At 43.5% G+C, this 217,468-nt stretch overlaps 3 protein-coding genes and 1 long non-coding RNA gene across 11 annotated transcripts; 3 read left to right on the top strand and 1 right to left on the bottom strand.

Moving 5' to 3' along the window:
- The first annotated feature begins 8,151 nt into the window (after positions 1-8,151).
- EVL (Enah/Vasp-like) lies at positions 8,152-155,848 on the top strand. Of its 7 annotated transcripts, none has more exons than XM_064714526.1 (14): positions 8,152-8,405; positions 85,706-85,874; positions 92,610-92,787; positions 136,727-136,790; positions 139,885-139,946; positions 143,986-144,215; positions 144,867-144,988; positions 147,966-148,026; positions 149,995-150,061; positions 151,331-151,397; positions 151,488-151,550; positions 153,694-153,760; positions 154,137-154,194; positions 155,241-155,848. In XM_064714526.1, exons 1-14 carry the CDS (start codon positions 8,401-8,403, stop codon positions 155,276-155,278), a joined length of 1,251 nt encoding a protein of 416 aa, XP_064570596.1. In that variant the 5' UTR covers positions 8,152-8,400; the 3' UTR covers positions 155,279-155,848. The 7 variants fall into 7 exon arrangements, with proteins under 7 accessions (XP_064570596.1, XP_064570597.1, XP_064570594.1 ...); XM_064714527.1 differs by lacking the exon at positions 8,152-8,405 and adding an exon at positions 34,003-34,237; XM_064714524.1 differs by lacking the exon at positions 8,152-8,405 and adding an exon at positions 34,495-34,704.
- A 2,887-nt stretch (positions 155,849-158,735) lies between these two features.
- Positions 158,736-176,788, bottom strand: DEGS2 (delta 4-desaturase, sphingolipid 2). Of its 2 annotated transcripts, none has more exons than XM_064714160.1 (3): positions 176,640-176,788; positions 167,470-168,212; positions 158,736-160,970 (listed from the first exon to the last, which is right to left on the bottom strand). In XM_064714160.1, exons 1-3 carry the CDS (start codon positions 176,719-176,721, stop codon positions 160,827-160,829), a joined length of 969 nt encoding a protein of 322 aa, XP_064570230.1. In that variant the 5' UTR covers positions 176,722-176,788; the 3' UTR covers positions 158,736-160,826. The 2 variants fall into 2 exon arrangements, with proteins under 2 accessions (XP_064570230.1, XP_064570231.1); XM_064714161.1 differs by lacking the exon at positions 158,736-160,970 and adding an exon at positions 165,125-165,334 and having other exon boundaries at positions 176,640-176,776.
- Positions 176,789-183,932: 7,144 nt separating this feature from the next.
- Positions 183,933-188,596, top strand: LOC135448341 (uncharacterized). Its single transcript, XR_010440424.1, has 4 exons — positions 183,933-184,003; positions 185,743-185,831; positions 186,783-186,859; positions 187,768-188,596. It is a non-coding gene; the product is annotated as an uncharacterized LOC135448341 (long non-coding RNA).
- Positions 188,597-189,025: 429 nt separating this feature from the next.
- Positions 189,026-213,515, top strand: YY1 (YY1 transcription factor). The gene is made up of 5 exons (XM_064713437.1): positions 189,026-190,005; positions 198,986-199,148; positions 208,638-208,698; positions 211,150-211,308; positions 212,434-213,515. Exons 1-5 carry the CDS (start codon positions 189,309-189,311, stop codon positions 212,614-212,616), a joined length of 1,263 nt encoding a protein of 420 aa, XP_064569507.1. The 5' UTR covers positions 189,026-189,308; the 3' UTR covers positions 212,617-213,515.
- The last annotated feature ends 3,953 nt before the right edge of the window (positions 213,516-217,468 follow it).

Here is a 217,468-nt window from a genome sequence, read left to right as displayed (position 1 = left end):
AGCTTTGTGTATTTTATTCTCTTAAAAACACCTGAATTCTTTACCTGACACTTGGTGTGCAGCAGTTCTCTTTTCCTGCCCTGCCACAGAGCATAAGGCTGGTCTGAAGTCCAAGGCTGAAGACACACCTGGGCTTTTGCTTCTGTCTGTTCCCTCCCCTCATCCTGGGTGCAGTAGCTGCAGTGTTTCTCAAAGAAGAGACTCATCTTTTCATGTCTTTTGTGTATTGCTATTATCTACCAAGCATTCAGATACTCCTGTTCAGCTTCCTTTGGTTTCAGTTCCCATTTCTTGCTTTTCTTCCCTTCACTCCAGCATTACTGTTCAGCTCCCAGGACTGCGTCCATGACTGGCACACGTTGCTGCCCTTACCTGCTCATCAAGCCAGTGGCCCTGATTACCTCTCTGATAGTTTTGGGGCTGTGCTCCTGGTTCCTTATTGTATCTCTGTTCACACTTCTGTGACTTTTGCTTTGGGATATCAGTGAAGTGCATCTGATTTCAGCCCTTTCTCCCTGCAATGCCACCTCCCTGAGTGGGGACACTGAGGGGACCAGCACCGTCCCGTTGTTTCTCAATTGTCTCTCTGTGGGCAGCTTCTAATTTGCATCATGTACTTATACTTTAAAATATTTTTAGGGGAGGTTGTTTTTTTTTTCTCTGTTCTGTGGCATTTAGCAAAGGGATTTTGGGATCTTATACTCACTCCAACAGTATGATTGTCATATTTGTCCAAACTGGTGAGCATGTATTTGGATAATGCTTCTCTGTTAGGGTATTCCAAGTGGTTAGCTACTAAAGTTGATACTATCTATTCTCTGAAGTCTTAAGTTATTCAGAAAACAATACAAATGCTTTCAAAATACTTCCTTCTTCCTCTTTTACACACTTATAAAATAAACATAGACTCAATCTGGTTTTTAGGATCATTGCCCAATTCCAAGTAGAGATTTTCATTATTTTGTTTGCCTCTTCTGTCTGTCTTCATATATTTCTTTTACTCAGAAAGAATGCATATTTGTATGATATCAAAACTATGGCCTTTTTCAACTTAATCCAATATGTAGTATTTTAGTTATTTCCTTGAAGATTGTTATTACATAAATGTTTCTGATAGTGCTCAGTTTTGACAGGTTGGTGAAACATGAGAGGTATTAACAATTTCCAACAGATAAGCTCTACAAAACCCAGTCACTATATTAAAAATAAGTTTAAAAAAAAAAAGAAAAGAAGGTGATAAATGTAAAATAAAATAGTTTTTGTAATGCTGGTGAATTAAAAAACCCTGCCATTTCAAATTCTTTTGAAAAATTCCTTGTGGAGCAAATCAGTTTTGTTAAAATGGATTTTTTACTATTGTAGTTAATATGGGGTTAGTTAATTCAAGGTCATATTTCCTATGTGAAATGTTTGGATGATTTTTATTCTTCAGAAGATTTAATATTAGAGGGTATTATTTTCCTTCAGAATTATTCATGTGCAAGAACTTGCAAGGGCAAAACAGCCCCATTTTTGCAAGGGTTGGCATTTTTAATTTCTTCTGGTTCTGCTCAGGGAAGCAGGCAGTCTTTTTGCTCTGTTTTCCACTGGAAACGGGGCTGTTGACAGATCACTCAATTGCATCCTCAAAAAATCCTACAGATGGCAAAGAAAATGTCACTTTAATTACTTGTGGAAAGAACAGAATTATGGGAAGTCTGAACTGAAATCCTCTTCTCCCGTTGCTGGCCAGGATTCACAGCTGTGCCAGGGCAGTCTGGTTGCTGCCATGCAGCCCCAGCTCAGCAGCCTGCCCTGCACAGGAGCTGCCCTGAGCCAGGGCCCCTCCTCATCCAGAGAGGGGAGATGAGGAGGCAGCTCCTGGGGAAGGAAGGACAGAACCACTCCCAGATGTCTGCGTGTGGATGGAGGCTGCTGGCTCAGTGAGGACATTACAGTTCATGCTCTTGCTGGGAGAGATTTATGGCTCTCCTTAGTCGTGAACTTCTGTGGCAATTTCATTTTTCTTAATGGAACTACTCTGCCCCCTGAATTCATTAAATAATGGCAGAAGACCAAGTGATAATTTGCATGGAGGTATCAATGGCAGAGCAGCTGAAGCTGCCATCTAGCTCTGAGTCCAACAGGACTTTTTTGAGTCAGCAGTGATAGCGATGGGCTAATGTTCAAAAGCCACTTCAGAGACCTGTGTCAGTCAGGATGGGTCACAGCACTGTGGATGCCCCCATTTCCTGCCAAATGTGGAAGTACAGGAAAGAGCCTCCTTTCACCAGGGCCTGTCATTGTAACATAACACTGTAGGCACTCCTTCAGACCTCACATTTTGTCTGTCTCTTTAGGAAAGATTCATGTCTTGGACTTAAGTGGTTCCTCCCCACCAGCTTCACAGAGGTTTGATTCTACCATCTTTTGCCTGACTACACTAAGGGACATTTCTTTTTGTTTGTAGTGGACATATCTGTCTTTAAACATTGCCTCTTTGGGTCTAGTCTGAGGTGCTGAGCTCAGAACCATGGGAATAGTGACCTGTTTTCTGGGTCTCTATGCGAATGAATGGGTTTTTATCATGAGCTTGTAAGAGATGAACATTTTTTAAATCTGCCCTTTGGAATTACCTAGAATAAGCATGTAGCCAGAGGGAAGCAAATTCATCTGCTCTGTGAATTCTGTCAGTGCTACACAAGCTACAGTTGCTCCAAATTCCAGGTTGCAGGATAAAAAATCTCCTTCAGGCTGTTCAGTCATTATGGTTAGAAAGAAAAAATTAAAAAGCCTGGGTGAGTTCTGCAGCCACGTTAGATTATTGTAATTTGCTGTTGCCTTGATTTGCCCTTGCACTGCAGAGATGTGCTGAAGGGGGAACAGTCTGCACGAGCCTGAAGAGAGCTCCTCTCTACAAAATCAATTGCCTGGCTGTTCTTTCTGGATTCAGTTTTTCATTGAGATAAATGTCATCATTTTAGGGTTCCTTCCTCCCTGCCCTGCTCCTCCTTTTCATCAGCTTTCATTGGCATTATAACATCAAATTTATGACATCAGTGTATAACCACAGGGCAAGTTATTGCACCAGAGGTTCAAGTGTTTTGGCCTCTTTACAACCCCTAAAAAGAGCAGAAGCTGAGCTCTGTCTGAGAGTCTCTGTCTACTCGAACAGTTGCAGAGGGAGCTGACAGGAGGCTCAGCCCAAGTGAAAAGCCCTGTGGCATTTCCCGTATGTGCAGCTCCTGCTCAGCAGAAAACACGGCCACACGCAGCCTTAGCAGCCTGGAGAGCCCCAGCGCCCCTGGCTTGGGGAGCACAGCACCTCCCCTGTGCCAGCTCCCTTCCCACTGGCTCTGGGTGAGAGGGAAAGCCACCTTTGGCCTGGAGCAGGTCCCCAGGGCCTGCCTGCGAGGCACAGCTCCTCCCTGCTGCCTGGAAGTCTGCAGCTTCCTGCTTCACCCTCCCCAGTGATTGCAAACCTGCTCTCTGAAGGCATAACAGGAAAAATAAAAGTGCCAGTGAGCTCCTCCCTTTCCAAGAGGAGGCACTGACTATCTCCCTGAAAGCAAAGTTGGACTCTCTTCTTCGCTGGAGGAAGTGTAATAAAATAGAATTCAAGTATATCAACAGTCTATTTTTCCTACTTATTCTCTGCCTTTTCCTATTTTACTTCTTTCCCTTCTTCATTATTTCCTCATTTTTTTTCCTTTTCATGTAATTTCCTTTTCTCTCCTTTTCTTGTAAAAATAAAAATTCCAACTTATTAATTCCTTCATTTTTCTGTGGTCTCCATTTTCCTATTCCCTTTAGCAGCTGCTGTACTCTTCTGCTACCTAATTCTTTGTTCCACTCTCTTCTCATCCTTTCTTCTTCATCCCAGAACTGGATGAAGTATTGCTAAGGGAACCCAGGTGCAGACAGTGAGTGACCTCACCATGGCTCCTTTGGGCTGCCACAACAAAGCTGAGGTGGAGCCTTTGCCAAATGGTGCCAAAGATCGTAGGGATGTGGTGATGGTGAAAACCCAACATCCAGGACTGATCTTCTCTGAATTTTGGGAATCTTTGACTCTTGTTTTGCGCCTGAAATTGGAAATCACATTCTTTGTGCCTCAGTGAAGTGTCTGTACAACTTCATCTTTGGCAAAAGTTGTGAGTCACATTACTGTCTGAGGGACAATTCCTTCTAGGAATAAAAGCATATATATATTAGTGGATGTGATACAATGAATTGATATAATTAGTTCTACTCAAGGGTCACTTTCACGAGGTTAAATCCTCCTTCCTTGGGAAGAGCCTTAAGTGTGTAAAACAAGCTTTGGACATTTGTTTTCCTTGAAAAGAGGTCGTTTTGTGGACAAGTCCACAGGAAAGTACCAGAGTGTCAAGAGAAAGCTCTGAGCTGGACAAATTCAGTGGGGAAAAATGACCACAAGGCTCTTGCTGCACCAGCCTGGACATGGCATGGGGCGTCTGAGAAAACCAGCTGGATGACCTTGAGCTCCTGATAGGAGGATGTTTACAGAGGATGTTGCCCCAGGCTGTGTGACTGCATAAGGAGGGCATCCTCTTCCTCCTCCTCCCCTCCTAACATGAAATCTCTGAAATAACAAACAGAGCAGGCCCCAGGGCAGTTATTGCAGCAGGACCCAGAGGCCTGGCAGCAGATCCATCAGGGTTTGCCATGCAGGAGGTCTCAGCTGGGAAAGGTGCATTTGTAGGGATAGCACTTCTCTTGTGCAGGTCTGTGCTGGGCTCTGCAGGAGAATTTGCAGACAGGGAGAGGTGAAATGGGAAGAGGGAAGACCAATGAGTCCAGCAGGGTGGAGATCACCTTGGAGGGTCAGGATTTCCCCTTGGGCAAAGAGCAGGTGAATTAACAAGAGTACAAGGACTATATAACTGTCAATACAAATTACCAGCTTTAAGTCTCTTAGAAGACATATAGTTCTGATTGCAATGTAATGTCAGATTTGTCCCAGCCAAGCAATTATTACATGGTCCAGTGATGTCTTTCTGTCAACACAGTGATCTGCTGGCCAACCAATGAATGCTGATAAGGAAGTCTCATGGATTCTGATACAAGAAAGATTTTTAATACTGTTCTATTTTTGTGCTGTTAGGGGCCAGCAAGATTGGTATCTGCCATTCCTCTCTTGCTTCTTTCTGTAAGAATAAATAAAACAGCAAATACAATTGTCTAGTCTAGTAACCTCACTGCATTTCTGCATCACTTCTCAGCCACCTCATGGGCAATTAAGGCTCCCAACCCTTTGCAAGGGTCGATGCTGCACAAGTTTACGTGCAGTGAGGCGTTGCAGCCTGCCCAGGGACAGAGAGTAGCTGTGCTCAGGAGCAGTGCAGGTACAGAGTGGGGAGTGGCAGAAGCCACCGCTGTCCTTACCCAGTGGTTTGCAGTCCCTTGTGGGCAGCTGCCAGGGCTGGATGTGTCAGTACTGGGGCACATGGTGCCTGTGATTTCAGCTCTTTGTGCTCCTTTGTGCTGTGCAGCCAAGGTGCACAGATAGAAATCTTTGCAGAAGACAGTTTTGCTTCTATAAAACAAAACATCCTAGTTTTATATCTCAAACACAATATGATTTACATAAATTTATTTGCCTGTTTGATCTGTGACTCTATAAGCTTATCTTAAGGAAATTATATTCTTAAAAAACAGATTATCAGTGAAATTACATATGGGTTTTCTATTTTAATCAAGTCTTAAATTCTAGTATTACCATGAAACTCTAGTTTAATAAGTGTCCTCCCTGCCTTATGCTGTCTCCCATATGTCCCATGAGCTAGTCAGTGACCCACACTCTAAAGGATTAGTTAGATGATAGTAATAAGAAAATAGGTTTTCTTTTTGCTCATTATTTCTTCATATGCTTACTACCTTCAGCAACCTCATCACAAATTAGGTGAATGAGTTTCTCCAAGCCACTGTCACTTGGGGGAGACTGCATCTCAGATCTGTGGTCTGACACAATTGTTCCTTTACACAAACAACATATTGTGCCTCCTAGGAGGTTTAGGATAATTGCTAATAGGAAAGGACTGTAAGTTTTGGTTTCAAACAAACCAGGAGACTCCTTAGATATAAGGGAAGCAGCTTCTTTAGGAGACCCTCACTATCTGAAGTGAGCTTAGATCCATTGGTGGGGTTGCTTGGGAAGAGGATGGAGCAGGGACAGGGAAATCACGAGCTGGGAGTTGTGCTTGCGAGCACAGGAGTGCTGGGGGTTCCCTCCCCCCAGTCCTTCAGTAACTCTGCCTCTAATTATTTTTTTAACATATTAATGATCATTGAAAACAGCAGATATATGTATTAGCGACCAAGAAACAAGCACGGCCTTGAATAAAAAGCATTTATGTGATTACTACCATGGGGTTTGTTGTGTCATATTTTTGTTGTTGTTATTGTAGTGTATTTTATTTGGTACGGAGCTGCAGTGGACAGCAGCAAAGCCTGACAAGCCAGTGGTGAAGGAGCTCTGTAGGGCATCAAATCTATGGGATTAATTTTTGCAATATTTATTCCAGTGGCATAGGTTACCACTACAGTAAAAGTGTTGTATTGGTATGAGTATATAAACTTTTCAGAGAAATTGAAATAAAAATGTAAAGTATTTATGTGGAAAATGGCCCCTATTGCTTTGCTCTTCATCTCCTGTGCATTCTGTGCCACACCTGGTCACCTCCTGTGCAGCCCCACAGTCTGCTCGGCACCATGGGCACATTCCCCTGAGCCCCCACATGGCTTGGCACCATAGGCACTGCCCAGAGCCCACCCTCCCAACCAAACTGCCCAGAGCCCGCCTGCCCAGAGCCCACCTTCCCCACACTGCCCAGAGCCCACCTTCCCAACCAAACTGCCCAGAGCCCACCTTCCCAGAGCCCACCCTCCCAACCACACTGCCCAGATTGCTAATTGCTAATTCCCACCTTCCCCAGCCACACTGGCTGCACCTTCCCAAATCCACCCCCACACACAGACAGGGGCTGCAGCTCCCTTGCCCTTCATGGCACACATGGATGGAGGTGGGTCTCAGGGAGTGATGCAGGCGGTGTTAATTGGGACAGACACATGGGGGAGAGAGGAGAGGGCCAGAAACCTTTTCTGTACCAGACAGACCATTTGCATACCCACTGCTTGCTCTTGGATTACATGGTTGTTTGGGGGTTTTTGTGTCTAAACTGGGTGATGCAGAGCTGGGAGAGATCAGTGAGACATCTCCCATCTCTGTGGGACAACTACAGAGAGTCAGAGTGAAGAGCCTTTCCTCTTGAGAAATGGCAAACAAGTTTTGGTGACCTATGTATGGAAGACCTGAGAAACAACTGCATAATTTTGTCCTGTATCACGGCAGATCCTTGAGGATATTCAAGTGGTACCAATTTCAAGATAATCTTTTTTTCTACTGGATGATGCATGGCAAGAGGTAAAGAGACATGGAGAGACACAAGGGAAGTTCCAGGCTCTGGACCTTGTCAAGATCATCATCCTGTGGTTTGGGCTGCACAAGGGAGTCGGCAGGAGGTGACTGGAAGGAGAAGGGCATCGGGTTAGGGACGGGACTGGGATGTGGAATAGGGAGGAGATTTGGGTGGGAGACACACAGGATTTGAAGGCAGCCCAGGGTGGGTGGTGGGAAGGTGTGTGTGAAGAAAGGACGAGGCTGGAAGCAGGGCAGGAGAGCTTGCAGGGACACTCGTTTAAACAAGTGGGAAGGGTGAGGGAGCAGGAAACACAGCTGTCCTCCGGTGCTAGCTGGAAATTCCATTTCTGCTCCTGCTTCCACCCACAAAAGCACCGGTTCTGTGCCTGCACAGGACAGCCCTGTGGAGAGGGGAGGTCTCCAACCCCGGCACTGCCCCGCTCCAGCCGGGAACGGTTCGGGGACCTCGCACCGGCACCGGCCGAGCCCGGAGCCGCCGCTCGGAGCCGCGCACGGTGCGGGGCCGCTCCCGCCCCACCTGCGCCGGGCGGGGAACCGGGGCAGGGCCAGGGCTCCCCCGACACCCGCGGCGGGGCCGGACAGAGCCGGGCAGGGCTGGGCAGGGCCGGGGCTCCCCCCGACACCCGCGGCGGGGGCGGCGGCGGCGCGGGGCGGGGCGGGGGGGACGGCGCGGCCCCGCCGCGCGTGGGAGCGGAGCGGGGCGGGCGGCAGCGGCGGCGGCGCTGCTTTGTCCTGCCCACACACACAGACAGACACAGACACAGCGCAGCCGGGCGGGAGCCGGCAACATGGCCGGGCCGGCGGAGGGGCTGCCCGGCGCCGCGCTGCCCGGCTAGCGCCCCGGGGCCCGGCGCTGCCGCTGGGGCGGCGCCGCCGCCGGAGCCCCCCCGTCCCGCCGCCGCCACCGCCCGGTCCCGGCCCCGCTCCGGCCCCGGCCGCCGCCGCGCCCCGCCGGGAAGATGAGGTGAGTGCGGGCGGGATGTACCGGGCAGGGCGGCCGCGGGGGGATCGCTGTGCCCGCGGCGGTGTCACGCCGTGGGGGTGGGGATTTCCTGTGCGAGTGGAAGGCGGAGGAGAGGTTAAGCAATGCGGCGCTTCCTAGTCCTTCACCGGATGGATAGCAGGAGTGGGTGGTGACGTTTTTGGCATGTTTGACTGTCAGTGCCTAAGTCCATCTGACAGATTATCTGGCGCTTACAAAAGGCTGTAAGCGCCTGTGAAACTGCTTCGGTGTGCAGCCGGGATCTGCCCGCTGCTGCTGTGCCCTAATGCTGGGATGTGCCCGGTTCTGCCGTGTCCTTTAACCAGGGATGTGCCCGGTGCTGCCGGACCGTGCGGCCGGAATCTGCCCGGTGATGCCGTGCCCTGCTGTCGGTATCGGCCCGGTGATGCCGTGCCGTGGTGTCTGCCCGGTGATGCCGGGCCCGCAGCCGGGATCCGCCCGGTGGGGCCGGGCCGTGCAGCCCGGGCTGACAGCGAGAGCTTCGTCGGGCGAAGGAGCCCGGGTGGGGAGAGCGGGGTGCGAGGAGGGGAACGAGGAGTGCCCCGCAGGAGCGGAGATGGGATATTTATTTCTCAGGAGCATCCAGCATGGGCCGTGCCGGATCTCCAGTCTCCCTCTCCTCAGGCAGCAGGGATGCTACAGCTCGTAATTTTCCCCAGGTCAATTTGTCAGTTGTGAAAGGAAGGGCAAAAAAGCCCCATCAACCCTATTTCCTGGTGGAAGGGTGGAGGGGGAGCGTTATTTGCTATTTGTGGTTTATACTCGTCCAAACCTCTCTCTTTCCTCATTTATTCGAGTTCGCTTGAGCTGTCCGTATCTCGGAGCAACCCAGTCCCTGATTCATCTTTAACACTAGTGAATTTTCCCACTTAACAATTATCTTTAGCAAAGTGAAATTGCTCTGGGAACCCTTAAAAATGGAAATAACAGTTTGAAGCCAGATATCTTTCTGTGGTGCCTGATTCCTGAATTGCAGGGTTGGCATTGCTCCTAGCAAGTGCAGTGGGAGTCCAGAAAAGGCTTTGCCTGCATTTACAGTTTCATTTACTCCTGGCACCATCATGTGTGCTGAAGACTTGGAGATGCATCAATTTTTTTTTTTTTTTGCCATTTACATTACCATTAATTTTTCTCACTTGGGGAGAAAATTCTTGGGGAGCACACAGAGCTGCTGTGTCATGTGTCTGTGGCCATGTGTCTCTGGTCTGCACACAAAAGGTGTGTCTGCATCATTCTCACCTGGCGTGATCAGAATGCGAGTCAGAGACCTCTGGGGAGAAGTCATCGAACACAACAGATGGTGGGGAAGTTTTCCCGTGCTCCCTCCTGCTCTTAGGAGCACAGTTGGGAGAACTCTTGCCCCATGCAGAAGGGTTGGGAGAGCTCTTTCCCCAGGAAGAAGGAAAGTTGATTTACTGGCTCATAAGCCCACTTTTCACCCCAGGGAGGCACCATGGGCAGACTGGAAGGCTGCAGCAATGTTGGGTTTCTCCCATTGGAGATGTCCTGCTCCACATGAACTTTGATAGTTTGGTGGTTGCACTTTTTGTTGGAAGAGGGAATAGGGAGAGAGGCCCACCAAGACAGACTGTGAATTAGGGTACCATAATGCACCCAGAGAGATCCCCACCAGGAGAGCTGGGGCATTCTCAGGAGAGCTCAGCCTCAGGGTGTTTTGGGAGGAAAAAGCGGCTGAACTCCAGGAGAGGCTCCAGAACTTCCCCGGATCCTCCCTTTTGGCAGTGATGGGGGGATGCTTCTCTAGGCTGCACCCCCAGGCTGCCCCTGCTGTACATGAGGCAGCCAGGGCTGGTCTGTGGGTGCTGCTGGTGTGTCCTGTCCTTGGGCTGCTGCCCTTTCCTGTCCCCACGTGACACTCGGCATCTGCAGGTGCACCACACTTAAAGTGGCCTTTTGTTATAAATACCACTTTCATCCTTAATGCACATTATTATTTTGTTGGATTTTTTAATGGATTCCTGTTTTTAAATGCTTCCATTACAGATTTTTTTTTCCCTTGCATATACAGACATTACTGAATAGATTGTCAGTAAATATATGCCTGTAAATCACCTAAAACCTTTTCCAATAACAATTCTTGTTTAATAAATACAGGCTGTATAATTCCAAAATACCCTGGCAGGCTACATAATCATTTAATAAAAACCTCCTTGAAACATTTGCTTAAGCATGTGTGTTTTATTTATACTGCTTTTTGTGGTGAATAGATTACAGTGCTATTCTTTGCACTATTGCATTTATGTGATGGTTTCCATTTTTTGATAATTCTTTATGTCTTCACCTCAAAGGTATGAAGTGTGTGAATAGTGGGTGTACCAGCCACCTTAGTAATAAAACAGGTTATAATAGATGTTCTGCCTCAGAAATGGATTAGGATCCCTGTGTGGAAAATGCTAAAGTGCAGAGGTGTTATTATTTTTTAGTACACAAAAATACTGCTTTAGTACAAGAAATGTAGTGGTTATTTTACAGTGGATATTCATTTATTCTTAGAAGTAACAGAATTAGCTCATGTTTGGGAAAATGTCTATCACTGTGGCTGAAAATAAAATTTTTACATTCTGTCAACAGAGGCATAACCTGTAATTTCTTAGTCATACCTGTAGTTTATAAGGCATCTGTGTTTCAGTGGCCCCTAGTCTTAAAAATAAAAACCAGACATAGCATTTTGTGTGTGTCCCTGACAAAATCCATCTCTCTTTTTGCCATGGCTGTAGTGAGTGTACATTTGCTCTCTGTGCTGTGCTCCTGAGGCAATGGTGGGGGGAGAAGCTTCCCACTTTAAGCACTTTTCCCACTTTAAGTATTTTTCTAAACAGAACATACAGTTAATATCTGGAGATGGAACCAGCCTCTAAACAGGATTATTCAGATTAAAACTATTCCTCCTTACTTTTTTGTGGTATAACATGCTTTAATCCAAGCCAAAGTAATGAGTTCAGCACAGAAATTCTGGGGGAAAACAGCGTCACTGAGCACCCTAAAGTTCAGCTAAAGTCACCCTTTTTGTTCTGAGGTTTCTGTGTAGCTATCAACTGGAAATCTGAAAAAGATGTTGTATTTAGCTCTAGTTTAGATGGATGGAGCACCATGTTGAGAAAAAGAGGACTGAATATTCATAGCATAAATCTGTTTTAATAACAGAAAGGTATATATATTATACTTCTTAAGAAACCCTTTTGTTTTCAGACATAAGCAAGCAAAATCTTACATTTATATCAATAAACACAATGTATCAAAATGTGTTTATATCAACAAACACATTTCAGTGTCCTCCCCATTATCTGTTCATTATGCAGTTCATGAGATAACTCAAGAGTCTTGCCAATTCTTTCAGTTTGCATGGAGGGTAACTGGAGTTGCATGTATACAGTGTTATTTTCTAACTTTTCTCTCTTGACCATTTCTTTCTGTTTGCATCTGTAAAAAACAAGGGAGAACATGATGTTTTTATTTCTAATGTCATGAAATTTGGGGTTACCAACCTCACTGGACTGGTGGACTTTGTGGCTCAGTGTTTCCAGCAGAAAAGCAGGAGCACATCCTGAGATGGATAATAAAATCAAGTTGGCTATAAAATATAATTTAACCTTGTCACTTAGCAATTGATTTCTGAGCTGGAGCAATATGCCTGTAACTTAGCTAATTTTTGTTTCATTCAAAAGCTCTGTCCTGCCATGTTCTGACTCATGCTGTGTGCTGGTGTGTGTGGCTGTGTGTTCTGGGGTCAGCTGGGAGCTGTCAGAGCACCCTCCACAGCCCTGCCTTGGATGTGTTTAGGTTTGCAGCCTTTCAGGCTGTCAGTGCCATGCAGATCTGTCAGTGTCTCTTGGTAGGAAAGCTCCCAGCCCTTTGCCTGTCATGGTTTGGTCAGCAGAATCCCAAGTGTGACAGAACATTGCTTTTGTTAGCTCATCCTTGATCTTTGGAGGGCTAGGTAAGCTCCAGCTGCAGACAAACTCCTTGTTAGGAGGTTTTGGAGCTCCACTGAAGGTTGTGCCACGCTGGCTGTGGCCCCGTAAAGGCAGCATCTGTTCCATGGGCAATGCTGGGTTCCCATCAGTGTACCCTGACTGTCAGGCCATGGAACAGGCAGGCCAGCTGTGCCTCTTTCATGCTGTTATTCTGTACACTTTCAACTTTTTTTCCCCCTTCTCTAAAATAAAGCATAGGTCCTGGACATCTTTTTGTGCATTTGCTCTTTTTTTGGGGTATTTTGTCTTGTATTTTGTAGTGGTGTGACTGAGGCTGAAGATACAAATGTGCACAGGTCTGTTTAACTCAGTGTTGTGGGTTTGTGTGGTGTGTCCCTTCTGCCTGTTCCTGGGTCACTCAGACCATATTAAACAGCAGATACACTGATACAGAGCAGCTCCATTAAAGTGTGTCACAATTAAAGGTGTCTGCATAGTCTGTCTGCACGTGGCTGGTTACTTCTTTGGGCTGTACATCTCTCTTCTGAAGTATTTTACTTTAAATGTTTGTATTGCTTGTAAGAAATCATACAAATCTTTCCAAAGTGCAAACACAATTCAATTTCAAATAATTTCCTGTATCTTGCAAGTTTTGTGATTTCTTTCCTTTTTCTTGTTATGTCATAGCTTTGCTCAGTTCTGAGCACTGTGCAAGGAGCAGTATGGAACATCTTTAGAAAATCTTTCTAAAACTTCTGCCAAAGTGAAATTAATTATAACTAATTTTTAATCCTAATAATTACAGAATTGAAATAGAATAAGTTGAAATAAAATAAGTTGAATGAGCTGCAGGTTTTCTTTTTTTGAGAAGGTCATTATAAGTGTTTCAGGGTTTTTTGTTGGAATCAGAACCATAGAATTATCTCATCCACTCTTTATTTACATTTAAGGAAATCTCACTGATGTTTTGGTATTGACTTTCAGTGTAGTTGGTAAGCAGCAAAAACTGCCCCAGCTGTACATTGGTATTGCCCCTATATATTTTTGTTTTGTTCATTGTCATCACTTGGCAGAACTCCAGGGACCCGCAGTGCTTCTCCTCCTTTTCCTTTTTCTCAGCCTTGTGGCCTGGGCTCAGTTTCTCAGGGGCAGGGAGGAGAGGTGGAGGAACTGTGACACTGCTCCTTGTCCGGGCCTGTTGTTGGCCCTCGGGCAGATTTTGTGTGCAGTCACCTCCCCGAGACTTCCATTTCATCTGCTTTTTGATCTGATGTGCCCTAATGAGGGGGCGGGACCGAAAGCCAGCAGGGCACACTCGCTCAGCACACCCTGAAGCCCTTGTCCCCGTCACAGGGCAGCCCAGGGAGCAGACCCCAGACTCCAGGCAGGGTGCACGCCATGGCAGCGCCCAGCCTCGCCTGGGTTAACCCACCTTGCTCCCGTTGGCTTTGCAGGGTAAGGGCAGGCTGTTCCCAGGGTCTGGGCTGCAGGAACCTCATGGTTCACCTGGCACATTTTCCTGTGACAGCTCTGGGTTCATGGTGTGTGTGCACATGACCAGTAACACTCAAAGCATGTTTCAGTCCAGGTTGTGACCCTATGGAACTAAAAACAGTTTAATTATTTTTTTCCCCACATTTCTGGTGTATTTAGCACTGCAGAATGCTTCTTCCTGTGAGACTTGGCATTTTTGCATTGGGCAAATGCTTGGAATATTATTGACAGTCTTGCCAAAACTATTCATCATAGGAGCATCAAGGATAGTTATCTTTATTAGTGAGATGAGAGAGAGTGGAAAAGTCCTTACCAAACATTAGAGCCTGGAAATCTTCACATTTCTGACTATCCAGAGTGCCATTCTGTAATACAACAACAAGCAGTGCAGCATTACATTTCACTGGATATTCCATAGTCCTAAAGTTGTAGGGACATGTGGCTGTCAGAAATTTTTCACTTTCTTTCTTGACACAGGCATTCAAGCATTACATTTGTTTCATGTTCAGTGTTAGTTTATACATTTCTCCTGAGTTCCCATTCTTGTTCCCCTCAGCTGTGCTGATTTAGCCACTTGTGGTTTGGTAGGGTGAGCTGGGTTGTGAAGTCTTTACATAGAAAGACAGAAGAAAAGAAAATTCACTTTCCAAATGCAAAGGGTGTACATGGAATTTAGGTTGTGGCAGTGTTCCCTGATACCAGAAATGCTCAAGAAACCATTTCTTCAGGGAATGCTATTACTACAAATTAAAATATTTTTTTACTGAGATGCTGCTCCTGTTCTTCCTCCTATGCTCTGCAGACCCTTCCACTGCAGGCTCCCTGGTGCTTTGAGGTACAAACTGTGTAGCCTAGCTGTTGGTATGGATGAGCATTTTTTAACTGTTAATCATGTTCCCTGTCCAAAAAAGGAACTTTTCACCTGAGTTAATGATGGAGGTGTTTCTACCTGCCCTGAGTTCTTTATACTGTTTATCAGGAATTAAACAACTTTCTTAAATCACTGAGTCTCCCTCCCTGACTGAATTTTCTGTGGGCTTTCATGTGATCACCCTCACAGTCAGCACTGGGTCTGGACCTGTTTTGTAGAATCACAGAATGGTCTGGGTTGGTAGGGGACTTTAAAAGTCACTCCAACAGGTTCCAGTTTCCTGTGCTGTGGACCCCAGAGCTGGGTGCAGGGCTGCAGGTGGGGTCTCACACAATGAAAGAGAGAGGCAGAATCACCTCCCTCTACTTGCTGGCCATCCCTTTCTTGATGCAGCCCAGGATTCAATTGGCTTTCTGGGCTGTGAGCACACTTTGCTGGCTCGTGTCCACGTGCTGGTTTGTTCTGTGGAAGCTCCTCACCACTGAGTTCCATCTCGTTTAGGTGAGCAGTTCATTTCCCAGGCAGTAGGTGTCATTCCTGCAACTCGCAGTTGTATTTCTGTCTTTCTTCAGCTTCACATAGGTGTCAGGATGGATAGACATCTTTTTCTGTGAAAAGAGAGTAAAAGATAAAAAAAAAAAGGCAAAGCAAGCTGTGTAGTGCTGTGACTCACAGTGTGCCATGAGTGCAGGCACAGGGAGATGCTCCAGCAGTTTGTGTTGCTGCAGCAAGGCTGGCCAGCCCCAGTCCTTGTTGGTGGGGTGAGCTCCATGAGCTGTCCTTCCTGGGCTGGTCTGCAGCTGCTAAATCCCTTAGCCTTCTTGGCATCATTGCTTTATCTGCTGGAGGATGACAATTCTTACCTGAGAGGGAATTAAGATGATTAAGTAGCCGGGTCTCAGTCTAGCACTGGATTTAAGGCTTAAGTTTGGTCCTGTTGAAGTCCTTGCTCTGCTGGATTGGAGTCTCCTGTTCAAAAAGCATTTCTGAGGATGACAACCATCTCTGTAGCAAATGCTAAGCATTACAGCAAAGTTCATTATGTATTACCATCCATTCATTCCTTCCTCCCCTTTCTTCTTTTCCCATTCCCATCATTCGCTACTCCTCAGCCAGCATGTGTGTAGCTTCCTGCCTTTATCCCTTGTCAGTAAGCCACTCCCTCAGTAATGAGCAGATCTAGAAAATGCAGTGAAATGGCATTAACAAGAAGCAGGGCCATGGCCACCATAATCCCTTTAATTGCATGCTGACTGCTTTTCTTTCCCCAACTGCACACGGTTCAGGAGCTCGGCTGCAGCGATGCTCCGAGGGTGTGTGCCTGCATGGTGCAGGAACAGCAAACACACCCAGGGCTGCTGAGTGCTCAGGATGAAAGGATAGCTGAAATTAGTAAATTCAAGTGTATAAGCTGCAGTTAGAAATGTCTGTTACATGTGAGTAGGAATATGTCTTCAGCAGAACAGGCTAGCACTGCGTAATTCATGGTTTGTGGTCCAGAGGACATCAAAAGAGATATTAAAAAATGTCTGCAAAAATTTTAAAAATCAGAAACAAGGCAGGTTAAAATCATCCCCATATGCACATATTTCATGCAGTTTGTGTGTGTACCTATTCCTGTTAGCTCCTTACTGTTCTTATTACCCAGTTGAAATACTTTTGATACTAAAATTATTTTATTACATGGCTGTTTTGTCTGTCATTCCAGCTCCCACCTGCCAAAGAGTAGTGGGATTTGAGATAATCTGTGAATTTCTTTTTGAAAAGGATTTTTGATTCAAAATGAGAGAAATGCTGGACGAGTATATTTTGACAGAATGAGGTAGCTTTAATATTATGACTTCATCATGAATTAGTGTTGAGTGCTGCAATACATTTGCATACTAATCTTTCTTTCCACTAATGAAATACAGTACCTAGGTGAATGTAAGACTGTTTTTTGAAGCCACAGCTGTTATGTTGAGAAGTGAAGATTGTATCATCCAAATAAAGCAGCCTTCTCAGGCAATTAGTTTCTTTGACTATTTAGTAAGTAGAAGAGCATAAACATGGAGTTACACATTCATTTGACCTGTGTACTTAATAAAATATCCTTTATCTGTCCCTGTTCGTTGTCTTGCTTGTCTGGGAGTAGGAACCACCTTTGAGTAGGTGGAACAAGGATTTACATCCCTTCATCACACTTTGGCATGTGCAGTATTGTCCATTGGAGGTGCTGCTTTGTCAGCTGTCACCAAAGTGATCCCAGCTGCCAGCACCAGCTCAGGTTCCACTGGTGGCCCAGTGCTGTGATGGATCCCCCCAGAGCCCGACCTGCCGCCTCCTGGCTTTGTGTTTATTTGTTTTAATTGGTGCTGAACTGTCAGATGTTAGCTCACAGCGTCCAGAACCACACACAGCTGTCTCCAAGGCTGCCATGGTGAGGGGCTGAAATAAATAAATAGGGCAGGAGATCTTTCTCCTTTTTAATGCCTTTATTAAAAATCAGCTCGGGTGGAAAGAACTGACGGGTTGCACTCACGCCGCCGCTGCTCCCAGGAGTGACATGGAGGAGGAGGAGGAGGAAGAGTGCAGCTGTGTCCACTGCTCTGTGGACAGAGCTGGGGCTTTCATCCTCATGAGAGCATCAGGAGATTCCCAGTTTTTCAGTTTGACGTTTGAGGTCCTCTGTCTAGCCGACATCTTTTTAGGTTAGGGTGAGGGGTAAAAACACTGGATTCTGTTCCTCACATCTAGACATTACTTCAATCTCTTAATTCCATGGTGGCTCTTTGATTTTAGGGTTTTTCCTGCTAGATTTGGTGGGGGGTTTCCTCATTTGCATGCCAGCCCCGATATCACCTCGTCCTCACAGTCCCAGGTGTCATCCTCCAGGAAGCTGCAGGGGCATACTCGACAAAGGGAGATTTCTAACCATCAAGAACAGGTAATTAAAGGAAAACTATTAACAACAGGGGATTACAACATGAAATTATTAACAACAGATAGTTAGAACTCCAACTTGGTTTGACTTGTGAACTCCAATTGATTTAACTTGTGAACTCTGCAACCTTTTAAAAAACTGGACAACTTTTCTACTCACAATGGGTGATGCCCAGGGATTTCTGGTTGATCACACACCCAGGAGCAGGCCAGAGGCACTCTCCTGTACCTGCAGGTCAGCCTGGAGCCATCAGCCTCCATCCTTGGGGGTTTCAGCTGCCCACATGTGATGCTGGAGGCAGGGAGAAAGCTGGCTGATGCTACAGCATTAAGGCCTTAATCTTGAAAGGACTTGTACACATTCCTGACCTGATTACTGGGCACAGCATCCTGGGGGTTTGGGAACCTAATGGCCATTGTGCTGGGACCACTGACCGTGATCAATTTGAGTGTATGTGCACGTGTTGAGGGGCTTGGGCTCTGATGGAGCTGTGGAGGCGCTCTTCTTCATTTAGGGCAGAGCTCAACAGGGGAAATTTGGAGCTTTTAGGAGGGGAGACAAAAATTATTCCTGTCCTCTGTATGGAAGTCCTCACCTCTAACATCTACAAATAGGAATATAATGAGGCAGGTGAGGTGGGTCCTTCCCTTTCAGGGGTTCACAAGCAAAAGTGGAAATGAGAAGGCAATAAAAGTGGAAATAAGAAGGAAAAGTGGTCAGTGCAGTGTGTTTAGTGTAGCTGAGGAATGTGTGTGTCTTACTGGGGGTTCCCTCAGGGCTTGGTGTATTGACCCCAGGGAATGCCTCCTCATTTTATATTCCTCAAGATGTGACCCAGGGGTGAGCTGCAAGGGTCTGCTTGCCTCCTCTGTCCTGGCTTGCTAAATAAAAATAGTGCTGGAACTGCACGACTGCAACTCTTTGCAGGAGCTCAAAAAGCCTGAGCCAGCATACTATTTTAAAATTTCATGGTATTAAATATGAGAGTGTTACAGAAATAGCAGAGGGGCCACTGAGCCAGCAAGATAGGGAATGTGGAAACAAGTTTGTAAAAGCAATGAAGGCACACAAGGACATTTCTCAGGCCATGAATGTGTTCAGAGGTGTGCAGGGTGAATGCCTTGCGTGAGCACTTAGATGTTACTGCTGCCCTGAGTTCTCCCACTTTCCAGCTGGCTCAGTCTCCTGCATCAGTTCCCCAAGGAGCTGTGTGAATGTCTGTCAGCACCAGAGGGAGAGGCAGAGAAGGCTCTGATGCCCCACAAGGCAGCAGGACAGCCCAAGTGGAAATGATGCTCCGTGTCTGACCCTCCTCACAGTGCTGATTCCATCCTTGCAAGAGCTCACATTTCATCACTGCATGGTCTGATTAACCCAGTGGTTTGCTAAGGACTTCCATGCTAAATTGCTCAAAGAATAGACTTTTTCCTCACCCAGGAATGCTTTCTGTGGTCTCCAGTCTCTGATCTCTTTGTCACTTTGGTCCAAGTCTGTCACTGCAACCTTAGTTGCACCCTGATGCCAGCTGTCATCTGTTGTTGCTATCAGGGTCTCCTCATCATCCTTTTGCTTCAGAGGTTTGGACACCTTTTGTGACCCTTAAAAGATGATAATCCTGAGAGAACACTGAAAAACAAACAACACAGCTGAAGGTTCCCTGAAAAAATATTTAAAGGTATGCCTGGGTATTAAAGGTTAAGCCTGACCTTGCTAGAGCCCTTGACTTCTATTTGAATGCAGTAGGATTATAATCTAATATCAATTTCCATCTCTGATTTCCCAGCACCCATCTCAGTATGATAGGCCTGAACTGCAGCTCAGTTTCACAGATGGTACCTGCATCACAGAAAATATTAGATGACTGGTGCCCTAAATACGACAGAGTGCATTTGTCTACACATCTGTGTAGACAGAAAAATCTTTTTAATGGTAAAAAGCATAGTCACATAAGAGGAATGTGAAAGGAGTTTGCTACAAGACTCAGTGGTGACCTTTTATGTGTTGGAGCAGGGGTAAGCAAAATGAGAAGACCTTAAAACTGTGAATAAACATGGCAACTCAATTTAACATGTCTGCCTAAAGAAGCAGGCTTTTATGATTTTTTGTTATTTCCTTACAAACAAGAACTTTGATAATTGCTGTGTTTTCCCAACAGTAAAAAACATGTCAAATATTTTCGTGACCTGCTGTTTAAAAAATAACCACATCAAATGCTTCAGCTTCCTTGAGGATTGTCGCATTTTCCTTCAGGACATGCATTTCTCATGGCCCATCAACATCTGCTCAGCCCTTGCAGTGCACGAGGATGAAGTGAAGACTTCCAGGGTCTGATTTTCTCTGCAGCCTCTGGGCATCAGAGGAACTGTAGTTAAGGCAAGGACAGGGAATTTAGTGAAGACAGAACCTTTATGGATATTGAACATGCAGGAGCCCTGGCAGTGTGATCTCAGTGGGATGCACAGCTCTGAGTACCCCTCTCCTTGGGGGTGAATTCATTGGCAGCTCAAAACTGCTGATTATGGGGAGAATTTTTGCAGCTTCTCCTCAGGTTTTTTTGCTGCCTCTCCCTATTCCTGAGCAAGGATTTGAAGGAAAACTAATCCAAGTCACCAAAAATGTGAATGTAAAGTAAATAAGGTAAACTAAATCAAACCATTGTGTATATTATCTGATTCAGCATTCATGTGACCCTAATTTGATTAAGCTTAATTCACATCACAGTGAATGATACCAAATATGAAATAGGGTTGATTTAATTAATAATGAGTGTGTCTGCAGGGATCTAATGTGGTTTCATTCATTACAGAAATGTTAATTCAGATTACCTTTCTAGAGTTTTCTCATGCAGATAAACCTTACAGGACAGTTTATTAGTTAGGCCTAAACTAGTGTAATTATATATTTATTGCCCCTTGGCTCTAGAAAGACTTTCCCACTGCTCACCCCTTGTGGCAGTTCATGAGTTCATTTTGTTGTGGGATGTTTTGTTAATTTGTTAATCCAGGCAAAAGAAATTCATAAGTTTTTGTGGAGGGATAGAATGTAAGAAAATGAAGACAGTGCAGAAGGCAGTCTCACACCTGAGGAGTTGCAGCTGCACTAATCACCAAAGATTAGGAGCAGGCCTGCCCTTAACAGGCCACAGCTGTGTCCAATAAGAAGATGAGTGCTACAAAAGAGTGGGTGAGCTGGGTGAGGAGAGATGGAGTTTGTTGGTTGTGCTGGAGGCGGAGTCAGTGCTGCAAGGAGATGCCCATGAGAAATCACCAAGAAATTATTAGACCTTTACAATAGGATGACAGCAAATTTTCTGTTGGTTTAGTCCCCTTTTCACCTGATTTGTGGCTGCATGGTGCTCTGCAGGTGAAGACAGGAGTGTGAATGTGTGATTAAGGTGGGGAGGGTGTGACCTCACTTCAGGTCAGCCCTTTGTGCAAGAGACCCCCTGTTTCCACCCACACTGTTGGGCTGCACAGCACGTGGACAGAAGAAATGAGCTTTGTGGGAGTTGCTTAAAGTCTCATGCCACCAATTTTGATTTTCTTGGTGTTTAGGTACAGCTGGGATAAATTGCTTGGCTTTGGCTTGTACTCTTTCCCTCTGGCTTTTTGTCTCCTCTGTGCCTCAGTAGTACTACAGAGCAGCATCACCTGAGTAGCTGATGCCCTGAATACACACAGGCTCTACTGACACACTTTCTCACTGCTTTGCTTCCTTTTCTCTTGGTGGCCTTGAACTTCTGTGAGTTTATTTTTTGCTGTGGCATTATTAAGGCAATGGACACACCAAAACTGTGAAGATGAACTGGAGTGGCTGAGCAGCCCCCCAAGTCTTTGTGAAGAGTTTTTTATGAGGATGGAGTTTGTTTTCAAATAATTGTCTGAAACAGTGCTGTGATTCAAGTGTAAAACTTAAACTGAAGCACCTGATCATTTTCAAGAATTTGCGATGTTGAAAATACAGCAGAGCATTGAGAAGAGTGGATGGTAAATATGAACTAGATGCAGCAAAGATTATACAATTCCAAAGCCTGTTTTTTTTTTTTCTTTAATTATTTATTTCTCTGAATAGAACTAATCTGGTATTTGAAGAACAGAGAAATTCTCCAAAACATGTCCTGAACTTTAACAAGAACCCTAACTTTGATGCAAAAGCCTCTGAACTTTGGAAAGTGAGGTGGAACATAATATTGTGCTTTAAAATTCCCTTGAGGTCTACCTCCAGAGTGCTAGGAGATGCTGGCTGTTCCTGCTGGCATCTTCACGCCTTCTAGTTGAGTTTGCCCCAGCAATCACTCCCAGATAGTGGCCAGAGCAGGGCTGTCAGCCTTTAGGAGCTTCCTGTGATTGTCTGGTTCATTTTCTGTGCAAACCAGGCTTTGAAAGCCCGAGCTGTGCCCATCTCATCCTGCTGGAATATCAGCGCACCCAGGCACGTGAACCATGTGCCTCTTCACCAGGCAATGGAAATCAATGAGGCTTTGAAAAGACACACTCTTTAAAGTCGTGGCCTTATTTGGGAACTTGCAAGAAGCTTGGCTGTTACAGGAGAATATTTTGGCTCTGTGACAGTTTTCTTTTATATGGCTCTTCAGTGAGGAGTCTCCTGGGTTTGTGCAGTGATAGCTTGCAAGTGTTCTGTGTCTTTTTTGCTCCTTCCCAGGAATATTTGCTTGAGGAGAAGGCAATATGTTGGTCAAAGGAGGCCAAAGACCCCAATTGACCTCTCTTGTCCAAAGGATATAGAGAAAAGGCAGGTTTTCCAAGACAAAATGAAAAATTCCTGGTATTTCAGTATTCCTGAGCAAACTCACATGTTCTTTATCATAATTACTTCTATATGCCCTTTTTATTTGTCACTACTTATTTGTTGAGTGTTTATGTAAGTGTGGGATTGTTTAGGAATAATCTGATCTGACATCACACTTGTGATCCTTACACTCCTTGGGAACGTTTCCTTTATGTCCCTAACACCCTGTGAGCTGTGGTAGGATAAAAGGGCCTGCATGATAAGGATAAATAATAAACTGAAGGGAGAGTGTCAGAACACAGAAGCATTTTAGACTTGGAGGTGTTTGGGGAGAAAGAGAGAGGAGAGAGATTATCTCAGCAGCATTTTGAAAGGGTTTCAGAGGAGGTAGTTGAAAGAGAAAGGGGAATTAGAGAAGAAAGGTGTGATTATAACCTAAAAATCACCGTGGCTGTTTCTGAATCCTCTCTCTATGATATAGAGGTGGAATATAAAATTACTTCAGAGACTTAAGCTGTACAATTTAGTGAGTTCTGAGGGGAGAAGGGCCCTCAGGCCACACTGATGTTGGAGACCTGGGGCACAGTGGTGGGCAATGCCATGTGGACCTGTCACAACATGGATACCAGAAAGGACACCCTCAGGCATCAACAATACTCTTAAATCATTATAGTTTTGGGGGAAGAGGGTGAGGTCAGCACAGTCTGGCTGTGGGACTGGTTGGTATCTGTCCTTCAGATTTTGCTTCCTACAAAATACCCTTCTGCCCAGGACATTGAATCCTCTTCTCCAGCATCCTTGTTGGGTTTGCCTTGGTCTGTTCTTGCCATTACTGTGCTGTAGTGACCCAGCCCACATTTCAGCTCCCCTCTGCTCTGCCCAGCACCTTTCTGCTCCTGAGGAGCTGGGGAGACAGGCTGGGCTCTGTCCCAGCCCTGCACTGCAGGGACAGAGGGAATCCTTGGAGAGGGCAGAGTAACTGGGGCAGGAACAACCCTAGGGCCCAGCACAGTACTAATGTAATTTAATATTGAGCATTGATACCAGCCTGAGGTGGCAAAAGGGGCAGTGCCCATGGCAGTGGTTGGGAAGGGAAGGTTTGTGAAACTTGAGAGAGCTTGACCTATTTGCAGCCAACGTGGGGAATGCATCTAGGAATGTGAGGCTGGACGGAGCACGTGTCAGGCTGATGGGCAGTGCTCTGAGAGACAAATGGGAGTTTAAAGTGTTGAGGAATAGGGATTCTTGTGTGAGGCTGGAAACTTAGGAGGAATTTCAGGAGAAAGGGGAATCATTTTTGGATAGTATTTGATGGTTTGTGATCATTTCTCATTTTATGAGTCTTGTGAATTGATTTCCAGAGCCTTGCTATTTCTGTCCTCCCTTTCAAGGTCATGCACTGGTTGCTCTGTAGCTCCATTCATTAGAAATTAGCTAAGCTGGGATTTGACTAGGATGTTAATCTGGGATGACCTGAACCATTTGCTTCAGGAAGTCATTCATACTTGAAAAGACAAATGTATTTCATGTTAAAGGACAGGTTATGCTCACCTCTCTTTCCCTCCAAAGAGGGAAGCGGGATTTGACTCATGAACAAATACTCAGTACTTGAGGATAGGAGTCAGTTGTCTGAACTGAATTGGTGCCCAGCTCCATCTCAGATGACCTGGAGTGTCCAAGTGCTGGATGTGGGGCTGATGGCCATGACCAGAGCCCAGCTGGATGCCAGACACTGCACACCTACTGGGACCCCTGGATTTGAACCTCAAGCAATGCCAGGCAGGATGGCAGTGGGAATAGGCAATGTTTCAGCTGCTGGGAGGGAAAAGCTTTGTTTGCTGCAGTTTGCTGTGGGGTTTGGTGTACAAATATGAGTCAGTGGAACTAGAGCCAGACCACTGTGATTGCAAAACCCACTCCTGATTTCCCCTTCTGTCCTTGCCTGGTCTTAGACGCCTCCTTTGTGCAGTTTTGGGATGGACAAAAGTGTGTGGAAAAAAGGTTGTGACCTGATTGTGGGACAGACTGGATGTGTTCTGTGTGACTTGCCTCTTGGTCTAGCCTAAGGGATGAGAAGGGCCCCCTGAGCACAGGTAGGGAGGGAATTGGTGTTGTACTAAGCTGGATTCATGGTAGTGCAAGGCAGTTTGTGCTACTGCTTCTCACTTGGCTGTAAAAATGCTACCAGCTCCACCACAGGTAGTTAATCATGGTTGTACAGGCTAAATAGGCAGTTTTTTAAAGACAGAGTGAGAAAAGGGGATCATTCAGTTGAGAAATGATAAGCCATGCAATTACAGCTGGGCAAGTAGTGTCTGTGTGTGTCTGTCTGTCTGTGTGACCTCCTGCTCTGCTCCTCCTCCCAGGCTCTCCTGCTTTCTCCTGGTCTGGAGCAGGAGGGGTGGCTGGCCAGGGCTTAGGGCTGTTGGGACAGGTCACAGGAATGGTTTGATTTGCTGAACACTGGTTCAGACTGTGCATAGAGCAGAGGTCTGGGGGCTGGCAGAGCCAAAATGAGAATTCAGACTTCATCAGTAACTTTGCTACACAGTCCTGAAGGAAACAGTGGGGCTTTACTATTCCAGCCACCACCTTCAAAATCCTGTTCATGTTAGAGGAGATAGGAAGATTAGGAGATGCATGGAAAATTCTGGTTATAGAACACAAAAAAAACCCTCCCCCTAATATGGGGTCTCTGTTAGTGTTTTGCTTTTATGAATTTTAGTGCTTGTCCTTTTGTTACAAAATGGAATCTCATCCCTACTACCGCTGGGAACTGGAGAGCTGATGATGTTCAGATGATGTGGGGTCCTAAATGTTGCCTGGGCTCATGGACTGTACAAAGGCTTTTGCTGTGATGTGGTTTTCTTAATTTTCATGCATTTGACTCTAAAAGGTAGCATGCAGCTTGTGTTAAAAAGGTATTTTTGTGTTCATTTTGGCACATCCTTTAATTAAAGTGTCAGACCTAATACTGTTTCATTGAAAAAGCCAGTGGACCCCGTTCAATGAGTCCAGCAGAAGCAGAAAAAAACAGGAGCTGTGATATTTCTGTTTCTTAAACAAAAACAAACCAAAAAACCACAAATTTTCAATCTTCAGGTTTTTTTTATGTGAAGAACAAATGAGGGATAGATAATATTCATAACAAATGAGGGATAGATAATATTCATAACAATACTTTGCAACATAAACTTCCTGCTTTGGTTTTAATTTGCCATAGAATATCATAAAACATTTCTCTTTGTTAGGTCTGGCTCAGAAATATTGGGTCTTAGCTATGTTATGCAAAGGGATTGGTAAATTTGGCACATTTCCATTGACCCTCTGCAGCATGGCCAGGCCACATGCCATTGAGAGAAAGCTCCCCCTGGGGTTCTGCTGGGTTCTAGGATATTCTTGTGGACACCCGAACTTTCCTCCAGCCTTAAAGGAGGAAGGCAGTGTGAATTCTCAGCACTGTGGCCTCTCTGTGTCAGTGGCTCTGGTTAAGGATGATGCACAATCCCCCTCCCCTGGCTGTGCTTTCCTTGGGGAGCAGGCGTGGTCAGCAAGGAAATTCCACAGGAGCTGTCACCAAGGGGAGAGGCTGTGGGAATGGCCTGGTGCTGCCTGTGGAACATCTGCTGTAGCAGCCAGACACACTTCAGGAGCAAACTGCTCTGTGCCCAGGGAATGGAAGGTCCTGCTCACAGAGCCAGAGGGCTGTGGAGGCTGGCAAGGATGGCTGGAGATCATTGAGTCCAACCCTTGTTCACAACCTTGTCCTAAGGAGTTCTGAACGTCTCCCAACCTTCCTAGGCAACCTGTGCCAATGTTTGAGCATTCATGATAGAGAAGTTTCTTCTTATTTCTGAATTGTATTTCCTGTATTTTAAAATTTGTACCTATTGCCTCTTGTCCTGTCACCTCTGAGAAGAGTCTGACTGCCTTCTTTACTCCCCCATTCTGTGTTTTTAGAGTGGTGAATGTGCCTATAATGAAGTGATGTCAGAAGCCTCACTGGAGGCAAGACTTGTTCGTGCAGAGCAGGCCAGGACCTGGCCAGGGTGACAGTGGTGTCACCTCCCCTGGCCAGAAGCACAGCTCCAGTGGCACCAAATCTCTCCTGCCAGCAAGGCCGTTTGGGATAGTGTGTGAAAGTGCTGATGAGTGCTAGGATGTAATGAAGCCTTGGAGGAATCAGAACTTTGTGTGCTCTCATGGGAGTGAGGAAATGTTCTGAAATTGCCACAGGTCAGGTCTGGTGCTGCTGTCAGGAGCTATTTCTGAACAAAGAATTCCACAGTGTGTGTGAATAATTCCTACACATGTTTATTCTAATGTCTTTTGCATAAGATGCAAGAGAAAGAAAATCTGTGGGGGTTTTTTTCCCGTTTTTTTTGTAGGAAGAAAGGGGAGAACACATTCTAATGTGATAGCAATGCAGCTCAGTTTTGGCAGATTCTCTATCAACAGCACCTTATACTGAATAACCCCCACATGTAGCAGCTTTCCAGCGCCTAAAGGAGATCTGGAGAGGGGCTTTTTGTAAGGGCTTGTAATAATAGGCCAAGGGGGAATGGCTTCAAATTGAAACAGGGGATGTTTGAATAAGGTATCAGGAAGAAATTCTTCCCTGCAAGCATGGTGAGGCACTGGCATGGGTTGCCCAGAGAAGCTGTGGCTGCCCCATCCCTGGAAGTGTCCAAGGCCAGGTTGGATGGGGCTTGGAACAACCTGGTCTAGTGGAAAATGTCCCCACCCATTGCACAGGCTGGAATGAGATGATATTGAAGGTCCCTTCCTACCCAAACCATTCTATAATTTTCTGTTCCAGGTGAAATTCTGGGCCTTGATCCAGTCTGAGCTTTCACATTATGTGTATGTAAAATCCCCATAAGCCAGCAGCTCCTAAGGCTGGGTGCTGTGATCTTGTGCTGCAGAGAGCTTGCTCTACAGATAGTTTAGCCATGGACTTTTATCAGCCATGGTGAGGTTACTTTTGGCCAAGGAGCAGAACTGTAAAACAACCTTCATTTTTCTCTTGCCTACATCCTGCCATCTAACTAGAGTGTGGAGAGGTGTAAGTGTTACAACCACCCCAGGAGCCAAAGGTAACCCAGGTTTTGTTAATAGATCCCTTGGGCAGAATAGAGGGAAACAACACTGAATGCTCAGTGTCTGTCAATATACACATGTAGGATTCATTGTAGAACAATTTGGTTCCACAGGAAAACAGATCTGTACCCATTTTGGTTGTTATCTACAGCAGCATGACAATATGAAAGGATTGAAGTATCACTTAAGGAAATGTATAAGAAAGAGAAAGAAAGGATAAGGGTAGAAAGATTTCACCACTCATGGCCCTCACAGTGAGGCTTGGTTGTTTTTTTTTTTTTTTTGTTTGTTGGTCAAAGTGATGGTTGCAGACTGATTCCATGAGGAGTTGGTTGTGGTGGCAATCCTAAAGAGACAGTGGAGAAAAATGCCCAGACCACACCCTCTGTTGGGTTTGTATTCAGACTCAGGTGGGAACACCCAGGTGCCTCCCTTGGGGCAGGGACTTTAAGCTGGATGATGTTGAGGATCAGGGGATGCTGCAGGAGTCTTTGACACTTTTGAACATGTTACAGCTGCTACATCAGTGTTCTGTCAGTGCAGCTGAGTCCATTGTGGCTCATTATGGCCCTTCAGCAGAGATGAGAACCTTCAGCCATGTGTGACTGTCCTGGTACTGCCTGGCAGGGGAGTCATCACAGCTGGGCTCACTGGAGTGAGGATGGGGTGACAGGACCTGCCTGCTGGGGTTGCCTCTGTCCTGACCTCTCTGAACTGCAGCAGCTTCCCCAGTGCCTGAGCCAGCAGCATCCCAGCCCCCCGGGGATACATTCCTCTCCCCAGAGCTGGGACCACTGAACAATACTGTCTCCATTATCTTATCTCGTGTCCAAATTCCAGCTGATAGGCATATCTGGGGGGTGTGGGCTTCAGGGATGGTGGCAGGTGGGCACCTGCTTCTCTGCAGTTTGCTCCAGTGGGCAAAAGCCCTTCTATGGATTTAGAAATGTTTAATCCATTAACTGTTTCAGTCTCCCACAATAAGAAGACCCAGTTGTTACTAGGAACACTCTTCCAATGTTTATCAGAGAAGATGTCTAGTAGACACTGGTATTTTCCATGCAGAATAACTTCTTTCTTGCCAGTATACCTGGCAAGAAATGAGTCACAAATTCAGGCAATGATGTGCCCATTTATGTGGGGGAGGTTGCTTGGCTTATGGTGGCTGCTATTCTGACTGCAAGCCTGCCACTGGACAGGTGAAACACAAGATCCAGGCCAGTGCCTTGCTTGGAGATGCCAAGAAGCCAGGGTGTTTGTGTGGGTAAGTGTATTTGTACCCATGTCTGAAGCACACAGGTGTGTGTTTGGTGAGGTAGGAGGTGTACACCCCATAGAAGTGCCCAAATGTTTTTTGGGAAGTGCCCTTTAGTGGATGACTGACCATGGTTTATTCAGACTCTATTTCCAGTTCCACTGACATTTCACTCAATAGTGGTGATATTGCTGGTCAAGTTGTAACCTCTAACTTCCCTTTTCCCCCACTTAATCCCTCACAACTTGGAAAAAGTCAAATTGACTAATTTCAGCTAGCTTTAAGGAAGCTTACAACATTTCTTTTTATTTTCCCTGACGGTGTCTTCTGTGTTCTGCTCTGTGTTTGTACAGATACAAATCAGCAAAGATGTAGCTGCTGTAAGATACTGTGCCTGTCAGGTGAATATTGAGGCAGTGTAATTTATTACTACAAAGCAGACTTCTGTCTGCAGCATGACTCAAATTTATCTGTGCTGAACTGAAAAAAAAAAAAGGTTGATAATTGTTTATCTAGGAAAAAGAATACATTATTACCTTGCATTTCAAATTTGCGTAGCCTTGTCCCTTTCCTTGGAAGGGGTTTTTGGGTTTTTATCAGTAGGGTCATAGAATGGTTTAGGTGGGAAAGGACCTAAAACTGGTTGGGATTTAATTCCCACCCCCTGCCATGGGCTGGGACAGCTTCCCCCAGGCCAGGCTGCTCAGAGCTTCATCCTTGAGCACTTCCAGGGATGTGTGATCCACAGCTTCTCTGTTGCAGTGTCTTGCCACCCTCACAGGAAAGAATTTCCTCCTAATACCTATTCTTAACTGGCCTTTCAGATTGAAGCAGTTGTCCCTTGTTCTGCCACTACATTTTGTATTATTTTAAATAATTTTTCAAAAACAAGAAGCAATACCCAAATCCTGGCCATATCAACTAACATTTGCAACCTACACAGACTGAATCTTAGTTTTTAGATGTTTGGTGGCTTGTCTATATTCCTTCTTTTACTAATTTGAATATATCTCATATATCCTTGTCTGTTGTTTATGTAAACTGCTTTTCCATTTTCAGCTTTCTGTGGTGGTCAGCACCACACAGTCCTACACTTGACTGGATATTTCAGGCACTGTTGCAGTGATCAATAACTTAATAATCTGTGTGGAGCTTTTAGTTTTCAGTGGAACCCTGACTGGCTGAGTTCTGTTGGATTGCTGGCTGGGACTTGGTGCTGTCCCCAAGGGCTGATAGAAAATCAGTAAGAGCCCCATTCTCTCTGGTCCACTCCAGTACATCTTCCCTAAAGCACTGGAATGAGGCAGATGAGGCTGTGTGTGGGAAAACATCCCCTTTGAGCCCTGTGTGCTGGGCTGCACCTGGTACAGGGTCTGTTCCTGAAAATGGTATGTGAGACTCCCAGAATGATAAGGGTAAAGCTGTGGGGAAGGCATCAGCCATCCTGTGGTCAGGAATCTCAAGCCCTGAGATTTGCAAAGCATGAAGCATGCTTTTGCCAAAGTGGAGAGGGGAAAAAATTGATTTTTTTCCTGTGAAAATATTCATGGGCTGTGATAATACCAAGATATATAAATGAGGTAGGATTTTTTTTTGGTGAAGGTTGACATCAGGAAATCAAACACTGAGAGTGAAAGGAGAAGCCTGAAATGTGTTGGATTATCCTTGTGCATCAAAATTCACATTGTATTTTGAGGCAACACATAATAGGAATACCATTAATAAAAGGAGGAAAAAAAAAAGTTCATTTTTGCCCCACCCATCCTCCTCTAAGAGCTGAAGCTTTGAGTCAATACTCCAATACTGAATGCATCATTGTTCTGTAAACTTAAGGTACTGCAATTATTTTTACAATTTCCCCATACCTGAACAAACAAATATAGCCACTCCTTTTCTATTTCAATAAACATTTTAAATCTTATTTTCTTAAGCCCATGAAAGACATTTGAACTCAGAGACAATCCTGTTGAAAGGAGATTTTTCAGCATATTCTGGGATGCTGCCTGTGATTGCCACATTCTCTACAGTGCAGAAATTTTGGAGATGCAGTGAATGAACACTCATTAGATATGCTCTCGTGGGCTCATTTCCCTTCTTTTTGTTTTCTTCCTCATGAATTGAAGTGAATGCTGAATTTTTCAGCACAGTTGCAAGGTTTTTTTTAGAGTGGTCTGAATATCACTTCAGCATAATGATAATGCAGGCTCAATGACAGAAGTCCACTGTGTCAGTGCCTTTCTTCCTTTCCTTTCTTGAGCAAGGGAATAAGGGAATAACTTCATTAAAATGTCTCAGTCTGTTTGGGATCAGATAATGTCACCAAGCATCTGGCAAAGGCTTTGGTGGAATTTCAGGTCACGAGGACAAATGTTACACTTGGGGAAATGGGCTCTTAGCAGAGTATCAGCATGAGGCCCTTGGATGGCAGTGGAATTCTAGATAAAGCCAGAAATCTCATCAGTATCCTCTGCCTTGTTCTGGTTTGTCATACTTCCAGGCTTTTTGTGCATCCTTTGCTTTTCTGACAAGCTTTCATCAAGGATAACCACTCCTATCACAGTCACACTTGTTTGTTAGAGCCCAGCATTAAAACTCCAAAGTGTTTCCCAAAAAGTTGCTGCTTGTCTTCGGTGTCTCAATGTCACATCTTTTTTGGCCTCTGATCAGAAGGTCTGGCTCCCACAATTCCCATGACATAAATTGTCCCACCCAATCTTTAGTAATTTTTTATTTCATGTGACATAATTTTGATTTTTGGTAAAGTGAGGGACATTTGTCACCAAATGTCTGGACTGGTTACACTGCCAGGAAGGGAACAAACAACTTCTTGTGAAAATTTTCATTGCTGATTGTGGTTTCTGACATAATTTCTGTCTGCTCCTCAAGGCCTTCAGTCTGGCTCAGGGCACAGGAAGTTAGTCTTTGCTAAAACTTTATAAGGAGGTATTATAGTCCTGCATTTATTTATGAACTTGGCCACTGCATGTGTTCATGTGACTTTCTGAAGCTCCTGTGGGTTCTGTTTGGTAAAATTTCATGCTGAGCCACATTCATGCCTACAGTAGGACATGATCTCAGATCTCATTATTGAATATGGGAATCCTAGTGATTAATTAACCAGAATTGAGACTATTGGTTGTCTCACATGATAGAAGTCCTGCTGTTTCTGTGTGTAATGCTGTCAGCTGTTGTGGAAGTGCTGGCCAAGAAAAAAAAAAGTTAAAATGTTATCCTAATGAAACCTTTCAACAGCTGACCTCTGCTGTACATGAAAACTTTGTGGAGGATGTTTGCTTTTCTAGTCCTTCACAGTGAACTCATTGGTGACAGAAGCCTTGACTTGAACAGTTAACTATTTATTTGCATTGTGGCTGCTGAGAAACTGCAGAAATTGGAAGAGCAGACAGTGATTCTGTCAACTTTGTTTCAAGAAAAATGCTTAGGGGAAGCAGTGTTTGCCCTTTATTCTATAGAATGGTTTTGTTTTAGATAAACAGCACGAAAAAGAAGCATCAGCTCTCTTCCACTTGGTTCAAGTTAGAGGAAGATTGTGGTGAGCAGGAGAAGTTCAGAATTCTGTCCTTCCCCCATGAGGGACCTTGGCTAGCTCTGGAGGTCTAAATCCATTCCCTGCAAGGTCAGGAGCAGAGCAGCTGCTTGCAAGGGGTTCCTGTGCTGTGCCCAGCTGCTGGGGTGCTGTGTGCAGTGAGCACACTGTGCTGAGGCTCAGCCTAAATATGGCAGGAGGCTTCCTTGGACGGCTGCGTTGTTCTCCTCTCTGCCAACTTTAATCTTTCATTAGGCTGTAGCCAGAATCACCTACCTTGCAGTCCTTCTCTTGCTGGATGCCTGTGGAAGAATTAATTTCTGTCAGATGGTGTGACTGCATGTGTTTTAGTGTTCCTACAGCGTGCCTTTATTGTCACTTTACACTATCACATTTGTTTAAAGGAAATAAAATGAAACCCAAGGTCACTACTACATTAAAAACACCATGTCTCAAATAAATGTGGATATTTTTTGTGCTGGGTTTTCCTAGTGCTGGGGTTTTTTTCCATGAGTGCCTTTTCCTTTCATTCCAGCCCTTTTTCTCTGTCTCAGATCCATGAGATCAGATGCCACAATTACCATGGCCTGTCCCCAATCCCTGTGTCTAGGAGATGTGGCAGTCTGTACCCTTTGGATGCTTTTCCAGCCTCCAAATCCCACAGCTCAGTGGGGCAGCCATTGCCCTATGGCCTCAGGGGCTGTAGTTGGGTTTGCATATTTCAGACTCCAGCCAAAACCCTCCATGTGTTTCCTTGTGCTAGAAACCAGCCCTAGCAGTGAAAGAGGCAAGGAGGGGAGCAGCCCCAGAGGTAACTTTGAATTTGCTGTCCCCCTGTGACTTTCCCAGGCACCATGTTCTCCCACTGCCCCATTCTCTCTCTTTCCCAGGGCTGGGGTTGATTTCGCCGGTTTGAATCTTCCTCATTTCCAGCAATCCCCACCTTTCACGGGCTCTCTGGCCAGCAGAGCCTGTCCCTCTCTGGCCAGTGCTGGCACCCCTGGGTGTCCCCACGCTGTGGTGGCTGATACTGAGGCCGATGCAGGGTGCACAGCCTCAGGGTTAAACCTCTCCCCATCCCACTGCTGAGTTTGGCTGCCTGGGCAAAGTCTCTGCAGTCTCATGGCTAACACCCAAACAACCCCTAAGCAAACTGGTGATGGGAGTGTGATTCCTGCATGTCCAAAATTTCCAAGGGATGGCGAGCTCTGGCTCCTGCTCTTTGGGGTGTGTTCCCCAGCATTCTCAGCCTCAGCACGGGTGGCTGCCGTGTTATTTCCAGCAGCAGCAGCAGTGCCGTCCCTCGCCGAGCCCTTCCCGGAGCGTGGCCGTGCTCTCCCCGCAGCCGCAGCCCCGGCGGTCCCGCGGAGGGGGCGAGGCTGCGGCCCCGAGCCCGCCGTGCCCCGGTGCCCCCGGCACAGGGTGCTGTGGCCGTGCCACCGAGGTGTCCCCGCGTGTCGCCCCTGGGGTGCGCAGCGGATGCTCTGCCCCTGCGCTGGCTGCGCTGTTGCCATGGAGACTGCGTGCGCTGTTGCTAGGCAGCTGAAGCATCCTCGCCCGCACACTGCAATGCCACGAAATGCTCAACTTTCCTCATTCCTGTCTCCCTTCTGTGATCTCGCAGGCATGACTCCTTTGGCTCTTAGCCCACCTCGTTCAGTGGCACTGCTGCGATTTCTTGGTGTTAACCCTGTAAACCCTAAAAAGCCCGCGTGGCCCTGCAAATGGGGTTTGTGGCAATGAGTCCAGGGCTGAAGGAGTTAAAGTGGTTGGGAATAGACTACAGAGGAAATGATTTCTAGCAGATAAACTACTTTAAATGTTCTGGCATTCATGGAAGGGGAGGTTTGTGGATGCAGTCTTTTGTTCCATCACTGATGGTTTAGATGAATAAAAACAGACTAAAATATCACTACAAGGTAAGAAAACCAGCTTGAATGGGCCTAATTAATCTCTTTGGTTACAATATATATTTAGTTTTTTATTATCCTCTGCTTGCGCTTGCTGATTTCGATGTAGCATGTGAATGATAATTTAGCTGTGAAGCCTGTCGTGTACCGTATTTGACTTATTTGGCTCGAATAATGAAGATATCAGCCTGTATTCTTGGAGTATACTGCATTAATCAGACTTGCAGGAATGATCACATGGTACTCTATCGCCTTTTCCTGTTAGCTGCTGCTTGTCAGCAGCTGGCTGAGCTGTAGGCTGCAGGCCAGTATCTGCATACCCTTTCTCCTCAGAATATTCCAAATATACTCCCTCGTCATTATGCATTTTGCTGCAGTTTGACAAACTAAATGGTCCTCTGCACGTTAAGAAGATTATTTTCCATTTCAGAGCATTTGTGTAGTTGCTAGGCCATGTATGCATTTGAAGAATTCAGGTAGGCTCTCTGTTTTATACATCAGTGTGCTCGGTTTTTGTTCTCACAAGGTTTTTGCTGTGTAATGTCAGTCAGCTCTACAGTTAGCTCTTCAATGTGCAGATTTTTATTGTGTTTTATAATCTCTGCCCTGTGCATGGGGAGAAGTGCTTGGAGGGTTCGTTGCAGGTAACGGGAGCTTAACTGCATGATGGAGTGCAAAGCTGGGTAATTGATTATATCTTGCACAAATTTCATGGCCATGCAGCCAGAGACAGCAAGTGCAGGGTAGTTATAAATATAAACCAGAGACTGTTCTCTTTGAAAGGGTCTTTGCTATTTTTAGTTCTGGAGTATCTGACAGATGCTCCTTCAAGATAAAATACTGATGGTGATAGAGAAGAGAAAATTGATGCTTGGATTGTACATAGGATTATTTTTTATGCTGCTGCAGAATATACATGTCTTTTTCATAACCTTCTAGCTGCAGAATTCCTTATGAATTACATTTAAAATAATATTATTGTTTTGTTTGTTGGGGTTGGTTTGTAGTTTGCAAACATTTGAACAACTGGGATTGTTAGAATATAAAATTAGCACTTTTTATTTGATATTGGTTCTGCTCAGTATTGCCTCTGCCCCCTCTTCTCCTCCATCCCCACCCCCAGTATAACTCCATCCTTATGCAAGTGTTGAGGTCTATTAAGACCCCAACAGATATTTGAAGGCATGAAACAGAATTTCTACCCTCACTGACAGACAATTATTTTCCTATGCAGTCTGGGACTTGAAAAAATTCTGGTCAGTACTTGTGGGGTAGGGAGTGTCTCACTTTTTGTAAAAAAATGTTTTGCTTAATGTGTTCAGTTGTTGTAACTTGTGTTATACAATTGTCCAGATAAAATGGTGACAATGTTGAAACAGCACTAGGCATCACCCTGTGATATGTTTGTTTATAATATGTTTGTATTATAATGTATCTTTAAAATATCTTTCTTTTTGAGTTAAAAAAATGGATTGTTTGACTAAGTATGTAACTAGAGGAGATGATGGATTCTCTTTCTATACACAATGAGCATTCTTTATCAAATACCTTAAAATTAAACTTTCTACCCTCAGATTATATATTTTTAACATAATTTCTGCCTTTTGTTTGGCCAATACATTGGCAATTTCTATTATTTTGTGACTTGCTGCTCTGTTCTGTGTGTGAGTGGTGGCAAAAGCAGGTACAGGGCACCCCCACTCCCCAAAATGTTCTGATTCCAGCTGCAAGGGCTGAGGAGATCCAGGCTGACTGTGTGTATTCCTCCTGTTGTGAAATGCAGCATGAATGCTGTCTGAGGGGAAAGATTTTACTGGAAGACTAGATAATGCTGTGTAACTGCTGTTGTCAGGGCTGTCAGGAGATGCTTGGAATCTTGACATTGCTGATTGGTGGCAGCAAATTAAGGTGCAAATGGGCCCCAAACTTGCTGTGCCACTTACTGTGCCCACAGAGTTGTTTGTATTTCTGCCAGTTTGTTGGGTCCTATTCTTAATTGAGTGAAATTCTCAATCAGTCTACAATGAGGGAAAAAAAAGGATGTTTTTAAAATTCTGCTTTTAAAGCCTTAGCTGTATTTTAGTGGCTTTCCTAGACATCTTGGGCCAGAGAGACACCCAGTTTTATGGCAGGAATGGCCAAATGCTGATTACACACCCATTAGGCTTATTAAATTATGTGTCATCCTCTCTTAGACTTGATTTGAAAATAGTATTAACATTTGATGTGCAGACTTCTAGACATTTTCTTTTAAATTTTGCACTGGTAGGGTTGGTGTTTCTGTATAGCAACATTTAAATGGCATTTATTTTATTAGGAATTTCCATGGAGTTTGGTTGAGGTTGCATCTGCATGTTGATGGGTTTTTTTAATGGTATGATTATTCTCGTGCCTGTGGCTATTTTAGATTTTGATGGCATCAAAACAAATCTTGCAAGATAAAGATTAGAAAGAGGTTTAGTTGAGCAGTGGGGTGGGAGCCTCCCTGCCATGGGCTCCTGGAAGCAGAGTGGCTGTAGCAGCAGAGGGCACTCTGCCCCAAGGGGCCCAGCTCTAGATTTGCCCTGCTCTCTTCTAAAGGTCCTTGTCTTCCATGTGCACAAAACACGGGCGTGCACTCATCTCCTACCTTGGCTTTCACTGAAGGGGATGCTCATGTGTGTGCTGTAGCAGCAGGGCTGTTCCATCCCCCAGTGCACCCACAGGCCTTGAGCACCCAATAGAGTGTCCCCAGAATGGGTGATCCCAGCAGTGCCTGCTCCCATCCTGGAGATCCCATCACTTTCTGCTCATGCACACCCATCCTGGGGATCCCATCACTGTCTGCTCATGCAGATCTATCCTGGAGATCCCATCCTGGTGTTCCCATCACTGCCTGCTCCCATCCTGGTGATCCCATCACTGCCTGCTCCCATCCTGGGGATCCCATCACTGCCTGCTCCCATCCTGGGGATCCCATCACTGCCTGCTCATGCACACCCATCCTGGGGATCCCATCACTGCCTGTTCATGCACACCCATCCTGTTGATCCCATCAATGCCTGCTCATGCACACCCATCCCAGTGATCCCATCTGCATCCTGGAGATCCCAGCAGTGCCTGCTCATGCACACCCACCCCAATAATCCCATCACTGCCTGCTCATGCACACCCATCCTGCTGATCCCATCAATGCCTGCTCCCATCCTGGGGATCCCATCACTGCCTGCTCATGCACACCAAACCATGACATCTCTCTGTGTTACTCTGCTCTTTTTTTTCTGTCTCCACACTGGCCCTTCCAGACCTGCAGGACTCCCCAGCAGGGTGGTGCGGGCTGTGGCATCCTGAGCCTATGCCAAGAGGCATTCCTGCAATCAGGCCACCCAAGCTCCCCCCTGATTTCCTTTTGATGCAGCCATCTTCACTTCCCTGGTGAAATGGTGCCAGGTTATTTTTGTGAAGTGTTAAGCAGCTGCTGGACCTCTCTGAAGAATTGTCTCACTTAAAGACTGTAAGTGACCCTGGTGTATTGTTTGTGAAAAACTTATTTGTAAAGCCCTTTGGGATGAAATCTTTCCTGTGTGGTTACTGGCTGGATAAAGAGAGACTTAAGCCTCTGAAAAATAGGGAGTAAATCCATAGAATAATCTCACGGCTTCTTGTATCAGCCAAGCTTGGTTTATCTTCCTCTTGGAAAGAACCTAATATCCCCTGAAAACTTTGCTTTTAAAGCAGGGTTAATGGAGCTAAGCCTCTTCTCAGTCCATATGGGCTTCTGGTTTCTGTGAGCTATGGGTTGGGCCCATTTTATTGCTGATTCCTGCACTATCTTCATAAAATCCCAAAGCTCACACACATTTGGGCTGTAACTGGAGGCAGGATTGTTCATAAGCTGTGCTTTTATGACCACACTGCTGTAAGATGACTTTGCACGTGAAGCCATCAGAGAGATGGTGCACCAGGCCACGAGCAACACTCCTCATTTGGTATCTTCCACCCAGATTTAGCTCTCTAGTGGCAGAACACAAATGCATTTTCTTTTCTTTTGTTGCTATGCCTTTATCTTTCTGGGATGTTACTTGGTATTCTTCGCAGCGAGCTGGTGTCTGTCTATTTCTGCTACACCGCCCACCACAGCATCGCAGTATTTTTAACTACATCTCCTATTCCCCCATCCAAAGAGCACAACTGAGAATGCTACAGGAAGGAAGATGAGTCTCTCTAAAGAGAGAGCTGGCTCTGAGAAGAGGAACTGAAACCCACCGATGAATAGAAAGCAGAGCTCAGAGTGAACGTAGAGAATTTGGGTGCATGGAGAGCCTCTCACCTGCTGATCCCCAAACCACAGCAGCAGTAGATGTCCTCTGAGAGCAGGTGATCCCTGATGGGGAGATGCAGGCACTGAGTTTATTGTGCCCACAAGCATTTCATGGCTGAGTTTAGCTGCACAATTGGATCAGCATACAGGAATTACAATGTTTAAGCTGTATTTGCTGCTGCCAAGCAAAAAAACCTGAATAAGCCAAATTAGTGAAGAATTTTGGTTTTAACATGATTCTGCAAAAGTGAATTCTGGTGGCAGGTGCCCACCAATTGCCTGGTCTGACTTTGAGTGCAGCATTCTCCTCTCTCTGGTGACCGACAAAAGGGACACAAGGAAATGGAGTGGAGCTGCATCAGGGGAAGTCCACACTGGACTTTAGGAAAACATTCTTCACTGAGAGGGTGGTGGGTCACTGGAACAGTTCCCCAGGGAAGTGATCACAGCACCAAACCTTGTCAGAGTTCAAGGAGTGCCTGGACAATGCTCTTAGTCATATGGTATAGTTTTCATCAGTCCTGCAAGGAGCAGGAAATTTGGCTCGGTGATACTTATGGTTCCCTTTTAACATGACATATTCTATGATTCTGTAATTTCACTTCTGACAGTTTAGGTATCTCCAGGGTACCTGGCATGTTTATTAAAGAACTGTATAAAGGACAAGCACAACCATTTTGTAAAGATGGATATTACAGTAAAAGGCACGTGAATTTTCCTTCTCCCTTCCCCAACAAGCAGTAAGATGATTTGTCAAAGGGATGAAAGGCTGGTGCTATGAAGGCATGCAGGCCTGTCTCCAGTAGCTTTTCCTGCTGAAAATTCCTAAGAAAGAGGCCTTTTAAATAATCCAAATTTTCAGAAGTGACACTGAATAATGAAGTTTGAATAGCCAAGCAGCTTTAGGAAGCTGTAGGTGAGGTGCCAGCCAGCATGGCTTCACTGAGGGTGAATTGTCCCTGACAAATGTGGAAACCTTCTGCAGTGAGGCTACAGTGTTGATGGATAAGGGAGGAGTGACTATCATCATCTGCCTGGATTTGTGCCAGAAGTTTGACACTGTCCTGCACAACACCCTTGACTCTAAACTGGAGAGACAACTGAGAGATGGACAACTTGAAGGTTGAGAAACTGGCTGGATGGTGACACTCAAAGAGCTGTGGTCAGCAGCTTGGTGTGAGAGTGGACACCAGTGCTGAGTGATGTGTGATGCTCTCAGGGGTCAGTGTTGGAATTGGCACTGTTCCACATTTGTTGGCAGCATGGACAGTGGGACTGAGCACACCCTCAGAGGGTTTGCCAACGACACCAAGCTGTGTGGTCACACTGGAGGGAAGGGACCTTGACACACTTGAGAAATGGGCCCATGTGGACCTCACGAAGGTCAGCAAGGCCAAATGCAAGGTCCTGCACCTGTTTCAGGGCACTCCCGAGAATATGGAAGGTGTCCATGGCAGGGAGGTTGGAACTAGATGATCTTTAAGGTCCCTTCCCACTGAAACCATTTTATGACTCTATGACAATGGAAAAGGATTCCTGTTACTTGCTGCAAAAAATGATACAAATTATGAGTAAGAAGCATCAGGAGAGTTGCCAAAAGACTATTAAAAGTTGCTACAGGTGTTATAGAGGTGTAATGGGATTGCAGCACTACAGAGAAGTGGAACACATTGTTGTTCCAAGTTGGTGACTCTGACCCTCCAGGTTAGATGGAGCAGCTAGTGAAAAACACACCAAATGGTGGAGTTAATCTTTTCTGACAAGAGGGGAAAATGTAAGGAGTAATTGTTTCTGAGTTCAAAGGGTGTTAAATGAAAGGGAGAAAGCAGGTTTAAAAAGGAGAAAATTCAAGGATGGTATCTTGGCAGACCATAATTAGTTGCAGGATTTTCTGACCTGCATAGCTGAACTCTCCAATTGTATATCATCTTCAAAATATCATGTAGGTGCTTAATAAATAACCACAAATATGTGAGCCTGGAAGCTGCTGGCTGGCCAAGTCTCTGCTTGCTCAGTGCTTTCTCTGCCACAGAGTGTCCACCAGTGAACCACCAGCTGTTCATGTTCCTCCCTTCTGTCCTCACAGGGAGACACACAAATTCACAGAATCATGGAATGGTTTGGGCTCAAGGGACCTTAAAGATCATTTACTTTCAATCCCCAGCCATGGGCAGGGACACTTCCCTCTTGTCCAGGTTACTTAAAACAACATCCAACTTGGCCCTGAGCACTTCCAGGGATGGGGCAGCCACAGCTTCTCTGGGCAGCCTGTGCCAGGGCCTCACCACCCTCACAGTACAGAATTTCTCCCTGATACCTGATCTAAACATCTCTTCTTTCAGCCTGAAGCCCTTCCTCCTTGTCCTATCACTCCATGCCCCTGTAGAAAGACCCTTTCCCTGTCGCTTGCAGCCTCTTTAGGTTCTGGAAGGTGCTGTAAGGTCTCCTCAGAGACTTCTCTTCTCCAAGCTGAGCAACCCCAATTCTCTCAGCCTGTCTTTGCAGGAGAGATGCTCCAACTCTTGAATGATCTCCACGGCCTCCTCTGGACTCTCCCAAGAGTCTGATGTCCTTCTTATGCTGGGAGCCTCAGAGCTGAACGTGACATTTGCTGAAAACTCATTGTTGAGACAGAAGTTTTTGATTATCTGCAGGAATTGGCAAATCGAGTGGTTCAATATTCAAATGTGAATATTCCATATGATGCATCTCATCAGAGAAAATGCAGAAGCCTGGGTGGCAAATTATGGTCCCAATGAGATCTATAATATCCTTTACATAATCTTTCACCCTTCATTTTGTGACTGAGAGACTAATTTTTTTTTTCAAAAAAAAAACTTGCACTAAATTTAAAAAGTAGGAAAAGGAACTAGTTTTGCATTTTTCTTTTGCTGAAGGTGATTGCCTCGAATCTGCTCTTTGATATTGGCAATTGATTTTAGATCCTTGGCTTTTGGACAGTTGTTATTTATCCACACAAGGCACATACCCTGAGGAAATGTTGCTTCCTTAAACAGCAGATTGAATCAAATGTTTTTGCTGACATATTTTTCCCTGTGACAACTGACACTGCAGTTGCCACATATTTCAGTGGTTTAGCACAGAGGCATTTGAAGAGAAGGAGAGAAATGCTTCTAAGAAAGTAATGTGAGAATGCTGTTGCTGGAAATGAAGATAAGCACACACTATTCTCATAGTGGCTATGTTGAAATATTTCTACTGAAGAGGAAAATAGGGAGAGACTCTTTGTTGGAGGTGGTGGAGTCAGGTTTGGCAAGATTTTAAGAGGGAAAAATTCTGATGCTTGGGCATATAATCTTATCCCAAATATAAATATGAAAGGAGACTTATCCTGAGATATTCATTGGATTGGAGGAGCTCCACTGTCTATGCAGGAGGTAATTTCCAGTCACAGTTAAATCAGTGTAAATTGTCTGTGGTGTGTGTATTCAGTGCCTTAAACAGGGGCAGTCTGTGGAAGTGTTCCCTTCTTTTCTCCTGTTGGACTGCAGACCCTACAGAGTCTCTCTTGTGCCAAAGGCTTGGTTCCGCTACCTGAGATCTGCAGTGCAATTCATTTCCAAACCCAAGGAATTTCCTTTCTCTTCCCTTTGCCTCCTGGGCATGATAACCTGTTTTTGCATTTTTGTCTTGTCTCTCTCATCTCCAAAACATGTTTATCCCCTTCTCCCCTTTTTTAACTCTCTCTCATCTCCAAAACATGTTTAGCCCCCCCCTCCCTTTTTAAACCAACCTTGTGGTAATATTTACAAACAAGAAGTGTCTGCTGTTGCTTAATGAGGATCCAGACACACTTTTCAGAACTGAAGGTAGTTATCAAGGCACATGGAAATTGGTGTCAATCTTTAAAATTAAAACAAACAGGAGTACAGATGGCTTCTTCAAATAACAGAATTTATGATCATTTTTAAATCCACCTATGGGCATCCATTAGAGCAAGTCATTCTCAGTCCTGTGTTTTCTAAGCCTAAATATGAAGTCCATAAAGATTTGAAGTATTTCAGCTGAACTTTCATGGGAAACAGCTGCTGCCCACTGCTTCCTACCTGCAGTGCCTGCTCCATGGGGGTGGATGCTTGGTTTCAACATCCTGGTGTCTCCCAGAGATGCTCATTTTCTCTGTCCCTGTCCATATTTTCAGCTACAGGACAGCGTGGATGTGCAAATTCCCTCTTGCCTTTTCTTGTGCAACAAGGCCAAATGGATAAAATTGCTCTTTTTGTTATTTCTGCTATTCATGAGGTAGGTACAGGATATGGGGGCTTCTTCCTATGATCCATTTTAATCCCTGTGGTGTGAAGCCTCAGACTAACTTCCCATTAAATTTGTCCATGGGAGGGAAGGAGATAGGGAAAAGAACAGGCTGAAAAGAAATAAAAGGAGAAAAAGACAGGTAAAAATTTAGGGAAAGAGATGATTGAAACTTTTTTTCAGACTGAAGGAGGGTTTTATATGAAAAGGCTCATTCTTTCTTCAGACTCTAAAAATGTTTATAATAAAAAGGGTATTCCTGACAGCTTTTCCTTCACAGACTGTCTTTGCTTCATGAGACAGCACTTTTTGATGCCATTTCACATAGTTAACACTGTTCTGCCCAGCCTCACAGCTAAGCTGCTGTTTGCCAAGGAGCTGTTTCTTATAAAGTGATGTTAAAATGGAAGTAACAGATAAGACTCTTTTTGACATGCATTGCAAATTATTTGAGATCAAAGTCACATTCTTGTTTTAATTGGGGAATGGAAATCTAAGAACCATATTTCAAAAATGAAGAAAAACGCATTTTACATGGATCAGATTTTCACAAGAGCATGTATTGGCTCTGATTATTGCAGGGAGGAGGACCAGCTGGATGCTATTTATGTAGAAAATTGGCCTTTGTCTTTAAGGGCTTACATAGATGTGGAGTGTTTGAATTATTTGAAAGTTTCTGCTTGTTTTTCAGTGATGAAGAGTGTGGAAAATGGGATTCTAAGTTTGTCTGTGTGTATTGCAGAATGAGGGGAGCAGGCATTTTGGCCCTAACACAGCTGTATGGTGCAGCTGGACTGGTCCTGTTGTGGTACTGGGACAATTTTGTGCAAGAGAAGCAGCAAAGGATTTAGGAGTCCTAAGTACCAGTATATATATATATTTAGGATATATATATATATATATATATATATATATATATATATATATATATATATATATATATATATAGGATGGGGAAATATAAGGGATGGGGAAAAACCTACCACTTTTGGTTCAGGATCAATCTCAAAGCTTGAGGATGAGGCTTCAAAGGCTGTACTGGCTTGTTAGGCAAGATTATTAGTACTAATAAGAGGTAATGCTCTCATGTCAGTAGCTCCCCTATGGTAATTTTAACTACTCCATATAACTAATGGCATTTTCAAAGCTCACTCAGACAGCACAAGCTCATTAAACAAAGATAGGCATTTATTTAAACTATTTATAAAGTTCAGTGTGTAAGGGAGAAGAAAGAAAACGTGTTATTAAAGAAAAGGTGAAAATGAAGTACCCAGAGGGTACAGCCCATGTAAGGTATCTCTGTAATTTGACATGAAAATGATGTCTGATTTACTGCAGAAAATCCTGACATTGCTGACCAAGATGAAACAATATCCTGCTTTTGAAGGTCGAAGTAAGAGAAAAATCAATCCTGAAATACAATGTGGTTTGCTAGCATCAAGCCTTAGGAAGGTTTGTTCAGAGGGACACAGTGCACTTGGCATCACCTCAGCTCCCACTGCAGTTCTGCTCCTTTCAGACAGGAATTTCTCTCCCCAGAAAGGGCCACATCTGTGCCTGCAAGGGCACAGGCATTGGGTGTGTGTGTGTGAGCTCAGTCCTGCAGCTTCCCACACTCCTCCTGAGCTCCAGGCCCACTTGTGGGCTCTGGGTCTGCATCAGGATAACCTCGGCTGCCAAATGCTGGGGATTTCAGCTGGCTGCTCCTGTGTGTGGGTGGGGGAAGGCAAGGGGTCAGACACGGACTGCTTTCCCTGTAGATGCAGAATTTGGCTCTTGAGGTCTGGAATGTGTTTTCCTTTGCTTTTTTTGGTTTATTCTGTCTGAAGTGTCCGAGGTTGGTCTGTCTGGCCTGGTGATGCTGAGGAGAAGAGCCTGAGCTCTGCCTTGGTGTCACACACAGGGATTGACACCTTTGGGGTCCCACCAAACTCCAGGAGCCTGATACCATCTTACTTCTTGGGGTTTTAGCCCATCACCTTCCCCAGCATGTGTTGTGATCCAAGTACAGCTCTCAGCTGGCCATGCTTCACCAAATTAAAGTTTCTGGTGCTTTCTCAGAATTTCTGAGGTTTTCACGTCTTTACAGTCAATTTGCATGCTTGTAAATTATACGTGTTTAAATGAAAACAACTAATCTACAAACTGCTGCATCTTGTAGTTGTTTCTCTGTGCTCCAAAAGGATGATACCAAGCCTTTTGGTGGGTACCATGAATAGGAAGTTGGATTTTAAGAATGCATTTTGAGATATATATCATGATTTATAGAGTCCATCTGGGAGAGGAGCTGTTGATAAAATCCAATGCAGGGGAAGTGAAACCATTTCATTGTGTTACCACATCGGAAAAATGCACTGTACTGCAGATTTGCACTTGTGGCTTAAGGTGATGATGAGCAGAAAGAATATTTCCAGGGCTATCTTTGTGAGCAGATTACTTAAACTCAGATTCCTTCAGATGTCTAAGCTCAGTCATGGAAGCATTAAGAAAAAGAGTCAGCAACTTGACTAAGACTGCTCACTGAAACCTTTATTAAACTTTAAAGAAGGCAGTGAAGCAAGCCTAGATGTAGATGGGTGTGGAAAATAGCTGTGGGACAGGTGTTGCTTGTCAGTTTTTATTTTACTTGGATGTTCAGGCGAGCCGAGGCAAGCGGGGACAGAGCTGCTGGGGAAGGGGGGCAGTGCAGGTGCACTGAGGCAGCTGGAACTGCACCTCTCACTGCAGTCCCCTGAAATGTGCATCACAGGAAGCCATCCATCCAGGATTTGGGCTGTAGGAGTCAGCTGGGCTTCCTTAGCTGGTGTCCAGCATGCAGACTCTAGTCTGGAGTCCCAAATCACTGTAAATTCAAGGGGAGATAAATCTGACGGGGCAGTTGTGCTGTAGAGCTGAGGATTTTTCTTTAATGCTGGGATTTAGTGCAGATGCTGCCAGGCATGGTGCCTCTGTGCCCATGCACGTGGGGAGCTGTCCCCACACCAGTTGTTAAAGGCAGAGAAACTGAGGTACAGAGTGTCCTAAATCCTGGGAGTGGCGCTGATGGGTGAGATCCAAGCCCTGCTCTACGACCCTATCTCATCCAAAGATGCCTTCCCTCTGAAACATTTCTGTATGTGTGTATACATATATATATATGTATACATTAACACACTGAGATAGTTTTGTATGTGTATTTCTATTTGTTCTGTAAATTAAAGTTTGTATTATGTGAGCAATTTCCTTGAAATTTCCCTGCTGGGTTTGTGAGCACAGAGGATGGAGACAATGACACTTTGTTTTGATTTCTAGCCCAAATTACTGTGTACAGTGATTCAAGTGTGGCTTCTAGACAGGACTTATTTATATCTGTCCATTAGATTTGGGAAAAGGCTGCATGTTTATTTACACTACTGCAATTCAAATCTATTTGTCTGCTACACTTAATGACAGAATGTGTGGGCTTTTATATATATGGAGAAAGCTATTTATATACAGATAAATTTAGGCAGAAAGCAAAGAATGATTTTTTTTTTCATTAGTACATGATTTTAACAGGCAATACAAGAAGGGAATTTGGTGATAAACCTGCAAAGTGTCAGATCAGAAGATACAAATCCCAGAGAAATAGGCGTGGGGAATTATGACTGACAAGTACTGTTCAAAGAAAAACACATGAAAATTAATAACAGCTGTTTTAAAGGTAAATATCTGAAAAATGCTGTCTTTGTAATGGTAATCACAATAGTGTTCATATAATAGTTAATAGTATCACTGTTTTGATGAGGAGCACAGAAATCCCAGAACACTTTAAAGATGTTCATCAAGTAACTCAGTGTTCTGGCAGAGATGTTAAAATTATCCCTACTTTGCTGTTAGTAGGAAAAGTAAGGTTAAATAAAATGCCAAAGGTCAGATTCCAGATTAATGTGGTGCTGGGAATAGGGAACAGGCTCAGACTCTTTCAACCCATGGGCTTAATTCAAATATTTGAAATGGAAAGACCTTGCCATGTTGGGAATTCACATTTGAGATCACTCTTCAGAAAGCTGGTTGTCTTCTACTTTTGTCTTTTTTCTGCGGTGAAAATTAGTCCCACTTTGAGCCATGAGAGGATTGGTAGTGCTGTGGATGCAGTTGTGCAGATGTCTGGGATGAGCTTCATTTCTCCTAACTCTGAATGTCTCCATCCAGGCTGGTCCCTGTGGGCTCCTTGTGTAATCAATGGAGAGAAAAAAGATGCTGCTAATGTGATTCATCTGACCTGTTTTAGCCACCTACTTTAGGAGTAGATGAAATATGCTCTAGAAACACTTTTATTTCTTCTGATTTTAAGGGAGTCCAAATGAAGAGCTGACACTTAGAGTTTGTCTGTACTGGACAAGGTGAAGCAGAACTTAGAACTGAGTGTAAGAGGCTCTAATATTTTCTCTGGCTCAAACTGTGGGTTACCTTTAGGAATTTATCTTTTTTATACTGGGGTTTTGCATGTGTCACTTTTCAGTTTATCTGCTTTACTTCAGCTTCTGGCCCATGTTTTAATGTCCATTAGATTTAACTGCAGTTTTGGAGTGCAAACATGGGAATCATCCAGGTGCTGTCTTATTGACTTGGGTGAGACCACAGCTTTGGATTCAGTTTAGTGCTTGAATGCATCTCTTTATTCCAGGAAATGGAGCAAATAAACTCCCTTGTAAAACATGATGTTAGTCAAGACAGAACTTGACTCCTGATTGGGGTACAAGCACCTCTTCCAACAAGATCACTTATTGCCCTCTTATAGGGAGCATTTTAGGGGTTCAGTTCATTGTTATCCTGATTCTTACGACATCCCCTGGGATGTCCTTTTTATTTCAGTTTACTTTAAATTCTCCTTGAAATATATTTGGAATGCAGTGCCAGTGATGCTTACACAGCCATCTGAAGACCACTTCTACAGGGGTACCCACAGCACTACTGCATCAGTATCTTTAGGTTAATGTGCTCCTGTCTATCCACCTAGGCTGTCTCTCTGTGTTAAGTTGTATGATGTGCCCTGTGATTTTGTTGTGCTTTGGCTTGATTATGTATATATAATAGCACTGAAACCACTGAAATTCTGTGCTGTCATGAAGCTTTTCAAGGGAAAGATGTATTTAGAAGACCAAAGACTTCTGTTCCTGGATAGTAAAACCCATCCAGATGAGGAAAACTGAGAATAGCTTCCTTCATGTTCTACCGATCTGCCCTTTGGGATGCTGGAGAAGTTGTGGAGAGAATTGCAGGGGATTTCAAAAGGTTCCTGGTGTATTAAATACCTGAAACACAAAAACAGATATGTCAAAGTGTATCTGGTCTTCTTCTGGTCTGTGACTTACAGTGGCAGTGTAACTTTTGTCATCTCATTTGGGTGTTACTATCTTTCTGCTTTGAATCAATTAGGTAATGAAGCTGGGATAGCTGACATTTGCCTTGTTTTTATGAAGTGCTTTGTTTTAAATGTCATCCTAGACCAGCCTGCTTTCACTGGTGCAGTAGTTTGCAAACACTAAAAAGGAAATTCCCTTCAAGAAATAATCCCTGTGCTCCTGTTTACATGATGTTGTCAAAGCCTCAAACTGTTGTGCTTTTTGTAGAGTAGCTGGGGATGTTCTCCATGCAGTACTACTTTATTCCTGCACTAAATCTGGCTTATAATTCATTAACCATTGAAATAACAAGAAATTAGGATGGACCTTAAACATGGTTCATGCTTTCTGAAAACTTGGGCAGATGTGGCCATTGTATCCAATTTTAAATCCTTTGTCACAAGGATAACTGATGACTTTCTGTTTTAAAAGCTGAGCTCTGGGACAAGAAATCTCATATCCCTTCTTACCCCTGACTAAGCTTTTGCATCTCACTGCTCTGAGAGATACAGCTGTACACTGAAAAGTGCCCATGAATATCTGAGCTAACAGTTATTCCAACCAAGCCTATGTTAAACTAAAGGCTACAATTATCTGCATGGCCCAGGAGCTGATCCCTTCTTCCCTGGTATTGCCAGCTGCAGAGTGACTGAACCTGTGGGTTTCCTAGGGCATGCTTCTAAATGTCTTAGCAAATATTAAGCAGATGAATATATAAATAATGTTAAATCTTCCAGTGATAACATCTTTTTTGCAATTATAAGGTGGCAGTTGCTGTTCCTTTAGTAAGAGGGGTTTGAGTTTTGGTTTTTTGTTTAACTTGGCAGTGAATTGATAATTCTCTTCTTGCCAACTGTGTCACATGAGACAATGAACTTCACAGTGAAATCTGACTATAATAAAACACATAATCTGTTTCACTTAGTTTTAAAGAAGGCAGTTGTTTAAAGCAGCTGGTGAAGTACACAGATGTTCTGGTTGAGGGCAATCCAATATTGAAATGGCATAATGTGGCAACAAACTCGCATTTTAAAACGAATGGCTGACAAAAGAAATATTTAGTTAAGCACCCTACCCTTAATTATAGTGGCAGATATTTTTCATCTTGGAAGCATGTTCAAAAGGTGCTGAACACCCGAGCCTTCTTTGTGCAGAAAATGCTGTGTTGCAGTTCCTTAAGACAGAAAAAATGCATTCACTGATTTGCTGGACTCAATTCCACTCTGTGAGTTTGCTGCCTGAGTCTGCAAGTGAAATGACAGTGGCTGTGCAAAGAGGCTTCACTCATTTACAGACACAAGTGTTGTGAAGCCATATAAGAAAGGAAAGCCGCAGGTAAGATGCTTGTGTCAGGGTCCTGCGCCTCTACAGGGACCAGCAGAGTTGAATTTTTAAGCTGGATGGAGAGCAGCTGCCTCAGTGAGTTTCCTTGTGGAGGCATTTTGATCATAATATTTTACTCATCTCTGTGAATGCCTGCCCAGTGAAGCATGGGAGTGTTGGGCTTTCTCTCCTCACTGCAGAGGAGGAGGTCAACTTATGCAATTTCCTTGCACTTCATTTCTTTGAATTTGCACAGCTGCCCTCTCGGGACTGCAAAGTCCCTGGCCCTAGGGCCTGCCAGTTTTGGAAGCTTCTAAATGTCAGGTCTAATCTCAGTTTTCATTTTAAAAAATCCAAAGTTCCTTGACTTTTTGCTTGCAGAGAAAATGGAGCTATTCCCAGTCAGTCAAATCTTGGTGCCATTATATTTCTGGGTATAAGGTGGGAAAGAGAATGAGATGTGACTATTTCATTTTCCTGCAATAAAATGAGGCATGGTGCCTTCAATTACACCAATTAAATCAATTACATAGTAACTTTGCTCATTATCCCAAGGGCCCTGCTTTACACAGGCCTGTTCTCTAGTGCAGCCTCCAGCACCAGAAGCTCTTCACAGGCCACTCTGGCCAGGCAAAGACCAGGGCAGTTCTGCATTGCCTGGTTCCCAAGGTGGGAGCTCATCAGAGAGGACACCCAAGAGCCTGAGGGGAGAGGGAGGATCAGGGATTTTCTCATTCCCTCTTCTGTCTGCCCAATTTGAAGCCATTACTGGAATAAAGCTGCAGTAGTCTAGCCTGGAATAGAATGAAGGTCGGTAAGCGTTATCAAAACTTTAGTCTATGACTGAAAGTACATTTTATATCCTTCCCTTGACTGCTCCAACTGTTCAACAGTTTTAACCCCAGGGTTGTAATTTCTGCCTCCCTTCCCTGCCCATCAGCTCTCTGTCATTGACTTGAAGTGTTAGTCAGGCCTGCAGCTGTCAGGGGGGCTGGCAGGGGTTGCCTGTGCATCAGTGGCTGTTGTCTGATGCTTCTGGCAGCAGGGCTGGTGCAGAGGCTGTGAAGCTCACCTGCTCAGATAGCTCCTGACCAAGCTGAGCCTCGTGTCTGTGATGGCATGATGCCAGTTCATTAGTGCCATGATAATTTTGGCTGAGTTGTACTCACAGAACTGGAAGTCACATTTCTTGTTTGCAGGAAGGGCGTGGTGTTTGTCCTTCTGCCATCCTTGTCCGTGAAACAATTTGTCTTTCCTGTACCAACACGCGTCACCCAGTGCTGTGTTGATTAACTGTTTACATTTTCTGGAATTCATCATCACAGGGACCTCCTGTGTCTCAGAGTGCTGGAACCTCCTGCCTGCTTGCATGGTTTGGAGACACTGATAAGGAGAGCCTTGTTCTAGCAGTGTTTTGTCTTCCCAGCCTTTAGAGGTCATGAGGCATGTGTGGCATGCAGGAGCTCTTCTCTGAGCTGGGAGGGTGAAGGTAGAAAGTATTGAGCTCAGCTTCACCATTTCAGTGCAGAGCACTGCCAGATTTATTCTCATTCCCAGCTCTGTTACAGAGACCCAGAGTTAGGATGGGCTTCAGAAAGTTGGTGGGATGTGGTGGATGGATTGGGAGCAGGGCCTGGGAACACCTGGGTTTCTCCCTAGGCTTGTGCTAACACTGGGGTGTTTTGGGCAAAAAGATTCACTGTCTACAAAATGGGGATAGGTAGACTTCTGGAATATAAACCTACTTGGGTTGCAACACTCTTCTTTTGGAAACAGCTTCTACTCAGGTGTTTTTCCTTTCAATGACCCCTCCTGAACAAAGTTATATTTGTATTTCCATGTCACACTGTTTTATAATGTGACTTCCCAGTCTGTGGCAGGAGGTGAGGATATCTAGGCTTTAACACATTCATTCAGATTTAACTACCTTTTCAGGAAAATATTTAGAAGTACTTTCTCCACATAAGAGGTTTTCTATTGCTGAAAATGAATGTGCTGCCTTAGGGCAAATGAGTAACTTCTTATTGCTCATAACATGGTTACTTTAAATCTCCTGTCTTTATTGAGAAAATTATCATCCTTGCTGAGGATTCCTTGCTGAGGATCCCTCCATTAGTCTCTCAGGAAGGCAGTTAGTAGAGATGTGGATGAGTCATGTGAAGCCTTGAGTCTCTTAGTGCATGTTTGCAAACCTTATTTTAGTCAGTCTACTCCATTCCACTCTGCCAAAATTAGATAACATTGTTACAGCTATGCAAGTGTTTAAATCAAAAAGATTCTCCTGATAAATATAATTAGAAAAAGCCATTCTCTTTAGCTGTATTTAGCTGTATTCAGTCACAGATCACAAATACATCATCTTTTCTTTTCCCTTTTTTATCTACAAAGTACCTAAATTTTGGCTTTTAAGACTGCTCTCAGACCCACTGGCTTCAGCAGGCTTTGTGTCACATCCTTAACTATCACACATTCAAATGTGTGCCTGACATTTCTTGTGCATCTTTGTGCTTGAAAGTGATTGTTACCACGACAGTGTTCTGCCTGCAAATGCTCTCATGAGGCACAGCAACAGTTTAAATAAAGATTTCTTGACTTGCCGGGAAATCGTCCTGTTTACTGTTAAATTTTGTGATTTGACACTCCATCCACTGGATTTGTATTTGAGCACCCCTTACCAGTGAATCTCACCCTTTTGCCCTTGGGAAGCAGGGGATCTGACAGAGAGGTGTTTTTATGGTCACAAACTGAAGTCAACAGGGAATGGGACAGGAGCAGAACCTGATACGAAATATCAACAGAACACATCCAAAACGGAAGAAGGAAACTGATAGTGTTTGTAAATTGACTCTTAAATGCTACATCTGATGCCACTGCAACAGGCTTTTAGCAGCATTTGTTACTTCTGATTAGATTTGTTAGATGTACTAGATGACAACAGTCTATTTAAACATCCATTAATACTCTTGTTCTAGCGTGTTTTAGAGTCCTGTGGGTATTATATTTGGAATTGTGGGGACACACAAGAAGCCTTTCTTCTTTCTTCCTGGTACTTTTGTTCTGATTTGGCAGCCATGGCACTTTGCTCCTGAGATCTCTTTGGCTTTTTGTCTAAAGAGGACCAGACATGGAATCTCTGGACTTGTGTTTCTCTCCCATTGCTTATGTTGGAGGAATGAACTTAAGTCACAAAATCTCCTTTGCAAGATGGATTTCTTGCTCCTTCCCTTTCCTCCCAAACACATCATCTGTGTGCCAGCAGGGGTTATCTCAGAGAGAGGTGTGCTGCCTGCCTGTGGAAGAGGTGGCTGACTCCAAACCAAGTGGGTGAATGCAGTGGTTAAAGAGAAGAACGAGGGCTGGCCTGTCCCCTTGTTTGCAGCCTGCATGGGGAACAAGTGACTCATGCCCTGGACAGCATGTTAGAGGCTTCTCACAGCTTGGGATCCCACAGTTGCAGCTGATGTGTGACCAGTCATCCAGCATGGCTGGAGTGTGGGGCTGTGGAGCAGGAAAAATGCTGGGATGTGCTCCAGAAGGAGACTACTGCACTGGAAAATGTCCTAACAATATCATTTTTAGCAAGATCTTTATGCCAAAGAGCAGCATCTTATCTCACAGTCAGGAGTGAATGTGGGATCTTATCCTCTGGGATAAAAAGGGGCTGGGGAGGGGAGATTGAAATATCTCCATCTTGGCCTTATTGATCCTTCAGACTTCTCTTATCCTGTGGGTTTTTCCCTTTGCCTCTGCTGCCAGTGTCCTGCAATGTGCTGAGGGAGGGCAGAGCCCTTGCTTGCATTGCACCTGTTTTCTGGGTAAACAGACTCACTGCTGTTGACAGCAGCCCACCAGCTCCTCAGCCTGCTGCAGTTCCTTTTGAATAAACAAAGCATATTTTGGTGGTGTGCAATGCTTGGCCATGGTAGCAGAGAGCCCTAGCAGGTGTCTTGAAGGCCTCTAGAGATGAGACAACAATCCCCAAGCAGAACATGCAGTGGGCTGGCTGCTTAGCTGATGGAAGCTGGCCAGCCTCCACTGGATTTCACCCAGGACAACTAGATTAACACAACACCAAAAAAAACCCCACTTGTTTTCTTTCTAACCCTTCTCTTCTGTCTCTCAGCAATCTGTCCCCTCATCTTTCCCCAACTTTCTTTTTTTGATCTTTTCCCTCCTTCCTCCTGCCACAAGGATCAGAAGTACAAACACACCATTTGCTAGTCTGGAGTAACCCCAGAACAATTTGCCTTCTTGCCACAATTTTAGATATGGAAATGTCTTAGATATTCCAGGAAGCAAATGCTGCCTTTGTTTTTGAAAAGGACTTGTGGGGAACTTGCAAGAAGCAGGTGAACTCCTGTGGCACACAGGGACAGCAGCACTGTGCTGTGGTAGTTGCTGGTCCCCAGGATGAAGGAGGAATTGAGAATTTGACTCAGTGTTCTTAGAAGGCTAATTTATTATTTTATGATCTATATTCTATTAAAGAATGGTATACTAAAACTATACTAAAGAATAGAGAAAGGACACAAAAGGTTTAACAAGATACTAATGAAAAACTCATGACCTCTTCCAGAGTCCTGACACAACTGGACAGTGACTGGTCATTAAGTTAAAACAATTCACATGTTGGATAAACAATCTCCAACCACATTCTAAAGCACAGGAGAAGCAATCAGATATTTGTTGTTTTCATTTTTCTCTGAGGCTTCTCAGCTTCCCAGGAGAAGAAATCCTGGCGAAGGGATTTTTCCAGAAAATGTGACAGTGACACTGTGCTGGCACCAGTCAGTTGTGTTGGGGAATGTTGGGATGGCACTGTGGGAGTGAGCCTGTGATTCAGGATCCCCCAGCATGTGACACTGGGAAGAGCTTGGAAAGCACAAGATCCTGGCGCAGCACATTGCCAGGTCTCATTCCTGCACTGCATGTTGGCTGGGCATTGCCTTTTGGTGGTGAAACTCCATCTTCAAGTCCTACTGAAGGACCCTTAGAGTTATTGCAGGTGGTTATTACTAGAGGGGACTGAACAATCTTGCATGTCCAGCGAGAGTATTTGAGTCTGCTTAGATGGGAGGGTATCACCTGTCTAGCATTGACTGTGTTAAGAAATAAAAAGAAAAATCTTTATTTTCAGGGTTTATAACGATTGGATTAAAAAAAATGAGCAGACAGTTAGAGAAGACAAATGGGAAACAGAAAAGTTAATGGAGTTAACGAGATTAAAAATTGATCTTGAATAGTGTGAATTAAATGATTTGTATTTATCCTGGTGTCTCTGTTAGTGGGATATTATTAATGACATGCTCAGAAGGTGTGGTTAAAATGAGGATTTTTTTTTTTAAGGGATTTGAATTATGAATCACAGCAGCAAAAACAGATGTTGGAAAAATTGGAGGCCAAGAAAGTAGTTAATAGACTATTTTCTGCCTTCAATGGATCTGAATACCTGATCATTATTCTGAGCACCACTTGGAAAAGGTGGGAGATGTGAGAGATTTACCCTTGAAGTCTTGCTACAGATGCTGAGAAACTTCTATAGCTACATGTTAATGTATGGCTGAGCAGTCTTCAGAGACTGGGAGAAAGTTCTACTTGATTAGAAGCAGCATCAGTGGAAAATCGTGGATGAAATCAGAAATCAGTATCTTTGTTAATTGCGAATTATGGGTGAAGGTTTTTCTCTGCTGGTTTTATATATTTAAAAAAGAATTGTTAAAATCATCAGCCTTCAATTAAGAATATTTTAGTAAGTTCTCCATGCTGGCTCTTGAAGTTAAAAAGAATGTCTACTTACAGAAGAGGTGGAAGTTAGAAAGTAGTTTGTGTTTAGGTGTTGAACCACCAAAGCCTCTTCCTGCAGAAGTATTGAGAGGACTGCATTGACTCCTGCTAGCTCTCCTGCATTGGCTGAATAATGTGAATTCAAAATTTGCAGATTTAATAGAATGAACATAAAGTTTTGGAGTTTGTTTTCTCTTCCCCTACATGTTCTAATTATGAATTAAAAGTCAACCTGGTAGCATTAAAGCTGTGGAGGAGACCAAGCTTAAAGTCTGTCAGCTGAATGTTTGGCAGATGATACTTTATATTTATTTTGCAATATTTTAAAGTTAATTTTTAGATGGAGCTCAGGGAGTTATGTAACTTATTCCTGTGTGCTATGAATTAAAATTCAAATTTCCGTTGCTACACAGTGTGACAAAACCAGAAAAAAAGCCCCTATGAAATGCAAAATATGTGTCATTCATTCTCTGCCTAAGTTAATTAAAAAATTAAAATTTCTGAATACAAATGTACCTGTGTGATTTCTTATTGAGTTTTTATACTGAACCATGTATTCTGCTGATCACCTAAGGATGCACCAAGTTTTTTCCAACCATTAAGAGTTTCCTTTGGGAAAACAACTTAAAAGCACAAATGGGAACCAAAATGGCAATAGTGCAGGACACCTTGTTTTAATTAATTTTACTGATTTAGACCAAAATTAGTACTTAGTGCTTTTGCAAGAACTTGTGAGCCCGCTTGGAAGTGAAGGTGGGGAGGAGGCTGGGCAGGGGGCAGGGAGGGGGAGCCCCAGGCTGCAGCACCCCAGCTCCCTGCACCTCTGTGGGACTTTGTCACTGCCAGAGGAGAGGGCTGGCCAGGACAGAGCCAAGCAGCACAGACCTAAGGCAGCTTCTGCAGTGGTTGTGAAATCACACTCTGCAGTCCCCCTCTGAAACTGGCCTTTGCTTCTATTAGAAAGGTTTTTAAGTATCCCAAATTGGAATGCAATGCGTAGTTGCTACATTAATCTGAAATAAAAGGGTTTTTTTATAGCCAAAAATGATGGTTTTCATTTGATTAATCTGTAATAGTTCAATTTTTCTGTTTTCTGCACAGAGAAATAAATCACCACGATGTGCTGATTTCTCTTTATGCTTGTTTATTGTGGTGTGATGGTTTGTTCTGCTTTCAAGTGTCATTAATCCCCAAGAAGTAAATCAGAGTTTCTGAATAAGCTTTTCTGTGTCAGATTTCACTGGGGTTTAATCCTCATAATTATTAAAAAGGCTTTTCTTTTTATGGAAGAGCCTTGCTAGGAATTCCAGCATGCAGACAGTAAAAGTTCAGACATTGTAGTTGTCACCTGTTAGAACTTGTATTTCTCTTTTCCCCTTCTCCTTCTGCCATATGTAGCTGTCTTGGGCTTGGGCTGAGACACAGACAGAGTGGTTTGACTGCAGAGGGTGAGCAGGGGAGGATTATAGTATAATAATAATTACACTGTGCTGTATATAGTGTAATAATAATTACACTGTACTGTGATCAGGTCTGCAGCTCAGGCTTCACCACTCACCCCTGCAGTGGCTTTGGGTGAGTTTCCCAGCATCACCAGCTGGAAATAACCACATGTGGCATTTAGGCCTGGGTGGTGTAGTCTCATGTCTCTGTGCAATGGAAAATATAGGCTTTTGGTGCAGGAAGATTTCCTTCAGAGCTGACAGCAAGGGAGAAGAGATTCATTAAAACAAAACAAAAAACCAAAACAACCCTGAGTAAAACCACCGTGCCAAGAACTGCCACAAACCACATGCTTCTTTACCTGCTCCTCCCAAGCAAAGACTGTAGCACATCAGCCAAGAGGCAAATAATTAGAAACATTTCCAAACTGTGTCCCTGAGAGGTGTCGACAGTGAGGAGTCCTGTTTCATGGATGGTCCTGCATTTAGGAGTGGGGGAAGGATTCTCTTCTCTGTTCCCTTCCCTGTTTCTGGAAATATCTATCAGAGTGTTGTAGACTGGTCCCAGATTAATTTCAACAACATTGAAAAATGGGGGCTGCACGTGGCAGAAGTGGTTTTTCACTCTAGCTGGCTCCAAAGGAAAAACTCCAGACCATCAGGTACTTGGACAGGTTTCACACCTTGAAAAGTTTCTTGTCCTGCTCCATTGGAGACATGGGATGCTCTGGTGGCATTTGAGGCAGCAATAAACTCATACACTGAGGCAGAGGAGTCGACACAGAAAGGACAGCATACATTAAAAGACTTAAGATTTCACAAGAGGGACTGGATTTTTTGTAGGATTGTGCAAACTCTTTACTTTCTACTTTGTAAAAAGGAGTCATGACCTGTACAACAGTTTTTGCACTTTAGGGCTATTCTGCAGACCTCACAATGATGCTATACTGCTGTGATTTTCTTTCTGGACTTCTTATTTGTGGCTTTATATCTAAAATTTCCACTTAAAACAAATTTAGCTTGATGAAAATATCAATCAGCCTTAGTTTGGGAGAGAGGGAGAGCCTTTCTATTGACTGCAGAGTGATTGAGATGCAAGTTCAGACACTGGACTTGGTGTGGATGTGTGAGGTGGATGCAAAATGAGTGTATGAGATGGGCAAAAGGATCTCTGAGGAGAAGAGCTGGGTGTAAAAAGGCATAGATGGGGATATCTTGCAACATCCTCAGAAGTGCCTCTGATGCAGGAGGGATGTCTTTGTAGCTGGATAGAGTTTGCCATTAGGTTTAAAGAATGGCCACTCACTCTTTGATTGAGACCACTACAAGGGATAAAAAATTACACATCTGCTTCATGCTGTCCTGAAATGTACCCTCCAATCTGCAAAATTAAAACAAGAGCTGATGAGGTTTTTTATATGCATTCGATGTTTTATTATAATATCTACTATCCACAGAACAGCCTTGCTAAAAAACTCCAGGAAATGTAAATGGCATGCTATGAATAGGCAGATGATCCCTAGGCAATAATGTGTGCTGAATAACCTTTGTGCCTTAGCAAGCTGCCAGATCTGCACTGAGATCTGGCAGCTGAATAATGCATTGGGCTTGATGCTGTACCTGGCTCTGGACATGGAAAACAAGGTCAGTCAGCCCTGGCAGTGGGACCACTGTGTGCAGGATGACACTGGAAAAGGTTCAACCACAGCATCCTAACGCAATTGGAGAGCTAATTTTCACTACAAAACAGTGCTCAGGATAAGCTGATTTGGTCTTCTCCAGTCATTTCATATTCTTTTTTAAGAGCAAAGCAGCCTTTCAGGACCATTTGTAGGAAGCAGAATGTGCCACTGCTGCTGGGCTTGGGGGGAGAGACAAACCATCCTTTTGTGACAAGGATTTCCACTGCAGCAGTGTCTACCAACACCAACATGAAAGAACACAACCTAACTGTGTGTCTTATTTGGGGCTTCTGAGTGTTTCCATCACTCTCAATGTGATCTGAGCTGTTTCAGAACATATTTTCAGCTAGATCAGCCACAGTGGATATTTTTAGAAATGCTTTCCTGTTATGCTGTTCTGCTACTGAGTGAAAAAAGTGAAAGGGTAAGGCCAGCTTTCAAAGGGATGCATACTCTGTCTGCTTCAATGAAATCAATATGTTAGTCTCCACCTACTCTGGCCTGGGGTTGTTTTGTGAACTACGTATCAGAAGAACATCATATCATTACAAGCATTTGAAAATTATTCTCTAAAATCAATGTGCTATTTTCTATAAAGTTGCATTTAGCAAAATCTTCTCAACACTTCTTCCCACTGAAAAAGTTAGCGGCTATTAATTATGAGAGAAATGCATCTGAAATTATTTTCTCCAGTGACATGGATTCATCTGTTCTATGGCCCACATAATTCTGTTTTTACTACAGTGACATTCCAGGGGTTACACCCAAGATAAATTTATCTTGATGTATGCTGTGTTATTTAGCCACAGAAATATAGGGGTAAGAGGGGGATGAGCAAAATCTGGCTGCTGCTGTGCCTGTGCACATGCTAGAAAATCTGCTGGCAGCAAACACAGCACATGGAGAAAAGTTAGCTGGCCTGATTCTGTCTTTTCCAGAAAGTCAGGGAGCGGAGGCGGCCCCGATGCAGTGCTGACTATGGGGCACGTGGGAGTGCTCGGGTGCTCTGCAGATGGGCAGGGCTCAGGGCACCCCCTGCCAGCCCCAGACAGCCCCCCAGAGTGCCAGCCTCTCACAGAGCCCATCCTGCAGCCAGCTGAGTGTGATGGTGCTCACCGGGGTTTTCAGACTGGGGGAGAGACGAGGATCTGACTCCATGTTTCAGAAGGCTTGATTTATCATTTTATGATATGTATTACACTAAAACTATACTAAAAGAAGAGAAGAAAAGGTTTCATCAGAAGGCTAGCTAAGAATAGAAATAGCAAAGAATGATAGCAAAAGCTTCTGTCTCAGAGACTCCAAGCCAGCTGACTGTGATTTGGCCATTAATTAGAAACAACTCTATGGGACCAACCACAGATCCACCTGTTGCATTCCACAGCAGCAGATAACCATTGCTTACATTTTGTTCCTGAGGCCTCTCAGCTTCTCAGGAGGAAAAATCCTAAGGAAAGGATTTTCCATAAAAGATGTCTGCAACAGCTGGGCTGGGTTTGGGTGGAAAGGCAGCTTTGAAGTATGCCTTTGGTGCCACAGTAAAGGTCATCTCCACCATGGCTCTTCCCCCTTCACTGAGCAATTGTGAGAGCAGCTGCACTGGGGCTGTGGCCACACAGACAACCACACCGTGTAGCTGTCCAAGAAACATCCTCCTGTCCCTCTCATACCCAGGTGTTAGCTCAGAACTGCTCAAGGGTCACATCTTCATCCAGTGAACTGAGAAAAATTGCCATCCTCTCTCTGCTTCCCTCAGCAATTGCTCATTGTGGACTTCTTATTTCCATTTCCAGCAATGGTCTGCAACCTTGCATTGTGCTAGCAACGCACATCAGATTGATGGCCATGCCACATGGGGTGGGGAGCAGGGGTGCCTTGGAGCAGCCACCATGCTCCTTATGGACATTGCAGTCATCAATTTCCATTTTCTGTGAGCATCAACAACATGATTCCTGGCTTTAGGAACACCAGTTGATTGCCAAGGCTAAGTAGGTTTTCTTTTGGCAACCATTACTCCACCCCCACCATCAATGCTATAAAAAGACATCAGCAGCAGGTAATTTGCATTAGCTCTATAATATATAAGCCTGAAATTGCATATTTTCCTTTACTACATCAGATTGGTACCCAGACTGGTACCTTTTGAGCCTTTACAGATGCCTTATGGCTTTCAATCCAATAGCACAGTCATCTCTTTTACTGGCTAATCAGAAGCATTGTTGTTCAACACTGGTTTTGGGGAAAAAAGAGAAAGCTTCAAACCTTAATTAAACACCTGAACAATGCTTGGAATTTCAGGACAATAGGAAGAGCAGATCCATTTGCAGGGCAGTAGGCTCACAGCCATGTTGCTGTTATCCTGCACCCCATCCAGCAGCACTGGTCCATCCTCCTCCCTTCTGACCCTTCCTGTGAATTCCCCCACCCGTTCCCACTTGGCTGCAGGCTTGGGGTCTCCATTTCACAGCTGAGCTGGTCTGCAGGCACACACAGCAGGAGCTGCTGCACTTCAATCTGAACTTGAACATCCATTTCTGTCAGGGCAGAGAGGATGGGTGGGCATCCTGACAGGGAAAGGAACATCCTGGGGGATGCAGCTGGGGGCTGTGGAGTTGAGGTTGATCCCTCCTGAAGTGCCAGACCCCACAGGCTGCAGGTGCATCTCTGGTGGACCCCTTATCTGAGCAGCTCTGAGCTGAACCTTGCAAGGGCTTTTCAAATACTCATTCCCCAAATGCTTCTAAACAATGCCTGTGATTGCTCAAGAACCATGACTGTAACACTTGGAGGAGGAAGAAAGGCTTAATAAACCCAAATGTGTTTGCTAGCAGTAATTCACAGCAGGGTTTCTGGCTGAGCCTGCCAGCTGCCACAGTCTGCATGGGCTGCATTTAGCCAAGCCTGAAAGCAGGAGCAGTATTGGCTCTGGAGAAACCCACTGCTCCCTCCCATTGTCTAGAGAAATGAATTGGTTATAGTAATGCCTGGAAATTTTGTGCCAGTCACATGTTAGCAGATAAACAGCAGAGAGTACAGAGTTGTTCAATGAATCCCCAAAGCTTTCTCACTAAGGTGTCATTCTGTTGGAGTTCCTATTGAAAAGGAGGCTGATTCCTCCCTGTATTCCTCCAGGTGGTGGTTTGTCCCTTCAGGGATGTGTAGAGCACTGTCACATCAGGTGTTGTAACTATAACTCTTGGTTGTGCAAGTGCTAACTGCAGTGCTGGAACAGTGTTTATTTCCTTTCACCATAGTGGGTTCTAGATCCATCAGGAGCTGCAAATGTTCCAGGATAACTGTGGCTTGTTTCTTTCCTTGCTGGTGCTGAGCCTGCTGTGGTTATGAGATCTGACTGGTGACATGTGCCAGATGGGTCTCAGACACCACCATAATGTTGCTTAAATGTCCTAAGTGAGCTGTGCATGGGAGCATTACATGGGCTCATTCTGTCCTTTCAAAGGCTCATTCCTGAAAATGTTCAGGGAAGGTGTTAACATCATACCTAAATTCTCTACTGCAGTGTTCATCTACAGCTTTCAACCCAAATGTTCTCTCTGTTGGCTCCAAAGTGGTTGTTATTTTTGTCCCCTTCTCCAGAGATATGGTCTCAGCTCTGTTCTTTGGGAGACCTTTCTCTGAGAGCAGAGTCACTCCATGGACAGCAGGAGTTTTGCATTTCTGACCTCACCCATTTGAGTCACATTAGTGCTGATGTACCCACCCTGGCTCTGTTTGCTTGCCCAGCCAGGTGCAAACCTTCTGCTGTGGCCTCACGTCCTGTTGCTGTCATGTTTATGTCTACCCTATGCCCTGGTGTTTGTTCAATCTCCCTCTAGAGCCCCAAAATAAGTAGTCTTAAGTAGTCTGATTATTGAAGCAGGTAATTTCATGGAATAGAGTGGAATTTGTCCTTGCAAATAAGGAAAAAAACCTCCTACAAAATCAACGGATTTCTGTCAGTATAAAATAAACTTGAGGGGGAAGAATCTCTTTCCTTCCTCTTCATGCCTTCATCTTTTTCCCTAAAGTGTTGTAAAAAGAATAATTGCTTCTGGTAAGCCCTGTCCTGGCACTGGAAATGGCTTTCTGTGGCTGCTCACAATTACTGTGGGGATCGATGGGGAGCAGCAGCACTTGTGCAGTGAAGAGTGAATGACATCAAGTTAACTTTGCCTCCCCTGCTGGGATGGATAGTGAACTGTGGCCCTGTTTCCTTATCTTCTTTATACAAGAGTCATTTCAAGCTTGATTTTTCTTGATTATCAAAAGGGAAGTTTTAGATTTTACCATACTGAAGCAACCCAAAACATTACTGCTGTTCAGAGATGTCTCCTCAAAATCTACCCTCCAAGCACATTTGGAGGATTACAGATCCTTTCACCATAATGCTTTTTAAGTTCACCTTGTTACCTTTCACACACACAGAGATATCTAAATGACCTTGTGCTGTGTTTGGAGCTGTGTGAAGAAGAGGGATGATCACATGTGCCTTCCCTTAGAGCAATACTGGCCATGTGGGATGTCATGCAAAGGAAAGTGGAACAGTCTTAAAAAGCTGGGGAAAAAATTAAAAAACATTGAGAAAGGAATGGGAAGCATTTTGTGCAGTCTACATGTAAACAAAATGTATACCATTGTAAATGTCTTTTTTCTTAATTTTTTTAAAGCGGGGACAGCATGATGCCCCTGCCATGTTACATTCTTTCCTTCAGAAGCCATTGGCAGTAGCATTTGTATTGAAGTGGCTTTGAAGGCTGGACTGAACAGTGAGATAAATAATAGTTGCATTTTGGTTTGTGCATTATCATATTGCTCTAATTCAGCTTAATGAGTCAATTATCCACTTACAGAAATTAATTACAAAACAGGCCCTAAAAGTGTCCAGGATGGGTTCTGTCAAGCCAGTGTCATGTTGTGGGATGTGATGGATGATGCTGAGCCTCTCTCCATCTCTGAGCCTGCAGATTCCTTTCCTTGGGAGAGAGGTGGTGAGTGTGGAAAACTTTGGTCTTGGGCTGCAATACAAAACCTTCTGTCAGTCTGTCATGCTTCGTGTTCAGCTTCACCTTGAGTAAAAGTGGGCTTGGGAACATCAACATCATCTTGGGGGAAAAAATCTGGGAGGGGTTTGGAGCCAATTGAGCTGCAGCACTAAGGGCTCGCTGTCATTCTGGGGAGTTTGGGTGCTCAGAGAGAGATTTACTGCAGGGATTCTGATCTGTAAGACATGAACTGCCTGTCTGTTGCAATGGTGCATCTCATGTCAAGGGAATGGGATGCAATAGATCAGAGTTAAATTAAAACACATTTCATGTATTTATAAATGAGCAGTTGTATCTGTTTTTCTGTTTTGGTGAACCTGACACATATGAATGTACAAACCTCAGTCTCTGATGGTTGGTATTATTTTAATAGTAAGTGAAAAGCCCAGAGAGTATAAATTGCTTGTGTTTCTTCATGACAAAACTGGATTATATAAACCTGAAAGGAAACACTATACATGGCAGAATAAAACTTATTCATGTATTGCCTGTTAATCTTTCATGATTAACACTGATTGATGCTGGGGTTGGTTTTTGGTGGGTTTTGGTTTGGTTTGTCATTTTCTAATTTGGGAGTTGTTTCTTACTATCAGTAAAAGAAGTTAAGCATTGAATTGATTATTTGAATATTTAAAGGCTGAATCGTGCATTGCCATGAATGCTGTGATCTTTAGAGGCACTGACAGCTTTCCCTCTGGCTGTTACCATGTCTGCTTTATACAACACAAATGTCAACATCACTACTCCTCTAATTAGAGCAGTAGGTCAAACAGAGTCTTTGTCTGTGGAGGAACCCGAGCCATTAGCCATGTTAAGAAGAAGCTCCTTTGTTAAGCTTGATTTATGTTTCTGAGGTTTGTTTTATCCTGTGGCAAGCTACAAATGCTGTTTTCAGAGTGGGGTACTTTTGCTGACTGCAGAAAGGGAAATACACAGAAGGGATTGTCCCTCCACTGATCCAGCCTGGCCTGAGCTGCAAAGCAAACCTTCCCCAGCAGTCCCAGCTGGCTGCAGGTCTGGCCAGTGTGACAGAGTGCATCGCTTTGGTTTTATTCAAACACAAGAAGTGTGGGCTTCCAGGGAGTTTAAATCATAATGGTACTTTAAGTTGTAGAGGGTTATAAAAGTAGAGGAATAGGTGTTATGCCTTAAAACTGATGCAAAGAAAAATTGCCATCATCTTTGTTTGGGTTCTCTGCTGGAGGCACCAGTTCAGTTTTGCCTGTTCTGATTCGTTTTTAATTAGGATTTAGCATAATTTTAGCATAATGATAAATCTTCCATTTTAGATCAAGAAAATAGTGTTGCCTGTCTTGACTATCCAAAAAATATGATTGGTATTTACAGATCATCCCATTTGTTTTTCTGATGTCTTTGACTGCATCTCATCCAATGCAATATGCATCTCACAAAACTGAAATTCCCTTATGGAAATACATAGAAAAATATTTTTAAATAGACTATGGGCTTAAATTTTTTTATTTTAATTTTTTAAAAAATATTTTAAATTTTCTTTAAATGTATTTTTAATAAACTGATTTGTTATATAACTTTTTTTGTCTCTGTGATCTTGGGTTTTAGTGGATAAGTAGTTGGTGGGTCTCCAGTGGAAATTCTCAGATTTCAGAACAGCAGGATTTTTCCTTAGAGTAATTAATAGTCAAATAAGCTAACACTGGCATGAGCTGCTGTATGTGCTTTAGTTGTTTCTCTGGAAGGAGAGTGGCAGCAGTGGAGAGGAGATCACAGCAATCTTTCCTCCTCAGAGACAAGCATGTTGCAGAGCAGTGCCAAGCAAAGATGGACAGGAAATGCTTTGGGTATTGTTTCTGTGTCCTTTGTTCTCATTAGCATTTGGCATAGCCACTTGTGCTTCCTTTCTCCTGCCCATTTCCCTACAATGCCATGTGCCGCCCCACAGACCAGGGTGGTGTGAGTGACTCTTTACAGATGAAATATTCATTTCCCTCTGCCCCCTGGCAAACCTGAAGGACGTGGAGAGCACAAAGGGCAGTGTTCCATCCTCCCTTCTTGAACCCACCCTGACACACAGCATGCCCAAAGCCTTGTGGCACTGGTGGGCACTGGTGGGCACTGGTGGGCACTGGTGGGCATCTCCTGTGTGTCTGGGGCTGCCCTGTCCAAGGAATTGCCTGTAATTGGTCCCTGGGCCATGGGCTGGGATATTCTGCTTCCTGCACAACAGAATGGTGTGGGGGGCTCTGCCTGCTGCCTTCCCACTCTGCCTGCCAAAAGCACTGCTCAAATGCTTTACCTCTCCCAGGGTTGTCTGGGAAAGGAAACCACCTCCTGAACACCCAAGCAAGGTGCTGAAATAGGATTTTAACTAGAGATGGGAAGGTTCATCACATTCAGTTGGTAGGTGGAAACCTGAAATGGCTGAAAGTGCTTGCAGTGTTGCAGAGAAAAAAGCCTCTTCTCTCTTTCTGCTGTGCCCCAGCACAGTGCTGACATCTCAGGGGAGTTGAGGCTCTGGAGACTTTGTGTTGGAGGATCTTTACTACCATGGCTCTTTGGGTTGATTTTTTTGTTGTTGTTGTTTGGTTGGTTGGTTGGTTTGGGTTTTTTTACATATGCTCAGTGACTGTCATTCTGCAGAAAATTAAAGCTGCTCATTACCCCAGACAGAAGCTGTGTTTGCAGATTTATGTTGCCCTTCTCTGAAGAGACAGTGCTGCTTCTGCCAAATTAGCTGCAGCAGATCTATGACCTGGAGGCTGCTCTTCAGTAGGCTGGAATTAAACCATCCAACACACATCCAACATAAACACTGCTCCTATAATGAAGCTCAGATACAAGATACCAGGTGCCAAGTCTCTGTTGGATTTTAATGTGTTACCTAACATATTTTTAGAAATACCAATCTTATTGCTGAAAACCAAATGAAACTGAAATAACAGACTTGGGCTTAATTTGTTTTCATTACTGCATCACAGACCTATGAATTAATGACTTTCAATTCATTTTTCCACTTCATATTAAATATAAACTGAAAGACTAAGGCAATACTATTTCCTCTTTTCTTCTCCAGAATAAGAATGCCCTTACATGTGCACCATAATATTGCAGATGAAAAGCATGAAATCATTTGTTGTGTGTGCATAAAACAGTTTAATATGGAGATCATACATAAATATAATGCAGATCATACATAAATATATTTCTTAGTTTGCATAACAGTTTGGCTCCTATTGACTCAGTACAAGTATTTCCTGAGGGCTCTCCTGACTCTTGGTCAAATTGCTGCTCTGTTCATTCTAACACCATGGTCGTGGTGTTAGAACAAAGGAGGCACAGAGAAGGTCACAGATGGCTGCAAAGATGGCCAGTAGCTTTAGGAATGAGCTGGGGAGCTCTGCTGTTTTGGAAACCTGAATCTGCCCAGGTTTTTCACTGAAGATGCCCTGTTAGCCTCGCTGGCTGTGCCCTGGTGTTTGCTGGTAGCCCTGCTCAGCAGGAAGCATTCCTCTCTGTCCTCACCCTGCAGTGCTGGCTCTCACACAGCTCCACGCAGTGTCTCTGAAGGCACACTTCATTGCATGCTGTGTTATGCCTTATTATAATGAGCTGGGTGCTCATTAAAGCTTCACAGTTATAAACAGAGCTGTAATTTAGCTTGAGGAGCGCTGCAATATCAGTGTGGCACCTGGAAACCAACCTTGTCTCAAGCTGGGCTATGTCAAAATGTAAGTGAGGGTACTTATTTGTAACAACTGAAGTGGATGAGAGAATTGCAAGTGTTTATAAAATGTACAGATGAAAAAGAGAAGGAAAATCTAATCTAAGTCTTCAAACTCCTTCTCATTCATTCCAGAATCAACCCCCTGTCCAGTCATCCAGCCAGCCCTCTGCTTCCTGCTCTTTGCTGTCATGGCTGTGCAGAGGGACTCTGCCCTCATATTCTGGTTCCAGAAAGTTTCCATTCCAGCAGAGGAGGCTTCCAAGAGCCCTCCAAGGGTCTGCATCACACTCCCTTTTCCTTTGTACATTTATGCAACCAACTAAATCAAGAGGCCACTATGAATTGCTTCTGATAAAATTGTGGTCTGCCTCCCCTCTCATGTAAAGCGTGAGTCTCCTTTTCGGCATCTGACTGAGATCACCTAGTGATGATACTAAGTTTGAAAAGACTGATCCCCAAAACTGTCTTGAATGGGTGCAAATAGAATAGAATAGAATGAAATACACCAGTAAAATGGAATTTGCAACAAGCCCCTATCTTTTCTGAACCTTATGGTCATCCAGAGGCTATTTAGTTGACCCAGAGGCAGCTAACAAAGCGAGTGTGGTACTGATGTAGCAGGGAGTGTTGGGTGCCAGAGCCAGCCTGGTGAGTGTGGATGAGCATGCTGCTGGGTGAAAAGTATTCTGCCTGTTTTCTGGAGGGGTTTCATTAAAAACTGCAGTGCCTTGAGACTCCAAAATCAAAGCTAGGCACTGAGAATGGCAAAAGTGTGCACAGTGCCTCAGGCATGGCACAGACCAAGAGATCCTGCATAGAAAGTAAAATATAGAAAACCTCTTTATCAGCATGTTTTATTCTTATTCTCATTTTTAAATGGTGTGAACCTAACTCTAAGTGTCAGTGGAAGTGAAAAACCAAGAAGAACGAGGTATCTGGCTCTGCTGGCACACCAATTCATAGCTCTTGCTTTTTTCTATTTTCCCTTTTCTCTTATTCTGGGGCAAGTGAGATGAGTACTGAAGAGCAAAACAACTCTATCCAGAAAAGATATGGGAAGGGATGGGAAAAAACAGGCAAATGATAGAGTCCACTAGCTACATAACACCAAGCTGGGAGCTGAAAACCATTCCCTGTGTAGGCAGAGTGAGGCATGGAGGGAAGTCCTTTTTTCACTTTTGATGTCTTTCAGGGGAGTGTTCCCCAAATCCAGGGTCTGATTTCCAGCTGTGGTTGTATTATCAAGTGAATAAAGACCATGGTCTTGGTGTTAGCAGCCAGTTAGCCTAAGCAGAAAGAGACGGGCAACAAAAGCAGAAATATTGAAGAAGAAAGGTTCATGGCAAAAAATGCAGTCAGTTGTAAGAAAAATGGTTCTTTGAAGCTTGTGCTCCCTAACCCAGTTCCAGTGCCCTTCATGGGAACGTGAGCTGGATTTGACTGGGGCTCTTGGAGGTCAATGCTTTATCCACCAAGCTGCAGCTGCCTAAACTGAGTGTGCAGCCCAAGAGACAATTGAGAGCTTTGCCTGGTTTCTATTCTGTTTGCACTTTGGGGAGTTGGTTTCAGCTGTAACATTGCTCAGCTGATAACACACCAGTTATAAAGTTCACTGTGAGGGATCTTGCTGTGAATTGACTGAAGGGTTCTGTGTTGCTCTTGATTTTGATGAGCCCTTTGGGGCCTAAAGAGACACCAGGGGTTGATGTAGGGCATGACTTCCAAGGCTATGGCAATTTATTCAATCTTTCAAAACTTTTGTGTTGTTTTGGATTTTTTTTAATTAAAAATTTGATCATAATGTGGCTTTGAATGCTGCTTTCCATATTCTTGTTGGGGCTGAGAAATAATAGTTGATGTTACTTGAATTTGCCTTTTGATCCCACTTTCTGTGGTTGTTAGCATTACTGTTGAGGCTGGGCTGCCTTAACACTGGCCCAATGGAAGATGCACTGCTGCTGTTATCTTACCCCCTACAAATCCCCCATGACCTGGATTTGTGATCTGGGGAGATGATGGAGCTGTAGAAGGTTCAGAAAGGCATTCGAAGGAGCAGCGAGCTGAGTTACTACTGAAACTTTCCCCATTCTCTGTATCCTTTCTCTTACCTGACCTTTCTGTAAATACTTTGATTTGTGAGTGATTTTAATTTCTCTTTTTAATTTTTTCCCGCAAACATTGTATCAGTAATGCAAAAGGACAAAGATTTCAGTCCTGTTATAATAAACCCAGGGTATTGTTATGAAAAGCACGTCTTGACACAGACAGAGGCTGTTGAGTGCTCCCACTCTGTGTAATGGCTCAAGGGCTAAGCTTTTATGTGAATGAAGCTTTATCTTTGTATGGAAGGGTTATCTTTTGACAAGTGTGAAGTGCTGACAAAACCCCTACATGTTTTAGACAGTGAAAAAAATGCCAGATGACTAGAAAGTTGTACTTTTGGGAAAAGTCTGTAATTCTGATGCTGGTTTTGAAAGGAACAGTCCATGCCAGTGTGGAGGATTTGGTGGTCATCAGATGGACAAACTGGTGAGGGTACCAGTGGGGGTGAGCAGCAATTCTTTGGGAGACCCTCCCTACCAACAGGACTTTGGTTTGCTCTTCTAAGAAAATAAGGTTTATGTAGTTGCTTTAGCTCTCTGCCTGTGGGAACCCAGAACATCCCTCTGGTGGTCCAGGATGGCCAACACCCCTGCCAGGGGGCTCAGAAGCCCTGGCATGAAGCCCAAAACACCTGTGGGTTTGATTATGACCCGTGGAGCAAGTTACCAACCTTACTTGAAGATCAGCAAGCCACAACAGTTTAAATAGAATAATAGTGAAGTTATCACGGGGTGTAAAAGTAGATTTTGGGGTTTCTGGTATGCAGGTTCAGAAGGCAAGATGGAGGGATCTGGGCGTGTCCAGCCTTTCTCCTTCTTCTTCTTGGCCTCCATCTTCTGCTGTGATGTTGGCACTTACAGATTGGTTTAGAGTAGAAGCTCCCTGTCTAACATAGGTGATCAGTACTGGAAAATAATCATAAATATTGTACACATAGTTTTTAGTATAAAGACATAACACCATAACAGGGGCAGGCAGAGTGCCTGGAACTGTGCTGCTGGATGGACCTCAGCAGGGCAGGAGAACATTTTTTATAGATAAGATACAATAAACAACCTTGAGACCGAGAAATGAAGAGCCCTGACTCCTTCAAGTGCCGGGCTGGGAAAAGAGACTTTCAAACTTTTCTCAGGGTCACTCTGATAAGCTAGAGATCCCAACTTCTGCCCATCCTCTTCCTTCTCTCTATCACCTTCCCAGTAGCTGACCAGCAGATTCAGAAATGTCAGCCTAGTTTGACAGAGGAATGAAAGTCACTGGTTTCTGACACTCACCAAGTGGCTGGAGAGGAGAGGGATTCAGTCTGATATCCTGTGTGAGGTGAGGGCAGGACACAGTCAGGTTCACCAACAATTCACTGCCATCTTGCATGTGTTTAGTAGATGCCCAGCTCCTGAGAAACGGCACTTTGTGGTGTCCCTGCATGGTGATGGGAAAGTCACAGAGGACATAACACAGTCAAGACAATAATATTGGACAAGATAAGAGAGGGAAAAGTTGCTAGGATAAAAATCACGGGAAAGCAAGAATACTTCTGCTATTATTTGACAAATATCATGCACAAACAAGTCTGGTGCACAAATGTGCTCAGGGATCCTGTTTCAGTTTTGGCACTCAGAAAATCTTTTTATCTGTCAGGCTGTGGGAAAAATCTTTGCCAATAAATAATCGAAGGAGGGAAAAGGGGAAAAGAAGGGGCTGCCAGGATAATTTTTGTTTTAATAAGTATTGTCAGTAGTTTTGGATGAAGGATTTGCATCTTACACATCTCCATTTGCTAGCTGTCCTTGTGTTTATTTTTACTAAAATAATCTGAAAATTATTCTTCTTGTGAAATTTAAGAGACATCCTCCCATTTTCCTGATTGCCACAATTAATATGGATTTTTGAGTCAAGTTTATTGACATTTGGTGCTGTTTTATGCCCACCTTGAAGAGGGTTTCACCTTTTCCATGATGGAACACTACAAACAGTCAGATCTGCAATGTTCACTTTTTAACAGATAAAGATACTTAATCTAAATCGACTCTGGGACTCAATCATGCAGCTTGTTTGGGCCCAGAAATTATTTGTTATTTTTCCCAGACAAAGTATATCTGCAAATATCAGGGCTACATTCATTGTCCATCATTGCAAACACTGGATTTAAGATGGGACTTCAATAGACCAGTATAATTTACCTTGTTCTACTGCCTAACTGATGGCACAGATGATATAAAAGATAAATTGCTGCTGCAGCTGGAATGGCTAATTGCTAATAGGAATTTTGCCACCAACTTCAGCAAGGATAAAGCAAGTATTAATTCATGCAAAACTACCTCAGTATTCTGTGAAATGCTACAAGGGATTATTCTAAAAAATGAAAAAATATGGAAGAAATATGGATACTTTTAAAGGAGAGCTTCCCTGCATGTGTGCACTTTGTTATGTTACATGGCAGTGAAAGCAGACATGACAAACTGCTGACTGTACCCATTCCACCTTCAGGGATCCTTCTGCAAGTTGAAGTTTCCCTGTGCCTATAAGTCAAATGTTATTTCCAACCTGTCCTTTTTAAGAAACATAAATATCAGAAACAAGGCTAGAAACAAGGGCAGGCATTCTTCATCTTGGTGTGAACCTGGCCTTTTAGAGCCTGCACAACTTTCACTTTGAGTCCTCACTTTTTAGGGATGGGGTTGCTGTCTTGAAAAGTGCTGTCCCAATGAACATCACATTATATGACCTGAACATCAGACAGGCATGTGCCTTTAGAGAACTGATAAAAATACAGTTACGTGTGATTTCTGATGGTTTTTTGGTCAGCTGCTTCCCCTCCAGGCTCTTGAGCTGTGTTTATACGGTTTTTCTTTACTCCAGCATCTCTTACATCAGAAAACCTCTCCTTATGTTCACACCTGCTGGGCTGCACCTCACCCACCCATGAGCCTCTGAAAGGTTTGTGATAAAAACCCTTCCATGGGCTTATGGTGCCCACCGCATGTGACAGGGCTGTCCCATGATACAAGTATCTGATCTGTTCAGCAAAATATGATGCTTGAGTTGCATTTCTTAGTGGTGGATAGCATTAAATAGCTAAGGTAAGTACCAGAATTGAGGCAGTGCTAGTTTTGAGTGAGAAGCTCCTGGTCTTCCTTTGGGGCTATTGTGAAGTTGGTATTTCTTGTTTCACATACAAACCCCAGAAATTTACATGACCACCCCATAAATCAAGACCTACAAAAAAGAAATGTGAGCAGTTGAAAGGACCTCTGCCAACAGCTGCTGAAACCACTCATCATGTTTACAAAATTTAAGGAAAAATGCAAGCTGAAGGTGAAAATACATCAGCTGTGGAGCAATATTGGGGGACAGCATATGCTTGGTGACATAAATATGAGAATGTCCTTCAGCTGATACCCCAAGTAAGTTTATATTTACACTTAGACCATGTCTAATGGCTCTTTAGATCAAGGGCATTGCTAAACTTTAACTTTAAAAAAAGTTATGTGGAAAAGCTAAGTTCACCCTTTAAAATCTGCAGTACAGAAGGAGGTTTGCAACACTGTAAATCTCATCTTCTGGAAAAGAAAGGAGATGGTAGGCCTGAGCTGAGGTGCTGCTGGGAACAGCAGCTGTTTGTGAAAGAGTTCACAGGAGCCTGAGAATGAAGGAAGAGATGAGGATCTGACTCTATGTTTCAAAAGGCTTGATTTACTATTTCATTATATATATTATATTAAAGCTATAATAAAAGAATAGAAGAAAGGATTTCATCAGTAGGCTAGCTAAGAATAGAAAAAGAAAGAATGATAACAAAGGCTTGTGTCTCGGACAGAGAGTCTGAGCCAGCTGTGATTGGCCATTAATTAGAAACAACCAACATGGACCAATCAAAGATCCACCTGTTGCATTCCACAGCAGCAGATAGCCATCGTTTACATTTTGTTCCTGAGGCCTCAGCTTCTCAGGAGGAACAATCCTAAGGAAAGGGTTTTTCATAAAGGATGTCGGTGAGAGCTGTTCTTTGCCTGCTCTGGAGCAGGTCTGGGTGGTAGGGCTGGTTCTAACTCCAGGTACAGAGATGCCCATGCTGGTGGCTGCAGTGAGACTGCTGGCATGGAGCCTTGGAAGATACAGCCTTTGGTACCACCAGCTGCCATGAAACAATGGGAAAATGTTTGTTTAATAAGGACTGTAAAATGTCCCCGGCACTCAGGACTCTTAAGTACTTCCATAATTTCAGGGGAACTTTTCCTGGCAGACTTTGATCATGTTAAATAGATTTCCCATGATATCATAACGCTCCATTTGTTATAAATGTGCTGATTTGCGGATGTGCAATTAGCTGACTCAAGCACAAAAGCAGTATAGATACCCTGTGTATGAAGTGGCAGTTTATTTCTCTCCATATGGTCTGGAACTTGTTCCATGCTGCTTACCGTGGGGTCTGGGCTCACTGCCCGCTGCTCATCACACTTTATAGAGAGGAAAATTGAAGGCAGCCACGGAGTTAATTCTTTGCAATACAGTTATTTCCTTCAGGCAATACCTAAGCTGTTTGCATCAGCCAAAACATCCCCCTGGAAGCAGGTGAGTCCTGGCTGTTCCCTCTGCAGAGCGAGGGTGAGATGAAATCATCTTGTCAGAGGGCACTGCATGACTTGAGAGCCAGGGGCTTCCCAGAAGGAAAAAATAGGGCTTCCCAAATCCTGCATAACACGTGGCCTTTAAAACGATTTTTTTTTCCTGCCATATGTTTATTTATCACTGCTTGAATGGATCTATACAAAAGGCTAAATCTTGTCCCTCTTAAGTCCATGGAAAGACTTCCTTGCCCCTCAGCAGTGATGGACTTGCATCCTAAATTAATATCCCCAAAAAGACTGATTTATAAAATATGCTCAGTGCAGGATCAATTGTTTTCCTGTTGAAGTGGCACCTGGCACCTCACCTCACTGCACATTTTTAACTCTTCTAATAGTAAATAAGTATATTTTACACTTCTGTCTGGTTTCTCTCATGCTCCTTTCAAATGAATGGGGAGCATGGAAAAAAGTTATTTGAGAGAGCAAGAGCATACATTAACATACAGGGTTAAACTTTCTGAGGACAAGGATTTTTTTTTTTTTTTGCCTCATCAGCATGTTTAACAGTTGCAAATCTCAGTGTATGAGGAAATGTCTTAGATTCAAAGACTATTAACAGCTGTGAAATTAGATTTACAAATCTGAATATATAAATGCATATTTTATATGCTGTTGCATATCATTTGTGCATATATTCATGAAACTGTCTTGTAGTTTGTGAAATTTGAGTGTAACATTTCAGTGGGAACTTCCAGATTTCTTAATCATGAAATCGTTAAATGAAAGACTTGCCATATGCAAATTTTAAAATTTGTGCAATATACATGTTGCCTTTTGAGGATAACACAGAACTAAACCCAGCAGATATATAAGTATAAATAGTTATTTGGAAGGTCTGAAACATGCTTGTTAAGAAAAAAATATTTTAATCATGTCTACCTTCAATTAACTCGTAGGTGGGTACAGTTTTATACTATGATTGTGATTCAAATTTTTTTAATAGTATGAGCAACACATTCTACAGTGTTTCACTTCATTCTTAAAAATATCCTGGGTTTTATGCTTGGAGATTAGTCATTTTGAGGCTGAGGCATTCACCTTTCTAGCTCAGCCTATAGCTCTAAGGATTGAAAATACATAACATTATTGTCATATACAAATCACAATTCATCTGGTAATGAAACTCTCCAAAAGAAAGCAAATCCAAGACTTGGGAGTGTTTGGAACATGAAAGCTGAGTACATGGCCAGCAGACGTGCTGCTTGCAAACCTATGGGAATATTCACTTAATTGCAAGTAAAGCCTCGCTTCTGTGTTTAGGAATCCTGAGCTGCTCACACAGATCTCAGCACATGACTGAAATAATCTGTTTATCCAGCATATGGTTCTTTGTGAGGACTGGATAGAAGTCAGCTACTCGGTCTTATGTGTCATTTGTCACAGAGTGCTGTGTCCTTCTAAGTGCTCCCTTTCTAGTGCAGGGCCATAGAGGCATTTTAGCAATGCAAAGAGGTGATTAGAGGCACTTCTGCTGGAATGCATGGTGCTTAGTGAAATTAATTTGGCTTATGACAGGGGCATGGAAAGGCAGCCCTGGGCTTTGTCCTACTCACTGTCACTGTTTCCTAGGGTGACATTGGATGTGTCAGTAGTGACCTGCTCTTTGCTGGCCTTCAGCATGCAGGGTGCTAGCAGGAGAGGGGAGGCTGGGAGTTTCCAGGTGTGCTCAAAGCTGTTTGTTCAGGAGAACCAAATATTTAAAACCAGAGTTTTCTAGCTGATATTATTGTAGCTGATATTTGTGTGTAAGTAGGGTAATATCTACTGGGTTTAACAGGGAAATTATCATACCTCATAAGTGCTGTGTCCTTTCCCCCAAATCAGTGACCATATCTATCTCAGACGTATCAGAGAAATAAAAAGGCTCCTCAGATCTTTGCTTATCTTCATCCTCATAAGTTCATCTAAGTTCATCTTCCTGCATCCTTCTGCGTAGAACAGTGGAGCCAGCATGGCTGATCTGGGCCATTAGTGATTTGTGTCCATACTTACTTGGAGATGCATTTTTCAGGTTATGTCCTTTTCTGATACATGCAGTAAAGTACTGTTTGCACTGACTAACTCTACAATTATTGTCTAGGCAATGTGTGAGCTATACAAAGGAACTGCCACTTGAAAAATTTTAAATTCATGAAAAGCAGGATTTTTTTTTAATGAAACAAGGTAGTGTCCAACATCCACACAGATCTCAAAGCAGAAGGATATAGTAGCAGAAAAATGCAGCCAAATTGAAATCCCGAGCGATTATAAAATCCTTCATTAAACAGAAAGAAATAGAGAAAAAACAAAAGCACTACAGAAAAAGCTGTGCTTAAATGTCAGTGACAACTTTAATTCTTGTTGGCTTTTAAACTGCCCCCATCAGAAAACTGAAACTCTTCAGTCATACAGAGATTTTCTGCAGAGGAACTGGAAGCAGCAACTGAGCAGGCGATGTACCACCAGCTGTGAGAGCAGCCAGATTTTGACACCCATGTTTTCACTAGGTGCCATTTCAGCAAGTTTCTGTAGATCTTTCAGTTGGACCATGAAAGTAATCTCTTGTAACAGGAAAAACAGTGAAGGTGGAAAGAGCTCTGCTCCCCTGCTTAGGTGCAGCAGTGTTTGCAGCCCTTGATGCCCAGCAGAAACTGCACTGAAGGGTTTGTGTCAAATTCAGCTTATTTCTTACACATCTCTCTTTTTGCTGTATTAAACAGGGATCTAGGGTTCTACAAATGTATGTTACACTCTGAAAGCACGGCAAGGATGTCAGGAATCGTGTGATCTCCTGAGGACCGGTCTCCTCAGGGCTCTGCAGGTTTTGCTCTCATTAGCAGAGACTTCGGGGCCTCTGATGCTGACTCCCAGAGAAAGTCTGTGTGCCTCCATGGTAAAACCATGGCTTCTGACTGTGTTTCCAGCAGGTCTTCAAGAGCTGAGAAGATCTGCAGTTTTCTGGGTGCTTTGGGAAGTTCCCTGGTGTCTGCACCCTGCATCCTCTGCTCCAGGTCAACTTGAGCAGATGTGGAAAAGGCATTTGAGTAGGTGAGGAGATAAAATTTGCACTGTGCTGTGCCAGGTAAAGCTCTGGGCTGGAGCTGGATCCCAGCAGGATGCCAGGTTGGCTGCCAGGCGGTGCAGGGCCCTTGGTGCCACCAGGGCCCCTGGGTTTGGTTCTGCGCTGTGCAAACACCTGTGCCATAAATGAATAACAGCAATTTTTTTTTTCTGGGTTGAGCTTTATTTGCTTTTGCTTTTTCTTGGACAGTGAACCAGCGCCTCGAGAAAATGCGCGAAAACTTTTTAATGTCCATGCCTCCAATGAGGCAACAACGGCGCATCTAATCTTCATCTATATTGTTTGTACTTTTGCTCAGCAAAGCAGCAATAAGAAATAATACATTTCTTCTTTAAAGTGCCTTCCCCGCCCCTGCTGTATGTTACTTCCTGCCCTCCTGCTCTCTCAATAGCGCTTCCCTTTCCTGTTTTGGTTATAAGCCTTCATAGAGACTCTTGGCTTGTGTCTCTGCCAAATCTGTCTTCTGCTCAGGTGAAACAGACTGTTTGGAATTGAGCACACGTGCCAGGTCTGAGCGTACACCTCTGTGGGACTGCCTGACCAGGTCCTCCTCCATGGCAGGCACGTAAGTACCTGGGGACTGTGACTCTTGGCAGGGACTCTGGTGACCAGAATTAATGCGACTGGATGGGAAGGAGAGCACGTATTGTGATAAACACAGAAGGTTGGTGTTTTGGTTACAGCCTGATAGGATAATTTATAATTGTATAAAATGGTAATTAAGCTTTTATGGCAATGCTATATTAATATGCGTCCCCTGGTAGTGAGGGAGAAGCTGACTTGATGAAGTGAGGGTTTCTTCATTCCTGATCTGCCTCCATCAGCTCAAGGGGAATTGTCACAGGTTTATTTACATTTCTTCTGGGATTGAAGGGAACCAAGGCAAAGTGATGCCAGCTTTAATGAAAGATCTTTATGTTGATTTCCTCTATTCACTTTCGAGTCTGCCTTTCCTGGTCATTAGTTATAATTATGATCATTCAAAGCCTTTTTTTGAGGTATCATTCTCCTGAAATACAGATATGGTTGGCCCATGAGTGAGAGCCCTCAGTCATGTATTTTCACTTGACAGTTCAGTTTTGCATAATTCATATTTTACAAGATTAGGTACTTCTCACTTTTATTTCTGTAATTTAAGGGGGAAGGGAAGTAGTGTATATTGATAGCAACCTGATCCAGTCGAGTTGCTTTTTTACTGTTTTTGTCTAATTGAGTTCCTGGTGTTTCTCCAGGCCATTTACTTGACTCATTTTTAGGAACTTTTAAGCATTTACTTGATACTTACTTTTAGCAACTCCCAAAGTGTATCTTTAAGGTAGTGTATAAAATCTGGAAGTGAGCCCCACTTCACAGAAAGAAACTGTGATTCAAAGCATTAATGGAGCAGTGAAGTTCCTCCATTAGGAGTCCCCATTAGCAGTCAGTTGTTGGAACTTGGAAGGAAAAGTTTCCTGGAGCATGGCCTGGCAGCAATGGCTCTTAGCTTAATCACACCACTTCCCCAGTGAAGTGCCTTGTGCAAAGCACATCTCTCTAAGCGTTTCTTAACATGCTGAGTTGAGATGCTGATAACTGGAGTTCCCCTGAGAGTCATTTGAATTCTCATGCTTCAGTTCACAAAACCTACCAGAAGAGGGATGGGTTAAAATTAACAGCAGTGCATGGTTTTAAAATCTCAGCAACACAAACTAAGCAGATGTGCTGGCTTACAAGGGCATCAGTCTGTGGCCTCTCTGCTGGCCCCAAATCTGCCCTGATTGGCAGATGTGCTATTCAAGAGCTGTGGCAGACACTGAGAGGTCAGGGCTCTCACAGACCTTGGCTGGCAGTGCTGAGGACTGAGCTCTTCTGGGCTGACAGTCAGACCCAGGTCAAGTATCTGTTCCTCTGCAGTCATGTTTTGCATACTGTATAATTTTTTGTATTTTTTCTCACTTTTCCCATGGTCAAGAGCATTGAGGGGTGACAGAAGGTTATGCAAGTTTCTCTGGTCATGCCAGGATTGTGTGCGTGTTCCCAAATTTAGCAACTCATCTGCCAAAGTCCCGGCTTATTGTGCAACCTGGGTGCCTCATAAACTGTCTCTTCCCTGGTTTCCAGCTGATGTGTCTGCTGTGGGTATCTGCAGCAGATACTGGACAAGGCACTTCCCACTGGGTATGCCAATGTAGTAAGGGAGAATTCAAAATTAATGTCTTGTTCCTAACAGAAAGTAATTTTTAAATATTCTTCCTTATGGAAGTGAATCAGTGTTCATCTTACTCTTAATGGCCCTATAAGTACCAGTATTTCCATTTCCTGCTCTGTAAAATATGTATTTGTTTTGCAGGTGTGTCATGACTTTATTTAACAGTGTCAGTCCTTTCAAGCGCTGCTTATGAAGGAGGCTTCATATTTTTACTATTTTCTTGTAATTATTTAATATTAAACAGTTCAGATGCTAGAGTTTAGCAGTGGAGAAAGGTGATAGCCAGGCACCTTCAGCAGATGCTGGGTGCAAAAGGCTCATCTCCACTGGCAGTGCAGACAAACTCCAGCACCAAAAGATCTGCAAGGTGAATGTGCAAACGTGAGCAGGACACCAAAACCAGCAGCTTCTCTGGGACCTTCCCTTCAGGCTGGCTGAAGCAAGGGCAGCACTCTTGGGTAGGTCCCTCTGCGCAGGCAGGCAACCAGGAGTGAGTGCAAATTGAGAACTTCTGACCACTGGGTCCATGGGTTGGTTTTTCAGGGAATGCCAGGAAATGGAGCTCAGAAAACAACTGGAGGCAGTCATTGTGGCACCTCCATATTATATATGAGAGTGTGACTGCTACTATTTAAATATCTATAAAACAGTCAAGCATTTACATGTCACTGAGGACTGAAAGTGCCTTTCTGGCTATAAAGCCCCCATGGGGCTGCCCTTTGGTGGGATCAGGGGCTAAATGCTGTATTTTCACTATGAGGTGTTGCTGCATTGCTTGAGGAAGTTTCTTCAGGGCTCTGGGACAGAGGTGAACGATGGTGACACCGGCTGTGCTGCAACTTTGGTTGCAGAGGGAAGTAGACCCTGAAACAGGGGGTCCCAGGAGTCACAAGTGTGACTGACATTGTGCTGGAGAAATGAGGCTCCCAAGATTAAGTGGGGCCATGAGAAGAGCTGGTGGTGGATCTCTGGTGGGAAGGCTGTTACAAGCCTTTATCTGTAACGAGCTCACATCTCAGCTATGGTCTCTGTAGAAGCCCAAATGACCTGACTATCTCGTGTCCAGAGGGTCTCTCAGGTTTTTTGTTCTCTAAATCCAGTGGTCAGAGAGAAACGTCCATTGTTTCAGCTTACTACTGAAACACTTCCCCTGCATCCCAGTCATTATTATATTTATTAAAGTGAAAGCTATTAAAATGTTTAGCAAATTAGTATATTAGTGTTTGAAGTATACTTTAAAATGTTGCAGGAACATGACTTGTAGTTTGCTAATTCTGATGTTACACAGATCTGTACTGCACAGATTGCACATCTCTGTATTCAGGATTTTGGTTGTACATTAGCTGTTTTAGCTGACATTGAGAGTATTCTGTCAGCTTCTAAAATCAGCATCAGCAATTTCTTACATGTCACGTTTAACCACACAAATGTGACTTCTGTGGCAGCCCCAGTGTACAAGTAGAGTAAGATGTGCTAAATGACTTGTGCATTATCCCCCACATTTTCTGGGCTGAGGTTTCATTCTCAAGTAAGGCAAGCCTAGGACTAAGTAATGTCAACAATTTCTCACACCAATAAATCTGATTAGATCAGTCTAAAATAACTTTAATTATTAATAGTAAAAATATTGAGGGGGGACATATGGGGGCTGGAAATTAAGAATGAGGTAAATGCTTATATAAATAGCTACTTGCGTTTTCTATGAATACAAGAAAAGAGCATCTTTAAAGGTCAAAGAATCATGAGCAGCTTGATACAAGGTAGATCTGTAATTGGTTCAAAGCATGAGATCTTGATTTCTGTCAAGGGACTTTCAGAGGGAAAAAGCTTTTGCTAGGAGAGTGTCTGTCCTAAGGACACAGCTGTGTCTGTAGATAAGTATAGTGGAAGTGTCCAGGTCCACCTGGCACCTGACACAACGCCCACAGAATTAGGTGTTTCATCCCAATGTTAGCTGGTCATGGATATTTGTTACTCCTTTTGTGAGCGTGATTTAGTGACCCCCCAAAAGCTGTGTGACCTTGTCCTGGCTCCAGGAGAAAGCATTTGAACACTCTCCCACTGCCCTGGAGGTGTGAGCTCTGGTGGTTTGGGGCTGGATAGGGCTCCAGGCTAGGGCTGGGATAACCCTGTGCCATGCAGGCTCTGCGCAGGCTGCTCCTCAGAGGGGGCTCAGGCACTCAGTACCAAGCTCTGCAAAAGTTTTACTCCTAAGAGGATAACAGGGTAAGTAGAGAAAACAGGTCAGTGAAGGAGCACAGTGCAGCTTGGCCACTCGGTCTGGAATGAGAGGGAGAAGCCTTAGAGACCCTTCAGAGCCAGACTCTCCTCCAAACATTATGCTTTGCTCTCTTTTTCCTGTTTATTCTCTGGGACCGGTCCTTTGTGGTTCCAGCCTGAGCTGTTTGCTTGTATATTTGGATTACCCACTGGGCCAGGTAGTGCCAAGCCACTGCTTGTCATGTGACAATTCACAAAAAATACAGGTATTTTCCCAAGAATCCTGGTGTTATCTATTCCATTTGTGGCTCTTTTTTGGCTATAGATCTTGGTAATCTTATGCTTACTAGAAGCCAGGAAGAAAGGACTGCATTTTCAGGTTCTGAACAGATGGAAGAGGACAGGAGTGTTATTCCAGGACAAAGGCACCTTCCCTGCAGCACTGTCTCAAAGTGCTGGGCAAGAAAGGTCAATGCTGACCCTTTCGAGAATGGTTCACTCCAATTTAACCAATCTGCTGATTTTTTAAGATTAATCTTACACAGAAGAGATGGATGAGAGTGGGTCAAAATGTATCACACAGAAGGAAACAAACAGTATTATCTGCAAACTACTTTTTTTCTTAATTTACAGTTTTGTAGTATTGAAACAATATTCTACAAATCTCAACCATGAGCACTCGATTTTAGATATCACCTGTGAACAAAACTAAGCAGACTTTCTTTAACGTCAGGTAACTTCAGGCAAACAAATGGTACTAGTGCAGAGGTTTGCCTTCCCACAGATGTGATGCTTTCAGAATAAACAGGGGTGAATATTAGGATTTGGGGTCCCTAGGAAGAACCCCCTCCTCTCCACATTTAAATAAGATTACTTTAATCTGCCTCATAGTAAAGTGTTGCAAATTGAAGCAGATGTTGTGCACAAACCTGAACAATTTTGTAATTAAGACCTCTATATGATTCAATTTTTATATATTTTTATACACAATTACCTATGGTGGGAACTCAGGTGGATGAGTCTGACTGAGTGTTAATGTAAAATAAAATACCAGTAGGAGAATTCCTGATATTTTATGTTTTTGAAATTTGATGGACCTCCAGCAAATGACAAATTTTCAATAACTTTTGTGTATTAGGAAGATAAAGCAAGTTCTAGAAGTGTGCAAACATAATTTTACATGTAAATACTAATATATAACAAACTCTTACCATGGAGAAGGAATGTGGCTACTCAGAATTGTGTCACTAAGCACATTTATTACCTGTCACATGTAGCTGACATCAGTGATGTATGGTCCTAAAAATAACCAAAAATTTTGCTAGATCTTCATGAAATCCCTGGTGCTTGATTTGTGTTTAAAATAATGTACAGAGAGTAATACAGAGATTCTCAGTGAGGTTTATAAAGGGAATATTTTCTTGCTGTTTTTAGAGAAGCCTCTTAAAGCAGCAGTGGGACAGTTGTGCCCTTTATGCATAGGAAGAGTAGAAAGTCTTCAGGATAAAGAGTTACTAAACTCTTGGAGTTGTCTCACTCCATTTAGGGGGAGACAGCAAGCTAGCAATGGGTCCCTGGAGGCATTTTGGATGCTGAAAGATTGATGAAGTGCTTTGCAGGAAAGGATTCCCCTGGTGTGCTGTTTTATGTTCCTTTCTGTTATTTCACTGGAGGCCAGATAACAGGCTCAATCCTGTTTCCATTTAAATGAATGATGAAAAACTTCCATTGACTGCAGGAGAGCAGCGATGGAGCTTGGTGTGCTGTTGCTTCATGTCACAGGAACAATTGGCTGTCGTGCATCAAACCCTGCTCCTGAGGTCTGTGTTTCAGCCACGGGGCAGCAGCAGCTCCTTTGCTGTTGATTTTGGTGGCAGCAAAGCCTGGAGGCAAAGTTGCTGTATCTGCTGGGGTCTGGGAATGGCACAGTGAGCAATGCCATGTTAAGGCACCCATGTCTGGATGGTTAGGTGTAGTGTCTGTTGGAAGTAAGGATAATTTAATGAATTTTGACTAATTTAGCAGCAGCTTGTGGATTCCCAAATTCATCTGAAATGGAGACAGTATTGTTCTGATGAAGGCAGTGATGTGCTCTTGCTTACTTCAGTGTACAGCAGGATTTGTAGTGCTTGGCAAGGCTTGAGGAGAAGGACGTGGTGTCACACTGGCTGAGTGTGACTCTCCCAGGAACAACATTTTCCTGGAGCCCCTGGCTCCTGGGCAGGGCATTGCTGTGCCTTGGCAGCTGATGATCCCCTCACTCTGGAGCTGGAGGTGGCACAAGGCCCCTGCTAGCAAAGGCAGGTCTGGAGGATGCAGGCAGTGCTGCCACTGCTGCCAGGCTGCAGCTCCTGCAGCAGCTGGAGGATTAGGCAGGCTGGAAGGAGCTCAAATCCCTCAGCTGCTTGTGTCAGATATGGAGGAGCTGCCACAAGATATTAGCTTACCTTAAAAAACAGTGGGGAGAGGTGTTTGCTGGGTAAGTACATCAGCAAAGGTGCAGCTGTTCTCCAGGTATCTCACAAAGCAATAGCAACTGGTGGATAAGCTGTATTTTATGAATTCTGAACAATATAAATAAAATTATGTTTTGGCCTTCTGGTCTGTATATATTGCTCTGGTAACAGAATTTAGCTGTTTCTATGAAAGGTAACAAAAATACAATTTATTCTGAATTTTCCTACCTTGTTCTTTATAGAGATGTCTGCTGGCATCATTGCTCCCTCTATAAATGCTGTGAGGACTTTCCAGGCTTTTGCTCACAGCCGGGAGGAGGCCTGTGGGCTACCTGGAGGCTGTGCAAAGTGATTGACAAAACAAGCCAGAGTCAGTAGGCTTTAGTGTACCATGGGGATACATCTGCCTTGGAAATCTTTTTGAGACCCACAGGTCAGAAAAGATTGAAAATTGCTGCTGTAATCAACCCAGATCCTCTTAATACTTGAAGTAATGTGCTCCATTTCATTAAAATGATGGCAGTGATGGGGTCAGGCAGGTTTGGGTGTGCAGCAGTTGGTAAAATTTACGAGTGGTGTAATTTGGCACAGTGGCAGTGCAGCAACCTGTGCTGATTGGTTTGGCATCACCCAGGAGCTTCTCCTGTGTGTGTGTGTGTGTGTGTGTGTGTGTGTGTGCTAGGGAGGCAAACCCAAACCAAGAGGGAGGAGGAGGATTTGTGTGCAAAGCGGATTAACCACTTGCTGTTGCATTGTCGAAAATTATTTAATATGGCCTGGGCTGAGGAAGGGAGGTATGTATATACCTATGTATAGGTCTAAAGTTAACAGGACAGTCATGAACCTAAAGTTTTTGCAGGACATAGATCTCAACAGTTTCATGTAGATGCACTAACTGCATCATAAATGCATAAGGTGCACTATTTGCTTGTTGAAAATCCCTGTTATATTTAAAGACCTCAAAGCTCCGAAATTTGCAGGATTAATTTTTTCTGTAACTTGTATTCCCTCTGGTATAAGAAAACTGGCTGGGAGTTCAGGAGAGTGGAACTGAAAATCTGACCTGTATTGACATGTCGCAGCATTTGCCAGTGGCATTTATTGCCCTTGAAGGGTGTGTTTTATTATGATTCTCTAGATGTATATTACTCAGGATATGACTAACAAACAAGAGCTAATGTACTGAGGAATTTCAGTGACTGTAAAGGAGAAAAATACTTATTTACACTATACAAAACAGTGGCTATATACTTTAATGCTGGCATGCATCCAGGTTTGTGGATTCCCCTTCCCCACTTTCCTTGCTATGAGGATGAAGGAGAAAAGAGTTCCTGTGTGTTTTGCTCCGGGTATTCTGGGACTTCCAAGTGCGTCAGCAGGTCTGGGAATTAGGCGTCAGCTGGATTAACTTAATTGATTTCTTCAGTTTACCTAACATGGCTTTTGCTCCAAGGTCTGCTTGCTTCCAGTTTGAAATGTATAACTCAGCTGTGGGTGTCACGTTTGTTTTGTCAGCAAGCTGTAAAATATTGCTAGGTTTTCATACAAATGTAAAAGGCTTCGCTTGCCAATAGATACATAAAATAAATAGAGCATTCTTGCTGTTGGACAGTTTTCATAATGTTTATGTGATGCAGGTTATTTCTCAGGGCTTAATGTTTTATATAAAATAGATTATTGGTTCAAAACAGCAGCATACAGGAGGTTTTAAAAGTCTGTGAAGACATAACGTGTCAGCTTTAATTTAACAGAGTGCATTCGAAGGATTAGCCGATCTCTTATAAAACATATGTTGAAAGCAGTACTGATAGTTTCTGTTGGCTTTTTTCCTCTAGAAGGTTTAAGTAATAAGCAATAAGCAGCAAATTCACTCTTTTCATTCCTGATTTTTTTGTTTTTCTCCCCAGTGAACAGAGTATTTGCCAAGCCCGAGCTTCAGTTATGGTCTATGACGATACCAGTAAGAAATGGGTGCCAATCAAACCTGGCCAGCAGGGATTCAGCAGAATCAACATCTACCACAACACGGCCACAAACACCTTCAGGGTAGTTGGAGTTAAACTGCAGGATCAACAAGTGAGTAACTACATCAAGTTTCCTGTAAATTAACCTTTGATCTCATTTGGTAAGCTCAGTTCTATACTTAATGCAACATTTCCTGCTCCCTGCAAGGTATCTATCTAGTCTGTTTATACTCCAGCGATTCAGGTTTTGTATAATATTTTGCACACACAATATATCATAAATTGTTACTGCTTATTTGAAAAAAAAATGTTTGGAAGATGTCAAAGAGATTTAAATGTTACTTCTTCCCACCCCCAACTTTTTATTTAGAAATTACTTTTATTCCCTCTGCAGGTTTTGCTCTCAACTCCTCCCAAATTACTTTTACTTGTTCTTAGTGCTATATTAAAAATAGAAATAAAAATCAATTGTTCTGCACTGCTGTCCCACAAAGAGTGGTTGTTACATTGCTGTGATAAGCAATTAGTTCCTTGTAATGCACTTTACAATCCTAGGTGCACACTGTGATCTGATTTACAGCGGACTAATTTTGCAAGACCTCCTTGGGTATTAAAGGAATAATATGGGATTTAGATTATCAGAACTGGGATCAGACCCCTGTTGGCCACCAGAGCACGATGCTCAGCCCAGGGCTGCCACAGCATGGCTCCAGCAGCCTGGTTTGAGCTGTGCTGGGCAGCACGTGCCACCAGAGTGTCACCATTGGACCGCAAACAAAAGTTTACCCAAGTGGAGTAGTGGTGCAGCACCTGCATTTTAGAGCAGGAACTTGAGAGTTTAGGGATCCCCCCAAAGTGCTGGCATGAGGTTGGCAGTGCAGCCCAGCCTGCCCACCTCTTGTGCTCCCCTTGGGCCTTCTGCATGGCACAGGGATCAGGAAAAAGTGGGAATTTGCCCCCAGGGAAGGTGAGGCAAGCACTGCTGCTGCTGTGACATTGGCAGGGGCAGGGCAAATCCAGCCAAGCTGAGCCAGGTCAGGCCAACCCAGAGGGCAGGAGCCAGGGCACCACCACCTCTCAGCTGTTGAATGGATTGATCTGCTTGTGGGAATGCTGATGATCCTCAGCTGACAGCTGTAAAGGTGCTTGGGCCAGCTGGAAAGGTTACTCAGGTTGCTTACTGGAGGTGACAGTGACTTTGCTACACCATGCCTATGCAGAGTAATCATTCTGAAAAAGAAAAAGCAGAACAAAAATAGGTGGGTTTTGAGCACACTGGTTTTCAGCTACTTGCAGTGCACTTTTGAAATATCCACCAAAAGTTTTGCGACCGCTTTTATTTTTTTCTGTAGAACAAAGCCATTATATGAAAGCAGTTCCATTCAGAAATAGAAAATATTTTCAAAACTAAATGAAATACACTGTTTTCTTAGTCAGTTATGAAGGCCAGTACTGCTCTGTCCTAGGCCATGCTAGTTCTTTATTTTACATAGCCAGCTGGTGAATGTCAATGATTTTCATGTGACTGCAATCTAAGAGGGAACTGAATAGCTGGTGTAAAAGAAGCAGAAGTCATAAATTCAATATGTATGTATGTAAGGGAGACTAAGTACCAGAGGTCTGTCTTAATCAGAATATGCAACTTAAAGAGTAGGACATAATAAAAAGTCAAACCTTAAGCTGCTTTTTGAACATGCTTTGTGTTAACTATAGTCTTTTATTTGCTTGCAAATGTTCCAACTTATGAAGATGCTGCATGCTATCTAAAAATCATCTCAGTTCAGAAGGAAACAGGTAGAAGAATATATTTCTCTAGAGTTTAAAGATTAAAAATCCTCTTTTAAATAAACAGAAAGTATAGTTGCTTACTTTAGTCACCTAAAACTGCCCTTAAACAAAGTGTTCCCTTTAAATATGATTATAAAAATCCAGTATTATCAATAAAATCAAGACAACATACTAGTATTGAAAGGATCACTCTGAAAGTCTCAAGATTCAGAATTCAATATATTTTATATGAGTCTCACATGGAATCATAAGCTTGCTAGGCTTGCTAAGTATTTGCATTTAAAGAGAATAGAAATGAATTTCAGTTAAAATAATTCTCTGTTCAAGCCATTTCATGCTTGCTCTCAGGTTCTGTTAAATCTCACTGAAATTGAGGCTTTAGTGAAGCTGTTGGTTTGCCAGAAAAGACATAGCTTTCTGAAAAGGACCAATCTTCAGCTAAAATGTGATTTGGCATATGATGAAGCTGATGAAGGTACACAGATTTTTGAAGAGTTGAGAAGCTAGTTTAAGATATGTAATACAATAATACCATGGAAGAACAATTTATACATTTCTTACGTACTGTTTGTCAAGGCACAGGCTGGAGTAATTGTGGCTTCATCCCTGCCTGACTTTATGTCCCTTTTAATTTTGTTGGTTTATATTACACATCTAATAATATCTCTCTTTAATTTTCATCCTCTTTTTCATTTTCCACATATCCTCTTCTGTAGACTCCTTGTCTTGTCTCTGTCTAGCTGTCTTTCTCTTTTCCATTCCTTTTTTGGTGCATGTGCTGTAGCTTATGATGCTGCATTCGTGTTCTGGTTACCTTATCTCCTCATCACCTTATCTCCCTCTCTAACTGACAGTGTCTGTAGAGTTCACCACAGATGAGTGTAATTGGTAGAGCATCATTCTGTGGCCACAGCTCCTTCCGTGTGTGTGTCTGGGAGGTGCTCACCGCGTGTGGTGGCGGTGCTGGGTTACAGAGCAGCGGTACCTGAGCTCCCTCCCTGCTCTGCACAAGGTGCAGCCTTGCACAGGCTCGTGCTGGCCTGAGCAGGAGCCTTCAGAAACCCCCAGGTGCTGTCCTGAAGCTTTGAAGTCGCCACAGGGGCCAGAACTGGTTTGAAGCTAAGGGAAGATCAGTGTTGCAATCACTCAACGTCATGAGTTTGATGTTTCCTTGAGGCCTTCATTTTGGACTTGATGTTCAGTGAGGTCTTTTCCAACCTAAGCAATTCTATGTTTCTGTGATTGTTGAAGTCAGCAGTGGCAATCATGTCTTTTACACCCATGTTGCAACTTGCCAGCTGTTGTTGTTACCTGGCCTGTTGTAAAGGTGACACGTGTGAACTCCAAGTTCACAAAGGTAACAAGCAGTAGCTCCCCATTCCAGAGTCCTGATCAAGAGAAGGTTTAAAATTAGGACTTTACATCAAGTGATGTCAGATCAGCATGATCTCATCACCCAAAGGCACGAGCTGAACAAACAGGCAGGGAGGAGGGTGCAGCTCAAAAGTGAATCACATCTCCTGAGGGGCTGGTGTGCTCATGTGGCTGAGAAGTGAATTCAGGGCCTTGGGCAAAGTGAGACATTTACATGTGAACCCAAGCCAAAACTGAAAGAGGGACAGGATTCTTGTGATATTAGCCAACCGCAGCATTTGAAAAGAAAGGACCAATTAATCACTGTTGTAACTTATTAGAACTTCATCAGGTTTGGGCCTGCCTAGAGAAGTAAAGAATCTGGCCTCAGCTGTAGCAGTTTTTATATCCTTGCTGTTTTAGCAGTCATGGCAGCTCCCTGAGAGATGAGCCTGAGTGCTGGCAGCATGGCAGGGCCCAAGCTGCTGAACCATTTCATGCTCTGCAGAAACAAGCATTTGTCCTGTCCTGGTTCCATAAGCAGGAGTATTGGCAGTGAGGCTTGTGTGGGAACCCTTCCCATGATCCTGGCTGTGTGTTACACCTCAGGTGTTGGCCTGAGGCCCACTCTGTCCCCTCCAGCCCCATTCAGCCACCACCATCACTACTGACAGGTCACAGCTCCACAATCAAAAGGAAATTCTTCTTGCTTTTGAGCTTTTTTACAGATTCTAAAATTCCCTGTTGCTTCCAGGGAGCCTACACCTGAAACTGAGGTGAAAGGGTGAAGGAGAGCACTAGGTAGAAGTGAAGCAAATCTTTTTGTTTTAAACATTACAGTGATGGGAATATTTGAACATGCCAACATAATGATATGCATGACTGGTCTGTGAAACTCCTTGCCACATAAGATCATTGAAATACAGAATTTAACAGGCTTCAAAACAACATAGGCATTTATATCAGTAAGATATAAGAGTAAGACTACACTGTTTTGAGGTATAAAATACTAAAAGAGGGTTGAAAAGGAAAAAAAATGGCATATAAAATGTCATGTTTCAGCTTTTATGTCAAATTCTAAGGGAAGAGTTACAGGAAGAACTGTATGCTATGGACAAATACATGATTTATTTCTTCAAGACTTCCAGTGAAAGCTCCTCTAGTTCACCTATTGTAGACAGCAACTGAAGATTAAAAGATGAACTCTTGGTCTGCTCTGCCTGGCAGATGTGCTCTCTCACTGACATATGAAGCTTTAGAGCAAGGATCCCTCAGAAGCACCTGCAAAAAACCACTATGCTTCAAACAGGGAGACCTTCTTTATTTTAATTACTGCTCTGAAGCACTTCGTTATGATCATGTGCCTTGTAGAGTCTCCACACCATCTGTACAAGACACCTTTGTGCACTCATTCTTAACAACAGCAGGAGATCCCCTCCTCTTTTTTTCATTTTCTATAAACACAAGTCAAAGGAGATAAAAATGAAAGTCTGGCTATTTTAAGTTTCATTTCCCAGTGATTCATTTCTCAGTAAACTCTGATTTGAGTTTGAAGACACGATATTACATGTGTGGGCATCCTGATGATTACTGAAGGTCAGCATTCACATTCTGTCTTTATTCAATTAAAGGGATCTAACCCTCAGAACAATGCAGATCCTTGGAGTTCATTGGAAGCAGGTTTTGAAGTTTACCTGACTTCCATGAAGCAATTTTTGGCATAGGTCTTTACAATTTCTGCCTTCCATTATACAGCTGCACTGTACCCTCTGGTGCTCTTTGGGCTTTGATAGGGACATCCTTTGAAACAGAGGTTTCTGTTAGTAGGTGAGAGACTCACTTTGAAAGCCTGGTAGAAGCTCACAATCCTTCTAAACTTTTCCTCAAAGATACTACCTATGCTTCCCTTGCTTGGAAGGCTACTCAAAAATGGTTAGAAGACTTAAAAATTGGTCCATGTTAAAAATGTTGGTCTAGAAATCCAGGCATGAGTCTACTTGATCTCAAGAGACTCTGAGTGTGAGCAATATTGGTACAGGTTCTCCCATTGTTCAGTAGACAAATGGGGTGATGTTCTCACTTTTCAAGGAGAAATGGCTTTCCAAGCTGTCAGGTACAAGAGGAAGTTCATTGCCTCTGCTGTGACCAGCTTCCACTTCATTCTGGTTGGTGTGGGTGTCTCCCCATTACGTTGGGATGCAGTTCCCAATTCCAGGGGACTAATTCTTGGGAGCCCACACACCCAGTGGAGGGCTGCATCTTCCTTTGGCTCACAGGTTCTCAATTTCTCAATTAAATGTGTCCAAAAAAACCCAGTGTAGGTCTGATTGCTTCTCACTGCTTTTTCATGGAACCTTAGTAATGATACTGGTTTGGGTGCAACAGCTGGACCATCACATTTGTGCCTAAAGCTAGACCAAGGATTCAGAGACTATCTTCTACATCACTCTCTAATGCTCACTCTGTAAGAAATGCGTCCTAGAAATAAGAGTATATCTGTAATCATCTTGGGGTCTAATGGCTTCTTTGTTGGTTTCCAAATTTTTTGTATTTTAATATAGTAAAGTTACAAGACATCTGTTAACTGTATCAATGAGACACTGTTATCCTTCAAAAATACTAATGTGGGTGAAACAATTTGTTCCTTGTTAGGTGCTCATCTAATGTTTCTCTGCCAGTTTAAACTGGCAATCCAGTGAAAATTCAAAACTCAGAGCTAGGGGTTGTTAATCTTTGAAATTAGTTTTTAAAGTCTGCCCATACAATTAAGAATTGTCAGTCATCTACCAAAAATATTGTTGGACTGATTACACACACTGAAGCTTTTTAGCTGGAATCATAGTGTTAACAGAAAACTTTCCAAAAGTCTGGTCAGACTATAAAAAAAAAAAAAAAAAAAGGTATGTTTTCTGGTATGTGGGGTCCACCTCTAACATAAATTCTATGTACAAAGTGGTACAGTGGACATTCCTGCCTCCCCACCCTTAGCTAGCACAGCTTACACTTCAGCAGTGGAGGTTTCTGTCTGGATCCCAGCTGTACTGTGCAGCTGGGTGTCCCAGTGCCCTGCCCAAGGATAAACAGGGCATTGTATTTAGTAGATTAAATTTAAAAAAAAACAGTCTTCTGCTGCAGTCTCCCCTTACCTGGAAAACACCACACATACAACAGGGGAGAAGGTGGGAGAGGAATGGTTGTCTGGGTTTCTGCTTGCCTGATTCTAAAGAAAAAAACTAAGAACAAGAAGCTGGTGGTGATCAGACACATGGGAAGAGGAAAGCAAAACTGGTGCAATGAGTGAAACGTTTATGTGCTATAGGGCAAGGCTAGTGCCAAGAGCTCTGTCTGGCTCTTTTTCTAACAATTGTACATGACCATCCTCCAAAAGATGGAAACAGCTGCTGGCCCTGGTTCCTGACAGCTGTTTGCAGCATCTGCACAGCTGCACCCTGTGGAGGTGCTGTAAAAAGCAGGAGCAGGTAATAGATTTTGCAAAACTGGCTTGCAAGTCCCCGAGGCTGAACTGAACTGTTGTAAATCTCGCCCCCAGATGTGAATTTTCTGTCACTGAAACAAACACTGCCTTACTGTGCAGCCATGTAGGAGCTGCCCTAGGAGCTGCCTCTCCCCATTTAGGCAACCTTCACACAAGGGTTGGGTGTGTTTTTGAGCTATTGTTAATCCTTACTCCTGTTTCAAATCCCAGGTAGTGATTAATTACTCCATTGTGAAAGGACTGAAGTACAATCAAGCAACTCCTACCTTTCATCAATGGCGCGACGCACGACAGGTCTATGGCTTGAATTTTGCAAGCAAAGAAGAGGCCACCACGTTCTCCAATGCAATGCTGTTTGCTCTGAACATCATGAACTCACAAGATGGAGGTAAGTTAATCTCTGTTAGTCTGTGACATTTTAACATGCTCATTACCAATCACCTAGTGCACTTGTATTGGATATTATGCCATTATAACACACATAATAATAAAAAACCTTAGCCTTCAGATCAGCGTTTGCTGTGGTATGAATTGCACGTTTTCAGATTTTATTTCCCTTTCTGCTCATTTTTCATGGTGCCTTAACTCACCATAGGAAATCAATAGTTATTTGGGAATGCCTCAACAGGCAGGTAGCCCCACTGATTTATGTGGATCTGCATATATGCTGTTTTACATATGAGATGGCAGAATAAAACTTTAAGTAAACAGAAGGTAAAATCTGAAGTAAAAAACCAGAAAAAACAGAAGCTAAAAACTTTAAGTAAATCAGAAGCTAAATCTGAAGTAAAAGTAGCCAAATCTGACAGGATAGGACTCCGAGCTGTTATTTCCAGTGTGTTGGGCCAGCTTCAGCTATTGGCTCTTGTGGGTCAGCTTACCGAAACAGGAGTGTGAGGCACCTTGGTTATTGAACACTATATTGACTGTAAAAGAACTTTGTGGTGAAGTTTGCTGTTCTGTGAATTTGTCATTGCATTAGCTTGAACTGGGGCCAAAATAAAGTCCTGGTTTCTCAATGGAAACCAGTTTCTGGTTTGTGGTATCTGGATGAAGCACTGCCCTCAGTTACACGTTTACGACCTCTCTGCAGCTCCTGGGCTGGGAACAGAGCAGTCCTTGTGTGGTGTCTTTTTTGTTTTGTTTGTTCCTGCAGAAACACACACCACAGCCTTATTTTCCTTTTGCAGACATGATGAGTCAAGGTTTGCATCACGTGCTGCCATCCAGGTTTCCCTGCAGTGTTCAGTGGGGATGGACAGCAGCTCTTCAGAGGGAGATTGTCCCCTGACAACCTCCAATACACAAATATGTCTTACTAAAAGGTTCAGATTTTTTTTTTATTGCTATAAGCTGGCAAATGCAAAACTCATCAAAAATCAAGACATATTTCAAATTCTTATCTATATTTAGAAGTACTGGGTACTTAATTCTGCTTTCTTCATCTTGAACATTTTCAGCTGTAGTTGTGCCACAGCAGGAGCCTTCATGAGGAAATCTGGCCCAGATTCACCAGTCCTAAACTCAAAAAAGTCTGAAGAGTACAGAACTCTTTGGCTGCTCAGATGTGCCCACCCCTTTTAGACCTCCAAATTTGGGTACTTTGACTATGGTCATGTGTAGAGATTGGTTTAATGTTTGTGATGAGTCTGCCTTTCCTCCAAAAGCCCTTAAATTTGGGTTGGGTTTTTTTCCCATCATTTTCTTCTTGTCAAAGGGAGTGAGGATTTTGCAGGATTTTGAGTTTGCTTCAGGGAGGTGCCTTGTGGAAACACAATTCTCAGGGTAAGAAACAAGAAACTGCCTTAAATTATGTTAGCAACACCTAGCAATGAGCAACAGGTATTTTTAAGAAAGTATTTTTGAGCACTTGAAAAGCCTAATAAATTTCTGAGAAGTTTATGCATATACAGCCAGGAATAATTCACATTTTGATTTTCTTTGGTATTTTTTAATTCATTTCCTTAGCACATTGAAAGTGTGCTTTAGATGCGGTGCAGGTTTAAAATCCAGTCCATGCTGAAGAGCTTGTATTTAGAGTTTGTAGTTGTCACATTCAAAGACATGAATTGGGCCACAGATAAAAAACTTTATTTTCTGGACAAAAAAGAATGGCCTGGTAAACATTCAGTCCTCAGCAACCCTTTTTGTCTCATAGATAAAGTGTTAGAAGTTTCAAAGATTGCCAGTTGTCCCATTCTTTACAGCTGAACTTGTCAAAAAATGACATTTTGATTAAAGGACATTTCAGGTTTTTTTTTTTTTAAAAAAAACCCTCTGATTGTATGAAAGAAATTCCAGAAACCCTCATTTTTCTTTTTTTTTTAAATTATGGAATTTCTTTGCAGAGGTATTTCTCTTTAATATTAGCTACACATTGGTAATCGATTAGAATGAAGCTTTTTAGATCATCATAAGTTTTCCCATTACTGCAGTGATCTCAGCATGCCAATTGACAGCAAAAGTACATAATGGATATAAGGTATGAAATGTTTTTCATATCTGCTCTTCCAGGCTTCTATGGCCCCTTTGTGGGATTGAATTAATGTGATAGGAATTCACACAAGCACACATATCCATATATCTTTTCAGGCACTGCCACTGCCTGCATCCTCCATCCCTTCTGCTGCCTGCATGCTGCATTAGGGTCTGCTTTTTTCATGTGGAAAAATCATTAGGAAAAAAATGTATTTATTATATCTATGCATCCATGTTTTAAAGGTGCCCATGTGCTTATGCAGATGGATGGCAGCTTTAAGGGGCTCATTTGTATGCCCAGAACTGCTCATACACTCATAAAAAGATCAACCAAAACCACAGGATGAAACAGAGGCTCCCTCTGCCCCATTCACAGGGTAGCAAACCGTATCTGCTGTTCTGAAATTGGAGTATGCTGTGTGCACTACTTGGCACATGCTATTTCTAATGTTTAGTTTTTTCTCACATTCCCCACTGAGACATTATTACATTTGATACTGCTGATCCTCCCATAGTTGAATAGATTCTGGCTTCCATGGCTGCTTCTCCCTTCATTCTACCACCCACTTCCATAAACTAAAATTAATCATGGCAGACCACAGCAGTAGATGTGAGACTGCATCATGTCTTCAGCAGTTGTGGAGTCAGGGTACTGTTATTTTTGGGAAAATAACTGGTCTTGGCACAAAGTAATAGTGTGAGGTTTGAATGGTGCATTAATCTGAATTAGTTGAAAAATTGGTAGCAGTCTATGTTTAGGGGAGTTGGAAATAATTTTTAGGTAGTGATGACTTTCAAATGACTGGGTCACTTCAAATGAACACACAGTTATGAGCTAGTGGTAAGAATTACTGTACTGTCCCTCTTCTTCAAGTGAGAAAGAACAACCACAAGCACTGATCTCTCTGTTCTGATTGCATTGCCCAAGAACAACCACAAGCACTGATCTCTGTCCTGACTGCATGGGACATGAGTGAAAACTAAACCAAGTGCTTTGTTAAATGCCAAAGATTAAATGGGCGGAATCAGACCAACAGCCAGACTGTGTTTACCCAGTTACATTTCAGTGTTGGGGCAGGTGTCTTCCCCGGACTGTGACACCCCAGAGTTTGCAAAAAGTTGGGAGAAAAGCCATAGCCTAAACTGTCTGTCTGGTTGTGTTTCTGCAGTGGATGTACCCATACTCTTACCCATGGGGATGGCTGGCCACCTTGCAGGTGTTCTGTTCTCAGTGCTGTGGTGGGAGCCTCTCCCAGTGCACGTGCCCAGGGTGGGCAAAGCAAGACTTGAAAGAGGTGAACACAGACCTGGCTCATTGTTGTGCTTTCTAAGGGTGCTGATGGTTAGGTCAGGGGTAATCCAAAATCAGAAAAAATGGGACTAAAACTGAAATATTACAAATATGCACCATCCTTCCTTTAGAGGTTGACAGCTGCCTCACTGAATTACAGTTTTTTACCTGCCAGCTTATCTATATGCCTAATTACTTTGATTTCCTTATACATTTCTTTAATCTGTTCTCCCTTACAAATAAAGGGAAAAATGTTGGTTCTGAGCCAGCCTGCAAAAGGAGAGCAAACGATAACATTGACTTGCTATTACCAATCTCTCACTTTCATTGCTTTAATGGTGTCATTTAGTAAGACCATTAATATTACAAACAACTTGCCAATTAATTGTTTTTCTTTAATGGGTGTCCACTTTGAGAAGTCAGATCTTTTGCTAGTATAAATTACCTGGTACAAGGTAGTGTGCCACCAGCTCACTTTGTCATCTGCAGCCAGGTTTCACTGGGGCAGAGCATCACCCCTTCCTGCCCCAGGAGACTGTGGAAGAATTCTGCACAGATCTTGCCCACAGGCTGTTTGATGTTTTGTTGTATCCATATTGTTGTCCTATTTCTAGAGTCCCATACCTTCTGGGTGGTTTTCTCACACACAGCTCTTCACAGCAATGTTGCTCCTGCTTCTTCATCAGGACTCCTCCAAGGCTCTCCCTACCCAGCCAGCCCACCCCCTTTTATCTCAGTTATCTTCATTAGCCACAGCTGCTGCCCAATTAAGGACATCACAGCTGCAGCCCATTTAGAACAACTAGGACTGGGGCAAGGCCACTTATACAATACACAGATTTTATTAGGACTCCTACTATAATGTTTCATGTTTTTTGGGGCTTGCATGCTCTTAGATTTGCCAAGTGCAGTGGCTGATGGCAGGGCAGCGTGGTTATTGGAGCAGGACATAACATGAGAACATTAGTAAGCTGAAATGGGCAAGTTCTTCCCTGCCAGAATTGTGTAGGAAAGCCAGTGGTGCCTGTAATGAACTTTCTGCAGGGCTCAATGGAGCCTGTACTCTCAGTGCTTCTCCCATGGAGCTTACACTTCCAGGAGAGAGGGAATGAGACTATTTTATCACCTTTCTTGTTCCTCAGTTTTCTGGGGATGGGCAAAGGGATTCTTCATCTTTTTCTTTCCTTATTTGCTCCCTTCAGACATTGAGTTCCAGCTGGTTGCTGGCAACACTTGCATGTTCCCATGTCACATCAGGGGACAGTGGTTCAGCTTTGTGGCTTGGCATGACCAGCTCTGAGGGCACCTTGGCCTTCCATGGCTTAAAGATTTTTAACCTCTAGGAGAAGAATTAAGACTCTGATTTGTGCTGCTGGTAAATGCTGCCTGTGACATAGTGAATATAATGTACTGTGAACTTCTGCTTTTCTTTTGATGTCTGTGCCCTGGGGACTTAGATAGTTATTGTTGACTTACAATGTATGAAAATTCCATTTCTAAATGTAAACACCACATGCTGAAATGCCTTGTGCAGAGAGCTCGGTGCAGAGTTAATCATAGTTAGAGGTTAGCTGCCTTATCTGACTAAGAACAGAGACTTTGGAGGAAAGCTTGAAACAGGAGAGAGGTTTGAAGAAGATTAATAGTGATTTATTTCTTTATTTATTCCTTGTAAGAAAGCCATTTTCTTGTTCTAAGTGTCTTACAGAGCTCACAATACAGACATAGGTCATGGAGGGTGCAGAGTTCAGCCCTGTGCCTTCAGCTTCAGACCGTGCCTTGCCTCTGCAGGGAGGATGTTTTGGTAGAAGGATTGTTCCTCACTCCTCTTCCTCTAGTTGGAAGATCTGCTGCCTTTTCCATCTCTGTGGATTATTTCTCCTTGATTTTATTAGGTTCTTGGGAGCTTGATATCTTTTTCCATTCCTTCAGTCATTCTGCTTGTATCCTTTCAGAAGTGACAACATGTCTCCATTGCTGAGAGGAAGTTCCTTGAAAAACACTTTGGAGAAATAAAAGAATAAAGCTTTGATTCATCAAATAGCGGATAAACTGGCAGAATGTACCATAGGTTTCTGTCAGTGAAGGATGTGTGTGAAGATTATGGTGCACTGGATTTCAGACAAAAGTGTACACAAGGTTTTTTATATTTTTTTCTAATATTATATTCAGCTCAGTATTTTTTCATTAACATTTTGACAGCTAGCCCTGCATCTCTCAGTTTTTCAGTGGCAGTAAAGTGTAACTTCTGGGAAATTTAGTCATCTGAATTAATCTTCTACAAAGCGGTGTCTGTTTTATTTGATAATATTGCCCCAAGACTTCCCAGCACCATAGAGGACACAGTGTGGGAAGACAAAATACTTCATCTTCATTACAGCACTGCATAATACATAAAATAGCTCATCAATAATGAAAGGGACCCACCACAGAACACAATTCCCACTTGCAGCCAGCTGGTTCCAAAACTGTGCTGGGGTAAAGAGATCTGTGCTCCATGCAAGGTGCTTTGCATGCTGCACTGTGGACTCATTTCCCACACTTTGAGGTGTGTTGGTGCAGATTATAAAGCCCTGAGGTGGTGTACTCTGTGCAAATGTAATTTTTCACAGTGCTAATAACACTTAAGGATGTGTGTAACTTCAGCTGGCACAGACATTGCAGAACCATAAGCATGCATTCTGCTGCAAGTCTTTGAATCAAGTCATTCCAGACATTGTTCCTATTTATAATCTAGGCATAGAGAACTTGTGAACAACAAACTTTTAGACTCACTGGTGTAAATATGATCCATGTGGTCAGACACCTTGGGCTAGCCAAACTAGCAGCCTGCAGGCAGTGGTTAATCGGGTGCATGTGAAAAACAAAAAATATCTGCTTCTTAAAAACACAAAAGATTTCCCAGGGGAATAACTGTTTTCTGACTGACTTCTTTCAAAAACACCAGGAAAAGGCTTAGAGAAATAAATTTCACAATGTTTCCAGACTCATGCCTACACCAGTTTCAGTATCAGCTTTAGTCACTCAGAAATGTTCAGCAGATAGGGGGGTTTCTGGTCTAAATTGCTGTGCTTTGTAAGTCAATGAAGAGGGAGGGAAAATTCAAATTAGATGATGAGCTTTTTCCTTTCATCTGCTGCATTGCTTTATCACTGAAACTGTTCCAGAAAAGTCCACGTGACATACAGAATCTTTTAGTATATTGCTTACCCTAGAAATAAATTCCTTCCTTTGCCAGTTGGACAGGGATGAGCTGCTACCCAGCAAACCAGGTGGGAATTTATTTTCCTGCAGCAGCCAGTGAAAGCCTGTGAGGGCAGGAGTCCCTTGTGACCCCAGCTGTAAAATATTAGCACAACCACAGGACCACTCATTTTGTTTCATTCCCAAAACTTCTTCCTGTGCTGGGGGGGATGACAGTCCCTGTACAAGCCCTCTGCCCATCTTTCCAAAATAACCAAACTTTTCCTGGAATAATAGGCACGTGCTTGCAGCCTTCCCCTTCCTGCCAAACTGCTCAGGTGCCCTCTTCTCAGGTTAACCTGGGCTTCCTAACTGGATATATCACAGGATATTTCACAGGATATCACTGGATATATGACATTTCACAGGATCAAAGGTGGAAAGGACTGAGTTGGAAAGGACTCACAAGGATCACCGAGTCCAACTCTGAAGTGAATGGCCCATACAGGGATGGAACCCACAACTCTTGCATTATTAGCATTAGGCTTTAACCAACTTGTAGGAGCATGGGTACACTTCACATTAAGAGAAACATGTTTCAAACCAGAACTGAAAGAAGTCAGTCCAGCCAGGAGAAGGAGTGAGTAAAACTACTTAATCTTCTGTATTAGCTTGGCTTCAGTTGACTGGAGCACAGGAGGGGAATTGATTGGCTGGTGAATAGATAAACTGGGATTACAGACTCCTTTCGGTCTAGAACTGTAAATTTCATTGCCATTATTCATCTGTCAGGAAGTATCAAACCCTTATTTAATTATTCTGCTCTATAGAAGAAGGCGTTTTTTCAGCTCAGTTTTTCAGTTCCCCGGATGGTAGGGATCCACAGCAGAGAGTTTTCTCACAGTGTTATGCAAATACAGACCCATGACATGCTGCCTGTGTGCCTCTCAGCCCTTTGCTGCAGGACTCCACTGAACCCTGCTCAGAGCCAGAGCTGCTGTCCAACGTCTGCAGCAACAAAAGGTGCCTCTGCTCTTTGAAAAGCATTATATTGAGTCTCTTGCTGATGCTTTTTGCTGTGCTGAACTCCTCTGCACTAAATCAAAACCACTTCAGGAAGGAAACTGTGTGTGGGAAACAAAATTGTTGAGAGATTTAAGAGACACTTGCACACGTCGACTTGTGCTAGCAATATTCCCATGCACCATTGCCTTCCAACCCCTGTTTTTCTGAGTGTGCTGCAAGCTGGAGAAGTTCCCAGAGCTCAGTGATAGAAGATTCACTATGGCTTTTTCACTAGGGTATAGTCAGTGGCAAAAAAATGTATTAGCTTAGGGAAAAAAAAAAATTATCAAAATTTAACAAGTTCGGTAATTTATCTGCAAGCAGTATGGGCCAAATTTTGGCAAGTGTTCATCTGGAGACCATTTATAGAATTGTTTGGGTTGGAAGGGACCTTAAAGATCACCTAGTTCCAGCCCCCTGCTCTAGGCAGGGACAATTTCCTCTAGATCAAGTTGCTCAAAGCCCCATCCAGCCTGCTTTGGTTGCTTCTTTTTATTCAATAGACTTTCTGTATTCTCAGCTAAGAGCCAGACTCTATAATAGTTTGTCTCTGCACTGTAACTCCCCTAGCTGTGATCCCACTCCTAGCAGTCAGTAATTGTGTGACCATGATTTTCCTGTCAACGGAAGTATATTTTTCACTATCAGCATCTGTAGCACTGCATTTTGTACCTGAGCTGGGATGTCTGTGTGGTCAAGAAACAGTAACAGAGGCTCTTGGTACAGTCAGTTATGTATTAGGTGTCCCTAAAGGCAAAATTCATCCCCTTCTCCCTCTCTTTCTCATCACTGACTGCACAGGATTGATGCTAAGAACCTTTCTTTGGTCCCTGACAATTTTACTATCATCTTCTTACTTTCTTATTAATGAATTAATGATTTCTAATTATGGTGTAATTAATTAGTAACTATAATGATAATTAAAACTCTGGTTTAACAATAATAAATTAGAGACCTGAAAACTAATGTGCATAAGGTTTATTTTTAGTGATGCTCCATGGATTTCCTTGGGAGAGTTAATGACAACTCCAAGGAATACATGTGTGTTGTGCATGTCCATGTATGTGTTCACATGAGTAGTGCACGTCTGATTTTCACTTTTCTGCCTGCCTGAGCTCTGAAAACAGATGGGCTTTTTGCATGCAATCTTTTTTTATTTTGTACCAGAAGTGAATTTGGGAAGATATTCACACATATATTAGATTGAAATCAGGAATAAGTTGCTGGGCTAAGAGGATTTCTAGGAAGATATTCACATTTTTTAGGAAGATATTAATATTTTTTTAGGAAGATATTTCACACATATACAGATTGAAGTCAGGAATAAGTTGCTGGGCTAAGAGGATTTTTCACTGATAAAATTGGTAGTATTTTGAATTTCTTTTTTAAACTATGCTGCCATTAAGTGATAGTTCAGTGTGCAAACAGCACTCACTAGAAAGGTGTCTGTGGTCAAAGCAGTGTTAGGACCAGGGGACTGTGCAGGAACAGCCAGTGGTGCAGCTGGGGAGGTGGGGCAGAACTCTGGAGCCCTCTTGGGCAGCAGGCTCAGCTGAGGGAAAGTCTGCTTAATTCCAGTGAATCCCCATATGCTGCTGGCTGCAGAGCATGCACAGCAGCTTCTCCTGCTGGCTGGTAATCCCTGGGCAGCTCGCACAAAGTCTGCCATGGCCTTCTTAGGTGACTCTGTGGCCATCCAGCATCATCTTTTTCACCAAGTCAGGGAGTGGAAAGCTCTGGGTGGTGTTGCCTGCTGCAAGCAGAATCTCAGAGCCCTGTGGCAATAACTCCTGTTAATTCCAGTGAAGCAACACAGCTGAAAATGGGATTCATTAACTGAACTGCAGCCATTTAAATGCTAGGCAGCTAGTTTACAATAATTGTGCATTTTGGGGCAGGGAGGTGAGTGGCTGCAGTCCTGGGCTGCTGGCTGGTGGCTGCACAGTCCCTGCCACAGAGCAGGGAGCAAACTGAGAGATAGATTGGAGCAGTGTGGGGCTGTCCTGCAGCTCAGGAAGGAAGTCATCTCCTAAGAGGTGATTTTAGTCCTCCAAGCATCCAGCCCTTGCCCTTGTACGTGCTCAGCTGCACAGCTGAGGAGCACACAGCGTGATTCAGGCCCTGATGGCGCCTTTGAAATTCTGCTCCACCTCTGCTGACAAAAAAAGCCAAACCCTGCCAAGCAATCACCGTCAATCAGATTTGCATGGATTGCTTTATCTCTTGGTCTTGATTAGTATTCCGGAGATCTGAGTAGAAAACACGAATTTTAACCCTGCTTCCTCCAGTGCTGGGTTCCAGGGACTCCCTCTGCTGGTCAGAGCAGCGCCTGGGAGGCGTGTGAGCATCGGCTCTGCCATCCAGCACGCTGGGAGAGGTGAACCGAGGAGTATTTTGGCTTTTTTCACACCTTTAAAAATAAACGTGGGGTCAGAGTCGCTGAGGTTATCACCTCTTTTGCCTTCTTGAGCTTGCTAGGTGTGCATTGCTCGTTCTTGTCGAGAAATGGTGCATTGCCTGCAGCGGGGCAGGCTGAGGAGCAGGGCTGCCGGCACCTGTGTGCTGCTCCGGTGCTTTGCAGACAGGAGCAGGAGGACGTTCAGAAGGTTGGATCAGAAATCCATTGTCAGAAATCCATTTGAATATGGATTGTCCGGCAATTTAATGGATGTCCCTTCTAAGGCATTTTAGATTATGGAATATTTGCTTTTTCTTTTTTTGGCTTACCGTTGGCATTCATAATAGAAATGACTCTGCACATTTGAATCTGGGTCCCCAGGTTTCCCTGCATCATTTACAAACACACACATTGCAGTTTCACTTCTCAAGATGCTTTGCCAGCAGATCTTACAGGATCCTTGCTAAATGCAAAAGAAAACACTTTGAGTCAGCAAAACAGCAGGGCTAACTGAACTTGGAGAAAAAGAAAGAGCCTTTCAGTGTCCTCTGGAGCCTGCCAGAGCACTGAGTGCTGGTGATGACCAACAAGGGTGGCACATCTAATGCAAAAGCTGGCAAGAGTTACCATGCACAGTGCAGCAGGAGGGGCACCAGAGGATCAGGGATGGAGAGGTGGAGCCGTGCAGGGAGCCAGAGGCTCTGGAGATGCATGGACCAAGAGTGTGGACAAGTTTCTGGATCTGCAGTGGAGGCAGAAGGCACCAAGAGAAAGCCTGGTTCTGGCAGAGTCAGCAGGAAAACTCCTGACTCAGATAAATGAGTAATTTATCCCTAGTTTGTGGAAGGAAGAGAGATTTGAAAAGTGTAAGAGAGGTGAGGATGCAAAGGGAAATGTGCCTTATGCTTCCTGCTGATTGTTTTATTTCTCATCTCTCTGACCTTTCTGATTACTCTAAATATGATATTTCAGCTTCAGAGCTAAAGCTTGAAAATAGATATTTCGCTCTTCAGATGAGCTGGCATTTGATTTCTTTTTTTTTGGTCTGTGCTGTAACATTCCTGTGAGAGCACAGAGCAACTGTGGGTTTTTTAAAGCTATTGCAATGATTTTCTCACAGGCAAAGTTGCCCCTGGCTGGCTTTACATTATCTCATCCGCCTGTGAGTGCACCCCCAAATCACCTCTTTCTGCTTGTCAGAGTTTACTGGTGTGTCCAGAAATTGCCCAACAAGGGTCATGCTGAATATACTTCTTGTTTTGCACCACATTACATTGCAGTCAGGTCTTTCAGCACCGCCGTATTTTTAAATAATGTTTTCCCTGATGCTGCAAATGGTGCAGAACACTGTAGAGGCAGACAGCCCCCAAAGTGAGCTGGGGGCAGGGGCTTTGGTCAGCAGGCTGTAACACACAGGGAAGCTATTCTACAGTGAAAAACCATTGCAGAAACCTCAGTGTGCAGAGCTGTGTCCTGGTGGGGCTGCAGAGGTCAGGGCGATGTTGTTGGGCTTGCAGGGGCTGCAGGAGTGAAGAGATAGACGAAAATCTTGACTCCATGATCAGAAGGCTGGATTTGTTAATTTTGATATATATTACATTAAGACTATACTAAAAGGAATAGAGAGAAAAGTTCAGGAGCTTGCTATGCTAAGGATAGAACAGGAATGAATAAACAAAGGAGCTCTCTCTGATTCTGTCCCAGAGAGAGCTCGGTCTTTGGCCCTTAATTGTACACAAGCAACATGGGCCCATCACAGGTGCACCTGCTGCATTCCACAGCAGCGGATAACTGTTGTTTACATTCCCCTTCTGGGGCCTCAGCTTCCCAGAAGGGGGAAAAATCGTAAAGAAAGGATTTTTATGAAAAGATGTCTGTGACAGGGCTGGGGGCATCAGTGGGGCTGAGGGTGCAGGAGGTGCTCTGCTCTGCAGGCAGGACTGCTCACACTGCCATGGCTTCATCCCCTGGAGTGCCTCTGCAGCTTCTCAAGTTAAATTTCAGACCAGACACACCATCTGGACTTTTCCTCTATAGTGCCTCCAGCCTGGGGAGCTTGCTGAGAGGTCCACACCAAGGGCTGTCAAGGTTCTCTTAATGGGAACCAAATCATTTCCCCAGAAATGGGTTACATTCGGTTGTAGTTTTTATTTTACTAAAATCAATATTGAACTTTCAACCTTCCTTAAAAGATGAAGTATGTATCTTTTGTTCTGAAATTACATTTTGCTTCACTTTTGGTTTTCAAATGCACACAATGTAAATTACCATATTTGGTTGTTTTGAAGGCAATGAGAAAGCCCCAGCTTTCTGATCCAAAATAAAGAGAAATTCAAGCTAAGCATTCTTTTGTGTTGCCATATTGAAGCTCAAATTCATAGCAAATTACAAAACTAAAAAGACAAATTTTATTTTTAAAGATGAGAGGAAACATTGTGATATTTTTAAAGAAAAGGAAGATTTTTTAAAATGAGAATCAAACCTCCATACATCTCTGTGCAAGTTTTTAAACTAAATGTTAAAATTGTTTTTAAACTAAATGTTAAAATTAAACCCCAAAATTCTACCAAAAGTTTGTTTTTCATGGCTGCACTAGGAACAGTAAGACAGCAATGAATCCTGGTCAGCAGCATGTTGAATTATTTGATTTCACATTATTTTTATTACATTTATTTTTAGTGTCAAAATTAATTTACAGCTAATGTGAGAACATTAGCTATTTAAACAAAACTGCAGAACATATTGTCAGCTTTCACACTACATAAATTACACTGGTATTTTCTCATATTACATGAGAAATAGTTAGAGTAGGATATTTGGGGTTTTTGCCATATCACATGATTCAGAAAGTATCTCTTGTGCTAATCAGCTGATTTTGGGATTTCATTTTAATTGTTCTACAACACTCAGAAAGTGATTATGTCTTCTACACATATGTACCTTTAAATTAGGTGATTTTATTTCTCCCAGTTTAATATTGCTTGGAGATTTTGAAATGTTTTTCAATGGGTTTCAATGGGCTTTCATCGCCACATTTCAGCCTTCTCACTGAGCTCAGTGCCTACAGAAGTTACAGTTAAATCTTAGTTTCTTACATTTTTTCAGCTGAAACATGTTTTCCCCTGCTATGAGTTCCTGTTGATATGAGAGCACTCAAGGATGAGCTCTGGTTGTCTCTGGGGTTCCTTCCTCCATGGCCCAAATTGTTCAGGGTTTGTCCTCTGCAATGGGTTTATCAACAGGGGAGATTGGCTGGAGTAAATTTAAATAAATCTTTTTTTTCTCCCTGTCAGTAGTGGTTGATCTTCCAGAGCTTTTACTTAAGTGATCTGGTCATGTTATCAATGACTTATAATTCAAAAAAGAGCAAACTCAAAATTTCACCTGCTCATAGGGTGAAGCATAATGTCTGTGCTGGCTTCTATGTGCACAGCACAAAAAAAGAACCCCCAAAAAAACCCTCCAAAAAAAAAACCCAAACAAACCAACCAAAAACTAAACCAAATCAACAACAACAAGAACAGCAACCAAGTCCTCCCCACTCCAAACCAGCTGTTTTGGGATGGTTTATTTTCACAGGAGATACAGTTCTGAAAGGAGATGCTTTGGGAACCAATCAGGTGGTGCGTTTTCATAGGGCTCCATGTACAGGGCATGTAGGACATGGGATAAGAATTAAATCCTCAAAATTGGAGGACTGTGGCCAGTCTAATAGCCAGGAATCCTTGGCATGAAACTGTCTCTAGAAGAGAGGTAACAGCTGCACCTTGTGGGCTTGAAATGCCTTGCAGAGGGAAAGGAGCCCTTTGTCATGACCCTGACTTTCATTAAAGTCTTTCATTAACTGACTCCCAGAAGTTATCAGCTGGGCTTTGTCCTGTCAGAATAGATCTTTATTTTGGGGTGGTAAAGATGAGGGCACATTTACAATGATGATTGTGTAGAGAGAGTATTATGCAGAGATTTATGTTCATTTGCATGGCAGATTAAGGCTTTATGCCATGCCCTGTGTGAATTAAACACAGATAGCAGTTTTGAGAGTTATGAGATTTTCTGATGGATTTCTATGCTGAATTGCAGTGAAATTTTATCTTATCAGATGGAAGTGCCCACTCCAATACATTAATATCCTTTCGTATTTGGAATGGATATATAAATAGATATCACATTGTGTATGCAAATTAGTCACCATATTTGCACAGATTTTTATTTCAAAGAAATTAAAGGTCATTCTGACTCCATAGGAAATAAAGTTTACAATTGGTAAGACAAAGCAGAGCTGCCTGTCCTTTAATGTCACTGGTGCCCTCAGGGAATGGTGCTTCGTGTCCCCTGTCTCAGGGATGTGTGTGAATCCAGCTTCCCAAGCCACCCCATCACTGCAGTCACCATCAGAGCTGTCTCTCCAAAAAAGAAATAGGTAATGAAGGGAAATATGAAACAGAGAGAGAAATAAAACTAAATAAAGAGTGATAAAAATTAAAACAGTGGGGTGATGCCCAGCCAGTGCTCCAGCAGCTGCTCCTGGCCAACCTTCCCCCTGGTTTTGTTGGTGGGCATGACAGCAGGAGGTGTGGAACACCCTTTGGGTCAGCTGTGTCCCCTCCCAGCTCCTTGGTCACCCACAGCCTGTTCACTGCTGGGGTGAGAGGCTTTGTGTGAGCACTGCTCAGCAGCAGCTAAAACATTCCTGTGTTATCAACACCATTTCCAGCACAAATCTGAAATACAGCCCCATACTAACTGCTGGGAAGAAAATTACCTGGACTGCAGTTGGAAGCAGCACAGCAGCCTTCTGCAAAGTGAGCATCCCACACCAGGAGTGCAGAAAACGTTGGTGTATTTCTTCCTAAAAATCTGCAGAACACCACCACAATGTACAAACATACACATACACTGATTTTATTCGTAGAATCACAGCTTGGGTGTGAAGGGACTTTGAGAAATCATCCCCCAGCAGCGATCAGCCCCTCCCAGTCCAACTCCAGCAGTTTATGTACTGATCACAACACACTATGCTGCAGAGGAATATCCCTCTGGCCAGTCTGGATCAGCTGGCCTGGCTGTGCTCCCTCCTGGTTCCTGTGCTTCTCCTCACTGGCAGAGCACAGGGAACTGGAAACTCCTTGACTTAGGGTGAGCCCTGCTCAGCAACAGCCAAAACATCTGTGCTACCCACATTATGCTCATACTGAATCCAAAACACAGCACTTCACCTGCTACTAGGGAGAAAATTATCCCAGCTGAAGCCACAACAGGGTCTTTTCCAACCTGAATGGTTCTGTGACTCTGTGACCTTTCCCTAGCTCTGTTTCCTCAAACACCATTCAGCCTGACTTGAACACTTCCCATGATGGGGCTGTGGATGGTCCAGGCATCCCATTCCAGCATTAATGAGAGCCCTGAGTGCTCAGTGCCAGGTACAGGAGCTGCTTTGCAGGATTGAGACCCTCTCCTGCTCTGTTCCCAGTTCAGCCTCCTCTTCTTCTGCAGGAGGAATTTTCTGAGGAAGCATTTTGAGGGAAAAGCTATTTCATGCAGTACTTTGGTAAGGACAGAAAATTTCTGTGAAGGAAGTGGATTTTCAGTTGTTGGACATCCCATTGAGAAGAATTATAAAAATGTGAAAATAATGTTCAGCCAGAGGGTAATGGGATGTGCTGATGGTGTGAAATGGGCTTCATGGTATTTCAGTGAGAGGTTAGCTCTCACCAGGAAAATGTGCTAGTTAGAGAAGGAGATAAAATGCTCCCCTATCACCAGATGTGAGTTACTGTAGGATTTATGAACACAGTCGGGGCTGTTTTGGTTGTGACTGATGATAGAGGGTGACTGCTGTGACCCTGCTACTTCATAACATCTCTATTTAAAGTGTCAGTGTATCACTTTCTCATAATATTGTGAGTCTGTTCCCCCAAATTTCCTTGAGGTGTTATTCATGGCTGCTTTCACAGTTTTTCATCTCAGCTAAGATGATTGATTAAAAATAGAACAACTGTCTTAAAGGTATTCCATGGCTCAATTCTTCCACTGAATTGCTCTTGCCTGGTCTCCTACCCTTGCTATATATATATATATATTTGATCCTGGGAGGAGATGAGCTGCTGCCACCAGTATTTGTGAGAGGGATGTAAGCAAGGGAGGGAAAGTAACAATGAGCTGATAAGCCTGAAAATACAGAGAAGAAACCTTATCATAATTATTCTTTTCCAGTGTAGCCTAGCATATATCTGGAATTATATATAATATAATATAATATAATATAATATAATATAATATAATATAATATAATATAATATATTATAATATAAAACATAACATAACATAACATAACATAATGTAACATAACATAACATATATAATAATATATAATTTTATATAATTTTTATATATTTATATATATAAACTTCTACAGAATTGTTCATGCCAAGATTGCAAAAGATGGTCCATTTCTAAAATTTCTTTTAAGGGATCATCTCCAAAAGCAAACAAGTTTTGACAAAAGCTGCTCAGCAGATGCCTTTGTATTTATGTATTAGAATACGGTGAAAAAAGCAAACCAGTTATTAAATACAAAGTAGTGCATGTCTCTAACAATGTGTTTTAATAATATGTCATGTTACTACAGAAGGTGTGAATATTTGGTGCCCCTGGTGCCCCTAGGTTTAAAAGAGTTTTATTACAATTTTTTAGTACTACACATTACAGTCTCCTCTCTCTTTGTGATGTGAACGTTCAGAGACATCTCCACACCTCAGAACTGCTTTGCTAAAATGGGTAAAGAGTTAATACACCTTTCAAATCTCAGCAGCTGAGTAAGTATTGCTGCAGAGGACATCTGACCTGAGTGAGAGGTTCAGAAGAGCCTCTGTGTTCTGGTTTTGGTGTAGCTGCTCCTGTGGGACCCCACACTCTTTGCCATACCCCTGTGCCCATTCCCTGTGTGGCATGGGCACTTTCCTGACTTTCAAGAGGTACTACCCCCTGTAAAGTGGTATTTAACACTAAAACTGAGAAATTTTATGTGTCACATTGGTATTTCAAGCTCTGCTTAGCAAATCTTAGCAAATCAGCAGACAGGTGTGATTCACACTGTGGTGCCAGGCAGATGGGTGACATGGCTGTGGGTGAAGCCATCTCCTGCCTCAGGCTGGGACCTGCCTGAGCTCTGGATTTGTGGTCCAGGGGAGCTTGGTGCATTGCTACTGTGTGAGCAGAGATGCAAACCAGCCTCAGGAGATGTGAAGTTTTGTGACAGATTTGAGGTGAGATCTCACTCTTTTCCCAGAGTGTTCTTCATGCCACGGGATGTCCCTGGTCACACTGGGATTCACTGGCTCTGTGTCTGGGTGCCAGCTTTTCCCCAGCATCTCATTTGAACACTGGGCCTGACTACTTAAGTCAATGTCTCTCTTCGTGTTCCCCTTAGGAAGCTTTTTATAAAATACCAGTTTATAAAATTCCAGTTTATATAATATAATATAAATTTAAACCTCCACAGAATTGTTCATGCCAAGATTGCAAAAGATGGTCCATTTAAAAAATTTCTGGCTCAGCTGCATCTTCTGGAAGGATTGATCCGGGTGCCATCAGCCCAAGTACTCACTGGAAGTAAAACAATCATGTGAATAATGCTGCTTACAAAGCCGTCAGTGCTACTGAGCCCTGCCTTGGACAGCTGGTCTGGGTTTTTCAGTGCCACTTCTTCAAAATAAAAATAACTGCATGTAGCCCTCTGCTGCTTATATCTTTAAACTATTATTTTTTAAATGTAGTAATGATAACTATAAATTAGACATCTACATGGCTGCTAAAGCAGGTATCAGTACTTTAACTGGGTGCATTGAAAGAGGGAATCACAGAAGGATAGAACCTCAGAATGGATAAGGTTGGAAGGGACACAGTGGGATAAAATATTTGTACATCTATAAGTTAGCTAATGTTAATACTGAGTAGTTGCACTTTGGCCAGAAATAAAATTTCATTTTTTTATTCATGTGTGAATCTCAGTTCCTGTTTATTATAACTCTCACAGGTCTGCTCCTCTTCCATGGCCTTGGCACAATGCACTGACTTTGTGCAGTCACCTATGATTTACACATTTGGTGGATGCCCAGTCTGTTGAAATGTTTATAAAATACAATTTATTCCTATTGAAGAGTGAGAGTAGGATGTGAGATGATCATAGCATGCAAGTTCTTCCTCTAAATGACCTGTGTTAAAGCTTCTTGCATGAGAGGCTTTCTTCTCTTGCTAACTCAGCTGACCTGTCTGGTCACCTCCACCTTTCTCTGGCAGTTGAGCTATGAGCAAAGATTCATAGAGCCATTAAAAAATGAATTTCAGCATACAAGAAGGCAGGTGTGCAATTACACCTATATTTTGTTTTACTTTCCAGTTGTAAAGTGTGGGATTTATGCTTATTTCTCTTGTTTTTTTCTCCTGAGAAGATCCAGACAAAGGGATGGTATATTTCAGCAAAGAGGATGGGTGGTGGTTTGTTGTGCCATCTTAAAACAAGTGCATATTGCAAGTTTAATGGGGCAAGTTGGATTTGATAATTGGTTTATTAGGATATTATATTTTTGTAGCAAGCAGGCAGCAGAGCTGCTGTGGCTCCAGCAGCATTTTGTCTCCTGGTACTTTCTGGAGAAGTGGAGATCTTTAGTCCATGGAACCATGTAAAGCAAGCTCGGTCATGTATGTGTAGAGTTTTGGTTAAGTGTGTGTCAGGTTTCATGGGATGGAGCTGATGAGGGGACTAGCAGGAGGATGGGGCACTTTCCTTGTTTTTTTGTCCTTTGTGTCCTTGTTTCTCGGGGTCTCTAGCTGCTCAGAGTGACCCCGAGATAAGTTAGAAAGTCTCTTTTCCCAGCCCGTTGCTTGAAGAAAGAGTCAAGGCTCTTCATTTCTTGGTCTCAAGGTTATTTATTGCATCTTATCTATAAAATTCTTTCTCCTGTTCTGCTGAGGTCAGCACAGCACGATAGTCAGAGGCACTCTGCTCACCTCAGAGGTGGTGTTATCTTTTTATACTAAAAACTGTGTGTACAATGTTTACAATTACTTTCCAATACCTATCACCCATGTTAGACAGTGAGCTTCTACTCTAAACCAATCTGTAAGTGCCAACATCACAGCAGAAGATGGAGGCCAAGAAGAAGAAGGAGAAAGGCTGGACACACCCAAATCCCTCCATCTTGCCCCCTGAACCCCCATTCTAAAAACCCCAAAAATATATTTTTCACCCCATGATAACTTCACTATTTTTTTACTTAAACTGTCGTGGCTTGCAGATCTTCATCTAAGGTTGGTAACTTGCTCCAGGGGTCATAATCAAAACCACAGGGGTGTTTTGGGCTCTGTGACAGGGTCTCTGAGCCCCCTGTCGGGGGTCCTGGCAGTCCAGGACAGCCAGAGGGATGTCCTGAATTCTGGCATTTGTTCTCATTCCAGTTGGACAGAAGTCCATCCAGCAGTGAGCAGGTGATGGCTGTGCAGCCATTTGCGAAGGCCTGAGCAGCTCAGCACTTTGTGCTGCCTCAGGGAGTGAAAAGTGTTCCATGTCCTTCAAAACCTGTCTGCCCTTTTTACAGCCTGTGAGTGCTGGCTCTCTGTCTGCTCCTGGCTGGTCCAGAGTGTGCATCCAAAAATCTGTCTCTGTTGGTCTCAGAAGAGAAACCAAAGTGCCTGCCCTGTGGGTTGTCCTGATTTCTCTCTGTTGCAATTGATTTTTATTTTTTTATTTGTTGTGGAAAAGGTAAGCAAAGTACATCAGCTAGTCAGGAACCAGAAATGTATGAAGCTGGTCCACATCAAACCTTTTCAATGAGGAAAGAATAGGTTTTGGTTTCCAGTCTCTCAGTTCAATCATCCTAAAAGCACTGCATGAAACACTAGATGTTTCAGAAAAAAATACAACATTTAAATAGGTTTATTTTTCTGCCAAGATTTATTTGAATTAAAATTCACACTTGGAGGAGGGCTTAGGGGGGAAGGAACCATAAATTAATTTGCTAAGTGATACTAGAAAATTCCTTGTGAACTATAAAGATCCTGATAGAAAAAAATTCCTGTTTTCATCCTTTTTTAGGACACTAAGAGATGGCAGGTGGAGAAAGTCTGACAGAACACCTTGTGCATTGGCACAGAAGCTGCATAAAGTCTTTCACATATCCATATTCTGAAAATTAATTATTTTCACCTGTTACAGTGGGAACACAATATAATGATTCCTGCAGGTCTGCTGCCACAATGCACCAATTCTGTGTGTCCCCTGCAGCCCAGGCTCAGCCTGCAGTGATGGTGCTTGGCCATGGCCAGTCCAGCTGCCAGAAGTGATGGCTCAGAGTTTATGTTTGAGCATGTGCTTGCCCAGCTGGGGTCCCAAGTGGCATTGCAGTGCTGCAGTGCAGAAGGACAAAGTGCTGGCATCAGGAGGCTGGAGAGGACTCACTGAGGTGTCAATTTCTGTCCTAAATTGCCTAAACCCCCAGGGCAGGAAGGAGACAAGCCTTGTTCACAGCAGGTCTGTCCAGCACACTCCTGCCATGGGCTGTGCCATTCGGGTCACAGTTGCATTATCACAGGTAAGAGGTAGTTTGTGGAAGTATTTTATTGAAAGTGAAATTGTAGCCTCAGCAGTTGTGGCTGTTGCTGAGGAGAGTGTGATCTCTGACAGGGAGAGATCTTTATCATCAGGGGAATTCTGATCCTGCCTTTCCTTGTCGTTCAGTATTCCTTGTCATTCGCATCTCCAGTCAAAGGCACCTTTGTTTATTCTTCAGGATGTCAGGCTCCAGCATGACAGCTCTGTGCAGTGTGTTTGTCCACCAGGAGGGAAGGCCTCCAGGAGGGATGCCCTTGAGAGAGAGCTGAGTGCAGCCACAGTTCCCATCTGCAGCACCCAGGCTCTCTCCAGCACAACCCCTCACCCATGCTGTTGTCAACCCCTCACCCATCCTGTTGTCTCCCTCTTTTAATGGCTCTGGCAGCTGACAACCGTGACTCAGTCACCATTTTGCTCCTTACTCTCCCTCTGGCCATAAACCTGAGAACAAAATCTTTTTTTTTCTTGCATTTTCATCCTACATGTCCAGATATATTGACTCTTTCTTCTTTTGTTGTCCCTGAGTCAGAGTCTTTCGCACGAACCCTCTCTGAGCTCTTGCAGGGCTGCTTGGGGAGTTCAGGGCTGGGCTCCAGCAATGCCAGTGACACATCCAGGCAGCTCCCAGGCAGCCCAAATCAGTGCAGGATGCCACCACTTCCTGTGCTGCCATGGCTGTCACTATTCTTGGCCCTAGAGCCTGTTTTCCTTCCATGAGCAGGCACGTGCTTACCTCAGCTACTTACCTCATCCTCAGATCACCTCCAAACAGGCAGCAATGCTACCCACAGTCAGCTGGGAGGACACGCAAGGGGAGTGGTGCAGGGCAAGAAGGTCCTTCTGCCATTTCACCCTGGCAGCTGCTCCCCAGCTTCTGCCCTTTTCCTAATATTCCTAGTTTTCCTTTATCTTTCCTAATTTGGGGAATTGGAAAGGAATATAACACACTTTGGTGTCTTAAGCATCACTGTTTTGGACGCAAACTCAAAGCATGGCACCCCATGCCATGAGATGCTTCCCGTAGAAGAAGGAGGTTTGCTCTCTGCTACTCCCTGTAGCACACACATTTTCAACAGGTAAAGCAGGTGTGGAGCAGCCAGCTGTTCCCAGAGTTAAAGCCCTGTGCTGTGGAGGGTGGTCCCTTCTCACAGAGCATGAGCTGACCCCTGTGGAGTGACATGAATAATGTCTCAACCAGAGTGGATGAGAGGTTTGTTCTTTGTGCCTGATCCTGTGTTTTCAATTGGGAGTTTATGCTGGAAAAGAGTTTCAGGATTTGTCTGATGTGTGACTTTATGTAAATTTCTATGGTAACCATCACATTTCATGTGCTCAGGGCGTTTTCATAAATTCTGCAAGAAGCTGTAGCTCTGTTTATTTATGCAGCTCAAAGGTAAGTTCCATTAAGCCACTGGCTGTTTTGGTTTTTCACTCTCCTTTCCTTTTCTTACCACCATCCATTTTAGCTCTGCATTTTTCTTTTTCTTTCCAAATACAGTGTTGTTTTGAAACTCAGGCCCTTGTCTGTACCAAACCTGCCCTTTTAATTACAAGAGAAGTCACAACTTAGAACAACTCTTTCTTGACACAGAACAAGTGGAGTAGCACTGGAGGAGTTGTCATCATTTAGCTCACTTAACCTCACTTGGAAATTTTGAAGTCTGCAGTGTTCAAGGCTGAAGTTCCTGAGTTCTCACAGTCTCATGAAATTATTTATTGTTAAATGAACATAAATCTTTTGGCTTGGACTATTTTGCTGTGGTGTGTAGAATAGCATTGTGTCTTTTGGAGGCTTGGTGCTGTGGGGAATTTTAATACTAAGTCAGCATCCTACTTCTGCTTTTTGGTTCCTTGTTTCATACAAGGTCATCTGTTACAGCAGAGCTCAAATTCAGGCAAGCACTTAGGAGATTATTAAGTATACTTAGATATTAAATGTGAATTATCTTTGAAATAATGACCTTAATTAAGATCTAGAAACTGCTTAGTGGACCCCATGCCATTAATAGAGAAGTCATTTTGCAATAAAAGCCATGGCCAGATGAAGTTCCTTTATTTGCTCTCCATATGCTGTGGGCAGTGCTACCTGCTTCCTTAATTTCCCCAATGTCTTCAGGCAGAGTTATTTAGGGATCTCTGGAGAACATCTAGTCCAAGCACCTATTTAAAGCAGGGCTAAATTCAAAATTTGTCAGGTTCCTCAGTGCCTTGATCCAGTGAGCTTTGAGAATCACCAAGGATGGAAACCTCCCCATGTGACCAGACCCTTGTTCCTTCCCCATCATGAACCAGTTGGATGTTGGTGCCACAGTGGGATTTGTCCTCAGCCTTCCTTTCTCTGAGCCAAACAAGATGACTCCCCCAGCCCCTTCCTCATGTGCCATTTGCAGCCTCCAGTCATCTTCATCACCCTCCAGTGGATCACAGAATCACAGAATCATGAAATCATGAAATGGTTTGGGTTGAAGCAGACTTTAAAGATCATCCAGTTCCAACCCACCTGTCACGGGCTGGGACACCTTCCACTGAAGCAGGTGGCTTGGAGCCCCATCCAGCTTGGCTTGAACACTTCCAGGGACGGGGCATCCACAACTTCTCTGGACAACCTGTGCCAGTGCCTCACCACCCTCACAGTAAAGAATGTCTTCCTAATATCCAATCTAAACCTTCACCTTAAAGCCCTTCCGCTTGTCCTATCCCTACATGCCCTTGTAAAAAGTCCCTCTTTCTTGTAGGCTCATTTTAGAAGGTGCTGTAAAGTCTCCCCAGAGCCTTCTCTTCCCCAGGCTAAACAACCCCAGCTCTCTCAAAGTGATGGTCTTTGGGGCCTTCCTCTGCTCTCACCCCAGCAGGTCCATGTTTTCCATGTGCTGAGGGCTCCAGGGCTGGCACAGTACTCCAGGTGCAATCTCACAAGGGCAGAGTAGAGGGGAGGAATCCTCTCCCTCGATCATGGCACTGTGTCAATAGTTTTCTTGCTGAGTTGGGTAAGCATGCCATAAGGAGATGAAACAAATGGCATTATTGCTCCATGAACAATAACTTTTCTTTTAATTTCAGCTGTGTACTCTAGCTCCCAATCACTGCTGTGCTGAGAGTGTGGAGTGTGAAGAGTAAAAAGTTCAGTGTCTTAATCTAAAAAGAGTTGTGACACTGGGAAAACTGTATTTCCCACAGAATCTGTGAAGCAGAGCGTTTCATTTTCCCTGCCCACTGTAAAAGTGTTGATGATTATGTGCTGAAAGTACTGAATTTCACAGCATTGTGTGGTCCATGGATTACGTGCAGACTGCAAACGTATTTTTATGACAACAATCCTAGATTTTGTCTAATTTCACCTTAAGTCAGTAGAGGATTTGCATTGACTTCTCTTGAGGTTTTTTTGTGATGTCTGACATTATTGTATTGAGTTGATGGTTACTTTTTTATGTAGCAATGGAGCTTTAGCTAAGAAATGTCAGATTTGTTTATTTCTTTCATCATTGACATTTTCTGTTCATTAATGATACATCTAAACTAGAGAAATAGAAAAGAGAATTGTATTGCTAGAAAAAGTTGGTTTAGCTACCAGGAATATGCCAACATGTCTGCAAACTCCACTTAAATTCAGTAAGTAATTGAGCTTATCTCCTCATGCACAGGATACTATTATTAGCAAAGCATTTAATTAGCTGTCTGTTGCATTAGAGCTGAAAGCCAAACACCTCCTCTGGCATTTCCCAAGAAGTCTGTCTGTAGTTCTCAGAGCAACACTTTTAAGATTGTATGTGGCTAAGCAAGATTTTGCTGCAGGAAGCTTTATGATAAACTTACTGGTATTATTATTGCCAGCCTAAAAAAAGCCTTTCTTGAAATTTCCTAAGGCAAAATTATGCTAATTTGGCTTCATCTATGAAAGAAAGGGTCTAGAAAATGGCCCAAGAAGGTGCAAATGTAATAAAAACCTTCAGGAGATTTTAAATTGTCCAATATCAATTGTCCTGCCCCTGCTGTGGTGCAGCTCATGAATGGAAGAGGGGCTTAAGAAAAGGCTCATGAGGAGCATCCTCCAGGTATTAGAAAAATTCCAGCTGGATTTAAGCTGCATGGCAAGGAGGACATGTGGTGGAACTGATAGAGGAGGTGCTGCCTTGAACACACATCAGGAATGTGCTCCTGGCTCTTTGCAATGCCAGGAGAGACAGCGAGCTGGCAGCTCTTGTGCAGAGCTCAGCACTTTGCAGAATTGGGTCCACCTGCCACTGGAAGCCTGTCACCCAAAATCAGGCACCCACATGGCTATTAAACAAGGTGTGTCAACCACTGCATTCTTCCATGAGATAAAAGCAAAGATTTTGGTAGAGACAGGAATTCTGCTCTGGTTACAAAAGCACTCAGCCAGTGCTAGTGGGAGGGCTCCTATTTTTTTTGTTTTCATTGAACCATCCGTGGTGTATTTGTGCGTCTGACTCACAGATGAAGGCTCAGGACACTGCAGGGCTCGGGGTTAGCAGTGCTCCTCTTCCTCCCCATCTGGTTGATGGGGGATCTCAGCTGGTGGAGTAAGGCTAGAGGGTGTCCCTGCCTCACTAAGGGACTCCCATCAACCATCAACTCCCATCAAGATTGAGAGTTACTTGCCTAGATTAGGATCTATCCAGGACTGGGAGTAACTCCATTCATGCATTTGTCAGCACTTGGCAAACAGCAACAAAAAATAAAATCAAGGCATTATTGACAGTATCCCACAAGTAAAATTAATACAGATAAAAATGTTTATTTTTATAATCTTTTCTCATAAATTAGCCAGAATAACTGGCTTAATATTAATTAGCCCTATAGACCCACATATATCCATATATAGCAGTAAACTGCTTTTATTCAATAGCATGGTAACACAACTTGTAAGAGAAAATATGAAAACTGAAATTCATTAGGGAAACATTTTGTGCTGCAATTAGATCTGATGCTGCTCAATGTGGGTTTTCAATTTGTTTAATTCACATTGATGTGCAGACAAGGCTGCAGAGCAAGGAAAAGAGAAGCATACATTTAATATTATCTACTTTGCTTGTTCATGCATACTTCAGCTAAAGCCTTGGTGCCATATGATTTCAGATTCTTTCTGTGTGTCCCTAATCAAATATTCATGGTGGTATTCACACTTACAGAGAGGATTCTGAAGCCTACCTTGAAGTAAACACAGGGAATAAGGCATATGTTCAGTCCAAACTTTGTTCCTGCTCATGCACATAAGAGCTCTAGCAACAGCTACAACCAGTTACATGTGTGAAAATCAGACAGATGCTTCTTAGGCACAACACTAGCAGTGTGAACCTGTTGGGCTTCTAGGACTGAGACACAGAACACTATGAACATGTGCAGCCCTCATTTCCCATTTCAGCTAGGGAATGGGAAAATGTATTTAGCCAGGAGGACAGATCCACACAGAAAACATAATCTTCTAGATCCAATTTAGCAGAAAATTATGTCCATTGGGTTCAATGGAGTAACATTTGGGTTCCAGCTGAGGGGCTGGTCTTCAATAAACTCTTCATTTCTAATCAGGGAAGAAGTACAAAAGCAACTATCTTAAGATAAACTATAAACATTTAATTCTGTTTATTTCATTATTAAGGAGTAGTAAATATCATTAATATTAACTTCCACATTAATAAAACTAAAATTTTATTAATATATTAATAGGATTTTTTGACAGTGAAATAGAAGAATATATTTTGGTGTATATATTTTGGTGTACATCAAAATAACTTCAAAAAGTATGAGTGTTGGAGCATAAGTCATTTCTAAAAAAATCTTTATAACATCTGTCAAAGTTATTTAGCTCCCTAACTTTGCCTGTGTTGAGCACTTAAGTCTTACTCGTACAATCATTTTCATGTTTGGTTCCTATATAGGTTGCTACTGTAAAAAGAAGTAAATTTGCTGGTGCTGTGTATTATTTATGCAGCACCGTAAGCAGAAAGAAAGAAAACTGCCAACATCCAGCCTTACCTTCATTTTAATTCCTTGGGAAGGATGTTTCATTATTTTCCCCCTCTTTGAAGCACCAGGTCTCTGAAATCTCTTTTTAATGATACAGAAGCAAAATAAATCAGTAGAGGAAGTAGTCAGCGTGCAGAATTCGAGGAACACGAGACATTTTGAGGCCGTGCCGTGCAGGGGGATGGGAGCAGCACCTCAGTGTGGGAGGCTGTGTGTGCTGGCTCCTGCTGCTGGCTGGGCTTCAGCAGCCAGGCAGGAGTTCCTCTCATTGTCAGGGAAGCAGCTGTTCTGGCAGATGATTGTGCTGAATTTCAGGTCATTTGATAACTAGGGCAGGCAGCCGTGGTCTGCAGTTCAGCTTGGGTGACACTTAAGAACTTCAGCAGCGCGGCGCAGAATTGCTCACCTTTCTGGGGTGCCCAGGTGGGCTTGTTCTGGGGATGGAGAGGGGGTGTTCAGCCAGGTCCCACCCTCGGCAGCCAGACAGCAAGCCTGGCTCCTGTCTGTCACTTCAGCATGCAGAAGTGTGGGACATTGCTAGATTTTCAGCTTTGTGATGAATGGCGTTCCGAGTGGTCCTTATTTAGGCTATCACTTCAATCTGCTGGCAGGCTCTGCTTGGTCATCAGTGTGAATTGTGGGGCTGGCTTCCACACTTGGAAGAAATGCTTATACCTGTGTCAGGGAACAGCAAGGAAAGCTTCCTAAATCCTTAGTGGCTTGGCAATACCCGAGAGTAAACTTATGGGGAGAGGGGAGCCCTTAGAAAGCCATAAAGAGGAGCAGTCCAATTGTGCTCCTTTGTCAAGCTGCTCGAAATAAAAGTTGCAAGGCTTGCTCAGGGCTAAGGGAAGGATTAATGTAACATTCTGGGGAAAGCAGCTGGAAATATCATGGTTATTTTCTCAGCCTGGCGAGCTTTTAAGCTTTAATGTATTCCCAGAAGAGTCGAGCAGATCTTTGGTGTAAAGAAGCCCATAAACAATTATGTTGGATTCCTAGAACTTTAGAGCCAGAGAGAGAGAGATCATTAAAGCCATCCACTGTACCCTCTGTGTTCAAAGCTTTGGGATTCTGAACACAAATCCTTTACCAAGTGAAGGCATACTTTAGAAAGCCACTGTTTTGAGGTAATAACTTCATGTGACAGTGACAACTTCATGTGATGTAATAACTTCATGTGACTTCCCCCGGTAAATTTGCCCAACTGGCTCATTACCCTCACTGGCAAAAAAAAAAAACCACTGTGTTTGAAAGGATACATCTTGCTCTGAATGCATCAAGCTGCCTTGCTGATGCTGATACCCAAACCAGGCAGTCCAGTCATCTCAGCCCTAGGTGCAGTGGGACCAGCCTCCAATCCACCTGGGACACAGGCACTGAGCAGGGCTAAAGGAGGATGCTGGGGAGCTGAAACGCCACTGGTATAAGAAATGTGGGAATAAAGGCAGGACTGCAGTAGATTTTAAGAAACAACCTTGAAGATACTTTTTGGTCTGAAAAAAAGGCTGGTTTTAATGCAACTTAGAAGGTTGCATCTGCCCTCTCTTCCACCAAAGCTTCTCATAACATTCTGAAAAGCATCTACAATTTGAAATGCTAAAAAAAATTAAGGAAAAGAAAGAGCAGGGATTTAGGTATTTTGGCAGAGAGCAGGCAGCTAAAGGTGCCTGTCATATTAGAGGTGGCAGCTTAGACTTGCTTTCTGTGTTTCAAAGTGAGTACACCCTCTAAGGCAAAGCAGCTATTTTTAACTCTCATTCTAGGAAGTCCTTTTTCTCTATAGTGGGAGAAAAGATACGTGCTCTGTGTCACTGTTGTCTCACAACCACACTTACCTCACCAGCCTCCTTTCAGTAATGAGACAGATAACAGGGCAGAAAGCTGGTCAGCAAACTCAGTGATGAACAAACCTCCACTCCTCATTGGGGGGGTGAAAGGGGAGGGGGAAAGCCTGTCTGATTTATCAGGAGAGGTCCCATTCTGGGAGGTGAGGCAGAGCCTGCAGGTGTCTGTTTGTCACTGCAAGGAGCATTTGCCCGCTGTGTCCCTGCAAGGCTTTCCTGGCACACCCAAGGTGAGTCACAGCCGTGAGCAGAGTGCTGAGCCAAGCTGCAGTGGCGTTGGGTTTTCCAAACCCTCCCTGAGTCTGTGGGTGAGTTGGTAGAGTTTATGGCTCAGCCTCTTGGGATTGGACTCATCCCAGCTGTATTTATAGCACTGAGTCTCAGCCAGGCTTCTCCTGTAATCAGTGGAGAGACACACTGAGCCCAGGGAGGATTCATCCCTCCCCTAGACTGGCGCTGATAACTGAGGAGGGTGGTGTTGCAGCTGGAAGTTTGCAAAGCTTGAGTACTTTGAGTTGTGCCTGCTGGCCTCTTTACAGGAGTTTGGAGCTTTTTCTTGGGTCTCAGTCTTTCTGCATCAGAGAAGTTCATCATGGTTTCCCAAGAAGTGCCTTTCCTACTCTCAGGCAGCAGAATGCATTTTCAAGTGAATCACAATCAATTTGAAAGTATAAATTAATTAAAGTCAAGCCCTCTGAGAAGTATCAAATGCATGCCTGCACTTCCTTTATACCAAATTATTCTAACAGCAGTGTAGCAGACTTCAAATTTCCCCATCAGTTAAATTGATTGATTTTTTTTTTTTTTGCAGAAGGCAATTTAGAAAGCAATATACTGTAATATAGGTATGTTGCTAGTGACTGTATAATTGTTACCATACTGCAGGCTACTGGCAGACAGCAGCTTAAATAACTTATAAGTGGGGCAACTGTCATGAGAAATGGCTTACCAGCCTTCATCTTTCCTTCATCTCTGCATTGCTCTTAGCAGTGCCCTGCAAAGAAAAGATTTGCAAAGTGTAAGCATGTCTTCTAAATATTGTTTAATGTAGTACTACAAACACTGACATGACTTAATCAGAGCATATTACTAGAGAATGCCATCAGTATAGGATGCTCCAATGCAGGTAATTTTCTGGTAACTGTAATTTTTACTTGAGTTGACAGGGTTTTTCTGGGCTTAGTCTGGGAGACTTGCATTTGCCTGGAATGCTTCTTGCTCTCTGTTTCTTGGCAGAAACTTTCAGTCTTGCATCCCATTTAAAATGGTTTGTAACTGGAAATATGTGTTAGGGGCTAGTTCTGAAATAGATTATTGGATGCTTATCATCTATTGGATTAATAGATACTGTGCCAGCTGAGTCTTCTCACTGCCATGGGTGAGTCTTGATTCAGCCCTGAGTGTGGGCTGGCCATGCAAGAACTGAAGGTTACATCCTCTGTTCCTGGGTTGGTCTCACTGAGTTCTCCTTGGCACAGGACCCAGGGGTCCTTAGGAACTGATGGTGGGAATGGAGGTTGAGAGCAGAGAAGAGCAATATAAAAAATTAAGGCTGGTTCGGTATAAACAGCTTCTACAGGTAAAACAAAACATCTGACACTGACCCTTAACAACAGAAATGAGTTTCCATCTTAAGAACAACAAAGATATGGTCAGTGGCACGAGAATGGCTTTCTTAATATATTTTGTCTGGCTGAGGAACTTAAAAGCCCATTGTTCTCCTTCTTGAGTGTTTTCCAGAATTCTCTAAAGTACAAACCTTTTCATGGTGCCAATTGATAAAGACACTACTAAAGTGAAACCAAGCACTTTATTCATTTCATAGTGGTATTTCAGTTTTGGCACAGCCTCTGGGTTCTTAGCTGTCTAATGTGCTGTTAAGTGCCTTCTCAAGCATGGATAATAGATATTAGGAATAGAAAAGGAAAGCAACCTTTTCAATTAAGGACAAAATGTACAGAAAGTAAAATGACATGAGTTGTATCAGCTGCATATTGGCTCGTACGTGCACAGTCTCCAGATACAATCAGTAGGTGCTCAACCAGATAATTACAGCCTTCCTGCAAAAGGCTTCATGTAGGAGTCACCTGCCTGCCTGCTACCACTTGCAGGATCAGAGCTCTCCTTTATTTTCACTGCTGCGGATTGTGGAATTAGTGTTTTCCAACTTCTGTTTAAAAAAGAAGCATTTTTCTAGCACATCTTCCAGCAGGCTGCTGCACCAGGTAAGTGCTGGACATCAAGAGGGATTTGTCAGCCTTTTTGTCAGTAATGATTTATATTTGTCAAAATGTAATTTTCACAATTGATTTCCTGTAGCAAGGATTAGAGGAGCAGTTTGTTTGGGGAGTGCTTGCCTTCCAGCCAGCTGGTATTGCTTCATGCTTAAATTGAGGTCAAGAGTTTTTATATACAGGAGTAAGAGATGGTCAATTGAATTGCTACTTAAAATCTCTTCAGGTGCACAGACTCTGCAAGTGCTCCTCTTTCAGGAAATCATCTGTTCTGCCACAGGCAAGCTGGGCTGTAACCTTTGTGAAGGTCAAGTAATCCTAGTAAGAAATTACTGGATTTCTGGGAGGCCTGGTTGTGCCCAGTGCTGCATGACAGAGTACCCCTTTCAAATGACTTGCATGCAGTTGGTGGCACATGTACCTCAATTTAGGAATCCCAGTGCAGATGTTATAAAAGTATTTTCACAATGTTTTTGCCACATCAGATTCCCCCCCCCCCCCCAAATTTGGACCAACACTGATGGTGTCCAGCAAGTCATAACTTTGTTTATCCAGAGTAGAAGCAGAGGTGGTGGCTCATGTCATACTGGCTTGGGCAACTGCCTTCTTTACTTATTTTTTCCTGTGGGTCATGCTGCTGTTTCCACTTAAAAGGAGTCTTGCTCGTGGGATTGTGGAGACCAGTCTTAATTTCAGAATCAGAAGAGGTGATGATGGAGCCTCTGAGAGAGCCTGTTCCCAACCCATATGAGCTCCTGCTCTGCCATTTACTCAGCACATCATGGCCCTTGTTGTGTTTGAACGAGCTATTGAGAAATCGTGTGTCAGTTTTAGGGAGGAGGGTGGGGCTGGGGTGGAAGCAGAGTTGTCACACCCACTCACTGCTTTTCTGGCTCCATGGCACACTGTTGGCAGGGAGTTTGCTGTGCAGGTGGTAAGTCTGCCCAAGGATCTGTAGGAATTTGTTAATCTCTGTTAGGTCCATTTGAGAGTCTCTGAGGTGCTGTTTGGCCTTGAAGGATGTTTCTTAGCTTTTTATTCGTCATGACGGTATTTAACCCTGTAGAAACCACAACCTCACTGTGTAAGAGATAAGTGTGTAAGAAAATAATAAAGAAAATATGGAGTAACATAGTCTCAGCCAAATAAGTGACTCAAAGAGTTAGATGCATCCTTAGGACAGAATTAAGTTGTACATCTCTGGGTTTACAGATTCTGTCATTAGTTTGGTACAGTGTTTTAAATTGCCTACGTTTATGTAATAGTTTTCTTTTGAGAGAGCAGGTGATTCCAATGGCATTGCAGGATAAGAGAGCACTGTGAAGAGCTTAGCTGATATTTTACATCAGCCAGACGCTTCCCTTCAGTCCTTCAGTGTGAGATACAGGAAGAAGGCACAGGAGAACAAAAAGGATTTGAAGTGCCCTCAAAACTGAGAATGAAATTGTTTGATGATACTATGTACTCTAGGAAAGCTGGAGACCTGAATATAAAACATGGCCTACAATTTTACAATTTTAATGCTGTTTTTGTTCATTTAAATACATTCCTGAATCTTCTTACATTCTCAGAATGTAATTACATAAAGCCATTGTCATTTATGGCTGCGAGACCCTGAACTTACACTCAGGTTTGAATTTAATACTCCTGTTTCTGGTGTGCCTCTATTGGCTTTATAACCCAGCAAGCAGGAAACAATGAGCATGTACAGGTAGAGTTCGCACCATCTGTGTGCCACAGTGAAAAAGATAGTTTGCTTTTAACAGAGTTTTTTTTGCTGTCTCAGATATTGATTGGTTAATGCTTGTTGTGCTCCATCTGATAGTGGGGAATACCTGAGAGGTATTGATATTGTAGACTTAAAATGGGACATCAATAATTCATAGCAGCAAACATTAGAAAACATATGATAAGCAGCTTTGCTATTAGAGTATCTACATATCAGTCTTTCTGAGAATGTTGTGGGAGGCAGGTACAGGGAGTGAGCAACTACTCAGTTATGATGAGTAAGTATTGTCTGAGAAGGATGGGAGTGGCTCTGATACCATAGGTAACTTATAAAAACTTCGAATTTTTATTCAGCGCATTCTAAAAGTCAGATATGAGATAAAAGACCTAGCTGCTGAGTTCAGTGGGTCAAAATACCAATTGATCTACATCAGAGTAGTGTCACTGAAGCTGTGGAGATGCACCCCCTAAACCAGCTATGAATTTGCTTGAGGAGTAGAGCATTAGGCTGTGTGAATCCCCAGCAGACAGAATAATGCAAAGGCAAGGAGAAGGGAAAGAAATCAAAGGTGATAAGGCAGAGGTAGAGAGTGAATAAATATTCTGTTTAGTCTCCTCATACAAACTCTCCATTAAGTTCAACTGGATTGCCTCTGGAAGACTTGCCACGCTTAAATATAGAAGAGGAAAGTGATTAGCAGGCAAAGTAAAAAGAGTGAAGTGTTGGGATCAGAGGAGATCAGGTATGATGGGATAATGAAGAAAACATTTAATAGTAGATGGGGATTTTAAGCCATATATACACATCTCTGAATCCATCTTGTTCACACTTGCATTTTAAGACCAGTGTTCGACATTTATCACTGAACCCCTTTGACTTCAGAAGCTACCAGTGAACTTGATCCTGTGTGTTCAACAGCAGCCATTTTCCCCCCAAAACAACTGAACTTTCTGTTTATTCACACTTTGCTTTTATTGTAATTGCTTGCATGTAGGTGAACACAGGGAGCTCTGACTGGGGCAGGAGACACAAAATGCAATTTCTTTCTTCCACAGCATTACGTGAAAGCCCAGACAATGAAGTCTGGCTTCAGGCACCCAAGTGTTGTGATAGGTGAGGACAAGGGTCCCATTAAATATTGAAGTGGCCGGGCCCACGGTGCTGCTGCAGCAGGGGATTGATTACAGCTGGTGAAAGCCGGCCTGGGGCGGGCATGCGGGGAGCGCGCTGCGCAGTCTGCGGCCGTGCTATGGTCAGCAGGGAATGGATCTGGCACTGCTTCTGCCTCTGCCACTGTGACTGCACCGTCCTGTGCCGCATGTCCTGTAGGTGATGGAAACCTCCCCGCTGCCCTGCGTGCCGGGCTCCCGCGGGAAGGGGAAGGGATGCTCGTTTTTGCATGGAGATGGTCTTCGCATGGAGATGGTCTGTGCCGCCACCTTGCAACACTTGCAGTTGTAGCTCGTTGATGGATGGTTTGTCTTTAATTTACTTTTAATTCAGGCAGTAGGAGGCTGAGATAATATTTGTGAGAAATAAGGCATTAGCTGGGGAGATGAGGGCAATAGTCAGGGCTGTTAAATCAGGAGAGGTCATTACAGCAAGAATGTGGGATGACTTCTGAGTCAATGTGTTGGATTGCTGCTGCTCTTGCTTGCTAGTAAATGGCATCTGTACTCATGGAATAGATAATGGTTTTAAAAAAGAGATATTAAAAAGGGCAGCATCTTATACCTCCTATAGTTAATGGGATATTTGCCTATTTTTTTTCTCCATAATGACCTACCTGTGACTGTCAATTCCTGTTAGCTCCTCTGGAAATGAGGATTTGCAGAGATGAGTGGGTTTACTCTGGGCCTTCCTAGTTAGTGGGATTTTTGCTTTTTTTTATTCTTTTGTGAATGGGATCAGATGCTGTATTTGAATATTTTGCTTATCTCTTGAATTTAAGACTGCGACTTAATTATAAAGGAACCCTGCCTGTTTCTAGTTATATTTTTTCATGTGGTTTGTTGGGTTTTTTTTTTTTTTTTTGTCAAAAATCCACACGTTTAGTTGTGTTTTGTAGAAAAATTCTCCTCTGTCCAGTACTGTTACCCAGGTACAGATACCCATCATAGTTGCCTTAGAGCAATGGTGGGAGTTAAATCTTGGTAAAATGGATCTTTTCTGGATCTTAACCATTAACTAGGTGCAAACTGTGTGTTTATAATATGGTGTTTTCTATGTGTGCATGGTGCTTCAATGCATGTTAGGGCCCTGCTGTTCTCCACTTGCTGGAAAAGCCTGCCCTGACGGGTTTACTGTCCTACCAGTAGGGAAACAGGAAGGAGAGACTTGAAAATAGAGAGCCTTGCCTTGCAAGGTTGTATGTGGAGATAAGCCAAGAATAGACCATGCTGCTCTTGGTGCCTCGGGTGCTGCACCAGGCCACAGTGTGTGTGTGTGTGTGTGTGTGTATATATATACACATTTCTGATCTAATATGTCATAAATCCTATAGTTAAGCAAAACCAGAGATGATTTTTGACCAGTGATGTGTGTGAATATCAGCTGATTGAACTGCTGCCCATGCTAGTGGCTGGGTTCTTTTCCCCTGTGATTTCAGAAATTTTCAAAAATTCAATTTCTCAAAAAAAAAAAGGATCAAATTCCTGCTTTTTATTTGATGTAAAGAAATGTAAGTGTGAAGTGGGTATAAACAGGTATATGCACTTACTTGGGTGCAGAAGCACAGAGTCTCACTGAGCTACAAGCAGATAGCTTCAGTTTCACAGAACAGATGTGTGGATGTCTCTTTGAGACATCCAAGGGAAAGTGTTTTCTGAGCTCAGCAGCACTCCTACTGCAGAGCACAAGGCCAGCATTGCAGTGTCCCTGTCTGCTGGGACAGCACCTGGCAAACTGGTACTGGAGTGAAACAATTCATGTCCTCATTAAAACCAAATTCAGGAAAATGTCTTTGCAATATAAAGCATATCTTTGGTTGTTGTGTTTTGATTTCCCCTCTCAGCTTCTTTGGAGCATCAACTGTCTGAATGCCCATGCAGTAGTGAGGTGCCAGCTTCTCAGGATGGCCTGTGCTTTTGATTTTAATGAGATTCTGATGGTATTTGTGTTTTTCTTAAAGCTCCAGCACTGCCTAGAGGCGCAAGATTATGAGCTAATCTTCACCTTTATTGAAAAGTTTCAATCCTGGATGTTCAGGAAAATAGGCTTGATGCACATTCTGAAAAACAATCTAGAAGAGGAGGGAACAGAAGTGCTTGGGGGCTTGTTTACTTGCTACTGATTATTGTGGGGTTAATTCACTTTATTTTGTTTTTTTAAGCTAATCTCATGGTCCTGAATTTCATAGATTACTTTTTTACTTCTGTCACTGATTGATGACATCCCCCATCATCTTTCCTGAGTGTGTTTATAAAGCCACCAATATTGAAATTACACCCTTAGAAATTCAATGATGTCTTCTTTTTTTTTTTCCTTTTTGTAATGACAAAAAAGTAAAATTACTCTTCCTATACTATTCTATGCACATAACATTTTTCTCAGAGCCAGAGGCCAGTCCCCTAACAAAAGCAGTAGTCATCAATTAATTGGATGCCTACTTATCATGAAACCGCCTGTGGAAACAAGGCTGTAAATGCATCCGAGCCCCTGCCCCAGCCCTGCCAAGGAGGGAGGTGCTGGCATTCCCCACCTGGGGCTGCCTGGCAGGTGCTGCCTCACCCACCTCGACTTCAGCAATGCATAATTGAGCCATCACTGAATGAGCTCCCTTTTGCTCAGAGCTCAGCTCAGTAAACAGAGCCCCCCTGGGATGCTCGAGTTCCATCTTTTTCTGTCCTGCATGGAGGTTTCCTGCATTCAGTGTTGTATTTGCTGGGACCCCATGGCAGGAAGGAAGGAAAGATGAATCTGACTCTATGTTCTCAGAAGGCTAATTTATTATTTTATGATACTCTATTATATTAAAGAATACTAAATGATACTAAAGAAAACAGAAAGGATACTTACAGAATGCTATTACTGAATTATTACAGAATGCATTATTAATGAAAACTTTTGCCTCTCTCCAGAGTCCTGACACAGCTTTGGTACTGATTGGCCAATGAGTGAAAACACACTAAAAACCAATGAAACAATCACCTGTTGGATAAACAATCTCCAAACACATTCCAGATGAGCAAAACACAGGAGAAACAAATGAGATAATACTGTTTTCCTTTTTCTCTGAGGCTTCTCAGCTTCCCCGGAGAAAAATCCTTGGCAAAGGGATTTTTCAGAAAATGTGAATGTGACAATCCACCTTGCCAGAATTTCTCTCTGTGTCTTGGAGAGCCAGCACTTCCCAGGTCCTGGCACTGGGGCCTGATCCAGGTGGGTGTGCAGCCACCTCCTTCCTTGGGGCTGCCATCCTCACGGCCAGGTGCTCAAAGCCCTTCCTCTGGAAGTGGGGAACCAAGGTTCAGCCACTTCCCCTGGCCAGGCAGAACTGCAGCTTTCCTTCCCTCACCCCAAAAACCTCATGCTATTCTAGATCAGTGTGTGTTTTGGGCTTCCTGTCAGAGCTGAGCTGCTGAGAGGAAAATAATTTCCAGTTCTCACACAGTTCTTATATTTTATGTTGATCAGATAAAATGCAGGGAGTCCCATACCTGAACACATGGGCTCCCATTCCTGTTGCTTACCCTAACTATGGGGATGCAGTCCCACCACTCCAGGCTGCATTTTGGGGGAGATGCTGCCCCAAATGGCCATGGAGCCACCTCACTGGGAAAGGTTTCCTGTTTGCCCAGTCACCTATGTGTATTTTTAAATCTTGTTTAAAGCTAGTTGTGCTGTTTCTCATCTGAGAGGTAACCCAAGCTGTGCTGCTGAGCTGAGATAAATGCAGCCAAGCCATGTCCTTCACATATTTACTGTGACCCCTGCTGTCAGAGTGGAGTTGTTTGCAGCAGGAGCTGCTTTAGCACTGTCTCATCTGTATTGCATGCAGGAGGAAAAAACAAGTTTTCTCCACCAGCTCAACCAAGACACAAGCATGAAAAACCGCCAAATGCTGTGCCAGTGCCATGATGAATGAACAGTGAGGATTGAACAAGTGCCATCATATTTTATGCAAAATAATGGAATTACCAGCTTTAGCATTTGAGTCAAAGGCACTGGTTTCATGTTGGTGTGTCAGTAGCACCTTCTGGTGAATTGAAGATGGTTTCTTTTTCATCATCTTCCAGCACTGGATCTTGGCACAGCCTTTTTCTTTGGCAACCCCCTTCTGAATCTCATGTCTTCCATTCTGCCCAGTGCACATGCACATCTGTGTGGTTCTGCATGTGGGAACCCTTGCAATTACCTCTGTTGATTTTTTTCCTTAAAAAAAAAAAAAAACAAAAAAAAACCAAAACAGGAAGAAAAGCATTGTGCACAGCATAAGCACCTGTACATAAGTTCTTGGAGAGGTGTGAGCACGGGCAGGGCATTCCCATGTTAAATACAAGGCTTGTTTTTCCAGCTCTGTCGCTGTCCTTAAGTCTTATCTGCGTCAGAAAGTTTCAGCATTGAATGTTAAATCAGTTTTTAGTTCAAATGAACAGACTTTATACAGACCCCCTGTGCTCACACCCTTATTTCATTTTAGGCAGGGCCTTTTTCATGTTAGATTAAAGTAATCTCGAGGTGAGAGGTAAAAGATAAAAGCAAAGCAGTTGCAATCCTGGGAATGGTGCTTTTAATAGCTTCTAAGACAGGAATTTCTAGAATCCAGCTGAGAGTTGGTACCTGATAGACACTGTTCCTTGTCCGGTGTGATATAAAGTAAATTCAGGTTATGTAAAGCATTGCTGGGGATGATTTTAAGAGGATGTGTTTTACTTTGCTCTGCCACAGACTTACAGCACTGTTGGTCGCCAAGGAACAAGGAAGGGAAGTAGAGAAGGTTTTCTGGCACAGAGTTGGAAATGCTCCTTTCCCTGCACTCTGCTTGCCTCAGGTCAAACCAAATTTGGTCTGCATCAGAATAAGAATGCCTTAGGTGACCTTTTACATGGTTTGGACTGTGTCAGTAGCAAATCTCACCTGTAGGTAAATTGATGCAACCAAATTTTATTTGTGCAGACACCACCTGGGTGTAATCAAGTTGCTTCTGCCTCATGGCTTAATTAAGGCTGATAAAGTTCTTTGCAGTTCTCAGAGGAGAAGTTTGGTCCATTTGTAAATGATGTCATAGAAGGTATTTAATGTACTCTGTTAAAATGCTGCTGAGGCACTCAGCCTGTGAGTAACACTCTCTGAAACTCTATTTCCAGTTAATGTTTAATAGGAGCGAGGCAAGCTGCCTGAAAGCATTCTCTGTGACACTGTGCTCCCTTCGTGGGGTGCTGCTGCTCATCAGACCAAACAATGAGATAAATAGGGCAGGAGATCGTTCCTTTTTAATGCCTTTATTAAAAATCAGCTCGGGTGGGACGAATCAACGGATCCACGCTCACGCCACTGCTGCTCCCAGAAGTGGCACAGAGGAGGAGGAGGAAAATTTCGGCTTTGTCCACTGGTCTGTGGGCAGAGCTGGGAGTTTAGTCACGAGAGCACCAGGAGATTCCCCTTTTTTTTTTTTTTTTTGATATTCGAAGTTCTCGGTCTAGCCAACATCTTTTAGGTTAGGGTGAGGGGTAAAAGGGGTCTTAGCAGACACTGGATTCTGTTCCTCACGTCTAGGCATCACTTTGATCTGTCAATTCCGTGTTGGCTCGTTGTTTTTAGGGGGTTTTGCTAGGTTTGGTGAGGGGTTTCTTCATTTGCATGCCAGCCCCGATGTCCCTTCCTCTTCATCTCTGGGTGCCATCCTCCAGCAAGCAGCAGGGGGACTCGACAGAAGGGAGAATTCTTAACCGTCAACAGCAGGTAGTTAACGAAAACGACAGGTGGTTACAATAACAGTTAGAGCTCCACCCTGGCAGCAACTAGCCCAACCTGTGAACTCTGCAACCTTTATAAAAATGGGCAACATTTCTACTCATAACAAACAAGGTAGGAGCAGGAGGTGTGGATCCCAGCCCGGTGTGACAGCAGTGCCATGGTGGCAGTATGGCTCTGCCCAGCTGCAGGGAGCGGTGATCCATCATCCCTCCTCTCAGTCCTGCAGCTCGCCATGGAAAGTCAGGTCAGCCCGACCTGCCGGGTCACCCAGCCCGAGTGTGGGCACCCTGCTTTATCTACGGGCTCTATCTAGGCTAATTAGATGGGTGCTTTGTCCAGGATAATTGTCTCTGCTAATGAGTTTAGGGGAGTGTCAGCAGCACAGCCGGTCACCAGCGCTGCTGTTCCCGCTCCAGTGTGGCTGTGCCGGGACAGCTCCAGCACGGGCAGTGCCCACCAGGCTGAGCTCCTCGGGGCAGGGGCAGGTGCTGAAGCGCTGACAGAGCCTCGGCAGCATCAGCAGCAGCGGGATTGCCCAACAGCGGCGAGAGAGCTAAAATTACAGACAGGCTGTGAATGGGGAAGTGGCGGTGGATGGGGACACGGAGCGCTTCCCGCTCTGCCTGGAGCGGGGACAGCAGCCACCGATGTCACAGCCCCACGGATGTCACAGCAGCCAGGTGTTAGGAGTAAAAAAAAGGTTACCCACTTTTTTAAAAGGTTGCGGAGTTCCAAGTTGGGCTGGTTGCTGGCAGAGGAGAATTCTTTGTTAACTTCATGTTGTAATCACCTGTTAAGAGTCGGTCGTTGGCTCCCTATTGTTGAGAATTCCCCTTTTTGTCAGTACCACCCTGCCTGCTGCCAGGTGGATGACCCCTCTGGGACAGTGAAAGGAGGGGACATCGGAGGGCACGCAAATGACCTCGGAGCCAGCATGCCACGGGAAAGCCACCCCACCAAACTTACCGAAAAGACTCAAAAACAACGAGCCAACGCAGAATTAAGAGATCAAAGTGACGTCTGGACGTGAGGAACGAAGTCCAGAGACTGCAGAGACGCTGAGACCCTTCTTTGCCCCTCGCCCTAGCCAGGAGGACCTCGGCTAGAGCCAGAGCCCTGAAGGTCAAACTGAGAAAGTGAACAAGGGATTTCCCAATGATCTCATGAGGACAGAACCCCCAGCTCTGCCCACAGACCAGTGGACAAAGCTGCACTCTTCCTCCTCCAAGTCACTCGTGGAAGCAATGGTGGCGTGAGCACAGACCCGTTGATTCTCCCACCAGAGCGGATCACTTTTAATAAAAGCATTAAAAAGGAGAAAGGTCTCCTGCCCGTGTTTATTTCAGCAGCCACGGATGTCACAGCCACCCATGGATGTCGCACCTCAGTCATGGTGAACCCCAAAAATCCCCTGCCCAGCTGAGTCCCAGCATGGGTTTGCACACCGGCCCAGGCTGTAGCTGAACAGGGACCATGGGATTAGCATCAGTCAGAAATGCTTCCAACAACTGATATGTTGGGGTTTTATGACAGAAAATGCCAATTTATTTGAAAGATATTGCTGTTGGAAAGAAAAGCTTTGCAGAAACTTGTAATCTGGAAAGATTTCCTCTGTTCTTGTCAGGATAAGCAGGAGTTTGTGTCACATTGTCAGAGTATAAACGATGACAGATCAGACCTGATGGCTGAACCAGTCTCCCATAATCCAAGTGTTGTGGAATCATCAAACAATGAGGGAGAGCTGTCTGTCTCTCTGACACCTCTTTTCCCCCAGACATCTGCTGGGGGTTTGTGTGTGTTTGTTTGTTTGTGGTTTGGGGGTTTTGTATTTTTTTGCACAAAATCATGTTTTTCTCATATGTAAAACAAAAATCTTCATTATCATGAATTGAAAGCCCGTGTGTATTTCTAATTCAACTCTGACTCTGCAGCCTTTCCTTAGCCCACCACTGTCACCACACTGGTCCCTAAGCACCATGGAGCTGTAGGAGCTGCAAAAACCCCAAGCAGGGGCTGCTCCCATTCTGTGTAATGAATGAAAGTGTGGAAGATGCACAAAATACCAGTTGCTCAGAGAAATAAACGTGTTTGATACTTTTTTTCTAAGGGTATGCAGTCAGTGTTGCTTGCAACTGTAGCCAAGGTGAAAGAGGGAACAGAAACATTGCTTGGAGCTCGTCCAGCAGGAGAGGACGGATGGCATTGTTCCTGTTAGTCCGTGCCTTCCTGGCACTATTGGAAGCCAGAGCATGGGTTTTCCTTCAGGGACAGCTTTGTTCCTGGTTGTTGGCTGGTTTTTTTGGCTGGTTCCAGACGCGGACATCTCTGTGCAGCATGCAGGAGCACATGGAAAGCTCCACACCCAGCACAAAGCAGCGCCCTGTGCCAGGAGTTCCCCCTCGCTGTCTGCAGGGACAGCTGGGCAAGGGCAGGGTGGCTGCTGGGGTGGTTCAGTAGGAGGGGAAAAAATAAGCACGGAAAACATCTGTGTGCTCCCAAAATCTGCCTTCAGCTGAATCACAAGATGCTTCTATAAAAGCGTGGTTAATTATTGCAAAGCAACCAAGCGAGGAAACACAGACATTCGCAGAGTATCTCCTGCCTTAATTAGTTGCTAAAAATGTGGCTCACAGCAGATGTAAAGCTGCAAACGGGTCAGCAGCAGAACTCTTTCTCCTGGTCACTGTGCTGAGAACTCTTCTCTGAGGCTGTTCCCAAAGGCTGGCAGGGTCAGAGGCAGCTCATGGGCAGCCAGAGAAGCCTCTTCAAATGAGGGTGGCATCACCAAGAGCACTCACTGTTCACGGCTGCTTCTGTCTGAGAAATACCGAAAAATGCGGAGGGGAATTAAGCGTAGAAATCCAGTTGGATTGTAACCCCTGAGCCTCGCAGCTGCCTGCTGTACGTGCACAGCAGAGCATGCATGTACAGAATGGAGCATGGAATTAATCCCTGCCCTCCTGGCCGTGAGCTGGGGCTGGGCAGGCTGTGAGCTGTCCCTGGCATCCTCACCTGGGGTTTCTGAGCTCTTCCTGCACCTTAAACTCCTTTCACAGGACCTGCCTGCTGGGTGGGTACCAAATATTTGCTAAATTTTTCCCTGAGGCTTTCTTCCCAAAACAATCACCTGCTTCCCCACGTTCATTATTTCGTGTGATCTTTACAAAATGTGGCATTTCTGTCTAAATAGTTTGCCAAAGACCTATGATAAACAGCACTAAATTGTCACTCGTGAGTCATTAAAGTGAACTGTCTTCACTTCATGCCCAATCATAGGATATTTTTAAATGTCAGAGCTTTTGGCTTAGTGGTTGTCACTGGCTTCATTTTTGGGAGACCCAAAATTAGAATACACAGGCCTGGTTTTCAGAAAGTTCTGTGCACCCTTACTTCAAATGTTAGTCCTTAATCACATTTCAGAAATATGCACGGTTTCCTCAGGATCAGTCAATTCTCTGGAATTTCTGACTACGATGCATTTCTGCCATCTTTCCTGTTTTCACATTTTCTTAATTGGTTTTCAGATAGCATTCAGCCTGGCAGTAATACATAAAGAATACAGGGATAAATATGCTTAACAATTTGAGAGTGACATATTTAGGTTTGTAAGTATTTAATTCTGATTTGCTCTTGTTGGATAACTTTTAAAAGCGAGAAGTTTTACATTTGAAAATTAAAAAATAAGGTAGGCATAATAATTTCTTGCACATAATTGACCTCCTTCCCAGTTTATCAGGAAAACTGCTGTTGGATTTAATAGAAGTTTTATCTGTTTAATCACAGTTGAACCCACCTCCTTGAATGGAACAAGCCTTGTAATGAATGCAAGACCACTTATGTTACCAATAGTTATTTTTATTTTCAGAATAATTGTTTCTTTCTGAAAATGGCATGTAGGGTCAGTGTCCTTGATTAAATGTCTGAGAACAGAGATTAAATGATCAATCAAGAGAGGAGATGTGACTTAAATGGCCACATGCATAGTCAGCGTTTGTTGGTGGATGCCACTGAAAGCTCAGCTTGATGTGGATCCCCCAGAAACAGAAGACCACAGCATTGTAAAAAGAAGTGTCACCTTTGTAAAAGCCTTGTTTAATTTTGCGTCTCTTTGCACCTTCCATCAGGCAGCTTTTGATGCCAGTTCAGCATCACAGTTAGCACAATGTGTGCTCCTAGACTCGGTGGGGCAGTTGAATTTCTGTAATACCTGAAGGATGGAGCTGAACCATGTCAAAGCTAAAAATGCATCCCAGTGCAGTGGGCTGTCCTTCTGTAGGAAAACTTTGCAACACTGCAGGCCTTCACATCACCCAGAGATTAGGGTGTAATCTACAGAAACCGTGGTGCCTAGTTTGTGGACAAATCTGCTGCCACAGTGAGCTCCTGGATTCTCCCAGTGGGATTAAAAATGTACAGAAGTCAATGATTTGTCTAATATGAAAAAAATAGAGCTAAAAATAAAAATAAAGAAAAGAGAAGACAATAATGCTTGAGGTTTATCTGTCATAGTAAGGTGGAGAAGCCATCTGAGTGGCATTGTTTTTTCATTTACTTTCTTTCTTAATAGCATCTTCTCATTTTTGTCTGTAGGTCCAGCTGCCCAGCGCCAGATCCAGAATGGTCCATCCCCAGATGAGATGGAAGCACAGAGAAGGTGAGTTAATCAGCTGTGCCACAGTTCTGGTTTGTAACTTGCATAACATGCAGTCCTTGTTCACCAGTAAGCACTGCTCTTTTCACTTGTACATATTTTAAGCTGGTTCTGAATGTTTTCTAATTATTGTTAATGATTTTGTAATGACTGTTAAAGGGTGAAGAGAGCCAAAGTTCACACTCTAGGTAAACTCTTTGGTTGGTAGGTACTCAGGAGTCTTCCTGCCTCCAAAAACTATAAGAAAATTGTAGGGAAATTTCTTGCACCTCTATGAATAACTGTGAAGGACCTGAGATCTAGTAGGGATTTACCCATGACTGGTCAGCAGTGAGGATATTTCACCTGAGATTTTCCTTGGGATAGCAGAGATACCACAAAGGTCAGAGACCCTCTGCTCACACAGGGCAGGAGATATTGCCTCTCCACTGCCTTCCTGAAAAACCTGATCCAGCTCTTCCCTTAACCAGTGGAAGTCACTCATTCTGCATGTGCAATTCAGGGCTCCAGTTTGGATGTCTGTTCTGTACATTTAAAATGTGAGCAGCTTAACTATGTTAGAATAATAAAAAAAAGATTTATTCTTTTTTGTTTAGAGAAGTAAAAGCCCTCTGGGTAGGTATTATTTGCCTGCTACAGGGCACATGGCCCTAGGAAAGCTCCTTTTGCTCCACTGGAGTGGAATGAGATGTGCCAGTAGATGCAGTTAGATATTACAGCATCTGCACTGGAGGACTTTCAGCTTTAATTATGCTGATGCATTCTTTAAGCACAGAGCAGCCCAATTTTAAGCCTAGGGGTTTTTTAATAAGCAGGAAGGAAATTAAGTTATGGTTTCTACCCTGCAAATTTGTCTGTTTAAAAGGTTTTTTTTAGAGATATTTACACAAATGTTTAAAGAATATTCTTCTTAAGTCAGAGTGTAATTTCTCCCCTCTTGTACTTTTCTCCTTGTATACTCCTTAAGTAACCTTGTGCCAATCCCAGGCTTTATTTAGTTCAACTGGAATAAATTTGACTTCCTAAGACTTTAAGAGCTTCTCCTTTTAGCATGTGTGGGAGGGTGCATTTGGCACCTATAAACTGCTTCTGACCCAGGGCAGAAAGGGCTGGTATGAGCCCCAGTGACTCCAATGGCAGTGGCTAACCCTGCTTTGGATTTCTGCACCCTGCACCTCAATTTGTTCTGCAGCAGCTCTAATAATTTGGGGCTGGTTTACCCATATTTCTTTCCTGTTCTGTCAGACTGAAATTTTCCAAGTTGGTTCTCTAGATAAACCTAGAATTTCCTCCAGGTTTAATCAGGAAAATGTGTGTATCAAGTTGTTCTTCATCATCAAATTTTGCTAATAAATACCAAGCTAAGGTAGGGGACAGTATGCTCAGGAAATTCTTAGTACATGTGTTAACAATTGAAATTTTAGCAGTGCACGTGATGCTGTTACATCCATAACAATCAAGAAAGAGTTAGGGTATGTATTGAAGTAAAGATTTCTATTTATTTGCTTTAAAGTGTCATAGCTTAAATGGCACCAGTTGAATCAATCAACTAAGACTTTCTCAAAAGTAATTCACCTTTGCACATATGATCATTTTCTCAGAAACCTGCAATATTCTAGAAATTGCATGGATTGCATGTTCTGAACATAAACCCACTTTAGGATTGATCTCTCCACAGTAAAATAATGTATTTTCCTTTACCATATATTGAACTAGGTATGAAACACAGAAAATTTGTTTTGCAAATTAAAATAGTCTTTATTTTCCACATTGGACTATTTTTTACTTTAAAAGCTTCTATTGGTATATAAATAAGATAGAATTGCTTAGCATTGCAGACTCTGGAAAGTACAAGAAAAGATGTAACAGAGAGGTGTCTTAAAATACTGTGCAAGGAGTCAAAATAGAAATGCTGCTTAGAGCTGAGCTTGCTTTACTGTACAAAGTAAAACAAGTTGAGAAAAGAGGAAACTGCACAGTGACTACTGGTCTAAAGATAAATGAAATTAATTAGGGCAAATTCAACCTAGAAACTGTGGAGGAAAATAGTAATAAACTTTATTACCAAATGCTTCAGCAAGGTAAATTCAGAATATTGTTGAAATCTATAGTCCATGTCCCTGCACTTGCCGAGGAGCCTGGCAAGCAGGCTGGTTTTCGCTGTCAGGTTTTTGGAGGAGCGCAGGGAGGGTGGGTTTGTGGCAGGGTCAGGGCCATCCCTCCCTGCAGGGGCAGTGCAGCGAGCAAGAGCAGACTCTGCTGATGGGCCCCTGGAACTGCACATCCCTGCAGAGCTGTCCCAGCCCCTCCCTGCCCGGGAGGCTCCACACGAGGCTGGAGCAGCAGTGCCGAGCTGGGATGGGGCTTGCAGGGGGAGCACAGCGCTGCTGGTGCTGCTGGAGCCGCAGGGACAGCGGTGCTGGGGCTGGGCTGGCAGTGCCAAAACAGGCTTGGATGTGCACCTGGACAACAGAGCCTTCGTGCAGTCAGCACCAGGACACAGATGGAGCTTTGCTATATTTCCATTCTAGTATGTTAATATTCTACAAGTGCTTTGGGCTCCTGATCCATCAAAGATTCTGGACTGTGTCATTTTGAATATTTCCTTCTCTGGAGATATTCAAAAGCTGTCTGGACAGAATCCTGGGGACTGTGTCCTCCAGGGGGTCCTTATTGAGCAAGGAGGTTTGACCAGATGGCCTCCAGTCCTCCCTTCCAACCTTATCCAATGTGTGATTCTGTGATTTTGTGGGGAATGCCCCTTACTCTTTCCTTGCAATGCTCACACACTTCAGGTTAACAGAATGCATGTTTGCTGTGCTCTCCTGTGCATTGGACACTGCGCATTCCTTGTGCAGAGCCCTGAGGAGTTATCTTAAATGGATCAACCAGCCCCTGCAGTGTCCAGTGCATGCAGGGCCATGTCCTGGGTGTTTCCCAGTGTGTGAACTGGCACTGCTGTGGCCAGGGCTGCGTTCCTTCCATCTCACAGGATCAGCTCTCTCCCCAGACACACAGTGCTTCTCAGGCTATAAAGCTTCTTCTCGAAATTATAAGGAATACCTAATCACCAGGGTTTTTTTCCTTGCTGTTTTAGACAAGTGATGGAGCAACAGCAACAGCGCCAGGAATCCTTGGAAAGAAGAACCTCTACCACAGGCACGTATCAAACCAAGCAGACACAGTCTGCCCTCCCTGACTGTCTCCTCTTGCTGCTGGTGGGGTTTGTGGGGTGCTGTACAAAAGCTAGACTGCTGAAAGGGGTTATAGTTACAGTTACATTTTAAATATTAGATTTCCAACTAGCGGCATACATGCATTTGGGCATGGTTGTGTTGTTGGGCAGGGGCTCAGGTCTGAAGCGTACAGGTGGAGCTGGGCAGGTTTTGCACTTGGCAAAACTTGTACAGCTGAGGGGCATTTTAGGTGTACCAAGGGGGCCTGGCCATGCTTCTTCCACACCCTGAGGAGAGCAGGAACCTCAGCCAGGACCAGGGTGACTCTGTGTTTCCAGGGATGTCAGCACAAAGGGGTTGATGTGCTGGATGTGCTCAGGCGCTCCCCATTGCTCTTCAGCACAAATCAAACTACAGTGCAGAGGAAGATGCAGCTCTAGATGCTCTTCATTGGGGATTTTGTGATCATGAAGTCTTCTTTGAACTTAATGGAAAAAGTATATATATTTAATGAGCTTACAAAAATCTTCTATAGCATATTAAGTTGCACTAAACTGAGAGAAGAGATGGCAGGAATAGTTTATAGCTACGAAGTATGGCTTTGCCTCTGTAAGGAGGCAGAGGAAGCAAGCAAGCCAAGATGGCCATCTTGTGTTTGGGCTTTGGATTTGGGCAAGGTTTTTCAGTTAATCTGGCCACATAAGGGAAATGTTTTTCCTCAGCTGTTAAACCTTTTGACTAGAAACCAGCTCAGACACACACACGTCTTTGGTGACAGAAAGAGTTGGACTCTTGTTTCAACAGAGGTTAGTGTGCTGTTCTGTACAGGGAACTTGGGCAAAATCCTGCCTTGGCATCCACAAGGAATGGGACATGGGGGCTGCTGGCTGTTCCCTCTGAGCCTGCAGGATGGCCACCTCTGTGTTCAGCCTGTCCCTTGCACCTGTCCCTGGTGCAGAGGTGATGCTCGTGATCCTGACTCAGATTCACGTGGGGCTTGGAGGAGCCTCACTGGCACCAGAGCATGCAGCCCATCCCGTGCTGCCAGGGTTCTGCTCTGCACACCCCTCCAGTTCTGCTGAGGGCTGGAAATCCCCAAGCTGGTGCCTGCACCATCTCCTCTCGGCTTTGTTTGAGTTTCTGTTTGCGTTTACTTCACGGTTCCTTTTCCTCCGTTCCACTTTGCCTTGGTTTCGTTCCTTCCTGCGTACCCACCTTATTCTTTTGTCTTTTCTGTTCTTTTAGTTTCCACCCTCCAACCAAGCCTATGCTCTCCCCCCTCTCATCCCCAGTCTCCTCCTCCTGCCTCTGGTCCCTGCGCTGCTCCTGCCCCTGGTGTTGTGCTGCCGCCCCTAGCTCAGGCCAGCGCTGTCTCTTCAGCACCCGCTGTCCCCGAGCCCGCTGCTGCTCAGTCCCCGTTCCTGGCCCAGGGGAGAGCCAGAGAGTCCCCGCAGTTCCTGCACAGGCACTCGGCCTCCGAGCTGCCAGCAGCCCCAGGCTCCTCCCCTCCTCCCTGCCCAAATGGCAGGGCTGTCATGCCAGGCATCAGGAGAACCTCGCTGTCTCCACCGCCTCTCCATCCTCCTCCCTTTCCCTCTCACCAGCCTCTCAGGGGCTCTTCTCTTTCCTGCTCTCCTCAGTCGTCTTCTTCCTCTGCCACAAATGCACCATCTCTGCAGAGGGGTGATGTCCTGCAGCCTCGTGGTCCCACCATCCTGCCCGTGATTCCTGTCCCACCTGACAGGGTCAAGGCACCCACAGATAAAGCAGGGTGGGAGACCTCAGCAAATGCACCCCTGAATGGCCATCCTGAGGAACAAATTGCTTTAGGCCCCCCTGGAGCCCAGGTGAAAAGTGTGGATGGGTGCTTGTTCCCACACCTAGGAGCCACACCCTGCTCCCCGCTGCCCACCATCGCCAGCCCCCCCAGCTCCTCCGGCCAGGCTCCCTACCCATCCTCCCATTTGCCATCTTGTCCTGCCCAGCCGTGGTGCCAGCCCGTGTCACACTGTCTTCCATTGCCTCCCCCTCACGCTGCTGTGTCTGAGGTGGCTTTGCCCAGGAGGACCCCTCCTTACATGACATCACCAGCCATTGCCCTCTTGAGTAAGTACTGACTTTGAATGAGTTGTGACCTGTGTAAAGCCTCAGCTGTCACCTGTTCAAAAAGTCTGGTTGGCACTGCCCCTGACCAGTAGAACAAGGGTTGAGAGACCCAAAGCTGCTGCTGCTGCTGTATGTGATTTCTGAAACTGGGGTGGAAAAATATCAAAATCACTCCAGACTAGTCCAGGGACCAGGCAAAAAGTAAGAATTACAGAACCAGGACCCTGTAGCTGGGTTGTTGCAGTGCATATTCTTACTGTATTATCCCAGACTGAGATTTTTGTCATTCAGCAGAGTCAAATTGTTTCAAAGACCTTCATATAGAACCTATTTTCAGCTGGACCAAACATAGCAGATGGGCTCTTCTGAAGCTGGAGGCCAGGTCTGCAATAGGTTTCTTGTCTGTGTAGGATATTGGTAAAGGTTGGGATTTTTACTCTTTTTGTTAAGTAGTATTTCTGTAACAAGTGAAACATAGAACATGGATTTTGTTTAAGATACCCAGAATTCCCTGTGGTTGTGCAATTTATTTAATTCAGGAAACTCTGTTCCTGGTATTCACTGCATGTATAGTTGTGGGCTTGTCACTGTAACTATTCCAGCAAACCTTTCTCATTGAAGGCAGATCAAGGGCTTGTGTGTGGCCACTTTTTATATGGTCTTGATTTCTTGTGCCTATCTAAATGAAGCCTGTGGAGTGATAACAATTTGCAAGCAATGCAATTTGCAATTCAGAGCATATGTTTTGTGACTTGGATCTATTCAGATTTATAGCCACATATAATGCTAAAGTGATGTGCCTGGAAAAGGAGGAAAACTAAGACATTTCCTTTTACTTTCTGCTAAAAGTATTACTGTAACCACTGGAGGCTCAGTCCTTCAGCTGATGCAAGTCCTTGAAATCCACTTAGTTCAATACAGTTATTTTAAACTCACATCACTCCATTATTTTGACTCAGTTCAATTTTTGCCTGAGGCTGCCCTCTAATTAGGTGGGTGTAGTTTTGCAATTACAATTAAATGTACCCACAATGAATTACTAACTATTATGTTCATGAACGAAAGAGGGCTTGAAATGTTTAAAGTATTTCTAACAGCAGCTATGGTTCATTTCGAGAATGGAATTGGGAGTGTGAAATAATGGCAGAAGTAACCACAGAAATCAGGCAATATTATAAGAAAACCTAGATAAGAGGAAAAACAAGCTGTTAATGTTAAATATGGTTTCCAAATATTTCTCAGTCAAAACCCACCTGTCTTTCAAAGTAACACTGAACAACTGAAGCTGTGAATACATACCTAGAGCAGCCTGTTCTGACAGTGTGCATGGGGAAATACCCTTGGGGAGGTGTTATTTTTTCAGCTGACCTGTTACAGACAGGTGAAACACTGCAATGGCATTCCTCCATCAGCCCATCCAACGGGCTGCTTCTGAGAGGAGCTTTGCAGAAGCTCAGGGTACTTGGAGCTGGAGTCTGCAACTGGCTGAGGCAACATGCCTTCTGCATGACAGAAGGGAGGATGTGTCACTGTAGCCCACAGTTCTCCTGAAAAGCTGATGCCAACCAAAGTCCATGGAGTTTATTATCTCCGTATAGAAAGCTGTGGGAGAAGCAGAAGAATGTGCCACTAATGAACTGGGACGCATTGTCCGTGTTCTGATTCTGACACAGAATGAAACACTAGCTCAGCCAGGGAGGAGAGGTGGGAGAAGACTGCCAGTGACAGGGTCTCTCAGGAGCACACAACTGTAGCTGGCTGACCATTGATACACGCACCTCTTCACATGCTTGGTGCTCCCTTGCATCAGCCCCTTGTGCTGGAGTCAGGCCATGGCATTGGGAGTGGGACTTGACCTTGTCTGTGGGCTGGAGGAGATCGTGCTTCACACCTGATTCCTGTTCTCTGCATTTCAGGCCCAGCACTTCCTCCTGGCCACCCCAGTGGTGCTGCTGTGATCCCTGCTTCATCTGGGGGGCCCCCACCTCCGCCACCCCCCCCGGTCCCTCCGCCGCCCATGGGAGCTGCGCCGCCGCCTCCACCGCCGCTGCCGGTGGGCGCGGGCCAGGGCGCCGGCGCTGAAGATGGGTCAGTGTCAGGGCTCGCAGCAGCTCTGGCTGGTGCCAAACTGAGGAGAGTCCAGCGGGTAAGGAGGTGCCACTGGGACCCCCCAATGGGCTCTGCTCTGCTGCAGGACAGCCTGGCACAGCTTGGTGTCATGGTCTGCAAACCCACAGTGAGACATGGTGGAACATGCTTCAGCCGACCATTGGGTGAACCTCTAAATGGGATTTTGCAGTGCAAATGAGGCTGAGCAGGAAATGTTGGGTAGAGTTTGCTCTCTTCAGAACATAGGAGTTAGCAAATGGCTGTGACTTCTCACGTTGCCAGGGTTTCACTACTTCGTATAGTCCACCATTGTACTATGCATTAGTGTTTTCACTTATTTTAAGTGGTTAAAACTACACTATACCTACAGAAAAAAACAGTGTAGCCTGTTGAGGTCTGGTCTGTAGCTATCTACTTAGGTAAAGGTTGCTTAACCATGCATAAAAATAATTATGAACGAGCAGCACTGTGGGTTTTTTAATAATTTGCCCATATATTTGCATCATCCAGATCTGCCTTGGTTTCAGTAATATTCCTGTGGGTCTTCCTCCCAAGGCAGAACACATCCTATCTCTGGTTTCGGGCTGTGATTGTGATTGCTGTTCCTAACACTTGGGAAAACTAATCATTAAGGGTATGGTTGTAAAGCAAGCCTTTCATTAATTCCAATCTTGATTTCTCTCTTAAGCCAGAAGATGGTTCAGGAGGGTCCAGCCCCAGTGGGGTCTCTAAGAGCGATGCCAATCGAACAAGTAGCGGAGGAGGAGGAGGAGGACTAATGGAAGAAATGAATAAATTACTGGCAAAAAGGTTTGTACTTACACCTCTAGTAAGCCCCATGAGATCTGCAGCAAATTGTGGAACAAGGCACTGTCATTTTTGTGGTTAGCTGTGGGTGTTTCCTTGCGATTTGACAGGTCCTGCAGATGTTGGTCACCAGTATTGCCCAACTTTTAATGCGAAAGGTGTTGCATTGGAAAATAGGCTGCCTTTCCCAAGAGTTAGATGCTATATTTTTAGATCTAAGTTTTTTAAACTTGCAAATAGTGAAGGAAAAGGATGAATAAAATCATGAAGGGTAGGTGAAGCTATAGAGTACACAGAGATGGAGCTTTTAAATAATGTTGTCTTAGTATAAAGACAGTTGTCAGCTCAAAAGATCTGATTTCAACTTTCCTCCATGTCCTGCTCATTTCAGAAGCAATTCTGAACATAGGCTGTGGATTCTTTAAAAATCCTTGTTAAATCCTTTGAAAAGTAGTAAATAAATACACAGCACTAAAAAGTTCCCTGCAGTATAAAATAGCAAATAGATAACTTTCTTTCTTTTCAGAACTAAAATAGCTTGACAGCTCTTAATAGATTTTAGGGTTTCTTGGCCTGCTCTATATCAAGAATGACCTTCCCTAACTGGAAGTTGTCTACAGGCAAAGTACGGTTTGGTGATGCTGGGGTAACTAGCTCTGTTCAAGGAAGCAAGCTGAATGGTCATCTCATATGTTTGAACATAGAATTTCAGCACACTGGTGTGGTTCTAGTCTAAAGTGTACTCCAGTATGGCTTTTGGCAGTAGGATCTTGTGTCTTCAGGTATTTAGAGTGGAATTCCCCTGGTATCTTGACAAAAGCACTTGCACTGCCATAAGCATTGTGCTACCACTACTCTGAAAACAGCTGAGCTCCAAATCCTTTCCCAGGGACCTGATAGCAACAGAGTTATCCCCTAAATTTTGCTTCACAAAGCCATGGAGGTACCTGGAAATACACAAGTGCCATTCAAGGGTGCAGTCTGGGCACATGCTGTTCAGCTGATAGTGAGAGGATTTCCTTTGGCTGCAAATTCCTTTTTATGTGTGATGACATAGGGAAAGGAAGAACCTGGCACTGTGTTTCAGATTGCCCACTATTACCAGAAAGTAAAAATAAAAAAAAAGTTTGGTTTTAAATTGAGCATTTTCAGTACAGAAATCAGAGTTATGAGCATGGGATCTCAGAGGCCCTTTTCTGAGCAGTAAACCCCATGCTCAGAAACAGGGAATATGTCTAATGCTCAGTAAGTAATGGAGGAAAACATTTCTGGGAGCTCAGATGCTATAAAATGCCACTCTCTAGATTCAGTGGGCCCTGTGAGAGCAGCCCTTTGCTTCAAGACTAAAGTGCAAACAGAATAATGAACCCACAGACCACTGTCACTCCCAGCCCAGTTAAGTTTGTTGCAAGACATAAGTCTAACACTGGTCTCTCACCCTGGAAAATATTTCCCTCACTTAGATTTATAATAATTACCACTTCTTTTTGTTTGAAAAATCAAGTAAATATTAGAGAAAGACAAAAAAATATAACTGATTTAGTGAAATTACTAATGCAATTAAATGCATGAAAATAATTCCCACAGAGCACTATGTCCTACAGATACATACTGCTCAGTTTGTTCAGTTTTTTGTCAAATTTTAATCAAATCCTCCAAGTTGTGTATCCAGTGAGGCCTTTCTTAGTGCTTCCTGAGATATTTTTTTTCCTGAGTTGAATTTTGTTCACTTCAGAACTAAGACTAAATGAAAAACCTGTCAGATTGGTGTTTAAAAAACATTTGCTAAGGGAAGTGTTCACAGGTGGATAAGGGTAAAGTTCAGCACAACCAAAGTCCACGTGGAGACTTGAGCTGCAGTTCCCCTAATGGTCTAAAATGGGAAATTGGATTTCTAGGGCCTCAGCACCTGGCCCACTGGAGTAATGTTTATTTAAGGGCTTAAATAGGGCTTAAAAATCAAGAATTTGGTTTTCTTTTCATCATCCAGTTTGTCTAATACCTAAGAAGTTTTGTCATGTATTTTTCTAAAATAAACAACCAACATCTTTGTTTACTGTCATGTCCAGTGTCCCAGTGGATGAATTGCAGCTCTTTGCCACTTACTCCTCAGAGAGTTTTGGCCGTCCTTGGGAAGCAGAAATGAGTGTGGTTCTCAGGTCCTCACTCAGCTTCTGTGGGCAGCACCAACACTGCTGGTCCTGGGACTACAGGGCTCAGGAGCTCTGCTGCCTTTGAAGTGATTTTTAGACAAAAATAATCTCCTGTTGTTCACCAAAGGCACTTGGAAACCAGGTGGATGGGCTGGTTTCCTGATTCCTGGTCTCAGCCGGAGCTTTCCCACCTGGAGGGAAGAAGGGGTCTTGGCTGAGGAGAAATGGTGCCCAATCTCTCCCAGCGAGAGTGAACCTGGCTTGAAGGGCTTTTTGGACAGTTTTCCCATCATGTGGGAGCACTGCTCAAGCCCTTTCTCTGTGCAGGATCAGGGATGTGGGATGTAGGACAGGTCACAAAGTGACACTGGAGCTGGCTGCCAGCAGTGTTGTCACTGCCATACCCACCTGAGCCTCCTGCTGTGGGCAGGGCTGGTCCTCAGAAGCCCCTGAAACGGGGTGAGTTGTTCCTCCTGTGTAGGACCCAGGACTGCCTGAATCCTTGAGAGAAGCCATCCTTTTCTCACCCAGTTTCATACCCAGCTTTCCTTCCTCCCTCTGTTTCATCACGTTTCTTTATGCTCCACACCCTGCATTCCTCTCTTAAACACCACCTCATAATTTTGCCCCTCTCCCTGAGCTGTATCACTGGGATCTGAATTCTTCACCTCCACCCCAGCCCTACACAACCAAACACATCCAGCCATTGTTATGCTCCCTGAGATGAGCTAAAGAAATAGTAACTTCCACCCAAGCCTGAATCTTGTCTTCCTGTGGGGGTTGTTTCTCGAGGGTTGACTGTGTCCTATCTCCTTTTCTTTGCAAAGGAGGAAAGCAGCGTCACAGTCAGACAAGCCAGCTGACAAGAAGGAAGAGGAAAGCCAAAATGTAAGTGAAACACTTCTCCCTGCTGTGCTCTTGCAGATTCCTTGTAAGCTAAAGCCCTGTGCTCATTCACTGTCTGGCAGGCAATAACTGCAGTGCTGATCCAGGGATAGATGTGCACATTCAATCCAAAGCCAAATGTAACTGCTCCCACCTTTCCTGGGAACAGCACCCTACAAACAAGAGCAGCTGTTTTATTAATATTTCATTCACTGTGTAAACCAGGTTAATGAGCTCTATTTCATGGTCTAATCCCAGTGTTGTAGGGAGCAAGAGGTAATTGCTCTGTAAGAAGGTGCACTAAACCTTCTGGCAAGTTAACTTGAGATAAAGTTCATGTTTCTTATTTTATATTTGAGGCTTGAGCTAAGCTGAAGTAGACCATCAACCCTGCACCTAAATTTAGGTTGCCAGCCTCCATGCAAAGCAAGAATCAGCTCCCTTCAGACCCCAGAGTGCACAGAGAATGTGCCTGGTGGAAGAAGGGAAAATGATGTATTAACCATTAGATCATGGTCAAAATATGTGACCGTGATAGGTACACTAAACTGAGATAGAACTTGGACAGCTTTGGGGAACTTTGATTTCCACAAAGTGGAACATTTCTCTTCCACAAAAGCAATTATACAAGTGGTTTTATTTGACTCAGTCTGTAGACTGAACTTGATGCAACAACTCTTGAGTCCAACATGCAGGTGAAAACACTTTTCTACCTGTTGAACTGGTAAAGTGTGGAAGACCTTTTCTGTTTTAGGAGAGGGCAGGACTTGCACTGTGTCCTTTCCAGTGTGGTACTTTTCCAGAATGCTGCCCTCTCAGCATTGCTGTTGCTAGCCAGTAGCCTTGTGAAGGCTTTCTGCCACAGCTGCAAGGTCATAGAGCATTCAGTGTGCCTCATGTTGCCTGCGCAGAGGTGTTCTCTCCAAAGACAAAGCTGTTCAATAGGAAGTCCATTAAAACAATCCAGGTCTTGCCCCAAGCCAAAAGGTTTGTAGCAAGAGCAGGGATAAGTACTTTTCACTGTTCAGGGAGAAAAGCAACTCTTTTCTGCATGTTGTCCAAGGCATGCTTCAAGCACGGAATTTGCCTGTTGAGCCCCTATGCAACCACTGCTCTTAATCTTGCCCCAAAGCTGGTTTTGAACCATGCACTGGGAGGTGAAAGGCACCACTTAGCTTCTAACCTGCCAGCCTCTGCTTTCTGTCTCTTATTCTCTCTTGCTGAAAGTCTACATTAGTTTATATCACCAAATTTTCAATAGCACCACTCTCTTTAGAAGAGTGATTTAGAGAACATGTTTAATTTGTGTCTTGAGTACATTTTGTGTTCTTTCAAACTGGGTGCAATTCCATTTTACAACGCAGAGCTGATGTTTACCTGAGTATGTTTTGAGGGTTGCTAGATAATATTGTCATGCCAAATATATGGATGAATGGTTTATGATCTGTCACACATAAATCCAAGATAAAAGAGTCCAAATTTCTGATGAAGTGTTTAGTCTTCTACTTAAGAGGAGTTCTGATTGATTTAGTTACATTCTGTTAGTACCTGAACTCCTCTCTCTGGTACTGCTGGCTGTCTTGGGGTGACAGACTGGGATGTAGCAACAGTTCCTTTAGGTGGCTCAGTTTCCACATCTCAGAGAGTTTCTAAATGTGGGAAGTGGATGGTTTGTATTTAGACAACAGCACTTTAGAGCGGTTTCACCTGATTTGGTATCTAGAGATAAGAGTGGTTGAGTGTAATCACGAAAAGGTGCCCACATTAACTAAAATAAAAAAGGATGTATTTTTCCATCCAGTGTGAGAAAGTTAAAGTTTAAATGGCCTTGAGCCCATACCTTGGCACCAGTGCCTGTTGGACAGGGAGGAAACTTGCTTTTACCACATGTGCTGCAGCTGCCTCCAGAGTAGAAGAGGACTCTGCACTTCATCCCTAAAACTCAGTAATGTCCTGTTTTTCTCTTTGTAGGATGATGCTAGCACCTCTCCTTCAACCAGTACACGAGGCTCTGCCCAGCAGCAGCAAAATTCATCAGGTATTAATTAAGTTGAACTACAGGCATTGTAGTTGTCTTCTTAATCTAGTCTTGTCCACCACCTCTAGCCTCTGGATTCATTGTCCTACTTCCAAGTGCAGAAACTAACAGTAACTAACAGAAAAATTTCCAAAAACTTGTGATTTTAAAAACTGAATTCACCAAGAAATTATGACTTTTATATGCTTCACAGTCAAGAAAATTGCAAGACAATTTAGTTAGACATGTAGCTGAGGATCTATGTCTTCAACATTACACACCTAAATCTTTTAAGAGAAAAAAGCTGGATTATTTTACTTTTTGAAGTGTAGATATCCTCATCTGTGCAGGTGGGATTCGGATGTCAAACTGCTATTTAGTTTGCTGCAATAAGGCTGATCCTGAGAGTTCCCAGATTAAATTGGTTTTCCTAAAATTAATTAAAATAACTGTATCTGAGTAGATGAGCTGCAAGCACTCACATTCATCCCTGCACCAGTCTTGGCTTTCATGCATACTGAGAGTCTCTCCCAGGGGAATGACTATTTAACCATTCCAGCTTCCTTTTGGAACAAAGCCATGACCTGTGTGCTTTGCAAGGGAAGGGGAGGAAGCCAGGAGAAAGGTGTATGTAAATGAGATCTAGAGATTTCCTGGGAGTGCCCATAATCTTTTCAGGACCTCACAGAGGAGCAAATTCTTGTATATAAAGTTGTCAAATCTCTTCAACAGTTTATTTTAGGAGACTGGGATGATATGAAGTGCTTTCAGCACCAAGTGTTATGTAGTACAGCTTTTGGGAGTGTTCTGTGTGTTAGAAGTGCACATAACATTAAATAAATTCTCTGTGGAGATTTGCATAGTGGGCTCTTACTGCCGTTTTTTTCCATACACCCACATTTTCTGCCAGCTATGCAGACAGAAAACGTAAGACTTCTTAATATAAAATATAAATAAATATTGTACTGAATAAAGTAAGCCTTGCAGCAATTAGCCTGTATTTCCTAATAGAAATTATTTATGCTTTTCCTCCTGCTGTTCCAGTTCCATTTCTTTTTAGTATTGTTTAACTATGTGGTCCCTAATTAAAGAGATCACTAAGCAGATTTTTGCTAATGCTTTCCCAATAATGTAGGCAAATGCACTCATTCAGCCGTCTCATTTTCCTAGTTCTTCTCCTAAGTCCCTCGTCCTCACTGAAAGAAAGCAACTGTACAAGACAATCCACTTCAGGATATTTTTATATTTAGAGCAAAAATAATAAATTACCTTTTCATGTTTGTTTTTCAGACTCTGGGAAGAAGCCATGGGAAAGGAGCAATTCTGTTGAGAAGCCTGTATCTTCATTACTTTCTAGGTGAGCTGCATGGGGTGTCGCAGGCGGGATGCTCACGCTGTCCCCGTGGCACGCGCACGACTCATGTCTCGTTTCATTCCATTGCTGTAGAAATCCATCAGTGGTGAAGAGCTGTGAAGCTAAGAGCCCCACACAATCCCACGTGTCTTCTAGGTACTGGCTAACTGCCTGGCTTCTTACTGTCTTGGCTTGTCCTTTGGCTCATCCCATCATTCAGCACTAGTGTTCGTCTTCTGCCACGTCTTTTGCTCATTCTCTTGCAATCTGCTTTGTCTGTCTCTGCACCAAGTGTGAAGGTGTCATGGCAGAGCTTTGTTCCATGGAAGCAGCCCCCTGCTCCCTTGGGCATTATAGATGTTAATCATGCTGGAACCAGCATTTAAACCATCCATGTGTGTGTGTGAGTGAGGGACACGGGTCTGGCAGTGCTGTGCCATGTGGAAATCACATTTTGGACCATCTGTCTACAGAAGGTTCATGGTGATCCTGCCAATAGGTGAAGCTTTCATTGCTCAACCTCAGAAATTAAAAAGCAAAAGCAGAAATGATCTGAAGAGCTTGCAGCTGGGATAAGGGAAGTTATTCTTCTACCCATGCAACCGCAGTGGGTGCATAAGAAAGGAGAGTAAAACTTGGTAATAAAATCGAGATGTAAAAAGGCCCCACCACAGACAGATCTTTCAGACACATGGGGTACAGAAACCAGCAGGTGTTAAAAGCCAAGAAACCTCATAGTTTGAATGGCCAAGCTTCAGGATCAGCACCCATGTTTTTAATCACAGAGATTAGGTTTGATGTTGGACAGCTAGAGAGGCTTGCTTCCCTTGCTGGTCCAGGAGCACCCAGTGTTACTGGACACTGAGATGGATGGATAAGCTGAGTAAGGACGTAGAACACAGGCTTACAAATGTTTAGTATTTACTGCAAAGAGATGTCACTTATTTTACATTGTTAGGCGTACGACAGTGCTGATAGTCTGGAGAGAGGCAAGTTGCCAATGGCAACTATCTGCACATACTTGCTGCTTTGTTTAAAATGCTGTAACATGTTCTACCCAAACATTCAGAGGGATGCATCAGTGTTACTATAGCAAAATATAGATTTGCCAGCTCTCCTAAAACCAGGGAAACGTGTTGGTTCTAGGAAATACATGAGCTTCAAATAGATGGGAAAAGACCATTCTTCCTCCTTGGAAATGGGAATGAAACATGGGCTATTTAAAGCAGCCATCACATTTCAGTAGCTATCTTTTATAATGGCATTGCATCCCAGGAGGAGGAGTTCAGTGGGAAAAAATGGTTTCCTAATTTAGCACCTGGAGTAGTGCTCAGTAGTAGTAGTGCTTGCTTGAAAGATTTCTGTGGGGGAAGCAGGGCAGGTTTCTAAAGCTCTCCGTGGTGACCTGCTTCCATTCCTCATCAATTTGAAGGCATTTGGATCTTTCTCAACTCCCTTAGCTGTGAGATGATAGGATACATGTCAGGATTTCCCAAGGAAGGGTTACAAGACCAAACAGCCCTCAGGAGCAGCAGCATCTCCACCAGCCCCCAGTCTGGGCTTAAAGATGATGGCAAAGTTATTTGAAGCCTTTGTAGAGCATAGTTAGTTTTTTAAATGTTTTAGAGTTACTGATTAAAAGAGAAAGGCAAATGGCTTCTAGTTCCTTAATTTATTTTATCAGATGTCATCATGGCTCAGCCCACTGACTAATACCATGCAGAAAGACTGATAACACTCAGGTGCACTAGCCATTAAGGCCAGACTGGTTTTGTTTCTGAGTCAATAAAAAATGGCTGTGATACATGACACTATCAACAAGCCACTTGACTCACTGAAGTGTTCCAAAGAAAGGATTAGTGGGTTATTATTTTCCCAATAATATTTTTCTAAGCTGTAACCTACTATTACTTTAGCACCCAGTGAAAGCCTAGGTTGCCAGGACAGAGCTGCTGTACAGAAAAGGGACTGTGAGGGAAAACCAGACATGTAGCTTGCAAATTGCAAATGCTGTAATAAAACACAGTGTTCAATGGGCTTTATCCCCTCAGCATTTTCTAATCTGAAATCACTGAGATTCCCAACTCAAAAAAAAAAAAAAATTCACAGCATCTTTGAGGGTCAGGTTGTGCATACAGGAGCAGTGCTGCTCTCTGGCTGCCAAATATTCCTGAGCAGCACTTGTACACAGGTGCTCCTGCTCTGGGGTGGATTTCATCCACACCATCAGGTGGGTGCAGCTTAGCACACACTGCAAGAAACTGACTGGCTTTTTTATGCTTTTCTTCCATTTCTCAAGGATGAAGCCAGTGAGCAGCAGCAATGACGTGGCTATGGATGCCTTAGATTTTGATCGGATGAAACAGGTGAGTGAAGATGTCATTGGCACTTTTAGAGGTTTGGCAAGCTACCCATTTTCCCCCATGCATGCGCTGTACGAGCAAAACGGCTGTTCAGTCTTCTGATTTCCTCTACAACCAGGTGCCTAGGGAAGGGCTAGCTGGTGAGCAGCACGAGAGCACAATCTCACTGCTATTCCATCTTATGCCTGCACAGAAATGTGCAAGTAAATATGCCAGCATCCTCTGCATCCATGCCTGGGAGTGCAGACGTAGCTGTTAGCAGTGCTAGGCTCTGAGCAGCCATGGAGGTGGGGGACAAGCACAACCGTGTTAAACTTGCATTTTCTTCCACCAGTTAGAAGGAAATTCTGAGCAGCTGACTTGTGTTTTGTCTCATCAGGAAATATTGGAGGAAGTTGTAAGAGAGTTACACAAAGTGAAAGAGGAGATAATTGATGGTAAGAAAGAGAAAAATTATTATTTTTCTCATCTTTATGACTAATTTTCCATAGATAAGATGATAGGAACTGCAGAGAGTTCCCTGGTGTTTTCAGACTTCTCTGAACAGCTCTGATTTATACACACATTTGAAGAACAAGCATCTACCTTATCTGAGCTCTGACCATAACACTGCACTTACATCCTTTATTATGCTGTTGATGAGCCACCAGCCTATGAGAAATTTGCTGGCTGGTGTTTCTCACAGGTTGGGAGGGTGAGAAAGGGCCTGCCTGTAGCCCATGGCACATCAATTTATCACAATCAGCAAGCGTGAAATTCACTTGTAACTTGCCGGCCACACAGGTCCGGGTATGAGGAGGGGACAAAGGAAGCTAACTGAAAATCCTTCCCAAAAATCTTCTGTAGTTTCCTATGCTTGAAGAGTTCTTTCAGACCTTCACTCAATTACAGCTTTCCAAATAGCCACATATTGTTATAATACATTGAAAGTACAGCAGCTGTACCAAATGTATCAGTACTTTTTTATAAATTGCTCTGCAGTTTACAACTGAAGGCATTTTTCAGGGCCATTATTAAAATGCACAGCAGAATTCCCATTTGAAGGCCACATTAGGGCATATGAAGATATGTCCACACCCTGCACTTCCCACCTTAGCTTCACAGGGAAGGGGAGAAAGAGGAGACTGTAAAACAGCTAAAATCCATTTCCTGTGCCCTTGCCCTAGATGTGTGTGCTCACAAAGCTCCGAGGCATTTTGCAGTTGGAGAGCCCCTTGTCCATACGCTACTGTCCCAGCAGCTTGGCCCTCAGAGCCTCTCTAGCTCATTCCAGTGCAAAACAAGGCATCCACATACACCACAGACGCACCTTCTCACTGTAGTACTGCAGTTTGCAAGCCAGCAGCTGACTGCTTACCCTTACTCATCCTTTTACCCTCCACTCATCCTTTTAGCGGCGCGTACTTTTGCAGCCTCTGCACTGAGCGATGTCCATCCCGCTGGCTGTACCACTGTGCACTAACTCTCTGCTTTGGTTTTCCAGCCATACGGCAGGAGTTGAGTAGAATCAGTACAACATAATGATTGCAAAGCATTTGGACGGTACTAAGAATGCTAGGAAGATTGGATCATTTCTAAGTGTACCAAGGTCATGCAAGATGGTGGGAGAGGACACCGGCACTGTCTTTGTTCTTACACCCTTTTTATTAGCAGACTCAGCACACTTTGAAGCTTGCTGCTGCCTTGGATTCGCTTCATTTTACAAGTCTTAATCTAAAGATTATTAAATTTTAAATTTCTGGATTTTTTAGATTTCATCTGACACTGCACATTGGATTTGTCAGCCTTTTTTGTATTTTGTATTTGCTTATTTAAATGTATTACCTTTCTTTTTAGTAGTAGATAAGAACACACGTGAACCATTTGCTTTTGATAGATGACTTCAAAGTAATTTTACTAGTAGTCTGCAATGTAAATGAAGATCCTTTGCCAACAGAAATGTATTGAGGCATCACCAGAAGAAAGAGACATGTTTAGTTGTCAGCCAACAAGTTCTTTGTCTCAGAGTTATCACAATATTAAAAAAATGGTACGTCAGTGCATCACAGTATCTGTGTTCATATTGGTAATAAACTGTTTATTGTCCACACGGCCCTGCCTTTCTTTGTTTCATTTGTCCCTTCAGTTCCTGCACTGCTGTGTCACTTGGTGGTAAAAGGAAGGATACTGAGACTCACTGTGGGGTGGCAGCTCTGCCTCCTGTGGCTGATGCCTTCTCCCAAAGGCAGACGTGGCCCTCACCTGTGTGGTGAGCACCACGTCCTGCAGGCAGGCTGCCCCCACCTCAGCAATGCTTTGCCAAAGCAAGTGAAGGACAGTGGCTTGAGGCTCTTCTCAGGCCACCACATCTCCTGCTGTCACTGAAAAATACACAGGTCCCATCATCTGTGCTCCTGCAGGTTAGCAGTAATAAAAGGGAAGTGTTTGTTCATGCAGAACAAGGCTGCCAAAGGTATTGGGTGGATGCAAACTGAAATCCCAGGCACAGCACTGCTGACTAGGGACTTAAGGGGAGTCATTTGTTAATGGTGTGCAGGTCTTGTGCTTTACTGGTACAGGACACTGAACACTTAACAGTGCATAGCCAGTCATTTCATCCAAGGCACGAAATTGTTTCCTTTGCAGCCATTCTTCCCACCAGAGTGATGCCTTGTCAAGGCTGACCTAGATCAGAGGCTAAACAGAGTTAAAGAATAAAGTAGATATTTATTAAAATGCCTCAATGGATACACCTTGGGCAACACAAGAGCCCAGCCAGGGCTACACCCAAGATGAACCCAAAATGGTCCCAAAAATGATGATTGGTCATGAGGTCTCTCACTTTTATAAGTTCTGGTCCATTTGCATAGTGGACTTAATTGTCCAATTAGAGCTTTAGGTTATGAAGTCCCATCCTTCTTGTTTTTCTCTCTTCAGTCCACGTTGTTTATGCTCTTGGGCCTGAAATTTGGATTGGTTGTCCTTGGTCCCCAGCTAGAGAAGGAATTGTTTTGTCTCCCTACTCTGTGAAGAGAACTTACTATCCCTTAATACAAAGCTCAGAACTACACACTAAAGCAGTACAGAATCTGAAAAATATAAAAGCTAAAACCTGAGGCATTAAGAGCAATCTTGGGGATTTCTGCTTGACTTAGTCTGGTGCAAGCTTTGCATGGCAGTTGTCTTGATACCATATTCTGGTAACCCTGTGCAAAAGCCAAGGGATTGGAGTTCCACTATTGAAATCTGTCAAGTTCTCTTCATTTCTTCAGGCTTCCATAAAGATTTTATTTTAAAAGCCAGGCCCTGAGGATTGGTTTTGGGAGCAGAGCCTGGTGCAGCAGCCCAGGAGAGCCTCTGATTGTCCCATTGCTAGTGGAGCAGGCAGGAGGGACAGCAGAGGAGGCAGCATGGGTCCTGTTTGGGAGTCAGCTGTAAAATGGTACCTGTTTTGTTTTGGGGTGTTCTTCAGCACTCTTCAAAGCAACCCAAATGCCTTTTACAAATGAGTCTTTTTCACAGTCTGGTTATACTGTAGATTAAATATGGGAGAAATGGGAGAAATCTGAGTTTAATGCAACAGTGAGCTCCAGACTGAGACTGATGTTTGTTAGCTGTTGAATGCCAGCTGAAGGCAGGAGAAAGGTTAAATAGCAAGATAAAGATTTCCACATGGGAACTAAAGGAAGCAGACACTGATGTGCATCACATTGCAACAACCCCAGGAGGAGCCATCCCAGTATGAGCAACCCAGACAAGCATCAGTAACAGCAGAGATTAGAATGCTCTGTTGCATAAATCTCTTACAGCAGCTCATGCATTTCCTAATTATAAACCCATTTAATGGCATACCTGATAATGGCAAGGACTCTTCAAAACTGCTGCTTTTCAAGATCTCATTTGCTTTGTGAAACTGTCCTGTAATCCTAATTAAGGTTCTGGAGGTTGGTGCTTGGCATGGTTCATGTTTTTCCTTGGAATGTGGCATTCTGCCTAAGGTCAGAAATAACAATGTTGTACAGCCTGGATATGCCATGCCCCTGTGTTAACATCAGCCAGCTGCTGTAAATGGGATTTTCTTACTTTCTTCAATTACCTTTGCAGGCCTCGTATAATTAAAACATAATAAGCTGAAGTTGAACAGGGACACTTAATATTGGGAGCAAAGTGTGTGGGGTGGAAGGGGAAACTTGGCAGGGGAGCAGTCCTGGCATCACTATGCCAGTTCCCAGCCTTCAGCTCCAGTGACAAGGATGTGCAAGGTGGCATTATTTCCAGTAGTGGCACTACCAGAGGATTCTCTCCTCCCAGCCAGTAATTCAGTTTGCCAGCTGTCTCTGCAGAAAAGGGTGTCCTTTCATCCTGGGCTTGTTGAGCCACTGCAACAGGGCAGGCTACAGGCATCTTTCACAGCAGAAATCTAAGGGGACATCACTCTCCAATGCTTCCTATCATACAGCTACTTGAGAGAGCCTTAGTGTGCCCAAAGAAAGAAGGAAATCTGGATCAATTTTTAAGCAAAAGGAATAAAACTTTACATAGCTCTAACACACTTTTAACCCAGACCCATATGCCCTGAGGTTATGAAAAAACCCCTCCTGCCAACATTACTGGCAGTAGCAAAACAAGTGCCCATGGAGAGAACAGGATCACAGCCTTCTCCAGCAGCACCCCAAATCCTGGAACTCAGCTCACACTGCACACCTGCAGGCACTGCAGCCTTCCAGTCAATTCCTGCTGAGATGGACAGTGCTGAGCAGGAGGAATGTGGGGCTGCCCAGGCTAAGCAAGCTGGGACCATGATGGAAACACTGATGGGAGGCAGGTGAAGAAGCAGCTGAGTTTTGGTTGGCTCACTTACACCAGAGCCTCTGTGTCAGGCTAGGTTAGTAGTCCACAGCAAATGGGTGACCAGATCATGAAAGCTGAGTAAGGGAACTACAGCACAAGGTCACTCATAAAAGAGGATAAGGACAGCAGTCATATTGAGGAAGTTAGCATAATCTTTATTGTGGTTTTTATATTAACTTATTAAGTTGGACAAGAGAGTTGAGGAACAACTGCTAAAGACACAGGAAATTGAATACGTGATCAGAGTGCCAGCATATCTGAAGTAAATTAATAAAAATCTGAAATTCCCTGACATGAGCACTGATACAGCAGCACCTCTTCCTTTGGGAGAAAAGCAGCTTTAATAATTCATATATAATATCTTAAGTATGTTCATCACTGAGGGATCAGTAAAGGCTGAAATGCTGGGAGAAGCCTCATTCTTGCTCTTCTTATCCAAAAGCACAAAACAGTGTTGGTGAATAAACTGCTGTTCAGCCCCTGTGTTACAAAGGATCTGCTGAGCAAGCCTGGGTATTTATTTACCCAACTGCCAAAATCACATGGGTGAGAAAAATGGAGAATGGGGAAATGAAGGAGGAACCCAAATGTCTGCAGGTTAGCTCAGCTGCCTAGTGAACAGACAGACTGGCTCCCTGGATCCAGTGCTGCTGAAGGAAGGAACAAAATTGTGTTCAGTGAGGAAATCAGGCTTGCCAGGTCTAATACTCTGAGGGACCAATGAGGCTGCACAATAATCTTTTCCTTGTTAGAGCCACGGATTTCCAGAAGAAAAAACCCAAACTGTTAGAGGGCTACAAGGCAATTATATATAAATTATAATTTCTCTCTTTTAACCACTTTGTAAGGACAGAAGTAATTTGCCAGCTTTCCATGGTAGAGGAAATTTACTAGATGGCATTTGAATTCCTCACTCCCAAGATATTGTGCTGCTTGTAGAAAGGTTATGTTGATTAAGGTTTTGGATGATACAGAATTCTTGAGGATAGCCAGGAGTTTATAATTGGAGAGGACAAGCAGGAAGATTTTAGTATGTCAGTGGGTGGAAATGAGAGATGAAGGTTAATGTCAATAGCACCAAGAAAGAGATACAGAGAGAGAAATGTCCCCATCTCCCTGTTCCAGGTACATGCCCTTAACACCACCAGAGGCAATTTTGCATAGCTGGAGTATCATGTGCTTCCCAAATGTCAAGTTGTGCCCCTTGAATGACAGAGGAAAAGAATTCCCATTATTCTGAAAGCAGCTAGGAACAAATACCACCACAAAGATGAAGACACCTCCATGTCTCCACTGACATGTACCCTAAATCCCATGCACAGAAAGGGGTGTAATATAGAGGAGACCAAGAAAGGTGACCAGGAATGCTAATAGCTTTGGCAAGGAAAAATTAAAACTAGAACCTCTTCTTTTCCCCTTACAGTAGGGAAAAGGGTGAGATACATGAAGTTATGAATACCCTTGAAAAGGTGAGTGAGAAAGGACCACCCAGTTCCTCAGAGGCAAATCCATGCTGCTGATCAGGAAGTAGGTGGAACTCTAAAAAAAGGATTTTTCCTTGCCACAGTTCAGTTAGCAATAGTATTATATCCCAAGAATAGCAATTCATTCAAACAAGGTTTAGAGAAAGCTCTAGAATAAAGATCAAACAGCATACTGAAATAATTTTACAGATGTACAAAAATATAAACATATTCCATTGCATATATAAAATTTCTGCTATTAGCAATTATCAGAAGATATTAGATTAGACAAGACATTGAGATAAAAGCACCCTTGTGTTTCCAGGGAGTATCATTTACTTCTGTGTGCCAGTCTTCCCTGCTTCCACAGTCCTGTGCACACAGAGCATCCACTCCAATCTGGCACCAAGAGAAACCAGTCCTGAGCTACACACACACACATGCTCACATATAACACACAACAAACATTCCCCCCACAAAGCTAAAACTCAGGCTTAGGCACATGTGTCCTAGGAAGTTAATTCTAAACCTAGATCAAAGGTTCACCTAATCACAGTTCACTCTAATCTAGGTTCTGAGGGTTGCATATACAAATATCCTTTATTAAAAAGTATCGGTTGTCTAAAACTGCTTCATTTTCACACCCATCCTCTTGGCATAAGCAGCAAGCACCAACTTCAATTCAGAACACACAAAGATCCTTCTATTTCTGCAGAAAACTGAAGTCATGGGAATGAACAAACACACACACCACTGAAGCAGGAGGAGCTGCCCCATTAGCTTTCCTTTGCCAGCTTGCACAGTCTCTTAACCCTTGAATAAGGACCAAGAGTGTCATCAAAAACAAAGTCCCACAGAACTCGAATCCAGGACTGGTGATGTGGGAGGTTATCATAATATTCTGCTGCAATCTTCTTCACCTGGAAGAAGAAGAGAGAGAATGAGTGTTGGGCTGCACAGAGTCAGGTGTCTTTCAACCTTCACACTCAGATCTGATAGCACAGCCATTACCTGAAGTTACTTGTTATTGCCTGTGAGCTTCTGAAGTTCAGCCAAATGAAATGTACTTAAATGCATTTAGATACTTCTTAACAGATTTCTGATATAAGTTTTGCCTCACAGTGTCATAATTTGAAAGGCAGGGGATTGCTGCCTTCAGTCAGAACTATTTTGTCTCCTTTCAGAGGTGGTGGGATCTCCACAATGAGATACTTTATCCACTTTATCAATTGCCAAGACTCCAGCACACTATATTTAAAGCCCTGTTTGCCACTTGTAATATTCTTCTGTTGAGAGTTCTGGGTAAGAGAGAATTAACAAGTGAGAAAATGACAGACACAGCCTTGCCTACGCTTTGTTTTCTGCATTCTGCTACCATGATGCAAATCCAAGAGATGGGTTCCTCCAGCAGGCAAAGAAAATTGCAGGGGTGGTCTGTTCTCCTCAGTCTGATATCAAAAATACTGTGAGATTCATTATTAGGTCACAAGTCTAATAAAATTTCATCCCTGCTACAATTCCCAAAGTCTAAGGACTGTTGCCATCAGAGAAGCACTGTGCATCATTGGGGTGGTACTTGTAGTGGGAGTTAGGCCAGAACCAGAGGACAAAGAGGTTTCAGAGCTGGCAGGTTCAGGGGACTGCGGGGATTCCCAAGTTATCAGTTATTATTCCTGCTCCAACTAGATGCTTTGCTTTTTGAACACATTTATGAAGCAGCAGAATCTGTTAACTGTATACACTTGCACAGAACTGCTTGGGCATGGTTTTATTGCAGCTCCACCTCTTAGACAAACAAAGCTCTAGAATTGAGCAGTTTGTCTTGCTGGACAGCATGACTTCTCTCTTTAAAACCCTGCAGAATTTTGAAGCCAGCTACACTGAGCACAGAGCAGACTTCCAGTGAAGAGAGAAAGGGTTACACAGAAATCACCATGCAGGAAGAGGGTCTCATCACCACCGAGGTGTAATGGGGCAACCTTAACACAGCATTTAACTGCTTGTGAAAAGGTAAGAATTCCAGTGAAAGTTAAATTATAAACTGGCATGGCTCCCTGCTAATCACCTCATTAATTCAGCTTCCTAGCAGACACTTGTCTGTGAAATAGGTTGGATAATGTACAAGAGTCATTAAAATCTTTTACCTCTGTCCCTTACACACTCCTGGTGCTCCTGGCATGTAGTGCTGTCCTAGAGGTGGAAGATTCAGTTCAGGTCTGACTGTATTCTGTCTTTCACTGAATACCTCCAAATTGATAATCATTTTCTCTATCCTGCTTTAAAGCATTGGTTTGTACTTCAAAGTAGTTAATTTTCAATGGTTAATTTTCAATTATATTCAGACAATATCAGGATTTCTCCTTAGAGATATTTGTTAATGGCAGGAAGAGAGGTGATTTCCAGGTTTCCAAGATCTCTGGAGAAGCAGATTTGGTTCTCTGTGCTCCTTCTGTAACCCCAGTCAGAAATAATTTAATCTGGGTATTACCCCCTTTTCCCAGCTGGGTAATTGAAATAGCCAGAGGATGAGAGGGAGGACTATTTGAACAGTAAGCTCCCTTGAATGGAGGTTACTCATGGGGCCTGATGCAAACACAAAGGGTAGCTCAGACACCCAGCTTCAAAAGCTTCACTCTAGCTCTGACATGGTCATTTCCTAGCACACAATTGCTTAGACCTTCCTTCCTGCCTCCATTTTGGAAATTCTGCCTTTCAACTGTAGTTTAGCCCTCATCTACCTCATCTACACTACCCAAATTCATATGGCAAGTCTACCATTCCCCTCTTCCCCAGAGCCCCATGTACTTCTTGCTCTCTGAACCAGACCATGCCTTTTTAAGTAGTTACATTATCCTGCAGAGCTCTTGACCATGTTATATTTGCAAAAAGAAATGGAGGAAAGAGAAAATGTAAGGAATGCAGTTAGAGGGGGACTTCTGAAAGATTTTCTTATGGAAAAGAAGGAAATTTGGTAGGTACGTGTTCCTATCTTGCTAGCACATGGCAGGAAAGAATTTTAAAATATGTTTCTCTTTTATAATAGATCGATGCAAAAGTTTTCCAGCAAAACCATCTCATTTTTCATTCTTTCTTTCAGTATCTCCATACATAAAACAGAATTATCACCTTATCCACCAGAAAAACTGGATAGTGGGAGGGCAGTAATTGGGGTTTAATGCAGGCTCCCTTTTAAATGCAACATCATAGGAGGAGTGGCTGAGGGAGCTGGGGTGTTTAGCCTGCAGAAAAGGAGGCTCAGGGGAGACCTTATCACTCTACAACTCTGAAAGGAGGGTGTAACCAGGTGGGGCTCAGCCTCTTCTCCCAAGTAACAAGCAGCACGACAATAGAAAAAAGGCTCAAGCTGCATCAAGGGAGAAGGTTGGACATCAGAAAGAATTTCTTCATGAGACTTGTCAAACATCAGAACAGCTGCTCAAGGAAGTGGTGGAGTCACCACTCCTGGAAGTGTTCCAGAAATGACTCAACATGGCACTTCATCCTATGATTTAGTTGATATGATGGTATCAGATCAAAGTTTGGACTCAATGATCTTGGAGGTCTTTTCCAGCCTTAATGGTTCTATATCTATTAGTATGGTTAAGGCTGGAAGAGTCACCCTTTGTGTTACAGTACAAAACCTGTAGATGCAGTTTCCAGGTAGCAAGTTTTGTGGCCAGATGATAGATTGTCTTCAAGAGGATGGCACTGTAATTAAGCATCCCAAAATCCTGCTCCTCAAGCTCTCCATATACTGCATTGTAGGTGATCCATTTTCTTCAACTCCTCCCTGCCTTCTTCCTTACAAATCTCAGCTGTAAGTCTTAACTCATTGCTAGTTTGTAAATGAAAATTGAGGCACATCTGGAGTGCTGTGCCCAGTTCTGGACTCCTCAGTACAAGAGGGACATGGAGCTCCTGGGGCGAGTCTAGTGCAGGGTGACAAAGTTGATTGAGGGACTGGAGCATCTCTCTAATGAGAAAAGGCTGATGGAGCTGAGCCTGTCCAGACTTAAGAAAAGACAACTGAGAGGGAACCTCATCAATATCTTTAAGTATCTGGAGGGTGGGTGTCAAGAGAATGGATCCAGACTCTTCTCAGTGCTACCAAGCAGGAGGACAAGGCAGAAACTGATGCACAGGAAGTTCCACCTGAACATGAGGAAAAACTTTTTTACTGAGCAGTCACTGAGCACAGGAACTGGCTGCCCAGAGAGGGTGCAGAGCCTCCCTCAGTGGGGATGTTCAAGAACCATCTGGACACAACCCTGTGCCATGTGCTTCAGAATGACCCTGTTTGAGCAGGGAGGCTGAGCCTCACCCATTCTGTGATTCTGTTAGGACAGACAATGTCTGTCAGGACAATTACTAGGCACTTGGCACGTGGTATATTGAGGCTTTTCTTCAAGTAGGTCAAGGTGGCAGGGCAAGAAATCACATCTTTTGGACTGGAACTTTTGTTCTGGTTCTGTGGTTGTAGAGCACAGTGACAGGACCCTACTCATACTCTTCATATCTGATAAGTACAAAAGTTAAATGCAGCCTAGTATTTCAGCATGGCTGTTACACACTCCTTGTCCTGGGGCTATACAGAACTAGAGATCCTTGTGACACAAAGCTTAAAATTACATTTAGAATGCCTAAAGGCTTATTACAAGAAGTTCCCTCTATGGTCTTACATCCCCTCCACAGGATGGTGAGCACTGGAACTAGCTAGCCCTCCCGGCCATCATAGGGTTAATGAAATCTGCAATTCAAAACCAGCACATCTACCATGTTTTCCAGTCTTGTCTGCCTAATAAATCTGGTTTCATACCATGTCTTTTCCTTTTCCCACAAGCTTAATGAGTAACTAGTTTGCCCCTGGTAACACTGCTGCTTTTATTGCAGCTTCTAATAGAGTTCCTCCTCCTTCTCCAGTCTCCTCTCTCCATGAGTATACTCTGACAACTCAGACAATGAAGAATGGATCTCTTTACTCATTTGGTAAACAGTGCAATATTTTATAGTTGTAAGACTTCATTCAAAGACTAATCTATTCTTAAGTCTACAGGTTTTTTCTTAGAGCAGGGCCTTCATTGCACAGTTAAATTTTATGGTCTCTTGTGCAATCTCTCATTATACTAGTGGGACAAGTTCTTGCTGCACACCCATGTCACTCATCTTTAATATCCATAAGCTTATGAGCACAGCCTAATTCTTCCTCTTTCAAATTTGTCACAGTCATAGGGTAAAGGTCTTTCTAGTGGCAAACACATTACTCAGAACGCTCTGAATGACACACCTGTAACAAAGGAAAACGCTGAATTTACTTTCCTGATAAGCAAGCTGAAAAGCTAGTTATTTTCCAAGATTAAGATCCAGTTATTCTCAAACTCAAATCCTATTTCTCCCCTGATCTCAATCATGCAGGATAGATCTTTAAAAATAGAGATCTTTCCTCCACTTTCTACTTGCCAATAATTAAAAATAAAAATAGTCTTGCTGAGAGATCATCCATACTACACAATGCAACTATTAGAAGTTCAAGTGTCTAAGAGACTAAATCTGAAAAAAAATAAATCTTTGCTGAGTGAGGAATTTGCCAGGAGGTTAAGTAAAGTAGAGCAAGGTGAGGTTTCTTACCTACTAGGAAGCTCAAGATTTAAAGAAAAGAGTAACCAATTTGTTTTAATGGTGAAAGGATTTTCTATGGGAACTGTTTTGCCAAAGAAAATAGAAATTTTTAAAATAGAATTCTTTTTAATAGAATTTTTAATTGCAATTGATCTCTCACCAGACTCCAAGTATTCCAAATAGTTCTGTCAGGCAGCAGTGATTGACAAGCCAGCTCTCTCCTCCACCAGCAGGGCAAGTCTCAGTTGCCAAAGAGCAAAACACACATGAACACAAGCCCATGAAATTCAGCTAATAACTCCATCCTCTTTATGCAGGAGGGCAGACACTTCCAGCTGCTGCACTGCCTCAAGGAACTAGGCTGAACTATTTGTGGTGTGGGTGGAGAAGAGCTTTTCAGGTCTCAGTCAGGGCTGGAGCAACAGTCCCAGCAAGTTCAATTAGTCACTCACCTCCCTTGTGCAGGATACTGAACTAACCTCCTTCTCTTCTATTTTCATTTTGGTAATCTAAGTATCTAAGCCCATCTAACAAGTTTGAACATTTGAAACTAGAGCCAAGCACATGCATTTCCCCACTGAGCTATCAGGTGTATCAGGGATGGGAGTGCCTCACAGGAGAGCTTCACATCCAAGTGTGGGCTGCTGCACCAGCTCCTCTGGGCCTCACCAGGAGCAGGCAGCATCTCCAGGACAGACCTCCAGCAGCAAAGGAGTGAATAAAAACAATTGCAGGCTATATAGAGGCTTCCCACACCCTTCTACACAAGAAAATCTCCTGTTGATTTGAATCTCCTTCCAGGGAGTGTTTCTGTGATGGAGAACATGAGCCCACACAGCAGGGTTTGCCCAGGTATGCCATCACAGAAGTTGTACATGGTATCAGTAGTGGTGGGGAGGTCACAGCTCCTGAGCCTCAGGCTCTACCTCCACCTCGTGTGGATATTGAGCAGCAGTTCCACACTTTGCATCAGGCCACACAAAGGTGTTTCCTTCCTGTTACGTCAGAGAACTCGTGTGCAGGAGTAATCCTTGGAGTCACGTACCTCCAACACTGAGCACCTGCTGAGCAGCCCTTGCACAAAACACACAAGAGCAGCTCTGCACCTGGAGGGAGATGGAAAACCATTCCTAGACACCTGGGCTTTGCAAATTTGATTCCCACAGCTGATAAAACATAAACAAAAAGGGGTTTGCCTTTCAAAGGAGGAAAGCCACAGTGCTTTCCCAACGACAGGCCAGGCCTCCTCAGTTTCTGTGGGTGGGGCAGGAGAGCTGAAAGGAGTCTCAGAGAGTGCGGCTTTATTTTCCAGTGCTACCTCTGTCAGGCTGGAACATGCCCCAAAAATTATGTCATCTCAAAACCAGAAAAATTTTCTTTGATGTTAATCAAGCAATATACTTAACAGATTGATCATTAGACAAATTTAAAGTAGCCATTGCCACCTGCCTCCCTTTAGATGGGTCTTTAAACTTTCAGAGTCGAAACTTAGTGGCTGAGGGATGTAAATCAAGACATTTAAAGCCTTGTTGGAGGATTTTATCATGCAAAAGGTATTCCTCAAGCCTTCTGAGGATCAGATGTTTTAGTTTGCATCAAATAAACTAAGTATTACAGCAGTTTGACAGCTGTTTCTCTCAATCTTGGGCTTAAAATTAATTAGAAACAAATCCAGAGAAGCTGTTCTCTTTTTCCCCCTTTTTTTTCTTAAATTCATCAATTGCTATGATTTGAAGGATTTTCTTTGACACATTTTAGCAGCTTCAATAAAAATCCAACTCGCTCATCTCACACTATACTTACCATGGGCAGTCTGCATCCAGGAATGCTGGGGAAGTCATGGTGCTCCATGTGGTAGCCTACATTGAAGGTGAGCCAGTTCAGAGGCCCGTAATAAGAGTATGTCTCATACCCTTTCAGGAACATGTAGTGTTCTGCTATGAAGTGCCCAGAAATGGGATGAAGACCCAAGCAAAGAATAGTACCTGCTATTAGGTAAATAACAGGTTTGAGCCCCCACAGGTAGTAAATGATGAGGTCTATAGAAAACTGGACGAGAGCATTGAGGATTTCCATCCGTGTGATTGCTTTGGGGTTCACATAGAGCGGCCTCAGGCTGTAGAACAGAGGCTGCAGGAACAGCCAGAGCAGCTTCCGGAGCGGGGTGCAGAAAAACCAGCCCTCAAAGTCTGTGGGAATGTCCACGTCCAGGCTGTCCCCTCCCAGGTAGCGGTGATGGTCAATGTGGTATTTCTTGAAGGAGGCAGAGTAGGGGACGCCTATGGGCAAGTTGGCGAAGACTGCGAACCATCGGTTCCACCGGGCCTGCTTGTTCCCAAAGGCCACGTTGTGGGAAATGTCATGGATGGCCAGGGTCAGAGAGTGGTTGATGCAACCCCCAAAAGCATAAGCCCAGAAGAAAATCCATTTCCAAGATAAGTCTTTCACCAGGTAGCATGCCAGAAGCTGCGTGAAAACCATTCCAGATACAATCCACTTCAAATGTGGATCTGGTCCCATCAGACTCTTGATCTCTGGATACTTTGCTAAAGGGAAAAATGCAGAGAAAAACTTGGTTAGACATGGTTAGGCAAACACAATCACCACTGTGACTCTCTGGTTTTATCACACTATGTTTGAGGCCCTGGTTTTATAAAATGTTAATTCCAAAGTAGGATTGCCACTATGGTGAAAGTTTTACTAGTTCCATCATCATGTCCAGTTCTGATTGATATTGATATATATAGACATATTAAAAAAATACCCTGATGGTCATTCTGTGGCATAATGTGCCTTTCCCACAATGAATATTGCTTCACAGTGATGAGGAGTAATATGACAAATCCTACAGGACTTAAGATCTAAGAAACACCTTCTGTCATGTTTTAAGGTTTTTTATGTCCTTTTGTATTTTGCTCAGGTGTTATTTTCCAGTAAAGGGATACAACTGCATTCTCTGTAGCCCTTTTCACACTGCTGTTTCAAACACACAAGCAGAGAAGAGAGCTGAGCAACAGGCTCACCAGGTTTTGCTCTGTGGTTAGATGACAAACACAGTATTTAAAAAAAATTCCTAATTGTTTGAGTGTTTACCAGTGCTCAAACAGGTACAACTCTTCACACATAGTAATATCACAGTAAAGTCAGTAATATTATCAGGATTTTGTATGGCATGGCAAATTTTTCTCTGTTTCCATGTCACATACCAAAAGCAGGTGTAAAAGCCACGCAGATTATCACACAACAGCTTCATGAGACCTCACAAATACTGCAGTACAGCAGAGACCTGGGCTAGGCCTGCAAGTCTGATTCATGTCAGGCCAAGACCAGCTTATTGATCTCCAGTCCCACCAGCCATCTGTCCTTTAAAAATAAACTTAAATACAGAGTACAGCTGATCCTCTAGGTGCTGTTCACTGATTCACATCTCCTCTCTGCAAAGCCACACTTCTCACTTCCAGTATTAACTTGCACATGATTCTTTCTGCTGCCTTATGGCTTCTAGCCACGTACTGACCTCCTTCCTTTAACTCATACTTTGCATTTCTCAGTAATTGCAGCTTACACAGATAAGTGCATAGAGAAGTCATTCATACTGAACCCTGAGGTTACACAGTGTCCCTGTGAGTTTCATGGGCACATTTTATGAATAGTAAAGTAAACATCACAAGACTGTCCCAGTATAATACCAATACAATAAAATCAAGATTACAATGATCTGCATCTATGCAGCTGTGTCTACTATAAACAAAGGCTGGAGACAATACATGTAATTTATGTGACCTTGAAAGCAGTGGCAGGTATTGAGTGCTGGATGCAGAGGAGGTTTTTGTAGAAGTGAACCCTGAGAAGTTTACAGAAAGTCAAAAAGATGAAGTGCTGCTTAAAGAAGCAGGTTAATGTGGTCATGCTCTGCAACCATTCCAACAACCCTTGAGCCTCTTGGCCAACTTCAGCTCATCTTGACAGAAATTAGAGATTTCAAAGATTAGAAAAGTGCTATGTAAGATGAGGACAAAGGAGATATACTCAAATCTTCTGAGGATAAGGAGGCCAAAGTCACCATGAGGAGTATTCAGGCAAGAGAGAGATTTTCTAAGTGCTGTGAAAGCTGTAGTGAAAGTTCATGTCTTTCTAAAGTCTGACAAATATTTCGACAAAAATCTCCAGAAACTCCAGGGATTTTTTTGTTTTGCTGTTTTGTTTTTTGTTGTGGTTTTCACCACTCTTGAAATTATATTTTTCACACCAATAAAGTTAACATGCCAAAAGTTATTCTCTAGTACCTGAATAGATATTTTAGTTTTACACACAGAGCTGCTTATGCAAAGTTTACTCTAAAGTACAAGAATATAACAGCCTGGTCAGAAAGACTGTTCCAGGCATGCAGTTTTATGTAGCTTAATCTCATTCTTAGGGGCATCTGTCCAAAAGACAGAGAATGCTTTAATAAGCCAAGCCACTTCAAATGTTGTCAGATGATGTGGCTGGCAGAGGTAAGTTACTGCAGTCACCAGAAGAGATGAAATGTAAAACAACCAAATCTGCTCCTCAGCCTGCTCAAATTGAGGCCACAATGACACCTCCTCAAAAAAAAAAAAAAAAAAAAAAAAAAAAAAAAATTTAATGGGATGTGAAAATTGCTTAGAGATGCTTCATACTGTCATTTGAAAATAATGGAAGGTTTTGACCTATTTCTTTCTGTGGCAGCCAACAAGGCCTGCAGATTCCATTTAAAATGTTCCAGAGCAGGTGTGTGCAAGCAGCAATGCAGGCAGGTTGCACTTATCACAGGTGACAGCTATTAAGTAACTTGCCAGAGTTTAATATTAAATTCAACACATGATTAACTCCAACAGCAAATTTTTGCATACTAGTCAAACCACAATACTGTGGCTGTTTATCATTAATACTGATAAAGGCATGAAACCATGGTGTGGAAAAACTCAGGTTTCTCCTCACAGAGAAACCATGGCTCGGGCAGGGGGTGGATGAAGGCATGGACACACAAGACAGGACAGGACACAACACCTGCGGCTATGTGACTGCATGGGACCAAGTTTTGCCCTTTATAGTCCAATGAGAACAGGAGAGACCCAGCTGCTGTGGTGTCTGCACAGCACATCTTCCAGCCTCCAGCCCACTGAGGAGGTCTGTTAGCTCAGGCCAGCAGAGAGGTTACCCATGTGTGCTGCTTCTCGTCTGAGTTCTTGTCCAGACTGAGCCACTGTCCTGCTGAGAGGGTGGGGACACTGGTGTACATGTACAGCAGCGCACAAGGATGACTTTTCTGTCTCTGAGGTCAGCACACTGCCAAAGCAGCACAGACACTTTAGTACAATAGGTAAATGTAGTCAGTAACTCTGCCCAGGCAGCTCCATGATGGTGAGACAGCATTCCCCACTCTTACAAGCCAAGAGAGAATAAATGCTGCAAGTATATTTTCAGAAGGGTTCACAATTCTGAAACAACACATTTACTGAATAACCTTTTCACAGAGATGACTCTACGGTTCTATGCATCCTTTAAGGGGCAGGTTTCACTCACCAAGTGCCTAAACTGACAAATTAATCTGACTAATTGTGTTCCATTGATGCTTCTCTCTGGAGATCCAAAGCACTCACCATGGCCCTAGAGTAATCCTCAGTTAGGGCTGGAGCAATTGCTCCTGGACAGGCCATTGGCTGCCAGGTCCTGCTGTTCCTCCTCCTCAGGGGACAGCAAATACCTTGTTCTGAGCTCTTACTCATCCTCTGTCCTACTGATCCTGTCCCTGAGATAACCCAGTGATGGCACCAGACACAATTTCTCATTGATGTGACACCACATACTTCACACTTGGATATTTTGGTACACATGGGATTTAAAAGTGAACAAGAGCAGGAGCTGCCCACAGAGACAGTGGTGATGGAGGTTTAAAGAAGCAGCAGCCTTGCCCACATCCATGAGAAACTAGTAGTAGAAAGTGAAGAAATTTCATTTCTTAATTTTCCTTCCTTTTCCTTGCAGCACACTGATACAGTCAAAGTGGACACACTCCTCAGCATAAGTCACTTAGAAGGTTTATTAAAGGGAAGTAGGAAAAAAAAAATCTGTGATACTGCTGTCCTGGACTGCATTGTATTGATTATGAGTCCCTGCCACAACAGATAAAAGAGACACCAGGCACAGGATGTAAGCTTCACTGCTCCATGTCCTATGCTGGAGCTGGTATTTGTACCAAATAAATACACAAAACAAAGACAGTTTACTAACATTATAGTGCTTTGCCTTGTAGCAGTTCAGCTCAAAAACCTGATTATAAAAGCACAGCACACCCAAATCCCCAGAGAATGGCATGGATGAGTTGGAGCAAGTCCAGAGGAGGGCTGAAAATTGTCAGAGCGCTGGAGCACCTCTCCAGTAAGGAAAGGCTGAGAGAGCTGAGAATGCAGGCTGTTCAGCCTGGAGAGGAAAAGGCTTTAGGAACACTTTATTGCCTTTCAACATCTAATGGCGGTTTACAGGAATGAAGCCAAACTGACTGTTTAGTAGGGCTTGTTGTGATAGGTCAAGGAGTAACAATTCCAAGCTAAAAGAGGAGATATTTAATCTAGACATAAGGAAAAGATTTTTTACAATGAGGGTGGTAAAACACTATCACAGGTTGCCCAGAGAGGTTGCAGATGCCTCATCCCTGGAAACGTTCAAGGACAGGTTGGCTGGGGCTCTGAACAACCTGATCTAGTTAATGATGTACCTGGTACTCAATATATTATATGACCCTATTATTAATTCCTTTATTAATTCAAACAATGCATTAGTCAAGACACAGGTAGGATATACAGAGGACAATATACATGACAACACCTTCTGGTTTTTCAGAGTCTCCTGTGAAAAAGCCCCTTCGCTACACAAAATAATAAGAAACATTTTTGGGCCCAGCTAATTACACTGAAGTTTTATATGTTCACTGTGAAAGGACAAGTGTCTTGTATTTGTCACTCACGAGCTTCTAAATATCTAATGCTAGCTGGTCCAAGGGCAGTGGGCCACCCAGCAGTGGCCACCAGAGGGAAAGTAGTGGAAAAGTAGAGAGAAAGCAGTGGTGCCACTCTGCTGGTGTCAACAGAGGTGGATGATGTCAGCATATCACTATGCCAGCAGCTGTAACCTGCTTGCTTACATTTGTTTATTAGTGCAGAGTAAAAGGATGTAGGAATGCTAGAAGGAGGGTTTCCAGCTCCTTCTGAAACAAAAATCTGCGATATGGACTAAGCTGGATCCTTGGGTTGTACTTAATACATTTCCCATGGAAGACCACAAATGCCTAAATCAGTGATTTTCTGCCCATGTGATTTATTTCAAAGGTGATGCCCACAGGGGAGTGGCATGAGCACTGGGACAGCAGCTCTCCTGGGTGCTCACAGTCAGGGGCAGCACTGTGCCCCACGCTGCAGCATAGAGGGCAAACATCGTTTCTTCGCCAGAAGCACATGTATTCAGAGCTGTGATTTAAGCTAGGGACATAATATATTGTATATTTCAGTAGGTACATAAAAAGAGACAGCTGGAAGAAAGAGCAGATTAATCTCTAAATAAGAGACCAGAGCTGGAACTATACTCAGATCAGCTAAATACTAAAATAAAATGGATTTTGGCTTTTTAATTCTGTTCTACCTACACCCATGAGCTAACATCTCAGCCTTTCTACAGGATAAAGTACACATAAAACGCTTGCACAATCTCCACTCCAAAATAACTTGCCAAAAACTAATTACATAACTATTAAGCATTCTTGTATGTTAGGTCATATTGAGATGTTCCCGGTCTATCCCGAGCAACACTGATTCATCTCTCATCCTCAGCAGCAAACAAATGCTTCCCTAAGGATCCTGCGAGGCAAGACATTTTCTGTCTAACTTACACCAATTTTATCAAAAGTTAGATCCAGCCATGGCATAAATGTGATCTCACTCTTCCCATGTCACAACATATTGCTCATTGCTTGCATTTGGGAAATTGTTTGCAGGTGAAATGACCAGACATTGTATGATTATGGTGTTACCTGCATTTAAGCAATGATTTTTTCATCTGTCAAGAGTGAAAAGACATCAACACTTCCCCCTGAGCCAGAGCAAAGTTTCTCCAAGTCTTTCAGTCCACGAAATCCTTACTGACAAAAAGTAGAAATCCTATTTCTACTAGATGCCCTCTCTTGGTTATATCTAATTGCATTTTTGTAACTATACAGAAAGGCTAAGCAGATCTAGATGAACAAACTTTTCCATCAGGAAGTTTTTAACCAGATCTTTCCCTAACAGAGCTTACTGCAGCATTACACAAATCCCAGTCCTGACACAAGGCAGTAACAGGCTTTTCATAAACAAGACAGGGAGAGAATAGCAATGAAACCATTCCATTTCATAAACTGCAAAGCGTGAATAACGTGTTCAGGAACATGTATAACGTGATCAGGGTCCAAGTGCCAGCTTGGCAAGAGATCTCCACTCTAAGTCAGAAGCAGTTGCACACAGACAGTACTAAGCACAAGCTACATTTTAATACCTAGAGACTACAAAGAGATAAGAGAGACAATATCTCCTCTCCCTTGTACAAAATGTTGGTCTGTTTGTTGGTATAATTACAGCCTTTAGGAATGGCAACCCTCATCTAGTGCAGCAGTGTCCTGCCACAAAGCCAATTTCCAGCCAGCCCAGCTGACAAACACTGCTCACAGCTCTGTGGCTAAATGGAGCTGGCTGCCCAGAGAAGCTGGGATGGCCCATCCCTGCAAGTGCTCAAGGACAGGTTGGATGGGGCTCTGAGCTACCAAAGGATGTCCCTGTCCATGGCAGGGAGACTGGACTCAGGGAGCTCTCATTCACACACAGTCACTGACTACAAAAGCCTTACAGACACCTGGGCTATGAACTCTTAAGCCAGGACAAACAAATTTGTGATGAACTTTTTTTATCTGTCAGATGCTCTATAGGAACATATTGGGACAACAGCCCAGGAAACACCACTTATGTAGAAAGAAACTGCCTTATGTGTTTGTCAGTTGGCCCTTTTTTTTTTTCTGACAGATAATTTCCATTTGTATTTAAATCCAAGTAGCCATGCCTGAGAGAGACCAACATTTTTTAAAAGCTGCAGCCCAGAGAACCATCAAGTTTCGGTGCTTAGCAACTAAATCATTAACCTATTGGGAAGGAAATAATTCCTTTCCCAGCATGGAATGCTGTCCCCAAGGCATTGTTGTACACAAAAATGTAAAATACATGGATTTTTATAGATATTTGTTCATATGTATTTAAGATTCTTGCTGTGTACTCCAGCTTAGCAGACACTAAACACTTTGGTAACTATATACTCTGAATACTAGGTGACTTTATGCTTTGAATAACAGAGTGAGGATCATTATAGACATTTAAAGTCCATTCTGCCTTATCAGACACAGATCACTCATATCTCTCTTTCCATGTTGTATTTCTCTCTGCCCTTCCTTCCACTCCCACAGCTGGGGCAGGGGAAGCTGTAAAGAAGGAGATGGACCTTGATTCCAACTGCTTGTTCTTAACTCAAAGAGGGGGTGGGCAAAACCTCTGCAAGTCTGCTGCTGAAGAGTCCTGAAAAGAGTTTGCTGCAACAAGGGAGTCCAAGCACCTCCTTACAACTCCATCATGGTTTGCACTCTCCATTCTACAGCACAACCAAAACCACAAGCAAGCAGCAAGGGCAGAGACCCTCCACACACCCTCCCACCCTTAGCTCACCAAAATGTTGTCCCCTTGACTGAAGGGATGAGGAGCACAACAGCAAGAAGCATCATTTGCTATACTGATGTAATTTGACTATCATGATTACATAGTAAAATAATTATTCTTGGATGCCATTCAAACCTGGACGTGGATATTCCACCACTGCAACTATACCGGAAATGTTTTTGTAATTTAGATTAATCCTGGATTAATCTGTAAGATTGTGGGGGAGTGAAAGAACTGCACCTAATTACTATATACCTTGTGTAGCAACTGAGACAGAAGTTCCACTGCCTTTTTATAAAAGTTCTTTCTAAACTTCATCCTACTCATAAGAGGGAAGAAAACAAAATGCCCAACCCACCCAAATGAAAAGCGGGGGGGAAATCAAAATCTCTTTTATTAATAAAAAGTTGAAAATGTGTTTTTAGGAGATACGCAACAGTACTCTGTGACAATTCTGAATCATCAGCTATTCTCGAAAACGATCTTCGGAATAGCCCAAATTCTTCCACAAAAACAAGCCTGCCAACCCACCACACTCCTGAGCGCAGATAAGCGCTGCGTGTACAGCACGAAAATACAGGAGTGTACCTTGTCCCCGACAAGCAGCGGGATTTGCCATTGTTCTCCAGCAGATCAGACCCGCACACCGTTTACTTCCATGCTGTACCCAGGCACCGGGAGGGAACACGTGCCCGCAGGAGGCTCCCAGCCCGCGCCCGGGGCACACCCGGCGGGGTCCCCGCACCCCCGACCGAGGGCAGCGGCCGCTGCCGGGGCTCGGTGGGGGCAGGCGGGCGCTGGGCACGGCCCCTGCCACCCCTGACCCGGCTCGGTGCGGGCAGGCGGGCGCTGGGCATGGCCCCTGCCACCCCTGGCCCGGCTCGGTGCGGGCAGGCGGGCGCTGGGCATGGCCCGTGCTGCTCCGTCCCCACTGCCAGCCTTGACCCGGCTCGGCACAGCCGGGCTCGACTCGGCCCCGGCATCCCCGCCGCTGCCGCCCTTGGCAGAGAGCTGGGAGCGCTGCGCTCCTCGGGGTGCACACCCAACATCCCACCGGGCTGCGGCACTCGCCCTCCGCAGCCTGGACGCCAGCCCGAGCCGCACCGACACCGGCGCTCCCGGCGCGGAACCCCGGCCCCGCTCCGCCCGTCCCCTCCCGTCCAGCAGCGCAGCCCGGCCCGGCTGCCCGAGCCGCCGCGGCAGCTCCCGGGCTCCTCGCCGTACCCAGGATCTCCTTCCTGCGCTGCGTGTGGGGCTGCTCCGTGTAGACCCACTCGAAATCCTCGCGGGCGACCCGGTTCCCCATGGCGCCTGCTGCGCCCCGCTCCGCGCTGTCCTTATGCTGTCCCTACAGCTCCGCGCTGCCCTTATATTGTCCCTATAGCTCCGCGCTGCCCTTATAGCTCCGCGCCCGCGGAGGGGCGGCTCCTCCGCCCGCCCCCGCCCCGCCGCACCGGGACAGCCCTGCGGCTTCGCTCGGGGGCAGCAGCCGGCAGAGCTGCGGAGCCCTCCGGGATGTCCCGGGCAGTCCGGCGGGAAGACGGTGTCCCGGGGCTGGCTCGGGACACGGGATGGGCGGCCGAGGCTCGCCGTGCTGCAGGCACCTCGAAGGCTGCAGCCAGGAGAGGTGTGAGCGGCGGGCAGGGCAAGGGGGATCCCCAGCACAGCCACCGCATCCATCGCTGCCCCGGGCGGATCCAGAGCACAAGGGGAACTCCAGCGCTGCAGGACCCCGGGCGCTTCCAGACACAGCTTTTGGAAAGCAAAGGTAGTCCAAACGCCATAAATCCAGAGACAGAGCCCTAAGCACACCCGCGGATTAGGGCAAAACACAGCTGAGTGAGCTCCTCCCAGGGGTGGAAGACCTGGAACAGTGCAAAGGCGACCAACGATTGACATACATTCCCTTGGCGCTCTGACAATCTCCGTGAGCTGTCCCGGCAGAATCCAGCTCTCGGCTGTAGAACACTTCACTCCTGGTAGTCTGCGGCCCATTTCCCAGGTACTGTCCCTGCTGGAGCAGCAGAAAATGTCACTGCTACCCTGGTAACAAAGCCAGGCAAAGGGCTTGCTAACCTGAAAACTAAGGTAACCTTATGTGCCTCTCTGATTCACAGAGTTCCATGTTACACAGTGATGTTTCTACACACAAAACCCAAAATTAAAGTACTGCCCTTGTTTCTACTATGTTCTTTTGCAAGTCCATACCTGACCTCCTGTCCATCTTCACTCATTATACCTATCCCTATCATTAGTCCTTCCAACAACAACATCACATGCGGATCAGCTCCAATTTTGTTTTATTCTGTTTCAATATGAAAGTCTCTAGAATTCCCTATTCCATCCTACCCTTAAAAATCCCTATTACAGATGGAACATAAAAGGGACAAAAAAGCAGCCTTGAAAATATGAGGTGTAAATATTTTTCAGGAGGAATTTTTGCCTACAAATACTGGCAACACTATCAGCTCTTATATTAGCCTAGTGGAACTATTTAAGATGTCTTGGTAGAACAGTGACACCAAGGGCTAAAAACCACCATCAATGAAACTTTAGGAGGCTTTTTTTAGTTAGGTGTTTTTTTTTTCCCTATCTAAATCACAGAAGCTGAGTTGGAAGGGACAAGCAAGGACCATTGAATCCAGCTCCTGGCCCTGCACAGGACCATCCACAAGAGTCTCATGATGTGTTTAAGACCATTGTCCAAACACTTTCTGAACTCTGCCAGGCTTGGTGTTTTGACCACTGCCCTGGGAAGCTGTTCCAGCCCAACCACACTCTGGGAGAAGAATCTTTTTCTAATATCCAACCTAAACCTCCCTTGACACAAATTCAGGTCTTTCCCTCGGGTCCTGTCACTGTCACCACAGAGCAGAGGTCAGTGCCTGCCCCTCCTCTTCCCTTCAAGAAGAAGTTGTAACTGCAGTGAGGTCTCCCCTCAGTCTCCTCCAGGCTGAACAGACCAAGTGATCTCAGCAGCTCCTCACACAGCTTCTCCTCAAGGCTCTGCACTGTCTTTGTTGTCCTCCTTTGGATGCTCTCTTCCAGCTTTAAATGTAAACCCTTGAATGATGAAAGTGCAGAGCAGGTTGAGTGGAAGGACTATGGTGTAAAGGGAAACAGTTTTACCTGCAGCAGGAGCAGGAGTTTAACCATTTTGCTGTTTCAGCTCAGCTCTAAGTACAATGGTTTCTTCACTATTGCTCCAGCACAAGTTTGGTTCTTGCCCATGAAGTTGCAGGGTCCAACCCAGACAAGGGACTGTTAATCCAAGTTAAGGTTATTACGTGTTTCCAGAATAAATGGATTGTTCAGAGAGCAGATGCATGGGTATTTCAGCCTAAACCTTTAATTGGCAGAAATGTTTTGGTGTGTTGGCAGTACCCGTGGAGAAGCCAAAGACACTAAATGTGATGACACCCTTCTGTCACTTCCTGCTCATGGGTGCTGAAGGTGACTAAAAAAGAAATTAGTGAGGCAGTCCATGCAGTTACAAAGAAAACAAATATGACTTCACCCCAAGGCTTGTCCAATAGGACAGTGCTACTGCATTATGGTAAGTTACACATGGAAACTTAATATCTCCTTTGTAGGCAAACAGCATCTCCTTCATGTAGCTCATTACTGTGGACTCAACCTGACCACATAAGAAGAACAGAAAACTTTTCTGTCTCCAGTGAGTTGGCATCTGGTTTTGAGAACACAACTTCATGCTTTATATTTCTATAAAAAGCCAAACAAATAATACTAATTCAAGAGTAATTGTGGATGCCAGACAAACAAGAAACACCAGCTTTAGATTGTCTTCTAGAACTGGCAAAAGTATTACCCAGTTCTGACCACTTGGCATCCTTAGTTTTACAGCATCCTAGTAAAATCATTCACAATGGAAAAGGGAGGGAGGGATGTTAATGGCACCTAGCAATAATAGCCTTTTTAATGAATAGCGTAATGGCTGTGAACTCTACAGATTCACAAGTCACTACACTTTACACAGTTCAAATGTGCTTCACACGGTTGGGTTCTCTCAGCTGTATAAGAAAGAGAGCAGTTCTCTCAGCTCTCTTTCTTATTTAATTTCCCATACTTGTTTGGGATTTCTGGGAACTATTGGGAAGTCTAGCTGAGGGAAATGCCTAACACACTCAGGAGGAAGAGCACAATTGGTGACTCTGTGCAAAGTACCATCAAAATATCTAATTTACATAGTTTTAAGCACACATCACACTAATCTCCAGCATCCCAGTGTAAAAAAGACAAAAATCCTTTGCTCCACTGTGGAAATGGTGTACAATGTACAGCTCTGAAGCAAGACATACTGGTCCACAGCTCCACACATCCAGGCAGACTCACCCTTCCTCACTCAAAGGTGCTTCTCCATCAGCTGGCTTCCCAACATAAATGCATTTCTGCTATGCAACCCAGTTACTTTCTTCTGCTCATGGAAAGGACAGGTGACAGAGTAAATACAGCAGGAAGACCTGCATACATCTACTAGTGACTACTGCCAGACTTGGGAGTTTGAGGTATATTAATTCTGCCCTGCTGTGCAGGTCTTAACTCTTCTTGTTGTGGTTGCCAACAACTAATCTTAGTTAAGATTGTTGTTCTGGAACTAAAATAAATAAATTTGTCTGGGAATTTTATCTCTAAATAAGTTGGTTTCTCCTCTGAAGTAAAAGCTTTGTGTCCCATGACAGACTTGTACTTTCAGTTACCGCATTGCCTACTTTCTTCTCTGTCTGCATAAATTGGACCTTCTTAAATTACCAGAAGAAAACATAGATATAATATTTGCCTTTTTCTTGAAGATTTTGGTGTCATTTTGAATTGGGTATCACTCTCTGACCTGATGTAACTACTGTCAACATTTACAATGTGACGTACTTCATTGAACAAAGTCAAATTTTCATAGGCAGCATAGTTTGTAGATGAGCCATGCCAGCACACGCCCACATTTAAGTAAGCTCAAGAGAAACAACTTGCCAACAAGACCTCGTTTGTTTTCCCATCTCCCTGTGCTGACCCTTCCCGGGGTCACCCTGGACTTCTCTTTCCATTGGGTTAACGCTATGCTGGAGTTGAGCTGACCAAACCAGGGTGCTGAGGAGTTGGGCGGGAGCCGTAGGAGGAGCTGGGGCGGGGGGCGGCTGCGGATCGAAGGGTTCCAAGGAGAGTTCCGCGGCAGGCAGGGCACGGAGCCCGAAGCGATCCCGGCCCGCCCGTGGCGGGGAGCGGAGCCGGGATCGCCCCGGCGCCCCCCGAGCCCCGGCCGCGAGCGCAGCGCGCCCCCTGCCGCCGGCGCGCCGCCAGTGCGGGTACGGACCGCGCCCGCTCCGCTCCGCGCCCGCCCCGCTCCGCGCCCGCCCCGCTCTGCTCCGCGCCCGCCCCGCTCCGCTCCGCTCCGCCCCGCTCCGCTCCGCGCCCGCCCCGCTCTGCCTCCTTCGTTCAGGCTTTCGTTCTTCCCCAAGCCCTACCGCCCTTCCGAGGTAACGGAGATCACCGGAAGGGTGCCTCAGGAAGGGCTCACTAAGCAAGAGCGACGGACTTGGTTTGGTAGCGCTCGAGTGTTCTCGCTTCCTTTAGAAATAGGTCCTTAATGAAGTTAAAAATGTTTCGTCTGGAGGTTAACAAATGCGGGGCTGCTGCAACTAACGATACCACTGTGATCCGGTAAATAACGTATACAGATCGCTCCTGCAGAATTCACATGGAAACAATTTCCTCTCCTAGATAAATATTTATTCTCGTGATACATTTTTTTGCTTTTCTAAAGAATCATAATCTTTCTACAAAGTAATTTATTCCACGGAGTGGTTTATGTTGTCCAAAGGATTTGCAATTGCTTTCTCTCACAAGAGGTATTTGTTGTTACACACCATAATTACTTCCCCCATGGATAGCTTATGCCACCATCGCTGCAATCCCGGGCATGTCAGGAAGCTTTGCATCCTGCACCAACTCCTGAGTGGAGTGTGGGAACCAGGCTTCTATTCTACAGCAAAAATTTAAACCACAAAAAGTAACAACAACGTTTGTAATCTCCTATCCAAGTGTGAGAACCTAAGGGGTTCACTGTGGACAAGCTGTCAGAATTATGAGAGAACGTGGTTCCTTGAAGAAAACCTCTCCTCTTCCCCTGTGACCTCGATGCCGCTCTCCTCTGAAAGCTCACCCTACTGGAGTCGCTGCTCTGTCTGGCGGTGCTCCCTGGACTGCAGCTCCCCCTCGCAGATCTGCTTTCCCAAACGTAATTCCCGATACTCAGGTTTCAACCTGATGCACTAAAAACCTTTCATCTCAGTGCTGCTGAGCTCACTTCTGACAATAGGCGTGACACGGGGTTAAGAGGGGTACTTGTTCAGCCTCTTGAAGTCGGAGACTAAACTTTGAGTAGAGGAAGAAAAAAGCCACTTGAAAATGTCTCGCTGTGTGTGTTACGTAGGGTGGATGTGTAGGAAGAATTGCCTCTGCAGGGAACAGTTGGAGAACAACTTTGATAACAAACTGCACTGAATTCCCAAGATTATGTCACACAGTCTATTTTTATTTTTAAGAAATATTTTTAGTTCGCATTTATATTGTAGCAACATATATAGACCCTCCAAGATGGACTAGGGTTTGACTATAAATGCTCAAAGTAAAATTACAATCTTTCTTCTGATGAGTTACAAATCCTTGTAGTAGAAAAACCATTGATCAGCTTTGCCCATACCTAAAGAGTATAAGATTTTGCTCATAGTTTAGCAAACTGTCAGTCGAGTCACAGTATCTATTTCCTCATGGAAACCTAGCTAAGTTGGTTTAACAAAAAAAAAAAAAAAAAAAAAAAAAAAAAAAAAAAAAAAGAGAGAGAGAGAGAGAGAGAAGCTGCCCTTGGGCTTTCCTTGTAGCATTTTAGACCTTATTTATTTATTTTTATTCAACCTTGTTAATTTCAATCTATTTTCGGTTTAAAACGTAATATTAACTCTAGGGCTACATCTTCCTTAGTGCTACTGGGATCTGTCTGATGACTTCAGTAGAAGCCGAGGGCTGACACTTTGCAGCACCAGGTCTGTAACCCAGGGGGATGCATATGCAGGACAAGAGATAGGAAGCTCAGCTATTTGCAGGACAATCAGCATCCACAGGAGCTGCAGATTTGCTCCCTGGCCCCAGGGAGCAGTGTGAGCAGGTAGGACACGCATTCATATACATTGCCTGTGCTGGAAGGTGTGAAATCCTTCCATGCTGGCTTAACTAACAGGTATTCATTCCCCAGAAATTTCTGCTTTTTGTGTTGTCTACAATTTGTGAGACACAGACTATTCATATGTCCACCCATGTCCTATGTTGGTGTAATATGACTTCTTCATGAAGACTGAGGATTTTTGGAAGGGTAGCTTCATACCCTCAGCCATGAAATCAGGAATGAAGGACAAAAACTTCATTTATTATCATCAGGTTTAAAAGTCAATAAAATTATTTATATTTTTCATTTATAATTAAAGGACTAAATGTTTCTGGAGTAAGGATTAGTCCCACTGATTCATGTATCCTTTCATATGGCAAGAAAAACTAATTATATGATCTTGTCCTTAGAACAAAAACCTGTTTAATGAAACTGGGGTGATTAATGACCATAACTTCGAAATTAGTTTGGAAAGGTGGCATTCCAAACCCTCTCTCCATCACTCTGCAAGATGACTGATGAGAGAAAATCCTTCCTCACTGTGCTCAGCCTCCAAAACACAAGCAGAAATGTAGAAGAGCACTATAAATCTCAGTAAATTAATTGGTGTAGCTTTGTTAGCTGCTTCGTTTGCTACTAAGAGGGGAATCTGTAGTAGGATGTGATACAGCAAAGAAAACAATAATTATTAAAAGTACCAGAAAGTGAAACAGAGAAAAGAGGTGAACACAGAGTTCACTGCTTGTTTCTAGTCATGGTTAGCAAGCAGAACCTTATGCTCATAATGAAGCTTTACATGTGTTTGGTAGGAGTCCATACACAAATTGGGATCAGGGATTTCCCTCATGTTTAATTGGCAATCTGAGGAGAGAGGACAATGACATTTGTAGCAGAATCTAGTGGGCCATAAAGCCAGGCATGGTGACAGTAATATCAGATCAGCTGGAGATAGGAAGCTAAATTATGAAGGAGGATACATTATGAAGGACTATAAAGGTAAAGTTAAAACCACATTTCCTGCAGAGCTGCAAAGAGCTAGGAGAAGGACTCCGGAAAGATGGCACAGCTGATTAGCATTTTACTTAGTGAATTATTTTAATGGCATTGTAAACTCCAGTTTAAATTTCCTCCTGAGTTAGGTTTTGGGTTTTTTTATTTTTTTTCCTTCAAGACTTCTCCTGCTTTCATTGATTAATAGGCCATTTTAGATGAAGATAACAAGGAAAACCTGCTATCTTGAATTGGCAGGACTTACTCATTAGTCCTAGATAAGTCATTAACAAGTGTTAACAAGAGTGCCTTTTATTACCAACTACTCATTTTCTTTTCCTCCAGTGAGTGACTTTCAATCTGGTCTTTACACAAGAGCAAGAAATATCTTAAAAGCTATCCATGCCAGTATTTAACTATATATGTAAGTATTATCAGTTTAGTGATCAGTGTTGGCTTACAATAGGAGGGCTTATCTTTCTTTTTTTCTTAAACATTAGGCAAATAGCTTGTGTGAGAAAGAGAAGGAAAAATAGGATATCAGAATTTTTCAAATCAGTGAATTTGAAAGGCTGGGTGAAACAAATCAGGAAAAGGGTGTGTTAACCTGGCTAGAGGCAAGAGAGAAGGCTGTAGATGCTGGCTATGAAAACCTCACTTATTTCACAAGTTTCACACTTTAAATGTGTTCCCTTTGTTTTGGTATAAAATGAGGAGCGTAGGAATAACAGTAAAAAAAAAAAACCCACAAAAATTACTCCAATATTTAGAAAACAAGCATTGATCATTTTGTTAACTCACTTGTACTTTGTGAAAGATTAACTTGGTTTGTGTGACCTTCCTTTTCTTAAAATACAGCAGACTTCTGTATTTGCCAAGTAATTATTTTCAAAAGAAGAGCTACCTAGTTTGGGCTAGGTGCAGCTGAGATAAGGGTCAGGACAATTAGTTCTGTAGTATGAAACAAGAAACAGCTCTTCAAATAAACATCACACAACCAGATACTATACACAAAGTTGGACTGTGCAGGAGTGGCAGCTGTAGTTCTGGAAGCTGCAAACAATGAGTTCACCACAAGAAAAAAATGCACAAGAGTAAAAGCATAATAGTGATTGAGTGGCTAATGATGTTGAGTACTGACCATTATCTGCTGATCACATACATGGTGTATTTTTTATATATATATATATATATATATATGGAGATAACTTATACTGAGCATATCTGAGAGTCTGAGAGATGGCTGGAAAGAGTTCTCCCAAACCAGGGTGCTGCAATGCCCCAAGCACCCTATATCTTCTTGTGCTATGAGCAACATTGCTGATTTCTCTGCAGGTAGTTCTGCATCTAACAAATGCTTTAAGCATTCCAGGAATTGCAAAATAAAATTATAAATAAAATTTAAAATTAAAAAGAAAAAATTAGCTGTTCTAGTGGTGCCCAGTGAAAGGACATTAAGCTACAGGCACAAATTGGCAACACAGACAGTTTTCATCGAACATAAGAGTTTCATTCAGTCAAACACAGGAACAAGTTGGCCAGAGAGGCTGTGGAGTCACCATTATTGGAGATATTAAAAGCTCTGCTGAACACAACTCAGAACAATTTGCTCCATTTGACCCTACTTTTGAGCTGGGGCTTGGACTAGAATTTATCTAGAAATCCCTTGCAATCTCAGTTCTGCTGTTCTGTGATCCTGTGAAACTGAGAAAGTCAATGTCTCTCATTCAGCTCAGAATTCTCTGGGGTTAATTGAAACAAAATGTGATTTTTCAAATTGTCCTTGTATGCCATCAGTGCACATGGTGGCATAACCTGCCTGCAGAACTTTCTACTCCTTACACAGATGTACCTTCTCACCCTAAAATGAGAACCCAGCAGATACAATCTTCTGTAGTACTTCATGCCAAGTACATGTAAAAGCTAAAAGCTGAAGGAAGGAAGTTCAGAGGTGCAAGAAATGGCTTTGAGAGCATGAATCATGCTTTCTTTTTCCTTCCTCTCCTTTCTTCTCCTGCCTTCCTTTTCCTGTGCATGGTACTGGCTCAGGTAAATGTGGATGGCATTCAATTTTTAAAGCATTGCAGCAAAAAGAAAAGACGTGACTTCTCCTCTTCTCAGTAACCTGTAGCTTTCTAACTTGTCCAAATGATTTCTGTGCAGAACTACTACACTGTTTGTGCTGGCTTTGAAGTTGGCATCTCTTTGAATCCTGAGGTTTTCCCTGCACATTCCAGTGCTAAGAAAAGCAGGTATGTGAGTCAGTTCAATCCAAAAGAAAGGAAGGCTGTGAGGAGAGCAGAAGCTGGGTTTGTCAGGAGAAAACCCATGACATTTTGTTCTTTCAGTCAGGTGTGCTTGGCACCTGAAACTACTACCAGGAATTCTGCAGTGGCAAGAACAGAGAGTGGAGATAAAACAGTGCTGGTGGGTGTGTACATGTGAAAAGTGGAAATCTGGTTTCTGCAGACAGATGGTGGAATACAGTTTCGTGCAGCAGATTTTAGGGAAGAAACCAGGGAAAAACACCCTCACCCTCTCCCCCCCCACACAATAAAACAGCTAAATCCAGAGCTTACAGAATACAATAATAGAATATAAGAATATATATTCCTAAACACTTGTTAGAGATGCTTAAAAATAACTTTTATTTCAAATGGATGGTTTACATTTTTTAAATCAAACCTTTTTATGCCTTGCTTTTTAAGTGTGTCTAGGAAACAAACTGGATTCTGAGCATGGGGAGCATAGGGCAGAAAGATAAGAGATTAATAAGGGGAAAAATTCTGTTGCTATTTGGATAGGGGACAAAGTTTTCTTTTAAACACCTTTTCACTCGGCAGCTTTCAGGTCTTTACTTTTCCTTGTTGCTGTATTTTTTAGTCAAGCTGTTAATGGAAAATAATATAAGTTAAGCAGATCATCTCATTCAGGATAAAGAGAACACAATTACAATGTGGTGGTTGTGATACTTACAAACTTGAAAATGCCTTTTCTGAAGTTATATAATTGCTTGCAGTAAGAAAAAAAGGAAACCACAAAAATGAAACAAGGTTGTGCAAGATTATTTAACTATTATCGCTGACCGGAACCAAAAATTTTATCTCAATAAACAAGAGAGACTTGTGACTTTGTTCTTGTATTTGACAAAGCTCATTTTACACTAACCAAAAAAAGCCCTTCACTCAAAATAATCCACTCAGGCCCAGTCCCAGGTGCTCTGATGCCAATGTCAGCTCTGATGGGAATTCAAGAGCAGGACTGAGTGCATGTCTAACATGTAAGTGACATGATTATTTTCTCTATGCAGGCTTAGAATATAAAGTATAACTGAGTGATGTATTTCTCATAAAAAAATAAAAAAGTATACCATAATGACTCACCATTCTTTTTTTTTATTATTACATGTAACTTTTATGGAGGGACTAGAGAGACTTCATTCTAATTTTGAAATCTTGTTCTTAAAAACTACAGAACCATTTTTCCCACGCTGGTACACTTGTCCTTCCAGCTATAAACAGAGAGGCAAAATTTATATGCAGAGTTCTGGAAATCTCTTTACAGGATCTAAAAACAGCCTTTCAGTTTGTGAGAATTTTGCCATGATAAACTACATCTTATAGTTTGTTAAAATGGGAGTGCTGAGCATGACTGGAGAGAAGGAAATTCCACATCTCTGCAAGTAAATTTGTTGCTATTTCTAATAGTTACTAGGAAAGTATTTCCTAATCTCATCAGTAGGGCAAAGCTCAGTACTGGTGTCTTGAGACTTGGACTAGGCTAACTTGGAGAACACTCGATGAGGAGGTAGAAGAAAAAAGTACTTGATGCTGAGTTAGAAAAAGAAAGTATTTATTAGCAGGAACCTTTTATCAGTTTTTATATCGTGGCAACTTGGTATATGAGCAAACAAAGCAATGGTGTGCTGAGAGTGAAGTGAAGGTTACAATGGAATGTATACTTGCAGCAGCCTTGGAAATACTTATGAGGCAAATCTGCAGTTGTAGTGCAGAGGGGAAAAGGGGAAGGAAAAGTGATATAACAGCTGGAAGAAAAGGAGGAGTGAGGAAGAGGAGATAATCTTGCCCTGAGTACAAAAGGCCAGTGAGACTCGTTTTAAAACCCTCACTTTCAGTGGTACTAATTTACTTTGTATAATCCAAGACTTCCTTTTTTTTTTTTTTAAAGATGAACATACTTGTAGAGACACCAGCACACTAATGTCTGACTGTAGATAACAGTCCCTTTGAAGGACTTCTGGCCGCCTGTAGAGAACATTTTACAATTACTCAGCCCACAGCTCCGCATCTCCTACCCATGACATCTGCTTGTTCACATCAAGACAGGCAGCTGCGTCTTGGCAAATTCTGCTCCTGATTTACGCCTGACCCCCTGCAAAGCCAATAACCAAATGTAATATACAAGTGCTACTTTTCCCTCGGCACCTCTGCACGCTGCGGTTCCCTGGTGGGGTAAGGAAGGGATGTCCTGCAGCGGTTGGCAGAAGGGAAGGAAGTGGAGCGTGACTGGAGCGCGGAGCTGCTGCGTGGCTGCTGGAAAGGTTCTGGGGAGCACCGAAGTTCGGGGACGGATTATTAACGTGTTAATAACTAAGGCAGATACCTACACTTGGTAGTTTAAATGAGGGGGTCGCTTCACGCACTGGAATTTCGCGCGGTGATTGAACTGTAACACTTCACTTATTTTAAACGGTGTTTCTCGGTAAGCGAGCTCATGCGCCCGGCCGCTGATCGCCCCCCGGCCGTGCCTTCGGGCCGGGCTGCCGGCGGCACCGGGAGCGGGCGCTCCGCAAGCCCCGGAGTGTCCGTGCGCACCTCCGTGCACGGCGGCGGGGAACACACCGCCCTCCAAAGGGCTTCCCAAAGGAATAAAGGGAGGAGAGGGAAATGTTCCCACGTGCCGATAACAGCTCAACCGAAACACTCAAACGCGCCGACCCTGCCCACGTCCCAAGGCTCAGCCGCAGCTCGGCGCTCGCCCGTCCATCCGTCCCTCAGCTCGGGCGGGGAAACGGCCCCGCCGCTGCCGCCCGCGCTACCCGCGGGGCCCCGCCCGGGACACGGGCCCGGGGCGCAGCGCGCGCCCGCCGGCGGAGCCGCCCCGGCCCCGCCCGTTAACGGCCGCGCGGCCCCGGCGCCCCCTGGCGGCGCCGACCCGGCCACCGCCGCGAGCGCGCACGGAGCTGCGGGGCCCGCGCGGGCGGCGGGGCCGGGGCGGCGCTTCCGCGCGGGGCGGGGCGGAGACGGCGCCGCGAGCCAATTGGCTGCTCCGCGCCGGGAGGTGCGCCCCGCGCTCGTAGCGCTCCGCGATAGGGCGAGGAGGGGCAGAGGGGGCGGGGCGCTGCGGCACGGCGCGCCCCCGTTGGCCGCTTCTCTCGCCTGGGCGCGGCGGGCGCTGCCATTGGCCGGCGGGCGGCGGGGGGGGCGAGTCCGGCGGCAGCGGCCTCCGGGGCTGGGGTCCGTCTCGGCGGCAGCGGCGGAAGTCTCGCGAGGGAGCGCGGCCGGGATTTGGCGGTGCTGCCTCCCTCCCTCCTCCCTCCTCCCTCCCTGCCTGTCGCTGGCTGCGAGGCGCTGGTGTTTGTGTGGAAGGGGGAGGAGGAGGAGAAGGAGGGCAGGCGAAAGGAGCCCGAGCCCCACCATCCGCCGAGGGGAGCGGACCGGAGCCCCCTCGCCGCCCGCGGAGCTCTCTTTCCCTCCCCTCGCCCCGCCATGGCCTCGGGAGACACCCTGTACATCGCCACGGACGGCTCAGAGATGCCGGCCGAGATCGTGGAGCTGCACGAGATCGAGGTGGAGACCATCCCGGTGGAGACCATCGAGACTACCGTGGTGGGCGGCGAAGAGGACGAGGAAGAGGAGGAGGAGGATGAGTGCTGCGAGGAGTGCGGCCCGCACCACCCGCCCCATCACTACCACCACCACCAGCCCATGATCGCGCTGCAGCCGCTGGTGTCGGACGGGGACCCCAGCGGGGCGGGCGGCGGCGCGGCCGGCGGCGGCGGGGGGCAGCTCCACCTGCACCACCACCACCAGGAGGTGATCCTGGTGCAGACCCGCGAGGAGGTGGTGGGGGGAGACGACTCGGACGGACTGCGGGCCGACGACGGGTTCGAGGACCAGATCCTCATCCCCGTGCCGGCCCCCGCCGGGGAGGACGAGTACATCGAGCAGACCCTGGTCACTGTGGCCGCCGCCGGCAGCAAGAGCGGAGGCGGCGGTTCCTCCTCGGCCGGCGGAGGAGGCCGCGTTAAGAAGGGCGGCAGTGGCAAGAAGAGCAGCAAGAAGAGTTACCTGAGCGGGGGAGGCGGCGGCGGGGCTGAGGGCGGCGGCGGCAGGAAATGGGAGCAGAAACAGGTGCAGATCAAGACCCTGGAGGGGGAGTTCTCGGTCACCATGTGGGCCTCGGGTAAGTGCGCGCCGGACCCCTCCCTCCCTGGGCCGCGGGCCCCGCCGGCGGCCGCGCGGTGCGGCCGGGACAGTTTTGTTTTGAAGGGAGGCCATGTTTTGATGTGTGCGATGGGCGCCGCCATGTTCATCGCCAGGGCAAGTATGGCGGCTCCCCGAAAAGATGGCGGGGTCTGCGCTGCCGCCGCCGCTCCTGCCCGGCCGCGGCGGGGGGAAGGAGGCAAACATGGCGGCGGCCGCCAAGATGGCGGCGGCGGGGGGTGCGCGGGCGGGCGGCAGCGCCGCCGGCTCCCGGGCCAGGCCGCAATGGCGTAGTTTCTGCAGCAGGGGGAGGCGGGGTGCGGGGCGAACCTCCCCGCGCTCCCCCCGTCCCCGCCCCGCCGCCGCTCCCCGCGGGGCCCGCTCCGCGCCTGCCCCTCGCACTCCCTCCCCTCCCCCGGCCGCCGCCGCCCTCTGTCCTCCTTCTCCCCCGTGTCCCGTCCCGCCGCTCCTCCCCGGCTCCCCGCCTGCCGTTCCCCTCGCGTCCCTCCCGCCCCGCGGCTGAGGCGTGTGCGCCGGCCCGTGACCGCGATGTGCGAGCGAAAACTCTCCCGCCCCGACCCCGCGGCTCCCCAGCCCGGGGACGGCGAAGCCCGAAATACCGTGTACAGCTCGCCCGGGGGCCGCCAGCCCCGGCCCGCCGCGGTGGGTGGGGCTTCCCCGGCCGGAGCTCGCCGTGCCGGCGGGGGGAAGCGGCTCCTCGCCCCCGCGGGGCTGCCCGCGCCTCCCGCCGCCGCCGAGGGGGCGGCCGCAAACGAGCGGCCCTTGGGAGCCCGAGGGGGCCGGGGGTGACGGCCGGGAGGGGCGGCCCCGGGCTGACCTCCGGCCCTGGGAGCCGCGGGCAGCAACGGGGCAATGCCTGGCTGGCGCTCGGAAACCGTCGGGCTTTTCCTCGGCTAGGTCTGGAGCTTTAAATAAGCTTTATAAGTAGGCACAGGGAGACCTTGTCGTGGGAGATTGTGTTTTTTGAGGATTTTTTTTGTATGTGTGTGTAGGAGTGTCTTTTAAAGGCAGTAAAATTTTGTGAAGGTGTTAAGTATCTGTGGGGCTTGGAGTAAAGCTGACATGCACCTGCCCTGCCCACTTTATTTCTTTTTTTAATTTTTAGAAAAATGTATTGCCGGCAGCAATGCTCTGTAATCAGGGTTCTGTCCATATGTTACGTAAATGTGAAAAAAAGAGGTCGAATAATAGAGTTCATGTAATACTTAAACTGGCGGGTGTTTATTGAATAGTAAGTTGGTAATCCGTCTTGCATATTACAATTTTTGTGCTCTTTCGAGTTTTTTAGAAGGAGTCTGGAAAGATTGAAGCTCTTGAAGCTTTTGATGTAGTCGAAAATGTTTGTACTCTGTGATGCTTGCAAATGACTAGAAGTTGTTAGAAAGGGCAGTGTGAAAGGAAAGGTGTATTGGACAGCTGAGTTCTGCTCTCTGAAAAGATGGAAAGCACAGTGGAATGGATTTTTGCTCCCTTTTTAAATACAGGTGCCTACTTTAGCAAGTTTCACAGAGTTATCTGACACTATTGGCATGTCAGTTGACAACCCAGTGAGTTTGATTGAAGTTCTTCTTGATGAAGTGTTTTCTGTATAATATTTAGTTAGGATGGTGTTCTGTGTGCTTCTGTATCACTGTATGAAACTGAATAAATTCCCTTGCTAGTAGTTTTATTAGAACTGACCAGCCAAGAAAGATAAAAGATAATAGAAACTAATATAGTGTGCTGGCTTGTGGAAGCTGCTGGAGGTAGCTGAATGCAAGTGGCTGTATGACTCATGAGCTGGCAGGATCCAGGACCTCGCTGAGATCAATTGACAATTTCTAGCATGCATTTGCACTCGGAAATTCAGAGAGCCTGCTAGGATGCTTCCTTAGGACTGCATGCTAATTATTACTTGGCCAAAGTGAAGCATGTGTATAATCAATAAATTTGCTTCTCTTCCCACATACACAGCTTTTATATTGGGGTAGCCTTATTGATTTTGGTGATTTTCTTGTTTAGGAGCATGACCATGGAGCTCAGTGGGAATGATACCCACTTATAATTTACTGGACATTGAATTGCGTTGCTACATTTAACTCAGTTGTACTCATGATGCAGAAGAATAAAGAACACCTAGTCTGACTTGCCAAAAATGCCCTTCCAAAAGCAAAATCAAAAACATAGGAGGAAAGTTTGACCTCCCCTCCCTTTGTGCGTGCAGGCTCCACCCTCCAGCTTCAAACAGCGTTGGTAATAACCGGCTCAGCTGAGAGTGTTGTGAAGTTTTACTGAGAATATTGGACAGGCTCTTACACCTCATATGCAGCTTATTTATTTAAAGGGGTCTGATGTGGTCAAATGCTGGGGATTTTTTTTTCCTCTCTTAAAAAAAAAATTACCTCTTTTTTCCTGAAACATCAGAGGCTGAATTGTTGCCAGAGAAATCAAAAAAGAAACAAAACTTGAGGCAGAGAGATATACACCCAAAAAAAAAAAAAAAAAACAACCTAACCTGAGTACCCTCCCCCCAAAAACCTCAAAATAAATAAATGCCAAAAAAACCTAGAATCACTGGCTTGATTCTAAAGCCAGTTCTAAAGTTCTAAAGTTTCCCTAAAGAATCAAACTACTTTATTTTAAAGAAATATAGTAGGTTTGAATCTGTATTTTGACATAATTAAAGATTTGCTTGCACACTGATTCAGTTGACTGTTTTAAAAGCTAAATGAAAAGTTAATCTAAAGACAAGTGATAAATAGGCCATGCATCAGGGTAAAACAGTGAGCCCTATATTGCTGTGCATGGGATTTTGAATTGGGAAGAGGGACACTTTGCTCACTACAGTGTGGGAAGACAATGTGAATTAATTCCTTGTTACTGTTTGCTGGTGCTACTACATTGGCTTGTACAGGGGTGGTACTAAATTTAACCAATCATAAATCTTTCTCCATAAATGTGTACAACATGTCTTGTAGCTCCTCTTGAAATGTGTAGAAATAATCTGTGAAATATATAGCAATGTGACTAAAGGGGACTACTGAATCCTTGTCTTGTTATGTGGTTTCTTAGAAATTGCAGCACTGTTGTTGGCAACAATTTAGACTTAGCATAGCTTCTCTTATCACCTTGGTATCTGTGGTGATACCAAACTTGTGACCCATGATTAAAGTGTTTAGTTTGAAACATGAGTGCCTTGTTCTAGTTCTGATCAGCTTTTCAGTTCTTAAGAATACAATTATTTGTCTTTCTTCATGTGTTCATGAAAGTAAGAAGTGAATGAAGGTGTATTTCTGAAAGGGTTGAAGAGGGCATTTGGTGGATAGTTCTGTCATGTTCCTGTAGTGTGGTTGGTTTTTTTTATATCAAATACATGAATCAGAAAATTGCATGTAGTTCAATTGCATGTAATCCAAGTGAGACACCCCAGTTTGAACTAGAAAAATTGCTCTTATCAAGTGGAATTTATTTGTATCTTTGCTGCATTTAGCTTGAATCATTGTCTTTAGTGAATTTTTCCAGGTTGGGTGCACAATAGTGAAGGGGGAGGGGAAGGATCGTGAGAAATCACTTTGTCAGATGGTGCTTGCAGAATTGATTCTTGCATGCAGGAACATTTGGGAAGGTGGTGCTTAAATGCTGGTTGCACCAAATGCTGGAAATTTCAAGCAATTGGGGCTTAAATTCAAAGGCGAAAAAATGGATTAGTGTAACTACATCTTCTAGGTAATGCCTCTGTCAAGCTTCCAAACCTGAAATAGGTGTTGGCTTAAACTGTTCCTGTAAGCATAGTCTGCAAACTGAAGTAGCACAACCAGATATTGCCCACAGATGTTAAACTGCTCAAGTGTCCCATCCCTAGATGGGAAAGACAAAGACACAGAAGTTACATGTATGGTTTGGAAATTATTTTTGATAATACGGGAAGCCTGTGCTGTGGATCCTTATTTGGAAGTTTGGGAGTTCATATTGGGTTTCTAGAAGGTTCTTCAAAATCTGTTAAACTTTCAATGACTCAAAAAATAGAAAGGTTTTCATTTTACTTGATCAGATTGCAGGGGTGAGAAAAATAACCATCTGCTGTCTGACCAGTTGTCTTATGTAGTATAAATGATAAATGAGTCAGTTCAGTTGTGGGGCTGTATCAAGGATGACCAAAATGCTTTGCAATGACAGATATGTAATGAGCTTCTTACGAAGTTTGTTACAATGGAGGCAGAAAGTGATTCTCTGGTTTAAAATATTAAGATGACAATCTGTTTCTGACTCTGATTAAGACAATGATACAAGCTTCTGCTGTAAGCATTGATTCTGCCTTGACATTTTTTCCAGTGATAAGGTAGACTGTTCCCTGTGTTTGTTTTAAATGCGTTTTCAGTTTTGTAAGTGAAATACACGAATGTGGTTCACCGTCTGAAATGACTCAGAGGATTGTAGTCTGAAGGTGGGCTAGGCAGCAAATTAACAAACTTGCTGTTGGATCCTTCCCTGGGGCACTCGAGTCACTCCTGTGCTGACCATTCAGAAGGTCACAGTGCTGCAGCACAGTCCCATAAGTGCTGAAGTCAGATGATGACTGTTGATATATGCACTGGTTTTGTCAGTTCACGTCTCAGTGGTGTGAAATAAGAGATGGGTGACACAGGGAAAGAAGAACCTGTTCTCCATCTGTGTGCAAGGCACGTCAGAAGGAAAGTAACCTAGCAGCCGTTTAGGTTAAAAAATGACATACTGTGCAAAATGGAATTTTAACATTCAGAAGTGTCTGCTAAATAACTGTATTATTTAACAAGCTAATTACAGTTCTTTGCTTCCAAACATGACCAATGAACTAATTTGCCTGAGGAGATTGCAATGTGGTAGCAATAACCAAGCTGTTACCACAGTGCCTTGGTACTGCACAGCTGCCGAATGCATCCTTTATCCTGTAATTGCTTCTCAGCTGTTCCTAAAAGCAAATGTGTTTAACTGTGTGATCATATTTTAAGCTTAAATGTTCATCCTTTTTGTGGCTAAGTAGAATGTCTTTTAATTTGGTACCTTGAGGAAGAAGCTGTAGGATCAGGTGTCATTGCTTTGCTACCAGGTGTATCTCAAGAGTTCTCTTTTGCACCCTGTTTTCCTCAGATGAAAACTCATGGAACAACAATGCGTTCTCCCTGCTCAGTAATAGAGGAGGAGGATGGCCAGAGATGTGGCAATTTAGATAAAATCAAGAATAACAAGGAAAATCAAGAATAAAACTGAGGAAAAAATAATGACAGAGCTTCTTAGGTTGAGAGTTAAGAGGGTCATCTGAGTAAGTTGGGGAGTTCCAGAGTTGTCAGCTGCAACTCAAGAAATGCACAAAATAATGGGATTCCAAGGTGGGTGGATTTTTCTGTGTAAAACAGAAGGGCTGTAAGAGATGGAGAAATTGTGGTAATAGGAGCAAGATGTGATCAATAAATTATTGGGAAGCAAATTCTACCATGATTTGTTATTGATTTCTTGCATGGAGTTACTAGTTTCATTCCAGTAATCTTGGTTCTTCCTACTTCGTTCAGTACTTGGGCTTGGTTCTCTCAAAACTTCAGGTTGTTTCTCCAGTGGTGAAAAGACAGAACTGGCTAAACCCTGAACTTTCACTGATGTTAGCAGAATGTTTGACATACTTGCTGTGGAAGGTCTAAGTGAATCCAGTTCAATGTGTGTGTTGCCCATATGTAGGGGGCAGTGAGAGACATGCAGATGGAAGGACACTGAACATGAAGGTGTGTTAGGGTAGGTCCTAAAAAGGTGCCTTGAACAGCCCAGTTTAGACTGAGTGTGTAATGCAAGTTGGCATGGAGGATGTAGGGGGAGGCCATTAAAATTGTGTTCCAAGTTCATTACAGAAAGCTGCATTGGATCTATAAGAATAGTGCTTCAGCCAAATGTCTTATATTTGAATCTGCTCTGCTCTCAGGTGGCTTTAAGGGACAAAACAAAGTAGATCAGACAACATATATAGTAGTTAATTTCCTTTACCTGACTGGCTCCATGGCTCTGTCTGTATATAACTCACATGGGTGGCATCCAGAGATGTCACTGTAATTTCAGGGTTGTGTCTGTGTTTTGCTTTGCTTTGGATGCTGTATGTTTGATTCTGTGATGCTTCTTGAGAGGAAAAGGGGGAGGTAATTTGCCTGTAGTGGCCATCAGGACTTGCTTGAACACAAAAACCAGCAAACAGTTAACTTGCCCAGTTAGCAGTGAGAATGATCAGTTCAGCCTGAGTGAAAGTTTGCTTGCACTTTACCCTCCAGACTTTGAGCTGCCTAGTCCAGGTTGATAGGCCGTCACAAACAAAGTAAATTTGTGCATAGAGGACATTGGTAAAATGTTTCCATTTCCAGACTTCCTCCAAAACAAGTGGGGAGGTTTCTCAAAAGAAACCCCTGGGGTTGGCTCAGCTGTGCTGGCCCTGTCCCCTTGTGCTCCTCTCAGTGAAGGGGCAGCATGAGTGCTGTGGTGTTGTTTTGTTTTCCCAATGACCTGATAATGTCACAGGATGGTCATGATACTAAAGAGGTACTGAAGTCTGCTGCTACTTTTAGCCAAAAATTACACTTCAAGGTAACTGTTTTGTATTTTATTGTTTTGGTTTAAATTTGTATTAGGAAGTGTGTGCTACTGTAGAGGTGTAGTTTTTTATTATAGGAAAATGTGTTTTTTTAAATTTTCATATAACTGCTAATATACTAAACAATAATTTCTCTTATGTTTTATTCTACCCAAGCAATATGTTTATAGGCTTTTTGTGTTTTGCTCCAGTAGTCTGTGGAATTATATAGCTGTGGAATTGACTTCTGTTGGCAGGCTTTTGGGAAGTAAAGCCACTGAAGGCTGGCTTTCAGTTTGGTCCTCAAATAGCAAGAAAGCACTGTGGAATAGCAAACCTTTGTGCTAGGGAAGGAAAGAACAACTTAAAGAATGTATACAGAATTTCCTAGTTGACTCATCTGATGTGAGGCAGGAAATGAAGCCTTGTCTGTGTTATGAATGCCATCAAACAGTCGAACTGCACGTTGTAGGGAGCTGTTGAAATGGCCACGTTGAGGGCAGCTGATCTCATCCAGGTCTACACCACGCAGTCTGCACCCCTTTAGCTTTGCAACAATTCTGTGCCATTCTGAGCTGCCAGTCTTTTTTCAAGCTTCTGTTAGAAAGAACAAATTGTTGCCAAACTAGAGGCTTATGGACTTGAATTTGTAACTCCTTCAATTGCTGTAAAACGTGACATATAATCCTTGCTGAAGGCAAATTCAATTGCCTTTTTAAAGCATTGGTAGGGACTGAAATGTAGTGTGGTGGTGAGTGGACAACTAAAAAGGTCAATAGTCAGTTTTGTAGTTTACTTTGAGTTTAATGCTGCAGATAGTGTTTTCTTATTTACACTTCTGTCTTTGCAGTGTTGGAGTCTGTTTTCCTCTTTCACCATGGAATATACATGAACTGCTATTTGATCTGGTAGATCAGATTAAGCCTCAAACCAGCAGTAACATTTCTAGAAATAGCTTGGTGGCAAACATTAAAAGCAGGCATTACAAATTGAATAGAAATTTGTCTCTGGTATCTTTCTTTTATTTGCTTGTCTTGTTCTCTCTTCCCTAGCCTAAGTAACTGAGTAATGACTAATGTTATTTCCTGTGTTTCTGTTTCGGGGAAAAATCCCGAAACATTTTGTCTTTTGTTTGCTGCCTTATGTTTTCCTATCTTTTTTAATTTGGTGAAATACTATTTCTGTTCTACCACCTTGTGTTTCCACTGCTTAAACAATATCTGTAAAATAAAACTTCCTGTTATTTTTGTGTAGCCTCTTGTGTATAAAACAATTTCCAGAATCTTCTCCCCATACACATAGTAGGAGAAGTACTGTCAAGTTGCATTACATAGAGCTGAGTAGGTACAGCCATATATACATCTGTTGTCCCAGATGTATTTGAGGGTGGAAAACAGGGTAGGTGCTGGGTCTTCCTTTCTGCTGCTGTGGACACTGCAGTGAGGAACATAGATGGATGTTTCTGTTCTCCCTCATTTTTGTGTCTCCCAGTTTCTTTTATAAAATAGCAAGAGGAGATAGAATGCATGGTACAATGTTTTCTAAGGTATGAATGTGAGTAGACAGCAACAGCAGGTCTTCCACCTGATTTCACTGCAGTCCTTGAGCACAAATTCATAGGAGGAGCTCTAGAGCAAACAAGAGTATCTTAACTGGCTTGCACATCAAAGCTTTGAATAATCCTAGTCTGCTGTTTACATAGTGGAGTGGGAAAGAGTTCAGGCTGGCCTTTGCCACAGAAGGAAGAAGCCCCCTTGGGAGAGAGACACACAATTTATTTGCTTTCTTTGAGATCTGTCTGCAAGTGTGAGAAAAACTTAATTTTACAGGCAGGTGCTGAAGCCCATCAGCAGTTACTTTAAAATTTCTTGTTTCTATGACACTTCTGTTGGAAGTCAGGGGAGTCTGAAGACTGAAGTAAAGACTGAAGTAAAGTCCTGACATCTTAGGGTGAGTGTCTGCTGCTCTTCCCCAAAGTTAGGGACTGCTGCTGAGTGTCAGCGTGGGTATAGTGAGGATTAGTCCTGAAGAGGTTAAGGGAAATCAATATTTAGGCATTGTTTCAGGAAAAGTACATTATCTTTCAAGTGCAGCCAACATTTATAGGATTGTTCTACTAATTTCTGTATTTGTTTGTGCTTAAAGTAGATATGCAATTTCTGCTTTTTTTCCTCACTCACTGTATTCTTTATGTGTTCTTCAGGCTGTAACTGTATGGGTGTCTTTTTGCACTTCACAATTAGTGTGGAAATCTGGAAGTGCAGTGTATTCTTTTAAATGTGTAGCAATAGTGAATGTGTATTGAGATGTAGCCTAAGAAATTGTATGCTGTTTTGATTTTTAGTATGTATTGAATTCGGTATTTTGTGTATTTCAGATGATAAAAAGGATATTGACCATGAAACAGTGGTGGAAGAGCAGATCATTGGAGAGAATTCTCCTCCAGATTACTCAGAGTACATGACAGGGAAGAAACTTCCTCCTGGTGGAATACCTGGCATTGACCTCTCAGACCCCAAGCAACTGGCTGAATTTGCTAGGTAAGTAGGAAGAAAGGATGTTTAAAATTGTGTTCTTTTCACTGGTTTAATTATGAAACTGTTAGGCAAAATGCTATATTTAGTATGGTTTATAATTCCATTTAATTTTCTTCTAAAACAAGGATTTAAGACAGCATCAGCTACTCTGTTCTGAACTAAAATAACAGAGTTTTATAATCAGCAGTGAATTCTTCAGTGTCTTCCAGTCTCCAGTTCCATTAGGTAAGACTGGACCTAAATACATTCATTGATAGACTGCATCACTCATTGCTCCAGGTGACCCTGCCTTGGGACTGGACTAGATGGTCTCTAGAGGTCCCTTCCAAGCCCAACCATTTTACATGATGGAATATTTCTGTAATGTGAGTAGCCTTAAATTCCTGAGCACCAAAGGATCCAGTGAGTGCAGTGCTGCATTGGGGTTGTTCAGTACAAAACACTAAGGCTGCAGGATTTAGCTGGGAACGCCTCTTCTGTTCTTTTTCCCCTGCTTCTTAAACTGAAGATCTTAAATCACGTGTCGTGCGCTTTCAAGTGCCACTGATAATTGCAGTTGGATTTTCTCTGGTGAGTCAGAACTGTGGCTCGTTTACGTGTCAATGGGCTGACCCGAGTGCCAAGGTGACTTTTGCTTTCGGGCGGAGGTGGCGGCTCGCGGCGGGCGGGGCGGTGACAGCGCCCGTGGCCGCCAGAGGGCACCCGCGGGGCCGCGGCGGCGCCGCCCTGGGCTGGCTGCGCTGCGCGGGGCCCGTCCCCTGTGACCCTGTGGGCGCACGGCAGCGTCAGTGCTGTGTCTGAGCACGGCTGCTGCCTGTCTATGGCACTACTGCCCATTTCCCCAGGCTGGAGGCAAAACGTGTGTAAAGCCACATTCATTTTGACCCCATTCATGGAAGGCGCGCTGTCTGCCTCTAGACAACAGATAGTGTAACAGCTGTCTGACATATTAATTATTTTATCATTTACTAGGAGCTAATATTTAAATCCTATTTTATGCATTCATTTTTTTTATCTTGACAAATTTTTTTCATTAAATAATTAAACCATATATTCCTACATTATCCAAATCACTTATCATCAATACTTTCGATTAACCTTCCTCTATATTTCCTAGTATATTTCCTGAAAGCAACACATGTGTAAAGCTACATTCGTTTTTGTAGCAGCTGGCTATTCTTCAGAGCTTGGGTGCACAGTTCTGCTCAGAGCAGGTGGACAGTTGCATGTTGTTATCCTTACTACCCAGTAGAGAGAGACAGTGTACCTTGTTCCAGGTAGTTGCTAGGTGGTCTGGCTTCTTGGTTACCTGGATCTTGGTGTTCATTGTGTGCATTTATTCCTGTTTCACCTTTTTGATCTTGCTGCTTTTTACAAGTTTTGTACTGTTACTGTGTAGTGTGTTTGTGCTGGAGGAATAACAGCACAGCCTCATCCCACAATTACTTTCACTAAAGCCATTGAACTAAGAGTTTTGAAGTCTTCTAGTAAAATAGTTCTGTAGGGCTTTCTTCCTGCTTCAGAATGTCTGATTTGTAAATGTATAAAAGCACATTACAAACAGCTGAAAACAGGGTTCTATCTGTAGCAATGGGTGGTTCTAGCTATTGATACTCTTCTTTTGTGTTTTGCTATCATTTATCAAAGTTACCGTAATGCTCTCTGGGACCTCTTGAGGAGTTCATACAATTTTTTTGAAAGCAGATGTTTAAGTGATACACTTGAATGTACGTAGTGTTCCAATTCTAAACTGTTACTTACATATTTCTACTCATTGTGTTTAGGGTGGTGTTCTCCATTACTGTAAAACATGCTGAAACTTTACTCTGGTTCTATTAAACACTGAAGTACTGAATAGCTGTCTTTTGTTAGGAAGCAGAAATAGTTTCTTGCAGGGTATTCTCCATGCAAGTACTGAATATTTTGTCTTCAGATTGAGTTGAATACTTGAAATGGTTGTCAGGATTTGGGCTTCTTGAAATGAGCAGGCTGCTTCTGTTAGATGTGTCTGCAGATTTCTGAATATTGTGGAATGTTTTAGCTAGGTTTCTATTGAGAAAATAGTGGCTGCTGGCAACATTTCAAAATTACTACTTTTCTATATTTATAGTATTTCAGAATGTTCTAGGAAGTTCCAGAGCTGGAATTTGTAGCATGTAGTGGAAAGATTTAGTTTTATGTGTACAGCCTCTTTTCTCACAGCAGATAAAATGCAATCCATTTCAGTCAGAAGATAAATATGTGATGGTAGAGGAAGCACCTTGCTTCGATATCACCTTTAGGAATATCCCCAAGTTGCTCAAAACCTGGGAAAAATTGTTCTCTTAGCTTAATTTTAGATACATGAGTATTTAATACATTTTCTAAGAAGGTTATTTGATTTCTTTTTCAGAATTGGTGACTGTCAAACTTTTACTCTTGCCTTCCAGTTGTATATTATGTCTTAAATTAATGTGTTTGTTTATTCTTCTGAGACTGAAGAGTATGGGTGTGTTAGAATTTGAATATTTCTTGTTAAGGTCTTGTCCTCTTGCAAAGAAGTTTGTTGAAGGGACTCCTTAGCTAATGAGATGGATTCAGGTACTGATATCTGCAGACTACTGTTCAATTGTCTTACTGACCTTGCTGTGTGCACTGTCACTAGGAACTTTGCATGGCAAGCTGAGAGAATAAAGTGGGTTCCCATGGCTGGAATTGACTTTGGAGGTTCAAGGAGTAGTTTTTCATGCTAAAAGAATGTGTTTGTTTAGTATAAAGCTCTGTGAAATTGCCAAACATTGCTCATTGCTTTACAGTTCAGAAGCTCAAAACTTTTAGTAGCTGTATTGTGAAAACTTTTAGCAGCACATGAAGTTGAAAACTCTTCTAAACTTCACATGCTGTAAGGTTTTGAATTACAAATTTGTATTTAGATTACTTGGAAAAACAATTGTGACTATCCACATCTAAGGAAGTGTGAACTGGCTAGTAAAATTGTATGCTAAGTGCATTGTGTGCAGTTGAGAGAAAGTTATGTAGAGTTGCCTTTGGGTTTTCATTGAAGTAGGAAGGACTCTCACTATACATTTGTAGAAATTACCTCCTCTGAACCAGGCTAGATCCACTATTTATGAGAAATGCAGCTTATTTTGATTAAGGATAAATTGATTTTAAATATTTGCATTGATGATTAGGAACAATGTTCTGAGACTAAGCTTAAACAGAAGAAGTTTGAATTCTAGTGGTGGTAGATTTTGAACAAGGTTCTGGTAATTCTGATCATGATCTAGTTAATGAAAGGTGGTGCAGGGACAAACCTGATGTTTGAAGTTGTTTGTAGCTCTGCAGCCCTTCAAAACAAGAATTCAGAGCTGTGGTAATTGAGCAGCTGCAGTGGCCACCAGTGCCCAGAGCTCGGTGGCTCTCGCAGAGGGAGCGGGGTTGGTGTCTCCTGTGATGCAGTTGTCTTTCACTGCCCGGTTCAGACCATATGTCATTGAGTCATGTAGGAGGAATCTGAATCCTTTAACTGGAACTCTGACGGTTTTTCCTGGAAAAGCTTTTATGCATTCTATGATTCCATTGAAAACACTGTGAATAAATAGGCTGTGTCAGAGCATCAACGTGTTCAGTAATACGTAGATGGATGACCAAAAGTTACACCTGGCTGGCAGTTTATCACTTTTTACTGGTTACTTTATTCTGTTTTAGGAGTCTTGAGTTTTCTCTAGCATGCTCTGAAAACATGATAAAAAAGAAAAAGGTGGAATTCTCTTGCAATCATATCAAAATGTGAAATGTTAATTGTGAATGATCTGCTCAGAAGGACAAAACCTAATAAATTATTGTGTTTTCATTTGATACCTTTGACTGGGAAACTGGAAATCCCTTCAAGTGGAGTAAAATGCTTCATCCAGATCTAAATTGATGACAGCTCAGTAGTTGGCTGTGAAGAAATCATAGCTGCTTGGTAGTGAAAACTTAGGAAGGTAGCAGGGATATTTCTAGAATGTGCATATGGCAAATTCCCTCAAAGGAAGCCACAAAAAATTATATCCCTAGTTGCCCCCTCCCTCCCTCTTGCTCTCCAAATACACAACTGAACTGGCTGAAGACAGAACACAGACATCAGTAAAACAAAGAAATAACAAGGAATATCCTGTAGCTGGGAAATTGGCACAGTAATGGGTCCTGGTGGTAAAAACTTTATTCTTTGTGGTTTTATTTTCTGCTGATCTTGGTATCTTATCTGAAGGAGAGCCATTGTGAGAACTGCCTTCCTTTCTATCCCCTTTCCAAACCTATAGAAAACAAAGGAGAGGAAACTGCATTAGAGTTTGAAATAGGACACCCTTTTTAGAAGTGACAAAGCCTTCTGGTCATCCAGATTTATGGCTTAGGCCTCTTTATAAGGTGTGTGCTTTTGTATAGTTCTTGTCACAGAGAAGCTTAAAGGGCAGTAAAGTGACAATTGCTTTACCCAGTGCTCTTCTAGGGGAGGGGACACCTCCTGCTCTGTGCCCCACTGCACAGGTCAGTGTCCCTGTTTGCACATATGATATTCCTCATAACTGGGACAAACCTAGTGGTAAAATCATGGAGTGAGAGAACTTCCTATGGCAGTTTTCTTCCTAACTGTGACTGAAACAAGTAAGACACTGGCTGTTCTTGGGTTGTACATCCTAGGACACCTTGTGCCACTCCCCTTTCATCTTGTTTGTCCAAAAGCCAGTCTAGCAAGTTCCAGGAGTTGTTCAGCACAAATAAACTCTTGCAGTAGCACAGGGCTGTGACACTCAAGTTGGTTCTGCTCAGCAGGGCAGTGCAAGGGGAGTGGCAGAATGAGGGGAGCACACCAGCAGTGCCAGTAACACTAACACTGATGAGAGTGAATAATTTCCTCCACCTCTGACTTCCTGGGGAGGTGGAGGGGAGTTGGCCCTCAGCACAGGTGAATATCATTGCTGGTCATCGGAGACCTCAAAGCTGTGTTAAAGGAGCTGCCTGAGAGAGAGAGTAAAGCTATTAAGATTAGCTTTATGTAGAGGGAGCAGAAAAGAGCTGAGAACACAAAACTCCTTAGCAGTGGCAAAAAAAGGAGATTATGGAGTAAGGGGGAAATTCTGTACTGTTATTTGAGTTGTATTGCCTTTCTTCCCAGCTTTAACACCATTTCTGTGGCTGACTTTTAAAATTGTATCAATTGACAAGTCTGTAGGTTGTGGAGTTGGACAGGGATTTGGGGTGGGGATTAAGGTTCTCAGAATGAAGTACTCTCAGTTCAGCTGTGTGGAGGGAAGGAGGTAGTTAGGTTTAACTTTCAGATACAGCACAGTATTGTTCTCTTTGTTTTGAGAAACTGAGTGATTTAATATGTGTGATTTCACTCAGTCTTCCTTATGCATGATAAGGGAGTGTGCTTTTGTGCAGCTCATCTGTAAAGCTATTGGGTTGCACACATTCCTGCTTCCTCTGCTGTCACCCACTCCCTCCCTCCATCCCTCCCTCCCTCCACTCCCCCAGTGCCAGTTAAGACCTGGCCTTTAATTGCAGTGTCTCAGTGACTTGATCCCAAAGGTACAAGGCACCCCTCTGATTGTCACAGGTAATTGATTTGCAGTTGCCTCTACTCAGTGCAATGAATGTAAACTCACTGAAGAAATGAAAATTTTGGTCTTGCTTTGTAAATTGACTTTCTGCAAAGGCAACTGTTTCTGAAGTTCCACCTCAGTATTAATGTGTGTGTTTGTAGTTGTGTTAAATAGTGATATTTGTTAGAGTTCTGGTTTTGATTAATATTTCAGGCTAAGAAAACTTGGATGGAGCTGGTAGAGATGCTCTACTGGGTGGGAGCCAAAAGTCTACCACCAGCAAGAGCTACCTGCACCAGTGTAATTAAGATCAACAGCACAGATTCTAGTCTGGTCTCCTTTTGCAGAAAGTTAATTTTAAAGTAAGACCAAAATCTTTTTTCTAATACATTGAATAGGTAAGTCTTTACAGTCTTCTCTGAGGGATTGTCCATATGGCTTCTGCAGCTTTGTGAGCAGGATGACATTTTTTGACACAATGATCTACTGTAGCTGTGCCTGTGGTGTTCATGCCCTCATGCCTCTAATCCAGGTGTACAAAGGGTCCAGCAGCTTCCTCCTGCCTGTGGCACTGAGATACAGCCTGGACACTGCCACCTCTTCTTTTGCATTGTCTGCTGCTGTTTTGTTGATAAGCCTGGTTATCTGTGGAACCCTGTGTATAAGTACAGTCTTTTTCCACATTTTAGGCTTAACTTGCTGTGCTTCCATGAAAAATGAGAAGATGTAAAATTACTCATTCTTTAACTGAAGCCTTTTGTCATTTGTGTCCAAATGTTCAAGTATACTACTGGGCTGATACTGCTTAATTTATAAACAAAGCTTGAACATTAAAAAGACCTGGATGAACACTCATGTTCTATGCCTGCTCAGACACTGAACTGAAAAATGTAAGGTGTATGTTGGTGCTGCAGTCTGTCCCATGTCTGACCATCCAGTCCACCTGCAGTCGGTTCCTCAAGCTTCCTTCCTGCCCTGGCCCAGGTATTTTCTCCCACACTCTACCTCAGCAGCCTGTTAGAGATGACACTGTTGCAGTGTTTCTTTCTCAAAGATTGTCTTAATACCAGAGGTAAGAGAGAAGAGTCAGGAAGAGGATGTAACACAAAGCTTGAAAATGCAGGCAGTGCCCACTGAAGCTATTTGCCACATCTCTTGTTAGCAATTCTCTTGGTCTAGTCCCTCCCTTTACAGGTGACCAGTTAAGACTTTGGAACAATAGTGGTTTTACACATTCTGATCGTGTCAGGGACACAGATCTCAGACCTAGGAAAGTTTTTTTGCTTCATTTTTCTGAGGGGATGACTCAGCCAACATTTAACAGGTTGATTGAATTAAAAGGAGGTGGTTTTGGCACCAGCTTTGTCTCCTAAGGATGTTTGTTCTGTAATGGAATTAAATCATGACACACTGTTCTCTCATGTCCCATCTTGTCAAATCATTCTTCTTTGACCATTTTAACAATTACTCATTTCTGTCCCTTTTCCTGTTCTTTAAAATCATAGTGATATAATAAGAAGAATCCCATGCTAAAAGTAATTGAAAGCTTTCTGTAGGGGTACTGTAAAAGACAGCTTGTGTGTGTGTGTGTGTGTGTGTGTTTTCCTACAGCCTCAGTACCTGTACTACTATTGAGTCTGGAACCTCCCTGGAGAGTGCAGTCAGTCAGTCAATCCCAGTCACTTGTTTGGAGTCAGATATTTTACTACTTTACTCAAAGAGAATTTGTAAACTGAAAACAGCACAGCCATTCTGTATTCCAGTTGGATTATATAAATTAAGCCTAATCAGTAAGGTCAACTGAGTTGGTCTGTAGTCTTGAAAAGGATAGTTACAATGAAAATTAAGATAATGAGGAGACTGCTGTACAGCAACAGATGTAGTTTGCTGTATTCAGAATATTTCTGCCCTTAAGTTGTTGAAATCTTAGTGGTACTGCTGGTTGTGGTGCACAAGAGGAGCTTTGTCAGCACAAATACTTTACACCCATTTACAGACCACTGTTAATATCTGTAAATGTGTTTGTAACCTGCAGGAGGCTGTAGTGTTCTTCAGCATAGCTCTGTACCTGCCAAGTGTAGTCTGGAGATGCTGAGGCAAGCAGGAGTTTCCCATGTGCCCACTTAGAGAAAAGAGCAAAATAAACCTCTAAATCCTTGGGGTTTAGTGCTGTCTGTGAAGTGGCTGTCAAGTGCTTTAGTCTGTAGATGATCACTTGAACTGTGCCACATCTGCAGTGCTGAAAGGACTCAGAGTCAGGGACCAGTGATAGCTGACACAGAGCCATGGGAGACTTGTCCATCACATATCACTCCACTGGCAGTTGTAAGATGATTTTCCTGGATCTTCAGGACTTCTGAGGGAGATTTTTCACTGCTCTTGCCTTAATTCACCTTCTTCTCTCAGCAGTCCATGTGAAGGAAACAGGTGAAAGCAGAGTTCAGCCTCAAGAGTATGACAGCAGCAAAGAAGTCTGGACTCAGCTTGCAGAAACCAAATGCTTTTGTGGTCAGAATGGAGGCATTTTAGTTTATTTTCCCTACAGCTCTTGTTTAGCCATTCTCACGTAAATTAATAGAAAGAGATGTAAAAAAGCACATATATGCATTGCTTGGAAATTTCTTCCCCCAACCTTGTTCTTTTATATCGGTTTCCAGAAACAGAACTCATGTGGATTAAAACTGTCCTGGATAGCAACAGACACTTTTCTTTCTGAAGATTGAGTGTGTACCAGAATTGGAATTCTGATAATTCAAATTATTTTGTTAATTTCAAGGTCCTTATTCTGTTTGAGACTAGGGAATAGTACCAAAACTGTGGATTAACTTACAGGTATGATATGTAGGCACCTTGTGGCACAGAACTGTCATGTGCTGTACTGCCAGGAAAAGCAGTTCAGTAAACCCATATGAACACACTTACTCTGCTTCCACAGCAAGGTTTGGGAATGTGCAAAATCTCATTGCTTACCTAAGGGAATCTCAGCTGTATGGGAGCCCATTTATTTGTACCCACCTACTGCTATAGTTAGATGGGGATAAACATTTTCTTTTTAATTTTTTGAAGACAGCACCACAGGTTTGAGAAATAAAGACAGCTGAAAGTGCAGTGCAGTTCCCCAGAATCACATCTGGCTCTTTTGACTTTCTGATAGGTAGTTGTTATAACACTATTCAAGATTGTTTTGTACAGAGTCTTACTGTAGGTAAAATAGATCTAACACATACAAGCAGGAGTTTCCTGGGCTCCTTATGTAGCAGTGGAGGTTAGTGACACCCATAAAATAATGAAGATCCCTGTCAGTGACCAGGGGTAAATTGGTGATTGCTTGTCAGTTGCCAAGAGTGGAATCTGTGTGCACAGTACCTTAAAGTAAGAGTAATTACTATTTCTGTGGTTGAAATGGATGCCTATGTGATCTGTATAGATTCCACAACCTGCCTGATTCTGCTTTCCCTGCTTCTATAGGGTTTTCTCTAGAAGTCTTGTGTGATAAAAATACTGCAGAATGATTGAACCTATACTCCTTCATGTCCTGCTGCATGGATGGAGAGGAAGTGAAGCTAAATAGGCCACTTGGGTACTGGCACAGCACAAATGGAGTTTTCAAACAAAACCTCCTAATTGCAATTAGCATATGTCGGGGAAAAAGAATCTCAATTTCCACATATTCAGAGGATTAAGAAGATTGTATTAAATGTCTTATTCTGTATTTGAGAGGTCCTTCTGAAAAGCAGAGCATTCCAAATGCTGAATTATACTGGTAATATTTTTATGAAGGTTTTGAAAATGTTAAAGTGAATACCATTGACACATGTAATACTGGGGGATAAAATGTGCTCATTATGTAGGCACTCAGGGGAGAAGAGCTGTCTATTAATGTGTTTCTACTAATATTTTGTACTTTTTTTTTATCTTTAAGAATGAAACCAAGAAAAATTAAAGAAGATGATGCTCCACGAACGATAGCTTGTCCTCACAAAGTAAGTGAAGTGCTCAGCTTCTGAGTAGATAGTAATTTGTAGATCAGACTTTTGTATTGATGTTTTCTCTTGAGAATGAATAACTAAAATATCTTACTGTTAATAGTATACACTCAGTTAAATGTATTTTAGTTGTCATTCTCTAGAGGCTTCCTTTAAAACCTTTCACTGAATAATATATTATTCCCATTCCTTGTCTTAAGGTTAGTGCATCCCTAATCTTCTGGTAACCATGATGCACAGTCCCTAACATGCTGCTTTTACTGTTGTGATTTCCCGACACCCAAGAATACATACTTGAAAGAATGTTCTGAAAGCTGTTCAAAGTACGTTCCTAAGATCTCTATATCCTCTGCTTGGAAACTATGACAGATTTGGAGTCTAGATCAGGAATCAGCAATTTATGGTGCAGATGCCAAAGTCAGCTTTATTGGAAGACTGAGAATTGCATTCCACAGAGCTGGAAAGTGCATCATCATGAGAGAGAGAGGCAGGCATCCTTGAGATGTGATTCTGATGTACTGGTAGCAAGGAAGCTTCTGTCTTGAATAAATGTTGCCAGTCACCTAGATTGGTAGCCTGTGGCTTTACTGCATTATCCAGCTTTTGTAGTGCTTCTTTTAGCTGATTTAGTCTGTGACTAAAAAAGACAAACACAATCTTGCTGACTTCTGGTCTAGATAAGTGTGAGCCTAAGCAAATAATCAGGGCAGATAGCTATTAGAGTTATCCATTAGAGAGCATGAATAGAAGGCTACTTTTGACAGCCATGGTGTAAGGAATTTTCTGAATTCCTCTTTGTGCTTATATTGATTTCCAGTTCTCCACATTCTAGAAGTGTCATGTTTTTTTGTAATACAGTATGCAGAGATACAGGAACAGTTATTTTTTACTATACCAAGGACTGTTACCTTCATTTCTTTAATTTACTTTTTCATAGCCTCAACTTCATCTAGACGGGGCGGGGGGGGGAACAATGTTCTGTCCTTCCATTTTCTATCTTGTAGTGTTTGTAGGCTTTGTGCATTTATGAATTCAGTTTAACAAAAGAAAAATATTGTAGCTGTACCTGCTTGTCTCAGAGTCAAGAAGGGACTTAGAAATAAATGCAAAAAAAAAGTTGATGGTCTGTTTACTTTGGCACTGCTTTGCCCCACCCAGTTCTGCTATGTGCCTTGAATGGTGGCACAGTACTTCAAAATCAGCCAAAGTGGTTCTAGTGCCTGAAGAGAGAACTCCTGAAAGTGACATTTTGCCCCTTTTTGTAAGAAACAAAGCTTATTTAAATGTATTTAGGGGGAAAAAAAAGGCCGGGAGAATTTAAGATTAGCAGTTTAACAGTCCTTTAGGTGCTGTTAAATTTTATGCCTCATAACACAGTGGTGTTGGCAGACTAGTCTTATATAAGTTTAAACAGTATCACTAGTAGTACAGATAGGATTTATTATTATTAATAGGATTTTATGAGGATTTTGAGCCTTGAGGAAGACATTTATAAAACATATGATAGATATCTGTTGATTGTCACTAAGAAGTGAAAGAAATGTAGAAAGATTAGGTAAAGAGAGCCCCAAGTTACTGCTGGCTTAAGCATACTCTGGAATCAAAAGTGGTATTCCTGTGTCAATGCAGGGTTGACTTCCAGGTTAAGACTTTTGATGCTGAACATGAATTAATGTCTTCTGCATTTGGATTGAGCTGTGTTCTGCTGCCCAGTATCACTTTGTAATTTAATCTGCAGCAGCAGTGGCACTCTCTGACCCAAGGGGGTAGTGATCAGGCTGCTGCTGCCACTTTGGACAGGGTAGTTCCTGTAAGTTGTTACGTGCTGGAAACCCTCTTGCTCCATTTGTTCTCAGAAGTGGGGAGGACAGAGAAGGAAGAGGACAGAATGTTGGGAGATAGTGCACATACCACTTGGTACTAGGGAATAACCTGTGGTATATTAAAGCTAATATATTGTAGCACTGTAGTTCTCAGAATATAGCACTTTGAATAGTACACTATAGGTATCCATGAACTCTCCTTCTGTCTTTTGTTTTTTTGGTTGGATTATTGTTTTGTATTTGTTTTTTTTTTTTTCCTCTGAAACCTGTTAAGTGCTTTTGTTCAGTTTATTCATTTGCTTCTGTCAGAATCTTCATCTTCTCCATAAGACTGTCCTGTTATTATTCATTTGACTACACATGGCTCACAATAATGAGTGAGGAAAGGGTTTGGGATCTTTTTGTTTGAGATTGGGTTTAGGTTTTATTTTATCAGCTTTTCAAATGATTAGTTTTTCTTATATTGCTTTTTAAGAAGTAAATGTAAGGGATGTTCTTTTCAGGGCCAACTATTAAGAAAGTATTCAGGATATAAAAGCATTTTAAATGCTTGTACTGTAGCAGATAAAACCTTCTTTATGAGAACTAGCTTATCTACTAATTGAGTTTCACTGTTCCTTTTAAGGGCTGCACAAAGATGTTCAGGGACAACTCTGCCATGAGGAAGCATCTGCACACTCATGGCCCTCGAGTACACGTCTGTGCAGAGTGTGGCAAGGCCTTTGTGGAGAGCTCGAAGCTAAAGCGGCATCAGCTGGTTCACACCGGAGAGAAGCCCTTTCAGGTACTGCTCACTGCAGGCAGAGTGCCACGCTCCCCTGGCAGCATGGACACTCCAGCTGGAACCTGGCTTCCACAGGACTTGGGCATGCTAGGGCTCTAGAAAATCAGATGAGGCACCTGAAAAACTGGGAGTCTCCTTGAGTTTATTAGGCTATTATTTGATTATTTACACGGCCTTCTCTTAGTGGGTGCACGTGGGAGATACCTTTCAAAATAGGATGTAAAGTTGCCCTCTTTAAAAATGAGGTCTGCAGTTACTAGAGAAATTAGAAAATGTCTCTTTCTCCTCATGATCTTTTCAGCTTAGTGCTTGTGGGTAACTGAGACTTGAGGCTGCTTGCTCAGTTAGTTACCTCAGGGTACTGATTCTCAGTAGGGTGTATTAATCAGTTTTCAATAAAACTATGGAGTCACTGAATCTTTTTCCATTTATACTGAGTGATGTGGGCTTCTGCCACCAGAGGTCCCCTGCCCTCTTCATATGATACTCCCTATAAATCTTAAAAGTTATTCTTAGTCTTTAGCACATATGTGTTCCCCAGAACACGCTTAAGATATGTAGGGTTTTTTGTTGTTGATTATTTTCTAAAACAAATTATTCCAGAAACTTGATTTGCAGTCCTCAAGCATTCACTTGGATGCATGCACTGAATATTCTGTGTGGTAAATAGAAGTATTTAACACTGAACGTGCTGTCCTTTTTATATCAAGCCCATCTTAAAAAAGGTAAAAAAAAGCCCATCTTAAAGCAGGTAAAATGAGAAAATCTTTGCAAGTCATCACTCAGAGGGGGAAGTTCTGTTGTGAAATCCTGTGTCTGTTTTGTTGTACAGTGTAGGTATAGTTTGACATGCAGAGAAGGTGCCTTTAGTGGAAGTGCTTGCTTGCATGCTGGAGGTCATTTATCTCCCTCTTGGAAAATAGATATGTTATTGTATATGTACTATATACTGAAGTCTTGCACGTTTTAGTGCAGTTCACAGGGGATCCCCGCAGCTTCACCCAGAACAATTTTCAGCCTCTGGCTTCATGTTTGTGCAGTCTAGTGATTTAAAGAAGACAGTTTTTCTGCTTAGTGATGGAGCTGAGTTCCACTAGCTAACAGAGTGTTTTTTTCCTTCAACAGTGTACATTTGAAGGCTGTGGAAAGCGTTTTTCACTGGACTTCAATTTACGCACACACGTGCGAATTCACACTGGCGACAGGCCCTACGTTTGCCCGTTTGACGGCTGCAATAAGAAGTTTGCGCAATCAACCAACCTGAAATCTCACATCTTAACACACGCTAAGGCCAAAAACAACCAGTGAAAGTCGAGGAGAACGTTCTCGAACTCAAAGCATCTTACAGGAAAATCAATTGGAAAGAAATACGCCTCCCCTTTGTATATTGTTTCTAGGAAAGAATTTTAAAAAGAACCCTACAAAACTAAAGGACGTGTTTTGATAAGTAGTAAATAAAAAGCAAAAAAAAACCACACAGAAAACTTGAAGGTGACATTGCTAAGATGATCCACCTTGGTCTGTAACCCCGTTTCAAGAACACGGTGTTTTGTAAAGTGTGGCCCCAGCAGGACGGGTCAGCTCATGAACTTGCATCAGAAAAGACAATTCTTTATACAACAGTGCTAAAATTGGACTTCTTTTCACATTCTTATAAATATGAAGCTCACCTGTTGCTTACGATTTTTTTTAATTTTGTATTTTCCAAGTGTGCATATTGTACACTTTTTGGGGATATGCGTAGTAATGCTATGTGTGATTTTCTGGAGGTTGATAACTTGCTTGCGGTAGATTTTCTTTAAAAGAATGGGCAGTTACATGCATACTTCAAAAGTATTTTCCTGTAAAGAAAGAAAAGTTATATAGGTTTTGTTTGCTATCTTAATTTTGGTTGTATTCTTTGATGTTAACACATTTTGTATAATTGTATCGTATAGCTGTAATGAAATCATGTAGTATCAAATATTAGATGTGATTTAATAGTGTTAATCAATTTAAACCCATTTTAGTCACTTTTTTTGGAGAAATACTGCCAGATGCTGATGTTCAGTGTAATTTCTTTGCCTGTTCAGTTACGGAAAGTGGTGCTCAGTTGTAGAATGTATTGTACAGGCACTGACCGTTTATTAACACCTGATAATATGTACATCCCCCATGTAATAGAAAGGACAACAATAAAACAGTGGTCCTAAAGAAAGAATCTGGCAGAAAATGATCTGTAAGCGCAGTCAATTTTCTTTTGTTGTCCAGAGCAGTTCTAGTTCCTCTTGACCTCCCAGAAATTGGAAGCTAAATAAACTCAAGTTTCCTTTACTTTGCATTCAATTACAGTGATTTGTGATGCAGTTAATACCACATCAGGTGGTACACCTAAAAACAGAATTGCTGACTGTAATTCTGGTTTTGAGTGACCTAGACTTCCATTAACTGCAACGATGGATTTGGAGACTTGGCAGTGTAGTGGGGAGTGTTCTGTGTGCCTGGACAGCAGCTAGGTAAAACAGTACAGGAAATAACTTAATGGAAACCTTTTTTTAGTCAAGGTAAGGAATGTTGGCAGTTTAAATGCAGTAACAATAGAAAGTGGAGGAATGGTAGGGCTTGGGTGATCATACCAGGAAAAAAAAGAAACTGTTTCTTCTTTTGGCTGACTTGCTTGAGTGTAATGATAAAAATTTTTGGAACCCTATTGGACACCTTTTGTTTCAAAACAAGAAGTTCTAGGAGAACTAGATGGAGTTGAGTTTTGATGGTCTAACTAAGAGTGGTTACTTCTCATTTGTTCAAGTGTTCAAAGAAAACTTAGCAGATACTATAGTACAATGTGACAGATTAATAAACAGAAAAAATTGCAGAGAAATGCATAAGTTATTTTTTAGAGGCATGTAACATATTTTAATGCAGTAAAAAGTGTTGTTAATCTTTTTCTGAATTCTGTTCTTAAAAGGTTCATCAACGTTTTCATTGCTAATACTGTAAAACTTAATTTTGAGTCCAGTGTTGGTGGTAGTGGCAAAAACATGGGTAATAAAGAAACTGCACTTAAGACCAAGGGAGTTTTCATCCATACATAAGTTAACCTGAACACTGCAACTCTAGTCTGAGGTTATTAGGAGTAGAAAGAAAGTTGGGACATTTAATTGTAAAGTATGCGTTAGAATTTTGGCAGTATTTTTTCTTTTATATATAAGCAGTTTTTGAACAGGACAATATACTGAAACTTGTATAGTTATAGTTAAATTAAATTCTGTATACAGTTAAATTAGTGTCTATTCTTTTTGGAAGGAAATAAAATTAATTCAGTCTAGTTCTAATTGACCTTATTATTTTCTTAAGCAGTATCTGTGATGATGTTAGGCTTACACAGAAGTTTGCTTTCCTGTGTCATAAAGTCATTTATTGAATTGCAAGGTGTCAGTACTTCATCCTTGAACATACATTAGGGACTGAGCTGTTACTTTAAACATACATTTTGAGAGTAAGTTATGTTAAATATTGATTTGAGGACCAACTGGGAACTGTAACTGTTATTGCCTCTGGTTGTATTGCATCTGATTACAGAGAGACATTTCCATCTAGGCCTCAAATCAGTAGCACTCAATGTACTCCTGAGTGTAAGTAGCAACACTCAGTAGCTTGAAAGGTCTTGCTTTGTAAGTACCTAATTCCATCCTGGGTATGAATAAATACAAGTACGAGCAAGTATGAGCAGCTGCTATAACTTGTTTAAGCTTTTGAAGTATAATTGGCACACCTTGCTCTTAAAACATCCTGCTTGATTGATTCCAGAGTTTTCCTCAAGGTTTTTCAGTGAAGAAATGACAGTATTTGAGAATAGCAGCAGAGTTGACTTTGAAACCACCATTGGCAGCGTGCTCTTGAGTTCCTGCATTCCACCACCAATTTGTGAGCAAGCTCAGGTAAGGGGAGGAGAAGATGAGGGGTGGTAGAAATGTGGGTTTAAAACTGGCAAAAAATTTCCATGCTTACTCATTCCACATGTTCTACTGCTTGTTTGATTGTACATATACCTTGTTTGCATCTGCTGCTGTCAGAATGAAAGGAGGCAAACTCAGACCAACTTTAAAGGTAGAACTGACCAGACTTTATCTATTTATGGTCTGTCAGTAAATGCAAAACAAACAAATACTAATTATTTGTGGAGAGTGTTTCTTGAAAAGGTTGTAGGGGGACTTCAGATTCAGATTTGAAATGCGAAGAGAATAAGTCCTTAGTGAAACAGAACCACCAGGACCTCAGCTGAACCTGCACTAAATTTTAGTTATCTCCTGTTTGAAGAGGGTCACTGTGGAATTGAGGTAGTGCTTTTTGACTTTTCCCTGAAGTGGCTGCAAGTTGTCAAACAACAAAGCCAAATACTAAACACATCCTAACAACAGCTTGTCAACAATGATGTAGCTTTAAGGGCAGATGGAGGTCCTTTCTCTCCTCTAATTCCACAGTGGGTAAAAAGCAGAAGATCCAATAATTACCAGAAATAGCAAAAATATTGAGGCTTTAAAATGTTTGAAGAAAGTGAATCCCTTCAAAGTGTCATGGCTGTGATAATAACAAGTGTTTCCATGTGCTCATCATGTAGCTCACAGGGTATTTTGTTATTATGCCTTGGAAAAACTGGGGCTGATTGGTTTTTCTACTCAGTTAAGATGTGTGAACTTGAGGACAGTATGTGCTGAATATCATTCTTCCAAGTGTTTCCTTAGTACCTTGAAGAAATTGAGAAAATCTGGAATTTTCATCAGGGCTGCTAGACAAATCTGTCTGGAAAGTCTTAATCAGTCCAGTGGCAGCTGCTACTGGCATTGGTTGGTATATAATGTGTGTCTATAATGTGCCATCTGTAATGATTGCACTTCAGGATAAGTTTTTCATCTGTACAGCACCTTCTAAAATCTGCTGTGTAATCCTGGTGTGAGGAGAGGAGTAAAGCACGTTTGTGTCAGCAATGAGATTTACTGCACTCATGTTCCTGGAGCACTTAAAGCTACCAAGGGGAGCCTGGGGTGGATTTCAAAACTGAATATTGGGTGTGAATTTTGCAGGCAGGAATACAAATAAAAGTTCACTTCAGTATTCTTGTTCCTGGCTGTGTAAATGGAATACTTTTAAAAAGTGGCTCTTTCCTTGGGAAGAGTCCCAGGGCAAAAGAATGGGAAAGTGAAGTAGAGCAGAGGGAGTGCAACCCTGCTGCTGAACACAAGGAGCAGAAACATCTGCAGTGTCTGTAAAGGTAGACATGAACCAGAGCAGGACTGTATGTCTTTGTATTATGATATTCAGTATTCAGTTTGATAATATGAATTGGTCTAGTGTCAATTGCAGGAGTGTGATAATGGCTTAACAGCAATGCTGAGATGCCACCTGAGTGGCTACTGGTTTAATTTTGTGAGGTAATTGAATCAGTGGTTCTTTTCTCAACTTCATTCTCTTTGCCTGAGGCAAACCAGCTTTTATGTGTACTCTCAATGATCCTATATTATGAAGATAGTTAAGAATTTTTTTCAGTCCTTTTCTCTGGAAATGGCCTGGAAAGTGTTGGATTTCCTTTGGGGCAAGCACATCAGATTCTGTATGAGAGTTAATGTGAATTTTTCAGGTCCTGGTTTCCCCTGAAGTGGCAGGAAACAGTTTTGCTGTAGGTAAATGAATAAGATTCGTTACGGCAACTGGGTTTTAGACAACTGCTGTTTTAGGGTTTTTTCAAGTCTTCTGTTACTTTTTCCAAGAGAAAAGCTCTAAGCCTGGGTGCTGGTTGGCTGCCACAGCTTTTGTTGTGTGTCATGGTGTGGACCTGATATGTTTTCACCAGGTTCCTGTGTCTGCTGGGAGCTCTCCTCGGGAGCAAGCCTGAAGTTCTGTCCAAATGCTGGTGAATTTTGGGAGGGAGAGAAAGGGGTGGAGAGTCTGTGGTGCCCTTGCAGGACTTACGGGTGCTTGTTTTGCCACCCCTCTTTAAGTGATATTGTTGGTTTAAGTGTGGTTCCTCTCTAATCGCTCTGGTGTCAGCTGTGTCAGTGCTTAGTTTCGGTTCGGGAGCTCCGGGTAGCAGTTTGCCAGGAGGTGGCAGTGAATTGCCTGTTTGCTCAGCGTGACCAGCAGACAGAATGGCAGTGCCAGGCTGCCCCTGCCAGGTCAAGTG

The sequence above is a fragment of the Zonotrichia leucophrys genome, chromosome 5 (assembly GCF_028769735.1).
Source record: "Zonotrichia leucophrys gambelii isolate GWCS_2022_RI chromosome 5, RI_Zleu_2.0, whole genome shotgun sequence".
In the NCBI taxonomy this organism is placed as follows: domain Eukaryota; kingdom Metazoa; phylum Chordata; class Aves; order Passeriformes; family Passerellidae; genus Zonotrichia; species Zonotrichia leucophrys.
This window is presented reverse-complemented; position numbering and strand designations above follow the sequence as displayed.

Bases quoted from the DNA above. Each gene is read 5' to 3' on its own strand.
- EVL (XM_064714524.1), top strand. From the start codon at position 34,682: ATGTATGCATTTGAAGAATTCAG. The intron at 85,875-92,609 runs GTGAGTAACTAC...TTCAAATCCCAG, and splicing joins TTAAACTGCAGGATCAACAA to GTAGTGATTAATTACTCCAT. The intron at 136,791-139,884 runs GTGAGTTAATCA...TTGCTGTTTTAG, and splicing joins GAGATGGAAGCACAGAGAAG to ACAAGTGATGGAGCAACAGC.
- YY1 (XM_064713437.1), top strand. From the start codon at position 189,309: ATGGCCTCGGGAGACACCCTGTACATCGCCACGGACGGCTCAGAGATG. The intron at 190,006-198,985 runs GTAAGTGCGCGC...TGTGTATTTCAG, and splicing joins GGTCACCATGTGGGCCTCGG to ATGATAAAAAGGATATTGAC. The intron at 208,699-211,149 runs GTAAGTGAAGTG...GTTCCTTTTAAG, and splicing joins CGATAGCTTGTCCTCACAAA to GGCTGCACAAAGATGTTCAG.
- DEGS2 (XM_064714160.1), bottom strand. From the start codon at position 176,721: ATGGGGAACCGGGTCGCCCGCGAGGATTTCGAGTGGGTCTACACGGAG. The intron at 168,213-176,639 runs GTACGGCGAGGA...TTTTCCCTTTAG, and splicing joins GCGCAGGAAGGAGATCCTGG to CAAAGTATCCAGAGATCAAG. The intron at 160,971-167,469 runs GTAAGTATAGTG...TTCTTCTTCCAG, and splicing joins CTGGATGCAGACTGCCCATG to GTGAAGAAGATTGCAGCAGA.